Here is a 261,314-nt window from a genome sequence, read left to right as displayed (position 1 = left end):
CAGACACAGGAAAAACATGATGGAGTTGGAATTACCAGACCCTGGTCTTATGGAGGAAAGGAACTTTGGGCATGAATTTAGCTGAGGATCTCTCCTGTAGAGAGCTATGCAGTATTAAACACCACTTGAACACAGAAATAAGCAAAATAATCTGGTTAATATTAGTTAATATTCCAGTGGATTTTAATTGATTATCTGACAAGCTACACTTTCCTAAGAGAGGAGCCTGGGGTTTCCTATGACTGCAGCGCAGTCAACAAAAAGACTGCAGAAGTACATAGACTAAGCAGTTCACCAAGTTTAGAAACGTCTCTCTAATAGCCACAGTAATGCAAAGGATAATTATCAGCAATTCCTGCTATGTGATGGGAATGTGCGATGGTAGTGAAAAATGCACACAGACCCTGGAAAATAACACCCATGCTGAGAACTAAACACTGGGACAAATCTCTCTGATCTCTGAAGGAAAAGGCAACAGAGGTAATAGGAGATGGCTCTCCATGCACACGGTCTGTTGTGGAAAGGCCAGCAGAGTAATATAAATTAACTAATAGAGCAAGTCCATTCATTTCCATGAAATTTATACCAAGGGATAATTTAGTCTCAATGTACAGAAGATAGTCATAGCTCTTGTTTTATTCCTTAAGCAATTTATGTCCAGGGCATAGCCCCAGCAGTGGAATTAGTAGACTAGCAATCTTGTAGCTTGTAATACCTTTCCCAATGCTATTAGTACTCTTGAGTGCCTTTCTTCTGAGCTTCTGATTTTTTTCATAATATTTTCATTCACATAAAATACTAGACTTTCTTAGTACATTTGATGTACCACCGAAGAGCTGCAATTCTAAACCATAATACTGAGAACTGGAAACACAGCAGAATTACCACCTGCAATACATGAGATAAAAAAAGCAACACCTAAAGAACTATTTTAAAATATTGTTGTGGAGGAAGGAGACAGAAAATCTACTATTTATGCTATACTTTCCTTTTGATTAGGGAAATCCACACCTAGTAATAAATGGAATTCCCTACTGCTTCACATAGTGGCCATTTGGCTCCCTGACTAATCCATCATGATGAAAGATAAATCATTAATAACTGTAACTATTTCTTGGTGATATGAAATCCTATCTACTGATAATTGATGGCATCAATATCTTTTATAGAGACCAGCTTTCATTACCAACATAGGTCAAAATCAAACTTACAACCTAGAGGTGAAAGGCAGGTTTCTGCTACCAAATCTGTGGGCTGCTGGCTGCTTGGCTCCTACAATGCAGCACAGCCAGTTTATCTGGTATTGCAGCAGGTAATGCATACTTGTAAATGTAAAACCTGCCACCTCCCATCAAACTCTTGGTTAATGCATTGGGGTTTGACCCTCCTCAGAATTTTTTAATTTTAATTTGGGTCAGAAAGCAGGTCCAGCTCTTAAAAGACAAAGACTCTTCACCTAGACTGCCCACGACCAGAGCATTTGCCTGATCTAATCAACACCTGCACTTTCAGAGAACAATGTTTTAATGAGCCAGTAAAAAAATTATATGGCTACCTCACTGTGAGCATTTGAACACATCTTTCGTGATCTTTATCTCTTCCTACCCAAAAAAGTGTGAGATACTCCAAAATATGAATGTCCAAAAGACATACTAGATGAAACTTAATATTGGTCTCATTTATTATATTCTTTCAATAGAAGACAATATCTCAAAAAATCCTAGCCTTCCATTTTCTTAATCAAAGACTTACAAAATTTGCATATTGATATGATAATTGGTATGATTTTTTAAAATGGTGTGAAAATTTGATACACATTGAACTCTGGATGTCTGAAGTGCTCTTAAAATTTACCCAAATTTCAAAAAACTGCTTAGCCTTTTCACACACTGAAAAGATAGTGTTTGTCCCATACATGGTAGCATTTGTGCTTGGCCCATGCATGTTTGAAAGTGCTGGGTTAAATTCTCAGTCTTAACCCAGGAAATACAGGTCTGCATGATTTGTGAAAGCACAACTTCTAATGACACCAGTCATGTTCCCTGTTATCTTAGACAGAAAATGTGAAGCAGAACAAATATTAGGCTGTTGTCCAGAGTTCAGTCATTTTCTGATTAATAGTCAGAATAATACACACTTAAGAAAATTACTTTACTCTCCAGGAAAAGAATGCTGAAGATATTTTTTGAGGAAATAACCCATATGTTTTTTTTTCCCCTCTCTTTAGCACCTATATCTCACTCAGTTTAAGATATACTATACATATTTTTGTATTTCTAGGAATCACTGTCTGATTGATGCAATGTGAGGTAATAGAGAAAACAAGGCTGCTCTTTTTTTTTTTCCCCTCTTCCCCCCCCCCCCTTTAAACTGTTCCTGTACAGATCGTATGTATTGTTTCCTTTGGAACTTCCTGAGAACTAGTTCAGGACATTTACCAATCTGTGACTCTGCTAAACCTGAAAAATTCATAACTACTGTGAGAAATTAGGTAATATTGTCATGATTTGAACTTGCAGCTGAACAGTATCATCTGTATTTTTTTCAGCTGATGGAGACTTCATAGCTCTTTGCCTTTGAGTTAAATACATGAACAGAAGTGATGAGGTTGGGTAGAGACTACTAATAGAAAGAAGGTAGGGAAAAAAGAAAATGTGAATCTTCCGTCTTCTTAATTCAATTTTCATTCTACCATTAAAAGCAATGTTGATCTAACAAGATTTCTTTTATATATAAATAATAACCTATTCTAGATTTTCTTGTAATAATATTTGGAATATTTACATAGCTTTCATTTGATTCAAGTGTAATTTATTTTAGAGTCATTATTTATAAAACTGTTGTTGTTCTCTCCCTTAACCATAGCCTTCAGAGAGCATAAACCAAAACATTTTCCTTTGGAGGCAGGGAGCAGGAAAGGTGATGGGACTGGGAGATGGGAGTGATTTTCATATAGTTTGCTCCCATACCATGCACGTTCTTTGGTGTCACAAGAGCACAGTGCTGACCTGTTACCTTCCCACTCCATCTGAGCAGTGACTTTGGGGTCCAGCAGTGTGTGTGTGCTGTGTCACAGTGCTCTGCCCCTCCCTCTGCTCCTTCCCACCTTTGCTCCCATACTCACGTGGGAAGCTGAGAAAGCAAACGTTTCATGGAACAGCAGTGTAAATACCAACAGATGTAGCATATAAGGGACCATCAAGAGAAAGCATGAGCCCCAAAAACACTATTAAGAGAAGTAGCAGCCAGTGGAACAGGAGGGGCAAAGACAGGGTAAAAGATTAGATGGAGGGAGAATGCAGTAGAAGTAGACACTGGAGAAGAAGATGCAGCTCTCCTAGGAAATGAGAAGCAGATGAAAATAGGGAAAAAAAGAATTAACAAACACTGGTTTTCCTGCCTGACATACTTAACTAAAACCAGGCCCAAATCTCATGTTTGAGAAGATTAGTCAAGACCCTTCTGTTCCTGTAGCATCCCTGGTCATTGCTTTAACACATTCAGCTTGTTCAGATATCTGATTTCTGAGTCCTTTGTGTTGGATAGTGATAAGCTGATCAGCTTTCAGGACTAAATAGTTTTAGATTCCTCGCATTATTATTCCAGCGTGAATAATCACATTTTATAACTCAAAACCATTCCATTCAAGCATAAAAAAACCCCACTAATGTGATTGAGTGTGTTCCAAGGAAGGGCAGGAAAGGATACCACCTCCATTATTTTGCTGTTCAGAAAATGACTGTTCAATTATGTTTCAGTCTTGAGATTTTTCTTCATAATATCCAGTGTAGGTGAGCGTCCCCTGGCCTGAATACCTGCTGTAATTCGATTCTCCAGCACTTTACAGACATGCTGGTGACTATCTACATCTCTGATCTAATAAAAGTGTAGATAGTAACTGCACCTTGCAGTTTCTAGTCTCTTCTCTGAGCAGAAAAAGTCCATTAGGGTTGGTATTGCCCTGGAGTAAGGAAACTTTAAGAGTCCAGAAAAGCTAAATCAATAATAGGAATCAAATACAGAAACTGCAGCGTTGACATGGAAGAGAGAGAACATGGTGACCTATCATGGTTTTTCAGGGCAATACCCCATGTTGCTGGATTTTTAAGAGTTATTGTTCTTCAGTGATAGGTCAAATAGTATGAATAAACTTTTAAAATGAATTATTATATTTTAATATACATAGGCACATCTTATGTATTTAAACATGAGTGCCTTTTAATGACAGAGTCAGTGTCACAGTTCATAATCCATCTTTGTCTTTTAACCCTCGCTACCACCGAGACAACACAAGCCTCACAGACATTTAGTCTCTCCCATAAAGACAAGATGCCTGACAAGCAAGTAGGAATTAGGACAGTCTCCCAACTCTGTGCTATACTCTCATCATTCCTGTAAGTATGCACTTGGCCAAAGGCAAAATTTCTGGTGCAGTGGTCAATGGCCTCTCAATGTTTCTGATGCTTTGGATTGTTTGCAGCTTGCAGATACACTGAAGGCCCTTGGATGTGGGTATTGCTTTTTGATATAATGAGACCTCTCTCTCCAGAAGACACACTCATTTTGGTAAATGAACACAATTTCTGTTACCCCCCTCTGGGGGAATTCTACATGACTCCAGCTCAGATCTTCGTTTTATCTTATTTTTAAGTGGTTTGCATGCCTAGTCAGTACCCTACTATCTGTCCTCAGAGGGCAATAATGTTTATTAATAAACTTGGAGATGCTATCAAACAACTTGAGTCTGAAAATACAGAGACATATCCTACTGTTGGCTGTATTGGTGTCAGGCAACAGAGCAATATTTTGGCAAACATCACAGCATATAAGCAGAATGAATAAGTGTGAAAGCACAAAAATAAAGAGGCTGCAGTGTTACTTTCCAGTTGTCAGTAACAACTCTGATTCTGTAGCCTAATTTTTACTCTCTGGTTTATGCTGTTCATTCAAAAAGCATTTGTGAAGATCAGAGCTTGTGAGCAACTTACCTGCATATCAGTCACACCAAACAGACCCAGGACAAACAGCCAAACAATACCATGTGCTGCCTCACACGCAGCCTGTGCTCCAATTGCCTCCCATCCACCCAGAGCCAGAAATGTTGTCTGTCTGGGTGGCATCTGCACTGCCTCACTCAAGGGTTTCTCTCCGATATAAATGTGCCAGTTTGGACAAGCCAGCTGAGACCAACTGAGGTTGGAGCCTCCACTTAAATGCTCCTATGCCTACAAACTAAACACAATATTAAGTAACGTCAGCTGAAATGTAAGTCGTATCTCATTTATTTAAATTAAAAAAAAACCAGCATAAATTCTGACATCTTAGAAATAATTAAAAAAAATACAATGAACTTTTCTGCTAACTAGCCAGGTCACTACTGAATGCAATACCCTCACACCTTTCAGATCATCTGTCATTACCTGTTGCTTCTCCAGAAATATTCTAAGCAGCAGCTTGATGCTGCCTGTAACACACAGGCTCCTTTGCAGGCAAGTACAGAAATTGGAAAAGTCACACCTTGTCCAGAGTGGTTGCTGGTTGTAAATAAGGCAGCATCACCCAGGGGCCAGCACAGCCCACCCCATCTGTATGCTCCACTCTCTCAGAGGATGAGGCTCTTAAGCCACCTGAAGCTCTCTGCAGAAACCAATGCACGGTACCCAGACAGCATTACATTATTCTAATCAACACTGAATATCACTAGGGAAGCAGCCATTGTATGCACAGACATGACAGAGTCTCTGGAGAGATGATGTTTCATCAGCCCTGTCCTGAAGAGACCACTGTCAAAGGCTAAAGACTATAAATCTGTATGCTGGCATAGGATTTAACTACCTGTTATGCAGAGGTAAATCCCATGGATACCAGTTGGAGGTATTCAGTATTCACACAGCTTCTAGACCACTTCTGAAGATGTGTGAATATGGAATCACATTTTAGACATCTGCTTTTGAAAGGTGGGAGTCAAGTGATGCCATTCACTTTTATTCAGGTGAGACTGTAGAGGAAACTAGGAATGTGATGCATTTACAATTACATATTTGCAGGAACACACCACTGTGTGTGGCAGTAGGATGGCTTTTAGACTTTCTGGACCTCAGGTGGTTTCTGCTCCTAATACCATTAAAAGCATATTTACTGAAGCAGCCCACGAGGCAAACATCAGACCCACAGAAACAACAACTGAAGTGGGAGAGACCCTCTGAACTCTATGAAATATTCACAAACAGCTTTAGGAGCCCTGGGATGAAGTGAAGTACTTTCAAGCATAGACAGAAAACCTAATGGATATAAAAATCCTTTTTTAGCTCTTGGTGAGATTTGTTTTCACAGACCTAGCTATGATATGAGAAAATGTATTAAGTCATTCAGTCTGCCTCCTCTTCCAGGAGAGAAGCGGTCCCAGTGCTACTTTTTATAACATTTGTTCTGCCTAGCTCTGCCTGACTCAGACAACATAAGCCAAACCCACTTCTTGGGAATCTTCTAATTTTTTATACATATTTGACTTTGTGGAATTTACCCCAGTATTCCACCCAGAACAATTCAACACAATACGTATAAAGACACTGCGATGTCATGATTGTTATCCTGTTGATTTCATAATTATCCCCTTAGGCAACTCTAAATAATTTCTCAGCCAGTGTGGTGGTGATGTCCCTCTAGTATCTGTCTACAGTCATGCTCCTCCCCATTTGAACACATTATAGCTGTGCTCTGCTGTGACTGAGACTTCACAAGCAAATTCTTTCAGATGTTCTCCTGTCTGTTCCTTCCTCTCTGTACTCAAGACATTATTATTATTACACTTGAGAAAAAGGACAAGGAAAAGAAAGAAGGAGAAAGAAATTGAATGGAAAGGCAAAAATGCCTTTTTTTTGTGCTTCCCCAGTTGTGCAGGCACAAAAAGATCCATCCTAAATGGATGGCCCACACATAATTTAAGTTTTACCCCTAGGATTTATGATAAAGGTATTATTTTTATTTCTGCTTACTCTTACATGCCTCATAAATCCTTTTTTTTTTTCAATTATTAGAACATTTGAGTTTTCCATTGTGGTTTGGACAGTTCAGAAAAATGATGCTGCACCTAGAAGAGGTTAAACAGGAAGAGTTTCTGCTCTCACACATCTCAATATCAAGATAATGAACAGAGAACTCCCCCTGAAGGATTTTGTTTCCAGGATCTACTCCCAAGGGATTGTACAAAAAGTGCCACAATCATTTACAGAGGAGAACTGAGTTTAAGAGGATCATTCTGAGATCCCTGTAACATTTGTTTTCTTTGCATATTATCCTTTCTGCTTCAAAAGAAAGAAAAAAACCCATATAAAACACAGTCATTCCCTCATCAAAGCTGCCTTTCAGATATGTGAAGCTTTTCCAAAACACAGAGACTTTGTCGATTGCTGTTTTTTAAAATTACCCTAAAATGGACTTCAAAGTGGTAGAGGAACATGTACAGACACTTTAAAATTTTAAAAATATTTACAGTTTAAGAAATATCTGTCACTTTTTTTTAATTTTTACAATCTGACCAAATCATAATTTTTTTCAGCATTTGAAGTCTCTAACATGTAAAGCAGAACAGCAAAAACATTAACATACCACAGCTTATTTTATGTATTAAAAATTTCATCAACTGTTGCATACAATCATCTCTGAATAAAGCTCTGAAATACACAGAGCTACAAGTCCTACCACAGCCAGACTAAGCTGCTCTTTACACAAGGTTCTCCTGGGGTAAATTCCCACCCTGGAAGCAGCTTAAATTCATGACGCTATTCACTAAGTGATGATTATTCTAATTTTACTCCAGGGGAAACAAAGGCAAGTAAGACAAAGCATTTGTCTAAAACCATAGAGCAACTCAGGTGCATTTCACTGACCTGAGTAAACTCAGCATGTTGTTTTAGTAAGTAGATTAAACTCTTTCCACATTAGGGGAAACTTTTTTCAAGTTATTACTTTTCTGAGCAGAGGACATACATTTCAATACACTGGTACCTTTGACAGAAAGCAAGACTGCGGGTTTTTTACCTTCCAGTATTATGAAGTGTGGCAGCATGCAAGTGAACTTCTGCCTGTCTGCAGGACTTCCAATAGGAAGAGGTTCTGGCAATAGCTGCATTCCCTGTAGGATATATACAGCAACTGGGTCAGCCTGTTTACAAAACAGCTTGTGATCATCACGGCAGCGCTCAGCAGCTATGAATATATCATACCAGAGTCTAATTAAAGACAGACACAGTTAAAGCACTGCAAAATAAGGAAGCAGTGGCACTTAATAAAAGTGTTCAGGACTGGGAGGAGGCTGGGGTTTTTACTCTCAGTACTTTGAAGGTCAGCTAACCAGGTTTATTCCGATCGAGAATTAAAACATCCATCTAAACATCTGCCGAAGACAGTCAGCTCATACCCCCGGGAGAAGAGTGAAATTTGTAACAAGATGCAGCAGTTTGAATGGTGAAAAGAATCATTGTAAGGGGAAAGCCAAAAATAAACATTAATTGAACTTGGGTATTTGTGCAGAAAATGGATATGTCACTATACCAATAGCTGTACAAAGTGTGTTACTATCCTTGCCCTTCAGAACACGGCTGGAACTCTACTTTCTCTCCTAAATATACATACTGTGTTAATACCTGGTTAATCCCTGGTGTGATGTGTCAGGACTGACTCCTAATTTGTCTAGACTCTGATTTTGATGCACAAAAAGTAGTCTTTGTCAGGCAATGTCTATTCCTAAATGACAGAGCACAGATTAGAAAGGAGCAGGAAAGTGCCTATTTCTATCCCAGCTATGGAGAGGAGAAGGCTGTATTTTCTGGAACAAAATAGTTATGCTAATGCTCCCAGCAAGCAATGGATTATCCCAACACTAGGATATACTCCAATAATGGCTGAGTCATTGTTATTTTATGGTGAAGTCTCAGGCAAGGGAAAACAGCCATTTTTGAGAAGACCAAGTTGTAGCAGATGAGTACTACAGAAAAAAGATACGAAAAATTAGGCAGGGGAACCTCTCTTGTACTTATACTACTCTTCCAGAAAGGCTGTGTTTTTCTTTTACTCCATCCACTTTGCTTTTGTAAAACTGCAGAGAAAAGATGAAAATCAACAATCCAGTCCATTTGTTTCACATCTGCTTACTTCACAGGCACTTTCTCTCCCTTTTTGGATATGCTGTGGTAAATAACTTCCCAAAGTATGTTCCCAGAGCAATGCTTTGACTAGAGCAGGTTTGCTCTGGCAAGTTGCAGAGAAAGTGGGGTCATTATAGCTGAGTACCCAAGCAAGCCGTTCACTTTCCTGTTCATGATATCCGTAATAGCTGGGTGGCTTGGAGTAAGCAAGGAAGAACAGATCCACCTCCCAAGCCTAATTATCTAATACTACACTGCTGAGTCCATATCTGTGTCCAGCAAGATGACACACTAAGGTACATAATACCAGTAGATACTCAGTCCTTTAGTAGGCTAAATGTGGATTCCAAAGCACAGCCATGGCCAATCACACTAAGTATTTTATATATTGTTATATGTATACTCAGAACCAGGTCTCCCTCCATACACAAAGCTTAAGACCATGCATACTTTACCAGAGTAGAACCATAATTCCCTTTTTGATGCACGCACCGCTTTTGGTCTCTTGCATGTTTATAGCATGAGAGCTTCGAGTGTTTCACAGGAACAGAAGAGATGCTGTTGATTTTTCATCAGAGTTAAACAGCAGGGAAGACATTTCTATTGATCTGGGAGTTAATTTTAGAGGACATCAAGAGCTGTGCAGAGCTGCTGCAGTAGGTCTGCTGAAGAGGCTCAGAACTGGTCTTTCTCTCCATCAAAACAGGCAAATAAGCAACTTCACCTCTCACACCTATAGTGAGAAAGAGTGTCAGGCAGCAGCAACCTTTCTACTTGGATAATTCCCTTTCCTACCTAGTAAGTGCCTCCATGCTACTCTTCTTTCTGAAGGGAAATTCAAAGGAACCAGACAGCTTCCCCTCAGCTGCATGCACATGTCCCACGAACCAAGGACTTCTCAGAGGGCCCAGCACAGGCTCTGGATACTTCACTACCAGACAGGTCACAACCCACAGACAACACATAATACTGAAATGCCACAAGCCCATTAGAGTTGAGCAAAAGTTCTAAGTCACCAAAAGGATTTTAAATTAGAATAAGAGAGAAACTCACCACTACAGTACAGAGCAGATACATATTTTGAATTAACTTCTATAGCATTTTGTGACTGGTAAGAACTCAGGTGCTTCTTCCACAACACTTCAAATTTCCTAAAATCAGCATGTCTTAGAGCCTGGAAAAGCAGGTAACACTCAGTAAGGATATGGAACAAGAACTACATAGCTGATCAGAAACACCTTTAACAGAATCAGCACTTCCATTAATAACCTTGGTGAAGTCAAGCTGTTGAGCTGTTACAAATTTATATAGATCCACCAATTTCAATGCTCAGATACCTTCAAATACACTTAAATTTGAACAACTAAACAAATTAAACTATTTCGTTTAGAAATGTCAGTAGGTTTAGTACTGAGCCCTACTTCAGAATGCCTCTGTACACAAAACCAAGCAACTGTGCTCCAACTTTCTGCTTCAGTCACTCTACATCTTCCATAGCTCTCCTCTACTGCCTCTAGGATGTTCCTCTACACTTATGTCATCTGAAAAATTAAAAGATGCTCTTTCAGGGCACACACAGGCAAGATGCACACATAGTCAGGCAGAGCAGCACAGCTGCATTCTGTACTTTCTATTCCCTGGCAGGGGCTGACAGGTAAGAATCGTAGATGTATACAATCATTAATATTAGCAACACTGAAGAAGCCTTGTGACAAAACCCCATAGTGAATGCTAACAAAAGTGTTCATCATCTTAGGTAGTATTTCATGCATGTCTTCCAGGCAATCAGGGTAAGTTTCCTGTAATAAAATTATTTTAAATTTCATTATTGCATGTAATAATTCCATTATTTATGGATTTAGTTATTTAATTATTACTTAATATTTCAGCCTCTTCTGTTGCAGCAGCTAATCGTTCAGGAAACAATGTAAATGCTGTGGGCAGGCAATGGAGTGGGAAGTATTGCCCAGTGAAAAATGCAGAATAACAAACTCTAACAGCAACTTAAAAAAAAATATAGCTAAAGCTACCTGAAGTGAAACTTATTAAAACAGGCAAGTTTGACAAGGAGCAGTAGAAGCAGGAATACTTATTTTTTTGTGGCCACAGTGTTGATACTAATAGAAGAAAGTAAAACAGAGAATGAGAAGCAAACAGATTTCCAGATCAAGAAAAACTGAAACAGCTACGGGTGGTGTCAAGAAAAACACTGAGTACTTTTTTTTTTTTATTACTGTTTTTATTACTTGGGTAAGAGAGGGCTCTGACAAAATAATGTGCTACAATATACAGTATATTTAAAGCACAGAAACTCAAACCCAATAAAACTTCAGAGACCCAACTGCATTTCCAGGGTGGAGTCCACTATTTCACAGTGTGTTTCTTGTGCCCCACACGCAGCTCACATGCCAAACCCTCTCCAGCTGTTCTCCAGCATTTCCAGAGTAGATAATTATATTGTTCAAATAGAACTATTTCTTTTTGAGAGCTCTCTTTCCTTCCCCCTTCTTTGGTTTTTCCTTCCCACGGAGCTTTTTCAGTCGCCTCATCTCCTCCTTAAAGTCTTGATGCTCATCCCTAGATCAGGAGGAAAGGGATGAAGGGAAGGGAAAAAAGTTTACTCTGTTTCTTAAAGTATGTGATAATGAAAAAAACCCTTTTTTTTAACCATGAAGTCCATACTGAAACTCACTGCAATGTATTCCTTATTACTGCTACAGTATCACTGAAAAATAACAAGAGATTTCCTCTGGTACTTTCAGAACTAACAAGGTTGCCCGTTTCAGCAAAAAATGGTGTGTGCATATTTGTATTATTTCAATTGCATTTATTGATCCATTGTGCTTAAATGAGCAGTAAAATGTAAAAATCAGCAAGAGACAAGAATGAGATTCCCCCCTTCTCATCTGGCCCAGCAGTCTAGCAAAAGCACATTGTGTTCCTGTGCTAGATACTAAGTTCAGGTCATTAGCTTCTAAGGAAACAGGGGCATGCTTAGCAGTAATTACAGCCCATGACACTGCTCTCAGGAGACTTCAAGAATGAGTTATGAAGAAAGCATGAGTAGTGGTAGAATCTTAACAGGAGAATAAAATAGGAAGGAGGATGAAGGGGTTGGTAGAGATAATTAATCCTCAATAATGATCTAATAAATTTGATTAATCTCTGTCCCTGTATTTTTCAGTGCAAAGCAATTTTCAAAAGCCATAACTGCATCCTACTTGGCCTAAGGTTGCTGTACTGCTATTTTTCTACACAACTTCTCTAAATAGTACCAAAAAGCTTGTGATTTATTATCAGGCCCTGTTAGTCTGTGACTCTTCATTACATATTTCTGAGCTGCAAGCCTGACCCTCCACAAGCTCTCTGTACACAGAGCAACTAGAGAAGGAATTTGAGATTAACAGGGGAAGAGTAAGGAACATGGACATGTCATCGAGGCTTTCTGTGTAAGCAAACATCTACTCTAGAAAATGTTTGCACACCCACCTAAACTAAGAGCATCCTGGACACAATCCTTGATGGCTCGTATTGTGATACTACCAATAGAAATTAATCTAGTTTGACCTCTCATAGGGTTGGCAGCCTCCCTTTTTTAAAGGATTTCTTTAGTGCTACCTGATTGAAGTGAAAGAAATGCATTTGACTCCTGCTGATGTTCTTCAGTAGTGCAAATTTTTTCTGCTCGAGACTGGAAATTCACATGGAAATTAGACAACTGGTTTGGATGAAGCTGGAATTAACAAGGCTATTTAAATGACATTTGAATTTAATTTAACCTCATTTATTTTAAAGGATGAAAAGGCCCTCTGGCCTAACATAGACTTTCCTTCTCTTCTACATTTCACTTATTAGCTGTTGAATGATTGAGAAATATATCATAAGACTGACTCAGGGCAATTTTGGCATTAACATCACCTCTTTGTAGCACATGCATTTGCCATATTCAGAACTACAGCCCCACCTCCTGTCTATGAGAAAGTTCTCTTCCCTTCCCCACAAAGCCAAAGCAGGAACTATTTCTTATGTAACTGCTTGCCCAAAACTATACCTAAAGTCTTTTTCACAAAAGGTTCCAATTATGGCAAAAGTTAGACAGCAGTCACTTATTTCATGCTCCTTGCCCTCAGTGCAACAATCGAGTGTGCATTTCCATATGCACCATATTCATAACTAAAACTTTTTCCTCTTTCCCTTGAGGAAAACGACTGTAAGCGGACTCACACCCACCCCTTTCCCATCTCCAGTCCTGCTCCCAACCCTAAACGCCCAGAGAGTACCTGTAGAGACCAAAGTAACGGAGTTTCTTCATGAGGGCGTAGTAGGTGTTGTGAGGAGGGTACCAGCTGTGCACCTCCTTCCTCTTGGCCAAGGGCTGCTCACTGAACAACTTCACCACCTTCATAGATTTTGAGTCAGTTGGCCTGACAACATCTCCGAATATCTGAGCACTCAGCCGGGCCATTCGGAGGGCGTAACTGGAAACACTGGACATGTCTCAAGGAAGAGTGGGCACACATAGACAGACAGATGGACTTTCCTGCAAAAGGAAACACAAGAGAGCCACAACTCTAAGATGGTTGAGCATCACAGGCTATCCCAGAATTAAGGCAGATGAAACAACGCATCGTACACTGATCACATGTTTGAAGTCTCACCTTCCTCGCATGAAATCAGTCTAATCCTTAGTACATAGTTTTGCACACACAGAACATCAACACCAATTCAGGTACAATTACCAGCCTAACTAGGACACTACACTATTGCTGTCTATAGAGAGCAATACTGGCTATAAAAGTACCTTCACTGAAGCACAATTTACCATGGCCAATTTATTAGCAGATGCCACTTGGCTTGCTCAAGACTACCTTTAAACTCCCGTCACAGGAACAATTACAGTGTGAGCTCTGCCAAAAATAGCACCTGCTGCAATACTGCTGACTTCTACACAAGCACCAGGTAAGACACCATTTGAACATATTGAGGAAGCAATCTGGAAGTTTTGCTCATGAAAATTTCTCACCCAACTTAAAACACTGTTATAATCTGTCTAACAAGAATGGCCAACCAACTGTAAAAATAATCATGTTTCTCTATATGAATCACACAGATCCTTCCCATCTCAATTCTCTTCCCTTAATCACCTATGTCACCTTTTTCTTCATTCTCTTTTTAGTCTCCCACAATAGCCATTCTTTTTGAGAGGAAAAAAACTTCCCTGTGCTAGATTCTTTTTTCCAAGAAAATTCATCAGCAGCTTCCCATTCTCTTTTAGCCATCTCCCTCCTAAAGACCTCTGCAACAAAAATGCCTTGAAGACAAAACCATTGTTATCAGGCCACCAGAAACAACATCCATGCTCTTAAAGGAGCATGAAGAAGGGTTTTCTCTCAGCTTTTCTAATCCTCCCCACTTTTCCACTTCTTTACATCTTTACTCTTCCTTTGCAAAATGGGTTGTAATAGACAAGAATGGGAATCCCATAATTCTGTATTTGAAGCTGTATGTGGCCTGTACTGTGCCTTTTTGAATAAGTGATGACATAAGTCTCCAGAGACATAAAGTGAGGTTTAAGTGCACTACACTGAGGTTAAAGTTTAAAATTCTCGTTTTAAGTATTGCACAGCTGATTCCAGATGAGTGTAGAAAATTAAAGAGCATGGATAAGAGTAATCAGAAGGACAGTGCTAAGTCCATTTCAGCATGATTACATGGAGCCTGTTGTTTAATAATGCAAATTAGAAGTATTCATAACCTCACTTACATACATTTGCCCACTGCAGGACCTGATGTACAACTGTCTGCTTTGATTTACTCCTGTGAGTAGAGCTCTATAAAAGGAAGCAGGAAAAAAACGAAGCACGTAATTACAAGTAACCTGAGTCTGAGAGAGAAATGGAAAAATTAACAAAAAGGAAGGCTAAGTATCAGAGACCTCAAGCCAAGGCAGCAGGCCTAGTGTGAGAAGGCAGAAGCTCTTCAGTGACTGCAGGGCAGCACTTCCACCTGAGCATCTATTACGTGGGGCAATGATCAGGAAGTCGTGCTAAGCCATCCACTTCAGAACAGCCAAACCTAATTCCTACATTCAGAGACAAAGCAACCAATTTTCCCCCAAAATCTTCATCACATCACTCTGAAAGTATCAATAGACTCAAGTCAAACAACAAAGCTTGCTTAAATCTCTTCTTACTGCAGCTTTAAAATGAAAGCACCTTTAGCTCCTAAACGATGCAAACCTGTGGTTTGATGAATCTGATTTTCACTTTAGAATCGCTAAAGGAATCTAAACAGCCCAAGCCAACGCTAGAGACCTCCACTAATCCTCACCAGACTAAGAATGTTTGAGAGAGAAGAAAGGCAAAGACTACAAACTCCCAAGAGCCAGAGCCATCCAAAGCCTGGTTTAGGGCGATCTCTGATTCTGTGAGATGTGACAGAACAGTCTTGTTACTGCCACTTCCAGCGAGGACATTTTCAGGATCGCCCACTGGTAATTAACACACCTAAACGAAAACCAAAACCAAAACCAGCCTCCAGCGCTGCCGCTCCACCTCCTCCCCGCTCCTTACTCCCACTCAAAGCAAGCTTTCCCGCCCTAAGATGTTTGTTTGTATTTCCCGATCCACCAGCTTGTCTCACACAGCTTCCTTCTCACTCGGAACACAGGAGGAAAACTTTCCGTTTTCAGAGTGACTCCTGATTTTAACCACGAGCACACCGGGAAGAGAAGGCCGCCCCGGGGCACGGAGGTCACCGGAGGCAGGCGCGGCGCATCCTCCAGCCCGAGCCGGCCCCGCTTCCCTCCGGCAGGGCAGCTCCCGGGGACACAACCCCGCACTACCCGGGGCCCATGTCCCCCTTTCCCGGCCCTGGCCCCGCTCACCCGGCAGCGCCCGGGCGGACCCGCGGCCGGCGCGGAGCGATGATGCCGAGGGGGCGGTCGGTGATGCCGAGGGGGCGGTCGGTGATGCCGAGGGGGCGGTCGGTGATGCCGGAGGGGCGGTCGGTGATGCCGAGGGGGCGGTCGGTGATGCCGAGGGGGCGGTCGGTGATGCCGAGGGGGCGGTCGGTGATGCCGGAGTGCGGCGCGGGCGGGTGACGAGCGGGGAGAGGCGGGATCGTCCCCGCCCCGGTCCCGCCTGCACGGGCGGACCTGCCTTCTCCTTCCCCAAAACGAGTGGCGGCTTGTCAGGTGCCGAGCCCCGTTGTCATAGAATCATAGAATATCCTGAGTTGGAAGAGACCCACAAGGACCGTCCCGTCCAACTCCTGGCTCCCCACAGGACAACCCAAACTATCACCCCTTAAGAGAGTTACGCTCTCCTGTGTTAACAGGCATCTGCAAATATCGTCAGGAACGTTTTCGTTGTGCCTTCCTCTCTTTTCCTTTTTCCTGTTATAAGCACCTTTGGAGTTATATGCTTAAATCTAATCGTGAAATTAGCAGATATTCTCATTAGACGCTGATGACAAATCTACATAGAACCTTATTCTTTCCTTTTGCTACTACATACAGTCTTATTCTTTCCTTTTGCCAGTGAAGGTTGGTGTGAGAAGATGTCCACACAGTCAGCAGTCTTGCTCGGTGAGAATGTCTGCCTGGGTTAATATAACAAAAACAAGTTGGTTTTACTCTTGGGAAAAGTTATGAGTTTACACAAAGAGCTGAAAGCCAGGTGTCTTCACTCACAGCCTTGACCAGACTGTGAACTGGGACAACTGTTGTCAAAATCTAGTTTTACTGAAAGGTGATGAAAGGAAGAGTTTGGGAGCCACAAATGTTTCCCTGTCATTCATTGTGTCTCCAAACCACATAGAGAAATTGCTTCTCTACTCACAAGTTAGGGTGCCTTTCTCCTGTGCTCCTCGCCAGTCCTTAGCCTCATAACTTTCGCTTCCCTCTGCCTGCTTTTTTTCAAGGATGGATATTCAGCTGCTTATGTATATGTGCTTTGGCAAATCCACCTGCACAATCTCAGTCTTTCAGCACAAGTGTCATCTTGGTCTCTGGCCACTAACCCTTGTGCCCCCAAACCTGGAGTGGAGCAGGGTGTGTGCCCAGGGGGAGCCCCTGAGAGGTGGGGCTGGGCACCTGACCCTGCTAACGCTTCCCCCCAACACCCCTTTGGCCACTGCCAGTCCCGCTTCCTGTGAGCTTTCCCAGTGCTCGATTTATGCTAATTTTTAATCAGTGCCAGGAGATGCTAAATCAGACCCTGTGCAAACATCTGACTAAATGACAATTATGTGATTGCATTTACACGCCAAACGTGTAATGCCGTTGAAGGAGGAAATTGGATTTGTCTGCCTGGGCCTGTTTTCTAGAAGAGCAGATTCTGCTCAGCTTTGAAGACGTTATTCCATCATCCTTCCTTGATTAATTTTCTGTCATCTTTTCCGTGCTTGTCACGAGCAGAGCAGCCTCATGGCCTGGGCACCCTGGTCACCTTTCTTGTCCTTTTTGAATATTGGCATGATCCTCTGCAATTTCCTTTATATTCCTGATCTAGTGGAAGGGTGTCCCTGCCCACGGGAGAGAGGAGTTGGAACTAGGTGATCTTTAAGGTCCCTTCCAAACCAAACCTTTCTATGATTATTAAGAATTAACATTTATGGAATTTCTTTAGCCAGTTATTCAAAGACTGTCATATAAAAGTTCTCTAGATATCCTAATTTTAAAATGTTAGCTCTAGTAGAAATTGCTTTCTATTTTCATTACTGACTAATGGACTGAAAAGTGCTTCTTTCCTTTCTTTTTCTTACTAGATAAGAAAAGTGCCTCTTTTTAAGAAGGGAATATAAGTTTTTAACATTTCTGCCACTTCTATGCTGTTTTACCATCTCTATTTAGACATACGCCTTGGCACTGTTGCACTCTCCATTTTACTGTCTATAATCACATTTCTGTAGTCTTCATTTTTTTGTATGAACAGAACATTTTTTCCTGATATTTTTGCCTTTCCATGTTGTTCTATACTATGCTTTTAGCTTCTGAGTGTTTCCTTTACCCTACTGCTGAGACAAAATTGTCCTTCAGCCAAATTTGGCCATTTTGTTAATTAAGCAATCATGACTTTGTGGAGTAAGATCATATGTACTCTCATTTACATTTCTACCTCTATTTTTGAATCGTAATTTTCTCATCATTTCTCCCACCATGATGGGGATAATCTTTCTGAAGCATCTCTGTGTGTGAGTCAGTCCCTGACTGGGACTGTCCTTTTTCCTTCTTATACCAACTGTCCTTGTTATAATCAAATTATGACAGCTGACTCCTAAGCAACCACCACTTTTTTGTTCCATGATTAAGTAGTTTAAACATTTTGAGTTCAAAAATACTTCTTCCATGTAGACTGGAATAACTTCTGTCATGGAAAATAAGTTTTAGAAAATCTGATGAGACATGGCTGCTGGCTATTTGGGGCATTTTCCTCACACAGTTCCAAACACTTTTTGTACATTGGAGGGATAAGCAGCCTGATTCTCTGCAGCCATCCCTGCTCCATTCCACCCCTCCTCAATAGCATTAATTGGAACAAGTTACTGTCTGCATCTCTAAAATAGTGATGGTGGTTTCATATGTACTGTTACCTTCTCAATCTTCAAATTTCTTTATTTGTTTAAAAGGATTGGGGCAAAATGTTATAAGATTCCATTTTACCTTTTCCAGTAATTACATCAGTTTAAGCTCGTTTCACCTCATCAATGAAAATATCCAGTCTTCTTGCATGTTTCCCAAACTTTGAAAATTGGCATATAGACCACTGGAGAGCATCTTCCTCTTTCTCTCAAAGCAGGATTCTGGTTCCATGTCAGTTTTTTGGTGTTTGTTTTTTGTTTGTTTGGGTTTTTTGTTTGTTTTTTTCAGCTTTATCACCCTGGGGTCTGATTGCCTGAGTTACTCTGCTGAGTTTCAGGGCAGAGACATTTAGTGGATTAGGTTGGTGTGAGAATTACAGCTGTTCCTGATCAGAAGAGTAGGCAAACTGACTTTCTCCCTCATAGTTACACATCATGGGTCAGGATCAGTAGGAAGGAATCACAGAATCATTTAGATTGTAAAAGATCTCTAAGTCACAATACAAAGATTTTCTCTTCAGAGACCCAGTGTTGCTGCCTATACATTCAGGCTCCAGCGTGGCTCTTCTGGAGTGATGGAAGCACACGTATGAACAGGTCTCCATTGGTTAACTTCTGCCGTTTTTACTCTGAAATCAGTTGTTTCTGCTATCAGACATTGCTGTTATTAAATCAAAGTAAAAATGTGCACTCACAAGAGCCTATTTCTGTTACTATATCACTGTTGTTGCTGTGGTTATGAGAAGAATTGCTTGCAGAGCACCCAGCCAGGGTTAGCGTGCCAGTAAGGCAGCTTACAGACACTCAGGATGGAATATCAAGGTCACAACAGTCAACAAAGTGACAACACACTGCAAATTTGCAGAGGCAGAGCATGGTCTATTTTGCAATCCATGTAGCCAAAATGTTCTTTCTCACCTCATCTGGAACACTGTCTCCCTATATTCTGCCAGGGAGTTCAAGCTCACAGGGTGATGTGGTTCACCATGGAGGACACTGCCCAAGTCACTCTCCCTGAGATGATGCTCATGGTGAGAACAGGTTAGACAGGCCATTCTGGCTGCCTGGCAGTGCTGTCACGTGCATCCCTGGGAGCAATTACCATCAGAGATGTGTATACTCGTGGCTGCACTCCTGGTTTAGTTTGCTAGTGCTTAACATTCAGGTCAGTGGCTGAACTGCTCTCTCTTCTTCCAGGGAATGGAAGGAAGCAGCAGAAGCTGGCAACAGGAATGGGATTGTGACGAGCTGAATTCTATGGACGTGTCGTTAGATCCTCCTGAGCTTTTTGCTGTAAACAGAGCAAAGTGTTTGGACGTTTTAGCAATTATTTAGAAGAAAATCAGTGACAGACTGGTGAGTGAAAAAGGTGAAACCCTAAAATAAAAGTCAAAAGACAGTGAATTGACATGATGCTAGAAGACAACATGGGCATTCTCTGCACAGGGACTGTTGTGACGGAAAGACATGAGGGGAATGGAGAGACATTCATGAAGCACATGAATGCAAAGCAGCAAGAAAAAAGAGAAAGAGACCTCTTGATAAACTACAAGAAAGACCTTTTCACAAATAGTTGGCAGATTTTTGGTCTGGAATTATTTTATTTGATCAATAATGATCTGGAATTAATTATCTGACCAATTCCTCTTGTGTATGTATTTTAGTTTTAACTGAATGTTAAACGGCTTTGAGGCAAAATTTTGACAAAATCTGACACTTGAGCCACTGTAAGTTTGTCCTGAGAAGGCAAAGGTATACCCAGAAAGAAAGATCAGGGTGCCAGTTTGCTCATTGGTGCTTGTTTATTGACATTTACAAGGAAAAAGAGTCTGAACTTGTATCAGTTGATCTTGGAAACGAGGCACTTGAGTAGTTCCTGTATGACACAGTGATAGACTTCACTCCTAAGTCTTATTCTCAGAACTATCAAGCTGTAAGATGATCTCTAACATTTTCTTCTTATAAATATTGACATGAGGGAATAAAATCATCTTCAACTGAGTGAAGTCGAAAGACCCTCTGAGCATTTGGTAAAACGGCATTGGCTACATATGTGTTTAGAAATCATTTGTTATTCATTCTTTATGTGATCACGATTAATTGGCAGACTTTAATTGTATTTTTGTTGTGCAGCGATTCATGCTGAGCCACGGAGACAACTGCAGTGCAAAACCCTCTGGAGAGAATGTGTAGTATTAAGAGACTGACAGACTTTGGGTGGGCATTTGAAGGATATTTTGACTTTAAAATGACTCGTCAAACTAATGCCACAGAGTGAAATCTACAAAGATGTAGCTATTAAATACTGCCGCTCCAGCTATCTAACGCTGGAAACACTCGGGAGGGAGATGCAGCATTAAAGAAGAATAGAAATTATTTTTCAAAGCCAGTTGGCATCTTGAGCTTATTGCTTTCCCCAACAGCCAGGCTGTTGAGGCAGCCTTCCTGCCTCCTGGGGAAAGGGAGAAAGTGCTATTCCTCTTTCACACAACGCTCTCGGACTGATGCCTGAAACTGTATTGACAGTTCTCCATTTTTAATGGGAGATGAGCTGCTCAGCATAGCAGGGGGTGCACGAAGCTGAACAGGCAAGTGATGGAGGATGCTGCAGATCTCCACACATTTACATGTTTGTCATTAAGACTGACTAATTTGTAGTTCAACAATATGTCAGAATAAATGATCAGTGATAGATTTAAATGAAGTACTTAAGACTGAAGAGAAGGAATACTTCTTAGTGGTTAGGTCAAGGGACTGGGAATGAGAATTGTTGAATCTTGGGTTTTTTGCAGCTCCATTACTAACTCACTGGATGACCTTAAGCAAGTTAATTAACCTACCTGCCATTTCATCCCTCTGTAAACTGGGGATAATAATGTCTGCTTCAGAAATGCTTTGTGAAGTATAATTGATTCTTAGAAAATGCTTCAGCTTCCCCTAGTGAAAAACATACTACAGAAGTCAAGTATTGTTGTTACTTTACCAACAACATGCACATAAAACTTTTAAAGGCAACAGTAACAAAGACACATCTGTCTTGGCTGGAAAAAAGTATTGCCGGGGGATGAAGGGGGGAGGAAAAAAAGGAAAAATATTAAAATAACAGAATCAGCGGAAAGTGAAGAAATAATGGAGACATCTGTCTCACTGCTGATAAAAGCTCCTGTAGTTTCTCTTCCATCATTCCCTGCAGCATTCATCCGAAAGGACATCCACCAAAGTTTTCAAATGGGGTCAAACCAGCTGTTTATCTCTAACTCTATTTGGCCAAGTGTAAAAACGAAGTACAAATAAAAATGGTCCAGCAATAGACTTTTCAGAACAACGTAATTCTCTTAAACAGAAAATCCAAGGAGATTCTGTTTGGGTCTGTTTGAGTTCACATTCCTGTTTCTTCCAAGTGAACTCTTTTCAAGATGCTGTCTCAGATATAGACCTCTTGGGTTTGCGAGCTGTTGGCTTCCCGGAGTTTCAGCAGACTTTGGTACTATATATCCCTGTTGATTTCTATGGTGCATTCCAATGGAGATTTCCCTCCATGTTTTCCTGGTTTAGGTGCCTTCTTGTCTTAGGGTATCTTAACCAATGCTGAGCACAGGATAAATCATCAGGTCTTTGGGAGCACTCTGGATAGCCACTCTGACCATGTCGATTTGTAAGTCAGCAGATTTTCTGAGATCTGGCTGGACTTCCAGGTTCCCAGTAATTTCAGCAATGCTCTTTGTAGAGCTAAACATCATTGATCAACCTTTCCCCCTCATACAGTCTTTTGAAGGCAGAGTCGTGGAAACAGATAATTTTTTTGGTTTTAGTTTGGAGTTCTTCAGTCCTGGTGGGTGACATGAAGCTGCTGTCAATTATGTCAGGGTAGCCCAGTCTGTACTTACATCCAGGTGCAGAATCCAGCACTTCCCCTTGTTGAACTTCATATGGTTGGTGATTGCCCAGCCCTCTCAATTTTCGAGGTCTCTCTGCAGGGCCCCCCTGCCTTTGAGGGAGTCAACAGCTCCTCTGAGTTTTGTGTCATCTGCAAACTTGCTCAGTATCCCTTCCAGTGTTGACAGAAGAAGAAGAACAGTCCTTAAGCAGCTGCTCCCTTCTCTTACAAAATGAGCACTGGTAGCATGAAATGTATAGATTTTTTTTCCTTCTCTTTGTTTCATTCTTGGTTAAGACTAACAAACCAATGGCAATTGCATAGAAACCAGGTCTTCTTGCTTAGGCATTCAGTTCTTCCTGCTGTGTGTGTCCCATCTGGAGCTCTAATCCTTTTTTTGTGATCTAATCAAATCCTCAACTACAAGTTGTGATTTCACAGTGATAAAGCTTGAGGTGGGGAAATGAACTGCACAAATGGATGAATTCTGAAGAACCAACTACTTTATTTGGATGCAAATATACTTGGAGATAATAAATGAAGAGAAGTAAATGCAAAACTGTTTAGGATAGAAGCATACTTGTGTCTAAATAGAGAGTTTATCATCCTAGATGTCAGCTGCTATTACAGAGGCACACAATATGTATGTATACAATTTTTTTTTTTTTAAATTTAAATTAATCTGCTCTGCTGGGACTTCACAGCCAAATGAAATAGACGAAGACTGAGGTCTTCTGAGTCATGTTCCAAAATGAAGCAGTCCTTGTAGAGAATACAGTTTTTCTAAGCAGGTGCTATTTTTGATTTTGCTTATTGGTTTTCTTTCCAGTTCATTACATCATGATTTCTTATCATCTATGAATTCTGATTTTTAACTAATCCTTTTTTTTCTTTTGTGACTAAAAGAAGCAACCAATTGAACTGGCAGCTGGGATCCAGTCATGGATGTGATACACTCACTACAAAACACCATGTTATCGGTCTACAGAGACTGCGGCTCTGTCTTTCAGTGATTAGTTCACATAGCACTGCTGATAGAAACCATGTCCAAAAGTCTTTCAGGGAGTGAACAACATGTTCTGGAATCTGTCAGAAGTTTAGGTAAGGTTGTACAGTGTGACTTGCCACGTCAACCAAAGTAACAGTGCTGCAGATATTAGACTGCCTATATGAACTACATATCGATGCAGTACAGCAAAATCAGAATTATTCAGGCTTTAATATATTGAAGATCAATGTGTTAGATGTAGCTTTTAGAATAAAAGTCACTTCTTACCAAATATGTTTATTATTGGCAGCCAGAAGTCTGAGTTTTTGCTCTCAGTCATTACTCTTTGGCCCTAATATCTCATCTCTGCCATCCTGGATTCTACTTGCTATTTCTATAAAAGTCACAAGATCTATGAATTTTAATGAAGTAATATCTCCTGTTTTCAGCTGAGCCCAATGACGGTGATGTTGGAGGGCCATCTTCCTTTTGTAGCTGGCTTTAGGCAGCAAGTAACCTTGCTATACAACTCCTGCATTCAGAGCAATGTCACCTTCATCACTGCAGCAGGCAACGGGTTTTTCCTGCAGCAGGATTTAGGGTAGGAGGCTGGGCTTGATGCATCCATGAGGTAAACTGGGGGAAGTACAGAGGGGCTTGTATGAAATAGCAGTCCTCTTAGCAAGGCTTTTGGGAAAACAGGTCTGTTCCTGTGAAACCTAGTCCAGCTCAGAGGAGAAGAAGCTGTAGAATATGAAGATGTTGACTTCCAAGCTGGCAAGACAATAAGCAGGACACAACAGAGTGGCTGCTGTGATCACAGAGTGCATCACATTGGAGCTGAATCTCTGCTTGTGAGAGCCAGGGCTAAGATGTGTTTTCTCTTGTAGGGAGATGAATTTGAAAGAGCCCTGAGGGCTAAATATTGCCCTTGTGCTTTGGCTGAGTTGTCTCCAAGCAAAACTTTCTCTCTCAGTAGAGGCTTACACATGCACAGCTTAGGTCTTTTCTTTTTCTTAAATCTCTTCTTGTTGCTCCTCGGGCATTGGAAGCACTTGAGTGTTTACTCAGAACTCAAGAGACAGGGACAGGGCTGGCTCTCCTGAGTTTTTTGTTTTAGTACTCAACATGTTAAATGTAGCCTGACCTGCATTCTATCAACCAGTTGAAAAGCCTAAAACTGGTGGCAACAACTTTAAAGGTGGAGCAACAGCTCCCAAGTCACTCTGCAGATTACCACAGTGCCCAAGAATGCTCGGTCTGGGTGGAGGCAGTGCAGCAATGCAGAGATAATGCCTTCAGCAGACTAGGTTTGCCTAACAGGCCTTGTTTTCAGTAGCTTATAGCTCTGCTAAACTTTAACTGTTTGGGCTGATGTTTTCCAGCCATGATGTCCATGTTGTGCACTTTGGGGAAAGGTTTAGCTTATAGTAGTTCATCCTCGTTTTGCCTGAGCTTGAAAATATTCTTGGAGGTGTTCTCATGAGAAGCAGTGGTTATCATACATAGCTGTGTGCATAGTGTAGCCTTAAGTTATTAACAATGATGCAGTTTTGACAGTTGACAGCTAAATAATAGGGTAAGTTTTTACAGGGGGAAGCAATTTTAGTGGAAAGCCACCAGTCTTTTGCTTCATTTTGTCTTTGGAAAAACAACATTATACTGTGGTTCTTTTTAGCTGGTTACTCTTTTACCCGTCTCTGTGTGAGGCCATTTAGTGTTGGCCATTCCCTCAGCTTTATTGAAAAAGATGATATAGGACTGCTCACCTTCCTGTCTTCCTGCTTTCTGCCCAGCAATTCATTTGCTTCCTCCCAGGATAAACCTGTTCTTTTGATGCTACACTCCATTCAGCTCCTGACCCCCTGACCAATTCTGTCTCACCTCGTGTGTGCTTCCCCTGTTCATCACAACTTCAGGTCACTAAATCAAGACTCTTAGAAAATACCAGAATAAAGATTGCTCATGGATTGCCATTCACTTGTGTCCTGTGGTCATGAAGTAAGATACATGATCAGATCCTACTTTCTGCCCAGATTCTGTTTCCATTTATGGTAGATGACAGATGAACCAGGACTTTGTCATCCTGACATGGTGGCTGTTTGGTGGAGAGTTTGGAGGCTGTGTAGTGAGCCTAGCAGATGAATAATACAGGTAGGAAAAATCATGGTCACATGGTGAAGGCATTTGAATTGAAATTGAAAATTGGATTGTATTTCACCCTTCGTAAGAGTTGCTGTTATGAAGCTAGGTGACTCAAAAAAATTACATTCTTCCCAACTTCTGTCCAGGTGGTCCCCATTTTCTGTCTATCCAGTTTCAGTCACCCATGCACTAATCTGTGAGAATACTGCCCACTGTGTCTAGAGCCAAGGTGACTGGGAGCTGTTCTCTGAGGAAAGAAGGTGCTAAGTACTCTAGAAGTTTGGTTCTGAGCTCCTTTAATGGAACACCCAAAATGCACTGACATGTTTGAAAATATTGGCTTTTATCTCTGTTCCTCAGCAGAGAGCTGTGAAGATAAACTCATTGATGATTGTAAAAAAAACCCCAACCCTCCAACACTACAATTAGAGCACCACTATAGAAAAGCCCTTGAGGAAATTAATCATTCTGTATGCAAAGCAAGATCTGGATGCTCTGCAGTAAACAGTACATGCACCACACATTGGATGATAAGGATACGAGAAAATTTGAATAGTGTTCATTAAGTGAGCAGCACTGTAAAAAGCAGGAGACCCATGGAAACAAAAATCATGTTATTAAAGATTGTATCATAATGTGTTTGCATGCAGGGCGAATTAATGTTGCATGGGTGATCTTAAATCTGATACTCACTAACTTGGTTAACTTTGAAATCCAAATGTTTTTTTTTTTAGAGAGAGCAAAACAAATCTCTTTTGGGAGTGGCCAGTAGGGAGAGCAGAAGATGTCCAGCTAGGTGCTGGTGTGGGCAGCTAGATACCAGTGTGTGCACGGATAAACACGAGTGTGTAGACAGCTGTCTGCCTAATCTGTGTGTGTGTTTGTGTGTGTGTGTGTGTATGGCTAGCCAGTGTTTATGCAGCTGGCTGATGTTTACCTCTGAAAATGTCTTTTTCTATTAAAAAAAAAATAGAAGGGACATTAACAAGTGGTTAACTCCTGGGGTTTAGATGGCAAAGTTTTTATACAGTGTTTTTTGGTCCAGATCTTCCTTTATAGAGCCTCTGCTTGGTTCTGAGTCACCTGAACACCCAAAGTCTGTTTGACTGATGGGTCAAGTGTTTGTGGGAGTTATCGTAAGATGCTTCTATGGCAGCATCTTTTATGTCTGTGTTAATAGAAGGGCTGGCATGCTGAGAATTCACGTACACCAGTACCCAAGGTGCACTGGAATGATAAAAAATATTAGCAGATATAATTTGTTATATCTGTGTTTGGTTTGATTACTGTCTTGTATTTGAAATCCTGTAATTAGAGCAGCAAACTGCCTCCAGAGCCAGTGCTGCCCCAGGTAATACAACACTAGTACAAGGTCCTATGTCTTCAGTAGGTGGTTCATTACAAAGAATGAAGGCTGGAGCTCATGTAAATTAAACGTCACCTCTCAAGAGGTGAAGATCACAGAGAGAGCAGGGAAATACTGAAGATTCTCTCTCCCTGTTGAATAACTGAATTAGCAGTACAGATCCTGTGGAATGGGCAGCTCAGTCCCCTCCCCCACTAGATGGCACTGAATTCTTTTTCTTTAAAAGAAAAAAAAAGGAGGAAGAAGAAGAATATGGTGGAGGTCATTTTGATGTTAAAAAAACCCCACAAACCACCAACGAAAAAACCACCAACAGAAAAAAAAAAACATGAAAAAAGAGCAAATTGCAATTGGTTGTCCGTTAACTTTGCCCTTCCCCCCCTTCTAGCCCAAGACCCCACCTTTGGGTACCTTGGTAGAGGCGCTCGCTTTGCTTTTGTGTCTGGAGCTTTCCTGAGAGGCGGTGGGCGCTGGTCGCTGGAGGATGCTAAGGAGAGCGGAAACAATCCCGGGAGGGAATGGAGAGGAGACTGGCCCTATCTGTAAGATAACATCCGTAGTAGGGTGTAGCAGGCAGCGCACGGCTCGTCACAAGGAACTGGCTCTGAACAGACTCACTGGGAGCCGGTTCTCTGTCCCATGCCTTCAGACATTTTTCTGTGCACCCATGAGCTTTAGCTTTCCCTCTGGATCACTGAAATCGTAATCTGCAGAAAAGAAAGCCTCAGCTTTTACCAAAACTGTATTTTCACTCCCTGATTGATTTAAGACCCATGAATTAGCTGCCTTTGCCGAGATGCCCTTAATTCACTGTCGGGAGTGGTTTCTGTGTAGCCCAAGTGTGCATGCAGGGTTTTTTTCTGAATGTCTTTCTTTCAGCTTACATTCACCTGAAGATTGACAAGGATTGTTTTTTCCCGCATCCTGTGATGAGGAGGGGGTGGGGTGGGAAGAAGAGAATTTAATAATGGTCTGTTTGTGCTGAGAAGGGGCTGTCTGTAATAATCCTGGGAAGAGACAGAGGAAAGGTTCCCGATGCCTACAGAAAGCAATATTCTGCCCCTCCTGAAAAGAAAGAAATAATGATGATATGGGGGAAAAAAATTTTGATTCTTAAAGTGGAGTTCATCTGAAATCCAACAATTTCTCCTACAGTTATATATTTAAGGTGACTTGCAGGAGGATGTAGACTGCCATCTGATAAAGCTACAAATGCAAGCAAAAAAAAAAAAAAAGGCATAGAAACTGCCATTGAAATTCCTTTTCAGAGAAAAAGATAAAACCTGGAACTACATGCCAATTTTTGGCTTTCAAATCCCTGTTAAAGAATGAGAAGAGGGAACAAGTTTGGCTTCTCCAGGTACAAAGTCCCCCTGCCCCAAACTATCTTACTGCCTTGGAGTGTGATGGGAAAACCTGGCACCTGGACCTCTCTGGGTCCAACCAAATCTTGGCTCTTTGGACTGTAATCCTAATGTTTAATTAGAAAGAAATGTAGGTATGATTACATTATATGATTTTCCCATCCCTGAATATATCTCTGGCCAGTATCATGAGAAAAACAGTTCTTGTAGCTGGATCCTCCATTTTGCTCTTAGCCTCGGTCTCCCAGTCCTGTGTAAACTGGATATTTAGACAGAAAACAGTTTAGTTTTCCCCTTCACTCTAAATAAAGAGTAAATATAGCAGACTTTTGTGCTTAAATTGAAAAACCAACAATCAGCCAAAAAATATGGCTGGTAAAATTAGGTTTGTTCCCTGTTCTCATCCTTCGGCTTGGGACTTGATGCTAAAAATTGACAAAGAAATCCAGGTGCACTCTCATCTCTATGTGGGTGCAATACCAGAAACCTGTTTGTCATCTTCTTTTAGGAGCCAGCAGCTTTTTGACCACAAACCTCTAAATTTTATCTCTGAACAGACAACAAGTATGGCTGCTCCAAGCCCACTATAAAATGTAGGTCTTTTTATCTACTGACATGTAGTTGCTTGAAAAATCAGTTATAGAAGTGGATCCATCTGTGCTGAACTATTTTTAAAGAAACCTTAGATCCTCAAATATTTGTCTTTGTTATTTACAACAAAGGGAAGTTACTGCTAAAAAATTTAAACCAGGGCCTTGTTTCAATGAAACAATTAACTTTATCTAGAGCTTTCCAGATACAGTTCATATTCATAACATAACATTGAAATCTTGCAATAGAGCTGTTTCAGCAGATATGGATTATTGTAACATCTATGGTTTGGATGATTGACTTTGCCAGTTGCATAAGCATGCAAGGGGGTTAGAGAGTATGGTACGTTTCAAACCAAAAATGGTTTAATGGGACAGATATCCTTCTGCAGCTGAAAATCCCAGTTGACCTGGGACCTGGCTTTACCAGGTAAAATGGAAATAGTCACTTTGCCTTTTTTGATAATACAATTTGCTTTGGGGCCAAAACCTGTTATGATCCAGTCATGTGTGGCTTTTTTTCTTTTTTTTTTCTTTTTTTTTTTTTTTTTTCCCCTGTTGCAGCTGTATTGCATGGGAAAATCCAGGTATGTATTTCTGATACACAAAGAGCTACTACATTCCACCTCTGCTCTCCCCACTGGAGAGAGCATATAATTTGAGTGGCTAAGGTTAAAAGCTAGTAAAATCCCAGGACTCCCCCTCTTGGGGCTGATGGCTGTCACCAGCTCCAGGGCTCCAATGAAGGCTGTGCTTATTTTCAATTCGGGTGACACAACTTGGGATCCAGGGGCCAAAAGTTGGTAGGATCCAGTGTGGATGTACATTTTTACAGCACACATCTGTGGAGACGCATCGGGCTGTGGACTTTTTGGTGCAGTAGGAGCAACTGCATTGTTTCCTGTTCATGCTGAGGAGTCGCTGCTGTGTGGGAGCCAAATATTGGATGGGGCTAACTAGGTTCCTCTGCCAGCTCCAGGATGCTGTGGTACTCACAAATCAGGATGTGCCAGGTTCCAGAGCTTTTTGTTGCAAGGGAAATGGCCATTTTTATTTCCTTTTTAAGCAGTACAGTTCAGAGTATGAAGGCCTCAGTCTTCTGGATGACACAGAAGGTCTCAAATCCAGGGATTTTTTTCAAGCTCATACTCTGTATTATGTAGTAGGTTGGGATTTTTTTGGTGCAGTGAGAAACAACTCTGCTTGTCTTGGACTTGGTTGACACAGTGTAAGGGCTTGTGACCAAGAATGAGCAGGATCCAGTTAAATCCAGGTTTTACATTTTCCCCTCTTAAGAAAGTAAGGCTTCGACATTTCCTGCCTGGGAAGTGGTGCAGTTTATCTTTAAGGAGGATAGAGAAATAAGAAATGAGTCTCACGTTGCATGGGTGACATCACTGGCTTTTGGCTCAGCGCTCTGTATGCTCGATCTGTAGGCTTCGGCCAAGGCTGCAGGGCTCGGTGTTTGAACAAGGAAAGATTCCCAGGTATACAGAAGATTGGATTTATTTGGGTTAAAAACGGTGAAATGAGATTTCTAAAGCTTGGGGACTCCAGCTCGCCTTCTGTTGCACTTGATCTCTACAAAATGGGTGAGTTATTCCCATTAAAGAGAAAGGGAGTGAAAATTTAAGGAGAAAAAAAAATATGTCTGAAAATATAACTGCTGATGCTGGGGATACGATTCGTATGAAGCTGCTGAGCTAAAAATCTCAGCTCCGACGTGGAGATCGGGCCATATGGCAGAGAAATGGTGCAGACCGAAAGCTGTTGACAACAGTTAGGGGCTGCTTTCCTCTCCCCGTGTAAGGTGTGTAGCTCCCCACCACCACCCCCTCCGCCCCTCCGCCCCGGTTTGTTTTGGTTCGGTTTCCCCCGACCTCCCTCCCCTCCCCGCTCCTCAGCATCCTCTCCGCCAGCCGTAGCCCTGCCCGCCTGCCTTCATCTTGCAGATGGCTAACGTGCCGCCGTGTTAGGAAAACTGTGCACAACACATCCCGGCTCCGGGGACGGAGGAAGCTTTTCAGATCCCAGCGGAAGGGGGGGGCAGCAGCGTGTGTGTTGTGTGTGTGTGGAAGAAGGATGCCGGGGCCGAGGGCAGCCCCCCGTGCTGCCTAGCGGGCGGAGCGCGGCCGGCGCCGGGTCCTGCCGGGCTGCGGCTGCTCCCGCCGCCTCTCCCCGGCCCGGGAGCCGGGAGGCTGCCGGAGCGCTGTCCAGGACCGCCGGGGAAGGAAGGGAGCGCGGCGTTGGGCTGCCTGGATGAAAGCGCCGGCGAATAAAGCAGGCGAGCGAATGGCAAGGCTGGCAGAGAGAAGCCGAGATGTTTCCGAAGCCAAGATGCCAGTGACTGTCAGCGAAGTCTGCTGAGGGAGAGACCCGTGCGTGCCCGCGTTTCCAGAGCCAGCCGGGGAGGGTATGCTTTAACCACGGTTTCAAACAGCAGCAGCAGCAGCAGCAGCCAGCAACAACAACAGATTACTCCCCCCTCTTGCTCCCTCCCCCTCGACCCCGCTTTAAACCCAAGCAAGTGACCGACCATTCAGACGATGATGCTCTTGCTGAGCCGCTGACAAAAGACAAGTCACCCATTCCTGTAAACGGGACAACTGGCTGCTTGCAAGTGGGAGATGTCGAGCTGTTGAACTTTTCTGCTCTGTGATGATGCTGTGGTGAGCTTGCTGATCTAAAAGCCATCTCTTCTGGATTTCTGAGCTGGCCGGATTGAAAGAGATTAATGGACTGATCAGCCATCAGGTTTCTTCAGGGGGATACATCCCTTCAGCCCCTGTCACTCGGGTGCTCGTGGTGAGGGGAGCAGGACATCTTTGTGTAGGTGGGTCACTGGCTCGCTCCCATTGGAGGTGCAAGGCTGTGTTTCTCCTCGCCAGGTCTCCTCTGTAGAGGAGGAGAGGCAGATGAGACTCCAGGACTGCCTCCAGGGCAGAACTTTGTAGCGCTCTCAGCATCCCTCTGCAGTGTGGATGTGAGCCACGGGAGTTGGGGATGTTTGAGGCAGACTCTGCCAAGTGACACCTAACTCCAGCTGCTCTGGAGGTTTTTGCGTGGTCTCACACCCAAGGGCTTTGCCTGTTGTGAAGATGTCCATGGTGTTTCTGTGAAGCTGAGGTATGGCTGCTGGAAGGTTACTGCTGTATGCTGGCCTGTCTTTAGCTCTGTGTGCCCTGGGCATGCTGGCTGTGGCAATCTGCTCTGACCATTGGTACGAAACTGATGCCAGGAAGCACAGAGAGAGGTGCAAGAGCATCACCACAAAGAGAAATGATCCTGGCTTCATTTATAACTCCAACAACAACCTGCCTCTCAGGGCCAGCAGGTCTAGGTTGGACCGCTGGGAAGGGAAACTCCTCTTGGCAAGAAACAGGAGGCAGATCTTTGCTATGAGCGCAGTCGACGAGTGCAACAGACAGTACAACTCGACCAACATGGGGCTCTGGAGGAAATGCCACCGACAGGGATTCGACCAGGAGCTGGAGGAGCTGATTGCCAAAGGTAAGGGCTGTTTTTTTACCAAATGAACATGCCAGGCCCTCCTGAGATGAGCAGGGGCTGAGCAGAGCCATTTGGGCTCACAGATGGGAGCTGCTGTTTCCAGCCAAATACCTCTCCTTGCACTGAGTGAACTGGCTGGGCCGGGCATTGCTTCCAGAAACACTGCCAGGGCAGTTTCCCATGGGGTCTCCACTGCTGAGACATGGGGTTTGGGAGCAAGAAGGCAGTGGGGGTGAGAGCAGACACACCCCAGAATGTCTCTTTCATGTCTTTCTCTCTACACTTGATACAGTCTGCCCATCACCATGGTATCACATTATTTTTCAAACACAAATAAAAATATTAATAAAGCAGACACTGGATTTTTTTTTTAAATTATGTTTGACCCTGGTGGCTCAGGCAAAGCATGGAATATTTTATTGGATGCTACATATGTCTGCATTTTCTGATTCCCTTACCAAATACCCCATCAGTCCTGAAATACACCATTTGCAGTGCTCACATGCAAGCTTTTTTAATTCTCAAATGGAGAGTAAACAAAGAGAAATGCTAAAAAGCAGGAGGAAACCCAGCTTGCTGTTTACACTGAGCTATGTTTTGGAATATTTTCAATATATACAAAGCCTTACATGAATTTATTAGAAAGGAATAATTTTCTCTTGGGGTGGAGATGCATCTGTTCGCCTGTAGCATTTTTGTGCTGTCTTTTTTTTTCTCTTTTGGTCCTTCGTCTTAATTTTTCCCCCAAGGTAATGATTCAAGGTGATGGTCCCAAACATTTCTTTGATCTGAAGTATAGGAAGGGGACACAGGTGTAAAACCCAGCCTAAACATCCTGTTTACAGAAGATGCATGTTTTTGCAGGATGAGGAGGGTTTCAGTAAAGGATGACGGCATCTTTGCTACCCATAGCATGGTTACTCCGTACTATAGGATAACATTTCCCTCCCATGGTTCTTTCCTTGCATTCAGAAGATTCCCCATTGGTTTATTTCCATCGTAGCGAAATCACTGTTTCTTACACAGTGCAATCTTTTAAAATACTTGTCTGCTAAGTGTGTCCTCTATCCCAAACTCCCTTGATAGCCTGCGTTAATTCCCTCTTCAGACATTACAAGTGGAATTATTGCTCAAAGCTAATTATTCACGAGGGGTGATCTTTCACACGTGTTTGCCCATGTATATGTTTTGTTCCTTATCTTTTGCAAGGGAGCGCTGGAGGTGAGTAGCATGTTACAGGTTTGCACCAAACCAGTACAAACAGATGGCATGCCAGGGAGCCTGGATCACTGATTGGGATTCTGTCTATGTTGCTAGGGACCCTTGATATCTATCTGCTGTGTAACAACTCCTATGAAATAGATTGTTGTCTTCAGTCCCATTTGTAATGGGCAAGTGAACATGCCCAAAGCCTGTCAGTACCCAGACACCCCAGACACCCTGCTGCTGGTTTCAGTGCCAAGGGAGTCATTCCTATTCCCTGTCTAGGTGAGGATGTGTATGTGCTGGGCTGCCATGGAGGGCTGGATTGCTCTGCCACGTGTGCTCACTGTGCTTGGGGCATAAACAAATTCAACCTTGACAGCGGGCGAACATGTCACCAGAGCTCACCTTTGGCAAATGGAGTTGCAGTTATTAGAGAGGTTTTTCATCTTGAAATAAGTGAGACTCGTTCCTCTTTCCCTGCCTGCCTTGTCCTGAGTTCAGGAATGTCCGTTTCTCTTGCCAGTAAAAGCTGAAATTGCCTGGCACTGGGTTATCTGTAATGGCAGCTCTGCTAAGTGTTAACTGTAGAGAAAATGTGACAAATCAAGCCGAGGTGGTTAATTGCAGGAGAAGGTGGTCTTTGAAAGATCCTGCTGCAATTTGTGTGTGTTCCTGTGCGTATATGAGCGTGTGAATGAGCGTGTGTGAGTGTGTTTAGTGAACCAACTCAATATCTAGCATTCAGCTGGTAGCAAGGGATTCCCAGGCTCAGGTGTAGTGAGTGTTCCTGCACACACGCTCCTGGACATTCGTGTCTGCAAGTGGCCAGGGAGCCACTTCAAAGAGTCACTGCCCCAAGGTCAGAAGTGCAACTTGTGCACGAAAGGGAGCTATTTGCAAATATGGGTGTGTGTCACTCCTTGCCTTCCTTAAAGGTCTTTTGATACACATTTAGCGAAGTTCATTGTACACTGAGAGAAATGTTAAAGGAAGGAGGCTCTGAACACTGAACACCGAACACCAAACACCAAAATTTTAGTTCGTTTGATGGCCTTTCTGCAGTGAGGATCTGCCTATACTATAGCTCTCAGCTGTGATGAAGAGTCACACACAAATGCTATAGAGGTGTATGTTCCTTTGGCACCTCCAGATTAAAACATAGAAAAGCAAATATAATGGCAGTTTGATAAAATAAAGTGTTTGACTTGCTCAGAAATAAAAATGGAGATTTTTTTTTTTACGATCCTCACATGATGAAAGTGAAGTGTTGTTGCTGTCCAATGCTGGGAACAGCTGTGAGTTCAAAACAAGGCAGGTATTCCAGGTTCTACCCAACATCATCTGTCATGGAAGTAAAAACTAGAAGTAGTCTTTACTTCCATGACAGATACTTGCCTGGGAGTTAAAGGTTGCAGGGGTGGGTGCTGTGGGAGAGTATGCCCTGTGCAGGTGAAAAGGGCTGCAGATATTCTCTACCTGTAGCAATAAAATAACCTGACTGGGGTATGTATTTCTCCACAGATAAAGTATCTCTCTCTCTCTCTCTCTCTGAGCTCCAGGGCAAATACCTTATAAAAGAGAATGTTTAACTCTCCTTCCTCTCTTAATTTAATCTAGCACACCTCTTCCTGAACTAGATAAACTAATGGTCCCAAATATTGGGTGTAATGCTATAGGTAAGTGAATGTAAATTTTATTAAGTGTTTTGGGTTGTGTTTGTTTATTTGCTTTTAATGCTGGACAGAATCTGTGATCCATTTATTTTAAAACAGATCCTACATTTTTCCCTAGGCAAAACTGTCAGTATTGAGAATGGTAGATTTGTCTATTTTGACATTATGGTAGATTTGTCTATTGAGAATGGTAGATTTGTAAAGGATAACAAAAAATGGTCATTAAGAGCCTAACTAGCTTTGCAAATACCCTGCAGTTATTCTGCTTATGAACTCTGCTGAAATTAATACAAGCTATAGGCAATGGCTTGTGGTAGGATCAGGCACTGTGGTACTTGGTAGTATTCTGATACTAGTGATTTTAAAAAACAGTTCTGTTCCTAATAGGCTATGTCACTTCTGTAATTCTATTCTGTATTTTTTAATTTTTAATTTTTACATTCTGGGAAATAAATCAAGACTTTTAGGTTGGATTTTGCTAGATAAACTGGAGATCTGTTACTTAAGGTTTCTTTTACATAGATATAATAGACACTACTGCATATAAAAAAAATAGTTGGTCCTTTTTATATTTCTCCTATCCTTTTTTTACATTTTCATAGAACCTATGTGCATACTTCAAAATAATACAATTAGGTAAATACGCAGTGAATTAAAGGAGATTGTCACAAGTAAACATAATCAGGGAGAGGCAGGCAAGCATGAGATGAGACCAAAGGCCTGAAGAATATTCTAAAACTGCATCAAAATTAGGCAGTTAATTTGTTCTCTTTGTCATCATGGGAAAAAAAAAATAAACCAGAAACAACAGAAATTACAGTCAATAAAGAAATTATTGGAGTTGAACATGCAAACTGATGTTCTTCCTCACCTGAATAGTCTTTATTTCTGGGAATGGACTACTTGGACTGAAGGAAAACACTCTGGTACAGAAGAACCAGTCAAAAAGAAAGAGCTAACAGAGCTGTTCCTCTGCTTTCGCATCTCATCAAGTTTTTTAGCATCTCAGGACCGGAGTTTCACTCCTGATCCCTAAAGCCTTGCAGAGTCAGGAAATGCTGGCTCTGGGATTGTTCAGCACAATACTTTAAGCTTCTTCCAATTTTCAGGTGTTTGTCCAGGCTTCTCCACAAACTAAATAGCCCTGCTGCTTAACGCCTCTTCGAACACAGTGTTCACTATATCCTATTAGGTCCACTGTTAGCCTGTTAACCACGGAATTTCTAGCAAAAGCAACAATCCCTCACCCTAGCAACCACTCCCAGTGAACCAACCGCTCCACCACTAAGCAAGCAGACAGCTGGAATGCAGGTAAGTGTCCACTCGTGGACAGGAGAAGGCAGAGTTTATGTCCTGCTTTGGCAACCAGCAGCTCACCACTTCTTGTGTACAACTTGTAGTGACCCAGAAAGAAGAACGGGAAGCCACAGAGACTGTCTGCATCCTGTGGCAATGTTGCTCAGATGCTTTCCTGCAGTAGTTGAGAGGAGAACAAGAAAGCAAAAAAAGGAATTACATCATTTAATTATAAAGGTACAATAAAGTAGATGAAGAAGTTGCACAGTAACCAGAGTCTGTTCCATTTAGACAATTACTACTCAGAGGACCTTTCATCTTGCCTTTGGAAGGCTGCCAGTTAAACCTGACTGGATGAAGCTCTGCTGCCTGCCATTGGAATCCAATTTTATTTAAAAAAAAAATAGAATTTACAATGACCTTATTATTTCAACCCTCCTTTTACCTTCCTTCTTCCCCCGAGATCCGTGGAACTCATAGTAAATCCTATTTTTAAAACATTTTATTGTGAGCATACTTAGCCCATGCCACCACGGAAAAAAACCCCCCTAAGTAATTCCTGTGCAGCCTACCTGCACCTCAAATAATATGCAAGATTTCTGGGATGAAAGCATTCTCTGTTTTGGTTTGTCAGATACAACTGAGGAAGACAGGCTTAACAGGACTACTCCAGCCGTCACTAGGGATTATTTATACACAAATGGAAAAGCCTGAAGAGAGGCTACTTGCAGCTATCTCTAGGACTAAAATGATTTATTTTTGTAAAACTGCTCGCAATAGTTTGTGATGCTCTGCATTGGACTTTTAAAATGAAATGGGTTTGCCAGGTGAATTAGGACAGCCATTTTTTCATGTATCCTGCATACACTGAAGAATCCAAATGCTTTGTTTAAAATCTGTGCTTGAAATCCCAACAGTTTTCCAAATGATCACTTTATGACAGGGACTTTATTGAAGTCTTGATTCTGATCCTAGTGAAGTCAATAGTAAATGTTTTATTGAACGTGGTGATGCAGCAAGTTCAGGCCTTTAGTGTTTCCTTTGAGGTTAAAATTGTCCCTGGGTAGGAAGGCCAGTGCAAGGTCTGTGCTCCCTCCTGTCACAGCTGGAGTTCTGCTGGAGGCATCCAGCGAAATTTAAGCAGTAGACAGCATTTGAGTTGAATCTTAGGCTACCTAGGTATTCAGCCTTTGCAGTTTTTTTGATACCATAATTATTCTGTTGATGTAAGACTGGAACTCAAATAACTGAGATATGGCAAAAACATCCTCTTGTTCAGGGATTTTCTAAAATCATTTAGTGGATGAAATCACTGGTTCACACGTGTGAGTTCCAAGAGGATTTGGCCAATCATATTTTGAATAAGCAATTTTAATATTTTAATTGCATCAAATTTAAATAGCAATTCATTAAAAAAGTTTCTTTACCACAAGTAATGAGAACCTGACACATTCCTTTGACACATCTGAGATAATTAGTTTGATAATATATATCTGCTAAAAATACTAAGAACATATATGTAATTTAACACTGTTTTTAATCATGCTTTTTTAAAGGGCAAATTTCAATCAAGCTGTTGGCTTTCAAGCAAAATTGCCAGTGAAGACAAATGGAAATTTTGCCTGAGTAAAAATGATGGGATCATGCCCTTCTCAAGAGAAACTGATATTTGCAGAGCTGCCTTCAGGACTGCATGCTTAATTCATGTTCATTTAATTGGACATCCAAATCCCTTTGAGAAATCTCAGCATTTTTATCCTTTCTAACTATTGCTAAAAAATTTTCTCAAAGTGTGGAGGAAAGGTTTAGTAAGTGTTCATATGTGTTCTGTTCACTGTAAAAATAAAAATTTGAAGGATTATTTTTCTCAAATAGAGATGAAACGGTCTGAACTCTTTTGTCATCTCCCGCAATAAAAAATCCACATTAATATTTCTTTTTTGTATTGAAAAATTATTTCTGTGCATTCAGAAAAACTTTAAGAGGGTAATGAGTTCATTAACTATTGCAGAACCAGTAAAAAAGAAGCCTTTATATTTTGTAGGTTTTGCAAAAATAACGGTGATCGTTTATAATGTGAGTTACTTGATGGCTCATTGCTCACAAAGTGTTGCTGGAACCCTTGACTACACATTCACCTCTTTAAGAGCAAAAGAAAGAAATGAGATGGTGTTTCTTAGTATTTATTAAGGAATAAATAAATAAAAAATGTTGGTTCTGGAATCCAAGTGCCCTTAACAGATCATTTGGAATAGGATCCATTTAAAAGAAAAGAATATACTCTAACACACTTTCTCTGCAGGAGAGGAATCAGACTAAAAAATGGAAATTTCCCCATTTTCTTTCTCATAAAGCCTAATTCTTCCATAAATAAATATTCAGAAATGCCCAGCTGAGCCTGCTGAAATCAAAATCCTTTGTAGATAACTACCAGAATAGATGAAAGAAAGGTAGTACTGCAGTTAGGGCAGGGGCTTACAAAGCCAGAATTCAGTCCACAGTCTTTCTTCATGACCTGAGGCAAGTGACTAAATCTCTCATACCTCAGCTCAGTAGCAGTATAATAGGGATTTCGTTTGCTATTATTAATACCAGTTAGCGTCCTACCCTCGGATTTATGAGCCTTAATCATGGATCAGAAATCATGGATCAGAAAAAAGTCCCCGTCCTTCTGACATGTGGCCGCGCTTTAAATATTGGCGAGTAACGCAGCCCTATGAGGGAGTACAGGGAGACTACAAAGTAATTATGTTCGGCGTGAGCAGTAGTGGTTTTAGAACACCAGGAGACAAACCACGTTTCTGTAAGCACCACAAAACGTGGGATTCCTACAGGAGTTGTAAAGAGGGATAATGAATAAAAAGCGCGGATGTTTACAGGATGGTCTTCCAAAGACTGAAGGATGGCACCAGAAAAATCATGGGTCATGTCTGCTTGAAGAATTGATAAATAAGTGATGGGGATTGACCTCTTTGGTTGACTGTAGGAAGAAGTTGACATTTCCTTAATGAAGACAAGTAGATTACACTAATGAGTAGATATGGGGACAGCAGTCTACAGCTGCTAAGAGAAATGGTGTGATCAGAGTGATGTGTTAGCAAAATGATATTTCTAGCAGCATCCTAAATGGATATAGGGAGGGCAAGATCACATTTGTAAAGGTCAGAAAAAGAAATATTGAAGTAATAAAGGCATGAGGTGATGAGAGCCTGGATGGTGAAAGAATATGCAAACCTTAAACATCCCCTGGATCTACGTATGTAATGAGAGATACGAGATGAAGATGTTGCGTCAGTTCTTGACCAGAACAACAAGGAAAGTAATAACATTGTCTGTGATGATCAAGAGGGGGATTGCTGAAGAAAACATATTGAAAGAAGGAAGAAGAGCACTAGGAGCTCTGTTTCAGTTATGATAAGCTGAGTTTGATATATGTATGTCTGTAAGGGAGTATTAGAGATACTGCAGGTATGGACCTAGAGAGACAAGTTTGTATTAGAGGAGACCTAGAGAGACAAGTTTGTATTAGAGGAGTGAGCCTGGAAATTGCTACATGGAGTTCATAGGGGAATCTATGTTTGTGATAGAAATTATCAAGGAATAAAATACAGAAAGAGAAAAGCCCCATGGAGAGAAGTATCTTCTGGAGGGCACATGAAAGGAGCAGATTCAAAAGTGGTGCAAGAAAAGTGAGTAATGTCATGATAACTGAAGAAAGACACCACTTCAGGTTAAAGCAGCATGGGAGACTACTGCAGGTAGCTAATATGTTGCAGCAGATGAGAACGGAGCATTCAGACTATGCTGAAAGGTACTCAGTATGTTAAGTAGAGATTTTGGCAGCAGCAGTTGCAAGGGAGAAGAAGCTGCACTGAACTAGTGGGGTGGACTCCAGGCAGTGTTTGTAGCTGGCATATTCAGAGAGTTTGGTGATGAAAGGGAGGATAGGAAAAGACATGGCATTTATAGAGGAAAATAAATGTTTTAAGATGAATGGTGTTTGTGTTATGAGAGTAAAGAGACAGAGGGGCGTGAGAGGTCAAGGGGAAGACAGCACAAGAGTGTCCATAAGGAAAGGCAGGAGGTAGGGGAAGACTGGCTAAGTGGCAAATAAAAGAAAGAAAGGGAGCCATGTAGGAGGTTTTTCACCTGCAGGAGAGAAGAATGAAGAAGGAGTTGTAGGAGGGGAAGAGGAAGCAGAAGGCAAAGCTGCTGGAAGAAGAAGATCAGAGTTTGTCATTTTTCTCCTGGAAAAACTGGGTGAAATCCTGCGTAACAACTGAAGTAGGGACTGAGGAGGTGGGAGGGTCTGAGGAACGAGCCAAATGTGGCAAAGAGGTGATTGTGACTGTGAGTCTGAGATGTAACTGTGCTGAGCTGGAGTAGTAAGTCTAGGACACAAACAGAACTGAATGGGGAAACAATGCATTTATAGTGGAGAAAGTTAGTCAGGAGGGTTCCCATTAGGGATGCTCCGCTGTGTGAGACGTAGCAGAGACCAACTGGTATGGATCAGCTGGGATTTGGGGTAGCAGGGCAGGAACAGCTAGAGAATGCAGGGCAAGAGATCTGTGAATGAAAGGATGCAGCGTGGATAACATCAGCATGTGGAAAGATAAGGAAAGGAAAGATAAAGAGGGTGACAAAAAACCGAGAGTAGGCAAGAAGTACTTAATACTGATCATCTGAGGTGACAAAAAGGCCAAGAAAGCTTAGTGTGAAGGAGGTGGCCAGTGGTTGTTGAAGAAAGAGTCCAGGGGATGGTCCAAGCCGTGGAGCAGAAAGATGGGGGGAAAGCACAGGGTCTAGTATAAAGCCTTGCCTTTTGGTGACTGATAGGATCAAACAGAGTTTTAGACTGAACAGAGGAGACATTAAAACATAAAGCTAAAAGGGCAGAGAGGTCACTACTGCTGACTCTTCTATGATGCAAGTTTATCCTGGGTAACCTTAAAGAGATGTCAGCATGGCTCTCCCGAGAAGAATTCAGCAGGTTTGTCCAATGTTTGGAACAACTGTTCTACAGTCTCAGCTTGAACCTCCAGTGAAGATAAACAAATAAAATTTTAAGCATAATTCAGGATATTTTCCACAAAGTGGTGTGTCAGTGTGCATGTGTAGAAAGGTATCTGCCCATCTGGGGGCTTTTTTGGAAAAGGTTTTTACGTCCCGTTTTACCTCCATTCCATTGTCCTCCATTCCAGTTACATTCTGCAAGTAAAAGTGTCACAATCTCTCAAATAAATGATAGACCAGCCAGGAAGCCTTGAGTCAGAAATAACTTAGACCCTGTGGCAATCTGGTGCATGCCAACTACTGCTCTGCTGGGCTCATGGTGAGATTTCTCCTTACTGAGTGGCCTGCTATGGTCTGCGCCCACTTCTGTTTCTGACTTCAGTGAAGATGTAACATCAGAACAAGCTGCAGTAACCTGAAGTGCTTTGCAGGTGACAGAGAAGTGGGAAAACCATCACTCATGTCCCCTTAAAGCAGAGCTGGGAGGATTTTTCCGGTATCCCCGTCTGCTTTTTTTCAGCAGCTCTACCTCAGTCATCTCTGGAGGGACTCTGCACTCAGTGTTGAGAAGGAAACTATTATGTGGGTGATTATCAGCATCTCTTGTCAGATAGTAGGAAATGCACTCAGGCTTTGAAACTGCTTTATCCCACTTCTGTTCCTTGTAAGTAAGTGTCTTGTGCCCTGTGATTCTTTTGTTTCTTACCATAAGCATGCAAGCTGAAACACTGTAAAGGAATGGAGGTTCCAAGGATGTCCCATGTATACAGTAGTGTGGATCCTGTTAAGATATCCCACCAGATCGAGTGAAAGACACTGAAAATCTCTTGTCACAGCCTTTATTTAATTCTGAGACCTTTTGTTAGTTTTAAGTTTTAACAGCAGACATTTGAAAAGAGCTTCCTAAGTGTATTTCTAGACTTTCTAATAGGATGAAACAGTTATGCTAATTTTATTGGATAACAAAAGCTATTTGAAAAGATCTTTCTGCCTCAGTAAGAATATATGATTCTTGTCTCTGTGTCTTTGTGTCTCCATTAATCAGTGCGTATCTTCAAATATGCAAAAGAGCTTTTATAATGTAGATACCTTTTCTTTCTGCCCAGCGGTCATTTAATGATAAAAATATTATAACAAAACCAAACAAACCAAAGAAACAAAAACATTTTTCAGATGTTAAGGGTATAGATTAGGGTCACGAGACTGACTTTGAAGAGGTGATGCTGATTTATGGTAGGTGATGATCCAAGTGCATTGGGTTGTGTTGGGTACTTAAGTGGTTCCCATTAAGAGAGTATCCGAGTACTGTACTTCTTGATCTTTAACCATAAAGGATTTTGAAGAGTGGAATTATCCCTGTTTTACACAGAGGACAGTTGCTCAACAATCCAAATATCCTGCAGGACAAAAGTTCACATTGGAAAAAAATCTCACTTTTTTAGTCCCTAACCACATGAGCTCCTGTTTTGTGTTAAATTTCATCCCTTTTGTATTCACTAGTCCTCAAGATTGCCCAGTTCTGCTCATACGATGTTTTATAAAGGTTAAAGAGATGGGGAGGAATGTTATGGTGATCAGAGAGACAAAGGAGCCAGCCAACAGGAACAGGGCAAATGGAAAAACTCAAATAGCTTAATGGGCTCAAATTGGGAAGTTGGATAATTTCCATCTCAGACTTCTGAAAGATGTGACATTGCAAATCCAGTAAAAAGGATTTTCAATAAATCTGTCTAATTAGGGTGGTACATTAGGAATGAAAAGTAGCAAATCTATATTTAAAGAAAGGAGCAAAAGTTGTCTGGGCCACAGTGGACCTTTTAGTTTGATCATAATAATACCAATAATACTGTTTAAAGTAAGTTCTAAAGGAAAGATTAATTAAATGCACGGGGGAAAAATGAAATCAACATGCAATGTATGTTTTCCTATTTGAACTGTGCCAGACTACCGTGCCATATTTTGCTAGGAAGATAACTGGGGTTTGAGATAAGGAAATGCCTTAGACCTAAGTTATCAGGATTTTGGTAAAGGATTTTATATTCTGCCCCTAAGGAACTGGGTTATTTCAATGTTAAGGTAATTAGTACACAATTTACAGTGTGTTTAAGGAACTGACCAAAGGAAAGCAAAAAGTGCTGAGAGAGGGAGTTTCAAGATAAAGGTCAACAGAAGAGTTCCTGAAGAAGGCGACCGACCTTTTTTAATAATATCATTAGTGATGCTGGAGCAGGGTCTGTAAGAGGAGGTGACAGCTCTCATTGGGCTGGGCACAAAGGAATGAACTTAAGACATTTCCTGCTGCCCCAAGAATGAGACATTGCTTAGAGAAAGAAGTCCTGGACTATATACAAGGAACTGGGTAATGTTGAGGACTGGGTGACAGGAAAGTTGTGAAATTTCTTTCTATGTAAACTTTTTGTCCTGGAGAACGTTTACATTATTGACTAAATACCCTCTGTGTTGCAGATTGGAATTCTGGTCCTCCAGACATCCAGGCTATGAGGAGATTTGGGCTCAGATGCCTTCTCCCTGGGCAGGTACTGCAGAGGGTTTCCTTTCAGGGTGGGAAAGGCGCATACCTGAATCTCACCCTTAGCTCAGCTGGGATGTAGACACACCTTAGCGGGGACAAGGGGTTCATTAAGGTGCACATATCTTGAAGTGCAGACAGAGAGCAGCAGAACCATGGCCAGGAGAAAGGCAGATGTGACTGAAGAACAGAGCTAGCTGGATATTTCAAGAAGAGAAATGTTAAAGTCATGGGCAAGGTGTAAATCAAGCCTTCTCTGTTACAATCTTTGCAATTCTCGTCAACCACCTGTGATGAAGATGAATTCCAAGCAGGCCTGGAGTGGGATTACTAGTGTGAGAAAAGTAATGAAAGATCTATTTTACAAATGGAATTGTTATCCAGAAGAAAAGGAGTTAAACACAGGAGAGGGGGAAGATGTGCTTAAGCTAAGGATGACATTAGCAGAGAAAACGGTGTGTGTGAGGGCCATGAATACAGGTAGGCTAGAAGCTGTGCTGAAGTGGGTCTCTGGAAAGAGCAATGAGGCCACAGCACTTCAAACAGGTTTTTGGAACCATTACACGTGCCAACGGTTCATCTGGCTTGGAGGTATCACCGAGGTTAAGTCAGCCTACTCCCTGTGTCAAAACTGCTCCTGGAAAGAAAAAAGACAGGTTATTGTCATAGGAGACTCTCTCCTGAGAGACACAGAAGTTCCCATATTCAGACTGGACCCAATTCTTAGGAATGCCTGCTGCCTCCCTGAGGCCCAGGTTAAGGATGTGAAGACAAAGCTTCCTGACCTGTTACAGCCCTCGCATGATTATCCATTATGGATTTTTCAGGTGGGCAAGTGAAGAAGTTGCAACATGAAGTCCAAAGAGAGACTTCAGGGCTTTGAAGTAACTGGTTAAGGGATTGGGAGCACAAATAGTGTTCTCCTCTATCCTTCTAGTTGACACAAGGGCTAGTGATGTCTTAGGAAGAGAGATTATGACTTTTGGAAAAAGGGGCAGGCAACTCCTTAGGACTACAAAGATGTTGTGAGGTTATGCAGTGAGGAAATTGGAAAGGCCACAGCCCAACTAGAATGACTTGATGATCTTAAAGGTCTTTTCCATCCTAAACATTTCTATGATTCACACTTCCCTTGCAATGCTATGCAAGAAAAATGAATACAGTCCTTTTTAGTGCTATGTCCTTGTGAAACTTGCCACAGGATGGTGAAAGATTAATTTATTATTACTATTAATTCCTCTTTTGTCTTACTGAAGGAGGAGCATATTCAGCTCTGTATCAAGCAGCACCTGATGGAAGAGTGTTCATCACCAGCCTGCCTGATACCAGCCACAGGTGTCTGGTGAGAGGGGAGAGACCTAAGGCAAACCCAGCTGCACCATGTCTCATTCAGATCTGAGCCTCACTTTGTTTCCTTCCTGTGCCCCCCCCCCACATCCAGGAAGGACTGGGGATGTGGAGTCTGTGCACTTAATGCACACTTCAGCCAGCTTTCCTTTAGATAATGTAGTTAATAGGGACTTTGTTTCCTGGCTCCCTCATCTGCTTTCCATTTCAGATTGCCTTAGCTCAACAACAGCAAAGGGCTGTTAGATTCTCAGCTATTTGTATTCGTAAGCCAGGAGAATGTAGAGCCCTCAGCTTCTTCATTAAAATAGTTTATATAAAATAAAAGAGAATTTGCGTACTATATTTAAACGTCTGGAATGGCTGGCAGCAGCGGAATTAAACTCTTATTTGCACATATTTAAATTACCATGAGATATGTGTTTCAGTTCACAAAACGTTCAGCCATTTGGCTGGTGATGCTGGGGGAGTTTCTGTATAGCGGGAAGGATTTTGTCCCAAGATCCACCAGCTTATGAATGCTAAAGGCACCCACTCTGGGCTTTGTTCAGTTGTGTGTGCAGCAGCAGACCACAATTCTCAAAAAACTCGTTGGGAAAAGTCTTACAGAGAACATAAAGTGCTCCACAGCACTAAAGGTAGGAAAACATCATCTGGGATAGCCTTTTTGGGCTATAGTTAAGCTCTCAGAAAAGGTGGAAGCCTGGTTGCATCAGTGTGGAGCAAGACAAGCAGGGATCTCTGCCTGTCTGGAAGTTCAGAGAACCTTACCTGAGAGTCAAAGTAGCAAAGCTGCCTTCTGCATTATTGGCAGAAACTGTTACCCAGCTCTGTGCCTTGGTACCTGGAGAAGGAGGGTTGTTATCTATAGAGGATCAGAGAAGGAATTTTCATTTTTTACTTCTATTGAGGAATGACCCCAGTCTTATGAAAGCATCCCTTCTTCTGCTTGAAGTGGTAGCAAAGACCAAGGGAGGGAGACTGGACATTGATGGCATTGCCTCTATGGGCATGTCACATATGTGGGAGCAGCTGGGTGTGAGGTCCTCTGCCCGTGTGCTGAGCTGTGTGACTGTGAGACAGCTGCTTTTTAGAAGACTTGTATCTACGGCAGAGGGACTCTACAGTAAACCACTATACACTGCTTAGGATTTAGAACAAGGGCAGAGGAAAGTGGTTTTCTTTACTCCTTTATGTAGACTTGAGCCATCCTTTTGCCATGAAATAATATTCTGTGTCTAAGAGGAAAAAGGCATCCTTTTCACCTAGTGTCCTGAGGAGCCTCCAGTTTTCAAATGCTATTCCTTGTAATTCATTGATTGTGGGGGGAAAGGTAGTCACAGACTGCTGGCAGTGGCATCAGCTTTGTGGGGATGAGACCAGGACACAACTGTCTCACTGGCCACTCTATAAGGTCCGTGTTTCCCAGTGATGAAGTGACTGCAGAGTGGGGTTGTGCACTGCCTTGGCCTCGGGACTTGGAAACTTCTGTGTGGAGAAAGCACAGGGACTTGTTTCATGCAGGTTTTTAAACAGGAGGTTTCATGGGGAAAACTGTGGCAACAAGTGTCTTCAAGGGAAGGAAGGAGAGGCTACTTGAATGGTTGGAGGGAGGAAAGGTGTCTATCTGTGTAAGTGATGGTGTCTGACAGTGATGGTGCTACAGGGCCATCTGCTTCTTCCCCAATCTTTCTGTCTTGTCCCTGCAGTTAGGAACCCCATTCTGTCCCTACTGGTGTCCCCTGCACTCTGTGCCACACCAGAACTTGTGGCACATCTTTCCCCCACTTGTTCATCAGTTATTGTTAGCATCCTGCCTGTGGCACAGCAACTAATTGCATTGTCAATGCCTTCAAATGAAGAAGCAGCAGCAGGGGCAGATGAACTCTTCAGCACCAAAGCCGTCTTTGCCTGTGCATCACTCCAAGAGTACAAGTACAAAGAGAGAGAAATGGGAAAGAAGCAGTACTTAGTGGAAAGTTGCCTGCAGTGCTGAGGCATGGGCAGGTCTTCAGGCCCAAGCTCTGCTTCACCTGCAGCCATCCTTTCTTCCATCTGAGGGGTCATGGTGTCCATTTGATGGTGTTACTGAGGTGTAGTTTTTGGCAGACAGCATTAGGATGACTGTACTGACATGTCTTCTTTAAAGATTTTTCTTCCTTTGAATGTAGCTCATGGCATTTTGGGAGTTTCTGAACCTGAAATTTGAGGTTACCTGCACTTGATTGCTCTGGTTGGGTGGTGCATTGTACCTGTCACCTAGAAAATTAAGTTCATCTTGGGCACGAGTTAAGCACTGAAATATGTCCTCTGAGGCCTAAGACTTTTCAGGCTGCTTGTGATAATGTTTATTGCATGTCTCAGAGGGCACAAATTGCCCCATTTCTATCCATCCTGGTGGCAATTTACACCATAGCAGGACTTGGTCCTAACTTAGGGATCAGATATAAGCACTTCTCCATTCATTTCAACATTTTCTTTCCAGGGTTTTGGTCTGTGCTAAGTGTATTTTGACCTGTATCACTCCTCTAGAGCAGGAGCTTGTCATTATGCATGGCTTTGGAAGAGGCCACAGGAACTTATGTTAGATTTGGTGGAAACTGGTTGGTGAATGGGTGCCAGGGTCATGCACCCAGGACCCTGTCAATGTGCCAATGAATTAACCAGGGCCATCAGGGTCCACAGACTGGGCTGCTTATAATGGTGCAATTTCACATCCATAACATTTGTCATAGAACCCACCCCTTCAGGCACCCAGGCAGGTCAGTGCTCCTGAGTTTAAGTTTTAATTTGAGTGAGAAAGTTTCGGTCTCTCTCAGCTATGGCAATGACCTTCAAAGCTGACACCACAGTTTAAGCATCTGGTGCACAGATATTTGAACCAGAAGGTAGAGGCAACATGTAAAAATATGGATGTGAATAGAGGAAATACGTCAGGAGTACTCCCTATAATCTTTAACAGTTACTTTTACTGTCAGGCTGTTTGGTTTCAAAGGCTAATATCAATTATTTTTCCTTTGTTTCTAAGGGCCTGGGAGCTGAGAAGTGACTCCTCTGACATTTCAGTATATTGCTGTAAAGAATATGAAGAAAATTTTCACATGAAACATGTAAGAGCCAGAGTTTACCCATCACAGATGCCAACCTGGTTTCTAAGGATTTAAAAAGGCCTAGTGTCTGTCACGGTGTTTTGTTTGATATTTTTCTGTTGATATCTTGTCTTTGTAGCTTTTTCATCTGCTAATTGATGTATGGCTGTATATACTGGCCTTTCAGCTGCACTTGAGCTTTATGTTAGATGCAGTACTTTGTTTTTTCATGATTCTTATGGTTGTATTTAAATGTTTAGAAAGATAAGTCAGAAATATGTTTGCAGCTCTCATGGCTTCAGGAAACTTTACTGAAGGGAACCAGGGGAAACCAGAGATGCAGTGGGTGCCTGAGCACCTAGGCAGCCTGAAAAAATGACTTGACAAGGTGATCACTGGCATCCGCCATTCATTTCACTGGAGCATCACATTTCAAACCAGGAGGTGACAATTCAGCTTCAGTGATGAAGGGGAGGTCAGTGTGGGGTTGAAACCACTGGGACCGAAAGCCTGGAGCTGTGGAGAAAAGAAAATGGTGGCAAAAGTAGAGGAAATTTACACAAAGAGAGAAGGGCAAGAGAGGAAGAGAATGGAAGCACCGGTAAGGAGAAACAGCAGTGGCTAGAAGGGGATCGGGTCTTGTTGAGTATGAAGGCCAGGCCTTGAACAAATATTGAAATGACAGAAGGTACATAAAGACCATGTTTTCCCTTTGGCTGTTAGCAAACTGTTCACTGACAGCCTGTTTGTGAAATGTATGGAGAGACTCTGAACTCCAGTCTTGTCTGTGAACCAGATTCGCTGTGAGATTTTTCTGTCAAAGATGCATTTGGGTCCTTGCTGTAGTAGGGGCAGGACAAGGGTATATCTGTGACCAACCTTTTGAATCTTGAAAGGGTAATTTCATCTGCCACTTACATCCTTGCAGAGCCTCCTTGGGGGCAAGTCTTCCAGGAGAGCACTGTTGATCAACAGTGTAAACAATGATAGTGTAAACAATGAGGAAGACTTGTCTGAGGATAAAAAATTCCCAGAAACTGAAGCAGAAGCCAGAGTCCTTTGGAAAGCCCTACATATAAATATCTTGTTTAGTTAGTCTAATAAAAGTATTACTAACAGTGCTGCTTGGAGGATTTATTGGGGGATTTCACTAAGACAGTGTTAGCAGTGGAATTACAGTCATTCTCTGGTAAGACCTTGTCAATGCGAGAGAAAATAACATTGATCCAATCAGAGATATTTTACAGGATCAATGTAATATTCCTTTGCATAATCACAACTGAAGGATTATGGGCCTGTGCTGGGAGTGATGAAGGATCACTTGACAGATCACAGCCTCATTTGTTCTCATCGTTTTAACTGGTGAAGTACGGGCAGTTTTTAAAAGTGTGCATCTATATCCCTGTGTCTTAAATACATCAGAACTCTTTTGGGGCTCAGGCATTATATATTCAGTCTATTGCTTTTAGACAATATTTTGGGCTGCATACATTTTTCATCGCTGAGCCCTTCTGAAGCATCTTGGTATGACCTTGAGACAATTCCCTCTGCAATCCAGGAAACCGATGTAGACGAAATGGGAAATGAGGCCCTGAGGTGGGCAGGGAGGAGGAGAAGACAAATCAATATACAGCATGAGCCTTATAACCCAAACATCATAAGGGACTCAGAATAAGTTTGTCTGATTGAGGTTTGGATAGTGCAGCAATTCCTCCAAGGGGATAGGAGCATTGCAGACGACAGTGAATTCAGGAGGCTCAAGAGCATACTGTGGTGTGCTGGGAATTTTTTCCTCAAACAAGTCTTCCTCATTGTTTACACTATTATCTTTGCATTTTTCAAGATCCCAGGACTGCTCCATTGCTTTAATGACAGCTTTGTCACGCATTGTGGAAGGCCTAAATCCCTCTACTGGCTGCAGTTTCTCAGATATTCCCTTGGCTTTAGTGAGGCTTCTTCTGCTGGGGAAGAGCAGCAGTGTGTTTGATAGCTTCACCACATTTGACTGACTGGTTCCTTTGGATTTGCACATACATCTCAGTGAAGGATGGAAGGGGAAAATGGTGGCTGAGGTGCAGAGCAGTGGCTCAGCTCACTGATAATATCAAGTGCCGTTCAAACTCCAATCTTGTGGTTTCAGATGACTTCAACTGCAGGGCTGCAAAAGTTATCTGGGGAAGAAAAAACAGCTATTACAAGTGACATTTAAAATTAGATGGGGGACAGCTCTCGTGAAAATACAGTAGGCATTAGCTTGTTTCCATCGGGGCGAGGACGGATAACTGAACATGTCCTGTCTGCCCTCATGGGCAGAGTATAGCCTGTATCAAAGCACACAGCTTTGCTAGGAGGCTGTGACTAGCACAGAACATGTCTACAGAGCAGTATGTGAGAGGACGCAGGAGCCTTTTGGAATTAACCCCTTCAAACAAGTTCAGGCCAGGGACAAACCCCTCAGGAGTCTGTAGTCTTTGCAGCTTTGCCTTGCACCAAGAAGCATGGGAAGGGGAGGAGCCGAGAGCAATACAGACAAGTTGTAGCCTCCAGGCAGCACCAGTGTGCCTGGCAAAGCCACCTTGTTGGCCTTGTCCATGGAGGCTCATGTTTGGCAATGCAGGTCTTCCACAGCCATCACTGTGGGGCAATTTATGGAGGAAGACTGGTCTGACAGCTCGCCCTTGCTCTGCCTGGTGCCTCCTGTGCCCTGTGGCACGTGGTGGGGAAGCAGCCACCCATCCCCTCCTCGTGCACACTGTGACTCCCTGCACTGCTACACCTGTGTGGGCTCTTGATGCCCGTGGGGAACTGCTCCTGCTTTGCTGATGGCCATTTCCATAGGACCTGGGTAACTGCCTGTAAGCCCTGGAACGTTGCCATGGGTCTGGCACTGTGGGTGGCACCAACACGACAAAACAGGCTTGGGTTGCCAAAATCATTAAGTGAGAGTAACTGTGATGCCGTTTTATTTTTTTTTCCTTGCTACCTGGAATAATCAGTGATCAGCTGGCTTCTACAAAATGCAGCACCAGGAAGTAATGGGTGATAGTAATCACTTACTGTATCAGCTCTGGCCACTGCAGCCCTTGGATGAATTTATATCCTTGCAATCCATGGCTGCCTGTCTGTTGTTCTTGCAGTGAGCCTGTAGAAAATCCATATTAAAATGAGGTTAGGGGTTGAGACTTAAACCAAGAAAAGCATGAACAATCAGAGCAAATCCAGGCTGATAGTCTGTTCTTTGTTGCGTAAGTTTAGGATGGACCCTTATATGTGATTTTTACTTTTAACTCTCAGCATCCTGGTGCTGATGACCCTCCTTAGATCATGGATATTTCTGGACTGTGCATATTTTCATGCTAGTGGATCCATAGGCATATGATGAGCATACCACTGTAATTTGCATTTTAAAGTAGTCTTAAATAAGTTCTCATGTCTGCAGCTGGGCTTTGAGAGGATCGTGTTCCCTGGAGTTAGCCCAGGGCAACGTGCTGAAGATCACACATAGCTTTTACTCTGTTCCTGCTGAAGCAAAACTGCTTTTAAGTCCAGGGGAGCAAAGTCAGCCTTGCTGAAGTCAGAAGCAAACATGCCTTTGACTTCAGTGGGACACAGCTTTTGCCCAGCATTAATTTTTGCTTGTGAAATGTCTCGAGGAAGAAATGGAGAAAGGCCTTCTAAACCAAACCTCCCAGGGACTTACTAATCACTCCTTCTTGCACAGGTTCACTGCCATGTGAATCCCCTGAAATCTTACCTTGAGTGGAGCAGGAAGTTTGCCTAGAGAAAATGACCTACATACAAGGCAAGTGCCACGTAACACTTGCAGTTAACATTTTATTTGTTAGTGTAATAAAAGCATGTCAACAATTCAGTCTTGCCAAATTCCATTTGCCTCTTTGGCTGGGATATGTATTTTTTTCCTGAGGAGAGAGTAAAATTATGTTCATTTGTTTCTTTACTATGCTCCTGGCAAGGAGGAAGATTTTGTGCCTGGGTTGATAAATAAATGTTTGAGCGAATTTTTTGAGGTTGTTATTCTGAACCGCTGCCCAAAAAAAGTTCAAGGAAAAATAATCTGAGACTTTCTATCAATTCTTATAACTACCTTTGCAAATAAATATGGTAGGTCTTTCCTAGAATAATCCAATATGCCTCTAATGTCACTATCTCTGCAGAACTCATTTCTTTTGTGAAAACTGCAAATGTAAACATTCCCTTTCAACCAGCGTCACTCACAAATAAATAACGCAGATCTTCCTTGATGCACGTTGTGTCAAGAAAACAATTTCCATCCTCTTATGCTTGTTACTTTTTCATTTTTCCCAGAGGGATTTGCAGTCATTACGAGTCACTTTCCATTTTGACTTGTAGCCTAAGCAGTTGAACATGAGTGTGAGGCTTCGATAAAAGCTGCTCTCTGCAGTTAAGTGTGACCCCGGTTAATGAGCAGGTAAGGTCGGGCCTTTGGATTTTAACCTCTTTCGGGGGGCTGATCTTCCAGGCTGTTACACAGGCTGGAGAAGCGCACCACGATGTCCACATCACCCAAATTTTTATACCATCCTGCCACAGTGCACATCTGAACGCTGATGTGCACATCTCCAGAAGGAAATAGCGGCTCAGAAACTGTCTGGAATAGATACACCGTGTATTATTAATTACCCAGCTGAAGTATCTGTAGTAATATTCGTACTATGGGCTCTGTGGCTCTATTCCCCCCATCCTTTTAAGCGCTTCATTTGAATATTGTCATTTATTTTAAGCTGCCTGGTGACGCCCAGGCTCGAGGAGCTTAATTCTGCTGTAGGCAGGGGCAGTTGGGCACTGGTGCGTACGCGGTCCCTGCCGTCGTGCGGGCTTATTCAGCAAAATGGCCGGTGCGGGCAGAAGATGTGTAAATCAGCGAGTGCTGCAAGAAGAGCACTTAATTGAAGCTTTATCAAGTGCCTGCAGAGCTGACCTCTGAGCAGCAGCTGAACCACAGTTGGGATGGGAGCGAGCCAGCAGCTTTCACTGATGACTAAGCCCGTGTGCTGGGAAAGGATTTGCTTACAAAACTTGCCTGCTTTGCCCATGGGTGGCAGAGGACTGCATAGCTGGGGATGACTTAAATCATTCTGCTTAACTCAGTTAAATTGTTCCTTTCAGCACAGATTCATAGCTTTCAGTACACTTTGATGACTCTACGGTCGTGCACGGGTGGTTTAAGTTAAAGCCAGGCTGCCGACTATCAGGGTCAGCACAGTTCTGACAGCACAGGGGGTGTCAGACCACATGGTGACATGACGGCATGTTCAGGCCTGTGAAGTCTTTTCTTGCTGGTCTGGCATTGGAAGAGTAGATCCAGCATGTTTCCTATCCCTTCTGCGTGAGCATCTCCCTGCTCTGCATGTCTGCAACTGCATATTCAGAGACAGGTAAATATTGAATAGTTGTAAATATTTGCCTGTTGAGAAATGAACCCCACTGAACCACACAAGTGTATTATCCAAAATAAAGCCCTGAAGGTTGAAGGCAAAAGGAGGAAGAACTGTGTAACATTTCACAAAGCTGAAAATAATGAAGAACCAAATTAAATTTGAAATAAAATCTAAACAATTTTATCAGGTAATTGGGAACTTACTGACAAGATTCTACTACATGTCTGCAAAAAAACTTGGTGCTGTATATGAGAAAGAAGACTATACTGTTAAAAATTGCAATAACTTTGCTATGAGGGGAAGTAAAACTGGCAGGAAATAAAAACTGTGAATGGGCCTTTTCTCACATACAGGAAGAAGAAAAGCAAACACACTGAAATATCTGGAAATCAGAAACCTGGAACGATAAAAGCTATATAGGAAAAGAAGTACAAGAAGGGCAAGCTGTGTGTTGCTGTGTCAATACAGGAAGCAAAGCTCCAAAAGCTATTAAAACCCAGACTCTTCCAAGTAAATTATTATTATGTATTCTGTAATAGCAAAGCATATTAGTGATGGAAATACTAATGATAGTATTTGTCTTTTGCCAAATGGAAATGATTAAGAAAACCTGTGGAAATCAAGGATCTCTTTGATAATGTTTAATTAATAATAATTTTTATTCTTCTTTTGGGGAAAAAACTAGATGAGATATTCTTGCCATGTGATGACAACAAAATACTTCTTTCTCCAGCAGTAACTTAGACTGACAGAGCAGTTAATAATTTCGGTCATTTTAATTTAATTGATCTGAATAATTTGATACCAAGCATTTTAAAAGAGCTGGTTAAGAAATGTCCAGACTTAATTCCTATAAATGGTGACTTTTAGAATTTGTCAGGATACTGGTGAAATATCAAAGACCTAGAAGAAAGTTGATATCATTCAAACTCTTGAAAAGTGTAGATATAACAATACTAGAATAAGTAATGTAGCAGCTAATGTAATTAATGAATAAAGTAATAAAGAATTAAATACAGATATGCTAACTAATGCTAATCAACATGGATTTATAACAATAGATCTCATTAAACTAATTTTTGTTGGTAAAGGCTTTAGCGTTGATTGAATATTCCTTCTCTTCTTTTAGGCACTTGAATGGGCACCAGATGAAATTTTGATTAATAAACTACAGAAATCAACATGATGCACATTAAGTGGATTTAAAAGCTGGGTAAATTATGGAGTTTAAAATGAAATTTTCTATAGACATAAACCAGATTTCACAGGGTGTTACAGGTAACAGCTCTTTGCATTAGGCTAGTTATCATTTTTATTAAAGAACTAGAAAAAAAAACCATGACAAAGTGGTCCATAAAGTGTATTAATAATAGTTTGGGGAGTAATGCAAACCAGGTAGCTCTGTGGAAATGGTTGAGGAGGGCATGCTTGGTAATGCAAGGCTTATGGAGCTCAGCCAGCCAAGCTGAAGATAGAGGGATGGCTTTATCATAGGCTATAAAACTGCATATGGAAAGGCAACCTGCTCAGAGAGGACTCAGTATCTAGCAGGCAGTTACTGGGTTCATCGTGAGTGGAAGGGTGAGGTTAGACCAGCTGAATTTGAATGAGATATAAGGCCAACAACGGTTAATGCCTTCCCCAGTTAGTGGGGAAGGCATTAACCCCAGGAACAGCTTGCTCTCAGAGGTGAGAAATTCTCCATTGAAAACACCTTGAAAACTGAGATTGTATCTTCTGAACAGAGTTGAATTCAGGACAGTCCCATGGCCTCTACTCTACTGGGCATCTGAATGAATGATCACATTTATGATTTAACATCACATGGAGGTTGTGGCACGGGACAAGGAGTGCCTGACACTCCTTATGTGTCAGCCAAAGGGTTTTCTGCCTTTCCTGAATGTAGATCAAGACTTGGAGTATTTTATGTGTCCAAGTATGCAAAGCCATAAACAAATCCACTTGAAAGCACACATCCCTTCCATACTTTGGGTAACTTGGTGGATCTGGTGTCACAGCAATGCAATAACCTTAGGAATGCTCTTAATGCAGGGCCATATTCTGCTGCTGCTCCAAGATCAAGCCAAAAGGATTTTATCAACTTCAGCAGCATTTTACTGTAACATAACTCAGAACTGAGTTTACCCTGACAAGTCAGCACTGCCAGTTGTCCCACAAGAAGGGATGTGTTGGGTGATGACAGGAACAGGCAGTACAAGAAGGAAAGAATATAAGGGAAAGTTAGAGAGGAAGGATAAATGCAGGAAAACTATTAGAAGCTTGTCAGAGGCTAGAAAGCAGAGAAACAGGAAAGCTGGATTTTAAGCCATGATTTTGTGTACATAAGAAAAAGGAGGAGAAGTAATGCACAAAAGCAGGGAAATTTGGGAGACCAGAAGAGAAAGAGCATGTATATAAAGGATGGGGAGAGAGAAAAGGAGAGGAAACAGAAACATGTGTTAGTCTTCGTGATCTTCTGTTACTTACTGAATTATTTATTCTGATATTTGCTGGTATCTTCCTGGCAGCCATTTATTGTCATGATATAAATATGAGCAGAGCCTGTTACTGCTGTTTCTGGAGGGATTTTGATGTTGAATGGCAGTGGGCACCTCCCCCACCAACCTGCCATTAGGCGATTATGAATTATATGCCAAGTGCCTCTAATAACTGAAGGGAAAGGGCTGCTCAGCACATTTGGACTGTAAATCTCATTTTTTTCTCTTTTGTAGGTCATGAAATGCAGCCCTCTTCTAACCCCCCGTGCTCAGATCACAAGCTCCCGCTGCACACAAATTCCTCAGCCTATCCTCTGCAAGGGTGACATTTCACCCAACACTGAACCCCTCAGCATCCTGTGGGCTTGAGATAAGATTATTATTATTATTGTTTCAAACACAGACGTGCTGCATCATGTCTCTTAAAAATTCCTACGTAGATGTTACACCACATGGGAAAGCAGACTATTAAAAAAACATATTTGCTGTATTTCAATTAAAAAGCAAGAACTTGATTTTGGGTTTTTTTTCCCCTCATAGTCTGCAGAAAGACCCAGGGTACAATTTGCAGGGAATCTGCCCTTACTGGCCAAAACGTCCTAAGTGTTCACTGCCCAGCCCTTCTCAAGTAACCTGTATAAGAGAACAAGCCCTTTTGGGCCCCATATATAGCTCCTGAGCTCCTACATCCCCTGCCCTGCAGCTCCTACATCACCTGCATTGCAGAAACAGGTTCTTGGCTGCTGCATGAAGAGCTGGTGGCCTCTGGAGAAGATAATGCCATGGTTGCGAGAAGTGAAAAGAAGGGAAGAATCCCTTAAACATACATTAGCTGAACTTTTTGCTTTATGATTGGAGTTGTTATTATTCAGGTCATGGATGGTCAGTTTTTGTTTCCTACTGTACTGACATTACGGGACATGCAAGTCAGACCTTGTTTCATTTTGCAAGAGTGAACAAAGTTATGTAAATTGTTAAAAGGAGAGGACACAGGTAAAAGGGAAAAAGAAATTAAAATTACTTGGTGTTTGCTTTGATTTTGGGATAGGCCGTTTCTCTCTCTGGGGAGAAATTCACTTTTCTAAACAACTTTAATCTCTCTTAAATCCTTAAAATAGAGCTCTGGAAGTGACATGGCACATAGGCCTTGCTACTGGCCAGTTTCACCTTATCATATTTGCTCAGAATATTTCCAGCCCAGCAGTGTCACACTGCTGACAGCCCTGCACAAGCTCCAAGATATTTCCTTGCTTGCAAATTAGGTTTTCCCAGCAAGACACCCTGCTACTTCAGTTATCATCAGTGGAGAATGGATGTCCTAAGGGACTCAGAAGGGACTGTGCAGTCTCTCACCCATGGGTTTTAACTTGACCTTGCTTGCATCACTAGTGACCAAAAGTCATTACCATAAGTGGCTTACGTGAAATGTATTGGTCTCAGTCAATTATTAGCAGACAGTTGTCTGCATTACCAAACCACCATCACAAACGGAGCTTTTTTTGGGAAATCTTAAGCGTAGTCAGGGTCAGTATGGCTGGACTGAAACCTCAGCAAAAGCGCAAGGAGAACAGGCTTTAAGTTTTGTGCTTATTCACTTTCAATAGAATGGAAATAACACAAGCTGTAAAATAGCTGTAAAAGCTATTTCAGGTCTGCATAAATTAGAGCAGTCTCTGGGGTTGCTCTGACTTAACTCATGGGATGGTCGCAGTCCCCAGACAGCCTCCATCTTCGGAAGACACCAAGGTGGCAAAAAGCCTCTCTGGCAGCCTCTGCCCCACCTCTGCTGAGGCAGAGCAGAGACTGGCAGCCCAGGCTGTGCTCAGCACATCGGTTTTTGGTCTACACAGGGTATCACGCTGTGGACAAATAGGGATGCTGTCTGGTCTTTCCGAGCCATCGAGCATCATCAGCCTCGCTGTGACTACCCAGAGGTACTCGGCTCTGTTGGGGTACAGATGGGGTGAGATGCAGAGCCAGAGCTGTGGCCCAGGAGGAGGGAGAGCAGTTGGGCTGTTTTGCTTGGAGCTACAGGCAGCTGATTTTCAGTCTGGGGAAGGCTTGCAAGAACTGATATGGAAAGTCAAAATAGCTGATTTTTCTCAGAACCAAAACACCAGAGTAGACATTCAGTTTGAATCAGCTGAAAACCCCTGTTTGGTAACTGAGATATTTAATTTTGATTGTGATTTATTTATTCATTTATCTTGGTAAGCAGGTACTGACTACTGCCTGCTGTTAACCCCCCAGAGCCTCCTCTCTTTCACCACTTCCTCTCCCCACGCCCTGACAGTTGAACCGTGCACAGCAGTGGGAAGTGCCTTCTTGGAGGCCAACTGTTTGCCATTACTTCATCATGTCTTTATGGCTTTCCTTACAGTGGGGGAGAGCTTTGCTCCATACCTGTACTCTGGCTGCTTCTGCAGCTGTGTGCAGTATTACAGACACATTAAAATTCAGGGTACATTAAAATTCATCTCAAAACATTAAAACTGAACTCCAGCATGAGATTTCTAGCAAGGGTCCCAGCAGAAAGCCTAGTCCCCAGTTACGGACAGCGTATCTCATTTTGAGTTGACTACTGTGGTAGGGAGAAAGACTGCCTCAAAACATAAAATCTAAACAGTGAAAGAATTATGGAGGTATTCTGTTTTCCTTATTTTGCCAAGAAATTCAGATTGCCTTGTCTGCAATTGCACAAAAATCTGAGCTAGAGCTGGAAGTGTGTCCAAATATCTTGACCCTTAGTCTTATGCCTTAGCTATAAAAGCATCCTTCCTTCCTAAATAGCACAATGGTCTACCCAGGGAATGAAGAGAAATGAAGACTCTCATCTCCAGTATTATAACTCTCAATAAAGCCTCCAGTCAATGTGATCAGACAGAAAAAAGAAGGATGATGTCTCTGTGATGTGGTTGAATTATTGGCATTGCAGAGCTGATCCAATTTTTTTTTCATAAACAGTAAGCTTATGAATTTGGGGCAAAATCAGAGACTTTTGTGATTTTTTGTCATGTGTAGTGACAAAATAGTCACTGCAGAGTTTGAGGGTAAGGAAGAGTGAAGGGAAACATAGAGGTGAAATTTTTTTTTTTCAGCACTACAAATATAATTGTGGAAATTGTGACAATTTTTAGTATTCTTAAAATAGACTTTAATTTTTTAGGGAATATTTCTCCAGGAAAAATTGATCCAGATAAAAATATCAAAAACCAGAGCATTTCACTATGGTTTGACCAAAACATTCTGAGTTGACCTGAAATGAATTTCCTGTCTTATAATTTCACAAAAAAGTTTTAAAAATTTTATTCAGTTTGATTCGAATTTAATTTTTTTATTTAGCCAACTGTATCTGATGCATCATTCTTTACTAAAACAGCATCTTAATTTTTGGTAGTTTGATCTTGCACACTTGAATGTGAAAACAGACAAAAATTATTTGAAAATTAAATGCATTAAATTTTCATAATGTGTAACTTTATTATGGATACGTAAATATTTCATCCCACTTTGGTTCCTTTAAAATAATCTCCAGCCCATTAACTCTAGCAATGGGTCAGGTAAACATCTTGACCTTTATCTACTCAACTTAGAAATCCTATAAATAACTTTTATTGGTTTCTGTCCTCTGCAGCTATATGTAGTGTCACATCTAAGAATGTCACTGCCCCAAACTGGCAATTATCTTTTCTAATTTTTTCTTTTGCTTTCTTTTTCTTCTTACATTGTTTATAAAGTACAAAGACAAGAAAAGTCAAAAGAAAGGTCTTCATTCAAATAAAGGTAAAATCCTGCTGCAGACATAAAAGTGACTTTGGAGAAAAATTACATCACCAGACTCCATATTTATTCTCTTCAGTGACATCCAGATCAAATTTACTTGGTTTTCAAGGTGATGTTTCTAACCAGCCAGCCCTTAAACTCAAATTGGGATCTGAAAGTCAGGCTGTGTCCTTTCTGACTCATGCATAATCATCTCTGATAAAGTTTCTACAGACAGGATTTAGCTGACAAGTTGGTGTTTATCATACACAAGACAAAAGAGATTAATCCAAGCCATTCATCCATAGCTAGGCTGACTCTTCAGCATTAATTGGTTAATATGTGCTATCTGTAAAGCAGGCCAGAACAGGATGATCCAAAGAGCAGATCTCCTAAGATGGAGTTGGTTTTATGTAATGCATAAATCCATCACAAATGCATTTAATTTTAACAAAGTATTTCTCAGACAAACCCTCTGGTGAGCCCCTGGGATACTAAGCCTGGGAGAATTCTCTTTTGCCTTCCTTCCTCCCAACTTTTACCCATCCTCTAGCTTGCAAAACAAAATGTGTTTCTGGGATCAAAAAGGGGAAGGAGGCTATGGGTGGGGCAAGAAAGGAATATGTGGGGGTCTGCTCTGCAAAGTGATCAGCTGGCCAATGGAAGATGCAGGCAGATTTGGGGTTTCCAGCCCCGTAGTTCTCCTTGTTGGGAGAGCTTGTTTCCACGTGGGGTTTGGCACATGATACTGAACACCCTCCCAAGCTCCTTGACATGTGCATTCATGTATTTAATGCACATGTGGCAGCCTGACATGGGCTGTGACAGAAACCACCAGTGATCTGTGTAGGAAGTTGCTATCTTCCATCTCTTCAGGTTGAGGTGAGGATGCAGTTTAAGCTTGCTTTGAGGTCTCACCTATTTTTAATGAGTGTTAGGTCTTGTCTTAAATGTTACTTTAGTCCACTTGTCGTGTACATAACATGCTGAGTAGTCAGACAAGGAGGAGGGAGCCGGCCAGGGTGCAGAGTTAAGAAGATATCCCTGCTTGAGAGGGCTCTAGTCCTTTCCCTTAACCATACTTATCTAATATCTGATGATGAATGCTGAAGGGAAGAGTGGATGTCACCTGGATTTTATCCTGTCACCAGGGTAGCTGTAAGAAACCAAAGGAAGCATATTCTGTTTGAAGAAGAACTATTCCCCACGAAGTAGAGGGGGGAACAGATCATGCTTATATGAAGCATTGCTTTGCAAATAGTGCACTAGAGCAGGAGAGCAATGGCTGGTCTCTATTTTCTGATTTGTGCAAGGCCACCTTAGGAAGCAACTTCACCCTCCTGAGCCGCAGCCTGTTCACCTTTTAGCAGCAGAGATGCCTCCTTTGTAGGGCATTTGAAATGTGTTAGTAAAGAGTGTGCAGTTAAAGGAAAGAATATTACTGTCACAATGCTATTCGAGTTACTCAGTTTCTGTCTGGAGAAAGAAGAGATTTTTGTTGACTTTTCTAGCAGATGTGTGGCCAGGTTTTGCCTCAGCAGAAATGGCTGTTGGCTACTGCCTTCAAACACCTACTCACCTACTAGTGGCTCAGTCTGGGGCCCCTCTGTGTTACGTCAGTAGTGTTTGAAATGCAGAGGGTGTCCCTTTGGAAGCTGCCAGGGCTTCCTTTGGATCACATTTGTGTGTGTCACGAAATCATTTTCCTAATGGCCTGACACAGTCTGCCGCCCTGCGGTGTGACAGTCTGGGGCTGTCACAACCTTTCTTCTCAATCTCCATACTGCTATTCTTCCCGCTCCTTTGATCCCTGCTCTTCTCTGCTCCCTTTTTTTCTGTCTCCTTCCCTTGTCCCATTTTGTTATTATTAGTCTTGTCCTTTCAAGTTAGCCTGTTATTTAACCCAGTCTTCATCTCCTGCCTCTTTTGCATTGACCATGTCTTCCCATGCAAATTGTAGCATAACTCATAAGGTTCCCTATCTTTGAAGAAGAGATGGCCAGCACGCAGCAAATGGCCTCTCACATCAGGAACACACAGGTAACTGGTTACTCAGGGACCCTCAGGACAGTGAGTGGGCAGCAGCCAGTTCAGGGTAAGAGAGGAGAATTACACCTTACCAACAAGGCAAGGTTGGGGCTTTTTAAGAGGGCTGGGGGGATCCTCCTCTGTGTACTTGTTCATTTGTCCCATGTGTGAGTTGGGTGACTTTGAGTCCCTTGATCCAGTACTGTTTTCTCATTGTCTTCTGAATCTCCTGTCCATCTGTCAGCAAGACCTTGTACCACATGTCTCCCTGTGATCCTGTCACAGATTCCTTTACCATGTGAATGCAGCTATACATAATCCAAGGCTATAAAAGTTCTATGTGTTGACAGGGTGGTGTTGGGTCATGGGTTGGACTCAGTGGTCTCAGAGGTCTTTTCCAACCTGGTTGATTCTGTGATTCTGTGATATATGGTGATGGATGCTGCTCCACAGTGGTCTCAGGACTGTGTGATTGTGGGATTTGGTGATCCTTTGCTGTCCTAGCAGTAATCTCTGTGCACACAGAGACTAAACAAGAATTTATGGAAACCAATTTTTTCTTTGAAGCAAAATGCCATGGAAACTTCAGAAAATATGTCGGAGCCTTCTTTTCTGATTATTATGGTGCATTCTGATGCTCCTCCTATTGAGATTTTTCTGATTGTTTTTTACATGATCTCTGTATCTCTACTAAGGGACAAAGCAAGATACAAAAATAATCTCGAACTCATGACTTTCAAAAAGAAGTAAAAGCCTGGAGATAGCTCAGAAACTCAGGATAGAACATTACACATTAATTTGCAAAGCGGTGTTTGCACTGCATATACGGAACAAACGTATTGCAGCTCAGGGTGGTAATAGATTAATTCTACACAGTTCTGATGCATACACACCTAAAAGCATCACATCCAGCCTGGCACAAAACTTGAATAGCAGTGTCTCTACATACTGAGAGGAGTTCAGAGAAAAGCAACAAAAATTATCGAGATGGCTTCAGGATTGATTTAGGTGGAAGGATTAGGAGTGCTAAATGTGGGTATGAGATGATGAAGGCGGGGATGCACTAAGAGACTACAAATATTTGGTGGGTGTTAATGCTAAGATGAGAAGAGCTACTTTGTGTGATTCAAAGGGGTATATCATAAGAAGTGACACAGAAGGAAGTGACAAATTAGTCTGAAAACTACAAAGAACCTTCTGCTGTCAAAACACGTAGTACTTTGTTGTCAGTGAAGTATCTATAGAGGTAGGTAACAGGCCCTGGAGGCAAAATTTGGGAGGCTGTTCTGCATGGAGTCAACTTGCACCAGAAGAGAGGTGAACTGGAGATTACCTGTTCACTTATCTGAGACAGCTTCCCTCTACAAGACATTTTGTTTCTTCCACACTATCAGTTTCTTTTCCATATATTCTGGCAATATGCCAAAGTGTTGACTGGCAGTTATGAGATTATAGATACTGATCAATTCTAGTTACATTTGCAAAAATTAATATTATGGAAAGTTGTGAAGGTTACAGTCATCTGCTTCATTAGCACCATCAAAGAAGCCCTCTAGTGCCACAGACCTTGTAGGGGCTTGTTATCCTTTTACACTTGTGAACTTCTAGACTGACAGAATGCAATAATCAAGAAATATTAAAAATATCATCTTTGCGAATGCAAGTCTCCCTGTCCCTTATTCATTCAACCTGTCCTCTTCTAACCCAACACATCTAATTTGCATATTAATTTATTGCTACATGGTTATGACTCCCTATTATGTTCCCAGTGAGTGTACAAATTTCAGAAATCTTGTTAACTTAGCCCAATCTTCCAAGTGTTTTAGATAAACATTTAGTCTAAACACATTAAAATCTGGCCATCACGTGCCTTGCCACACAGTTAAGAAGAACAAAGGTTGCTTGCTTTGTTCTTCCATTGTGCTGCTTCACAAATCTCTTCATTGCCAGAGGCCCAGCTCTTACTCTGCCTGTGGTGTAGCCTCTAGCAGTAGCCCCCACGAGCTCAGGGGTGAGATCTGTGTTACTGTTAACGTCGGGTTTCTTCCCCAAATAAACTTCAGACTGCTTAAATTTTGTTCATCTTCAGCACAGTGGACTGTTTGGACCCAAGGAAGCAGTTCTGGATCAGACCTTCAGGCAGTGCTTGCTAAATATTTCCAGAGGGCATTTTCAGAGAGCATGACACGTGCCTGGGCAGTGCTGCAGGGCTGCAAGTGGGGTGTGGACAAGAACCTGAGGAGATGAGCAGGAGAATGCTCATATTGGCTGCGTGTGCCGGTGGTTTCTGGAGGAGTGAGGCGAGTGAGAGACAGAAGGCACAAGTGTCCTCCAAGGGCCGGTGCAGGGGTGGAAATTTTGGGAACTTTTCTCTTGTTGTTTGCCTGACAACTCATTTATTTCAGTGGCTGCTTACTGCTGGAGGGGGACATACATAAGGCCCCTAGTTGTTAATTTCTTCTGCCAAAAGAACACTGTAAATAATCCTGGGAACATTTATGGGGGGATTTGTTTACCTTTTATCAGTTAGGAGTTTTCTTGAGGGAAAAGAGATTTACATTTCACTCAAGCCCGGCCGTCGCAGGGTCAGATCCTGACTGGATGCTGGCAGAGCCAGTTGCAGTAGCTGCAGTCCCTCAGCCCGGTGATCCCCGCTGTGGGCCACCACCGAGGCACTGAGGGGGAGCTGCACCCTAGGCAAGGGTCCTGCACGTCTCCGTGGGGAAAACAAGCCCTGCATGGGGCTGGTGGCAGCGTGGCAGGTGCAGCTCGCCCTCATCAGAGGCACTGCCAGCTGTGGGCAATGACAGGCCCTCATGACCATCATTGGCATCACCTGGGGCCCCCCCAAACCCGCCCCCAAGGGGGCATTTCAGCTCAGCCTGGGGTTGTCAGCCCTTTTCTGAGCTCTGCTGGGGGTGGTTGTCTGCAGCCCCATCTCTGAGGGTGCCATGGGCCTGGCTCCCTCCCTGTGCTGATGAACCCTGTTACCAGCCCCCTGCGTTCAGTCTTGTGGGGCTGCACCCCTTGTGAGGCACTGCCTGGCATTTGAACAAGGTATGTGTGGGGCTGGGTACATGTAGGGCCTGGTTTTGTGTGCCTGGAGTTCCCTAAGGTTGGCGGGAGCTGGTGCTGGGCTGGCAATGTGAGCTGGGGACCAAAGGTTGCTGTGGCCTCTGCAGGCCAAACCAGCAGTGTGGGCTCTGGTGCCCTCCTGGAGTGGGTGCAGCTCTCCTTGCTGGCAGACTGCATGAAGAAAAGCAGCATCTGGCTGTGACCTCTCATGTGCCTCAGAGTGAGGCTTTTTGGGTACAGAGGTGGCATGTCCCTGAGGTGGGGAGTTCCCCTGGTCTAGGTGGTGGCATGGGACATGCTGGTGCTGCAGGTACCTCCCCCGTGTCTGTGTGGCTTGTGTAGCTGTCAGCTGTGCAGCCTGAGAAAATGAAACACTGCATTACCTTGGGGATGACGTGGCATCTTTTTCTTTCCTGATTCTTCCCTTGGCCTGGGGAGACTTTCCTGTTGGTTTGTGGGATCATCACCTCTTGGGAGTAGCTGGGTGGGTTTCTTGCCTGAGCCACCTCAGGTGGTGATGTCCCCCTGGGAAGTGCCAGTGCTCGAGCTGGGTGATGCACCTGGGGCAGACCTGGCTTGTAAAGCAGCTGTGGGTGATCCTGGTAACAAAACCAGCTGCCTGTGAGGTTGTGCCTGTGCAGGCTGGCTGTTCAAGTTCTTTATTCTCAGTATAAGGAGGCTGTAGCCTGGGGTCTCTATCTGCCCAAGACCTCCCCCTGAAGCTGTCCCAGCGCTGGCAGGGTGTGATGGCTCTGAGCTTGTGGGCCTGAAGGGGAGCAGGGCCTGGTGTGACTGGGCCTGTGGAGTTGCTGAATGAGCAGGGAGGGAAAAGTGCTCCGGGTATGTCTAGTCTGTGTTTACTTATGAGTAACTGGAAGTAGATTTAAACAAGCAAAGAGTTCATCAGCACTTTCCTAAGAAAAGGTCTTAGTTCAGGAGCCAAATGGCTCAGGAAAAATGGATTCAATTGAGTTAATGGGACCAATCATGTTCTTTAGTGTTGTGTTTTCAGTTTGGGATTTTTGAATGTGGAGTTGGTGACTTGCAAGGGGGAATGGGAGTTAAAAGCTCTCACGCTGCATCCTTGTTTAGGTATTTACCCAGCAAATACTGCTGTGCTCAATTTACCTCCTGTGTGTAGTTTCATTTATTGTACTGATGCTGCTTATGGGGACAGTTGCTCACACAGGTCCCCGTGTGCTGGCACAGAGCCTTGGACTGGCCAGCCACAGGAGTTTGTGCTTTGCTGCAATATGTGTAATTATTCAGCTTATGACTCAGTCAGCAGTACTGTATGTGTCAGCATGTAATTCTTTGCTGCCTTAAAGTAATGGTCTTCGACCAGTGGTCCAGGAACTATTTCTAAGGGTTTATGAAAGATAATGAGAAAGATGAGGCTATTGTCATTAGGCTTAAATTCATTATTCAGGGGACCATACGTCTGTTTGAAGTGCTTTATAGGTCCATGAGTTTAAATAGGATGAGACCCACGGCTCTAACAGCTTTCTTACCTTCTGATAGTCCCTTACATAGTGCAGTAGCAACACTTCTTTTTTCACCCAGAGTAACAAATAGCAAGAGTACTAGGTTACACTTTTGTAGAGCAAATTATCACCAGGAAGCTATAATGGTAGCAGTCTAATTGAATTGACGTTTTATGTACTATAAGTGATTATATTTAATGAATTCTATTATGGTATGTATCACCTTGTCTGAGATTTTAGGGGGTAACTGCTACTTTGTGCCAGATGTTGCTGAGAGGAATATTATAAATGGCAAAAGTATTAGAAAGGCCATCTCTTTCATGAAGGATTTACATCTAAAATCTAGGTTGTAATACTTTCATTGATACCTGAATTTCATTCTGTGCATTACTTGACAACATCCGCTCCAAAGGTGCAATAAAGTCAATCGAGCTCTAAAAAAAAGTTGAGATTTAAAAACCATACATGATCGACAAATGTCAGCTTAATTTTTATTTTCTCCTGGTTATTGATCAATAACCAGATATTCAGGGTAGGTTTTCAGCTGTCCTTCAAGAGTATAATTGCTTTATTCCTGGAGCTGAACCTTAAAAGTCAAAATACTGTGGGAAGTATTGGTAAAATATAAACGGTTACTGCTTTGCAGTTGGAGCATAATGTAGAATTTGATGCTATGCTTTGTAAGTGCTATAGTCTTGTCTAAAAAGATCATTTGCCTGGGAAATACTGCTAAAGTTGGGGTTGGTGGGACCATCATCTACACTTTGTGGTTTTTCTTCAGAAAATAATCTAATAAATCCTACTCTGAAGAACTGCAATACTTGCTTTTGGATTTCATTTTTTTGTGTGACTCTTGTATATCCAAAAGATATGAGGCCCATGAGCCTCTTCAGCTTTATTTTGTGTGTCCACATTTATCTTAAGTGGCACAGAGGCACTGTGATGGCAGATTGCACAGGGGTATTTTTATTAGGAAAGCACAGTAATACGAATAGCTGTAAAATTTGTCTAGACAGAAGAAGAGAGAGACTAAAATAGCAGTGGAACATGGGCAGGAAGGAACAAAATCCAAGTGTGTGTGTTGGCAGGGGGAGTACACAGGGCTGCTTATACCTTCAGGGCAAATCATCAGGAGCACGTTACCGCTGGTAAAGGAAAGTCTTGAGGACAGGCAGAGTCCCAGGGGTGAGAGCTGTCTGAAAAATGAGACAGCTGTGGAAAGGTAGTACCAGACTTTTTAAGTAGGGGTTTTTTTGGCAGTTCAAGATACTCATTTTCTTTTGTCTTTCCTCCATGAAATTTCAGTGACATCTTCATAAAATCTTTCAAGTTGTTATAATGAAATTCGACTTTTCTAACGGTTATATTGAAATTTTCGGAATTTATTCCATGAAAGAGTATGTACAGTAAGGGAAATAGGTAGAAATAAATAAATAAATAAACCCCCAACAAACAAACAAACATGGGAGACTTAGTTTGGTTATGAAAGGTATTTTTTTCTTTAAGTCCAGTGTCCTGGGATCCAATTCACCACTGCCCTCTATTCACTGTCAAGAGACGCTTCACAGATGTGATGCCAATGCCCTCATGGGGGGGCCTTGCTGTTTCAAGCCTGGACTCTGTTGCTGTTGGGCAACAGATGGAATTTTCAAGTATGTTATAAGTGTAGAAGAGGTCAAAGCATTAGAGTAACCCAGAACTGTGGATAGCTGTTGCCTGGCTGCAGAGCAGTATTTCACTTTGCTGTCAGAGTAATACTGAGGGAAATCAAAGAGCACTAAAAACTGGGACACTGGGATGATTGGCTTAGGAGTTAAATTTTTTTTTTTTTTCCAAGCTGAATCGGTAGGGCCAGATTTCAGAGCTTTATTCATGTTCAGTAGTAGCCCCATTGAAGGCACCTTCCTTCTCCTGACTTTATATACAATTAAAAGGATTACTTCTGAGAGCCAGATCAACGGTATCGAAATCTGGCTTGTACCTTGGCAGAAAAAATGGAGGGAAAGACAGATCATCAAATTCTCTGTGGCTCTAGTAAGAGCAAAGTTAAGAGACACACATAGAGGAAATGATTCCTGATGAGCTGAAATGTAAAATTTTAGTTCAGTACAAGACAGAATTCTGTGGTGATAAGCTGCAGAATTGGATTCTGAGACAAGTGGTAAATGCTGGTTGCCTGAAGCTTTTAGTTTGTTTGAAGAACTGCTTAAAGCCATCTTCTGCATTGTAGTTTCATATATTTATTTTAATTTCTGAAGTGGAGTACAGCTTCAGGAAGGGAGCAGAGGAGCGCAGGGCCCATGTTAGTGTAACCCCAACGCTTGATGCAAATCTTCATGGTGCACCCTTTATGGTACTAGGAAGAAGGCAACAGCTTCCTGGTAAATAGGCATTTTCCAAATGCTGGGAGTACTATAGGGAATATAGAATAAATTGTCATTTTTTGAATTTCAGAAAATTATGATTAAATTAGAAGTTTAATACCACTCCTAGAGCATAAGGATATGTGGAAAAGCATCTATAGCTTAAAGGCTTGCCTACTTCATTGGGTGTGGGCAGAGAAAGTGAGTTTCAAAGCATGTTCTCAAGTGGAAGGTTTGGTATTTGCAACTTAAATCACATGGCATTGTGTGTTTCCTGGGAGGGTGATTCCTGTAACCACCCAACTGTTAACTGTGAGAGTGCAATTAAAAATGTATGCTGTGTTTGTCAGCTGTTTAAACTGCTCAAGCTGGTTACATAAGGTGAAGAAATTCATTACATAAGTTACACCATGAATTGCGAATTGTTTACTTAGTTGTGACAGCCATAGCTTAAGATATTTGTAGGCCGAGAGTTAGTCAGCGAAGACATTTATGAATCATTTTGAATAATGAATAAATTTCAGACTTTATTTGCAGCCTGTTAGCAGACAATTAACAAAGAAAAAAGGATAAAACTTGTCAGAGTTGTATTTAAATTACTCCGTCTGCTCCAGATTACTGACTTAAGCTGAGTAGCTGGGTTTGTACTATTGACTAAATTTGGCAGTTCATATCTTGCTGTAAAATTCCTGAGTCATCTAGACTTTTGAATGTTTTCATGTCTAACTGTATAATTACACTGAGAAAATAGAGTAAGTACATTAATAAGGCTTAATTAAAACACGCATATGTACAAATACTCATGTATATACAAATGGAAGTACCGAAACTTCGGTGTTCTCCTGACTGAGCATCAGACTCAGTAGTACTCTGCTGTGCAAATTCTCTGTAAACTGTGTTTCAAGTCTTTTTTCCTACATTGGTAAAGCATTCAAACAGCCTGGTGATGTGTTAGCAATTTCTCTAATTGTAAAAAATGTTGGTGCCTGAATTTTCTTATTTAACCTCCAGCTTTTGCAATAGAATAGCTTGTTCCAGTTCTGGAAAAAAAAAAAAGCTATATTAGTACTGAGTGGTTTGCCTCCAACACAGTGTACTGAATTTTCTGCCAGTATGGTTTTTTCAGGAGAAATCTTACCTTTATTGCAAAAATAATGTGAAAACCCTTTTTTTTTAATATGGACTACCCCTTGAGTCTGTGTTCTTGGGATTTTGTTAACTCCAGGAAAGTCTTATGCTGTGGGCTGTTCACTGAAGAACCTTTAGTGTGAGGTGTGGGTAGTGGGAGCCACGTGCTACAATGATAAGGGTCTCTGTCCTGTTTTCCTGAGTTGTTGGCTAAATAAACTAATTCTGTGATCCTCTGGCCTGTGGGACAATGTGGGATCTGGCTGTGTCCTTCCTTCCTCACCTCCGGCCCATGAGAACTCATTAGAGGTACCTGAAGGTCACTGGTGCTGCAGCCTGGCTGAAGCTTTTGGGGTGATTGACAAATACAGAGGTGCTGTTGGCTAAAGTATGTTTTCTTGGAAGAAAAGTAATTCTGGGGCTGGAATGGCCACAGCAAGTTAGCTGTGTGTCAGCAGAGCAGCGTGAAGTTGTCCTAATATAAAATCGCCTCTAGCTCTGGCTCTGATCACCTGTTTGATGTAGTTCTCATGTAGTTTGGTACTTTAGAGGTACCTTGTGGTGATTAATGAATGTTTATCATTCTGGAGATCTTCCAGAGGAAAACATTTAATAACTACACGGGAGTGTTATTGAAATGCACTTCACTGCATAGCAGGGGCAGATTTATGTAATTGTTTCTGTAATTGCTTGTGAATGGATATCCCTGGCAAGGGAATGTCTTAAGAACCTGACCCATGTCAAGGCTTCTGATGTCGGCATGTGTGTGGGCCACACCTGCTTTCAAAGGTAGAAGTGACCTCTGCTTCACTCATAGTTCAGAGCCAAAGTCACCCTGTGAAGGAGGCAATGAAAATATTGAGAAAGGTCTGCGTGGTAGAGATGTGTATGGGGAAAACAAGAAAGAGAAGAAGTTGGCTTTAATGATCAGAGTGCTTGAATCCTGCCTCTTAAAATGTAATGGAGGCATTCAGAGACTGAGGACATAAACTTGAACAGCTCCCTACCTGCCAAATGCTTCTTGCCTGTCAGGGAAATAAAGCAGATCAGCACAGAACTTGGATCTCTACTTGTTACCTGGAGTGAGTTGGGCATGGAGAGTACATAGTCTGAGTCAGGTCCTCAGGGTTGCCCAGATTTCACCTGCACTATCCACCTATCAAACATAAGAAGGAAATTTTAAACACAACTGTTGCCTCTCCAAAAGTCAGTTGTTGCTCCAGTCTTACAAGTACTGATGTTTAATGTGAGGGAACAGGGAGCATTTCAACTAGTGAAAGATATTGATTTTTTTTTTTTTTTACTTCAGTACTTTCTAATCATACCAATGGATTTTGTTTCCCCCAAAATAAAGTAGTTTGCAGGCTTTGTGTTTCCACCCATCTTGACTAACTTATTTTAGCAAGGTAAGCTGAAACACAATTTCCCTTAATATTGACATTCTGTTCTCCACTGCTTTTTTATAGTATTTTGTGTAGATTTCATCATGAATGAAAAAATCTGTTAAACAAACCAAACAAAACAACACCAGGAAAATGAAACTGAGGCAAGTATGTCAATCAGGAATAATTTTCACATCTACAGTAGAGTGAAAGAAGATGCAGTTTGTTACCAGGCAAAGTAATTTCAGAAAATTTTTTTACCCTTCAGGAGAAAATACTAATTAAAAGTGTTCCCTGCTGCTCTGTTGTAGAAGGCAGCAGAGCTCCAATGCTCTTCAGAAGGCTTTGAATGGCTGTGCTGAGCAAGTCTTATGAGTGGGGAATGGTGGCTGTAGTGGAAGGGAGGCTAGAGGTGATTGATCCATATTAAAAATGTTAGCTGAGTAGAGAGTACTTCAAATAATGTAGTGTGGTCGTAGTGACAGAGTATAGAGGAGAATTAAAATATTTAAGTACTCATGTGGTTTTTTGCCTGCTCTCATCCAAGAAATTCAGATCATTCTTTCCATATTCTCCCAACACCTCTGTGTAGGAGGACTAAGGAGAGTTGCTGAATCAGTGTAGTCTTTTCACAAGCAACTGCTATGTATAATCCCAGCCATGAATGTCTTAAGCTACATGCAAAAAAGTAAAATTTTTGCTCTTTTTCCTTGGCTTCCACCAAAAAGTGGGACTTCAGAGGTTTTTTTAGGTTTGGCTTCAGCCTTAACCTGTCTTCTCATAGCCGATGGCCTTGCCCTGTTGATGTGAGTCTTCTTTGCAGCTCTTGCCATCTGTATGAGCTTCTTCTCCCTCACCAACTTTCCACCTCATCTCAAAATATGGAAGAGGATGTGCCCTTTGTCCCTTAACTCCTTTCCATACCTGCCATTATTTATTTGCCTCTACAGGGTATTTTGGGATTTATCATGGGGTGCATGCTATAGCCAGGTGAAGTCATGTTTTGCTCCAGCTGCTGGAGTAGATCTTTGTTTGCCCTTAAAGAGCAAAGAGAAGCAATGGATGTACTTTAGGTATTAAAGTTGTCCATTCCTTTCAGGCATAACTCTTGTGCTAATTAAGATGTTAATATTAACAAATCTCATGAATCCATTTCCTGTGGCTTTAGCAGGTGTGTTTGCTAACATCTCACATTTGGATTGTGTTGTAGTGAATTTGCCTACTTAGAAATCAAAGTAGACCACTTAGTTGAATTTGGTTACTACAGTGGGACTTGAGTTGGTACAGAGAAACTGGTGATGCCAAGTGATGGAGCCTGTGTACCTGTCCTACCCTGTGTGAGTCAAAGGCAAAATACTCAGATATTGTCTGGGCACAAATCACAACGGCTAGAATAGTTTCTGCACTGTTTATCTGGATACTTGCTTCAGTTTAGACTGCTTATGGGAGTGACAGAGGATGTGTGAGTTTCTGGGGCAGTCAGAATTCTTTCATATGGAATTTTCCCCTTCTTGATGCTCCTTCACCATTGTCACAACTCACTCACTGCTTAACTGCCTCCAGCTGCAGCTCACTGCCATGGATCAAAAAATTGGGTGGCTTGTAAGCTGAGAAAAATACAAGTATCACACTCTCAAATTGACATTTGACAAGGAAGAGGGCTGAAAAAGGCTCAGTAGTGCTGCTTGTAAATGTATGAAAGAAACAGGCAGCCACCTTGAAAAGAGATTTGTTGTCTTGCCAGGAAGCCACAGGGAAGGAAACCAGCACAAGCTACGTCCAGTCACCTGAACATCACTCAGCCACAGTTAGTTGTGTGATAGCTTTGCAATAAAACACTTCAGTTGCCTGTGGTCTGTGAGCTGCTCTATTCAGAGCTTTAATTCTCAGAGAATGGGATTTTTGTTTTGACTTCATGGTCGATGGTTACTTAAATACAGAGAGTTCTGCTTGGGAAAGAGTGCTAGTCATGCCAGAGACGTGTTGGAAATGGAGAGAGATGCAGAAGGGGGAAACCTTAGTGGTGCTGCATTTTTCTGCTCTCCTTAAAACAAAATGCTTTGATCACCAGATGAAGCAACTAACACAATAGTTCATGTTGATTGATACCACTCAATCATCAGTCCACTTGGCTTCTGCAAAGAGCATTAGTGCAGCAGCACTGGCAGAGCATCGATGGAAGTTAATTTTAACGGTAATTTGGAGCCTGGATTATTTCTCTCTTAAAAGGCTTTTATACATGAAATAAATTTTTATTGCTAATTCATTTCATTATCATCTAGTGTGGCTTCATGCTTATTAGTGCAGTTCATTCTTCCTTTTCTGGAACAGGGAAAAGCTATTGCCCCTTCCTAAATACTCATGGCTTGTGAGTGTTGTTTGTAGTTCAGAGAGGTGAATTGCAGGGCTAAGGAAGCAAAGGCTAAACCAATGAAAGAGAAGTTTGTTTTTCATCTTGCAACAACCTGCAGTTCTTCCAATTGGGTCATTCATGACACAGGAGTCTGGGCCTCCTTGCCAAGACACTCTGTGGACTCTCTGGCAGGACTGTACTCGACTTTTCTTGTCGTTCTCCTTCTGAGCAATGGGAACAGTATATAGCCCTAACCCTAATGAAAGATACTGTCAAAACCTTCCATCATGCTTTTAAGTGATGTGGCAGAGCAATACAGCTCATGTGTGAATGCCTCATCTCCCTGCCTGACTACATCCCTGATGCAGCACAGCTGCACATCCCTGCAAGTATGAGGGTACCTATTTCTGACAAGGCACTCAAGTGATTATCCCTGTCCTTTCTAACTCTAGGCTGAGGATCCAGCAGGCACCAACATTCTCCAGATAGAGATAAGCAATAGACTATATATAGCATAGCTTAAAAAATAATTAAAAAAATCTCCTCATAAATATTCTCCTAATAGGAGTATCTGTGGTGACCTAAGTCTGCTCTTCTCCTGTTAGAACTGAGACTGGAATTCTTCAACTATGGTGCACAAAGGCCACATGGTATTACTCTGATTCACTTTATAGGATTAGGAATAATAGCTGAAGAGAAAACATGCTCAGCTTGATGTCCAGAGCAGCATATTTGGGTCTCTGGTTCTGCAGTGTCAGTGGTGAGAAGTTGCAGAGCTGTCTAGTGCTGAAATGCTTCATGTATTATGTTACTGCCATGGGTCCTATGCAATCATTTGAAGTAACCCCCTCCTTACTGATTTTGTACTTTGTGGCATGGAATCAGGGCTGCAGAATGATCAAAACCTCAGACTTAATTTATCCTAATTGGGCGAAAGGCATCTAATTAAATCAGAAGAGCATGTTGAGGCTCAAAGAAGGCCACAGAGGCACTCTGCAGCTTACATGACTATGTACTACTTCCCCACGGGACCTGAAGAGTCTACATGTTCTTGCTTCCTTTTAGGGTACAGGATTCTGAGTCTTCTAAATGGCCAGGACTATTTCAGACTCTTGTTTTCTGCCCTGGTGTAATATGAATAATAAAACTACAGACTTGTCCTCAAGGAACAACTCTCGTGGGTAGGTGAGATGTGTGGTTGAGCATCATGAGATCATTCTGCTTGGTTATGTCTTCTCTTGGATCTTGAAAATTAGTAGTATATACAGCTATTTTCTTTCACTGTTTAAGTACATCTCCCTGCCTCAGCACAAAATGATCTTATTAGGTGTGATGCTGGAGACATTCAGAAGCACTTGAAATTTTCATAAAATGGTAGAGGAATTGGGTCTGGGACAGTATTAATTTCACGATCACACAGGGCCGGGCCTCATGGGCACCTGGTCCAAGACTGAAGTTCCTTAGCATTGCCACAGCACTGCTGAAATACAATAAGTCTGTAGGAAATCTAAATAGATAACCAAAGTATTTTTTCTTGTTCCCTTTTTTTTGCAGGACAACCTAAGTGTTCTTAACTGTTATAGTCTATATGTCATGAGTACTTAATGTTTTTCTTTAAAGTAACTTATTGTCATGTAATTTCACAATCAAATCTATATTTCATAGTTGATTGCCTGTAGAGTAATGGATGAATACTCTTATTTTCCCACTCCTTAAGATAACTTGGTTATTTTCCTGTAAGAGACATTTTTGCTGGAAGGTGGGAAATACTACCTAAAAATTTCTGGTTTCTGCCTCCTGAAAAATTCTCCACTTCTCGGCCACTTGCTCACTCATTTTGGAAAGATGAATAAACCTTAGAAACCCTGGAAGAGTTAGAGGAGAGGTTGGGTGGGGCTTTGAGCAACCTGATCCAGTGGAAGATGTCCCTGCAGGGGGTTAAAATTAGGATATCTTTAAGGTCCCTTCCAACCCAAACCATTCTATGATTCTATATTGCTCAGCTGTCTTTTCTTTAATGCAGTCCATTATGAAGTGTTGACATCCAGTCTGGCCCCTGTGTGTGCTCCTGGCAAAGGCTTCTATTTTGTGTGGATGAAGTCACATTGATGCACATTTAAACTGTTCATTTTCTGATATTCCAGGATTGGAGTATTTTACCAAGGCTGTGTCCCTGTACTGAGAATTGTTCTCCCTCCCTGTACCCTTTATGTGCGGTGGCTATCTTAAGAAAAGCTGTTTCATCCTTAAGGTGTAAAATCCACCAACTTTGTAAATGAGTTATACAAAGATGTAGGATGATGTTATGAATTTTAGAAACGGGGCTATTTTGTCTTTTATTTTTCCTTTTAGATCTCTGTGCTGGTAGCTCCCTTCCCCCCCCCCTCCCCCTGCCATTGCACAGTTGTGTAGCTATGAGCATAAGTGCTTGTAAGGGTAACAAACCCTTCCTGTTAACCATATAGGCTTGGATGTTCTTTTCTCCAGGCATGATCGTGCCTATCAGTTGCAGGGGGAGGACATGTTAGTCTTTGTTTAGCTGATTCCAGTGTTGTCATACAGCAGATTTGGTTTTCAGTTTGGGGCATTGGCTGTTGTGCTAGTGAGCCTGTATTTCTACTGCAGTACGAAACTGGTGTTTTGCTTCTCCTTCCTAAGTCTCCTTGTCCTGGGAGTGCTTCCCTGAATCTCAGCCATGTGCATGACACCTTCATCTCTTGTTCCCTTCGAGTTGGGTTGTGCTTAGAAATATTTTTGCTGAAAGTGATTTGCATGTAGTTTGCTCACTGAGTTTGTACTGCAGTCCTTTCCTAGTGCTGCATTTGGCTCTTACCCTGGTGGGTGGAATCTCTGGGCAAGTTAAGCTTTCAGCTGTTTCTCTTTACTATGATTTTTGTCACAATCGTTGTAATTAAAACTGATATTGCAGAACCCTAGGGGATAAGAATGAAGCTAATGACATATTTTCTTAAAGGTCTGGATGTTCTCCAAAGAATGTGTTTTCTGCTAGGTTGGCATGTTGTCTTTGTACTCTTCATCGAAGTGCCTGATGGTCCAGTGGAGGCATGTTAAGAATCATTCTGGATCTTCTTCGCCTGATCATGCAGTCAGTGAACTGAAGCCTCATGAGAGGCTGAACACATCCCCTGAAAAAGTAAGAGGAAAGAAAATAAGGGAGGGTAGGTTAGCATCTGCCCACTCCTAAGCCATGTTGAAATTCCGTGTAGGGAGTGTTCCATACTGTAATAAGATATTGGTCCCTAACTTGGGACAAGCAGTGATTACTTACTATCCAAGTTTTTATTGCCTCAATTTTTTTATTGGTGTGTTTGGAGGGGTGGAGTAGAGATGTACTGTGTTAAATAACTTACAGTTAAAAGAATGATGGATTAAAGTCTGCATTTAGACCTACAGCAAAGGGGATTGCTTGCACTGTGCATGAATTAGTGTCCACGCATTGGTGCACAGAGGTAGGAAACAGAAGGCCTGACCTTTGGGTTGGGAATAGTATATAAATTAGTGCTTGGCAATAATACTGTCTTTAATGAACACTTTCAGCTATTATTGAGAAATATGCTGTGCAAGGTATTTTTAGAGTAGTAATTAGAATAGAAAGTAAAGCATTCATAGAATACAACAGTCTATAATAACACTTGGATTTAGAATTAATGGTACAGATAAAAATGTGTCCAGAAGCACATAGGATGCTGAATCATGGAGTTAATAATTCCTAAAATCAAACATTACAGTTCAAGATTTATCTTTACATATTATACAAAATGAACAACTAGATGGGGAGGAGAGGTATAAAAGAGGATCAGAAGAAGTCTTTCAGGGCACAGATTCTGTTCACTGTATTTGTACAGCATTTGTCCCATTGAGTGTTATCAGAGGCTGCTGAGACACAGGCTTTTATTACAGCTCAGACTAAGAGTAAAGACTAAAAGAAAATAAATGCTGAGCTGACAGTGTCTGTTTCCATAGTCTTTTCTCTCCAAATCTGAAGCCATATTGGAACTGGTGAAATTGCAATGTGGTGTTAAAGGCTGTTCTGTACCTTGCGAGTGGTGCTCAGGAATGTGCTCTTCTCTGGGCCCATTTACCATGATGGGTCTTTTGGGATATAGTTGACCCCTCCCCTGTCAGAAGGAGGATCATAAAGCAGGCTCTTGAGCTGTAAAGGACTGAATAACACTTAGGGCTGTAAACCTCAGTGGGATTCTGTTGGATTTTAGGCACAGGGGTGGTGGAATGCAGTGGATAGTGACAAAGGTCTTCAGATGTACAATGCTCACCTTTCAGGCAGTGCTTATTGCTGCCATCCATAGACTTACATTAACTAATGCTGCTCTGTGCACTTTGAATTGTCTTTCAGTCTGTGCATCCTTCTTGACAGGCAGCAGACATATTAAGTCCAGCTTGCACCAGCCAGAACATCTTACATTGCAGTGAGTGCAGTGGGATATTTTCATTCTATGAGCCTCTAATTTGATTTGACATTTCAGATGGGAAGGTGCAAGAAGTGGTAGATGACATTTGCTGAATGACAAAAGGGTGTTATAGGGGAAAGGAACATCATGTCACAATATCCTCCCAAAGCAAATTCCAGTCAGCTCCCTAGTTTTCACTGACCCAGCAGTAGACTGGATGAAAAATTCTCATCCCACATCTTACTACATTTAAATATAAACCAGCTTTGGGTCTAAGCTAGGGTCACATGATTTTAAAACAATCTGTAACTTTATTTGGCATGCAAAAGAAATAAGAGATGCTTTTAGACCTACTTGGGTTTTCCCTACTCTTTTCTGTGCCCTGTTACATAAGCTGGGCTGGCTTCTGCCATTTTTTATTTCTGCATTAAACAGTACATCATACACGTGTGAAAAGCAGTGCCATCAATCTTAGCTAAAATACTTGGAGATTAGATGCCTTTGGGATTTGGCTAGAACAACTCAATTCCCTGTTCAAGATTATGCTGGCAACAGGGCTTCTCTCTACCACCTTTCCCATAGCTGGCAGCTGTTGGCATACCCTCGTCCTTGCAGGTTTGTGCTGGGGATAAGCAAAGGGAAGGTTGGGGCTGGAGACAAGTTGGTTGTTTCCCTCTACCCCCATGCAAGGGCAGTTATCCTTTCGATATTTTCGGCCGCTCTGAAATATATGTTGCTCATCTGGGGCACAGTGTCTGCAGCAATGCTGAGATTCTAGCCCAAAGTTGTTGACTGAAGTACATTTGAGTGCAGCCAGAACCTGATGCGCCAGAAATAAATTACTGTAGCATTTGTGGAGAGGTGCTCAATGTCTAAGCCTTCTGGACATAAGGGCTTATGATGGTATTGCAAAACTCATCACTGGATAAGTAAGGGCACGGTCCAGTCAATTGGAAAAATGTTTTTTGATCACATCCACCAACCTTTCCTATTTCAAATACTTCTTCAAGAATCATTTCCTTCTGAAGGGAGAAACCATTTATGATTTCAGACAGCTGCAGAGAGATTAACAATATCTGTGGTTCATAGGTTTTAGAATGACCAAATTGTGCTTTAGCTCGTCTTGGATTTCACAGTACAGTTGTCTGATCTTCTTACCATCATATTTATCTTCCTTTCCTTTTCCTTCTAGTTGAGTTTTTCAGTTTGTTTGACTATTCAAGGGCAACTTTTAAAATATCTACATAGCGTTTAATTTCTTCAGGCCTTTATTTGATTCAATCCCTTATGTACAACAGTAAGTTCAGTTACAATAGTGCAGCAAACAGCCTTGCAAGTAAAGGACAGTCAGCTGTGAAGTCTTTTGTCCCCCTGAATGCATAGTCCTTTTCAAAGGAAGATGGAGTATCCTTGTAACTTAGTGATGGCAACTCACCAGGTAATAATTTGAACAAGGACAATGCAGGGAATGACTTTAAAGGGAAAGAGCATGGTCAAACACGAAACTGCTCCTTACTTTGGAGAGCCATTATACATACTACCTGTATAATTTAATGGTCTCTGCTTACCAGGAAACAATCTCAGGGTTCATTTCAAGGTAGTTTCAGTAGCTGTTGTCCATCATGCTGTGTGACCTAAGTAGATACTTGATAGAGTTTGAGGCAAGAGACTTGAGCTTGAAGGGAGCAACTCTGCTCACTTAGGGATGATTTCATCTGTTAGCTCTACGCTGCACATACATTTAATAACTGCAGGGGATCTTTGTCTGGGAAATACTTTTTTGTGTATGAAGTGATGTCTTGAAAGTGTCTTTATTCCAGCCACAGTGCCCTATTTTTTTTTCTTAAATAACTAGAATAGGGACAGCATAAAAAAAAGATTAATGAATCTTAGAGAACCCAGATGTACTGAAGAAAGGCATCTTTCCACCAAAGAGAGAATATGTCCAAAGTCTTCTGTTTGCACAGTTTTGAAGTCTCAGAGGAGTCCTTGATGGATGGAGATAGGCTGTCTCATCAGCACAGGATGTTACAAGCTCAGTGCACAGTATATTGAGAGAACAGTTTATGAGAATAGTAGGGTGTTTTCTTTCTGGTCTGTCCATGCTGTAGTCTACTCATGGGGGGGAAAACCCAGCCTGGTTGAAAAGCTGATGCTGGATTTTCTTCCTCACTTTATTTCTTTGATAGGCTAGTTGCCTACTGGTATTTCCATATTTTGGAACTGAAATAATTTCAAATCCTGTTATTTCTCCTGGTTACCTTTAATTTAAAATGTGCAAAAGAGGGTTCATGCTTAAGGTGTTGTAATTCCCAAATTTAAGGCAAGCCAATTCACCTTTTATGTGTAACATGAGTTAGAACTTCAGCATATAAGAAAAATGCTTCTTGACTATAAGCCAATCCTTAAGATAGGGTGAAAACACAGCTAATTTTCTAAAAATTAGTCTCATTAATTTGATTTCTGTAAATCCCTGACATATGACTCCTGCCAAGAACTTTATCCTTCCCTCTCCTTTCTCCTTACCACAACTTATGTCCAAGTGAAAGTTGTGAAAGTCTGCCTGCCACTCCCCTCACTCAGTTGTGGGACAAAACCGACATGAAAATAAAGTCATATAGGTCTGTTGCATAGCCCACCTAAATCCTTTCATTTAAGGGCTGCTCTTCAGAGACTGCTCTAGGTGCTGAATGTAAGTAAGTGTGAGATCCCTGGTAACTGGGATCTTCTGGGAGATTTGTCTGTGTTAGGTCTCAGCCTTAGTTCCCTAATGTGGCATGAAAGCATCTGAATGATTGTCATGTTGTGATTTCTGCTCTTTAAACACGAGGTTGAAGTGCTACAAGAAAGCTAAATGCCTTCTCCAGCTCAGCAATTGGTGGAGGTAGCTGTAAACTAACGGGACACAGAGAAGGCCTTATGCTCCTCTCACTTTAAGAAGTAAAGAGGACTAAATATGTCTAGAAAACCACATTTACATTGCAAAACAGCATATAAAATAGCTTTTCATGGTACAGAGAGAGGCACCCTTAGACTTCACTGCACGTGATGACAGATCCTCAGCAGAATTAGTGACGTTGGTGGACCCACCCTTACTTTCTTCTTGGCAATCTGGGACCCTGCTTCCTAGACATCTCTTTGAAATAGGTTTCAAAGCTTGTTCATTAAACACCAAGCTTCATGGCAGCATCTTACTATGAGAATCATAAGATGTACATTGATATAAAAGAAACCTGTCATGGAATAGCCATTGCTGTGCTTTTTCTTTGCCTTGACAGCAGTGCTGAGATATTGCTTTGTTCCATGAGCTACTGGGTCATCAGTGAGTTTTTACTGGTAATTGCTGTCTCAGTGACTTTTTATTGATCATTTAATTTCTGCCTCCAAACATGTAGGAGCAAATATTTTTCAGCCCTTTTAACCTCCTTAACTCTTCATTCCTGCTCGGCTTCCCTCTCCCCTGTGGCCAGCCCAAAGCAAATAGGTGGACAAAAAGATTAATAGAAGCCAGGAGATGCCTTCCTCCTCTCTAGTGCCCTGCGGCTTGAAGACTGTTATTAATAGCTGAAGTAAAAAAGTGTTTCATAACCATCCTCTTGCTCCAGCTTCCTTGCCAGCCCCCTTTCCTTGGTCCCTGGAGAGAAAGTGTGAGCTCATCACTTTCCAATGCAAATTCAGCTTTTGGTCTCATACTTGGATTCTTTCCTTATCATGGGTGGAATATTTATGTTCTGCCAGCTGGTTGCTTTAAGCAAGCTGCTATTTGCTGGGATATCCAGAGAGCATGTGAGGAATAGGCCTGGCAAAAGCTGTTCAAGCACTTTATTTTTTCTCTACTCTGAAGATGTTGCTGTCTGCTCAGTACATGCACACATGTCTGCACCTCTATCTTTACTCACACAATAGTTGAAAAGAAAATTTAGATATTTTGGTGTGGAAACAGAAACTGAAATTGAAATGTAGACATGACAGTCTAAAATATGTGGAAGCCCCTCTGTGGAATGTGGTCACTATATAGCCCACACATGACAAAGCTGTTGAATGTGTCTGGAGATCCATTATATTCATGGAATGCTTCCTTTTCATGTGTGCTTTGTTTCTGAGTTGTTCTATATCTCTAGAGATCTCATGGGTTAGTACTGAAAGTGAGCTGCCAGGTTTTCATCCCAGATGACCTGGGAAGAATGGGAATGGCACACTCTTGTCTATTATCCCATTTCTGTATGGATAGTACAGTATAGTTACAGTATGCTGGATCCTCTCAACCATCCCCCCTGCTATGTTTTTACAAGACCGCTTTACCAGGCTGAGCACTGTCTAACAAGTTTTACTAAGCTGGAGGCTCTGAGAGAGTCTTTATTTGGAAGTCAAGTGAGATGAGCTGTAAAAGAAAAATGGGAGGAAAAAAGAACAGGAAGGTTCTGCTTCTCACTCTGAAAAATCGTTTGCTCACTTTCCTAATAAAAACCTTTAAGCTGTACATTCTGTTAATGTATTTGCTGGGTATGTGCCATTTCATGGACAAAATAATATTTATTTTATAAATGTCTCATCCTTTCAGTGGCTCTCAACTCTGAATACAAGCAGGCTTTTCCTTCAGATAAAACAAAAGATGCTGCAATCTTCTGAGTATGGTTCCCCAAAGTTCTGTGTTCATTCCATTTTCTGGTGGTCAGTAAAGGCATCTACACATGAAAAACAATTTTAAATGACGTTATATATGGAAATATCCCTTTGTCACTGACAGCCTAGCAGGTTGCACTGCAGGCTTTCTGCATTTTACTCAACAGGGAGAATGTAGGTGCCCAATGTGCTTGTTAAGTACGTTTATAGTTACATTTAAATAGTTAGGAATTTGTTATTTATCTTAATGCAGGAAATTGACTCTGAAGCAAAGAGCATGCAAGGGAGCAAGAACCAGTGGTGAAACTTGATCTAATACGGCTGGTAGTTTCAGCTGGAAAAAAACCTGTGAAATTAAGAAAAATGTCTGTTTTAGAATTTTCAAAGTACATTTTTCAGACTTTCAGTTGAATTACAGTTTTTAAATTATACCTTAAAGGTGTCAGAATAAGTTACAGATGAATGTGGTTTTGTGGCTGTAAAAAACTTTTCCGTTAATCTGAAATTCTTGTTGTTTTTTCCTGGTTGTGTCAGTCTCCCCTCTGCCATCCCCCCTAGTTTGTCAAGTTGGCCTTTGAACCCGAAACGTAGGCTATTTGCCTGCCTGTGTTTGTGAGCATGGCAGTGTTGGCATCGCAGTGCTGACTGGACTGCAGAGCTGTGCCACTGTTCGTGCTGTGGCTGCTCCATATGCTTCTCCAGTCTTGGAGGTCAACCATCTAGGAGGCTTTCCTGGAGCTCCGGTCACTCAGGGCCAATTCTCCTTTGGCTGTTTTTACTAGGATGGTTGGAACTACAGGGACAGAGCACAGGTTAGACCTACATTTGTAAACAGTGGGATGCAGCACAGTTGAATTTGTAAGAAACAATTGGTGCTGAGTACCTAATGTTCACTCGGTGTTTTCAGGGAGGGGATGTTACTTAAAACTAGCTTTGCTCTTGTATCACTAGTTGAACTAGTGAAATCTTCCAATTTAGCTTTACTTGTGAAAAATCTAGTTGGCATGTTCTTAGAGCATGCTGTGTTATGAACCAAAGCATGGTAACTAGATATGATCAGGTGACCACTTTCAAAAATGCACTTGTGTTATCATAGACACAGTCATTGTCTGTCTCAACAGGTGACCCTTGAGTCTGTCTGTGAATGGGGAAGGGCACTGTGTCAGATCCCTCTCTCTGGCTTTCCACAAACATCTAGGTGGTGAGTAGAAGCTGATAGAGTGCACCTTTACCCACTGGTAGGGGTAGCAGCTAGGGGCTAGCAACCGAATCTTAAACCCAAAAGACAGACACCCCAACCCATCAACTGAGGGGAAGCATCAGGCAAGTTTCCTTGAAGCCCACAGCAAGCAACAACTAGTACCAGGAGTTGTTTTACTTTATGTAGGACAAGTACCAACAAGTCCTGCTGGGAGAGCAGGCTGAACCTCAATTCAGGATGATACCAGAGCCAGTCAGGAAGAAATATGATTGTTCTAATAATTTGGCCCATGCTGCAACTGAAAATCTATCTTGAGCTCCATTAATTAGAACATTGGCTTCTATTTATGCATATAAGTTAATGAATATTCACCAGACATGTTGATTAGGGTGATGTTATTTGCATATTCTTCCTAGATTTTTAGCCCTTTACCCTTAGGTATTCTAGTATTCAAAATATTCATGTGGCACCAAAGGAAATTCTGATTAGGTATTGGGGGGAAAAAATTCATAATGAAGGTGGTCAGATTTTGGAACAGGTGTTCAAAGATGTGCACCTCTGTTCTTGGAGGTATTTAAAACTTGGCTGGACAAGGCCCTGAGCAACATGAACTATTTTTGACTTTGATTTTAACTTTGAGGTTGTTCCTCCTTTAGCAGAGTACTGGGCTGGTTGACATCTAGAGGACTCTTTTAACATAAATAATTCTGCAATTAATGCAGAAGAATGGTGTGCCTACACTTTATGTATTAATATATTTATAGATCAAGAAAAAGTGTGTAACCAGTACTTTCACGGTTAGTATTACTCCAGAAGTAACAAAATAATCCTGTTAAGTGTGTTGCAATACTTTCTAATGAGGTATCTGCCTTGATTAAGAAGATACTCATCCTGAGTTCATTAGCGAGTCAGTATATCTGATTGCAGTTTTGTCATAGCAGCCGGTCAAGGTAGAACTTAATTTCCCCTTCTATTTTCTTCCAAGGTTTAGTTTGACCAGTTAGTTTGTGCTGAAACTGCAACAAACTTGTCTATATTAAGGTACCTCCAGATGAATTTTGTTGATTCATATGAAATGATGCAAGAAATTGAGGGCAGCACATACACCTGAGTGTAATAATTCTGAAATTGCACTGGCCTGAATGGCCAGGGCTAGTTTGGAGGCTGCATAAAATGCTAACACAGTTAAACAATGAACTTCTCCAGGGCTGACAAGACTTTTAAGACATTAATGAATACATATGCCACATGGAATTGCTTTTGTCACCTGATCCTAGCCCTAACTATGATTATAGCCCCTGGAAACATTACTGAAATGTTATGCTAGGGGAAAAAAACCCAAACCAAACAAACATTATAAACTTCCTCTGCTCTACAGATTTTTCTGAAGATAATGTGAAACAATTAGGAACCAAATGAGCAATCTACATCTTCTGTCTTCTTGGTATAGTCACCCAATGAGGAAAGAGTAACCAAACCGTAGGATTAAGGCAATCTCTCATACAGAAGGCAGTTTCTCATAATGAATAGCAAATATATGAAGTGAGTGCAGTTTGCAAGCCAGAGGCTAAGATTCCTTTTCTTAGGAAATGTTTGTGTAATAATTCTCAACCAGATTTGTAAAAATTAGAGCTAGCACAAAGGGTGAATTTCATGGAATAAATTGCTTGCTACAAACAGTTCATCCAGGGGTATCTGCAACACAGAAGAAGGAAGAGCTGCCTGGAGGTAGCTCAGAACATCCACACCAGTCTTTTCAGGGAAGCTCATCATACCAAAAGCTTAGGCAGGAAATGTCATAAAACAAATACTAGTTGTACAGCTGGATCCTTCTTAGAAATCAACATGCATACTACAAGAGAAGAATGGGTACCTCCTGGTTTCAGGTCTCTGCATGTTACAGGATGGAAGGTGACAGTCGTGTCAGTGCTGGCTGGTGAAGTCTCGAGCAAGCGAGCTGCTGGCTCCCTGCATCTGAGATTCCTCATTGCTTTTACCCAAGGACTGCTGCATATGATCTTAGAGTGGGATAAATTCTTATCTGTACCTGCAAGTTTTCCAGCTACCAAAGATAACTTATTCACAGGCACTGGGTTAATCTGTACCTGAATGTTAAGGATGGTTCCAAAGCCTGCAGGCCTGAAAGCTGTGGGGGAAAAGTGTGAAATCAATCCCCTCATTGACAGGAGGGGAGTATAATCAGATAACCCATGCAATTAACACTTCTGTGTGCCATCATGGGCTGGATCTGAAGTAAGATTACTGAGCTTTACCTAACTGCTCTCAGAGATTACCAGTTTCATGAAAGACCGTCACAAGGATTAGTCTCCGTTGCCAACTGTCAGATGAATTGGTCTGTATTATGCAGAAGACTAACTATGTGATCATATTGACAGTGTAAATTCATGAAACTTGGCAACCACCTTTGCAAAAGTCAAATGACCTCACCAAACAAATGCCTCTGGGTGTTTTGGGATCCAAAATTTAGGATGGAGGTGACCAGTATCTTGGTGGCACTTTGAATTTTCATTCTATTTCTTAAATTAAACATGGTAAAGACTCTTTCTTGGAGCACTTTGAAAGAGTTTAAATATTATATTTAAGGGAGTGGGAGATGCCCAGGGTGTTGAAGAAAGGCTGGTTCAAAAGTTCTAAAAAAAGATTACCCACTAGACAAATAGAGTATGTACACCAGCAATGTAAAGTCTCAATTCTCTTCAGTTTAGAGAGGGATAATGGTTCAGTCACCCTCTGCATTACCCAAAAGTTTGAGTCCTCTACCCAGAATAATGTTTACAGTCCTAGTAGTACAGTAGAAGCTGAGTTTCTTTTGCAGTTGAACTAACATCAGGATGTCCATAGTTTTGAAAATTTAATAGAAAAAAATCAGTGTTTTCAAGTGCTATTTCTGCTATAGCACAGGTTAAAGACTTTCCTTGCAATGGAGAGAAGAGGAAATATTATGTAACAATAAAATGGCAGTTTGGACTGGTGATCAACAGATAGGGGAAGGGAACTGAGAAAGTAAGTGGATCAGTAAGAGGAGTGGCATGTTTGATGCTGTGAATGCTTAGCTGCTTAGGCTGAAGCTATCTCTAGTTTCCTTATCTCAGTTCTGTTTGTAATCTGTCCTTTGCAGGAACAGGGGGTTGCCAGCCACAGTTAACAGCTGCTGAATCCCCCGAGCATCTGTGCTTATGTGATGATAGTATGGCAGAGGTCTGCTCTGCCTCGCTCTAGTTGCATCTTCCTGCTGATCCTTTTCTTAGCACTCTACTGGAACATGTCAGCTACTTTTCTTTAGGATTTTCAGCAAACATTTCCCTTTGGTCACAGAAACCTGGAATATACTGCATGTGTCAACGGAGCAGCTTTGTGGTGGTTTTGTGTTTCTTATGGCCAGCTATAACTCTTGCTATGGCAGCTGCATATGTGAAAAAACCCACTCACTGGTTTGCTCCATAAATACTGTTCCCAGTTATTTCAGCAAAGTGCAGAGCTCAGCTGCAGTTGCATTTGGTCTTCCTGAGTTAGTGCTGAAGGCTGGAGGTGCTCCATAAATTGCAGTTACCCTAGTAAGGGTACGGAAGGGAAAGTTTGCTTTGCTTCCTATCTCAGAGACTGCAGTGAGCATAGCTATTAATTCTCCTGAAGGGTAAGGATTTCATAGCATTTCTCTGAGAAGACTTTCCAAGAGAGCAGTCATTCTGATCCTTGCTGCACTCACTGCTTCTGCTCTCCCAGGGGCTTCCAGGAATTGGATATTTGGGCATCTTGAACCTTGTTCTCTTCTCAGTGGGACAAATAGGAAAACATCAGAAGTATGGAATTATCACTACCCATAAACTCACCCTTCTCATTATTTTTATTGGCAGGTCCAGGCAAATGAAAGCCTTATTCTAAGTTTCAAAAGCAAATTCTCACCTCTAGTTAGATATGTGCTGATATAGCTGCATTGACTCAGCATAGTCACTCTCCTACACTTGTGAGAGTGGGTTTAAATAAATGGTTCATGTTTAAATGCAAAGCAATCCCAAACACTGTCATTTTGGACCATGAAGAGCTTGAGTTTCCCAGTAAGCTATTGCCTGCTTCTGCCATGGTTTTCTGCTGGGTGGACACCATTGCTCCCTGGTGGAGCTGGCAGGGCTTCAGCACCCTTCCTGCACAGCCTTTGTGAACTGCAACACCAAGTGCCCTGTTTGCCCACCCGGTTGACAGCGCTCCTGAAGGTCTTTTTAGATGTACTTAAGTCTCATTAACACCATGGGGAAGTAAGCATAAGCCCAAATTTAAAGATACGGTCAAGTGATGACCTGAATTCAGACTGTGATATCTTTCTGCTTTAGGCTTTGGTAAAAGCTATTGAACAGCTCACTGCATTACTCCTAACAGTATTTGCAGAATTAAGTCTGATGGACCTTGCTAGAAATTAGCCTCTTTGGTTTTAGAGGAGCTGTTTCTGCTGATTACTTTTAGAAATTATAGCAAACGGAACAGGATTTTTTCTTCCTTCCTTCTGCAAGCTTTTATTTTGAATCTTGGCTCTGTGTCTATTTCTGTTATTCTATATAAATCTCTTGTCTGGGCAGGTATCTGATAACTTACAGATTATTTTCTGAAAAATGAGCATTTTCCATTTTCTTGCTGATGCTTCTGGTCCAGGAAAGCAACCGAACAAAACAGGATACAAAAACCTATAAGAAGGCAAGGTTGTGATTTGGGGATTTTTTTAAAAAGCTCTTTGCACACTAGCTATCTTTTTTTTTTAAATACTATTCTTAGTTTGAAACTTTAATTCTGGGCGTACATTTGGTGCCCAGATGGTGCAGACTCACACAGAAGCCCATCACGCTGTCAGGGCAGGCGGATACATATGTAAATATTTTGCCTTTTTCCCCTATAATATTTGGCTTTGTCTAATCTAATTGCTGTCAAAGGCAGAATGTGAAGAATGCTTAAGAGAAGCAAACAATGAGGACCTCAAATGTTTATATTGCACTAACTTTGGAAGATGCTGGTAGGCTCTGATGTAACTAATAATTTGTTTCATGGGCTTTCTTATTCATGCTGTGAATTCATGGACTATTATCTAAGTTTATGCCAAGTACTATCTTACAACCTGAAGTAGAAACCTGAGTTTCTGGTGGTATAAAAGCATATTTTACCCCATGGAACTGTCAATATAAGGCTAATGGGTCTACCTTTTCAGTTCAGGCTGACAGTAAGTGTTCTCTACCTGCCTCTTTGTGTATAGTGCTCTTTATTATTTATATAATTCATTGCTTCATTTAATTTATTCTATTGAGTGCTTGTCTTAATGTATTTTTAATACATAAAAGCATTTCCAGCATAGCTGCTTCTCTGACCATTGGTAGCTAGCAACCAACAGTGGCCAACCACATTAGGGATACCTATTTAGTTATCAAAGGCCTGATCCAAAATACCATAATATTAATAGAAAAATGGCTTTCATGAGCTTTGAATCTGACTGCGTAGTGAGAAGGTGTAATAAAGCCAGTGATAACTGAGAATGCTGGCAAAAGGAATGCAGGAAACCTGACTGGCTTTCATCGACACAAGAACAGTTATGCTATCCTGTGGTTTCTGATCATATGTGAAATTTGGCTGGCTGTGAATCATGGAAAGCATCAGACTACACCAGACCCATTCCTCTAAGGACACTCACTATGCAGAGACGTGCCAGGAGATCAGGGCCTGGAGTTGTGATTATTGTACAGGAAGGAAAATGTCTGTAAAAGGAGAATGTAATAATGTGACCAAAAGGTAACAGAAGCAGCATGTGATGCTTTTTCCCATGGAACACAGATGAAATCCTGACTGCAGGAGAAAAAAATTGCCCATTTCAGCCATTCATGTTGCCATCTGAGGCTCATTGTTCAGGCATGCCAATAAATTCTGTTTCTGAACCTTTTATGAAAGTGTCTGGGTGTCATATTGTCAAGAGACATATTGTCATGTATCCTGCTGTGGGGTGGAAAGGGGTCAGGCAAATTGTTTACTATCTGATGTATTATTTTTTTCTGTGTTGTTTTTCATTGCTTGAGGAAAGATCAAAGATGTTTGCTCTGTGTATCTCCTGGAGTATGGGCACTGAGACCCATGACTGTACAATAAGCTAAGACATGAATTTACAATTTCAACACAGTAACTGTATTGCTGCTGCTCACTCATGTTTCAGAGAAAAGACATGAAAGAAGGGGTAATTTGCCTAATAGATATCTGATGGTGAAAGCTGACACTCTGCCAGCTACTATAGGGCCAGACTGGGAGGTTCCTGGAATGTGTGGAAGATCACATCCAAACTTACAATACAGGTAGTCAGGTTACCCTACAGATAAGCTTCTCATGGGCCACAGATGGTGCTGATTGTCGATGGTAGCGATTGCTTTGCTCCTAAGCTTTGTTTTTGGTTGTCAAACCCATCTGGTCTACAACTGGGAGGACACATTGCATTCACTTAACAGCACTTTCTCTTCTGCATTTTGCCTTTCCCAGGAGCAATTGAGCGGTGCTCGTACATCAAGTACCACTACTCCTCAGCGACCATTCCCAAGAACCTCACCTACAACATCACCAAGACAATCCGCCAGGATGAGTGGCACGCCTTGCGTAAGTGTTGCTGGCTTCCTTCTCCGTTCTCCTCGCGCGCAGGCTGAGGGAGGTGCTCGCTGATGAGTGAGAGCAGAGGCTTTGACTGACGGCCCATTCAGAGCCCTCATCTCACATACAGTTTGTCTTCGTAGCAGACAAATCGATTTGTTCTCAGGACCTACATCTCTGTTTCTGCTGCTGACTAGGAATTCTGCTGAGGCATGAGAAAGTGGCAGCGGGGAAAAGGCATTTGTATGCAGGGATTAATACTGAGTTAAATACAAAAATGAATAACAAAATCAATGCCCCATTTTTTAATTCAGTAGAATGCTCTGTACGTGAGTGGATTCTCATGCAGTTGATGCTGCTGCTGAGTTTCCTGCTTCCAGGAGAATTCATTGCTGGCTTTTATTGTAGAATATGTCCTGGTGCCAGAAGCTACTGGGTGGCAACAGTCTCCTTTGAAGATCTAGGGAGAGAATTGCTGCACCCTTTAAGGCAGAGGGAAGGAGCTTAGTGCTCAGTGATAATTGTAGCCAGTGGTCACCAACTCGTAACATTTGCTGAAGCAACAAGATCTGACAGGGATGGAATTGCCTTGGGATGTATTGGCTGACCTTAAATCTTGTCTCGCTCTCATCTTGGAGATGGAAAACCGTTTTCACTGATAAAATGCAAGAGGTAGGATTTCGCAAGGAAAGAGGCCACTGAAACTTGATTTTGTTACTATATAGTCATGGGGACTGATGAACATGGTGAGCAGCTCTGTTTTGGTGGAAGCAGTTAACAACTCCTTGAAGGTGGCAGGGGTTAAGGAAATGCTGACTGATGAAAACCTTGAAAGGTGGTAGTGAGCTTCCACTGTCCGGACTGTGTCAGTTTGAGAACTGTGCTAGACCTCTGGTGTTCTCAGGGCTTTCAGTCTCTGTTTCACTCCTGCCTAATGTGGCTGTTGCTTTGGAAGGGTCCTTTTAAGCTCTGGGGAGGAGAAGGTGCAATGTTATAATTGATTTCCTGCATTGGTGAGGTCGGGTATGGTTTGAAATTCCTTGGTGCTTGTAGGCCTGGCTGGTCAAATCTGGTAAAGAATTAAGAATGCCCTAGAAGGTCTTGCTAAATGCCAGTTTTTTATTTTACTTTATTTTTAATTGTGTTTGTGTGGATAAATACATATTTTGATTGAGACATCACAAAGAAAAGGAATAGCTGAACTCATGCCTGTCAGAAGGTTGTAAGACACTGGTATTGCAAAATACTGTTCTGTGCTCATTTGACCCTGTAATCAGAAGACCAGTTCCCTTCAGGTTTTCTTCTACCACCTGTCTTCTCTGCTGGTGTTAGTTTTATGTTAACATTGCTCATCTGGGGGCAAAAAAAAAAAAAAAATGTACCCCCCAGACATCTTCTGTCAGGGCTGTAGGGAGGGCCTTTGTTTATGCTTTTTTTGGTGTACGTGTGTTTTTGCCACTGTTGTGAGCAACAATGACTTCTCTGCAACCATCCACTGGGAATCTCACTGTCTAATGTAAGAATTATTATCTAAAATTAATCTTTATCTCAGCAATGGCTCAAGTAAAGGCTTATATACCCGGTCATGTGCATCTTGGTGTGTGCATCCCTTGGTGGGATCAGCAAGTTCCCGAGCCTGGTGTGTTGGCAGCTGATGGGAGTGTTCAGTAGGTCATTTGTCAGTCTCCAAAGTAGCAGTCTAGACACTCTGTGCTCACACATTTACATATCTGATTTGGTCTGAGGCACTCTCAGGGTGAGGCTGCTTGTGCCCTCTCTGGGGAGGGTACATGGAGTGTTGTGGGCGTTCCTGTATATTTCTGACCCAAATTTTCTTGCCAGTTCATGATTCAGATGAGTGTAGGTAGGTGTAGATAGAGCTGAAGTTTGAATCTACTTATCTACAGACAGAGAAGAAGAGAAATATTTTGCTGAAGCTCTTGCTTCTCCAGAGCAGTTATGGGCAAGTGGAGAGTGCTTGATATGTGGAGTTAGCCAATAAAGGTTCTGGAGGTCACTGCATTGAAGAGTGAACTGATTCTGTATGACTAGTTCCTGTGTAGGAACAGCAACCTGTTTTAAAAAACTAGGGCAATGCGAATCTTTTCAAGTTGTGATTTGGTTGAGGGGAATGTTGTCCCTTTGCAGTGCAGTAGACACTTAGACCCTTCAGAAAGTCCCAGTGATTTTAGTCCCTGCTTTAGCAGCTGACCCTGTTCTATGCCCCTGGACTAGTTTAATCCAGGTCACAGCTACTTCATTTCACCACTGCTTATCCTGATACATCCAAGTCAACCTGGCCATTATTTTCCTCTGAACAATTTCCTGTTCAGAATTTTCCTTTTTAGTGAGTGTTGTGACAAACTGCAAAAGGAGCTGGAAGGCTGGTGATCTTCCTTCTCTTGCCATGGATTATTTTTCAGATCTGTAGGATGAAAGAGGAAAAAAAGTATTTCCATGAAACACTGGGGCAAAATGGCATCCTGGAGAATTTCAGAGGAACTGGAAAAGCGAAACCAGAATGTCTGATCACCCTGCTAAAAAAAAAAAATTGCCTCTACCAGGCTGAAGCCACTGTTGTCCTTTGCCAGTAGTGATTATTTTCCTTCCCTAGTGTCTGGGCAGCAAACTGTTGTTCCTGGGAAGGAAATCTGTGGGTTTGCATGTTTACTGGGTTGGGAATCAGCGAGAAGGGGCCTTCAGCTGTGCACCACAGACCGCTTTTTTCAGACTGGCAGGCAGGACTGATGGTCCAGCAGTTTCTCTCGAATTGCAGGAGCGGGTGAGGGACAACTGATTTGAGGCTGAGGCCCTCATGGCACCAGTTGGCACAGAAAGCAGATACTCCTCTAGCTGTGCTCTCAGCTATGCTGGAAGAACCCGGGAGAGCAGCTGGTCCGAGAGGAATGGTTGGAGCTGACTTTACCATTTTTGATTTTTGTCTTCTTTCATTCTGTTTGACATTTTCAAGATGGAACCTTTGCTCCAAATTGATTGCCTATGGCAGCATGAGCCGGGGAAATAGGACTTGTCTTCTCTGCAATCACTTCCTCTCAACTATCTCTAGTTAAACAGGGATAGAGGGAAGGATGATTGTAGTATTGCCAGCTCTTGCCTGTCAGGAGATAAATGTTCATCTAATTAGACAAAACAAGTATCTATATGAGCTGGGAGGAGAAGGAAGAGGAAAAGAAAATGTGTCCGACAACTTTGAGCATGAATAATTGTCTCTTTATGGAACATGCCAGTGTAATATGACTGATTTGCTATTAGGCATTTACCCTGTCACTTTTTGGCCCTAGGCTTGTGCACAAAACTTGATCCATAGTTCTGTCATCTGAAAAACTGTAGCAGCATCACTGTTGCTCTTAGAAAAGGAGGTACATTATTGCAGTAAAAACTGGAGAAAATCCGAGCAGTTCTGTATTTATTCACGCATTGTTCTGTGTGGTTTATGCTGTTCTTGTAAGTTCACTTTCATTATACTACAGGTATGTGTTCACACAGGGAAGTGCTCATGGCAGCAGTTTGAGCTGTGGGATATGGTGCAGGCTTTGGGAAGGGTAAGAGGCGTTTTCAGGTGATGGAATAAGCATGTCAAGATGGATGCTTGTACTTTAAGAAAGTTGACCATAAAAAGGAGACCATGTTGATGTTAATTTTTTTCTTGTCCCAAAATCTTCATGAAACCATTATCTGGTATATTATGGTAAAGCGGGTGAAAGGCTGTGTTTGCTTGGAAAATGGTAGTACCACCAAGGCAATGATGTGCTATATTCAGTTCGGCATTGTCCAGGAGCCAACAGTGCTGTTCCCTAAATCACTGTGAAGGATAAGGCACTCAAAGCCCAGGAAGTATTTAGTCTACTGGCTTACTCTTCAGAGCACAACAGGCACCTGTTGGGTTGATGCTGAGTTTTTTTATCATCAGAAGGATTGTAGTAAGGTTATTTCTGTTCATTCCTGTTTGGTTTTGTGTGGGTGTGTTTGGTTTTGTTTTGGGGTTTTTTTATGTAGACTGTAGACAACCCAAACTCTATATTCACCTTATGCTGCAGTCTTTTAAGAATCAACTTTTAAGAATCCTTTTGTGTAAAAGGATAACCACAGCATAGAAGATGGGTGCAGAGAGGAATTTGTAAGTATGCTTATGCCAACTGTGTCTACACTTCATTGTCTTGCTGGGAAAGTTAGGATTAGAAACTTATTCTGAGGAAGCCAAATAGTGCAGAAAAGGGAGGAAGATGCAGATAAGAGGAGAGATTGTCTTCATATGTTCTTCTAGCATGATGATGTCTTGTTTTTGCCTCTAGCTTTTGTTTAGACCTTATGCTTCCTTCCTCATTTTTACCTTTGAAGATACTTGTATTTGGCATGGGTCTTCTTTGTGTCCTTGAACTATTTCAACAAGAACAACTGTGTAGGTACTACAGGATTGTGGATTAGCCTGCAGTGGGCTCAGACCTGCCTGGGGCCTCACAGAGCTGATGCTCATGGGTGTCTCTGCAGTCTTGCTCACTGTGGTCTTGGCAAGGGAAGGTTAAAAGGAGGCTTTTCCAGAGCCACCTTCTCTCCAAGGCAGGTGAAGAAATTATTGTGACTTTAAAGAACTGCAAACAAGCACTGAAAACAAGCTGCTGATGTGATTTCTTGAAGAGTAAGACCTCTTTCTCTTGGAGAATAAGTGGAACCACTCCCTCTTCCCTTTTTCCTGCCTTGGTAGCTGAAAATGGGACAATTGCTGCATGGCACTCAGAGCCTTTGGCATGCATGAAAGTTTCATGGCTTGCATGAAGGTTTCCACATCAGAAGAGAGATGAAAAATTCTTCCTTCTGTCCAAAAGCTTTTGTTTTGCTGACTCACAGAGCCTATCATGTGAGGTAGATAGTTGGGTCTTTAAGTCTGTTACTTTTTCTTCCTCCCTATATATCACAAATCTGATTCTGTATTTCGGATTACACATGGTAATGAAAGAGGGAATTTGTCTATTTGCTCTTCTCCAACCTTCCATTGCCACCTGGGCCTGTCTTCCACAGCAGCTGTGTTTTGTGTCCAGGAATGTGAGGAGTGCTGCATCTGGGCAGAGAGTGGCTGGAATTGCTATGGAAACTGATCTTTTGCTGCACAGCTTAGAAACTGTGTCACCAGACTGCTTTAGAGAGAACCAGTTCATAAGCAGGTAGCTGATGCTTCTTAGGAAGTGCTTTCTGGGCTTTCTGAAAATGCTTCTTGCCTGACACTGTGGGATCTCCTTTGCCTGTCACCTGCCCCTGCATTTTTACTGCAGGACCAACCCCAGGATATGGGCTCTGAATTTAGAGCATCAGCACGGGGAGCTGCATTGTCAGAGCAACAGTCATAATGCCTTGTATTAATTGGAATGATAACGTTCATCTGCACTGCTGAAAAGCTGCAATAATCCTGTGTTTGTGATGGTCTGAAAGCCATTTGCATAAAAAATGAACTCCAAAGTCAAAAGTAATAGCCTGGCACATTCTGAGCGGAGAAGGTACTGGAGGAAATGAGGGATTTTTACTGGATGTAGCAAGTGGTAGTATTTTAATTCATACAGCATCTATACTGAAAACCGAGTGGATTTTTATCAGCCTTAATGCTCCAAACTTTGCAGGAGATAAGGCCTTCCTCATTTAGGCCTACAAAGCACTCATATAACTCCTTATAACCAGTCAAACTACTGGTGAGGTGGATGGAAAAATATCCAACAACAATTGTGGAGATTGTTGGCAACAATTAACACTCTGAAAAAGACTGCCACGTCTACACTTGGTAATTTCTACAGATTTCCCAAGCCTTCTCATTCCATGGAACAAGATGTTGAGATTTGCACAGCAGCTCAGCTGATGGCTTGACAATGCATTAGTAACACCAGTAGGCTCATGGGCTTGACCCTGTCTGCTTTTATAAGCAACAATAAATATTTCATTTTTGTATCTGTATTAAGTGCTGACCCCAGAGAATTTTTTTTCCTCCCCTAGGTATTACTGAAAGCAGTGTTTGAAATAAATAGGCAGCATCCCACTTTTCTTGCTCCTTTCTTCTACTCTCTCCTGTACTCTCTTGGGTCTCCTTCCATTCCTATCTTCCTCTACAAGGAAAAGCTGTTTCATTTTTAATTAGCTACCTTGACCCCCAGATGGAGATACACCCTGAAGTATGGCACCATCCTGCTGGTCAGTGCCATTTGGCTGATGACATGATGTCATTCCTTAATGCATTGGTTACTAAAACAGCCGGGCAGCCATCCCGGAGGTCAGGCAGGCAGCAGGTGCTCACATGCCTGGAGGTCTAGTGTTGTTGGATCTTCACTGTGCTCACTGTTCCCATAGCTAATGACCAGGTGGTAGTGACAGACCTTCTCATTGCCCTCTCTCTGCTGTAGGGTTTTCTTCCTATCATGCTATTTCCAGCTAAGATATCTATTTTTTTTTTTTGGCATCAAAGCCTAAGACCTATTTTGAAATCTGTAAGGGATTTTATCGCCTTCTGCTGGGCTTCATCTTAGGATCTGCTAATATGGCTGTGACCTTAATACCTACACTGATGAATAACTTTCCCAACTGCATGCTACTCTTTATTTTGCTTCTTAGAGACAGAAGAGTAGAGCAGGAGCAAGGGAGAAGGTCAATAGATCCTCCAGTCCTGAGCTGACAGGAGTGCCTGAATAGAAAACATGACCAAGATGTAGGCAGGGAGGAAAGGAGGACAAGTATGGGGTAAAACTTAGTGCTGGAGATTTGGGAGAGGTTAAGATAAGGGATTGCTGAGCATTGCAACTGGGATAATGGTCGGAGTGGTGGACTGGAACAATTTGGGAGGGAAGGTGCAAAAAGTGGCATCTTGGTGTTGGAGTGAAGTGGGGAACAAATCGGGAAGGATCCCCTCCAAAGCCCTGTTGAAAGAGCAGTCAGAAGTCTTAGTGTGCATCTACTGCTAATGCAACTGTGAAACAGTGGCAGAGGGGAGGTCTCATCCTGCTCTCTCAGCCAACAGGTTCTTCCTGCAGCTCACTTAACATGGGGCTGAGAGGTAAATCAAAAGACTATTATTCTGCTGACAAACCACTTACCAGTATTCTGAATCAGTAAGAAACCCCACACTAGAATTTCTGGTTTTGCAGTTTGTTGTTTGTTTTAAAGTTCACTTAAAATCTGATGAACATTTTTAAGGTTGCAAACAGAAACATGCAAAGTTAGGAGATGACACAGTTTAGGCTGCATACTTGGTCTTAATTTATCTCCTCTCAGCACACTCATTATCAAGTCCTTAATAACTGTAATCACATACCCCTGCCTTGTTCCATACATTTGGGATATTCTGCTTCCATTCAATGATGTCTTCAATGTTTGGTTTCTTTTTCATTGCTTAATGTATGGTTGCTGACCTTTTTAATTGCAGGTTACACATCTGCTGATCCTATGACAGAGTTAACCACTTCATGAACTTTGTCATATTTCCATTTATTGTACTGAAGCATGGCATGTAAAGATAATTATATTAATATCTAGTAACACCTTGTGATGGGCTGTAATTCCCATTCTAGGCCTGACAATCAAAGATAACTGGTTTGGGATTTTTGGGTGTCTAGATGGAGATACTTATGACTTGGGTTTCCCAGTACTTGTCATTAAATAGCCTTTTGTATTTCCAGAGCACAGCTCCTGTTGACTTTCAGTGCAAGTATAAGTGTACTCTGTAATGAAACTTCAAGTTGCCACCCAACTCACACTGTGCTGTAGTGAATGAGGAAAATGCAGATGGGGACCACATCTGAAGAAGTTTCTTAGGCTAACTGACCTATCAGCACCAAGGACTTTTAGGGTAGCTGTAGAGGAAAGTGCTTGTGTGAGAGGGAGGAGGGGCTGTTGTCAGCTGGCTGATCTTTGCTCTGACCGCTCTTTGCTAGAGGGGTTGCATGTGTTCTCACCTTTCACATTGACCCTTTCAAAGGGTCGTGTTCTTGTGTTTCCTGGCTTTGGCACACTTGACTCAGCAGCCTTCATATTGATTGGTTTTGGTTTTTTTTTTTGTTTGGTTTTGGTTTTTGTTATATTTGTGTGTGCAGGCACTTGGATTCACCTTGGCTTAGGTGGTATTTCACTTTGTCCCCCACTGTTATATAGGGAAAAAAAAAAGACATTTTTATCTTCACCATCGAAAAGAGTCTTAGGGTATTTATGGAGCTGTTCTGAGTGCAGGAGAATCAAAAGTATTCTCCAGTCTTACTAGTGATTTTTTGCAAAAGGAGTATTAGAGACTCTTTGCCTGTTGCAGCGTGGAGATGTTGACAGGTAAAACACACCGTTGCTAATCATTTCCAGTCATTCAGCCAGTCAAAATATAGCTTTATTAATATGCATACAGAGCTCTCTGTTTCCCTTCTCTTCCTCTGGAGAGACACAGAGGGGGAGAGATGGGCGTTTTTCTGTCTCTTGGCTAATCAAGAATGATGCCTTGTGCATTCTTAGGGTGAGAACAGAGGAAAGAACAAACAGGATGATCTAATGGGTCTCATCCATCTGACTTCTATAATTTTTGATTTATATACCAATTTAATGCCTGGTTTATGATGATTTATGTCCCAGTTGTTTTATACCCCAGTCTGATGCCCCACCCCACAATGTTAGTGAGGTGAAATCCAGGTGGTTAAACATTTCAAGGTGATTACAAGCCATGTGCCACACACAGAGTCAGTAGTGAGGAGTTAAGGGCTTCCTTACTTCAGTGCAAGAAGAAAGACGTTAAGTGGAACATTTCGGAATTGAACTTATTGTGATTTATTCACAAAGCCGTGCACCATCCACAGGGAAACATCACAGCAGCCAGGATCAGATAGATGCCAAAAAACTTTGAATCAAACAACCTGACTCTGACCCGACAGAAGCTCCAGGCTGAAACATATAGGTGATATTTATATGTTGATAGCTACTAGACAGTGGTTGCCAGTTTAATTACTGTTTTGCAGTGATGCTCTTTATACATGGAATTGCAGAATACACCCCCAGTCCTCATGTACAACCCGAACATCCTCCTACTTGCTACTTTGGAAAGGTCTAAAATATGTCAGTATTAATGTGCGAAAACCATAATGCAGCTTTACATCCTCAGAGTCTTAGTATTAACTGGGCCATGATGATTCTGGCCACGTTGTCAGAGGTGAATGTAGTTCCGGACCATGAAGACTGGATGAAGTTCAAGGATTTGTCTTAGGGCCCATCCCAAGACTCCTTAATTGGCTGGGTGAATCACAGTTTAGCTGTTCAATTATTCCCTGCCCACCTCCAGGAACTGATTGCACAGTTGGTGAGGGAATAAGAAATCAGGAATATAAATCAACTGCAGGTATTTCCTATGGGCATTCAGAGTTCAGTCTCACAAATCTCATCCGGCTGCTCTGGATGTAGGTTATATTTAATGGAGCTTGAGCCTGCATGTCCCTCTGCATCACTGGAATTATGACAGCTAATTTGAATCTATCTGCTGCTAGTGCGTGCAGATGATCGATATCTCTTTCATAAATACAAACTCTCTCATCTCTACCTCCATCAACTCAGTCTTTCCTGGCTTGCCCTTTTGCAACCTTGTATATTTTGTTTTTTTCCCCCCCAAACTTGATTCTCACCTAGATATTCTGAGAGAAGAAAATCAATGGAAGAATATCAGTTGCTCACCTAAGAGGGGCTTCTTTGCCATACGCAACCAAGGCTATAAATAATTCAGTAGGGTCCCTGTCTTTTCTTTCCTCCTATGAGATTGGGTTTATTAAAATTTTATGGGAGAGGACATGGAGGTGGCTGAGTTACTGGTTTAATCTGGTACAATCTTTAGCAATGCATTAGCTGAGTACTAGCTGCTCTTTACTCATCATAGGCACACACTAAATCAGTCTTCCTTGTAGAATCCATTTTGCATCATGTTATAATCATGTATTTGAACATGATGTAATGCCATTCCTTATAACTTTCTCTCATGCCTGACTGTGTTGCCATGGGAAGAAAAGTGTTAAACTGCCAAGGCGAGACTTAATCTTTTTTCTTTCAGTGTCAGGAGGAAGTCAGTAGTGGCATGAATCCATATAGACAAAGAGCCTAATCAAAAGGGAGCAATAGACTGGGGACTAAGAGTTTGAGTTTGCTTATATTCATACCAAAATAATAATTGTACTGAAACAAGAATAGATATTCTGAAAATAAAAATAGTGTGAAATCAGCATCTGGGTGCTAAATACTCAATGGATTTCAGAAGAAGAAACGGACTCCTGGGGATCTGGGACTTTCTGGTATTTCAGTGAAAATGAAGAGATTCCACAGTTAAACTTTTCTCTTAATGCTGCTGCTGACAGTGTGTAGGGGACTTTCCATCCCAGCATTTGAAACACTTGGGCAATGGTTTTCACTCAGTATCCTTCTGACTTAAACAAGGTGCTGAAGGAGGAATATGACCCAAGTACACCCATTTCACAGAAAGAATTACAGAGAAGTTAATTGACCTGCTAAATGTCATGCAGAGAGTGAGTGGGAGAGCCAGAAACAGAACTCAGGTCTTTGGACTCCCACTGCTGTAAGTGCTAGACAATGCTGTCTCCTGTAGTGCCAGGGATTATGCAGTATATCTCCCAGAAAAGATTTGCAAAACCATATATCAAGAATGTATTTTTTTTCTGAAGATATTAAAAAAAATACTATAACTTTCAAATGAAAACTTACTGGCCAAAACTCATTAGATACATTGGTGTCTATTTTCTCCTAGAAATAATAGCAAAACAAAGACTGCTAATGGATTAAGGTATGACAAAATGGGGATTCCTCAGCACCTGCTGAAAACCAGGTCCTTGGAGATATCTATGGGTGAGAAACTAGAATTGATAATTTTCAAAAAATTTTCCACAGAAACATGTGTAGGTGGTGTGGAATTTCTGCCGTGTATAACTCTAAGCCAGTGTCCTTGCTGTTTGTCAGAAGGACTGATACAGCACAAGTGACATATTGGTACTCAGTTTTACCTGCAAGTAATCTTAACTGTCATGTTATTTGAAAAGTAATCAAATTACTACATTTTGAGAAATAATAATTGTCAGTCCTGTTACAGAACCATAAAATAATCTGGAAGAAATGCACACTGAATGGGAAACTGTAGGCATATAATTTAAAAATTGCCTTCCTGATATGGCCTGGGGAGAACCTGTTGTGTATGGTGAATCCTCCCTGGTCAGTAGCTTGGCCACAGCCAGCTCTGCACCTCATCCCAAAATGGCAGGGGTCAGGAAATAATTAATTGCCAGGTATAGTCCTGCAGCAGTAGCTGTGAATCATCAGCTGCCAGGCAGCATTAGAGCTTACCTGTGACTTATTCCACAAAAACCTAGGCTGAACTGGTCTTCAGCTTGTTTCAAAAATATCTTGATCCCTCATGGAACTCGGCATACCAGGACCTACATGTTGATTATTTCTGCTGTATTTCATTGCTGTTTAGCTCTTTTCATGAAAGCAGGATTTTTTTATTCAGTAAATAAGCCTTGGCTCTGACACCTAACCCTTAACACCAGCCTTCTGTACTGACTTCAGCTGATGAAGCAGAAAACTCTGTGGTGACATCACATGTCCAGATCTTTCATGTAGTAGGAGTTGAGAATTAGAGGCTTTTGTAACAAGGAACCAGGTAGAGAAATGCAGAAATCCCACTTGATATGGCAACTGGATGAGCTTCTCAGAGTAGTCCTCCCAGTTTTCCAGAAGGAATCAGTGCTTCTCTGAAAAGCTGAATTGGCAGCTCTGCTAGGTGAAGCTTTTTGACAGGACCAAGTGTTGCACAGGCAGGACGCTTTGCAAATCTGTGTGATGCATGGATGGATCAGATGGCTTGATGTATCTCTTTGGCTGCTAGCTCCTGGGATTCCCTGATTAGCAGTTCTGGCACTGGCTTCCAGTGGGAAGCCATCCTCTATGCAAGTAAGAGAGCAGAGTTCTAGAGGTAAATGAATCCCCATTTTATGGCAGTCAGATGCCAGCAAGTTAAATTTAAGGATATTATTTTATTTTTTTATCACAACTGGGGGATCTTCAGTATTTTACTAGCCAGAAAAGAGAGGCTATTTGTCACCAGCTTATTGGATTCACAATGGGTGTTTTACTGTTCTTTTCTCATAGAGCAGAGGAGTTGATCTGTAGCTGCACCAAGGCAATGCTTGAAGAAGACATAGTAGATACTGTTGTAGGGGCTGAGACCTGTTACTAAGGTCTGGGAGATCCCTAAACGTGATGGTGCAGTCCTTAGAAGAGATGCATTAGCTGAAAGGGTTCCACCTGAGTGGGGGACCACAGAGAGCTAATTCCCAGGCAGTGATGGCCTATAAGAATTGCAAACTTGTTTATGAAGTTGGCAGAAGGAACTGCAGTCAAGGAGAGGATATAGGTAGGATGCTGGTGTGGCCCTGAGTCGGCTGCAGAGGGCTCTGACCCACACAACAATCTCATCTTGGTGGAATTGGGGGGGAACTAGTTTGGGCCAGAAAGCCATCTGCTTTGACAGCTGCCTCCATTTTGATGTTGATAAAAAGGGAAAAACATCTGGTGGTGGCTGTTTAGTGGTGTGGTTGGCAGTTGGAGGAACACTGCTGCTTTCCAAATCTCTTATTCCTGTGCTGTAGGCATAAGTAGAGAAAACACTCCCAGGTGGAGGAGCAGGAGTCTTACAGTCTTGGGGAGTGGTGAGCTCAGAGAGGAACTCTTTGTATGCCTGGGAGGCTGTGTGTTTTTTTTTTTGTTTTGCTTTTCCTTCTGAGATTTGAGAATGCAAGTGGATGAGCTTTTAGTGGTGCCTTAAAGAATATGAATTAGGAATCCAAGGTGATGTGTGTAAACACCTGGGGAGAAGCTAAAAAGAAAACAGAGCATAATGGAAAATCTACTGGGGGAAATAAAAATACAATGCCTAGATGCTCTTCTGTGTATAGAGAGAACTTCTCTCCTCTGTTTATTATTCATTGATGTGGATGCATTAGGTTCATGTGAAAATCAAACAAATTCCTGACATTGCTGGCAGTGCTGAGACAATAACCAGAAGCTGTTGCCTCTGTCACCTTCCTTTTGCAGCCAAGTGTGATGGTGAACGAGGCTGGCAGGAGTTTGCCATCACTCACTCATTACTTTTTGAAATTTGCTTCTGTCTGTGTGTGTCAAGCTCTTGGCACAACTCTGATAAGCAACAGAAAGGTTGAGCCTTTCCACAGATCAATAGAGATCAATCTCTTCATTTTGACCAAATGACAAAACAAAACCAGCTATTAAAAGTATGTTTTTACTTTTCCTTAACACCTTCTAACTGACAGCTAGCAAGCATCTCCCAAAACCAAAGCACCAAGGGACATACAGGAGAGCTCTTGCCTGCACATTACTTATATTGATACCATCAGAGGGACGATGTTAGCACAGAGCTGGGCATCACATAACAGGTAGGTGTGACTTGAGGCCTATGTACAGAGAATCCTGGCCAAAATATGTGGCTAGGGCTAGGTTCATTATTTTGCTATTGACCATTTGTCCATGACACTGACTACACTTGGTGTTAGTCAACATTTTATCATGTACATCGGTACCAGATCACATGCAGCTGTCCAGTAATACAGCACATCTGGTGCACTGACTTCCACAGAAGTCTGGGAGTGGGATGATTAGTTCATTTGGGTGTCATTAGATCATTCAGTCAGCTATGTGGGACGTAGCCACACCAGTGCACTGAACCTCAACAAGCCTTACAGGTGTAGTTTGAGGGCAGCATGAGTAGGCAGAGTATGGATTCACTGGACTTTGTTTCCTGAGTGCCATGCACTGGAAGTCTCACTCACTGTTGCATTCAAGTATCAAAACAGGTCTTGGTGAAGTAGTTTTAAAAGGTCTGTCAGTACACAATATTGTCGAGAAAATAGTTTTTCTGGTAGTTGTTCTGGCTACTTAGAGCATCAGGTTATAAAATTTTTACTGTAGACAGTGCTGCACATACCCATCTCATATACCCTGTATGTGAACGTCTTGGGTGGATGTACAACTGGTGACACAGGACAGTAAACAGTGTAAGTGAAATATTACTGCTAGTAAATATCAACAGCTGATACTCGAATCCTTTTTTTTCTTTTATGAAGGAGTGGAAAACAGGTTTTTCATTTGTCCTGAATTCAATGTGTTGTTTTGTTCCTCCTGCTACAATGCTGGCATCATCAGTAAAAGTAAATGAGACTTGTTTGGACGTTACTGCTCTGGTGGGCCTCTGGTGAGAGCGAACAGACAGAAGGAGCCAGAACATTGGCTCCTGCAAGAAGATGAGTTTTCTCTTTATTTGGGGCTCTGTGTGTGGGGGACGGATGAAATAACGTATTGCTTGTGAAAGCACCAGCTAAAACCAGGCGTACTGCAGGCAAGTACTGGGCACTTTTCCCAGTGACAGCCATGCGAGTGTGCTTAATCACCACGTACAAACTGTTGCTCTAGCAAGAGTTGATCCCTTGTTGGTGCAGTGCTCTCTCTGGACTTCAGACAGCTTTGCTGCAGTCTCGAACCTTCCCCTACAGTGTTGCCCCGCTTTCCCTGGGCACAGCACTGTCACAGCTGCAGCCACGCAGTTCAGCTCCCAGGGCTGCACTCGGGTCAGAATGTGTCTTGCTTCAGTGTCTTGTTTTCCTGGTCCTCATCTTTAGGTTCTTGGCTTTATCTAGTTACTGGTTTTGGGGCAAAGACTGTCTGTGTGATGTATTTATATGCCTCTCATCACAGACCTATCTAGAAGCACTTTGGCCCTTGATGCAAGTGTGTTGCAACTGGGCCTGACAGACATGGACCCAAGAACCTATTGCACCAGCCGATTTTATTGGAGAACAAGAGCTTTCTGGAGGGAGCTCTTATTCAGTTCTGAGGAGGGAGGAGAAATGGAGTTAACATTGTGGCTTTGTGATTTTGGCCTTCTGTGAGCTGAAGGGTTATGTCCTACCCAAGAAGTGGGCTGAAGGTGCAACTGGAGTGGTGCAGAGGGGTCATGGGCCTTCCTCCAGCCCCTGGGAGGGGAATGCAGAGGTTTGAGGGCTGGCTGCATCCCTGTTCTCTCCCGTGTGGATCATTTTGGAGATTTTACCAAACTGAAAGTCTCTGCCAAGAAGGTGTATTGCTGCTGAGTGGAGAACAAAAGAGCTGCAGAAAGGGAGGTCTAAAAGCCTATGGAGCAACATCACATGGAAACCAGAGGAGGTGGATATTTTTCACTGTAGCGTGAAGTGAGACAAAATCCCAGCACCTCAGGCAAACAATAATAAGCCCCGAGTTGATGGACCCGCCCTCCTGTGAAGCCTTATCCATCGTGGCTGTCCTGCTTTGCTAAAGCTGCTCTGAGGCTGCTCAGAAATGACTACCTCTCCTCCCTCTTTAGGGAAATGACAAGGGATGGGCTGCAGAAAAGGTGCCAGCAAGCACAGAAGGGAAGAGAAAAGAGAGAAAATTGGATATTGAATGTATTCATCACTATCTATTTTAGGGTCAGTTGTTGTCTTTTTTTTTTTTTTAATGTTAAATGAGGCACTATTTTTAGATTTGCAAATCCATACGTGGAAATTATTCTCAAGCATTCCAGCTTTCACCCTGCGTAAAAAAAAACAAAACCAAAACAAAACAAAAAAAACCAACCAAACAAAAAAACCCCAAGCCCAGTCTCATCTTGATGGTACGTTCAGTGCATTAATTTTGTGTGATTTCTTTTATCCTTTCTTCTTCCTGCTCAAAAAAAAAAATCCTTTCTTTCTTTCCTACTTTGTCTAACATTCCTGGAAATGCAGCAAGAGAGCTATTTAACATTTTCACTTGTTGCTTTACTGTTAGAGTTAGGGGGGAAGTGCTGGTGGGTTAAGAGGAGGCTTAGCCAGCAGCCCACCCGCTTCCTTGTGATTTTTCTTCAAAGAAGAGTCTGACAGAGAAGTTGTTCTGTTGCAGATTTGCTGAGTTCAAAGCGAGTGCCCTACAGATACAAGCCTGTGATTAATTGTCAGAACTGGCACATAAAGCTTATGCTGTGCCACTGCTACTAATGTTAATGGGAGTCAGGCAGCTTACTCACAGTGCACTGCTTTAAAGAGTAATAATTTACCCAAAAAGTCCTGAGGCAAGAGAAGTGATAGTCATTTATTAATTCTTTTGTAAGTCCTTTTGTCTGTGGCACTGGCATTGCTTTCCATCCATTTCTAAGTCATCACATTTTGGTAAGCCCAGGGCCTTGAAGCAGGCAGAAAGCAGGATGGTATTTTTGACATGTCCTTGAACTCTTTGATGCCAAGAGCTGGTGCTAGAGTTCCAGGCTATATTTACAAAGAAGAGACGAAAACCTCATAAGCATATTTTATACCCTCTGTTGCACATGCCAAATCAGTAGAGAAAAATGTGACCTTTAGGAAACCATTGAAAAGCACATGGAGAGAGCTGCCCTGTTAGCTTTGATAGAAAGCACTTCTGTCTGGAGCAGAGTTGTGACATCAGTGAGATAGTTACTTATAAAAGCATGTGCTTTCTCAGAGGGAAATGGATTGGGGTACACGACTTTGAGGTGTCTGACCTGAAGTACTCTTGAAAGGTACTGATGGTTAGTGGGAAGGGCTCAGCATTCCTCAGGAGACTGAGGAAGATTGTCAGCATCTGGACATGGTTATGTGCTGCATTACCTCTTAGTATAGGCAGTCACCCAACAAAGGTGTCTCTGGGGCAAATTTGGCTGTATTTGTTATTTCTGTGTTAGTTAGAGCTGAGATTTCTAGTGATGCTGCTGCTTTCTGACTGGAGGAGAGAGTTTTGGCTAGGAACCAACTCATGGGGAATAGGCTGTGTGCAAAATTGCACCATAGTGCTGGATATATACTGGATATTTTTTGCCATGTGTGGAAAGTTTCCTCCACACATACAGTGAGTGCTGGTGTTCCAAAAGCAAGAGAATTACTATTCTGAAATAAATTACCATATTGTGTTGATTTCTAAAAGCAATTGGACTACTTGGGATCCCAAATGACCCTGAAAGCTACAAGTGAATCTTGAAAAGCACGTTTTGTTCCCAGAGCATATGAACCAGTACAAAACGTGACGGATGCAAACTGTCTTGGCAATCCTGGTGTGAGCTGGCTTTGGAAGGCATGTGGCAAGTGGCAGCATAAGTCCAAGGACCTCCTGAGTACTAAGTTTCTGTCTTGAGATGAGTAGTTGTAATTACAGCTGCATCACTATTTTGCATTGCAAAACTTGAATCCTTCAGGAACGCTATTTGAAATAATGATCTTGCAGCAGGAGCCTGAGTGTCAGTTTGGGGGAGTGGATCATTCATTAGTCAGAATTCCCTTTCCCTCCCACCTTTAAATAAATATTTTGAATTGTATTTCTTCACCTTTTCTGCTTTTTACCATCATTCCCAAATGCATAAATTTTGTATTCTTTCTCACTTTAAATTATCTAGTATCCATATGCATATCCCTGTTGTTCCTGTATGTAACTGTGGGATGATTTCCCAGCTGATTTCTCTTTGGATTTTTTTTCTTATTTTCGATAGCAGTGAGGCTGGTGCCAGCTATCTCTACATAAGAGAATTTTAAGTTATTTGAACAATGGTATCTCAGATTGAGGATTCATTTCCCTGCCTTTGCCTGTGGTGACAGTAAACAGATAGAGAAGGGATAGTTTCCATGGATCTGAGGGAGGTGAGAGGTGGCAAATGACTTCTTGGCAAGATGAATGAGCAAAGAGCTCTAGCTAATTCTTGATATGAACCATTGAAACTACCAGCTGGATATGGGTAGACCATGTTCAACCAGAAGCACGTAGACCCTTCTTTATTCACTTGCTAGCATGTCTCACAGAGGACTATGGGGACAATCTGAAATACTGCATCCAGCTCCAGGTTCCTCAGCACAGGATGGACATGGATCTATTGGAGTGAGTCCAGAGGAAAGCAACCAAGATGGAACACCTAGAGAGATGGAACACCTCTTCTGTGAGAGAGTTGGGGTTATTCAGCCTGGAGAAGAAAAAGCTTATGGGAGACCTTATTGTGGCCTTTAGGTACTTAATGGGGGCTTAAAAAACTGGTGACAAACTTTTTAGCAGGTCCTGTTGTGACAGGAGAGGGGGTAATGGTTTTAAATGAAAAGAAGGTCCATTTAGACGAGATATAAGGAGGAAGTTTTTTACAGTGAGGGTGGTATAACACTGGCACAGGTGGCCCAGAGAGGTGGTGGATGCCCCATCCCTGGAAACATTCAAGGCTGGGTTGGACGGGGCTCTGAGCAACCTAACATAGTTGAAGAGGTTCCCTACTCGTTGCAGGGGGGTTGGACTACCTTTAAAGATAGTTTTGGCCTTCCAGCCCACACTATTCTATGATTCTAAGAATCTGCAGTATTGTGGTGGCCTGCAGTGGGGCTGACAGAGAGATTTGGAGCAACATTTGGTGGCAGCGGTTGCTGCTGGAGCGTGTGACTGCTGCTCCAGGTAACAGCCTGCCTGGCATCCACTCTTAGCCAGTTTAGGAGGACTAACAGTCTGTAATATTTCCTTTTGTCTCCTTTGCCCCTTTTCAGTCCTGAAACAGCCTCTCTCAGTCCACCATGTTGACTAGCAAGGCCTGTTTCAAACTGAATTAGTAATACAAAACTCCGGTTTAGCTACAAATGGAACATGATTATACTGCAGGCAAAGTCTTGTTTATTCAGACAACATAGACTTTACTGTCGTGTTGAGTTCACGTGAATGTTTTATGTGCCCTAGCAAAATGTTTGACAGTGTTACCATCAAGTCACACCATTATTGTACAAAAATATTATTCTGGAGTTTCATTTTTATGAGCACATTAGAGAAATCTGGGATAATCCAGAATTTTTAGAAAAAGATTACTGCTTATTTTCAGAACTCCCTGTAGACCAAACATGGGAAAAACAGCTTGTCTTTCAGGAGAAGATTGAGGACTGTAATTACAGAAAATAGCATATACTTGCAATGAGTTGAATTTTCAAATTTATACGTTTAAAAAGAAATTATACTCATCTGTTGTCTTTTCTCTAAACTGTGACATGAACTAGCACTCAGAGCTTGTTTTTTTCCATTATTGACTTCTAATCCATAGCAATTAAAGAAACAAACAAATTCCTCTATAACTCCTTAAAAGGATTTAGAAGTTACCGTGCAAAAGTCCCAGCAGCCAGACTCTAAAATCCTTCCCTTAAAAAGTCATTGTGAATCACTTCTATAAGAGTCAATATAGTTATTAAACTCTCATATTGCTTCCTGATGTCCCTGTTCCTGTGCTTTCATTGACTTCATCATCCACTGTCATTCAGATATTGGGTATTTATCCATCAGATAAGGGTATTTTTTGACTGAACGAGTTTCCCTAAGGGAAACAGTCAGCAATTTGCTCCTAGAAACACTAATAGGGCAGTTCTTGTGCACTGTTTATATGGTGTGGATGAAGCGTGTCTGTACAGCTCATCTTTGCTCTGTATCCCTTACGTCCTCTCTCCATGTCCGTTTCTGTGGTAGAAGGGCAGACTAGCACTTTGCTAATAGGAATTGCAGCCTGTGGGCTGGGGCATCCTCTAGGAGATACATTTGCCCAGGATGAGCCCTGGCTGTCTTGGGGAAGGAGCAGGACCCATAGGTCAGTTGGGATCAGCTGTCCTGGCCGTGTCCCCTCCCAGCTTCTTGCGCACCCCTAACTTGCTGGTGGGGTGGTGTGAGGAGTAGAAAAGGCTCTGTGTAAGCACTGCAATAACTAAAACATTTCCAGCACAAATCCAAAACAGAGCCCCATAATAGCTATCACGGAGAAAATGAACTCTATCCAAGCCAAACCCAGCAGAATTTGGCTTCTGTTTTCTTGTCAGCCAAACTCCAGGGCACACCTGTGACAGGTTTGTTCTTCTACAGTTTGATTAGATCTTGTTCAAAAAATTATTTGGATTGTTGCACACAACATAATGCCAACATCCTGCCCCATCCCCATGCTTCCATCCTCAAGAAGTTGCTCTGCCCATGCTCCTGCCCAGGGCTGCTCAGGTCCCTCACGTGCTGCTTTGGCAGCTCTCAGGCTCTGACTGCACAACTCTATCTTTAGAGCTGCAGAAACTCCAGTACCGCAGTGTCACCACATCCTACAGAGCAGGTGCTACAGCAAGCCATGGTTTGAATTTTAATCTTTTCAAATTATCTCTCGGTTAGGAAAATTCATCTGAGTTCATGAACCTCAGTTTTAGAGGTGTATTAACTGTAGAGAGCTTTTGACATGTGCTTGCTGCAAAATCTAGCAGTGAGGAGGCTGTCTGCATGATGGAATTACTTTTGTAATATTTTGATGTCATTTCCCTAACCTTGTGCTGGTTTTATCACAGGGATATCTTTTGTTACGTTCTATTTACAAAAGAGAAGAAAATAACTAGTCAGTTATTATTCTGGTTGAATCACAGAATAAAATTCAGACACAGCTGTCACACAGTTCTAGTATCTGAGGAATATCAGCATTATGAGCTGAATGCTATTAGCATATTTATTATTAACAGTGCATAGAATTTATTAACAGTAATGCACAGATAATTCACTCTTTATGTGCTTGCACTTGTGTTTCGATGTAGTTAATATCGAAAAAAGCTTGTATTTTTCAGTTTACGTTCAAAATATTGATGATAAAGATCGAGTTAGTTTGCTGTTACTGTGTCGTGTGCCACCTCACACTCCCTTAGGGACAAATTTAAGGCTTCACTTTCTTAGCATCCTTTAAGTATGTGACAAGGTGGATGTTCTCAGCTAGTATTGATCATCACTGTTGATTGTTGCAAATTTCAAAATCTCTATAATAAACATTTGATATAAAATTTAAATAAACTTGTAAATGCTAAATTCAACAAATAATTTTTCACCTTCACATTTTCAGCAACAAACATACACTCCCTAGCGCAAAGTACATAGCATGTGCTGTGCTTTATGAATTTACATCACAAAACCAAATTATTTTCTTAATCACTGTGGATTTTATCCACTACCAGGATTATGACATAATGGCACAAGCCACGCAAATGCCCCTGGTTCCAGCTGTGGCTGCTCACAAATAAACAAGACTATTTTGGGCAGCAGCAGAACCAAACCGATGGATGAATATGCTGATGCAGTATGTCTTTGGGAAGCCCTCAGCAGGAGTGAGCCATGGATCTCTGGTTGGAAAAAAGCCCCCCATGTTTGCTTTCTCTGGGCAAAGAAGCAGCTGCCCTCCTCCTCTGGGACTGCATCCTGCTGTGTCCTAAATAGCCTGATACATTTGACTGGCATTGTGGTTGCTCAGGATGCGGCGCAGTTCCCTTAATTGTTGATAAAGAATGTCTTGGTGGTGTTGCTCACTAAATGCTGTACTGGGTTCTTGTCATGGATGCCTCCCCAACACCCCAACACCAATGTGACTCTCTTGAAAGCTCTGCTTCCTGACTTAGGGCATTCCTTTAAGGAGAATCAGAAAAAGACATCATCATCCAAAGAGAATTTTCTGTGGCTGATCTAACCTTGTGGTGGTTATTGCCACTTCTAGAGCCTTAAGTGGCATTTTAACACATGGAGAAGGGAGGGATGCTCTCTGTTTGGTTAGAAAGAACAGCAACCATTTAAGAGAGACTGTCCCAGCAATTTGACTCGTAGGGAATGCTGAAAAGAAAGCATTTGTCAGGGGTCATGAAGATTTTTGAAAGCTGTTCTCGGTGCTCTCCTGACCTCACTTGTATGTTCTAATTTTTTGAGACTAGTATGTATTTTGGATCTTTTGAAAGACGTTGTTAAGTCTCACTTTCTAACCACTTGGCTGCTGTTGTCCTATTAGACCAGATTCAGCCTTGGAGAAAGCAGGAAAACAGAAGTGAGTTGCCCCATTATATAAAATGTCATATCTGGCACATGGAGCTGGAGTCGTGCTGTTGGAGGAAGGAGAGAGATGGGGCAGTACAAGTACACACTTGTTAGCCTGTTAGCCACAGCCCTGGGGGGGGCAATTGGAAGTTTGCTTGCCTGGTCCATTATCCTGCAGGAGAAAAGGAATTGATGTGTACTAGACTTTGCACTGGGGAGCTCCTCAGCTGCTTGCTGTTAATTTTAATTATTAGAGTTTTTGTTAACCCTTTGGTGAATGAAGACAGACCTTGTTTTACATTACAATTTCATGAAGAATGCATAAGCATAAAAACCAACAACTCACAGCCAGGAAGTGCCCGAGGGATCAATCTGTAGTCAGGGGTTTCTTCAGGACACTTGATTTAAACAGGCTGCTTGCACAAAATATCAGAGGTGTTTTATTTGGAATTAGTTAAGTGGCTAGAGATAAATTTAGAAGTATATCTCCTTATCCACAGACATCAGTTCAAGTTCGGAAGTGTGTGTGGGGGTTGAGTGTTCTTAAAAAACAGTCTGGCTGAGGTATTTCTGGTCTATTCAGGCAGAAATTTTTAGCTACCATCTCAGGGGTTCTGGGCACAGACTGATGTTACCCCTTTCACAGTGACAAGAGCCTTATAATATCCGGATAAGCTCTTCTTCGGTTTCCAGTGATGTCCTTATGTTGCAATTGTCTACTATTCCCCATATTCTACAGGAGAACTTCCCTTTCTTTTTTTGTTCTTTCATACTCTCTTTTTATCCTACAAGTAATTGAATACAGTTTCACGCAGGGCAGTCAGAGCACAACAGTACTGACATCTAAGCATATTAACTTGGGTTTTTCTCCTCACAGTTCATGTCCCATTTCTCCAGAGAAGGGGTTTGTGAGTCCTGCTGAACTTACCTAAACTAGTTGATGCAGAATGAGGCTGCCTCTCTTCCTGCATTTCTGCTGTATCAGATCCTCTTGAGTCCTAAATCTCTTCTAGTTTGAGAGATGACAGTCATACCAAGGGGATTCTTGAAGTTTGATTCTCAGTGCTGTGCTCATCACAGGACTCTGGTATTTTGTTGTTTCAAACAACAACTTAAAATGCACCAACTTTTCCTTCCATGTGCTGTGATTGCTCGAGTTGAAATGTAGATAATAAATGTTCCCTCTGCTCCAAGGACTACAACCTTCTGTTTTCCTTCCTGATAGAATCTGTCTCTTTGCAGTTACCTGTGATTACTGTCTCCCTTATATCTGTGGCACACTTGCATATATGTGGGACTGAGGGTGAACTCACTATATTGCCTTGAAGTCCCACATGTGCAAGAAGTGAATATAAAGATTTGGTTGTTGTGCAGTTATTAATGCTAACTATGGACACTGTTTTCTGCACTGAAAACCTGTGGAAGTCAATGCAACTGGATATTCTGAGAGCTTGACAGTATCTGTAACTTTCATTACATGTGTGCTGACACCTTTCACATTTTCTCTATGCCTTCTCAAGGTTTAGTGCCCTTAAATGGGTGTCTTAACATTGATATACAAATACTGTCAGTGAGAATACATCTGAGTTTTACCCTGTGCCCAGAACAGGAAGAACAAGTGCCTCAGTGTGGAAAGACAGGCGCTCTCCCTTCTTTTTCCATGAGCTTCCCAACTCTTTCACACAACTACCTATGCAGTTGGCACCTTGTAGCAGTCTGAGAAGAGAGGCCAAGAGCTGAATCAATCAGAAGACTGTGCTGGTCTCAGTCTGGCAGGTAAGCTCCCTCCTGGTCACAGCTGAGATGAGTTCTTGTTCATTTTGACTGTGCTTGCAAGCTGCCACTCTGGGAGCTGTTTCTGCTATGTAAATAAACTGGGGACTTGAATACAGCAAATTTTCACCCACACTAAACTTCACAAAAAGCAGTTACTTGAACAATGTTCTTTGCCATCATCCTGTACTTTCTGCAGGTATTTACACTGATAGGACAGGTTATTTTGATTCTACTGGCTTGTTAAAGGGGGAGACAATATAATTACAGAGAGCGGTCTTGGGATAACTTTGCCTGGGATCACAGAATATGCTGAGTTGGAAGGGATCCACAAGGGTTGTCGAGTACAACCCTTAACCTTGCACCCATTCCCAAGTGTCATACCGTGTGCCCGAGAGTATCATCCAAAAGACTGAACACTGTCAGGCTTGGTGCCATGACCACTTCCCCGTGGAGCCTGCTCCAGTGCCCAGCCACCCTCTGGGTGAAGAACCTTTTTCTAATATCCAGCTTAACTTCCCCTGACACAACTTCAGGCCATTCCCTCAGGTCCTGTCACTGGTCACCACAGAGATCAGTACCTGCCCCTCCTCTTCCCCTCACAAGGAAGTTGTAATTGCAATGAGGTCTCCCCTCAGTCTCCTCTTGTCCAGGCTGAACAGACCCAGTGACCTCAGTTGCTCCTCATATGGCTTCCCCTCAAGGCTCTTCACCGTCTTTGATGCCCTTCCTTGAACACTCTCCAGTAGCTTAATATATTTCTTCTTTTGTGGTACCCAAAACTCCACACAATATTCAAGGTGGGGCCACACGAGAGCAGAGCAGGACAATCCCCTCCCTCAACTGGCTGGAGATGCTTTGCCTCATGCCCTCCAGGACACAGTTGACCCTCCTGGCTGCCAGGGCACTGCTGACTCATATTCAACTTGCCATCAACCAGGATCCCCAGGTCCCTTTCCGTGGTGCTGCTTTCCAGCATCTCATTCCCCAGTCTGCCTGTATATCTGGGGTTGCCCCATCCCTGATGCAGAATCCAGCACTTCCTCTCATTGAACTCCATATGGTTGGTGATTGCCCAGCTCTCTAATTTGTCGAGGTCTCTCTGCAGGGCCCCCCTGCCTTTGAGGGAGTCAACAGTTCCTCCCAATTTTGTATCATCTGCAGGCTTGCTCAGTATCCCTTTCAGTCCTGCGTCCAAATCATTTATGAAGGTGTTGAAGAGCACAGGGCCCAAGATGGGGCCCTGTGGAACCCCACTGGTGACAGGTCACCAGTCTGATGTTACCCCATTCCCTATTACCCTCTGTGCTCGACTTGTGAGCCAATTACTTACCCGCTATATGATGTGTTTATCCAGCTGTGGGCTGGACATTTTGTCCTGTGAGAGGCAGTATCAAAAGCTTTATGGAAATCCAAAAAAGTTTACATCAGCTGGCTTCCCTTGATCAGCTAGGTGGGTTCCCTTGTCATAGAAGGAAATCAGGTTTGATAAGCAGGACTTTCCTCTCATGAAGCTGTGCTGGCAGTGACCAATGACTGCATTGGTTTACAGGTGTTTTTCAGTACTTCCAGGAATAATCTTCTCCCCAACTTTACCAGACAATGAAGTGAGACTGACAGTCCTGTAGTCTCTGGAGTCCTCCTTGAAAACTGGGACAGCGTTCACCAGCATCCAGTCAGCCGGGACCTCTCCAGATTCCCAAGACTGCTCAAAAACCATCGAGAGAGGTGTTGCAATGACATCAGCAGCTCTTTGAGGATTCTGAGATGAATCCCATCAGGCCTCATGGATTTGGGAGCTGGAGCAGTAGGGTCCTGCACAGTGTCAGGGTCAGCTAAGAGTTGATCATTCTCGAACCCCAGAAACTGGTGTTCTGAAGATGGTTCCCAAGCCTTTTCCTGAAATGCAGAGAGGAGGCTTAAGCTGAACTTTTATGTGATGTTGAGGTTTTACCCCTCTCCTCAGCAGATTTCAGGAGGGAAGAGTGACTCTACACAGTGTTTTTGAGCAAGGTGGGAAAGAGAACTGGTAATAAAACTGTGCCGCCTGAGTCACGAGGCACCCATCATGTATCGATATATAAAGGATGTTTTGTGCAAATCAGATTTTTTTTTTCCCCACATTCTTTTTTAAACCTCTCAAAATACAGTTTGGCTGGTGAAAACAGGCTTGGGCACGTGTATGCCATGCATATTGGATTTGGCTCATGAGTACTTGCACGCAGGATCCTGGAATGGCTGCACTTTTTGAGACTTTTAAATTATGAGTCAGCAGTACTGGAGGAACTACTTAAGGGATAAAAGTGTCATGTTGTGAAGGCATCATCCATCTTTTTACTTGTTTGCAACTAGAAAGCATCTCATCTGTCTGAAAGTTTTTTGGCAGGTGTTCTGGTTAGTGCTGTTGAAAAAAACATGTGCAAGGAATGACTTTAAAAGGTAAAATTATGTTTTTCATTCAAGCCTATTGATCGTTAACTGTTTCTGGGCCTTTATAATAACATGAGAGATCATTGCTGCCTTTTCCCAGCCATTGAAAACAGACACAGCTCACCAAGGAGGGGAGGAAAGCAGCACAGAATGGTCTTCTGCTGCTCTGTAAACCCTGCCTTACTCTCTGCAACCTTGCTGAGACTCAGGTCGTCTCATGGAAGACAGAAAGCTGCCTTGCATTTCTTCATGGTGTGGATGAGGGTGTTTCTTACTGACATATTTGTAGAGAAGGTGCCTCCAGTTTTGACACACATACTCTTTGACGGAGGATACCAGTTTCTGGTATGTTATCACTTCCCTATTAATTTACTTATTGTTAGTTTTGGTGTGTTTTTTTTTTTTTTTTTTTTTTTTTTTTTCCCCCAAATGGGCTTTTTTAACCACAGAGCTTTATTCCTTCCCTCTGGACTTCAATGTTTCCTGCTGTGATTTCACAGCTAAGCCTAGTTTATTGTTGTTAAATGTCAGTACATATATATAAAAAATACAGAGAGACAGAGCAGGTGAGTGTAGAAATGCCAGATGAGCAGGGTGGTGATTTTTTGTTGAACCAGATTTGTTTTGAGGACTAAGGGAAGTGAATATCTTCTAATGAAGGCTTGTCTCCCTGTTGTCAACTGCAGACTTAGAATGCTACTAATGCTTGGGAATTCTTATGGAGGAACTTGAGTTCCTAGATGACCATACTATTTCTTCTGCTTTTTTAAGGTGCATGCACCAGAAAGAGCAGTAGGATATCTTCTTGGTTTGTATGTACACCTGCTTTGTATAAAAACCCCAGCAACTCAGGAGCTGCATACAGCTTTGGAACTGTGAAGAGTGAAAGACTGATACTTCTATCTTCATGGGGAGGTTGAGCCTCAAGGTAAATCATCAGGCCAAAAATTAATGAAAGCCTTTACAGCGTGATGCCTCTTTAAAGATTTGACATGCAAATATAGTTCCCAGGAGTTAGATGGCCATAGCACAATTAAACAGACATCTTTGCTAGCAGCTGAGCACAGAAAAGTGGCATCACTGAATCTGTACAAGCTACAGTGCCTTCTTGGCTGAGATGTGTGTGTGGGAAAGTGTTTGCTTCAATGACTATTTTTGACCTATTTTGTGAATAAATAGGATTTGCGCCTCTAGAGCTTTCAATCTGGCAACTTCCAGCAGCACTACATGAGCAAGGAGAAGAAAACAATTATTAATAAATACACTTGAACGGAAAAATTTTCCTTCTGCAGCTTCCTAAATTTCATATTTCAGCTGATTTTGTGTGAAATGCACCTCTAAGATTACCTTTTTTTAAAAAAAAAAAAAGAAATGCTTATTATTCATAAAAATCTGATACCATGCTTTTGTTCCTCAGTTCCACACAGGCAACCAGATAGGGGATGAAGGAGCTGTAAAGAGGGAATTTGCAGACAGAAAAGTATTGTGGAAGTAGCAGCAGTGTTCCCTACCTGCTTTGGTTTTCCTATTGAATTTATTTAAAATACAATCCAATTGCACAATCCTTTAAAACAAACCTTTGTTCTGAAATAAAAAGTTTGTGCTTTTTGCAGAAAGATATGAAGGAAAGTTATCAGAAATAGATTAGCTCATAGCTCCTTTGATGTGTAAGGCAGAATACAGTTCAGTTTATTCATCTTTGTGTTAGTGTAGTAGAACAGAACTTGTTTGCATGAATAAAACAAGTGGGTAGTATAACGTCATGTACAAGAGAAAAATATGAACTGGGGCTGCTTGCTTAAATGAATCAAGTTATAAGTGCTCCAACTATGAATAATAAGAGTGATTGGATAATGTTTTTTCATTAAAAGTCCAGAAAAAAAAAAGAGCTTGTTTTGAGAGGAGAATGTTGGTGTTTCCCAGCAATTCCTTTTATAGTGTTCAGGCAAAACTCTTTTAGGTCTTGATCTTTTATAACTACAAACTCCTGAAACCTTCCAAACTTCAGATAAATGATGAAAAGCCTTCAGCATTTATTTCTCCAACAAAAACCTTTTTCTTTTTTTTTTTTTGAGGAATGAGAATTCTTTCCACATCGCTCAAAAATCTAATTATCTATTTAAAAAGATGTTTCAACAGAAAATTTCTGACAATCTGAGTAATAGTAAAAGGCTTTCATTTTAAAACATAATGATTTTTTGACAGTACTTTCCAGCAAGCTGTAGTGGCGTGTATAAACAACCAAATGCTCCGAGGAGCTTAACAGGGGGCTGCATGGATTTATGTCTAAGATTTATTTTTGTAACTTCTTGGGGGACTTGATATTGAGGTGGTCAAGATAATAGAGCACCAGCCTGAATCCAAGATAACATGTATGGTGGTGTACAGTGCAGGATCCCCCGAGCAATACCAGTGCTATTTATTCCATGTAGTACAGAGCGAGGAAAAACCCAGTGGATGCATCACTTTACACCTGGAAGCAGCAGAACTTGCCTCCCTGTGGCGCCGTGCCTGTACTAAAGAGCTCCTAAACACCAGGACCTGAGCTAGCCTGTGTCCTGCTGCCTTCAGTCCCTCTGTGTGTGATGCTCCACAGTGTTTCTATTTCTGAGTTTAATGTTGAGTCTCAGCTTCTCCCTATCCCTGGGATAGATTTACCCCTAAGCCTTCTCCTCCAATTAGGCTGTTTCTAGATTGCCATATATCAGGCCTGTCAGATCCTTTAAATCCCTCTTCTAGGTCACCTCTTTGCCTTTCCCCAGGGGAGTGTAGCAAACCATACCTCCCACTGAGCTTTCCTACACGTATGCTAATAAGATGCTATTAGTGCCACCTTCTTCCCCAGAGAGTAGGGTGGAATAATGGTTTTGGGAAGTAGGCATTTCTGGCTTCTTCCCTGGCTCTGACTCTGCTCTTCCAGTGGTTTTTACCAGCTCAGTTGCTGTCTCTGAGTGTCTGTAATGTTAAAATTGAAATGGTAATGCTTCCCTACCTGACAGGCTGGAGGAGAGAAGTGGTTGTAAGGATTAGTTAGCTAAGGGCTATAGCATGCCAAATGTTATTAATAATGCAAAGCAAGAAACCTTCTGAAACCGAAATGAAATTCTTGCTTTTTGCTTCAAAGGAAAGGTTTACCAGAACACCATAAAGTTCTAATCACACTGCTTTCTAGTCAGGTGGATTAGCTGATGTCTTATGGTATTACATTAGTACATGAAATAGTGGGAGAGTGGCAGGCCTTGAAGTGTCTCCCACGCCTAGATCACTCTGGACATTAGTGAATGACTATTAGACTCCTGCCCATGAAATGCACCTGCCAGGAGGTTCCCAGGTTGTTTCCTTAATTTAACATGTCAAAGTTTTGCTCCTTCACTTTTAACAGCATCTCCTGTAAGGGCCAATGGAAGCATGAGAGAGGAAAAGACCTTTATCTCTGTGCAGTGTAGGGGTAAGCAGAGCTAAGAGGAGGGAAGGACGTCAAAGGACAGAAAAGGAGCCACTGAGTGTGTGGAGTGAAACAGAGGAGAAAGGAGAGTGCAAAAAAGAGAAGTAAAGACAGATTCAGTAGCACAGGCTAAAAATAATCAGTGACGGGAGTGCAAATTGGTTGCAAAGGATGGAATGTCAAAGTGCAGGAGACAGCAAGGAAGAGTGAGTCAGGGAATAAAGAGAAGAGAAAGAAAATGCCTTTATTATCTCTTTCATCTGACAGCACTGAAAGTGGTGTAAAACAGCAATTACCTTGCTCCATGCAAGTCTCTGCTTAAAAAATGGTAAGGAAATGAATCTGATTTCTGATGAGAGATAGCCCTCTGTTCTGCCATGGTTTGTGTGCTTGGAGCAGTTCCTTCTTCTCTGCTGGTTCTCCACTCTCCCAGCTGAGCTGCCTGCGTGTCCATCACCTGCCTGCTGGTATTGTACAATGGTCAGAGAGGGTCTCATCCATGCCAAAAGGGGCAGCACAGCAAGCACTGGAAACGCTCTTAGGAAGCACCTAGGAGTGTATTGCTTGATTAATTGATTTTATTCATTCACAAACCTCAAAAACCTACGTGCTGCATATCACATCTCTGTTCAGGCAACATCTGGAGGCCCAAGGTGTTGGGTTCATGCCTCCAAACTACTTCCTTCAATGCTGACACCTGTGGACCGTGAGGGATTTCTCTGGACAAACTCTCATTTTGCTCTGCTGCAGTCACGCTCCCTGTCACACTCATTAACACTCTCTGCAAGAGGTACCTGGCACTGCCACGTCCCTGCTGGAGTTACCACAGTCATCCGTGCTCCTTGTGTTTGCTGCTGGTGTAAGGAGGCAAAGCACTGCCAGCAACCACCTCCTCTCCTTCCTGGTGAGTTGGAAGGGTGTAGCACCCAAGCCTCAACCAGGAAACAGCAGAGAAAGGTGACTTTGTAGCCTGGCAAGATTTAGGGTAGCCTTAGGAGCTGCTTCAGGTGTACTGTATCTCTTTCACCCCAGAAGCCACTTCCAGTGCAGTTCCTTGTGTTCCTGGTTCATTCCTTATGATGGGACTAGAAAGAGTTGATTCCTCTGCCAACCCAGTGGTCTAGCACTGGGCAATCAGCCTCTGGCTCCTTTATTTCTCATCTATGGCTCCAGCAAACCAGCGCAGCAACTGGGAATTCTGAAAGTGTGTCCCTGTTCCTTTTTCTTCGGTGGGACAGGCTTTGATATTTATAGGGAGATAGTGGTGTAGTAGAAGTATAGGGTTAGCTGCTGATTCTATCATTTTATTTAATTTTTGAGGATGAGGAACTTCCATCTCTAAGTCTCTAGCTTATGTCCAGCCCTGAGGTAATGGGTGTCAGCCACTACCACTTGATAATCTGGACAGATATTGCTGCTATCAGACCGACTGCATTTTTAACCATGCTGATAACATACCTTGCTGACAATCAGGATAGAAACTAAGTAACCAGGAGCATAAAAAAGAATTACTTTCAAAGAAATAAAGGAGAGGCAGTGTGCAGGCTTGATTTTAGCCTCAAGTTCCAAATGTCATCATTGATGCCTGGTGATGTGTCTGCGTGCAAGCCATGTAACTGCAGCACCTCAACTGTTATCTGTAGAGTTGGGATAAATATTGCTTCCCTGATTGATGTTATAAATTATAAGGTACTTAAATACAGTGTAAATGAAGGTCCTGTAAATAATGCAGAAGTTTAGATTAGCATAACTGGGGAAAGATGAGTAGAATGAAAAAAAGTTCAACCTGAAGCAGAATTCCAGTCTGCTGAGTGAATATATATGGGAAAGTTCTTAAACTGTACTTACTTTCTGAGTAGAGCTAGTTGATTAGACATAAATCTCTAGCACTAAATAATTTAAAATATTTATTTAGTTGGCTCAGTTTAATTTTCTGACATTTGAGTTGTTACCACAGAAATATATCTGTAAGAGTATGCCTTAGGTTCAAACCCTGTATTTTGACATAGGCCTGCTCGTAAATTTTTGGGACTAAATTCTGCTGTCAGATACATAAGCACAGCTCTCTGGGGTGTTGGTGAGAACTGGAACTGGAGAGCTAAATTTGCTACTTAGTGTATTTTTCACAGTGGCAGACTTGTAAAAATAACATTTAAATAGTCTGTTCTTATTTTAATGAATGGAAACAGTATTTGGTGATAATGCACTCTTTCCTGCCAAGAGAACTCAAAGAACTTAAATACTCTGTAGTTTCCAGGACTGCACTAACTTCAAGTTGAAGCTGTGGCTCTGCTTATGAGATGGATGAGGGTGGTGTGATGAGCCTTGTCCTGTGTGGAAGGGAACTGTATGATCTCAAAGCCTGCCAGGAGCTGGCAAAACAGCGGCAGTTGTTCGGCGTTTTGCAGCAGATAGAGCCCAGTTATAAACTCGCGAGAGATAAACATAGTCCATCATGTAGATGCAGTACATGAAGCGTGACAGTGGGAAGCATCCTCTGTGAAAGCTTCCAGTGGTACAGCAAGAAGAGATCCAAGTTTTGCTGCTTTCATGTTTCACTGCAGGACTTGCCATTTCATTGAAAACTTCCCTAGAGGGAAGCTGGAAAAATCTAGCTGCGAATATAAAGGCAGAAGTAAGTGCTTAACCATGGGCAGTCCTAAGTGAACATGATCTGAGTATAATCTATGAACAGCACCCAAATAGTCTTGGTAGTGTTGTTTTAGGCATGATCATTTCATGATATAATTGTATCGAGTCTTGCAAGAAGAGATAATGTCTTTAGGAAGAGGTTGATGTTTCCCCCTTGGAGAAGGCCTTGTGGGCCTGACTGCACTTTGGTGTTTCTATCAGTTGCTCTAACAAAAAACCTACCTTTTCCATCTGAGTATCTGTTGCTCTTTTACTGTCACAAGTGCTTCAGAAAGTCCAGGGAACAGCTAGATAGATCAGTAATACTTAGGTATGGGTGTAGCAGAAACTAAACTGGAATTACATTATCATCTACGGCTTTGGGAGAGCAGGGAAATGGAGCTGTGTTTATCAACTGTTCAAAGGGAAAAACCCATAGAGACAGGAACACTGTTTCTTTTTTTCCCCTGCAAGCTGCACAATCTTGAAAGAACAAAAATAAAAGAGTCAGTTTAATCCCAGTGGTAAATTACTAGCATATTCTCCAGTTTGATTTCTTACCTACATGAATGTAATACACAGCGATGGTACAAATGCAGCACTTGAGACTGAATTTTGGATTATGGCTGGACAGCTGGAGAGAAAAGCTCTAAAGAGCAGTTTTATGGGCCCCAGTGAAATTCTGGCTCTTGGATGTAAAGGGAGCTTTGAAACACCTGTATAACTAACTGTGAAAGAGCTAATATATGAAGTGGAGCCAGATTTTTGGCATGAAAATTAAGATTTCACTTTGCTTTTTATTTTGAGGTGTTTATATTTTCTCATATTTGTGATCTTTCTCAAGGGATATAATTAACATTTCCATCCTTTGCCACTGTGCCATGAGGTATATGTGGGATAGAGACACATTATACGAGTGTAATTTAAAATCTATTCCATAATCCTTTGTTTCCAATAGGTGTAAAATTAACCTGGCTTTAGTGCATTATTGAAACACCTGCACAATGTTGGATAACGTCTCCTCTGCCCTGGGAATTGGTTGGGGTTTTTTTTCAGTTAACAGATGCTCCCTCTGCTTGTTTTGGAGCTAGACGAGATAACACAACATAGGACCTACATAAACAGAGAAAATTACTCTTTCAACGTTTCTTGGCAGCAGTTGTGGATTAGATACACATGAATGTCCCCTCACAGATGTAGAGGTGATATTAAACTGAGAAGTCATGTGATACCAATTAAATACGTATGTCAACTGGCTTCTGTTCAGTAATTTATTTTTCCTGAGTGTATTCCAGCATCTTTAAAAAAAAATAATGTCTGACACTAAATAAAAAATGATCAGCCTGGCAGAGTAATGTTTTCTCTCCTACCATGGTCTTATATTTTTCCTACTGGGTTGCTAACATGGCCTAGAATGGTCATTGTTTTGTGTTTGATCCTTTGGACATAATGATACAAAATGGTTCAAGTCAGGTAACTCGCAGCTGTGCAGAGCTTGAGATGGGAGTTCTGTGCCACTGGGAAGCCACCCTCTTTTCCCAGTGGGACAAACTCTCTCCTACAGCTTTCAGAAGGTCTGAGATAAGAGTTAAGATATTTTTAGATGTAAGAAAGGTATTTATAAGTCCCTTTCTTTTTTTCTTTTCCCCCTAGTTTTAATGGCTCCCTCTGAGCCCTCTGTGGTTGGGGTTGTTGTAGCTAAGGCACCTGGTGCTTAAGCTGAAAAAATGAGTAACACAGTCCTAGCAGCACTTTAGAAAGCTCTTTGTATTCCAAAAAGACCTTTTTTATCATGTAGCATATAAAGAATATATGATAGTATAAAGTTTTGGAAGTAGGCTATGAAGTCTACTTGATATGGAACAGAGACACTGTGCAGTTTGTGGGTTTGTCACTTAAGAAGTCCTGTGAGGTTCATATTTCCACCTGTAGTGTGCTGTTCCCTGCCACTCGTTCCCACCTCTGTGCCATCTCCTTGATGGGGCCAGAGCAAAACCTTGGGTACCTGTACAGTGGGCTGGATCAGGGAATCGATTCCCCTTCATAAGGACCCATGGAGGGGAAAATGCTCATTTTCCTTCTGAATCTGTTTCCCAGGCCCGATTCTTGTGGAGTCCCCCAGTGTGACGGGCGGTGGGGAGAGAGCTGGGAAAGTGGCTTTGCGGTGTTGAGCCAGGGGGGCTCACGCACGCAGGCCTCTGAACTGGCATTGTTTTGCCATGTCTGCACACAGTTTTTCACTGGGATATATAATCAGATGAAGAAGGGAGAAGGTATAAAGACACAAACTAGAACGTGACAGTTTTGAATTAAATGAAATGTTGAGCCCACATAATGGAACCACTTTCAGTAAAGGATTACAACCACTTATTCCTCCTAAACCAAGACATTTAGTTTCATGCCCATGAGCCAGTAGGACACAAAAAAATTCAGTTTAGCCTTCTGTGTAACCTCTGCCAGGCAGACAATAAATTCATTTAATCTTCTCCTTGAAGCTATGTCTGTTCCACACTTTCCTTTGTGTCTATTAAATACGAAGGGACATATTTACCTGAGGTGTTTTCCAGTCCATCTCCTCCAACCTTTACAAGGGGCAAAGCTGCAGACCCTGCTAGGGCAAGGCACTGCCCTCACCCCAGCATCACGTCCTTCCTCTGTGACATGAGCAAAAGGCTGTTGCAAGTTGCAGAAGAGGAACAGCATTCTGTAGATCTTGCACATGTCTGGGTTGTTCGTGGCTAATCTGTGTCTTGTAGGTCATCAGGAGACTTGGTCCGTAAGTCTGAGTCATGTTTAGGATAACCTGGCAAAACCTGTAGGTATTTCATACTGCCTGTTTTCTGTAGGAAGTCATCTGAACTATTTTTCTCTGGTGGGAGGTATTGAAATAAGCTCTACCTGAGTTAACGTCATAGTGTTCTCACTGTTTACAGTACTTCTCAGTAAAGCTTTGAAATAATTTCAGAAGTATGTATACATGTGTCTATTAAACTTTATGCATACATAAGTATTCGTTAATATAACATGCATGTAAGTATATATAACATGCTAATGTAAGTAGAGGGACAGTGAATAATGTAATAAAGGATCAGATTTGCAGTACATCGGGAAAAGGGCTTTCTTTATTTTTTGAACTTTATTGCACTCTATAGATTTTTAAGCTATTGCTGAGAGGTGCTAGAACCCTGAGCCTGATTTAGGCACCTTCTAAAACTGCTGTAAACTTTGGCAATCTTTGCCCCCACCCTCATCCTCCCTTTGGTGTTCTTTTTATAACTTTCAATAAGGAAGAGAATAACCGTAATGGAAGTGATTACAGATTTCTCTTCTCCCTCCTCTGCCTGCAAACCTGCAGAGGCTCAGAGGCTGTATGGATTTTTTTTCTAACCTGTTGCTGATTGTTTGCACCCTTGAGGTATGTGAGGTTTTGCATCTCTTCCCAGCAGAATTCCCACAAAATGTGGGGAATCCTTACCTTTGAAGCCTATTGTACATGAGAGCTGGCGTAGGGTTTTCTCTCTGGTGAGCTCAAGATCATGTGGAGACCCCCTCACACAGCGTGTAAGGGAGTGCAGGTGTGTTCCTGTGTGCATTGAGGTAATTTTGTCAATCCCATTCCTCCAGCAATTTTGAGATTCTTGTTTTCTCTCTCATCTCTGTCTCTTTTATAAAAGGGACAAAAAATTTACCAGTCATGAGCTGTTTGACTTTTTCTTTAGAAGGTTCTTTAAAATGTTTAGGATTTTTCTTTTTAACCACACACCTGTGCTGCTGCCGTTATTTTATGTTTATTGTCTTTTTGAGATTTTTCGAATCTGACTTTAATACATCTTGTCTGCTGACTGTTTCACTAGCACGTTGAGATTTATGATATTGAAGCAATAGGTATATGAATATATTAACAAGAGAGTTAAGAGTGGATAACGTGTGGGGAGGTGAAGAGACAAACAGTGCATCTGTGCAGCTTTTTGTAGAGTCAAGTGGACTCACTCTTCCTATCCCTAAAGCGTGCTTGGAGCCATGTTTGTGCTGAGCTTGGGGGGGGGCAAAGAAGTAGCATCTACCTAGGAAAGATTATTTAGGCATATGCAGGAAGAGGAGGAAATGTGAGGACATAATTTATGTTTCTTGTTTTCTGGAGAATTAATAGTAGTTGCAGATAACTGAAGAAAACTTTTCCTGCTTTTGAGGCTTTGCTATCTACCTTCACTGATCACAGAACTGGAGTTAATGTTACCTTTGCTCCTTGGTAGGGAGGTCTGCTGGCCCACAGAAGGGCTGAGGCTGGAGGGGTTGGTGCTGAGAAGGCAGGTGTGTTTTCACAGAAGCAGGACTGGACACTGTGCAGGCAGTAAAGGTCTGTGAGGCTTTCCCCTTAGGGGCAGCAATGCTAGTTGTGAGATTCAGAATTCAGGTTGCTGTATGGAGGTGAAAAGGAGTCTCTAAGGCCGTGTTAATTTGGGATTTAATAGCATTCTAGTAGCTTAAAATAACAGAGTATTGTGTATACTCTGTTATTGTATATGTGTACCCTTTCATCCAGCGTTGATCTTGAGGAGGAAAAGTAGTTCTAGGAAATATTTGGAATCATCACTATATCCTAAAACTACTTTTTGCTGAATTAAATTTAATAAGGTATATAAAGCTGCTTGCTTTTGCTGTTGCATAGCTGTCTTTTCTATGTACTGATGAGATATTTATATGCAAGGTCTTTGTTCCCTGTTTGCTGCTGGTTTATATTAACTCCCTGAATCTTCAGAACCTCAGATAAGGAAGTTGATGGTAAAAAAAAAAAATAATTCTTCACAGTATGGATGCAGTTCTAGGGTAGTAGGTGGGCAGTGAGAAGAGCACTGCTTGCTATCTGGGATAAATACAGCCTGCCCTATGCTGCCAGATATTTCCACCTCATGTTGCTGCCCAAATTCTCATCATTTGTCCTGGTCCGTGTGGGATCTGTGTGAAATGGAAGCTATGTTTGCTTGAGTGTGTGTCTGGTTAATTGTGTGAACAGGGGAACAAGATCTTTTTGAAACCAGTCATCTCCGGAGCCTTGAGCCACTGCTTGTGGGAATGGCAAGGGTTGTCTTGCCGTTCACCCAGAGTGGGGCATTTTGCATCCTTGGTGTGACTGCTTAGGCCCCAGGACAACTACAGTGTGACGAGCCCCGTGTTGATATTTGTTGATTAGACTGGCTTTTTACCTAGCGTGAGTCATTCAGAAGTACCACGAGATGGCAGTGCACTAGTTCTGCTGCAGGCAACGACACAAAACCTCTTCCGAAGGGAAAATTAGTGCACTTCACTCACAGGGACTACCTATGTACCCCATGTTCACAGTATTACTCCTTCAGAGCCAAGTGAAAATCTATCTTCTTGCTTCCCCTGGACGCTGGTGATGAATCTGCGACCTGGCAGGGCTTGTGCTTGGTTGTTCTGCTGGAGTACAGGTAGAGAGGACGGGAGGCTTTGCAGAGGGAAATTGAGAAGTGGCAAAGGCTGCTTTGAGTATTTGTTTGTTGTACTGCCAGGCCACCATGCCATCCTGGCTAGAGAGAAGGTGCTCCCTTCCCCTAGCACTCCGTTTCTTCCAGGGCTGCCTCAACAACATACAGACAGTGTCTTCTCAACAGATGTTTTGGAAAATTGTCTGCAGTCCCCTTTTTAAGGGGTTTTGAGCTCTTTTCTTTGTGTGGTTGCAACCCTTTAATGATGACTTAAGTTGTTCTCTTCTTCCTTGCCTCTTTCTGAGTGGCCTTTTTCATTGCTCCTTGTCTCTTTAAGTTTCTTTGCTGCTTCTGGTATTAATTGATTTCACTTTACAGTCCCTTTAGCAGGAACCGTAACAAGGCGTCCCAGAGTGGCTTTTGAGATGTGTTATTTTACTTGACAGCACAGGGCTTCATTCTTTCCCAGCTATTCCCAGGCAAAGATGACTTTGCCAGTGGAACAAACTGGGGACTGTGCCCATTGCTGAACACAACTTTGGAGCACCACAAATTTAACAGCAGAGCAGGGAGATGACCAAGTGGTGCCTGCCTGCTCTGCCATGTGTGTGCCCTGCCATGCCATCTGTTAACATTACCCAGGGCTAATCTGTTAAATTTTCAGGCCATCTAATTGTATGACTGTATTAGGTCTGGGAAATGTAGGTTCCTTGATTTTTAGTACAGGTCAACTCATTTTCACTGTTCTGAAAGAAGGTTAAAGTCAAGAACTGGCCTCCAGGTTCCCGGGAAACAAAAGGTTGAATCTGGGCTCCCCACTCCCTTGTGACGATAATGGAATTTTCTCCATGTCCTGCAAAGGATGCAAAGGTTGAGGTACAAAAGTTACATGATTAGCTCAGGGGCATCCAGAGAACTAGTACTGAGACTGTGAATCTTTTTTGGTCTTGTTCTCAGTCCTTTAAGACATGTATCCCTTTAAGGGGAATACCATCCATATTAAAAATGACCTGCACACACTCCACAGATGTTCACTGGTAAATATACTGACATAGGGAGTAGGATAGCCACTGATGCTTTCAATTCAATAGATAACTGCCCTTCTCTATTGTCTCTTTTTCCTCTTTTTCCTCATCCTCTTTATAGCTCTTTTATCTTTTGACACCTGTCTTAAATCTTCTCTCCTCTTTTTCTTTGGTTTCCTTCTCCTCTTCCACTACTTTTCTCCCTCCTTGAAAGTGGTCACCCATGGGCCAGGAGCAGTGGGAGTATCTCCCAGACTGGCTCACTTTGCAAGCATCTGCTTTCTCATTTTTTCCACCCTCTCTTCCCTTTTTGGCAATAGCAGCATGGACCGAAGTCTGAACCTTCATCAGAGGGTAGCAGTTAGCAGTCAGCTGCCACGTGTGGTTATTAGAGAAAAGCCGTGGGGGGGGCAGGCTACAGTGAAAAGGCAAGTACAGATGTCATTTTTCACCGCTGATCTTTTGGTCTGAGGGAAGGAAGGAAGGGTGTTAAAACCCCTCTTCTTCACTTAGCCTCTCTCTACTCACCCAGCTATGGGCAGGTTGGCTCCAGGAAGCTGATCTAGTACAGTAATTGTCACCATGTCCACGGGCTGCCCCCCAGCCTGTGCTTTTGTTTCCTGTGCTCTGCTTTTTAAGCCACTGCTTCTGCTTCCCCTTGGGGGATCCACAGAATGTTTGTTGCACTTTGTGACCTGAGCTTTAAAGGCCACAGGAGGCCTTTCTCTTTCTCAACGAAGTCAGTTGCAGGAAACGAAGGCAGATTAATTGAGTGGGAAGGGATTGGGAAGGGGTTTTGCTGGTTTAGAAATGGGCTATGGGCCCTTCTAAGCAAGCACCTTCCAGACCTGCTGGGAGCTTTCCAGCCACATTGCATTCCCCTTCCAACTTCTGTGGTTTAAATAAAGGCCAGGAACGGTAGGAACCTCTCCTAGCTTATATGAACTCAAACAAAAACAGGTATTTTTTGTTTTCCAGGCATTTTTTTTAACAAACATCCAGGGACTGTGGAGGACTATGCCTTTGCAACCCCAAATTGGCCTCTGCATACCTCAGCAAAACAATGTATGGCAAAGAAGCCCTTTTAACAGCTCATTGTTCTGGACAGAAAAGAAAGTACAACCTTTCTCCCAGATTAGTGGCTTTAGCCAAGGAGAGAAAGGCCTGCTAAGCAATGAAGAAAAAGTCGTGATGAACATACTACACAGTTCTCTCTGCCTGATTCCTTGGTTGTAATTTCACCATCAGTGGGAATGTTTTTCTCTTGAGTATGTTTGCAGAGAGTAGGAGCAGTTAGCACTTACATTTCCAAAGCAGTTTGCAAACACTGATTCAAAAGTCTCAATGAAGAAGAGAAACAAAAGTTGTATTTTGGAGTCTGGGAAACTGAGCCACATATAGTTTAGGCATTTTGCAGAATCTCACAAAACAGTTGTAGAGTAAGAAAAAACAGTTAAAAGCTAATGTGTGACAGCATGGCTGGTGCCAGCTACTCTATGGTTATGGCAAGATGGCAGTTGATCTCTAGCCCCCAGCTCTGGAATATGGCACTTGATATTTTCTCTCTACCCACTAAAAGAACTTGGAAGAGCTTCTGGAAAGGTTGCCTATCCTCTTTCTACCCTTTCTTGTCTTTTAATTTCTCACAGCAAGCTCTCTCTGCTTACATATCTTTTTCTCAAGCAGGGATTGCTTCACAGCACTGTTTGGCCAGGCTCGTTCAGAGCAGCTAATAGCTGTTTTCCAATAGGTTCCTTGTAGTCCAGCTGCAATTTGTCGGGTTTATTCTGTTTCAGTGTGTTGCCCATTTATCTCCTGCACTGTGCAGTCCCCATTGTGGAGATGCCTCTGGTTTGGCACTCTGTCACGATTTGTTACTTCTTGAGCCTGGTGGTTGGAATTTGCATGTGGATCTGTGCTTGGCATTTGGCCCACCCAGCACTATGGGGTGCTTTGCAGAAGCAGCATTTCCCTCAAAGCCAGAGTGTTATGAAATCCATATTGAACCAGGCTGTCCAGAGTCAGCCTGCCCAGAGCTGACCCAGGGCGAAGGACAAGCTGGCTGAGATGGCAGCTGGCCTGGTTTCCTGGAGAAATGGTGAGGAACTCTTCCATCCTGTTCCTACCTCTGCTTTGCAGTGCCTTTCAGGAGATCCTCCTGGCTCTGTGCCTCCAGCCCCTGCCTTGCCATGCTTCATTCCAGAGACAGCTTCTAGCCCTCTCTGTCACCAGGCTGGTCCCCTTCCTGGCAGTCTGCTCCAGCCCCAAAGCAGAGCAGATCCTAAGAAGCCACCCCATAAGCAGAGCTGTGCTGATTGGGGTAGGCTGTTAAGGAAGCCAGGGAAGGAACAGTGGGAGTTGGGATGATAACTGCTTGAGATGTCATGTCTCCTAGTAGCAAAAAAATCACAGTCCCCACCTCTGCTCCTGCCCCACTCCTGGTGTGAGGGGAGCAGATTCCCTGCAGTGGGGAAGCAGGAGAGAGTGAAAAGAGATTTGTGTGAGGGGAAAAAGGTTAGAAGAAGAGACTTTATGGCAGAAGTGGGTTGGAAGGAGCAGGTTAGGAGTCTCAGGTTAGACTTAAAGAAGTGCTGTGTCCCAGAGAATGGGGACAGAAGGAGAGGGCCAAGAGGAAAAGCAGACTGTGTTCAAAAAAAGGGATTTCCTAAAGCTCTTTTCTTCTCTCTTGGTCCCTGCTAGGTTTACCATCTCCACACAGCCTTCAGCTCATTCCCAGCCTTCTTCACTCCTCTGGTGTCCAGTTTCTCACTCTCCAGCCCAGAATTTGCTCTGTTTCTGCTCAAAATGTACATTTTACCTATAAAGGCAAAAACCTTTGAACAAGCTCTGTCCTGTTGTGTATCCAAACATCATTCTTTCTATTCTACATTGTGTACCTGTGATCACAGAGCTGTGCTTTTTAGAAAGTTGTACTCATGGACTCGCTTCCTCTACTAAATGCTGAGCCATGTGTAAGGTCTCTGGTGGGGAAAGCAAGGTCATTAGCAAACTGCTGTTTAGAAAAGATAAAGTATATTTAAACCTGCACCTTGCAAGGGGCTAAGGTTGTAATGCTGGGTAAGCAAGACAGATCCAAAACAAAAAGCTTCCTTTAATTGGTTTAAGGCTCGAGAAGATGTGTTTCCTGCATTGCAGACAAAATGCAGGCATTCAGAAGGAAGCAGTTATTAAGATTTTGAAAAGTAGTGATGGCCTAAATCCCCTGCTGTAGCGTAGATGCTTCTTGTTACCACCTGGTCAAATTTTGCACCAGAAAATGTAATATCTGTTATCTTGGGCGATATAATAGACTTTTGGCACCTCTTATGTTGGCAATGTTAAGGTAAGTGTTTAAGAGATGTTACTGTGTCTTTCCTGTGCACTGCTGCTTTTTGACTGTCCTACTAACCTTTTGGGTCTACCGGAAATAAGAGTGTTCAAGCTTACCTGTGATAGTTCAAGCAGTTGTGAAAAATATGAGAAATGTAATTTCTGATCTGCTCGAAGGACAGTGGTGCATGTCCAGAGTTCAGCCTGTGCAGGATCAAGTACATGATCTGATGGGCCAGCAGCACGTTAGCTGCTTTTTACAGCTGAGTGGAGAAAGATGCAGAACATCTAAAAATGGGTTACTCTACTTCAAATGCTATAAAACTGATATTAGAAGGTAAGATAATAAGCAAGTAACCTTCTTCACGCAGCTGAACGCACATATCACAATCGCAACCCCCCAAATCCCCAAACTTCTAAATAGCCTGATTACAATCCCATCCACTAATCACCTTTAAAATTTCCCTGGCTTTAGACTTGTGATAAATAACATTTCACGTTTTCTCAAGTCATTATAACATCTTCCAGAAAATAACCAGACTTCACATGTAAGATACCAGCTGAAAAATAGCTTGCAAAATGTAAATGCATTAAAAGAAAAGTCATAGTTCATAAAGAAATAAAAACAGAGCTCAAACCCAAGGTGGTTGTCCCTTTACATGTCGCCTTCAGGGTTGCTGAGCTATAATGAAAGGGACTTCTTCCCTGTTAATAAGAATCATGTGTTTATTGCATGGGGACAATGCAGTTTATGAACTCCTAGAGCTTGAATTGAGCCGGGTCATATTTGTTCTCCAGTTTCACACCCTCGTTTTTTTCAAAGGAAATCACTGATCTTCCTATCTGTGAAGAAAATTATGCAAACGAGTCATCAGCTCCCACCTGAGTATGCAGGCATCCTGAAACCATAGCTTGTGGATGTGTCAGGAGCTGTCTTGGTGCCATGCAAGTCTGATGCCTGGTTACTAAAATTGCAGTGGTAATATCATGAGTTGCTGCACTGCTGATCAGCAAGTGGTGCGGCAAAGGGGTGAACATATTACAAACAGATGCTTTTCTGTCATTGTTATTTTTTTCCCTCTGCAATGAGGATTGGAAGTTGTTTATTTCAACTGGCATATCAGGATCACCTGGCACCCTGGGGAGGAATTTTCCTACACACAGGCCAGCTTTAAATATTCCTTAATTTCGGTCCTGTCTCTGAAACTCTCCGGGGTGATGCCTGAGAGAACATGGATGGAAGCAGTTACAACAGCTGCAGAATTTGTGGGTGATGCTTTGGTTTGTTGTGTCAAGTACATTAGGACTTAGTTCCAAGTTAGATGAGTATTGTACTTTGTGACTGATGCCTGAGAAAATATCGCTGCTTGTTTGTCTCAAGTTCAGCCCTTGTTATTCATGTTTTATGGATGAATATATACTTTGTTGTCACTTAGCAATGTTAACTGTTGCTTAAGTCAAAATGTCTTTTTTTGTATGATTTGACAAGGCTCTAAATATTTTATAAAGCATTTAATGTCATCTTCGTCAGTATGTAAATAAAGAGACAGTGGTGCTTTAAAAATTATTAAATAATAATTCAGTTTAAGAATTTAGTCTTTCAGTCCAAACTGGTAATTTCTGGAGCAGACTTTGCACCTGTAATGGCTTTGAAGTTGTCACAAGAAAACCATCTTTTAGTGGCAGCATATTTTGTAAAAGATCCGTTACCTCAGTACTTTTCTCTTGGTCTAAAGAAGGGATTTGTGAGTGATAATGGCTCTCAAAAGTTTATGCCTTGTCTTTCTTACATCGGGTTCTGTTTTAGAGAACTGTCAGGTTTTCAGACACTGGCGATTTGCTGAACGTTTTGCTGTTCCTTATCCTTGAAAAGTGCCTGTTACACTAGCAAGTGTCAAAATCCATAGATTCCATTTATCGCCCTTTAAAAAGCACTTATCATTATGATATTCAGGGAATGTACATGGATTAAAAACCAGCAAGGCATCTATCTTGAAGGAGTTGGTGTGACTTGTTATGTTGGACATGTTATAATGCTGTGGGGAATGGACACAAGTAATCAAGAAAATTCTTTGCAGGAAGATGTAAGATATAGCTACTTAAAACTGAGCAACTTAGGGCTGAAACCACAACAGATGTTGCTGGGACTTGTAGCTGTGCCCTCGTGTCTTAATTCCCTCTGCCCCCATTTCATGTATCCCTGACAGATATCCCCACCCATTTTGCAGAGATGAGCACAGCAATACTGGATCCTCTTGTCCTTCAAGTGAAAGGAATACTGGTATCATCTCCAACATGAAGAAAAAGGGCTTATTTTATTACTTAGGGGAATAACCACCTGGTGCCCATTGGGTGTCTGCAGACATGGGTGTCTATCACTCACCTCAGCTTGGGGTGGTTTCTTTGCAATTGGAAGGCTTTAGTATTTTCTGCTTCTTACAAACCAAAGTGTACCTTCTCCCAAAATTACACAATCGGGAGAGGATTTCCTGGGGAATAAGTGGGCAGTGGTTACACTGGTGGGCATCTTCCCAGGTGGTCCCTTCAATGAGATAAAGTCCCAGTGCTGGGATGTGGTGCAGGGCTGTGCTTTAACCTAAGCATAATAAAAAACTCCTGTCATTTGTAATAGAACTTCATGAAGTGGTTTTTAGCTCGTTCTGTCAGTGACATTTTGCTACGGAAAATTGAAAACACTTTTTTAAACAAGCGAGTTCAAGTACAGTTTTTGATAAGGCAGTGGTTGCACCAGTTGTGAGTTTGAGATCTGCAGCCCAGGCCAGGGCTGGAGCACAGGGTCAGCACCTCAAGGTGCAGCTTCAGCTTCTGAACCCAAAGCAAAGTACTCCCCTCTGATGGCTGGCTCATGTAAAAGGCTTATGGACAGACAGTCACCAAAGCTGCTGCTTCTGCCTGTGCCACAGCATCCTGCAGTCTTGTCCTGGGCATTTTACTGTCAGCTTTCTTGGGGAAAAAAACAAACAAAAAACAAACAAACAAAAAAAAAATCTGCATTAAAAGATGCCCTGGTGAGCAAAATAAGCAAGTTTAATATCACCATACATTGGTGGGAATTCCTGCAACTGTTGCTTTATAAATTGCAAGTCTTTGTTTTCTTTTTTTCTCAAAGAAATCTTGAAGAAAACTTCATCTCTAAATGAAAAGTTCCTTTTAAAACTTTACACCTGTTTCTGGAATGATTTTAAATGTTGATGTTAAAGCTATCAGTAAAATTAGGTGTAAATGTCATTAAGTTTTAAAAATACTGATGTCTGTGTACATTTGCAACTTTAACACAGAGCGTCACGTGTTTACCTTTCATGAAGCTGAATGTAGTGATTGGAATTTCTTCCAGTTTAATATTCCTGAGATGAAAATAATGAGGGCACTAATGTTATCTGGATGGGTGCTTAAGATTCTAAATATTAGATTGTCCTTTTTAGTTCACACCATCCTATTTTATTGCCACTGTAGAACAGTAGTCCAGTTTGCTATAGAAATACCAGCAGTGAAATAGTTAAAAAAAATAATCCCAGTACAGTGGGAAGTTCCCTGAAATAATGTCAGCTTGACATAGTTTCTTATTTTATGCCTTTGCTTTCCTTCCTTCCTTCCTTCCTTCCCCCCTCCTCCTCCTCAGTCCAGTTTTTCATTAAGATGTAGGAGCTGGGCAATGGACTGAGAGCAGGTGAATGCTTAGGTCCCATAGTCGTGGGTGGAACTGACTGTGATGATGAAGTGGACCTTCATTTTGTATTAAAGGCTGATGCTAATCCCTCTTCCCCATTAAGAAACTGCCACCAAAGAGCAAACTTATTTCTTTGTATTTTGACAGAAGATGAACAATTGCATTTGCAGAAGCAATTTGGGAGAGCGTCAAAGCTGTCAGCACAACTAGAGGTGTCTTTCAGTATGTGTGTTCACATACAGAAGCTTTGTCTGTTGAAGGTATCAGCTTTTTCCTGACCACGTATGTCCACGTGATTGCAAGTCACTAGCCAGACTCTTTCTTTTGGTAGCTTAAAGTGTGAGGATTCTTAATGGCTGACAGCAGATTTATCTTCTTCAGTGAAATGTCTGGGGGATAGATTCTGATCCCTTGCTGCCTTGTGCCATGTATGGTCCTGTACATCACTGCAAAAGGAACTTCAAAGCGCTACACTTTTGATCTGATGGCATTCTGCAGTGCCCATGGTGCTAGGCAGTCTGTTTTTCTTTTTGAATAAACTACTTTACCCTTGTGCTGTACAAGAAAGAGCTTCACCAGGATTGCTGGGGCCATGGGTTCAGCTTGGTCTGCCTTTTGACACATGGTACAGGACACTTTTGCTGTGCAGTCTGAGAGGCCAGAAGTGGTCCTATCTCCCTCCCTTTGCTGTAGATGATGGTGTAGCTGCTTGGTGCTTTCACTTGTCCTAGGGAAGTTCTCAGCAAGTGGTTGTGCACAAGGGAAGGCGGATGTGTACTTGCACAATATGATGTTTCAAAGTATGTAAGCACCCAAGGAAAGCTGGCCTTGCACTGGAAGTGGTATATTTGTGGCAGCAGACTGAGCTGGGGGATGGGATTGATTTGGGCTAAACACATGGAAGATGAGGTCCTGTTTTTTCATGGCTCTGGGAGTCAGGTTACTTGGATTCCACTTCTAATCCTCTTAACTGTCCTCTGTGACCACAACCCAGAGGTACAACATCTTTGTGCCTCAGTTATCCTGTTGATGAAAAGGGACTGCAGCTTTTTGCTGTATTGTGCTGATACCAAATTCTTCTTACTATTTGCAAATGATTTTGAGATGCCAGGCTGAAAGCTCTTATGTAAGTGTAAAATATATTATGTTTTGTTGAAAAACAAAAGAAATTGTTTTTAATTGTGTGTTGTTTAAGCAATCAGTTTCTTGCAGGAATACAAATAAAGATCACAGCTTTTAACATCATTTGAAAGAGGTAGTTGGTAGCAGCATGACAGAAGAAATACTTCAGAAAATTCAAGCACAGTCATCTCCACAGAAAATACTTCAGTCTTCGCCCTTTTATCTCTCCTTTTCAGTTGAGTTTCTTTCCCACATGCCCTGCAGATAGTATCCCTGCCTGGAGAGATGCCCCCCTTCCCAATACCCAAATCTTCATTTTCTCACATCAGTGGCTCTATATTAAAGAGTGGGTGGTAGAGGGAAGGATATTATTTGACAGCTAATATTGTAAATGCTGTCTAATATGGTTTGTATATGGGAACAGTAATAGCTACTGCTGCTGTTGTTTTGCTGCTGCAGGGAAAATGCAATAAATAAGAATTTCAGAGAAAGATATGGGCATGAAGAAAAGTCTTGGGTATGTGTTCCTACTGTGCTAGCACATAAATCTCCCTTCTCATTTTACTGAACTGAAATATAGATCTAAACAGATCCTGGCAGGCTAGGGATGTACCCACATGAAGATAATGTACATACCTGTTCCCATTCAAATTAATCTGTACGATCCTCTGTGCAAAACACTGACATTGCTTTTCATAATAACTTCATTTCAAGATCTCAAAGCACTCTCCAAAGGTAGATGAGATCTCGTCTTAATTCTGCCTAGTGATAAGTCAGCATTATTGTTCGCCCTTAATAAGCCAAGAAAGTGGGATGTTCCGTAACAACTTTCTAAGCCAGTAGCAAAGCAGAGAAGAATGCACACTTCTGACCTTGTTTGCTTTATCCACAAGGCTGTACTTTTTCCTTGCAACCTCAGCAGTGTCTGCCACTGCACATCAGTTATTGGTTCCCTTGCTCACAGCTCCATGTTTCCCTTCTTTGCTCTTTGCTTTCATCAAGGCACTCGTGCATGTCAAAGACTTCAGAGCACATATTAAGGAACAGGACTGCAAGGGAATAAGATGCAGCTTCATGGCTTATTAAAACAAAGGAATTCATTTATTGCATGTCTGGCAGTAGAAGAAGGAAACAATTTAGTGCTCTTGCTCTCCCTCCTTTGCATATACAGGCTATGTTCCTTGGGACCTTTGGAGGAAGTTGCTGCCTGACTTCCTAAGCTCTGCCTGCAGAGAGGGCAGCGGGCTCTGTCACCTGGTTCAGAGCTCTTTGTGCTTATCACATGTCTCATTTTCCGCAGGGATACCTGTGTTTTTGTGCAGTGCCAAGGTGCTTCTACATACTTTTCAGTGAACCATTTTTGAGGGTGAAGCAGAGGGTTTTTCCTTAAGCCATAACACTGTTCTGATTCAGGCAGGGCTTAAGAGGTGGTTTTCTTATGTGGGTTCACCTGTTACTGCTGGAACAAACCGTGGTATTTGCACATTAAGGACAGTTCACATCACATCATGCTCGGTAGAGTTTTCTGCCAAAACTTAATCATCTTCTCAGTCCTGATTACCTATATTAGTCTTTCCATAGTCTCTTAACATGACCCATGTCATATCCTCAGTCCTGAATCTCTGCATAATCTGATAAGTACAGCATCTCTGATTGCCTTCTCCACTTTCTTTAATCCAGTCATTCTGAAACTCTCACAGACATTTTTGTGTGAACCAATGTGTATGTTTTAGGAAAAAAAATCTTTCAACACTTCTTATCTTCTCTCTAGCTAAAGTTTTCCTGATGACTACCTGTATTATCTGGGTGATGCTATGCTGTTGCTTCTGTGGCTAACTGAAGTCTGGCCCTTCAGGACTTTATTCCTAGTAGGATGGGAAGTCAGTAGATAAATCAAGAGGAGACTTGGTATAACCTCATTTCTACTTAAGGCGATTAAATCAAATTTTACTTTTCTGACTAGAGTGAAACAAAATACAGTCAGAGTTTCCAATGCTTTTTCAGAAGCCCCTAAAATTTTTCTTTTGATGAGCTCTGTGTCCAAGGAAGCCCATTTGCTGCCTTCACTCAGTGTTTCTCTTGTGAGGACTTCTGCTGCTTTCTGTCTGCAGTACACCATCTGGACTCATCTCATCTGGCTCATTTCCTGACTTTCAACATTTGAACCTGGGAAACCCTTCAGGAGGGACAGGTGTGATCTGGCCAGTCCCCAGCTCTTGCTGATGCGGTCCCTTCTGTTATTTTTTATTTAATTTCGCTTTATGGAAGGGGTTGACTGCCCCTGCTGACAAATCTGGAAGAACACGACCATTGTTTTGAGCATTGTGACTGATCATTTTCAGATGGGACCCTGTCCATCCTTGGATCATTTACTCCTTCCCATGATTGAATTGAAGTGTGTCTAATTCAGCCTGGTGGTGCTTGGTGCACCTGTGTAAGGCTCTGCAACTGTGCCCCTTATGCCTACTCCAAATTTCTGTTCCTCCTAGTGCATAAGTTATCTCAGTGTATGACTGAGATGCAGTCATACAGAAGGGTTAACTGGATGCAGGTTTAGTCTATTCGTACATGAGATTCTGCGGCCCAGATGGTGTGCTTAATTACTCTGGCCAGCTCTGGCACCATCCCACTCCTGAGGGAACTAAATGAGGAATGGTGTGTCAGAGACTGTTCCTTTCCTTTCTCCCCAGAGCACTTCAGTGTTACAAGCTCCACAACACATTAGGCCTAGATCAAACATCCCCAAGACAAAGTGGCTTTGGGGTGGTGGCTACCCCTGAGGTTCCCAGCTGGGCTTTTACACATTCCATGTGCCATCAGGGCTGCACTGGGAGTGCCTCATTACAAGTGACTCCAGGACACCATTTTCTTTGCAAAAGCAGTCAAATTCTGATCGTGAGTGCAGCTATAATGCTCACAGCTCGCAGAGCCTCAAACACATGGTGAGAGCTTGCTCTACAGGTTATATGGTTAATTCAGTGACTCTGCTGCTTGGTATCCCATGCTTGGGAACACAGTATCTTGGTAGCTTCCTTGCCAATATACCTGCCCCTGGACAGAACTTACAGGGCTGGTCCCTTGTTGCTGTCAGGAGGGAAAACCCAAACCTCATCCACAGGATGCGTAGTCTGTATTTTTGCTGCTTGTGTGCGTCTCTGCAGAGCCAACCCCAGATGGTTCAGCTCAGCTTTTCCCAAGGAGTTATGGCCTGGCTGCAGTGGTTGAGTCCCAAGTTGGATCTGCAGTTGCCTGCAGCACCAGATCTGGTAACCAGCTGTTAGGAGGAAGCTGGTTCTTGGCTTAGCAGAGAGGTGACCAACACACATATGCCTTGATTTACTTCCCACATTCACCCTTGCCATATCCACCAGGAGTTTTAAGTGACAGAAATGCTGGAGAAGTAACATTTTTAGCAGGGGCTGGTGCAGCTAATATTGCGCTAAAGATTACCAAGGTACTCTAAATTTTGAAATCCTGTTTTGTTTTTATTTTTTCCTTCCTATTCCACCATTTCAAAAAAGACCAAAGTTAATTTATTTATTCCTGAGAAAAATAAAAGCTGAGAATATGTCTTTTAGGTGGTCATGGTTTTCTTAAGCTGTTTTTCAGCAGGAATGGCAGATGTTTGAAAGTTGTGATTTAAGGTGGTAATGCTGCTGGAGAGCATCACTGGAGAGTGATGTGTGGCCTTTTTCCAAAGGAAATTGGGTTTGATTTTACTGCACTATTAGCGTTGAAAATCACATACTGAGCCTGCACTGTAGAGTGGTTTCCCTGGGCTTAAGTGTGCATCTCAGAAATGAGGCACTGTACGTGAGTGAATTAACTTCACTCTGCAGTCAACTGGGTAGGCCTCAAAAGGGCTTTAAAAGCACAGGCTGTTTTTCACATGACTTGAAAAACTTAGGGTAGGAAAAGCGTGTCCCACAGTGCCTGCCGTTCCACCAGTCAAAATGCCCTTGTTGCCTGGGGAAATGCACTCAGCTCTAGAAGTTGAGAGGGCATGAATCCGATTTCCAGCTCTGTGCTTCAAAACTTTCTGCGTTTCACAACTCCTGTTTAGTGTGTCTGACTGGTGCTAAGCTGGCTGGAATTTGAGAGATGCAGTTTTTTTATGGAAACAGGCACCACTGGGGAACAGCATATGGCCCTGATCCAATGGCAACCTGTTTTTATTTGGCCACTTTAAGGGGTTTTAAAAAGCCCACACTGAATGTGTAGAGCAGGGATTTTAGTAGGCACAGTAACACAGACCCTGTGGATGGTTGTGCTCCACAAAAGTGCCTCAGCCGAGGTCAGATGCAGACTGAAGTCCCTGATCTCCTCCAAGTGCTACTAAAGAGTCTGCACACACTTTTCAAACAAAATTTGGTGAGAAATAGCACCATTCTGGTGTTTAGCCAATTAGCTTCTGTATTTTTGGATGCTTTATATCCCTATGGCTTTAAAGTGTTTTCTCTTGATATTCTGCTTCTTTCTTATAAAGCAAACAGATATAAACACTGTAAGAAAAAAAATGGAGAAACTCACTGTATTTGAGTATGAACGTGTATACTGTCTTGAGTCATGCACAACCTTGTCCTCGCTGCCCTGGGGGTGTCCTGGTTTGTTACAAGGATGCTTGGGGAATGCTTTTTAGGAGCTGTAAGGTGCCATTGCTGGCCCTTGGGCGATAGTGGCAAAGGGGCACATGTGTCACTTCAGCACAGAGTGCTGGTCTTGTCCTCTGCAGGTTGGTCAGCTGGATCCACCTGCACCCTCAGTGGGGCAGGCACAGTGGCTCTGAGGGGCATGTAAAAGCCAGCAGCCTCCTTCCCTGGCTGATGGAGCCTGGGAGCACTTTGCAGCCAGCCCTGGAAGGCGATAATCATGAGAGGGGATAATGGCTTGTTTTGGGTTAATAGATCCTGACAGCCTAATTTCCCCTGGTGAAAATAAAAGGGAATAAATCTTACAAATACTGTAAAATCAATAGCTAGCAGTGAAGGGGCTAACAACAAGATCCTATATCCACAGCACATTTTTTTGTGAATTGTTCATTTCACATTTCAAGTGGATGGGTTCCCTGTGGCTTTGCAAGAGCCATGTAATCCTCCATTCTCCTTTCTGTCATGCCCATCTCTTCAGTGCTTGTGCTTTACTTGGTCGCCTTTGAGTAAGGAATCTGAAGCCTTGAGCTCATTGGAGGGGAATGCTGCCTTGCCCAGGGAAGACTCACAGCACTCTCACTTCTCAGGGACCTTGGAGCCTCTTCTCCTTGGCATGCATGACTAACCTGGTTACAGGTCTCTATCTGTACAGTTAGATAACTGTATCCTGACCCTCCAAAATAACCCAGCCATGGAGCCTGTGCTCACTGCTCTGTGGCTGTGTTCCCCAGGGGAAGACCACAATCTTTGTTATGTTATTGACAGAGTTACCACTGGACTGTTTTGCATTCCCAAGGTCAGGGCACCAAGCAGCCAGAAGCTTCTCCAGATAAATCTGCAAATCCACCGAGGACAGTCTGCAGTGAGTGGGGATTGGCAGCATTACAAAATAGAAGATCATGAAATAGGAAGTAGTTAAACAGGGCTGCTGGATCTTTGCTGACACACACGTTGCAGGCAGAGGCACTGATTTCTCCCTGCCCAGAGTAAACTTGAGGAGGACCTCAAGCTCCAGCATAGAGAGGAACTCCTGTCTCCTTGGGCTGTCATGAGCATGAACTGAGCAGTCCTCCCACAGGATTGTGCATGAAATCTTGTGGAATAAGGCTTGGGCTGGAGCGAGTGTTTTCTTGCTATTGGAATCCCTGTGAATGAAGATCAGTGGGATGAATGGTCTCTATTCTGTACTCGTGGACACTACTTTAAAACCAAGGTGGAGGAAGTACATTTCATATTTTTCAAATAACAAAGATTATGTGGGTTGGTAAAAAACTGTGGAAAAATTTTACTATCCTCTCAGAGATAAGAATCACATAACAAGAACTTAAGAGAAGCCTGTGTGAGTGATTAATCCAACCTTTCAATTATGGGGTTCTGGCTCTTTCCTGTCAAGGTATTTGCCCTCGAGCTTTTGCTTGAAGTTATGTCCTTCATTAAAGGAAAAGAAAACTCTCACTTTCTTTGTTTTCTGGATGCAGATGTTGTTGGACAAAGCCAGGTGAACTCTTTTCCTCTTCTTCCTCACTGCTGAAGGACTCTTAAAGAAAATCTGCTTCTCCAATGTTAGGGCACTGTCCTGGGACTCAAACTCCTGTCTCTGAAACAGGCTTCCTCTGTAATCTTGAGCTTGTTATCTCGACTTCAGTTTTTCTTGTGTCAGGTGGCTCTTTCCTTCTGTTTCCTCTTTCTGTCTCTTCTCTGTGTAGTTTTCAGACTTTTCAGGCTCACTGTCCTCACTTTCTAAGTAGGGTACCCATTCAGTGACATCCTTTCCTTTGCTGGCATTTCCATTATTACATGTAGAACAAAAGTACTGCTGGGGAGAAGCCTCTGAGGGTTTTTCCACTGACAGTTGATGCTCCCATTGAGATTTTCTTCCCCTGCCCTGTGTTCTGTTATCCCCTCTCTCCCCCTCTGTATTTGCCATTTATAGTGCTGATGACCTAGTGCAATGTTATTTTTCTCTCTTGTTACTGTCCAGGGGCTGTGGGGAGACACTTTGCGTAAAGTAATTTAAACTGAAGTGTATTTTTAAGAAGCAGATGTATCACTCTTGTTATTGTATCACGCATGCAGAGACTAAAATTGCTTTCAGAAAGGGCTGGTCATCCTGCTGCTTTCTGTGGGCTCTTTCTCCCCTCAGAAAAAGAGAGAATCTCCGTCCCCTCTCTACCACTAGGAATTCTTCTGATTTTGAAGTGATATGAAGTGCAAAGCAACATTAATGAATTCATGCACAGAAGTTTAATTTAAATTGTGCAGGTAGCTGTGTTTCCTCATAGCGCTTTTTGGTGGAAAAAAATAAAGAAACTGATGCATTAGAGTTCTACCTCTCAATTGAGAAAGGTAAACAAAAATCAGCATGCTGTAGGCAGTCCATGTTTACAGAGAAGAGGCTGATATCAGACTGGGCAGAGAATCCCCTAGTGACTCCTATTCAGAGTACATATTTTCCTTTCCTGCTCCTTAGTTGGTGCAACTAAGGAAAATATTCATAATATTTAACAATAATGATAATAGGTGGTTTGCATGTAGGATTTTTTGTGTCAAAGATCACAGCACTCCCTTCTTACTGATATATTTGTGTTTAGAAGATACATAAACCCAGGAGAGTAAAATACTTTCCAAATGTCATTCAGCAGGTAATCAGTGCCAGCCCTGGGACATGGGATCACTAGTGATGTACTTCGGTGGTTACAGAAATGGTTTTGTACAGGAAGGGTCTACTGGGTGGAAAAATTAATCTGTAGTCACAAAGGCACAGAAGTACTTGGTGTCCTTGGGAGAGCTGGAGTCTCTTTGTGCCGTGCAGACCGTGGGAAATGGAAGTGTTATCCTTGTGCCAAATGATTTTTCATGTTAGTGGAAGTGGCAGAAGGAAAAATAGAAGCACATAATTGGAATTGGACCTCTTGACTTCCCACATATCTATGAGATGTATGCAGGTGAATGCTGAGCGTGTGCCACTGATGGTAGTCCATGAGTTGTGTTCCAAGAAGGAAGCCTTCCTGGACACATCTGGCTTTGAAACACGGAGAGAAAGCTGAGGTAGGCGCTTTTGACAAATGTGTCTTGTAGCACTGAACTCATCCTTCTGCTCTGGGGTTCTATACCCCAGACACAGCAGGCTGGCACATCCAGAGGGGGCTGGTAAGCTGTGCTTTGTATAAGGTATCATGAGGCATAATAGAGGCCACGACTATGCTGCAAATGTGTGGGATGCTGGGGCTGCAAAGGGACAGCTTGGGGGGAATGGGATAGTGTGAGTCTCGCACTTGCTCTCTGAAACTGGCAGGTGTGTTGAAGTCACTTCTCTTGAGTCATTCATCAGGTCAGTGGCAGAGCCAGATATAGAATCCAGGCCTTCTGATTGCCAGGACCACCACCATATCTCCAAAACCATATTGCTTCTTCAAAGGTATTTCAGAAGTATGCAAAGTGCCAAGGGATCTTGCACTTTTCTACCCAACCAGCCCTTTGACGTGGCCAGGCAGGTGTTCTTTGATCATGGCTGTATATTTAAAATCCATGGCCGGTCCATTTTGCACAGGAGTTAAAAATGAGTTTTTCATGTGCTGAGGATCTGTTGTCTTCTGAGGGCAGAGGCAGGACTGTGATGCTAGAGATAAAATGAGTTAGCTCTTTGCACTGCAGCTTTCAAGGTGACCTTCACATTAAAAAAAACCCACCTTGCACGTAAATCAGAAACCCTTACATATTTACGTATGATTTAAGAAATGCATTTTAAATATGTGCTTTACAGATGCCTGAGAGAGAACCTCTAGGAAGCTTCTGCACGTGTTCTGACTCATACACTACTCAGCATAACGAGGTAGAATCATGCAGACCTCACTGGCATGAAAATCAAGCCTGAGAGATTTGCTAAGAAAGACCCTGAACCTAAGTCCTCTGAATTCAATCCTCTGGGGTTGCAGTCAGACCCTGTGTGCATTTTTCCCTCTCCCTGGGAGGAGGAACACAACCCCGGTGTTGTGTTCTAACTGCAGCTGGGACCTGAGTCTCACCATGAATCCTCCAGCAATTTTTTCAGGCTGTGTGCCAACCATAATCCTCTTCCAGAAAGACTGCCTTCATAGAAGGTTCTTCCTCTGGTGTGAAACTTTTCTATACAGCACCTTTCCCTTTTAGGCCTCCCTTACCTTCCCAAGGAAACCTAGCTGCAGGTGAGTGCTAGGCACGGCATGAATAATCATGGTTGCAATTTAAGGGGTCTCATAGCTTTGCCATATCAAAGAGTGCAACAGTGGGGAGAGCAGGTACCACGAGCCTGCCACTACAGGCAAAGTAATACAGAAAGTGTTGATTTTTCTTTCAGCAATGAACACTGTACTCAGCAACATTTTCACATCAGCTCTGGGGTGTTCAGTGCTGCCTGGTATCGAGCGCATCCGTCACGAGGTGGCAGAGGCTGAGCAGAGCCTGCAGGCAGCCTCCTGCCATGCTACATCACATCTGGGGCTGGCAGTAGTAGGGCAAAACCTGTCCATTCCAGCGCTCCCCTGCTGCACCCTGTGCATCCATGAAATACTAGACATTCAAAGATTTTGGCTTGAGATTACTTATATGCTGTATTTCTAAATCCCCTCAGGACCTGGAGGGTGAAATGCATTTTGTATGTGTGCCGTTCTCTTGCAATTTTTTTTCCTAAAGGAAGGTAAACTTGGGACTGCAATCAAAACAAAAAACATAAGGAAATCCTAAAGCGCTAAGAGAAGTTGAAACAATGCTTCTGGGAAGGGACATCTGTTCTGCTGCTGTCAGGCCAGTGCACTCTCCTGAGTGGGAGCTTGTGTATCATTGGCTTTTGCTGACTTGAAACCTCTTTTTAAAGGAATATTTTTCTTGATTTGGCATTTATTGACTTTTTGATATTTAAACATACTTAATAAATCCTGACATGAAACCACTGTCATGTGAACACGGGACTTCTAGTCTCAGCAAGGGCAGGCATCAGCAGTAAAAAGATAAAAAGCCAAAGAAGGAACAGTGTTAGTATAAAAAACCCAGTTCCTTGTCTCAGTAAATGTGTTGTGGGCTTGTCTCCGCACTGGCAGCAGCAGGGCAAAGGCTCCTCTGGGAATGCAGTGCTGCAGTCAGCTCTGGTGTCAGAGGGCTGGTTACAGTCCCGATGCCACCCCCTCGTCTAGGGCAGTGAGGAGGGCCAGGCAGGGATGGCTCCCTGTCCCTCTGTCCCTGTCCGTGAGGAAATCAGTGCCATCTCTGCCAGGGCACTGGTGTGCCCCTTCGCAGGGGTGCGGTAGAAGATGATGATGACATGGCCTCTGGCACTGCAGTTCTTGTCACTTCAGAGGCTCCTCACAGATTTCACTTCCTGACCTGACAGTCTTAGTGTTTCCTTCAACTCTCTCCAAGTTGTTATTTATCCCTCACTGTAAGGAGCAAGCTCTTTTCTCTGGCTGCTCTCTGCTCTCTTTGGGTAGAGAATTTTCTGAAGGCAAATTCCTTGAACCCCCATGTCCTGCTGCAGGTGCTTCCAGCATGAATTTTCTCGCCTCTCACCCTGCAAAGATGGGCTGTCCTGGGAACTGTCTTATGCAGAAGCTTCCTCTCAATCTAGTTCCACTAGATGCTGTGAAAAAAATCCCTACAACTTTCCTCCTGCTGTCTGTTGGTGTTTGTCCCAGTGCTCACATGGCAATAAATGGAAACTCAGTTTAACAAAATCACGTTCTAGAAAATAATGTGTTTCTGTGCTAAAGCAGTCTTGAGAAATTTTAAAACAAAACAAACAAACCAAACCAAACAAAAAAACACAACAAGCATTCTATAGGATCATTCTGCCAGTAGTAAGTTAGTTCTGTGTCATGCAAATTTACTTAATGGGACATGAAAGATTCTCAAATTTAGTGTAAGTACCAGAGAACTCCTCTTTATTAATGAAGACTTTGAAATAGTTTTACATAAGGAAGCAGCTCTGAGCTGTACAGCCACAGCGTGTCCTAGTCTTTGTTTTCCACCTGTGCTTTCAGTGTACTCAGTGGATTCAGGTGTTTGGTTGTGCATCTTAGGAGTCAAGATGTGCAGTTGGCAGTTTGGAATGGCCAATTTCAGGCCTCTAGGGCACAGATGAAGAACTCAATATAAAAATAATAAGATGTGGTCCCATATATTTAAACAGTGGGATTAGGAATCCTTCATAGCTGTTTGCAGTGAGTGCTTTGTTGGTATTAAAATTGTCTATCAAGGTAGGGCCTGAGCAGATGTAATTTCCCAACTTATCCCTGTTTCTTTGGGCAGTAAACCTGGGCAGATGGGAATGACAGGGCTGTAGTGAGTCTGCTCAGATGGACCCCAGGACTCGGAGGTGTGCTGCAGAATGCACCTTCCCTGCAGGGAAGATAAAGCCGGGGAGAACTAATTCAAATGTGGGTTTCTACCTTTTTTTTTTTTCTTTTCTCTCTTGCATAGCTACTATAAAGTATTTTTAAGAGCAACATGTGTCCTTGCTCAAATCCAGTGATAAGTATTTTCCACCTGGTGAATGTTTTTACTCTACGAAATCTATTGCTCCTCTTGGCTATTCAGTGGAGCCTAATAAGCCCTATCCTGAGAGCTATTTATCGATGTCCTGATGCTGGGAACACTGACAGTCAGACTAGAGACTGTGTTCTGCATGCTGAGCCATGTGCTAAAACACCATGCTGCAAAATATACATCCTGTCTTTGTGCAGGCACACAGTGAGTATGCATAAAAGAAAAGATGAGGAAAAGCCCACAGGATAATAATCAATTGTTTAGCAGCCACTGCTCAAGAAGCTCTGTGGCTTATCTAAGAGCAAGGAATGAGAAACTACTCCCTGCTCAGGGAGAAACTGTGGTTGTGATGATGGAAATGTTATTGGTAATGTTTCAGACTATTCAGAGCGACAAGGAAGCTTCTACCGGTTTCGAAGTTCGTATGCCTAAAAACAAACATTAAATCTAAAACAATCCTTGGAGGTTTTGGAGAAGTTTAGATTATGAATTTGAAGCTAAATTTTACAGATTCAAATCCCCCTGCATTTGGAAGGGGAGACTTGGACTGAACCTTGTAGCTTTGAAGCTTCCTTACACACTTGCTAATTTTCTTCCCGTTTCTGCCCCTTCCCCCCTTCCTTTTTCATCCCCTGTGATCCGTCAGTAATTCTTTTTCTTTGGTATGGTTCTGCAGCAAGCTCTGCTACGTGCTTTGCACTGTGTTTGCTGTAAATCAGAATAATATTCTGAACTATGATAGCTCTGGAAAAGAACTCGATGGTATATTAAGAGGAAGCTCATTGGACTTTCCCCACTTAATAGCTACAGTGAGAAAACAGAAGTTATGAAGGCAGTGGAGATGGGTATTGGCTAGCTCCAATGCTTAGTCAGAATTACTATTATTGCAGCAAAATACACTAGTGATGGTGTGTGTGTGTGAATTCAAGGTAAAGGAGTGCTGACACCAAGAACAAGTGTATAAGTCCATCCTTGTTCTCCACTGAGATTTTTTTCAATATGTGAATCTGACCTAAGTATGTTAGAAGGCTCCAAAACAAATATTTTCAACGTATGAACTTGGATCATATGCCGAAGCTCAGGTGTCATTTTACCCCCATTCCGTACCACAGCTTATTATTTGGTTGGCCATGTACACTTACCTTCTGGAGCATTGCTCAGCAGTGGGGTTCAAGACTCAGAGAATCAGTGACCTGAGAGATACCAAATCAGGAAGGAGGAGTCATTAATTCCTGTGCTAATAACTGAGAACAGTGACAGCTTGGTTTTATTAATCATGCGTCTTCATTTTCCTGATCATCCTTACTTCTGTTAGTAATTTTCTTTTCAGAGACTGTCTCCAATTTGTCCTTCTCTCTAGGGTCCTGAACCCTTGTTTAAAGACCACTACACCTGGGGGGATGCTGTTTAATTCCATGCTATTCCAGTGCCTGGTCTGGATGATTATTATGAAAATTTATTATAATCTAAAATGACAGGAATCAAAACATGTCATATTAATATTCAAAGACTTTAAAATGCTCTTTCTCTAAATGCATGCTGCATATAATGGTGGTACCTTTTAAGGCTACTCTTCAAAATGTTTTGTTCTTTTTTGAATTGGTCTGGGAATTGTACTGCTACTAATATATGATCATAAGTAGTTGAGTAGTAGTAAAAAGTATTCAGAAACAATTTGACAGGTTGAATTTTGGTTCATAATTATTCCCCTTCCATCCTTTACACATATTTTGGTTTTTTTTCCTTGTAAGTATGATGTTGGTACCAGTTGACAAAATTTGTTTTATGGTGAGAGACAATGCAATCTGTGAGTAGATGAACTTCTAGAATGACAGACTTTCTGCTCTCTTCAGTCTCTGTCATTAAAACTCTCTTGTTTCTTCTTAGAATTTCTGTTCATAGAACTGAGGCAACTTGTGGGGATAAAGCAATCAGTCATCTAAGTGCAACAATTGTCCAGGAAAAGCATTTAATAAGCATAGGTCAGATTTGTTGGCACTAAACCTTTGCTTTTCAGTATTGACTAGGAAACATATTTGTAGGAGTTAATCTGTTCACAAAATAAAGGAAAAACTCAGAATGCGAACCTCTGAATAAATTATTTACTTTCAGTAATTCACATAACTCTCTAAAAATCTAATCCAGCATCCATTGGAGGCAATGCAAATGTCCAGTGATGTCAAAGATCACTGGTTAATCTTGTTAGGGATTTCAGTGGATTTTTTTGTATTTTTCCATTGTTTGGGCTTTGTGAAAAAAACCTGTTCTGGAATTTCTGTGTCCTTTATTAAATAGGGAATGGACCAGTTGTGATGGTGTTTGTTGCATAGATAGACTTTGTAAGCCTTAATATTGTTACAAGGAATAGAATTTTTGTATTTTTAGCTAGTACCATTTAAAATTGTCTTTAATATTTTTTATCTTTTCATCAATCTGAGAGGTGATAACTGAGATACCAGGGTAGCCACGTACTAAACCTGTAAAGTCGTGGGAGTTGCAGTTGCCACACATCTGTTTTTCATTCAAACCTACCAGGCCTGGGGAATCTTTGGCGTGTGTGCTGATGGGTGACTCGAATGCCAAATCTCTGCTGGGCAGGGAAGGGCTGGGCATGCAGGGAAAGAGTTAAAAATGGAGGAAGGTTGGATTTTAACATTCTTTGTCCATTGTACCACTAGAGCTTTGTGGTTGCTTCTTTCATGGTTGAACACGTGATGTGCAAAACACCACCAACGAGTGGCACCTCTCGGCCCCACACTCCTCTTGGGCACACGTGAGGGGCTGTGCGGTGGCCTGCAGACCATCATTCCCAAGCGAGGGATTCAGCCCTGAACTAAAGGGTCCCTGGATGTCCCTTGTTCCTCCTGGCACTGAGGAAGGAGGCCAAAGGACTGGCAGCAACAGCTTCGACAGCAGTAGCAAACACAGTGGGGTTGGGGGAGCTCTGCGAAGCTTAACAACTTAATTAATGTGAGTTGGTTCTTTTCACAGGCCTGAATCTTGTGAATTCTCCCACCTGCCTTTGCTCAGTTTCCACAGACTGAGCTGATGTGATTTTAAACCCTTTCCTCTGCATAGATTTCTGTACTGTCCCTTTCTTTGACTCCCCTGGCACATAATCACTTTCAAGATTCCTAGGCCTTCAGGGGCAGTTTGGGTCCTCACAGAATATACCATGTAAACCCATCTTTTCCCAAATCTTCAGCTTTATGATTGCTCCAGCTGATGCCTTATTGCCCTGGGACATTTTGAAATACTTAATACAGTGGCTGAGGGATTCCAAGCCGGTTACCCTTGAGCTCACACATCACAAGGTGTGACAAAAATCAATAAAATACTAAAACATTTCTCTGCTTCAGTTTTTTCCTTCCTCTGGTGTGTTACTCATGTTTTCAGTTCTCTTGTGAGACCAGGATCCTTCCTGGTTTTCTGTATGTGACCTCTCCTTGGCAGTGCAGTATCTGTGGCATCTTCTGTCTTTCTTTTAAGTAGGTGATAAGCAAAATTTGCCTTTAAAACTTGCTGTCCCACTTTACAGTAACATCTTGGCCAGCATGGTTCACTGATCACATTGCCTCACCACCTTCTATTTAATTACCAGCTTATCAAAGTGCATGTTTTTTCCTGATCCGACTGTCATTTTGGTTTAGGTTGTTTCTTCTAGCAGAAAATTATCGAGGTTTAATGGTTCTTTTTTTTCAGTCCAGTCCTGCCAACCTTACAACTGCATTTAAAGACAGAGACCTAGAAGAAAGGAAGCAAGCAACTTTCTTGCACAAAAGCTGTTTGGAGTTTGAAAGCAAGTCTCCAATATCAAGCAGAGCTCTGAGACAGAGGAAGCAGATATCACTGGTACTGTTAATAAGATAAGAAAACAATTCAGAGAGGCCACAACAGTCTGAATGAGTCTGGAGGCCTAGGGGAGGTGCTATGTGAGAGTTTTTTCTGTTTTAGAGTCAGTTAGACAGGGGGGATTTTTTAAGAATAATGCCTTCCAGCATTATTCTCCTGTCCTGTTTTATTGGAATTTTAGTTAGTGATGGCTAATGAAATCAAGCATTGGCCCTTTTCTTTGGAGCAGTCCAACTGGGCATGTAGTGGTTAATGTGATAGGATGTAACAGGAGAAATAAATTGCCTAATTTTTGCTGATGGCTGCCAGAATGCTCCAAGAACCCAGAAAGCAGAATGTGCCTGAGTGCTCTCATTTCTTCAGGGATAGCTGGCTTCATTTGTTGGCTGTTTCATATCTGGTGAAAGGAAGAGGTTCTCAAAGAATACACACCTCAAATAGGCTGTGAGTTTTGAGGCAATATTTTTGCTTCAAGGCCTTCTTTAGTCAATGAGGAGTCAAAAAATAACAGCGAGCAGGGTTAGTGGAACAGCTAACCTCTGCTCTACATTTTTAGGAGCAAAAAGAAGGTCACTGCCCTTAACCTTATCTCCTATTTCTAGCCATGGTTTTTTTGTTAACTCTTAACATTTTCAGTGTGCATTTGTCACAGCATTCATTTTCCTTGGAATGCTTTTTTTTCAGAGCCAGCGAAATAAAAAAAAAAAAGAGAAAAAAGATGTTTTAATTTCTAGTCAGAGGGGAAAGTGTTATCTCTAAAATGAGTTAGGAGAATATAAAAGTGAAATGAGCTAACTTTGTAGGGGTGCTGGGTGCATATAAATTACTCCTTTTGGTTCTGGTGCTTTTTGGCACGTAAGGAGCTTTGCCCTAGAAGTGTGTGTGTCCATCTGGTAATGAGACCATACTAAGCTGGCAGGAGCTGGTGTTACAGGGAAGTGTGCTCTGCTCCTCCTTGGGCTGCAACTGTGTAAGGAGCAAACAGATAATCTCTCTTGCTGGTACCCTGCATTCCCATAATCTCTTCCCTTGTTGTGTGGTGGGCTTTGCGTTCCCAGACACCAAGTCCTGTGCTTTACTTCTGAACGAGGGCAACACAGGCAACAGAAATGCATGTGTCTGCCTCCCACCAGGGCACCTGCATCCTTAACTAGAAGATAAAAGATGAGAAGCTAGTTTGGTTTTCAGACCTGATTTTATTATTGTCTGGCAGCACTGGCATCACGTGAGCACTCTGTTTTCTCTTTACGTATTGTACTTCTTTATTTTCTCTGTGACATTTCAGCCGGTTGTGAAACTACTTAACTCCTTCTTCACAGTTGACCAAAAAGGCATTAAAGTGGAACAACTCTCATTTTGCTTTCATTTTGTGTTGAGATGATTTGGATTCTTGCCTGTGGCCTCAGATGAAATGCTTACTGTCCCATTACCACTCACCTGACCCGTGCGGCCTCTCATTCTTACGTCATCTTTGTGGCTACATAAAGGTTTTCTTTGTGTAAAGTGATGCTGTGGATGCAAAACTGTTACAGGGAAAACACTGAGGGTGAGCTTGTCTTCTGCTGTGTATAACAGAGAAACACTGTAAAAGCTATAAACTTAAACAGTGGGGGTGAACAGGAAAGCCTGGGAATGGTTTTTGGGTATTCCAGATCCTTGTGGGACTTAGAACAGGGTTTTGTTATGAACTTTTCTCTACTGCATTTTAAGAATAAGCATCAATATCAGGACAACTGCAAATAAGAAGGGCTCAATATTCACAAAGAATGTGTATTTTGAATTCTGGGGAGTGAATTTTTTCCACTTTACCTTGTAGGATGCTTTAATACCTATTAAGTTCAGGGCAGCGTGTGTATAAAATGCCCTTAAATCAGCATTCCCTATTCCTCCACTGCAGGCATTTTACACCTGCTTGATACTCACAGTGTGTGAGTGCAAATCACTGTACAAGGCAATCAAGCCCTGTACAGCTTGAGAATTACTTCAGTAATTCACAGTTTATTTCAGCTGCTTTCATGGAAATTTACTGGTTTTTACTTAACACCTGAAGATCCTCTAATCAGAGTGTGCAACTTCCTGGATGAATTGTCTGACTTTAACCTGTAGATGCTGTGAGTTCACATCCTTCTTTGGGGTTGTCTTTCATTGAGAATATGGCACAAAGTCTGTTTTCCTCTGTGAGAAATGAAGGACTGAATTCCCCACACGCTGTTATTCTTATCAGCCCCAAACATGCTGCACAGGACTACAGCAGTTCAGTGGTTCTTTGTACTGAGGAAGAAAAATACATGAAGTCGAGACTGATTTTCCAGAATTGGTGCATGCATGAAGAGAGCTTTGCTCTGCATGAAGGAAAGGGATATACTTTGAACTCTCTATCCCTTAGCCTGTGGAGCACTCATCCCCTCATACTGCTGTTCCCCTATGCTTCTGTGCAGACCTTTTAAGCAGCTATTGTGCTGAGTTCCATGGAATGAGGGTATTTCCTGGCATGTCTGCAGAGCCCAGGAGGTGCTGAGCACAGGCCTGTATCTAGTGTGCAACTGGCAGAAAGGAAGCAGTTAATTAGCCTTTTTTATGCTGGTGTCCATATGTTTTTATTACAGTCATGGGTCCACGTTGGTACCCTCAGGTGGCTAACTTACATGAAATTTCTCGTGTGCGTTGAGCTTTGAACAACGTCCCAGGTAGCCTTGTCAATGGCTTTTATACAAAAGATTGGAAATTCAGTCCCTGTTGGGGCTGTGCTTTCAGCCACAGCACAAAAATATTAATACCTGTCTTTCTTTCTCTGTTCATAAACAAATTCTTATCGCTGTTTTTTCCCCCTAAACAAAAGAAATGGTCCAAAGCATTTAAGACATGCAAAACCAAGACGTGCTATTTATAAAAAGAGCCAAGGCAGATAAAGGATGATTTATGATACTCATAGAGCACCTTTCAGCCAGCTAGGTCACATGACATTTTACAAACTGATTGTATACACCCTGAGTGTCTGTGTGTGTTGTGAGATAAATTAAAAAAGTGGAACTTCTTCCAGAAGTAAGAAAAGGTAAGGTACATTACTGCAACAATAGCTTAACAAATCTGCGCATTAATTTCAGGGAGACAGAGAACAACTGAACAGCAGGAAAGATAAATGTACTGTAGTTGGGTGGGTCTTGAAGCATCACTAACACCTTTACTTCAGTGAGCAGTGATGTGTTATGTGAGTAATGATGAATGTCTGGCACTTTGGGTGTACCCTGTGCTGAGTTTTGGCTACCCAGAAGTCAGGGGAGCTACACCAATTTATGCTGCCCCAAGCATCTGGCCAATTCTCCGTTAAGTTTATTCAGATTAAATGAATTCCTGAGAAACACAACCTCTATAGTTGTTTTGGCAGGAGTAGGAAAGTTTTATTGGAGAGGACTCCCATGCTGTCCTTGCTGCTCTCCGTTTATTATACAATTTTCCTAGAAATTAACCACACTTAAACTCTTTCCTGTGGTGTCTCTCCTCACTGATCTTACTATCAACTTAAAGAATTAGCAGTTTCTGTTGTAAGGAACTTTGTCATTAAAGGTTTTCACTTGAAACATGGTAAGCCTCTTTCACCATGGACCTTCCACTCTGAATGACGTGGTTAGAAATCCAAATATGATGGATGAACCTGCCATCACTTCACCATGTTTCACTTTTCTTTTGGCATTGGAGAAGTGCCAGCGTCTGTCTCAAGCGCTCCTCTTTCACTACGAATTAAGGATCTTATATCACTGTCTGTGGTAACAGCTCTTGCTGCTCGGCACCCTTGGCCTTTGCAGATCCTCCTGTTTCCTGCCTCTGTGAGCTTCCCCAGAACATGTCTTCAGAAAGTAGTATTCAAATTGTGCCTTTGCTTTGTCATCCCTATGTTCCAGTTCTCCAGGATCAGGACCCTTCATAGCTATAGAAGACTGTAGGAGCTTTGACTTTTTTGTGCCAGGGTGGGGTGCCTACTTTGGGTGAGATGGCAGTACAGGTGACCTCTTGTCTTCCTGAAGTTGGAAGGATTAATGCCTTCAGTACTTGCAAGACCTTTGCTCAGTTTCTGCTCTAAACCGGACGTGAGGTTTTCACATGCAGGCTGCTGCATCCTGCCTTTCACTGAGGCTGGTTAGCACTGCCTGCCATGCCCAGTGTGCTTTAACACATCCATTCTGTAAGCTGAGTGACTGCGACAGAGTAAGGCTGGATTCTTTTCCCAAAGTTGTATGGCAAGCAATTGCATAAAAAAGAGGAGGACCTGAGAATCTAGACCCTGTTTTGTAATTGCTGGGCTGACTCATGGTTGAAGAGAAGCATCAGTGTTTGATGATTGCTTTCTGGTCAAGTAACCCAGCTGAAGAACTCAGTTTACCACATGAACTATAATAACAAGTAATAAGACATGAGTTGAACATCATTCACAGACCTTAAGTGTGGCTTCATTCAAGTCCTTGGTATCTGTAGTGAACAATGTGAATGCCTATATTTCCATACAGTGAGTGAATGTGCTGCTAGAAATCACAAGATGCTAGAAATCACAAGTAGAGGCTTACAAAGATCCTGTGATCATTAATACTGATTTAGTCCAGAGAAACAGCTGATACATCTGCTTTTTTTGTAAGGTATTTGAAGGATCTATCTGTCTTTTGTCTTAAGAGATATAATCCTGAAAGAATTAAAGGTGACAGACTATCAGTAGAGCTATTGATCTGTTGATTGATCAAGCTATCACATGAATGCTTATATGACCTCATACACAAAGTGTGTGAACTTCTGCTAAGGTATTAAAAGTGAAATAATATTAATAATCCCATTTCCTATTCCACAGGCTGTGCACGTATATGCATATGTATCTCGGTGTACTGCAGCAGTTAAAAGCACGACTTGCAATTCCGTAGAGAGAAAGGCAGTAACAGAGATGTGTTTTGTGTTCAGCTCTAAATATGGGTAGACTTTTAAGGAATACGTGAGTGATGGCTCTGGTGTGTAAAAGTTGCATCCTGTGAGCCTCCCACTGCTACTCAGTGGTGTAATTGCGTAGGTGTGGTGCTGTTATCTTGGAGATTACAGTGAAGTCCCTTGAGTAGCTGCTGTCAGTACCGTGAAAAAAATCCAGACTTGAGCAGAGGACAGAGAAATTGAAATGGCCTCAGACTTAATGAGGAGTCTTCAACGTGTACAATGGCTTGATATAGCTAGTAATAAGTAAGTAGGTTCATTTTACATGCTCTGAAGCTTATTCTACTTAAGTGACTGGATAACTAAGCACCACTAGTTGTCACAAGCTGTGCTGGTTTTGGCTGGAGTTAATTTTCCTCAGAATGGCTAGTATTGGGGCTGTGTTTTGGCTATGTGCTGAACACAGGGTTGGTAATATAGAGATGTTTTTGTTATTGCTGAGCAGGGCTTACACAGAGCCAAGGCCTTTTCTGCGTTTCTTACTGCCATGCTGCTGAGGAATTTGGAGGCTGGGAGGAGACACAGCTGGGACAGGTGACCCAAACTGACCAAAGGGATGTCCCATACCATATGATATGCTCAGTATATAAAGTGGAGGGAAGAAGGAAGAAGAGAGGAGGTGTTTGGAGTGATGGCATTTGTCTTCCCAAGTAACCATTATGCGTGATGGGGCTCTGCTTTCCTGGCCCTGCCTGCCCATAGGAAGCAGTGAATTAATTCCTTGTTTTGCCTTGCTTGTGTGCATGGCTTTTCCTTTTCCTATCAAACTGTCTTTACCTCAACCCACAAGTTTCCAAGCTTTTACCCTTCCGATTCTCTCCCTGATTCCACTGGTGGGGGAGTGAGTGAGCGAGCGGCTGTGTGGGGCTTGGCTGCTGGCTGGGGTTAAACCACCACACAGGCAAATATTGACATCATGGATAAAGGCACCATAATAGTCAGATATGTATGATAAGACAGGATGTAATCCTTATAGTGACAAGAGGATATAGGTTCCATTTTTTCTGGCTTCATTATTTTGGTATTCAGTGACCCGAAGATACACTAAACGCATCTGGTTTTGGTTCTCATTCTTGTCTCCTGCCATCCAGGGAGAGGACAGCAAAAGGGATGAATGGCTGGGGGACAGGAAGGCTACCTCCAGTGGAGGTGGGTTGCAAGATCATGTGGGTTTAACATGTTGGTAGAAGGCTTGCAGTGTTAGCAGAAGGTCTTTGTGTTTCCTTCCTTCTGCAAACCTTTGTTGAGAAAGCTGGGAACAATGGTATTTATTTTGGGTTTAAGGGAGATAAACACTGGAGTTATCTATATTCTGTATAATTTTATCACTAACACCAACAGCCTGGGTAGGAGGAACAGATCCAGATGGGCTGTGGAGGTTGAAGACAAAATTAACCATAGTTAATTTTTGGTCTAAGAGGAAGGCCATTTTAGAGTGGTTAAAATAAACAGTGGTAGGATTCCTGTGGTCATGATTGTCTAAAGTACATAAGTAAGGCAAGTTTTATAGGGAGAAAATATCTTTTATTAGATCAATTGTCATAGCTGGAAAATAAAACAAAAAACTGTATCAGTTGGTCTACTAAAAGATATTATCTCCCTCTGTAGGCTTTGCTTCAAGGATAGCACTTCACACTCCTGCAGCCTCTCACAGGACAACAAAACTAGAAGAACAGCGATACACTATGCCTGTCTTTCATCCCAGTGTGCAGCAGGTCCTGTCTTCGAGCTGTACATTGGTCCAAAGGTGACCAAACAGCATCCAGCACCCTGCCATGAGTCTGGGTTTGTGCCATGTTCTCAGCTGACTTGCTTTGAAAAGGGAGGCTGGTGGCTTGAGGGGTCACTAGTGTGGGCTATGGTTTCTGTGGTACCCAGCTGCCTGATGGTTAATACGAGATTCTGCAGTTGCTAAATCAAGTATCCATGATCTCCTTTGGGGAAGACCTCTAACACATTCTCCATTCCCATCCAGCTACAAGAAGTCATAGTTGGTGACAATGGTTAGCCCTTCTCCCCTGGACTGGTCCATGAAGCCCTTCCAGGTGCCATGACCCTCTTCATGAAGTACAACAGCTACTTGCAATAGCACTTTGGAGCTTCTGGAGCTGAAAGGGTTCAGGTCAGGTTTATAGAAGGGTTTGTGAATAAAAAGTTAAGTAGGGAAATGCTTCTCCTGCACTTTTGTCTAGATTACACAGACTTCTAAAGGACCTAATAGGAACAATCTCTGACAAAGTTAAGAAGTTCTCAAAGGAAATTCAGACATCTATTTGGGGAGTGCCTTTGATACATCTAGTAATCTCTGATAAAAACTTTTGACCTTAGATTTCCCACAGACAGTTTCTGGATCTTCAAACAGTTTATTTCTTGAAGTCTGTCCTAGGGAGAATCCCAAAAAAATACATACACTTTCAGGCTAAAAAGGGACTTGGTTCTGTCAAAATTAGGGCAGAATTTTCCTACAAACAGAGAAGTTAAAAGGATCTGATCAGGGAAAAAATCATGGAGCTGCTATTACACCACATAGCTGTTCTAGCAAATAATAGCTCTGTATTTAAAAGTAATAATAAAGCAAATGTACTTACTTTGTTACTTAAAATAACCTTAGGAGATTAAAACTGAAGATTAAAATGATAGTTTTCATTTGTCAGTATTCATATTTTTTGTCTATGATGTAGTTTCCTCTTTTAACGAGGTGTTAGCAATTTTCATTTTTGCCTATATAGTAATTTTCTACTCAGTTTCAATTTTAGATTTTATGCCCTAGCACAGAGATACAATCACCAGAGCAGATTGTTAGTTTATATTTAAAATTCCTCCACTGTTATGGTTTTGGGGTTTTTTTAATTAACATATAAGCCCATGGAAACAATTCTGTTAGGCTTGATCATTGTAGAAGTCCTTCCGAAATGGAATTGTAGGAGTGTGACATCTAGTATTCTATTAATTTTGGAAATAATTTGTTTCCTAATAAGCTCCAGTACTGTCAGTAGATGAAACCCAAAAGTTGTGCCACCACAAGTCAAAAGGAAATCTGAAAATTTTTCTTTGTGCATTGAAAATTTACAAAACATCCATCTGAATGTATTGAGCAAAACGTTTCTCTTTTATTAAAGGCATTAAAAGGTTCTGGACATTTTGAGATCAATACAGACAATTGCACAAATACCTGAGAAGCCACTGCTGCTTGCAACTAGGTGTCACTGGGAGCAAACTGGAATTGAGAACCTAGAAGTGACTAATAACCTTCACTTTTACTTGACCCCAAATATTTCTAACCATTGGGAGCATAACTTTATGGATGAACTCTGGTTTAGACCATGTGTATATATTTCAGAATCCACTAATGACTTAAGTACACTTTGCAGTATTGCAGTATTGAGTGTAGTGTGACAGATGTGAACTGCGAATGCCAAATCTATTCCAATTTCCACTGAAGCAAAGGTTGCTTATTCCTCTCATCTTGGCAAAAAGTTGCATGTTAGACAAATAAGTGATATAATCTGATTAGCAGGATTGCATTGGCTTTCAGGAGTGATGAATATGTGGAAAACATATCTCTTGTGTATGGAAATAAGTGCAGAATGAGAACCTAGTTGCCTTTTTTACTGGAATAAATTAAAAATAGCTGCACAGATATCACAGGAGTGTCACACTTATTACGTTAATTCAAGACAAAGATAAAATTCATTGTTTCAAACAAAAAAAAAATTACATTTAGCAAATGTGATGTACTAAAGGGTGTTTTAATGAAAGGACTGTTATCCTACTGCAAGGACAATTTTGGTTCTACCATACAGGATCCTATGGGATTTTTGAGGATATACATCTTGCTGAGGCATTGCACATTTAACAGCAGGGGGGTAAAATGACATAGACTTGCTGATCCATGCTTAATTCTGGAATATTTATTAACTGTCTACTCTTTGCTAGAAATCTCCAGAATTAATGTGTTTTACATGCACAGGTAAAGACAAGAGATCAAGAAGCTGTTAAAAGGACTGGGTACATTTGTGGCAAAGTATAGACATTGATAATTTGGGAGCAATCAAGACTGAAAGATTTACAAACAGAACATGTGAACAGTAGGGTACATGGCTGTGGATGCTGAAATCTGCTTGAGAAAGCGCTAAAAAGATGTACCATTTTATTCCTACTTGGAAGAGGTGCCAAAAGTGCTCATCTGTTGCATACAATTTTGGGTAGAGCTGGGTAACAAAATACCTGTCAATGGTATTCTTTGATGTCAAATTTGATTTTGGCCTAAACTATGCTTTTGTTCTTTTCAACACTTTCTTATAAGAACATATCTATGCTTACAAATCATTAGCCAAAACCCTAGAACATGTAGACTAGCATTTCACTCAAACCTAACTTTTCCAAGTCTTATTTTCTCATGGAAGTTTGCATTACTTTATAAGTTTCTGATGACAAAAATATATACTTTTTTTTGTAGTTAAAAGCATCCATAGGAAAAAAAACCCAAGCAAACCATGTTTCAGCCTCCTGCAATGTTGTAGAGCTTGGAGGCTAAAACACTCACTGAGGAGCTTTGCCTTGATCTGACCAATGTGTCTGTGGGGCACCATGGTTTTGGGAGCTTTTGAAGGCTTGGTGTATGGGGCAGCTGCCAGGCTGTGTCAGTAGACTGGGTGTGCATATGCTGCTGAGCTATGAAAAAATCAGCATCTTCTCAGGATGCCATTTCAGACCTTCTGCATCACTGACACTCCAGTCTAGGCAACACTATTTAGGGAAATGTGCATAAATATTCCCCTTTGGACTTCATCATGGTAACCAAGACACCGAAAGACACCAAGCAACAAGATGCTATGGTCTTTGCCTCCTTTTCTGTCTTCCTTTTTGCTTTCTTTCATAGAGCAGAGTTGGTAGGACTAACAGTGCCATTTCCCAAGGTCTTGGCATTGAACTTCAGCCAGGGGAATGTTCTCTGTATCAGTTTGATTGTTTTGATTACTGTGTCTGGGTATTATTCTTTGGGGTTTTCCAACAATTTGCTTTTGCTGAGCCATTCCTGCCGAGCGTGGTCGAGAGCAGTAGAGAGGACAGGATGCACACTGCAGTTACAATCACAACAAATCTTTGTGCTGCGGTTTGAATTTAGGTACCTCTCTGTGTCCTGCGGTGGTGCATGGAGTATGTTTTCTGCATGTACACTTGTCTGACAGCCTGTGGCACACCTGCAAGAGCTGCAGGGTGAGTCTTGAGCAGGTGGGAGGGAACTCAGAGCTTCATGCCCCGATTTGATGGGTTTGCAGTTTCTGCCAACAGTCTGTGGTGAACCACAACACACAAAGGGCCCATCCACTGCTATACCCATCACTTCCTGCCTTCCCGCATGCTGATGGCTGCCTGGCATCACACCTAGGTAAAGGGAGTCCTCCTGTAACCTGTGACATTAAGGGACTTGTGCCAAGGTTAGAAAGTCAAACTCTAGAATAGCTTGTTAGTGTTAGCCTACTGCTCCAAACAAGTAGGTTGGTATGGTTCCAGGCAACTCCAACCTGCTGAGAGTAGTAAAACATTGCTATTGATAGGCAAATATAATAAGGGTAGGTAGGCCTTGTTCTCCCTAAGTTTCTACATGCCTATAGACATTTAAGCCTATTCCCATCAGTTCTCTCACCAGACCCGTTAAGGAGCAACAGAGGCTGACCTTTGAGCAACAAAGGAATTACCCTTCTATTAGAATTTAGCCATGCTGACCAAGAACATGGACACAAGTCATGTTGGTAAAGCCTTCCTAGACTATCTCTGATAGTCAAGGAAGATAGTCAAGGTTGGAGGATGAAGGGAGCAATCTTGCAAACTCCTGAACGTCTTTCAGGAAGGCTCAGCACTCATCTTCCATTCACAGCTCTGAGAAGGCTCAAGTGTTTTCAGGAGACACTCAGCAGCTTGTAGAATTCGGCACAGAAGAGGGCTGTCTGTCAATCTGGTCCTATCCTCAAGCAACAAAATTGTTCAAAAAGAATAGAGTGTGTCTGATTCTTCCTGTTTCCATTTGTAAATATAAATATATGTATGTTCAAATGATTTTATGAATCTGATTGTGAATGGCAGCTGAGAAACACTCAAATGCTTGGATTTTAATGCAATTACTTCATCAGGAGGGTGGAAGAAGAAGTAATGAAGCCTGTTAAAAGGGAATATCTCTGCTTCTTGTTTTGCTTCATGAATATTCATGAACACCCCCTCTCCTTTCTTTGCCCTTTGACTGGATCTATTAACTGGGAGCCATTAGCTGTGGATGAGGCTTGAACCTCATAAAACATTTTGTGGTCATCAGACGCATTATTGGAGGAATTTGCAGACACAGATACTCTTGACATTCACATCTGTTCCATCTAATTATTCCTAAATTGAAATGGTAAGCCCCTCTTTGTGACCATGCAGTATATTCCTGTGGAGTTGATTGCATTATTAGAAGAAGGGGTTTACAACTTCAGCCAGGGAATGAGTGAGACACTGATGAAATTTTGGTTTTTCTTTGTAGTATTCCTAGCAATGTCAAATAACTTTGAGAGACTGTATATGATGTACATGCAAACTTATGTGCTATGCAAAAATGCATTATTCTTATGTGAATATTTTATTGGGAAGGTCAGAAGGCAGTAGCAGAGAGATTATTCATTGCTTGAATAAGGGATGAGCACCCCTCAATCATTCATTGGTAGTAGAAAGTGTTTTTCTGTCAGGATTGAGTATGCCATGGGGAAGGTCTAGGCTTTGAAGTAGCTTCGTGCTCAGAGACTCCCGAGTTGGTTTGCCAGGCAGTGCAGTCTTCACTCCCTTGGTGTGGCCTGGGAGCCCTGTCAGAGGAGACTGCACCAGTGCTTAGGGTTCCATGTTTCGGGTGACCAAACAGTCATGAGAAGGACAGGGACACAGCCATAAGCATTTTAGCTATTTGGAGCTTTAGTGGGAAAAGCAGTTGTTTGAATCGCTAGTTCTGTTTTTTTCCTTTTTTTATCCTTTGCCCCACTACCCTTGTCTCCACCCATTTCAGTGAGTTTTTATTTTGGTATGTCTCTCTGGCCTGATAAATAATACCTGCTGTAAAGATTTCTTTTGTGAGGTAAATACCTGTCCAGCAGGAACTAGATGAAATCTGATGTGAATTCATTTCACAAAGAACACCAGATGACTGGTAAATTTTTGATCAGCTCTTTACTGGAGAAGAAACATTAAATTAGAGGTGAATGTTTTTTTAAATGGCACATTATTTTATTATGCTCTCACTTTCTCTGCATCCATTCTTTGCTTCGTCCCCAGACTATGGGGATGGATCTTCAAAATCAGATGTGTCATCCCATAATTTCAAGAATAGCTGGAAAATGATGTTATTCTTTGTTTCAGCAGGTTGATTTGGAGATTTAAGGATGGAGCAATAAAATGCTTTCCTGAAAGGAATATCCAGTCCATGTCTCATTAAAAAAAAAAAAAAAAAATTTATTTCTTGCAATTATTTACAGCCTGCCGATTCACTGCCATGTTTTAAATTTTATTCTCCACGCACACACCCACCCACCCCACTGCAAATACGTTATAGAAAAGCTGCAAATTACAGGATGTCTAATTAGAAAGCTTTGAGGAAAAGATGACAAAGAATCATTCACCATGGAGACAGAACTTGCTTGCTGGTTTATAGCCAGCTAAACAATGCCGGGGACTCTGATAAGCTATTCCTGGGGACAGTAGGAGTTAGCCTGTGTGAAAAGCAGGGAGCTAGTACACAGCATGTTATGGAAGAACAGAGCCCTCTTCTCTTAAAGAGGGACCAGAGACAAGGATACAAGAGTGCAGAGTAGTGTAAATGGACTGGCTACATCTTAGATCTGTTTTATAAGCTAATACAATGCCTGATTCAGACTTCTTAAGACAGCAGAAAACCAGTCTTTGCTTTCAGTGACTGTTGTTAGGTCACAAGCAAAACAAATCTGTAGTTTCTCCATAGACCTGGTCGTCAGAGATGATCTGGAGACAACAGATCTGAATCTTGCTTACAAGAGTACTGAATTGTCACAGTGCACAGATTGGAGGATTTTTTAACTTCAGCTGCAGAATCCGAATGTTTGTTCTCAATCTGTATTCTCTCAGCTCTGTGGAATTGGCCAGAAAAAGGATATTTGGTCCAGGGCTATTTTTACATGCGAGATGTTTGTCACTAGCAGAAAATCTGGCGTGATAGGCAGCCTCTGCATAAGGCAGTCTGGGGACAAGAATAGCAGAAAGCGCTGCAGATGGAGAGCGAGGTTCACTGTCGAGAGTGATCTATTATTGCGTGTAGACAAATTGCACGGTGCATGACTGGGGAGAGCATGCAACATAAGCTTCTCTACCCATTTCAGAGATATGCCATTCTGTGAAGGCTTCAGACTGTTTTTAGCGGAAGGGGTTCCAAACTCCTTCACATTCCTTGTGTCTCAAGAGCTCCGTAGTGACTCCCGTTCACAGCTTTGTGAGATGTGGGCACGCGTGTTGTCGCCACCACGGGATGTCCTGCGTGGCAGCCTTACACCCAGCACAGCATCACAGCAGCTCTGCACACGAGGTGTCAGATCCACCACGGCGCGGTGAGAGACACTCTGCTTCCCTCAGACACAAGGGAGGCAGAGAGACTTTTACTACCACTTTGATTTAGACCTTGTTCAAGCTAACGACCAATCTGATCAACCAACACCTGCCTTGCTGACAAAACCCCTAAATCAGCCAAGCCAAAAAAAAAAATCAAACGTTGCCAAGAATATACCTGCATTATCGAGAGAGGGAGCAAATTTGTCAGCAAATCTGACAAAACTCCTCCTGTGAAAACATTTGGGGTCTAAATTTGTACCTTTCTGCTCAAAGTACGTCTGCCTCTTTAGAAGTACATTTTAATTTGCTTTTGGAAGTGATCATCGAGCCTTAACTGAGTGAAATCAGAAGTCACTTAGGGTTAGTTAAAAGGATTTTTATGAGAACTAAGTGAAATTTGGGTTCTGTTTCAGATAGGGAATGTACATCAGGTTAGCCGAAGGAATAAGTTGAATGCATTTTCAAAAAAACCCCAATCCAGGATATTTTGCCATTTTGAATTGTTGAACAAGCATCATTAACATACAAAAGAACAGTTTTGATAAAATCTACACTCAATTTTTTATTTCAAATGCTTGTACCCCTGGCAACTGTTGAGAAAATTTTACTCAGTATAGCAATAAGTTTTAGAGAAATATTTTGTCATTAAAAAATACACAAATATTTCAACTTATGTAAATGAAACTAGGGCGGTGATGTTCCTTGATCACTGGGGCCTCCTCATGACAATGTGAGAGAAACCTAGTAGAACTGGGATATTCATATTTCTCAAGAAATCTTTGCTGATATGTATCATGCAGGGGAAAAAGGGCAACATCTTTCAACATACCAAGGCAAAGCTTCAGCTGACTTTGCTTCTGGCTTTTGATGCAGAGCTGTAGTTTCATCGGTCATCACAGGGAAACAGTTGGCAGAGGTCACTAAGAAATTCTCAGCAGCATGTGCAAAATGGGATATTTTCATTCCTAAAAATCTGAATGAGAGTTAATTTATGTCTGTGTGCACTGGTGAGTTTTCCTAAGTTTTTGAGCTTTTGGATATTCAGAAGTCAAAGTCTGCACAAAGCCTGTGTCAACTGAACTTGTTGAGACTCCTACATGTGACCTTCACTTCACGTATCTGTACTTGGCAGTCCTTACCTGGTTCCTAATACACCTTCAGAGTGGGATTCACTGAGGTAATGCAATTTAGAGCAGCCAGCATGGAATAAGTGATCAAAGAGCCTGACCTGGAAATTAAAACTCCCCAGCTGGGCTGTGTGTTTGTAAGGAGACTGCGGAAAGGCTAAACCAAAGCCCCAGTTACTGGTGGTAGTCTCTGTGCTGGCATCCCAAGCGCAGGAGAGGCAGCATTGCATTTGACATTGATGCCACATTTGACAAATGGCAGTATGTACATGGTGAGATGGAAGATAAAAAACAGAGGAAAAATGAGGGTTTAAATACCAAAAAAATTGTTTTCATACAGAACTAGAGTCTAAAAGCTGTGAGGAAAAAATGGTGGATTGCTTCCATGTGATTAGGGTGTCCTATGAACAGAGGTCTTGGATGCTTGTAGCTACAAAGCAGTAGTGGGTGATACAACTCCGCCAGTGCTCTTTGGTGAGGAAGTCCCTCCGGGGTAACTAGTCCTACCATCAAATCAATGGTAACAGGAATCTGCTGAGCTGATTAAGATATGGGCTTTCTTTTCAGCACCTCTTCCTTTCCTGAAAACCCTTCAGGTATTGGTAAGGCAGAGCCTATTCAAGCTATGTAGGCAGGATGCTGCTCCCTCCTCAGGTCAAACCCAAACTCACCCTAGGGTTGGGAGGACACTGTCAGAGAAGAGCCTCTAGACTTAAATTTCTCCCACTCCAAGCTCCAACAGATTAAAAATTTGCTGTGTGTTTGTCCGCATTCCTGGCTGGGTTAGTATTCTTCTGCAGTATTCTGTAGAAGAAAAACACTTGGAGCCAGGTAATTAAACATGTCAGCTCTTTATCCAGGAGAGTATTATATTAAATTATGTACAGTAAATATTTTTGGAAGGTAGAATTCTAAAGAGAACTTATTGATTTATGGCAAGGGGCCAAGCAGCTGATGGGTTTGGCAGACGTGTTCAGCATCCAGGGCGAGCCTGGGTATGGTGCGTGCTCGGGAACCACAGCAAGCCAGGCATATCGGCACAGAGGGAGACGGCTCCGCGCTCTGCAACTCTCCCTGCTTTTCCCAAGTACAGAGAAAAATTGTGAGCACCCCTCGGCTTTTTGTATGCCTGTTGAATCGATAATGGCAATGCAGGAATGCTTTATCAGCACTACTGTCTCAGCTGTTCTTGTAAATGGCAACATTAGCGGGACTACCCGGCCATAGCAAGCGAGGGTGGCAGTGAGGTGAGGGCGGAGAAAAGTGTCAGCAGTACGGATGGCCTTGCCAGTGCTGTCAAGGACTGGAGGCGATAAACGGGCAACTAGAGACGTCATTTCAGCTCCCCAGGGAGACCAGGGTCAGGTGTTCATCATATCTCTTTGTTCCAGGGGAAATGCTTCATGTGAGACAATACAAGGTGTACTTCTGTATGTTGCCTTCTGGGAAGGCTGATAGGCGCACTTGGCTTTTTGATGAGTTTGGGCTCTCAGTGCTCCTTAGAAGTGCTTTGCATCTCTGTGCGTGGTCAGATGTGCCTGATGGTCGTCTGCAATATAAGTAGGAAGTAATCTGGGGGAAGTCATGCTGTATTAGCAGAGAAGGGGTTAGGAGTTTTTTTTTGTTTGTAATACCTTTCTTTTAGTCCCTGGGGACTGTTTGCATGTACATGTTTTAGCAAAGGGCACAGAATCCTTGCATGGCATTATAGGAATGTAATGCTACATCTGCACATGGCTGCGGTGCATATGGCACAATGCTAACTCTCCTTACAGATGTGGGATCACAACACAGTGTACTATAGGTGTGTGGGGGGGTTAGGCAGGAGTGCAAACATATTATTGAATAAGCATGTCAAACATTTCCTGTCATATTAAGTGGTTGTTCATGTGAGAAATGCCCAAGTCTGTGCTTGTAGGGGTCTGAGTTACAGGTAAAACTTTGAGTGTTTGTGTTGAGTACATGTGTGTCTTTGTGTGTTCTTGTTTTTCAAAGATAAGTGCTTAGGCACTGCTGTATGTTGTGGAGTTATAAAAGATATTACGCATACAGATGCATTTTCAATGTAAAATACAGAGACATATATTTTCCTAAGGTCATTTTCATTTTCTTTTCTGCTGGGAAGTTGATAATGTTTGTGATAGATTCTCAAAGGAAGAGAAAGATCCGGTGTAGTACAGTGTATGGTATTATGTTCTCTGCAGGGAGCCATCAGTTCATTATTTAAAGATGGCTCTTCATTTTGCAGTATAAGGTCATTTCATGTCTAAGTGATGAAAGTCCATTTCACTCATAAAGATTTTAATTTAGAGTGCCCAGTGCCTCTCCTCAGCTGGAAAAGAGCTATCATTGGATCTTTCTGTAGCTATCATAAGAAAAAAAATTAACCTGGACAAGCAAAGCATCTTCTATACTGCCCTTCTGTGGATATCATGTGTCTCCAAGGGGACTCTTCTCCACTTGATAAATTCAGAGATCTGGTGCAAAGAAGTCATACTGGTTTTGCAACATTTTTAATTTTGCCAGAACTAAGGTGAAGTTTCACAAAGCACACTTTTGAAGAGTGTGTCAGTATTGCCTGTTTGTGGTTGAAAAAATGAGCAAAAGCAAACTAGGCTTGAAAGGTAATGAATGCAAATTTGTAGCACGTTTCACTTGCATAAATAAATGACACCTGAATATGCAATCACTTCAAAGTTTGGATGCCCAAATACCAGTTTGCAGCAGCAAAGGAGCATGCATGAGAATTCTGCAGTTTGGAGCACAGCATGAAATTATCAACTTATGAAGTTTGCCTTGAAGAGCACGTCCGATTCTCCCATCCTATGGCACAAGAGCATATGGTTTACTGAGTATCTTTTTCCAAAATACTTGCTGAAATCCTTTCTGCAGTTTGATTGAACGTTCTTGGATGCTGCCAAACAACCCAGATAAGATTTGCATTTCCACTCTCCCTCTTCCACAGCACAGTAGGTGAATGAGTCTTGAGGTCATATTTAACCTGCTGACTTCAATGGAGTCATGCCAGGTTAGGCCAGCTGTGAAAATTTGGCCCCAGGTCACTAATGAGAGCTCTGTCACTGGAGCTCCAACCTTGCAGTGGTCTTCCTGACACTGCTGGCACTTCTCTAATGCAAAAAAGCATAAGAAAAATTTTGGTTATGATGCAGTTAAACCCTCTTTAATTTGAAAGTGATTATAATCAGTGGAGAAAATCCTCTTAATTAGGCAATTATATACTCCACTTCTCTTCCAGCCTCCCTCTTTCTTCACTCTCCACCTTGTTTTCTGCTTTGGAAATCAGAAGAACAGACATATTATTCTTGGCTTCTAATTCTAAATTCATCTCCTGGGTCAAGCTCATTCCAGTTCAGTGCACCTCTCCCTTCAGCAGCAGGATGATTTAAAACCACCACCACACCACTGTGGTTATTTAAAAGCAAAAGGTGACAATGTGTGTGTTTGTGTGCATTCCTGTCTTTCAGTACACCCTCTCAGGACAACTCGAGTGTCTCTTACAATAAAACCTTCCCAGATAAATTGACATCTGTTTCCATTACAGCTCAAGGAAGCCTATGAGTGAAAGCTTTACTCACCAAACACCCAAGGCTTTCCTATCTTGGAGGTTATTAAGTGGTATGCCAGATGTCAGTCAAAATCCACGCTCATGAAAAGGTGTACCTCAGCATAGCGTGCACAAATGTAGCTGTATAGAGAAGGAATAATGCCCTGTCAGCTCATCACAGTCCTTCTTATCCTTCATATCCCCTTTCATCCCACCTTGGCTTTGTTTGATATTGGTTGTCTTGGGGAAACAAAGCTATGTTTTACTTTCTCTGGCAGTACCACTGCCCTTACCCAAAGCCTGAAAACCTAAGCTAGCTCTCGGGTTGTCTGTCTTTAGTGCTGTAAAGGTACCTCTGGAGCTTCATGCAGTGACCTCTGGACTAAGAAAAGACTGACACTTTTAAAGCTTTTCCAAAATGTTCTCACAACCCATGATGGTTGTTTATGAAGCAGAGACCAGGTGGGTAATCAGAATCAGTAGTTATGCATGTTTGTTAGAGAAACAGGCCATCAAGACAGTACTTAAGGGGAGATTAAAGTATATCATCAATCTAAATAGGTTCAAGGTTGAAAAGAGGGAAGGGAGGAGAGTGAAGAGAGCCTGTAATAGCTCAGCATTAAGGTTGTCAACCCTTCCCCATGCCAGAAGTGGGATGACGCACAGAAGTGGAACAGGAGTGGGTCGGATGAGTGGAGATGGAGAGGAAGCAAGAGGGAGGCAGGTGGAAGCAAAGGAAGACTACACAGGACCTGTGGAAGTGGAGTAGGAGGGGGTTTGACATGTGAAAACAAGTTTTGGAGCTGGTGGAATGAGTGGGAATGGAGTAAGAGTGGGTAGCCCACAGCCACTTAAAGACCACATTCATACTTCCCACAGTTTTCTTCTCTTTCTGGTGTGGGAGAGAAGTGTCCTCTCTGAGGCACATCTGGAGATAATGAGAGGATAGAGAGAAGCAGCTGGTGGCACCAGAGGGTGGGAGACATTTCAGAAGCATTAAAACACTTTGCTCTCCAGCAAGGAACCAGACACCAGGATGCCGACAAGTACCACACTTCTTGGCAGCAGAGCCTCGCAGCCTCGTGTGTGTTGACAGCATTAAAAATGTTTGTTTCACAGTTTTTATTCTCCTGCTGCCCAGGGGTGGTTCCCCATCATGTGGATGGGTGACAGTTAGTTGGCCTGAGGCGCTCCTGACTCCCAGCAGCAACACCAGTTCCTCCTGCCCATCCCTGCCATGGAAGCAAGGATCGAGGGTGGGACAGAGAACAGCTCAGCCTTGGAGCCAGGGCAGACCTAGAAATACCTTCTCGCTCCAGCCTTCTCTGTAACACCCACTCAAAATTTGCAAGAGGCTTTGGTAGGGATTAAGAGGGCTGGTGACTTTATAAAAGGCAAGGTGAGAGGGAAGGGGTGGAGGAGAAAGGGTGCAGTTTATCCACCCTCCTCTATCCCAGGAGTCTTTCAGATAAAGAAAGATGTTGAACAGCACACAGCACAGGGTGATATGTTTTGGATGTAGAACTAATGTTGTTCCCTTATATTTATATTCATGAGTGCCCTGTGGTAACAGAGGTGTTCAGAAAACACTGAGCCATTTAGCAATTTATCTTTATGTCTCTGCAGCCTTACACAAAGCATATTGTCAAACCCAAAGAAAACAGAAAAAAGAACTGGGAGAATTTTTAGCTTCAGATAAAATATTCAAAGAAAATCGTTCATTTCTGCCACCAAACTGATTCTGATTATGGCTAGTACTTTCTTTCTGAGTATTGTCCATGTAGTGTGGGACTTTTCTCTCAATGAAGGTTGCTGCTGTCTGCTGCACTACTGACTCCTCCCTGGAATAGTGGGTGCTGTTGCTCTTTAACTAGATGTCTGAAACATAAGTAGAAGAAAGGCAGAATAGAGAGTAACAGATTTCTCGTCAATTTAGACAGTGTCAATTGGTTTTCAAAGAAGGTATTTAAGTAACAAGGCAACAAATAACAACGGCTTAGCAGTGCACACCCTGCTTTTATTCATAAATGCAGTGTGGGGGCTGCTTGGGCAGCCCTCCCACAGTGTGTCTCATGGCACATGTGTCCAGCAGCTGGGCTGGAGCCCCCTGTCCCGGCCTGGCTTTCCATTGGCACGTCTGTTCCACGAATATCCTGACTTTTCACTCAATATGGCTGATCGGGCTGTCTGGGGAAATGCCTGAAAAGAACACACATTTCTCTCCATTGTTTTCTGAAGAAAAACAAGTGTGGTAGGTCAGCCCCCGCCCCAATGCGCCAAAAAGAACAAAATAATCGGGAAAGAGGACGGCAGGGGAAAGGAAGAGGAAGGAAGGCAGCATGTTTTCTTGTTTCCCTGAAAGCAGGGGCTGCTTTTGACCCCTGGTTGAATTTGTCTGTGTTGGAGCCAGCAAGAGAAGGATGCTTCTGCTGGGCTGTTGTTGCCATGGAGACCAGCAGAGACAAGAGAGGCAAAAGACTGCCGGAGACGACTTCTGAATTAAAAACAGGGTATTCCTGCCGTTCACACTCCCATATCCCAATTCCCACTGCTTTCTGCTCTTCACAGGCTGTGGGTGTAGTAGCTTTGATGGAAGGGGGAGGCAGCTCTTTACTTATCTCACAGAATGGATATTTTCACACCTTTCACAACGCAACAAAACAAATACAGCTTTTTTTTTTTTTTTTTTTGTCTCACACTTGGTCAGAGGAAAAAAAAAAAGAAAGGAAAAGGAAAAAACCCCCCTAAAAATAATGAAAAGACTGTGTAAAATTGCTCTTCCCACCCCCAAAACTCTCCACCCCCACGGAGACTAAAAGGAAGTATCATCGTTTTAATTTGAACTATTGCTTTCAGCTCCAGTAGGTGGGTGGAGGTGGGTGAGAACTGAATTTCTAATTTCTCTCACTTCCATCAAAAATGAATGTGTGGATCAGGAGCTGACAAAGTCTGTTACCTGCGTCTTCCTGTCGGATATGTTTGGGGGTAGAGGAGGGAGGTGGAACAGGGTGTGTTCATCCTTTATCTCTAGATTTCCAATTATTCTAGAGGTGTGTGGTTTGTTTTGTTTGTTTTGGGTTGTTTGGTTTTTTTTTCAACCACGTGTATTTTACATGTATACTTCTATTTTGTGCTATCAGGGTAAGGAGGAACTAGGAGTTGAAAAAAAACAAGCAAAAGGGCAAAGTGACCTTTCAGTGTTCTGTGCAAAGGATTTTTTATTTTTCCATTTAGGCTTCTCTACTGTTAGATCTTTCTGTATTTACTCTTTTGCCACAGAATATCCCAGGTTGGTTTTTGATGCTTGAATGCCACAGGTGGGTGGAGAGACTCAGTTACTGGCTTGTGACCGGGGTCCCCCCAAATACCACACTCTGCCATCATTTCTTCAGTATGCAGCATCCTGTAGAAAAGGACTTTTAGTTTCAACCTTCAGCCCTTCTGAAGCTACACTCTGCTGAGACCCAGGCCCACACTCCCCACCAACGGCTTCAGCCAAATGCTTCCTCCAAACCTGCTTCTCCTGTTTCGCTCTCCACACCTACACATCTCTGAATGGATATTTCAAGTAGCTGATTGGTAGCCTAAAGAGTAAATTCTGCATTAATACGCATTGTTTTAATCACTGTGTAGGCCCTGGATCTAAAAGACCAAGGAGACAAGAAAATTTCTGTACAGGAAGGTGAAATACAGAAGGTCAGAATCATAAGTATTCAAAGTTTTGCTCTGTTTTACCATTCCCTTCAATGACTCTAATTTTCCATTTTCACCATTTCTGATGGGACTAGCTCCAGTCCCAACAAAATACACTATTTGGGTTGAGGAAAGATTTCCTTAATCTGTTTGGGATTTTTGTTTTTGCATTCCCTAGTTGCCTTTTCCTACCCAGCCCTGGGAACCCCAGTCCCAACCTTCTCTCTGAAAATTCCCTGTGGCAGTTTGGTGGTGGGGAGATAGTCAGAGCTGGTGACATTTGGTATCTAATCCTCCCCAGGGCCTTCCTCTGAGCTTCACAGTCCAGTAGCAGTTGAGAACATTTGTTACCTCCCAGGCTCAGGGCCCAAGCAGGAAATAAGTATTTTTACAAGATAGAGATGAATTTGTTATTGACATCTGTTCTTGTTTTAATGAGGAGAATTAGAAAGGAGGAGGACTGTTTTCACATGAATTAAGGTTCCCTTTTCTCCAGCAGGAGACCCTGTTACAAGTTCTTCCAAAGGCACAGATGAGTCTTTAGTAAAGAAAAAGGAAATAATTTTACACACCAATAAAAATCCAAAGAGCAGTTAAGCACTGCTCCCCTCACCACCCCACTCTCCCACCTCTCCTTCTGCCTAGGTTAGTCAGTAATTCCTCCTGAGTGGAATGAGCAGTTTTCTTCTCTGGTGAATCACAGGTATAATTTCTCCACCTTGACTCGCTCACTCCCTTGATATACAGGTCTTTTTCTGGCTTCTTCACAGAGGTCCTTCTAGAACTGTTTCTCTGTAATGAAGACTGACCGAGGAGTGAGATTGATGTCTGATGCGAAAATTCAATTGCTGGCCTTCGATGATCTATTAAATCAGCCTGTGATGTCTTCTGATCTGCCTGTTGCTGGAAAGAGCCCTTGCAGCAGTGGAATTGCTTGCTGCCTCCATTAGTTTGTAAATAACCTGTACATTTGGAGGTCAGTTTGGCATGAAGTTCTCTGGCTCAGCAGGTGGCCCGCACCATTGAGCCCATTCGATTTTTGATTTTTGAAAGCTCTAAGTCAGAAAGAATAATTGATAGAAGACTTAAAAAAAAAAGTTTCTCTCCACCTTTTTGTCCTTCCAAATGGGCAGTGGGATAGAGAAATGAGTCCCTGCCCGCTCTCCTTGCACTTTCACTTGCCTTGTTCGCTCTGTTTCTCCTGTTCATTCCCTTTCTGTAGAATGGGGCATATTTTTTTGCAAAAAACTATCATCCAAAGATAGGCTACTGGACTGTATTCATAACTGTGAGATAAATGCCTTTGGGTAGCAGCTCTGGAATAGATACCTTTCCGGTGCTGATGAATTTGACAGCAAAGAACGCATTGTGCTGATTTTTCCCCTTTCCAAGACATAAATTCCACCTTTGCTTCAATGTCGTTTTTACTCCTTTCTTGCACTTCTGAGAGAAGTTTGGACTTGGCTTTGCTTGTTGGTGGGTGCTGTTTGGGGTCTGTCAGAATGGATGGAGTAGTTTGGGAAATGACCTCTTTCCCCTTGTGAGTTCAGTGACTGAGAGCCCAGCCTTGCCTCTGTTGCTGCATGATGCAGTGTGAACATGTAGGAGGGTATTTCCTGGCTTGATGGTCATCCATGGTTTGGATGTAGGGGCAGCCTGAACCCAGAAAGGTTATTGAGGCACAGCGCTTTGTGTGTGAAGCCGCTTTACATGCAGGGCTGCATCATCTCCACCAAGAGTGCAATGCCTTGGTCTCTGGGGTGTTCTTGTATTTGGGGGCAGTGGGGAAGAGTGCAGTGGCAGGAGAGTGATTCTGCGTGGAGCAGTTGTGGATGCAGCTGGTTTTAGAAGCTCCAGCCACTTCAGAACCTCTAGGCTCCACACACAGCCAACGCTTGCACGTGTGAAGAGTCTCTGTCTGGAATAACCCAACCTGCCTCCCATTACTTCTAATGGTAGAACACTGATCGTAGTTCACTTTCCATGAGGGATCACAGACATGGAATGGCCTCATCACCAGTTAGGGATGAAAGGCATTTCTTCTGTTGCAAGTACATCGTGACTGTATTTAGTTCTCATTAAATTGGCAAGGCAACAGAGGTGATACCACTGATATGCTGCCATGTGGTGGACAGGTGAAGGACCCCATTGAAAATACATAAATCTGCCAGGCAGTTTCACTTGCAGTAACACTGGATAAGGATGTGAGATGTATTGATGGTTTTTTTTCATCTGAGAATTAAATTATCAAAAGCATTGTGCTCAGTTAAAGTGTGAATTCAGACTCCCAGAGGCCAATGTCCTTTCTCATGGGGTCATCGCTTTTCTGTAAAATAGCTGTTGATGAAAATTCTCCACTAAAATCTGTCTTCAAAGAAATATAGTTCTCAACTTGTACTGAAACATTTAACTTGTCAAGTAAATAGGTTGTATTGAATGGAAAATAGTTAGATGCTGTTTTTTAGTGGTTATGTTGTGCCATGAGAAATAACCTCCCTTCCACTTGTGATGCCTCCTGAAATACTGCTAGAAATACAGAAACCCCTGTGATATTAATTCTGAAGATCTGAAAGTGGCTGTACTGCAAAACAAAAATGGTAAACTTATAGGATTCTTCATGTGGTTAGAAAAGCCCTTTGCCTACATGGTATCTGGTTTATTTAGTTTTTCTGAACAAAACATTGTTAAGACAAATTTTAAAGCTATGCATTATGGATTTGCATCACTGCAAATAGGACAGGATTTGCTCTGCTATTTCTATCCCCCTCCTTCTTTCGCTATGTTGCCAATTAGGGCTAATTACAAAGGACTGACTCACCACTCCATTACTGCTCAGGTTTTATGCCACTGTAGCTGTCATTGAAATGAATCAGTCTGTGTGGCTGCATTCGCCCTGCCCTTTTTCTCCTGCCTCCTACCCAACTCTTTTCTTATTAATTTTCAGACGCCACATGCCTTCCTTCCCTTTTTCCACCCAACTCACCTGCCCCATTCAGCTCTCTGAGCGTGGTCTTCTCTGTTTGCCTTCCTTTTGTGAAGCCCTTTTCCCTGTTAGTGCTGCCTACCACTCTTTGCAGGAATTTAGCATTTCACTGCTTCCTCTGGGTTGCAGTTGTTTTTTTCATTTGTCATTATTTTTGCAAGGCTATCATAAAGATCATTTTTCAGACTCTAGGAGAGAGCTGTGCAGGCAGTTGGATGGAAATCACCCAGCTTGGGTTGGTCCCTACCGAGCCCCCATCGCAGGGCAAGACAGAGAGGTCTCACAGTGGGAAGCTGAAAACTTTTCTTATTTCACACTCAGTCTTTCAGCATATTTTCAAAGAGCCTTGCCTTGCATAGCATCCTCTCATGTTTCCTTTTGATATTCTCACTTCCCGCCTCATATTTTATTCTCCCTTCATATCAAGGCTGTGTGTGGTGCCAGCTCATTCTGAGCTGTCATTACAGTAGCTGGAGAGCTGACACCACAGGCCAGTATTTGCTGTTCTGACTGTGGATTTTAGGTAACAGAGGTATGTTAACAATATTGGGCAGTAGGCCTGCTGCCAGTCTGTGAGATGCAGTTTCTTAAGGAAGCCTCTCAAGTGGGCTCAGGCTGTCTTCAGGACAGCTGAAGAAAGGGGCAGGACAGACTGCCTTTTGCCTTGGCTCTTTTGGGGGCTAATTGTTAGGGTTGCAAGATGCACATGGAAACTGTGGCTGCTCGTGGTTTCTTTGGCAAAGTCAAACCAGGAGAACAGTGTATTTCAGTTACATAAATAGGAGGCAGGACAGGGAAAGCAACATGAAGGTGACTTTGTATTGCCTACCTACCAGCCTAGAAAGCACACAGTATTATGTTCTCATCCAAACACTCAGTGAAAATGGCATTCAGCCTCTTATGATACATCTTCTGTTGTGGGCCACTTGAGCTGGACTACAGTAGGACTTGTTCTTAATCTTGGACTAGGTGTAATTCACAACATCAGCCTTTTCTCAGCTACTGCACTACTTCTCAGTCTCCTTCTCAACTGCAATCCATATTTTAATATAAAGAGAGTTGCTTGTGCACTCTTCCTTCTAATTTGCCATCCTGCACAAACTCCCCCGGATGTTGAAAAACACATTATTTCCCTGTGACAGCAGCAGCAACTGCCTACTGAGGGAAAAGGTAATTTTAAGAGGGCATATAATGTATTTTTAGATGGGGAACTGTGAACAGGCAGCTCTTTGCAAACAAACAGCTGATGCTCAGCAAGACACATGTGGTTTGTGGCACATCTCTGGAGAACCTGTGCTCCAGAGTTTGCCACCCTGTACAGTCGTGTCACTGTTGGAATTCAGTGTTTTTGGGAGACTCACTCAAAAGCCAGAAATAGAAGCAATATTCACTCTAGCACTGAGAAATGGAGCACTACAGTGCAAAGGGAGTCCCCGGGCCAGAGTTAGAAATGCAATAACTGCTATTTTTAACCACTTAAAATCAGCAAGATCCAAGGACCAGACTTCAAGAGAAATCCCTACACTGAAGGGCCTGATTCTCTTTTGAATTGTTTTGGCCTGAAAAAGAACTCTTTTGGGATAGATACAGCTAAAATAGTCAGGAGAACAGTACTGAAAGCTTACTCTACTAATTGCACTGATGCATCAATGCTGACTGTATGCTGAAAAGCCCCTGATATTTCGTTTAACGTGAATTCCAGATATAGAAACCACATACCATATTACAGTTTCCACTCTCAAAAGCAAACCAGCAGCAGAACTAGCTTGGGTGTCTTTGACGAAGCTTGTTGGTCTGTCCTGCCCAGTACCTGCTCCTCATGGGTGAACCAGTACTTAGAGATGCACAGACCCAGCCAAACAGGAAGCTTGTTGGTGGATAACACAGAATACGCTGAGTTGGAAGGGACCCACAAGGATCATCGAGTCCAACCCCTGGTCCTGCACAGGACGATCCCCCAGAGTCACAGTGAGTGCTCAAGAGTGTTGTCCAAATGCTTCTTGAACTCTGTCAGGCGTGGTGGCGTGACCTGAGGAGCCTGTTCCAACGCCCAACCACCCTCTGGGTGAAGAACCCACTTCCGGCAGGACTTTCCAGAACAGGCAGGCTGGAACAGTTGCCTAAAAAGGGCATAGTGAGTCTTGGGAAGGCAGTTAGGGCTGGCCTCATCCTGCAGGGTGATCTTCTGTGCTTAAACGTTTCTTGGCTGCTCCACCAGCAGAGACATCTTCTGTACAGAAAAGGAGGATCCTCTACACAACTGACAGGACAGAGGAAACCTTGTTTTGAGCTACATACGTAACAAATGGGTGCTGAGCATGCACTCAGATTGAGCCTTGGTCTGGAAGCAGGACAGTGTGTTTGTGTCATGGTTACCCTTGCTGGTAAGGTGATTGGCTCTATTCAGAGCTAAACAGAGCTAACTCATGTCTCTGCACCGTTGTCTGGTGTGTTCACAAACCAAGCAGTCTGCTTATGGGTAATATTAAAGTGGACCATGTCTTTCTAATGACTTTGTCATTAGAACTGGCCCTGGAACTCCTTCCCCAGTTGTATGATGTAGGTAGAGCATTTCCATAGCATTGGTTCCTTCTGCAAGCAGGGAACACTGTGTAGGAGGGATCATCACATTCATGCACCGAGGTGAGGGAATTCCTACTCTTTGCAAAAAATCAATGACAACGTGTGTGCATAATATATAGCTATTCAGCAACTGAAAATTGCTTATTTGGAACTTACTCTCTTACCGTTGTGTACAAGAATAATTTCAGTTTGCATTTTAGGCAGTTTACAAAATGCAGGACCAACCACTTATATACTGGCTTTTTCCGTGTGCAAGTCACTGTAACTAACCAGATTATCACTTTGTGATAGAATGTATTTACAGAACTGAAAAGCCAAGGTAGCCATAAATGTGTTAACATTTTACGAGAGCTAGGACGTGCTGGATCTTTTCGGTATTAGCTAAAGAAAATCACAAATTTGGTCCTTTGAGTTTGGTTCATCTTAATAAGATACAGCAGGATAACTTCAATGAGACTTTTGAGAGCAGTTTCACAATCACAGGCTTCAATCTCTGAAGACCTAAACTGGAATGATAAAAGCAGTTGTTTTAATGCCCCCACAGGGTGTGATGCCGTTATTCTAATTTGCTCCACAATGCCAAAGACTCTGCAATAATGTCTCGGTTAGACCAGTGGCTTAGTAACTGCCTTTTAAGATGTAGTGAATGAAACAGGGATTTGGGAGCAAGTAAAGCAAATTAGGTTTGTCAGCGTAACTTTGAGTGGAGAGTAACACTTCACACTCATAGCCAATTTCAGAGGTGGGGGAACTTGGAAGAGGAGAAATGGTCAAAATGGAAAATGGAGTGCTACTTACATGTGCTTTACAAACTCCTTTTGTCATGCCTGTCAGTGACAGAAGACTTATTTATTCCCTCATCTATTTAACTCCAGGCAATATAATCATCACAGCAGTCGTGATGTGTCAATGCCATCTTCTTTATTTTTCATCATTCTCAGCAAGGAGACCATTTGCACTGACACCAACATCTTTCTGATTTCCTCCTGTTTCATCCAACACATTGTGGTCAGAAGGCAGAACGTGTCTGGGAGCCAGAGGAATTTGGGCCAGAGATCACAGAGATTATTCCTACCACTCTGCTTCCAAGAGCACTGAGTCACAGTGACAATTACAGCACGGATTATGGTGAAAATAGAGCCATTTTCTCCTTTTTGAGACCTATGTAGCTTTTTTTCTGGAATCAAATGGGAACTCTAACAAATTGGGGGTTTTGGTGTTCTCTTCATTTTTCTTTCTATTAAACACTCCACAATCCATGGGTAGGTGTACCCAATTTTTCCACTGCTGAATCTCCAACTACTACTCTAGAGGATGGAGGCCAGCAAGTCTTTGTAACGAAGTGACTGGGATAAAGTTAAATTGCTGGCTTGTAGGTACTTGCACCTCATAGTTTAGGCACCAGGGACATAACCAAAAGGGAAGGACTACGGTCCGTAGCGACCAAGTGCAGTTCAGAGCTATTTGGAGTAGTCAGGATTATCATAAGGTTATAGACTTATTCAGAGAGGTTCTTGGAATGTTTCTCTCTCAGCTGTGCACAGCAATTTTGTTGGGCCAAACTGTGGATTGAATGCCTCTGGAGTCCAGGTGTCCTTTAATACTCCCTTGTTGCATCATGAGCCATTTTTGTAAGTTATTCCTTTCCCTTCTGGTTTGTTTCAGGGCTTTTTCTAACGATCACTTGAAATATTGTGCATTAGGTGATCTCAGCAAACAGACTGTTGCCAGCAACACCAAAGGGCAGATTGCACTGACTGACATTTCTGCCAGCACTTTGAGTGGTAATGACCACCCACTGAACGGTAGGGACAGGGAGATAGCCCATAAACTTTGGCATCTCCACCTGAGAATACAAGCGCCTTGGCAATGCCAATGCCGAGAGTCACCGGAAAAAGGCCTGGATCCCACCTCTGCTGGCCAGGCAGACCATGGCCCTGCATGGAGGCAAAACCAGCCCCACTCACACCTGTTCTGCCAGATGTTTGCATGCCTTGTTCTGCACTGGTAGCTCTGCAGTCAGCCTACACTGTCTGTTCCCACGCTGAGCTCCCACTGGAGACTGTTTCCTGAGATCTAACCTGCATCTTGCTCACTACAAGCAATTCAAACTTTTTTCTTGACCTGTTCCCTCTGAACAAGGAGAACTGCTTATTGCTTGACTTTCTGCAGTTACTTTAACATGTCTGAAAACTGCTGTATCTCCTTTCAGCTTCCTGGAAACCAAACACCTTGAATTCCCCTCAAACTCTGACCGCCTTGGTCATGCTTTTCAGATGTTTTGTCACTGCTGTTGCTTTCCTGTTTTACCTGTGATATGCAGATGGTGGACTTCCATCTCTGAGCTGTCAGCATAGCCTTTTTACCAGCGTTATCTTGTTTGAAATAAAAGACATGAGGAAAGCAACAGCCTGACCCACAGCATCTGTCCAATTGTATTGAAGGAGTGAGGGTCATTAGTGTCACCTAATGAATACTGGTTTTTATCCCAGATTGCATCGGTCCCTCCTTGTTATGCATTGCTCACCCTGTTAATCATCAGAACTGGAGATAAACAAGATCTCAAGTGAATAAGCTTCTTGGCTCTGTTCATATGGACTCCTGGGAGATGATTTATCTTCCATATGATATTAAGGACTGGGATTTGTGAAAGATGGAATGACATGAACAACAAAAGGACAAATTTGTCATTGCATAGTTATTTCTTCCTATGTAAGTGCTTTTGGGAATACTGAGCTGGGTGGTTAGAATTAAAGAAAGAAAAATCTTAGTTGTGGGGCTGCTAGGTGTATAAAGCTAGTTAGTTAAAAAAGGGGAATGAAGGATTCAAAACCAGAACCCAGAGGAAAACAGTGGGGGATTTAGACCTCACCTAAGCTGCTGGTCCTGTCTTTTGTCTTCTTGGCAAATGTTTCCTGTTATTTGAGGTTGTGACATTATAGCTTAATGCAAACAGCAGTGTTAATAAAAGGTGCTCAAATGTTTCTTTGCAGAGACTAAGCCTTTGTTGGAATTTGTCTGAGTGTGACCTATGGCTCCCTGTCCCTTGTCAGCCATATGGTACAGTTAGGAAGTGTTGTTATTTTGGAACTACCTAGAGAAAAGCTACATGAAAGCTACATGCTTTAGGACAAGAGAGTAGTGTTACGGTAAGAGCTGGAGTAGGAATTCACTTACAATTCAGGCTGCTTTCACAAAATGTTGCTTTTATACAGAAGGGTGCCGTGCCCTGTTGTGTGCATGTGTGGAAGCAGAGAGCAAGAGCTTGACTCATGGAGGGAAAGAAACAGGAGGAAATGAGGAAATTGGCACTCAGTGCCAGTTGTATTTCTGCTGCAGCCTTCTGTTTTGCAGTCAGAGGATTTTACAGTAGACAAGAATGTGATCCACACAGACACACAATAGCCACTGATGGGAAGAAAAAGAGAAGTGGAAAGGAAGAGAGAAAAGAAAAAAAACCCCTTGTTTCTCCTTATGGAAAGGGGGAATGATAAGCTTACTTTCTTAAAAAAAGGATTCAATCTGTGAAATTGTTCAGTTGCAGGACAGATTTTATTCCTCACATGCATGGATGGTTTCTGCCCCCTCATTAACCCAGTCTGCATGTTCCAGTTGGCCATATTCAGTGCCCTGTATTTTGGTTCCTTCACTACATTCAGAGGCAGCTGAGGGTTAATATTTCCCCTGGAAAATAATGGCCTTTTCCTGTATCTGCAGCTTGTTTTTCAGTAAGTTCTGCAAGACAAGTTTTGCAGAGTACTCCCATGCCAGTGGAGAGCTCAGCAGTACCAGGATTTGCAGGTAATGAAACTGCATCAGCGAGAAAGCACCACCATAAAGAGGAGACAGGATAAATGGCTCCCGTCCTTTCTCAGTCATCCAGTGTCAGTGCCACTGTTATGGCGGTACTGACTGTAGCCACATGTGGCACTTTCACGGAGTTAGCAGAAAAGGCCCCTGCTATGAGGGGTGTGCACATGCAGTGGTCCCGCTGGGGATTTCACGGAGGAGACAAAGCCCCCCCCCCCGGTGAAACAGTGCATGTCCCAGAGCGCCGTGGGGATGGGGCTCCTCCTGGTGTCACATCGCAGGGAGTGTGGCTGGTCTAACTGGGGGAGCAGGCAGAGTCCAAGAAGGAATAAGGGACAGTTTGCCTCCCCATTGTGTTTTGTCCTCAGCAGCCTTTGGCTCTCCCACTGCAATTCCCTCTGGCACTTCTGGTGATGGGAAGGTCCCACAGCCCAGGGTGATAAACCGGTGTGCTTGTCTCAGCTTCTCACCGTTTTACAGCCAGTAACACATTTGTAATAAAGTGCCAGTAGGAGCCACTAACTACTGCAGAGATGCTAAACTGCTTGTCTGTGGGTTTGTAGGTCTCACTCGGGGAAAGCTGCTTAGGCTCCATTTGCAAGGGGCTCTGCTTCTGGGATCTGGTGGTCCTGGGCTCTGTCCTCAGGGATTTTGCACAGTTATGTGTAGTGTTGGTGATAACGGTGACATCCCAGGAAGATGTAGGTTGTTGGGGAGGGGTACCCTGTGCTTGCACGTGAAGTTTTTTACAGACCATGAAGGTCCTCCTTATCTGGTGTAAGGTCAGTGCTTGTTCTCGTGGGTTCAGCTCTGGTTTGTGAGAAGGTGGGATCTGTGACCATCCGATTCAAAAGGCACTATAGCAGCAAGCACGAGAGTCCTGTGCAGCAAGCTCTGCCATAGCGTTTGTGTTGTTGCTCTGACAAGTGTGCTCATGCTGTCTGTCAACCTGGGAGCCAATAGAAGCATCTTAGAGGCAGAATTCTGTGGGTGAGCTTGCATAGTTTCAATCTGATCGATTTTTATGTGTGGAAAAGGCAGTGGATCAATGCAGAGTACATGAGGTCAAGCTCCTCCATCATGCGAAGTCTGAAGGACCTCTGGTTTCCTGGACTTGCACACCCATATCTCATAGCTGTCTCCCCTGACCTTCACCTTCCAAGAAAAACCTTTCACTATCATCCTGACAGATGCAAGGAAGGGCAAAACATTATTCTAATTTTTTTTCTATTTTCTTTATCCCTTTCACCCCTTCTCTTTCCCAGAAGACACCTAAGAGATGGCTAGTAACTAATTTGTGTGGGGTATTTTGTTCCTAAAATCCCTCCCTATTTGCTGCCTTGATTTCAAATTACTCAAGGGGGTGGTTTTTGTTACTTAGCAGCTATGCCTTGAAGAGAGCTCACAGAAGCCTTACTCATTTGTTTAATCAGGAAATAAATTGAAGCAACCCACCAAATTATTTTTGAAACAAATAAAATGATATTTTAAAATAAAATGTTCTGTAGCTGTTTCTCTCTTGTGCTTTCTTTCTCCTCTGCAGTTTATCAATTCTTGATACAATCTCTTTTGTCCTGACTTTTTGCAGGCACCTAAGAGTACCCCAACTATGCAGTGTTTTTATTTTCATTTGAAGGCCTCTATAAAATTGCATGTTGCAATATATGGTGTTGCTCTTGTGTAACTCTTTATAATCTACTTTATGGACCTTAACACCATCCAGTCCTTGGATTCTGAGTCAGGTGTTGAAATTAAATTGCCTGCAAAGGCTTCTTTATTTTTGAAGCCTTTTTAGGGAGAGCTTATTTATTTTTTGCATTTGCTTGATTTTTGTTTTGCTGTTTATTTTCCTTCACATTCATGTGGTGTAAACCAATTGCTCTGTTCCTCCAGGTTTCCAGCTTTCAGTCGCATCCGGGGGAAGTGAGACAGAGGCGGACAGCTGGATAAGTCAGGGGAGAGTGTATGATTCTTGTTTTGTTTGTACAGCAAGGTATTGTCCATGAAAAGTCAGTAGCCATCTACTCACTGGGAATGATGTGCTGCCTCCTCACTGCATGAGACAGCTCATACCACTGTTCAGCAGACACTCAACAACATGTGGGCTCCATCTCCTGTCACAGGCTGCAAGCTAAACAAAAGGTCTCCGGGTCCCAGCTATGCTGGAGGTGTCTCTATAATGACTTTTTAAGGATGTGTAATGAATGGGAATGAAATCTGCTTAACTCCTTAGCTCCTGGAAAGCTCCCTAATCCTGTTGTTTTCTGCTCCTGTCTTTTGAGATGGTTTGCAGCACGTAGGTCTACGTGTTGCTGTTGTTCTTGCGGCTGCTTGGGCTGGGAATGGTTCCTAGTTTATTGCACTGCAAATAAGAGGCAATATCTTCAAAGTCCTTTAAAAATGTACTCCTTTTCTTCTTCAGGTCTCCAGTTAGGTAGGAGAGATTCCAATGCTTTTTACTAGGTTTTCCTTCCCTCCAAAGTCTCTGCAGGTGGGCTTACAGACTTTTATGTAAAAATAGCAGGATTTTTTCCTCAGTTCTGAGTTGTGACAAGAGCATGCTTGTATGTTGAAACACTGGGCTGAGAGTAAGAGTTGGATTTTACTTCAGACTTTGCCCATGCTTTGTTCTTAAATGCATCGTTTGCCCTTTTTACAGGCACAGTTCAACGCTGCAGTATGTAATAGGAATTTAGCTGCGTTGAATACTCACTTATACTGTAGCCAGGTTTAGTGCTGCCTTGTAATTTTCTGATCTGCCAGCTAGGGATAAGAGTACTTGCCTATTAATGGAGAAATGTTCCAATTTACCAGCCCAAGAATTAGAAATCAGAAGCCAGCCATGCAATAAGAGAATTTACTTAAGAAGCAAGACTTTCTTTTTCCTAAAGAAGACGCTGTTTTTCAATTACCTTCAGATTTTTGAATCATAAGACTTGATTTTTGCTGACTCCTACCTAATTGTATAGCTATGGATCTTGCATATCAGTTGACTTCTGAGAATTAGGGCTTCACATAAAGTAGTTAAGTAAAGCTGTGAGACCTGTGATACAATCAAGGGAGATGATAATCCTGATGTTGTAGAGACAGGCCTTCATTTGTTAGTATTTGTAAATGGTTTTGCAGTCCTTGTATGGCTTGAGCTACAGAAAGAAGCATCACTGTGTCATGTACATCACCAAAGGATGCACCACATGCCTCTTCAAAGTTCATGTGAAGTGAGAGCACGGGATAGTGAAGTATTTCCATCTCTATTCACTAATCATCCCCGAGCAGGTGCTCATCTCCTAGGCTGCACACACACAGCTTTGTTGACAGAATGACTCTGTGTTCTGCTGTGTGTTTTTAATTTAGTAAATGCAACAAGATTACTTAAAAAAAAGAAGAAATATGAGAGATAAATAGTCTCTGTTCCTGTTTCAAGTATTATACTGACATTTGAATCCAAGATGAGTAACAGTGATTGTAGCACTCTAAAGGTGCAGGTTGTAACCTGGGATATATCTCCCCAGCTTCCGCTACTACCAGTGAGATTTACAGAGTTAAAAACTGAGTGTTCACTGAACTGTAGGAATTGAATCTTCTTTCCACTCACAGTAACACTAGCTCCTATAATTCCTAATGTGGAAAAATTTCTTCAGGTATTTTGCCCATTTCATGACTAAAGAATTTGTGAGCCCACATCTCCTGTATGGGAATTTCTTGAGTGCTGGGGGAAGCCTGTCTGTTGTCTGCTGAGCAAAAGGATACGTGGAAGGGCAATGAGCAGTAGGCTTCAAAAGACTTAGGGTCAGGCATTTCTTCTAGGCTGACACTGCTGCAGTTCAGACAGATGTGGCCATGCTAGTTTAAAATAGCCAGATAGGTTCTTCTTAGTGTGGCACCTGCCTGGGCATCAGAGGGACTGCAAAGCCTAGCCAGGAGCCCGAGTCAACATTTTTTAGTTAGCATGCATTGAACTACTGTAGGTAGGTACTACCATTACCCAAGTTAAATTCGGTATGTCTACCCAAGTATAGATATACCAGGCCCTAACGGAAGGAAACTGGCTTGTGTTGATGTGCACAGGTGGCTTCTGATAATTCCTTATGTGACTGTAGATTGGAATGTGGTATCAGCAGAGAAGATAAATCTCTTTTCCTCCATTATTTTAAATGAGAAGCTTCAGGCAGTTCCCCCTCCCCTCTAGTACTCTCCTCCTCTGTTCATTTTCGTGCCAGGTCACTTCTTGCCAAAAATCCCATCTGCTCATCAGTGGCATTCCAGAGCAGGAGGTGCTCTGGGGACTTGATGCTGATTAATAACCTCAGCATCATTCATGAGCCTGTGTATGAAAGGAGGAGGAGAGGGAGATGGTGCCAATCAGAGATGAACTAGCAAGATCTTGGGTGTTCCTCTCAAAAGGCCAGTTATCACCACATATCCCTTCCCTAGGTAGTATATGTTTCACTATTGTTTCCTCAAATATAGTCCTCAGTCTAGTTTAAATGTCCACATGGAAGCAAGGGAGCTTTTGCCTGGTTCAGAGCCAGGCTTTAGACTCAGAACAGCTTCCATGGAAATCACTCTTTTATTATGCTAGTTTTCATCCTATTTTTCCTAAATATTTGCTGAAGTATACAGGGTAGAAAAAAAAAATCATGCAGATAGATGTCCACACACTTGTGTCCATCTGTGGAGTTTCTCTTATCCTTCACCACCCGTTGCTTGCCCTTTGCACTCCATATGTGCTTTTTAGGTGCCCACCTTTGAGGACTGTGTCTCACAGTCATGGTCATAGAATGGTTTGGGCTGGAAGGGACCTTAAAAATCAACCAGTTCCAACACCTCTGCCATGGGCAGAGACACTTTTCACTAGACCAGGTTACTTAAAGCCCCATCCAACCTGGCCTTGAGCGCTTCCAGAGATGAGGCATCCACAACTTCTCCGGACAACCTGTTCCAGTGCCTCACCACTCTCACAGTAAAGAATTTCTTCCTAACATCTAACCTAAATCTCTCCTCTTTTAGTTTAATGATATTGTACAGGGGGCTCCAGGTACCTGACTAGTGTCCCCTGTGATCCAGCCGTACAAAGGATACTTTATGCACATATCTTTTTGATTTTCCTTATTTAGCCATCCTATTTAGCTGTTTCAGTTTTCCCTATTAAATTAGATTAGATAAGAGTTCTTATCTTTCCTTAATCATTCTATTGAAAAGCACCAAATTGCCTACTTTCCTGAGGGTGAGGTGCTCTACACCTGAGTATAATAGCTTTGTCACTCTATCATCCTGTTTTCTATCTTTGCCATTTTCCCATCTCTGCTCCATTTTCTGTGTCACCTCTTCCCTTTCTATCTCTTCACATTTCTCCCCCTGATCTGAATGAGGACTGGGGAGAAGTCTTGTTCAGCCGTGTCAGTGCATCTGTGACAAGAGACTGGAGAGCTTGGCCCACAACCAATAATTTTTATTGGAAGGAAAGGCGCAGCGGGAAGTAGAGCCAAATGGGTTGCACCAAGGGGGGTTTAGATTGGATATTAGCAAAAATTTCTTCACTGAAAGGAAGGGTTGTCAAGCACTGGAACAGGCTGCCCAGGGAAGCGGTGAGTCACCATCCTTGGAGATATTTAAAAGCTGTGTAGATTTGGCACTTAGGGACATGGTTTAGTGGTGGACTTGTCAGTGCTGAGTTAATGGTTGGACTTGATATCTTAGAGGTCTTTTCCAACCTAAACAATTCTGTGATTCCAGATGTCTCTTGGCTTGTGCATGTGTGTGCTTCTGTGCGTGCCCACTTCTTGTGAGGCAAATCTTTACTGTCCCATTCTTGTTCCTTCCTTTGGGGCACTTTCCAGACAGTAAATCCTGATTCTTCTTAACCAAGACTAACTTATTAACACTGTGTTTAAAGAAATAGATGTCATATTAATGTTCCAAATGTTTACAGGAACATATAAGGTTACATGTTAACTTAATAGATTATATGTGACCATAGAGTAGAGACTCCATGACTCTCAAATAGTATAATTGTGGGGTTTTTTTCCGAAGTATCTCCAATGCAAATTCTTTTATGGCAGAAAAATGATAAGATAATAAAATTACTAGTTGGGATTAATAAACAATTAGAGAAAAGTCACATATTTTTGATGAATAAGGCTATGGTAGGAATAGCACAGAGTTATACACACTAAGTGGTATTAGAAAATGGAAACAACCTTCTCATTAGGGTAAAATCAGATTTCCAGAATGCCTTATAGATCATATAAATTACTATTCTTCAAATTCAGGGCAGAGCCAAGGAAGAAGATGAACTCCAGGATTGGCTCCCACTAAGCATGGGAACCAAACCAAAATGCTCCTGGGCAAAGGAAAGGGTTATATTGATTTATTAGACCACAGGCTATTTTGAAGATGCTTTATAGAAGTGAAGTAAAAAAAAAAAACAAAAAACCCCCAAGCAACAAAACCCTCCAGAAAAGTAAAAAAAACCCCACACTATATTGATTCCATTTTGTATTTTGTGGCCCTTTTCTTCATGGAAACGTTCTGAAAATTGCTTGCTTTTCTCTCTGTAGATACATTTTGTACTTCACAAGAGGTTTGATTCTTAAACCCCGGGTACTGTGCAGCAAATACTCTGTAGACCAAAACAGCCGAAGGAGTTTTCTCTGTTGAACTCTCATCCCAGCAATCCTCAAGCCAGCATCTGGGGTTTTTAGGCTGTAGGCTGCACGTTTTTTTTGTGTATCCAAAAAGCTTGATACAATCAGCATGTAGACATGCTGTTTCTAAGTCAGAGTCAACTTTTTTAGCACCATGTTACTTTTACTGCCTTTGGTCCCTTACTTCCAAAAAGCAAGTGAAAATCCTATGCACTGGTTTTACACTAAGCCATTTATAAACCCCCAAAATTTTGCAATGGTTTGGGACGAGCCGCACATAGATTGATTATTCATAGAATTGTTAATAATCTATGTTGTAGGTTTATGTTTGCCTCCTCCTCTCTTAATTTCATTGAAATTTCCATCTCCTACTTGTCACCCTGTCTCCTACATGCTTCTCATGCACCCTGCCTGGCAGAGAAGCTTTGAATAGGAACCTGAGCAGACTATACCACTGGCAAAGCAGCACTGCGCTCAGCTTCGCTCCATGTTTGATGATTTAAATCCTCTATCTTCACACACAGTGGATAAACACATGACATGGCCAATGCCTACCAGCTGCAGAAGGCAGCACTGATTCCCCCCTCCAAAAGGGAAAAGAAAAAAAAGGGACCATGCACTTCCCAGTTTTGGCAAGAGGCAGTTTGCTGTGTACATCTCTGTAGAGCTGAACCGCCGATGCTTCAGCTGCCAGACGCACCAGCATGTGTGTGCACACACATGCACTCCCTTCCGGGAGCTGACAGCCCGTGCTGTCAGGAGATTAAATTATACTAGTGGAGAATGGTGTGAGGGAAATAGCCTGAGACAGATTTCTCAGTTATTGACCAGCTTTCTGCGAGACACGTTGGTGTTAATTCTCTGTTCCTTCACTGTGCTGTTTCCCGCAGTAGCAGTTAGGTGCAAAATGTAATGAAGTCAGCATTTGGGGGGTGACATGTCCAGAGCATTAGCCGTGAAAGGCAAGTCTCTTAGATTAGTTCCCAGCTCAGGAGAGGTGTTAGGGTTCTGGCTTCTAGAATTGCTGAGCAGTTAAAAGGTGGGAGAAATCAATGGGGGCTGTGGGGCTCCAGCATGTCTGCAAATCTGGCCCTCAATGTACTGATGATTTAGCAAAGACTTTTTTTTTTGTCTGTCTACTAGTAAACAAGATAGCTTTCCCATCTTTCTTGATTGTCCTCCACTTTCTACTGTTTTTCTGTCCCCATGCAGATATCCCTTTCTATTTCCTCCTCTATCTTGGGTGTTTCATGTTACAAAGCTTTTACTCTCTGAAAGTTACGCTATTAATTTAAGCTGGTTTTGAGGTTATCTTGACAGCCACCCTGAGACAACTGTTTATTATGGAATAATGAATTCTTTGGAAGTGCCCCTCCTCTCTTCTCATTGACTGTAGCACAAACATACAGCCAGGTTAAACAAGACACCTACTGAAGTTAAGGGCAATGAATTGTGCCCAATCTCTTCTTTGCATATCTGTTTCAAAGCCTGTAGCATTGTGTAGCCCCAGCCAGATTTGTGCATTAGGTTCTCTAAGAGGCTGAACACCTGTTTCCAGAGGGTGCTGGGTTGTATTCCGGTTCCCTTATGGCTGTGGGAGTTGAAATTACTGGCCTGCAGAAGAGCATGCCATGCTAGAGGTTCTATAGGATTGGCTGGCTGGGTTTCTAAATAGGGTGGCTGACTCTTCTTATGACTCTGCGGCTACAGAACTACCTAGAAAGTTATTCTCATGCACTTCTCTGGGTGCAGGTTGTAGGGAATGGGACAGGACAGGTAGCAAGCAAAAATGGCAAAATAGAAAAATAAAGAAAAAGTAAAAAAAGGAAAGTATAGGATGGGAAAATCAGAGAAAAGAGAGAGGATGAAAGAAGTAGTGAAGAAAAAGAATAAAGGTAGGAATAAGAAAGATGGAAGTGGGATATAAAGATCAGTGAGTGAAAAGGATGAGGAAGGCAGATGGAAGGAATATATGAGGGCAACTGAAGAAGAGAGAGAACAGGAATCTGACAGAGTGCAGGAAAAATGCTTATTAAGAGTTAATTTTCTTCCCAGCGGAATAGGCCTGTTAGGAAAAAACAGTCATCTAATAGACAGCATGTCAGCTTGAAGTAACACACAAAAATTAATATTACACTGCATATGATTTGTAAAATTCCATCCCCTGGGGGACATCTTCTGGTGGAAACAAACTTTGGGTGTGTCAGAATGAGGCTTTGTGTCTGATGGTAAATTGTTCTGTCTGTGTGTCTCGTACCTGGCAGGGGTTCATAAGCGGACAAAAGCTCACGCTGGGGAGAAGTAGAGGTGAGAGGTCTTTTCTCTCATCTTGCTTGTGTGCTGGGGTGGCAGAGAAGCGGAGGGGCAGGGGCACAGTGAGGGATTCTGTGCAGAGTAATGCTTCTAAAGAGAAACATCTGTAAGGGACTGGTAAGAATAGAAGAAAGTGTGTGAGAGAGAATAAAAGACACGAGACATAATGGGGAAGTATAACCAGTGAGCAGGGAGGGAAAGATGTCCTCTTCCCTTCCTATCTTTTAATCAATGCATTTCCTTCTCATGTTAGTTGTTTTACTTCTCTGGCATTTCTTTATGTTCAGCTCCTTCTGTACTTTCCTTTTGCCTCTCTTTCCTCATGTTCTGCAGCAGCCAAAAGCCCTTTTTCAAAGCCTTTCCCCTTATATATCCCTCCTGCCTTTTCACAGGCTCTCTGACACATAACCAGTGTCTCCGTTTCGCCTGTACTCCTTTTTTTCCTCTTTCACCCTTCTCTTTTTTACCCATTTGTGCACTTTTCCTGGGCTTGTCTTCATTGTCCAGCTATTAGAGTTTCTTGCTTTGGTGTTCTCCATAGCAAGGGTCCCAGTGTTATGCATATACATATTTATTTATATGTACACACAGGCAGACATATAAATATGTATATAATAATAATGTAATATATATAATATTTATATAACACACACACATATATATGTTTTATATATATATTTCAAACCAGAATTATTTAATTTAGGTGTAAGATGAAGCCTAGGTGCTATTCTTACTGTAGTTGACAATCTGCCTGCTTTGATGTGATGATTCAGACTCAAAGATGTGATTATATTTCTCTAGTGTCTTCTCACAATACCCCTTTCATGCCCAGAAATGGCTCATGACTTGGCAAGATATGGCCATGGGGATGGCTTGGTTTACTTCAGCACTAAAATCATAAGATAGGACTCCTGAAACCCAGCTGGCTCATGGTGATGAGAGCAATACCACCCTAAAGGTTGACAGGTGGATCTAGTGGACTAGGATAGGGCAGTGCAAGTTGTCATGATGAACCAAACCAGCTTGAGACTCATTGCAGCCCCACTCCTCCCTCTTGCCCACCCCTCTTCATTCTAACCTCTCTTTGCCTTCACACCCAATGAGAGAGATAACTGTTATCTCTGTCATTGGGTGTGAGGGCAAACAAGACATCTTTTTAGCACTTGTGCTAAAGGCCTGCATGTCTCAGTGCTTTATACTTTGAATTCTGCATGTCAAACCTACAGGCAAACAGCTTAATTTGGTTTTGAGGTGATTCTATTTACTGTATGTTGTCAGAGGTTGTTTCTAGGCATTTACAGGAAGAGTAAATTACATGTATGCTCACTTCTGGGCCACTTTATTCTGTTGGGGGCTTAGCATAGGTGTGGGGCAAGGCTATAAATACCGAATCTTTTCTACTCTAGTTTTCTAAGGAAACAGGGTTTACAAACTAACACTGGGAGAGAGTGAGTCAGAGCCTCTTCTTCCTCACCTGAACCTCTCCGGACAAACTGGCTACAGAATCCCTTTCAGGGACCATTCCTTCTAGAACATCAGCAAATCTGCTTGGGAAAGTTGACCTGAGGTGTATATCCACTGCCAGACAGGGTCCATTAGTTCCTTTAGTTGTGGAATTATGTCTGGCATCCTGCTGAGCATTCTTCTGGGAGACAGATGTGCTCTCCCAGTAGCCCCCTGGCTCCTGTTTCCCACTCATCTACATCAGGTGGCCCATAGTCTCAGCCCATTTCCAAAGGCCAGGCAGCTGTCAGGGCACAGACTCAGTCACTGGACTAGCAGTGATTCTCCTGTGCTTTCCCATTACACTTCTTTCTCACCCAAAACCAACCAAGCAACCAAACAAGCCCAAGTTCTGTTATGGTGTTGCCCGTAACAAAGACACAAACCAACAGAGTGCCGGTTTATGCGGTGCTTTATTCAGGGCCCGGGAACCTGAGGACTAGCGTCCCAAGTCAGGATTCCGAAGACCCTCATTCTCAGCTCAGCTTTTATACTTTTACACAAACAAGTCCACGTGCAGTTTCCACAGCAAAACAGTTACATTCAGTTACAAACAAGCTCATACTTCATACTGATAACAATTGATAATCATCTACTCTAATCATAAATCTGCTTAAGTTGTCTTACCCCTAGAAACTGTTTAACAGACCCTTACCACATCCAAGGTAACAAATCATTATATACATGCTTGACTAAATCCTTTGATTATTGTTTCCACTTCTTCAGCACATTCCATTCTCACAAACAAGGTTGCTAACTTACTACTTTGGAGTGTTGCTTTCTAGGCCTACTCTCCTACTAAGCCTTAGCCATTCTACTACTAAATTTGAATTGCTCTGTAACAATGGTATGGCAAAAAGGCTCAGTTTACCTCAGTCCTGAGTCCAGAGTCATGGCAGGTTACAGAGAGTCAGGATTTTCACAGAGCCAGCAGTTTTTCTGGAAGCCCAGAAAGAGACCAGCACTGATTTGCAGAGACCAGAACACAGAAGCTTATAGCATAGTCAGCCAACAGTGTGTGGAAAAAAAGTTTCCACATTCTGAGTTTGAAAATCTCTGCTATTTGCATTTTTTATGTTGCTATCCTTCTGATTCATTGAAAAGCCTCCTCTTGCAAAGTCGAAGACCTCAAGGCCAGAAGATTAAAGACATTGTAATGGAGAGACCTTCTGTAGGACACAGGCTATTTCATTTCATTGACTTCCACTTGCACGGAGGCTGATAATTTGTGTTTGGTGAAGGCATATCTTCCGAAAAGGCATCAACTCTTGAAGTGAGGAGACCGAGAGATGGAGAAGTTACTGCTTCTTTTGGTAGTTTGTTCCAGTAGTTAAACACTTGCTGTGTAATTTGTGCCTCATTTCTCATTTGAAGGTGCTTCACTTTACAGGCTTGCGTTCACCCATCTTTTTCTGTAGTTCTGCTTATTCACAGTGAACCTTAATCTTCTTCAAGGTCCCTGCTTTCCCAGTTGCAGTGTCTTGCTTTGCAGATATGGTCTGCGTTCCTTGGTCCTTGACATCTTACTCTCTATTTGGCTGAACTAAAATATATTCAGTTTGAACAAGTATAATTTAGAAGGGATCCACTTTATTTCATATTTCTGCTTGTCTAGCAATCTCTGCAAACTTCACCTCAAGTATTTTGCATTTATTTCCACATCAGTGATGAGATGTAAAATCATGTTCTGTTTACTCATGATCTATGCAGAACCTCACACCGAATCCTCCTACTGAATGATGATTGTGCTTTGTTCCTTTTTGAGATTCCTCAGACAGTCCTCAATCCGTCGAATAGGTACTTTTTTGTTAATGTATAATGCAATTTAAATCACAGTGCTATGAGATAATAAGTCACAAACTCTATAAAAGCCAAAATTTCTGTGGGATTTAATTTACCTGTGTCAATTGAGTTTGTAATTTGATTAGAGAATGAAACCCTATTGCTTTAAAAATACTTTGTCCCCACAATCCTGTGTATCTTGGCATGAATTTTATTGATACTGTTTAAGTATTTAATACTGACTCAGCATTTCTGTGTTCTTTACTGGGAGTATTGTCAGGCTGAGAACCCTTCCTTCTTTCCCTGCCCTTTTTGAGTGTTGACTCAACACTAGGAGTCCTCCAGTCCTACCAAGCTCCTCAGTATTCTACAGTGTATTAAAAATTAACATCAGGATGCCAAGGGATGTCTGTAAGCCAGCTTTTCAAGAATGGTGGGTATCGGCTGTCTGGCCTGCAGAACTTGTCCCTGGTTCCCAATATGTTTATTTACTAATGGAATTAATTATTGCTAACTCAGTAAATATTAAATATATATATATATGTATATAGTATGTTAAATAGCCACAGTAATGGTTATAAGACATTTTGCTACCTCAGTGTTAACAATTTTGCCACTTTTATCTAGTCTCACACTTCCACCTATTTTCAGATTTCTTTTGTTCCCAGAGTGTTTTCAGATGCTCACAGCATTCTCCTGGAGAAGCTGGTAGCCCATGGCTTAGTCAGGTGCACTCTTTAAGGCATAAGAACCTGGCTGGATGGCCAGGCCCAGAGTGTGATGGGGAATGAAGTTACATCCAGCTGGCAGCTGGTCACTAGTGGGTTTCCCAGGACTCAGTATTAGGGCCAGTTTTGTTTAACATCTTTATCAGTGATGTGGATGAGGGGATCAAGTAGTCCCTCAGTCAGTTTGCAGGTGACAGCAATCTGGGCAGGATCATGATCTGCTGGAGGGCAGGAAGGCTCTGCAGAGGGATCTGGATAGAAGGGCCAAGGCCAATTGTATGAGGTTCAACAAGGCCAAGCGCCAGGTCCTGCACTTGGGTCACAACAAGGTAGCACTAGAGGCTGGGGGAAGAGTGGCTGGAAAGCTGCCCAGTGGAAAAGGACCTGGGGGTGTTGGTTGACAACTGCTGAACGTGAGCCAGCGTGTGTCCAGGTGGCCAAGAAGGCCAAGGGTATCCTGGCCTGTATCAGAAGAAGTGTGGCCAGCAGGACTAGGGAAGATTGGGGTTGGCCTCTTCTTCCAGGCAACTGGTGACAGGACAAGAGGACATAGCTTCAAGCTACACCAGGAGGGGTTCGGGTTGGACATCAGGAAGAATTTTTTCACTTAAAAGGGTGTTTAAGCATTGGAATGGGCTGCCCAGGAGGTGGTAGAGTCACCATCCCTGGAAGTGTTGAAGAAACAACTGGACGTGGCAATTAGTGCTCTTGTTTAGTTGGTGTGGTGATGTTCCATCAAAGGTTGAACTCAATGATCATGGAGATCTTTTCAAACCTTAATGCTTCTATGATTTTATTCTTAACTCTGTCAGCTGGCATTTTTCCTGATGTCTTCAGCTTCCTTTATCAGTTACTTATGCCCCATAACTTCCATTTATATTGACTGCCACCTGTAACTGCTGCCTTACATTTTGCCATATGTTGCTTTTATTTCTAATTACTGCTATATTTGCCATCAAACCAAGCATTGTTTTCTTATCCAAGGCTGTAAGCTTTCATGGCTGTGAGACTAGCATTTTCACTAGTTAATTAACTCTTATATAAAGTACTTCCACTTTTCAGTCATTTTACCTGTCTAATCTTTGGTCCTCCTTAGTTTCACTCAAACTTTCTTCAAGTACCTTCTCTTGAAGCCTTAGGAATATCTGTTGGTATCTGTGTACTTCATATGCATGTGGGATTGTCTATGTAAGTATTGCTCACAGGTGCTGAACTTTTGTTGCCCTTATTGATTGTAATCTGGCATGATAGTTGGTTTCCAGGCAACTGTCATTTTTCAAGCCAGTGATTAATTTATCTTCTTCTTGTAGGACAAAAAGAAATATAATCTCTCAATTTAACTTTTCTTCACCATTTCTTGTTTTCATGCTGCTCCTCCCTTTGGAGTTGGGTTTGTTCTTCTGAACAGTCATTATAATCTTTTTTCCACCTCAGTGTTTCCGGTCTTCTAACAATTGCTCCTGCTGTAACTGACTCCTCTGATTTTTTTCCCTCTAGTCAGACCCTTCAAATTTTTGTTAACTAAATTCTTCCCCTGCATGGATGTCATGGATTACTGTAATGAAGCTATCATATTTCAGTGTTCTTCTTTGCTCTTTTTTTCATACAGCTTGATATTTAATTTGTCCTGAAGATTGCCTTTGTTGCACAGTGAACTGTCCATGGAGTTCATGGATAATTTAGAAGCCAGTAATGTGTGCAATGAGTTCAAATGATTCCTTCTGGTACCTCGCATTTATCAGCACCAAGTTCTATTTCTCATCTTTGTGCTCATTCACATACTTTTACCAGGTTCAGATGAAAGTCTTTATCATCTTCTTCAGTCTTGATCAAACAAAATAAATGACATTGTTTGGATGTTTAATTACTTTCCTCTTCACTCATTTTCATAGATCCCCACTAAACCTATTTATGTGAAGTACTAAACAAATACTGCAACTCTCAGATCTTTTACTATGCAATGTTCCTGCTACTTCAAAGACAGAAGAGAATTTTTTTGAGATTCTAAATCTATTTTGGAGCAGTGTAAACTCTATTTTAAAATCCAGAGTTAGGAACCATTCAGCTGACCTCTTGTTCATTGGCTGGTTAGTACTGAAATCCCCTTCTCTTCAGCCATGGAAAAATTGTCTCCATTTTGGCTTTGGAGAGATGTCCTCCTTTCTCCTAACAGTTAATTTTGGAGGAATTTTGGTAACAGTGAGATAAGCAGTGTCAGATCAACCTCAAGCACTTTGCTGTTAATAAACTGAATGGACATTCTCACAGGAGGTCAGCAAACACCGATTTCTCATTACGGACAATAGGGACCAAATTCAGCTCTCAGTCACCTGCCTTCAGCAAAGCCGTACTAAGATAATAGGACTAGAATTTAGATGAAGGTGCAGTTTTTATTTTTGCATGTGGCTGCCTTCAGCTAAGTGATGAGTAAGGAGCCCATGTGAAAAAGTCCTGGTGATCCTTGGTGTCGAGTGCTCTTCCCTGCCCTACTCTCCCCTTCCCACAGTGGCTGTGGTGATTGGCTAAGTGGAGCTAAAGTGATGGATGTCATCTTTTGCTGGAAGTGGGAATTGTCATTCCTGTCAGACAGGAAAGCACTTGGGTTTGGTTTTCATTCTTTCCTTGCTTGGATTTATGTAGGCAATTGTCAGCAGGACACTTTTTGGATCCGAAATCAGGTCTGCAGATGATTTTCACTGCTGAAAGCCATGACGAGTGTTCAACCAATCACTGTTATAAACAAAGGATATCTGTATAAGCTAGGCCTCGCAGCTCAGTATAATGGACATTAAAAGGAACTTTTAAAATGTTTAATTTGAGAGGAGTGGGCTGTTTATGGGAATGAAACCTGAATGCAAATTAATACTCTGTGGAGTATCACTGTTGTTTGTTCCCCACACTGGGTGGAGAAAGATAAGGAGAAGAAAGTCAGAAAAGTACCCCGTGGCACGTCTCTGCCAGCTTTCAGTTGCAGCCAGGCAGTAAGTCCGTGCATGCATCAGTTCTGATGAGCTGATAAACAAATCTATCAAATTTGCCAAGTCTGTGGGAATCCCAGGCTGTCTAATGGTAGATGGAGGTAGGGGTTACAGCAGGATGGAATTTTCTATAGCTGGGAGCTGAAATACAATAATAATATAGTAATAAATATATTGCTGCTCCAGCAGAGAGAGCAGAACTACTGGGGCTGCATGAAATTTGGGTATAAAAGTGGCAGCAGTGGGAGAACTGGAGGATATTTAGCATAGGGCAGCAGGAGATATCCAGGAGCTTACAAGACGTGGCAAATGGAGGAGGTTGCAGTCTGTGAAGCACAGTAGTCCAAAACTCAGATCATCCATTAGATTTAAAACGACAATCATACACATTTTAGATAATGTTATAGTTCTATCATGGTGTTTAGTGACTGGATGAAATATCTGGTCTCTCTGTGGAGTAATACCCTCTTTAATTTATCATCTGCTCAATATGCAAGCGTGTACACACATTTTACCAACTGTTCTCTTGTTATCTCCAAGGGGAATTAATTTTGAGTCACGGACATTTTAGGTGGTGTTGTGTCACCTTAAAATTTTGGTAAGATGTGCTTTAAGTTATTAATTATCTGTGCGCGCAGTCTGTGTACTGTGTGGCAAAACCTGAACCGACAAGCTTATCTGCATGGGAACTAAAATCACACCACACAGAGGCCAGGGTGAGGGGCTTCAGTTCAATTAGTGGACGAGGGAAAGGCTGTGGATGGTGACTACCTAGACTTTAGTCAAGTCTTTGACACAATTTCCCACAGAATTCCTCTGGGGAAACTGGCTGCTTATGGCTTGGGCAGGTGCACTCTTTGAGGGGTACAGAACGCGCTGGGTGGCTGGGCCCAGAGAGTGTTGGGGAATGGAGTTACATCCAGCTGGTGGCCAATCACAGATGATGTTCCCCAGGGCTCAGTGTTGGGGCTGGTCCTTTAATACATTTATCAATTATTTGGATGAGGGAATTGAGTGCTCCCTCAATCAGTTTGCAGGTGACAGCAAGATGGGTGAGTATGTTGATCTGCTTGAGGGTAGGAAGGCTCTGCAGAGGGATCTGGACAGGCTGGATTGATGGGGCCTAGGCCAACTGATGAGGCTCAGGAGGGACCTTATTGATCTCTACAACTACCTGAAAGGAGGTCAGAGCCAGGTGGGGTTCAGTCTCTTCCCCCATGTAACAACTGATGAGAGGAAATGGCCTCAAGTTGTGCTAGGGGAGGTTTAGATTGGATATTAGGAAAAAATTTCTTCACTGAAAGAGTTGTCAAGCATCAGAAGAGGCTGCCCACGGAAGCACTGGAGTCACCATTCCTGGAGGTATTTAAAGGTAGCATTTAGGAACATGGTTTAATGATGCACTTGGTGGTGCTGGGCTAACAGTTGGGCTCGATGATCTTAGAGGTCTTTTCCAACCTAAACAATTCTCTGATTCTAAGAGTGTTTGGCACCAAAGTGTTTTTGTCCTTCTCTCTAAATACGTATTAACTTAAACAGAGGCATAAATAGCTGAGGAGGGATGTGACACGAGCTTTCAACGCTTAGTAAGTCTGCCAGGAAGGATCAGCAGCAGCTCCTGTGCGCACAGAATCGCGGAGACAATTTCACTGATATGAGCAAACTCATGTTGATGACTTGGGTGAGAAGACAGAGAAAGAGAGGAACAGACAATGTGACATTTCAATTAAATCAGTGTTTAAGAAAAATATTTAAGGAAGTAGATGAAAAAGGATAGAGAAAACAAAAATAAAACAAACAAAAGTCCCCAGGAGCTCCGTGGCATTAATCTAACCTTCAGCATGACTGAAAACTGCACAGGCAGGTGAGCAGAATTATTGATGTTTGAAGTAATTACTTCAGCAGGCGCTACTATCAAAATTCATAGTGATTGATTTCCCACTAGTCAGCTTATCTGTCTGAGAACAAGTTCACTGGAAAGCAGCTTATAACCCCATCCTAATAAGCCATGGCACATCACTGGAGAAAATGGCGTCAGGCTCATTTTGTTTTGCATTCACTGCTGTTAAAGGATGAATCATTGAAAATTTTCAGATGCAAGGCTGTTTTCTTTTCCAGACAGCCTAAGAGTACAGAAATCTGTGCTTCCCAAGCAACCTACCCTTGTCCTCCTAGGTACAGTGTGAATTGAAGGAGACTTTCAAACTGAGTATCTTTCAGTAGCAATAGGAGGAAGTTATGTCTGAACACACATGCCACACACATACCATAACTTTATTTTTAAAGGGGATTCTTAAATATGGAATATTTTCCACAGGCTGACTGAGAGCTAGTTAAAACACTGGAGGGTATCATTGAGGTGCCTTAGGCCACACCAACAATGTTGCTGTATATGCACTTGGCAGCATCAGCTTAGATCCACGTTCCCTCAAGCTGTGGATTCGGGTCTGAATCTAAGGTAAAGTCTTTAAGGTCAGGTTGGATGAAGATACAGGCTCTGTTAGTGCTGTTTTCACCAGAAGACCTAGAAGACATGATCCATGTCATCACAGCTGCAGTGAAGGACCACAGTGTTGTGACTAGAATGTGATTAAACATCTCTCATGTCTCAGATATCCTGAGTGAAGTTAGGGAACAAGGAATTACTGTCCATGACATTGCAACAAATATTGAGGTAAATGCAACCTCCATCCTACCTCTGGACTTTGGCACATGACTTAACAGAGAAAGCCTATCTAGCTGGAGTGGCAAGGGCTCTCTTTTTCTCCATCCATTTTTTAAAACAGCCATGGGATGGAAAACTGAAGCAAAGACATGGAGCTCTAGCACTAGTTTAGCATCTGGAAGAGCTTGGACCTTTACTTCTCTCCGGTCTCCGTTGATTGGCAGTCCTCTATCGCCACAGATCAAAGCACAAGAAAAAATGAAATGAAGGACAAGTACAAGAGGCTGAACTATCAGTTTCCTGGACTTTTATCAGTCAGGAGGCCTATCATCCGAAAGTGTTTTTCCTTTTCCTTTTGGCTTGTTTCCTGTGCATAGAGAGCCAGAACACTTCCTTGTGCAGATAGTTGTTTCCCCCTGCCATCTGGCAGGGTGCACACACTCAGGAAGCAAATGGTGCTATTTGTCAGGAACCAAAAGGATTATTTGCCAGATCAGAACGAAGAAGTGGGTGCAGGAAAACCTTTGGTACAATTGACAGGACACAGACAGGAGCTGAGCGAGATAATTTCTTACGGCAGAGGTGTGCTGCTCCTTCCAGGACCTCTCTGCTCAGAAGCTGTGCATGACAGAGAGAGGTGAAGGCAGGAGGGGAGTTACCAGCTGAACTTCTGCAGAGGATTTAGATGGCAACTGCTTTGGATTTGTGGGAAGATGTGTACAGCAGTATCCAGGGCTCCTTCTGCTGCTCATCTACACTGTTCTGGCAACCAGGAGGGAATGAAAAGTTCTATGAGCCTCTTTGCTAGCAAAGCCCTCAGCATGTGGCAGTCATATTAGGGGAGCTCCTGCTTGTACAAACAACACATCCCAGCAGTCCTGGGTGGCCTGTGACTCTTCAGGTGCTGTGACAGAGCTGTGACACGGCAACCTTTTCTTCTCTCAACTGTACCCAGGAGCCTCTGGAGATATCAGAGGGTCCGGTAATTCCCACCATCGTCTGCAAACCAATATGTTGACCCTGGGTCTTGGCCCACTTTCCCTGTAGGCTTCTGTGTTCTTTTTATCCTTCTGTGTTTCCAGTGCAGTGAGCTACAGCAGAAACCGAATTTCTGCATCGCCCTTCTGGCTCGTAACACTCTGCTTCTATTTCAGTGCCTGACTCCCTGGTCAGCGTACGGCGATCCTCTTGATCCATGGGAGCCTGGCAAGGGTGGGGGAGCAGATGGTCACAGTAACACAATGAGGTTATATGAAAACTGCCTCTGCTGGGGGCACATTTGTCTCAGATGGACAGAGATGACTGCGTCTTGTCACAGCTAAAGAGGAAGCAAGATGGGGATCCAACTGGTTTCCCCTGCAGGAGACAGACCCCTTTACCCTCCCCAAACCTGCAACATATTCCCTGTGTGTTTGTATGTCTTTCCACTTGTCTCTCTGGATGGGTGCTGCAGCAGCTCAGCTCTCTGATTCCCGCAGAGTCAGGAGGTGAAGCGCAGAATGCCAGACCGGATGGTTCCCCCGTGGGGCTGGAAAGTCTCTCTCTTTCTGTAATTGTTTCTGACGTTTCACCTGACACATCCTGAGTGAGCGCATCACCCCTGCTTCTGGGGGGTGATAAAATGTTTGGCTCTCTGAATGTGTAGCTGTGTTCTTTGTCGACAAGAGATCAAAGATGTCAGAACTCTGGGAAAAAAAATCACCAGAAAAAAGGGAGACTGAAAAGCAAAATAAATGAGAGAGATGGAGAAGGAGAAGAAAGTCAGGTAGAAATAGGAACAATTGCCTAGAGACAGATGGACAGATGCCTAGCAAACCAGATAGGCAGACGGCTGTGGCAGAAAGACAGCATGCCCCTTGCTGTTCTTGGGCTGTAATTATCAGCTATTTAGGCAGTAAACCCAGGCAAACCAGTTATTATCAGTATTCAACAGCTCTGAGGTGAAGCCCAAAGCAATTAATGCCCTTTGAGATCGGGAGACTTAGTACAATGAGCACTGATTTTAAGCAGAGTTGTTTGTGAGGAGGGAGGGATTAGGACTTTTTCATTATATAAGGAAGTGGGGGAGGGGGAATCTCCTGCAGAGAAGGTCCCTGCAGATGAGCAAAACAGGTATGAACTCCAACAACTGGAAGCTGTGAGCAGGGAATGACTGTTGATCACATCTTCTCTACAAGCAACCCCTACTCTTTAGAGAAAAAATTGCTGTGTGAACTAATAGGGTTCTTCTGAGAAAACAGAAGCACTCAGAAATATATTTCCAGGAGAGCAGAAAAAAACCATGGTCTGTGAAGGGCAGGGGCACGTCACTCCTCTTGTTTTCATTTGGTTTGATGTAACTGTGGAATCTGAAAAGGTGGCAAGACTCATACTATAGGATGGAAGAAAGGAAAGAAGGAGGGTTGGATGAAAGGAAGGAGGGATGTGCATTTTCCTGGGTGGAGGGCCCACCCCTCCCAGGTATTCATTTTTTGCCTTAACTAGAAAACCATCCTCCAGCTGATCTGGATCTGTAGTGATGGAGGGCACTTGGCATGGCATTACAAGACTCTGGTCACTTAGGTTTTTCAGGGAAATACAGGAGAGTATCCCAAAAGGAAACCTTCCAAAGAAACTTCTGAAAGACTGCGTAGTCTGCAGACCCATATTACAGCATAAATAGCTATATAGTGACCATATACACAGGCACATGCACACATTTAGCTGTGTGCCATGGGTCTGATGTGTGAGTGTTGTAAATCACTCCAGCTCCCCTGAGTCAGTGAAACTCTGCTGACCTGCCCTTACACAGCATCTAACCAGCCCCATGCAGCAGCCTGGCTTCTGAGATTGCTCAACAGCTGGTGCTGGGCACTCTCGAGTCAGAAACCTTAAGAACACATGAAGTCCCAGGCACAGGGAATTCTGTCAAGGCGGCCTGAAGCTCAGGTTTTCTCCTGATGCTGAGCAGCCACCCGCTGCTCTTTGGCTCAGAAAATAAAGTGTGAGCAACTGAGAACTTGGTGGAGTTATGCTGGGATACTTTCCTCTAGATCTCAAGCATGCTTGGGGGTGAGCAGCAGAGCCAGCAGTTTATGACTGAAGATACACAAATTAATAGTGTATTTTGGTGCTTCCAATTAGCCCCTCAAGCACAGCACAAAACATACTTGGAAAACCTAAGCTTGTGAATTGCTGTTTCACTGTGAAGCCTGTTTTGATAGTGAGAAGGAAAGTGTTTTGAAGAAGCCACATATGTGAAATAGATGTTAATCCTCCTTACAACCGATCCATTTTTTGTTATATAGACTGCTGGAAAACACCTCCCTTTATACTTTGAGCTGTGTTTTTTATATAAACTTGCTCTGCAGAATTTTCAAGTACAGGAACAGCTGGCATGCAGTAAGAGTGGCAGGGGAGAGGGAAAAGAGGCAAGAGAGAAAATCCATTTCACCGGGATCTGAGAAGTTTGCAAAGTGAGAAGGTGATTGAGTGAAAGGGTGGTCGCAGCTGAGGTGAAGGGGGCTCTTTCATCCCACGGTGGTGAGGCTCTGCAGAGAGGGGCCTGATGATAGCACGTGTTGTGGGGGAAAAAGCAGTGAGGGAAATGCAAGGTTCAGAAGTTCTTCCCCCACTGCAAGCAAAGCACGTGCCTAGGGAGGTCCATTTCTGATTTGTGGCATTTTCAGCTAGGCTCAAGAAGTTCTGCAGCCACTGCATAGCTAACCACATCTTGCTAAATAAATGGGGTGACTGACAATTACTGAGTGGGGCATGAGGGGAGACAAGTATCAAAAAAGGGTAATTAAGGTTAAATATTTGAGTTCTCTGACCCACTTATTTACTTCTTCAACCTGCGGCTTTTCTCAAGGGCTACACGGTCCCGAAGCAGAGCTTTATAGCTGACTCAGGGAATGGTGCTAAGATTTGTTTTCCTTTTAGATCTAGCAGCATTAGTAAGAACAAGCAAACTGGGGAGCAGTGAAGGCACCATATTCCTTACACCAGTGGCTAGGATAAGAGCTGCATTCTGTGCTGTGTAGCCACTTGTCAGATACCCTTATGCTTTTTGCTACACAAATTGGTGGCGATACTTGAAAATGGAATATTTCCTCTCACTGTTTTAATCTTTATTTTACTATTTTTATTTTACTGCATCCATTGCTTTCTTCCAGATATTTTGAACACAGAATTTGATAGGGCTTGATTGCTTATTTTCTCTTTTACTTTAGATTCTGGCATGGTATCAGTACACCAATTGTGATTTATGAGGTTCATGCTGCCTGACCAGTAATACAGTCCAGTGTGTTTACTTGGGATTATTCCTCCAGTAAATGGAATCCTGCCCTGCACAGCAGGTGCATATGGGTGGGTTTTTTCTTCCTTTAAAACACTTGCTTTAGTCATTTTTGAGGAAGATGGCATGGCAAGCTGACAGTTGGCTTCTTCTGATATAATGGTTTCTGTAATCACTGCATTGGGTTTTAGTCTGGCAATGAGAGCGCTTTTAAAAAATACACATTTAAATGTCAGAGGAGAGAATTCCGTGTAAGATGTTTGGAAACATAGTGTCCTCTGGATGCCTTGCTAGACCTTTAGAAACAGAGCTGAGGCTGTCCTGGGCTAATCCCTTGTAGCTTTGTACTGAGTCTGCTGTATGAGGAGATGGGATTTGGAAAGTTTATTGAGTGCTGTGGGAATGCTTATGTGGCACAGACGTGATAAATGAAGCTGGTAGATTGTGTCTCTTCTCTCGACACTTTGTGTCTTGATTTACAAAGCTTTCAGTGGTTTAGGACCCCACAGCATATTAATTCCAGTTTGTGCAGGATTTGCCTACTTTGGAACTTGATCCAAAACTCTTCCCATGTACACTGAAAAGCTTGATTTTGGAGCAGATAGTTTGAAGCATTTCTTATTGATTCATTCCTTTGCAAGAAAATGGAGGGGAATATGTTGTGTTGCTGTAAAAAAACCAAAAAGACAAACTGGAATGTGTCTTTATTCAGTGGGCTGTGTGATGATTTTAGATGCTGACTCTGCTGGCAGTTTGGTATCATTTTTTCTCCAGCCTGCCCCTCTCTACATTTGTTTGGAGGGAGGGAATGGAGGCTCCCAGTAGCTTCACTTGGAGCTCCACTCTGCTCCCCATCCCTTCCTCCCTCCCTCCCTCCCTTCTCCTTTCCACCTCCTCCCCTCTCTCTCTGCCTCTTTGTGCTGCATGTTCCCTTTTCAAAAAGTAATTTCATGGCTCATGCACTTAAGATTCCATCAGAAAGTCGAGTCTTTGATCAGGCAGACAGACGCCCTGCTGGGATTTCATTGGCAAATCACAATTCCCTTAATTAAGACTATGTGTCTTTATATCACTAAACTGATTCCAGCTGGGTCCCTGCTCGTTTTACATCCAGATTTACCTAGACTATGGATTCTCACCCCCTGCAACTCGGGAGGAGCAAAAACCATTTAAAGACTTTTCGTTCCCCGCTTCTTCCCCCAGCTGCTTCTCCCCAGTGGTGAGCAGTCAGTGTGGGCTGGGAACTAAATCTCTCCCTCAGTCTTGTTTGCACTCTCCTTCGAATCAGGACGTATAGTTGTGTGAGGGATTTGCTCTGTTTCTTTCCAGTGCTTGGAAGCTTGGAATCAGTAGTACAAAGGGAATTGAAGTTCCTTGATGCTTTTTTTTTTTCTTTTTAGAAACCATGTTTTTACTGAGAGTCAAGAAGATGCAAAAATTCAGCATAGTTTTCTCCATCTTCCCATTTTTCCTTAGCTATCTATTAAAGGTGAAGCAGGTTAAGAGTGCTCACTTATGGTAATCACAGGTGCCATGTGGGAGGGACTTCGGTGGCATTTCTGCTGTTCTAGATTTGCTCTTTGTATTAGTCATGCCAAGGCAAACATTTCTCTGGAGACAAAATACATAGTCCTGTCTATAAAGTGTGTGGTCTGCTCTGGCCAAGGAAATAATGCTCTGGGGGCCGTTTCCACAGACAGTGTTTTTCCACCAGTCATCTGCATTTTCTCTTCCTCCTCTTTGATGTCCTCACCTTTTCCATGGGGTGCCCTGATTCCTTCTCCAGGAAGAGAAAACTTCCATAGCAACCTGCTAATGGCACTGATTACAGGGATGGCAGCTAGCAGGGAGCCTGGCCAGTCCCCTCTGTCACGATGCCTGTTGAGAGGAGTTGAAGGAGATTCAGGGATAAGGATTCTCAGCGCACCAATCCCAGTCGTACAAGTGCATTTGCCATGCGCCAGAGAAGTTTGGCTCCTCTGGAGCAAATCCTTTAGGCTTTTTCAAAATCACCAGTGGGGAGATGGGATGGCCTAACAAACGCGCCCACCTAGGCCCCCATAAATGTATTTGCAGGTGGGTGCAGTCAGACACTGCCCTACATGTGGGCAATTGCTGTCCCTGTGCGGGGCCCTCCAGATGCCACCGTTGGGCTCTGAGCATCCCTACAAGTGACAGCTCTGAGGACAGGAAAACTGGCCGCTGGCTGAACTGTGGCACATGGGAGGCTGTTGGCTGCTTATGCAGTCATGCTTAAAATTAAAAAATAGCCAGCAAACAGGGCAGCTTTAATAGCTAGCAAACCCTGACCCGGCATTTCCTAAGCCAAGCTACCTGCTTAATAAATTAATCCAAAGTCTCAACTCAGGACACATCCTCTCCTATAGACTGATGCATCTTCAGATTTATCGTACGGAATTCTTCACTTGAAAATGCCTACTTAATCATGTGCCAGCAGAACTTCAAACCCTGTCCTGGGAATGTGGTGACTTTGTAATGGGCCAGAGCACAGCTTGACTTTAAAATAGCTTCATTTTAAGGGTCTGGCATATTTCCAGCTGTGACTCCCAGGAAGAAGAATTTTGGTTCAGTCAAACAGGCTACAGCTTGAGTTAAACCTTATTTTGCTCTTCACATGCTAATAAAAATGTTCATTGGAAACACTAATAGGACTTTGCACCTAGATGGATTTTTGATTTGAGGATTCCAAAGCCCTTTTTAATAAGAATTGCTGATTATGCTCCATGGTAAGACCAGATTAGATCAAAAGGGATTCAGAATCTCTGTTTTGTTTGAGAGGCAGAATAAACCTATCCCAAATGTACAGAAAGTACATTCTGTGAGTAGAAAATGAATTTTATGAGCCTTTATAAATAACCTGCTAATTAATTTTTTGTTAAAATTAATTAAAAATCTCATGCTTTTTATAGAATGTTAACATCTATGTTTATCTTTGTCTTGTCCCAGATCATCTTAATGGAATGATAGAGACAAGTTAAACTTATATATAGTTAAAGTTAATTGAAATCTTGCTCATAGGCTCTGTGTAAAGAAATTACGATGTAATTAAGCTAAGTTGTTAATGATGTCTAGATGCTGTGGTTATCAGGGTCTGTGCCAGAGCCGGTCACTTGGAGTTGCAGACAAAGGAGCCCAAGCAGTTGCTGTGTTTCCTCTGTGGCTTGCTGAACAGAGCAGGACAGCAGACTGCAGGAACTTGAGGCCCTGGGAATGTCCCTTCCCTGAAGGAAGAGATCTCAGTTGGCAGGGGTATGCCAGGGCCCAGAAAACCACCGTGCCTTGGAGATGGCAGCCCCGGGGCCGGAGCAGGGCCTCTGGGAGAATGGAGCTTGGAGCACAGAGACGCTGGGACTCACCTGAGAATCCTCTGCACCCCTCGCTGCAGCGACAGGCTCATATGTAGAGCCCCTAGATGAGAACATGAAAAGCCAAAGTCACCAGTGTACTTAGGAGGTGTGATACCACAGCAACAGTGAACATGTCCTAAAAAGGTTAAATTAGGAATGAGAAGTTGGTCCTTCAGGTCATCAAGCCGTTAGAAATATCAGAAGGTAGGATTCTCTGTGGCTTTCCTAAACAGCTCGCTAGGTGTGATTTAAAAAAACACACAAAAACAATAAAAACAAGAACAGTAAGAAAATTGCTAAGCAAAACATAAAATGCTGTTACAGTTAATAGTATCAATTACTTAGGAGTAAAAATAGTAGAGGACAATATCAAACTGCAGGAATTCAGGATATTCGTGGATGAATTACATGTAAGAGAAAGCAACTGCGTTGAGATAAGAAATGCAGAGATAAGGTACCCAAACTCTCATACTTCAGAGATACCACAAAAGGAGGAAGTGGAAAATCAGTGATGATGCATTTTACCAACAATTTAAATCTCATCTGGGACCACAGAGACTGATGTCACTCTTGTCCACACTGAACCATAATCATTGCATCTGGCCACTGACTTCCCTAATATTTTCTTTTGACCTGATAAGGAATCTGATACCTGGCTACAGCTTTTCACATGTCATGAAAGTCACTGGGAAGGTATTAAGATGTGTCAACCTAGTGAGAGAGAGGAAAGGAGATGAGAGGAAATTATAGGGGGACGTTTGAAAGGGAGGCGAGGTGTGCATTAAGAAAGGAGGAGCGGAAGACGATGCAAAACCGGGACGGTACGAGGCAGAGAAGAGCAGGTAGAGGAAAGCAGGAGTTTATGCCAGAGACAGGGATAGAGGCACAGATAGAAGGAAAGGTGGGGAGATGGCTGGAAGGGGCAGGTTGGCAGCTGTAAAGAGAAGGATGGTATCTTTTCTTAAAATATGCATAATTGCATGCATTGGACATGTGTTTCCCCTCTCTAGGTGGACAGGTCTCAGTTAAAGAAAAGGATAATAGGATGCTGGACCCTGATAATATGCGTCTCACCTTTCGGTGCCTGATCTTTTGGCAGAACAGGCTCTTTTAAGGGACGTGTCATTGTTGTCTGGGGCACAGCTGCCTGCCTTCTGCTAATAACTAAGGGAGAAAGGGAGATAAATCCTGCCTGTAGCCTAGGGGAGTGCAGCAGAAGTGAATCCCGGCCCCAGTGTGCATCGCTTCCTGATACAGTGTGGATTTTTTTTTTCTTATTGCACATATATGAGCACTACACAACCAGGAAGAAAGCTCTTTCCCAATCAAAAGATGGTTTTTTTTCCATCTAACACAAGTGTACTGTATCTCTCCTGCTTTTTACCGGTCTGAGGCTTGTGTTTTGATATGCAAACGTAGTAGACCTGCCTGCAGTCTCTTCATTCCCTTTCAGCATTTTGTACTGCATGATGAGATCAAAGAGGTTAACTGAATTAGGGATCTCCTAACCACAGCTTTTTGGAAGTGTGTGACTGCTAGCAATGCACAGAGGGCATTTCCCTCCATTTGTTCCCCCTCCTTCACATATGTTCCCAACACAGCTTCAAATGCTGTATCAGATCTGGAGAGACCTATTAGGAAGTGAGCAAACCAGCCAATGCAGGTGAACCAAAAAGCTTCTTAAAAGTGAGAAGATGGGCTGCAAGGATTTCAGATCCCAAATCAATTGAATCACTCATGTGTAGGCACAAAAACGGAACCGTATGTCATCTCAGAAACAAAATATTTGAGAATCAATTCTGTTTTTACCACCACTGTCAAAGCTTGGCTTCCCAGTTTAGCCTTCACATTCTTGCCAGTGATATTATTAGCCCTCTGCCACTGCCTCTGCTGCACTGATGGACAGAGCTGTTGAAATAAAAAGGCTTTCTGGCTGGAAAGGCAAAGTGAATAAAACAGCATGGTGGAAGGGCTGCAGGTGGCTTTTATAAGTTTTTCAGCAAAATGAACAACAATTTATTTTGGAGCAGCCAGCAGAATTTTGGCTGAACTGAGATACTTTGATTGTCTGTCTTAACCCTTTCAAATCCTTTTTCCTTTAAATGTTAGTGCAGTTTTAAAAAAAGGCTGTTTAACATGAAAAGTCAGAAGCTTTATTATAAGAAAATGCCCACATGAGACATTTGGGGTTTTTTATACGGAACATATCAACATTTTTAAGTGATACTTAAATCTTCCTCTTTTGTAACATCTCAAACCCAGTAGAAAAACAGATAACTACACAGACACTTTGGTGTGCTGCTTTTAGGGTACGCTGCTGACAGGAAAAAGTGAGGCTGCCCCTCAGGGTGAACAGCATCCAGTCAGGCCCACATATGTGCATGTGTCCACATGCAGCAAGCACCACAGCGCCTGGGCAGTGTAAGGAAAACATCAAGGTAGTTTGCCAGTCAGCTTCCAACTTGTTTTAGAAATATCTTTGACCTACATCAATATCACAGACTCGGCCTTTAAGGTGAATGCATGAAGTAAGTCATGTAGTATGATGAGCTTTCTGACTTTGGAGTGCAGGCGTTGGATCATCACCCATGGAAAGAAACAGGATAACTGTGCCTTCCATGAAAAAAAAAAAACAACTAAACAAAACCCTGAGGTGGAGATGTCATGACTCCTACATTGGTATTTCTAGACTTGGAAGCTTACTAAAGCTCTCTTCTGGGGCACAGAAACAAAGCATAGGTTTTATGGAGCAGGCTTTTATCACTTATCTGGTCATTTCAACATGGTTGTAATTAAACTTTATATAGAGCTCATTGATACTGCTCTAGATTTCTACTAAGTCAAGGATCTGACTGAGCACAGTGATATTTCTTTTTTCTTGGTCAAACCAGAAAGTCTGTCTCATGGCAAGTTTTTCTAGATCATTGAGTGGTTTTGTGAAACTGCTGTCAAACATGGTATTTATTAGGGTTGTGCACAAATACCTAATGTTGTGAACACACCGCATACATATATTAATGTCACATTCAGGTTGCAAAACATTTATAACTGTCACCGCTTTCCCCGTCACTCTTCTTGCCTGTCTCCAAGCACATAATCAGCCCTGCTCCTGCCTGATTGATGAGGGAGGTGGGGTACGGTCAGAGAGCACCCTTTGTCCTCACGTTGCTGTGCAGCCTGCAGACTTCAGAGACAGAGGTGCATGGAGACTTTGGTTTGTGAGGTGCTGTGTGTATGGCAACAACAATAACCCATTTGGATGGATTACATACAATGGGTTATATATAATCCATTTGGATGATAGTTGAAAAATACATGGTATGAAGGAACACTACTATGGTCTGCTGGTGGTGTTGAGGGAGTTTTGTTGGTTTTAGGTGATCTTAAATAATTTTCTAGGATATATACTGATATCCTCAGGAGTTGGGGCCCTTCTATCCTGTTTACCATGCAAGCATCAGTCCCTTCAGAGACGTCAGGCCACATCTCATGGCCTCACACCACTCTGCCAGACTCAGGCAGAGTGCTGCCTGCAGGAGTCTGTTGCATTAGCAGCACTCCCTGTTCTCCTTAGCAAAGCTCAAGGGGTGCTTTCCATGAAAAGGTAACAGGTCCTAGGAGGCCACATAGAGCGTCAAGATTTTTCCGCCTCCTACCCCGCCGGCGAGCGTGCGGGGGCTGTTCAAACTGGCCGACTTCCATTCGCATGCGGTCACTTCTCAGAAAATCTCCCACAGTTGCGCCGGCTTGGTGTAGGCTTGTGAAATTATATCAGCAGCAGGAGTGCTAACATGCACTGAAGGAAAATCTGCCACTAACCAGTGCTTCCACTGCGGCTGCCATCAGGGGAGCCTGCACAAGGATAGGTTTTTCCTGAAAAAGCGTGAATAGCAGCACAGCTCATTAGTGGCTTGGGAAGTCAGGGAAGCAAATGAGGCCCTCTGGGGAGTGGGAACTGGGTGCTGGGACAGGGAAGCTCTCTGCAAAACTGCAGATGACTTTAGGAGAAAGCTTTGGATAAACATCCATGGACTATTCTGTGTCACCAGCATTGCTAGAACAAGGCAGGGGTTCACTCTGTCCCATGCCATGTGTGGAAACCCTACCTGCTTGCAGAGCTGTGGCCAAATAATGACTAAGTTCCCACTTTTTTTTATTTGATGAGGCCAGGTTGGATGCCTACTAGTTATATTAGATGAAAGAATGTGTTGCCAGAAGCAGTTAGAGCCAAGTATTGTTTACTGGCTTTGGAAGCACCTTCATGCTGCTTCCTGAAGTCTGACAGCTGAATGACTTCAGATCAAGCACACCACAGTGAAATCCAGCATGCTCTCTGTGCTGGACACCCTGCACTTCTGACCTCCATCATCCTCCCGATCCCATCAAGTGTAACCCCTTACAAATGTCACACTGGAAGCAGTCATCTGTATCCTGCAGTCACATGAAACACCCACGCAGTGGTCCAGCCTTGGCCACAGTCCCCTGCCTATCAAGTGACATTACTTCAGAAAGGTCTTACACTTCACACTCCCCACTAACGTGCTTAATACAGTGATCCAGCAGCTACCCTACTGTTATTTCTTCAACACAAAAACACTCCAAGGAAAATGCTTTGGAAATAGTAAATCTGACTTTTTCATCAGGCTTACTGTTCCCAGCCTCTGCAAAGACCTGGCTTTCTTGAAGTTGTGCTCTCAGTGTCAGCCCACCTCCATCAGCAGCTGCTGATCAGTGGGTTCCACTGCCCTTGCTTAGGAAGTATTTTGGGCTCCACATTTGACTCTGTGTTTCTGGATATGAGAAGAGCATGCTCCATTGCCTCTCATGTGAAAGCTGGGTTATGTTTACCAAGACCCTTGTGATGCTTCTCTGCCTGGTCTTCCCGTATCTTCTTCCCAGAAGACCCACATTGTCATAAAGAAAATTCAATAAACCATTATATTTTAATAGTAATTTTGCATCACTGGTTAGCCATGTACAGCAGCTATACCATTACAACACCTGACTATTTACATGCACATATACAGCAAACACACCTCCACATTTTCCACAAAGGCATCAGTAAACCATCATAAAAGCCACAGTCCTCTAATTTCAGGAAAAAAGTGATTTCAGTCTTGCTGAAATGGGGATCAGAAGGAAGGGGTCACAGCACTTCTTAACCTCACCATGTAGCAGTAACGGCCTGGAAGAAGAAACTGGACATATCCTTCTGAAAGTACAGATTGTCCAACAGTGGGGGTTAATTAACCACCTGAACAAACTGTTAAGTGCAGCATTTTTCTTTTCCTCATTGTGTCACATGATGATTGGACCTCTTTCTGGAAGTTAGTTTTTAGCCAAGTATTATGGGATTCAATATAGATGTTAATTTGAGGAAGATGTATGGTGTGTGATACAATCTGTGAGCTGTCAGTGATGTTTTGTGCAGAGATACTCTGAAAAGTAAATTCAATGACACTCCACGAAACAGTGTTAGAAAATAGTTGTTTCCCTACAGCTGATCACATTGGCAAAAATACTGAAGATTCCTTGTTGGAGCAACTGCTGAGTCCTGTGAGATCTGATGTTAACCGGATAGTTTGCACAGATTGACCGCCATGTCCCATTTCCCTTCTGCTAGGAAGGACTTCTCCTAAATTTGCCACGTGAGGAGAATCTACTGAGAGGCATATCAAGCTACACTGGCCTTAATAGGTGCCTAAGGCTTTTTTTCCAAGCGCATGTTTGCTGGGGTACTCCAGCTGTGGATGTGCATAACATCTGTGTAGTGGGCTTTTGTTTGGCTGGTTGGAGGTTTTCTCCTCCTTCCCCCAAGCTGCTTTGGCTGCTCACCCAGCTTTTTACCAAATTGCAAATTTATATTCCTTCAGCTTTTGGCAGGCCCATATGTGGAACTGTCAAAATGTCACTGGCATCAATTGCGAAAGGTTAGTGCCACATTATAGTCAGCAAGCTTATTAACACAGAAATGATTGGGTTTTGGAGAGGGGCAGAGAAGGACAAATGGGAATCTATTTTCCAGGCACCTGCTATTTCTACTGAACATTTCTTCTTGTCACATATATATTTTCAGAAAGTGTTTGTCATCTGCATAGGAAAAAAATCAGCTAGAGATCCCAGGAAGAATGAGGCTGTTCTTTGTGAGTTCCCAGCAAGCTGGGAGAGGGGGATGGAGAGGCAATGAGAGCGAGTTGGCCAAATTAATTCCAGTGTTGAGTGGCAGTAGATGTTCATCTTCACCAACCCAGTGACTACAGACAGGATTGTGCTGCAAAAATTGGGTCTGATGAAAACCCAATGTCAAAGTGGGAGATTGTGGGTCTGGGTTCCATGATACCAGCTTGGCCAAAAAAAGAGTCATGATTTCCAGTTGCTCTCCCCAAGTTTGCAGGTGCCTGTACCCAGGTGAGAGCTACTGTTTTGCTTATTTACATCTCTGTGCTTTTTCAGATTTAATCAGATTGAATTCCAAATCAGCACTGAAAAAATTCCCATATCCTACTGCAGTTTTTATCTGTCCAAGGCATTTTTAGGGCTTCTGGTACCATCACTGCAGAGAACCTCACACAATCTTTAATGTATTAATCTTCAAAATGACCTGGTGAGATGAGATTATCCCAGTTTATGAGAACTGAGGCACAGAAAGCCTGACTTTCTTGCCATGCAAGTCTGTGAGACAGCAAAGAGTAGTATCTGCATCTTTACAGACGCTCTGCTAGTACCTGGATCACTGAGCTATCCTTCTCGTGCCTCATTTTTTCCCCCTGGTTTTTCCACCTTGATGTTTTTTGAAGTCAGCCCAGTCTCCAGCTGGAAACACTGGAGCCATCCGTCATAGAGACAGGAGGAGCAAGGAGAGAAGTGCCCAGACCCCACCAAAAGTTTAAATCTGAGTTACTCTCTAAAGAGAGCCAAGGCACAGTATAGGTACTTGTCCTTTGGGTTTGTATGGAGCTGCTACTTCCCAGGAACCACTGCCCTGGCTTTTGGACTGTAACTCACAGCCACCACCAGCTTGACCTAGAGTCAGCCCAGTGACCTAAAGGTTAAAGTCACCAGAGTCCCTAGCTGAGCCTCTGGGACACCAACCCTCTTTGCTCCTCACTGACATGACAGAAAAGGCCATCGAGGTGGCCAATAATGCACTGCTGGGGGGAGTATGTGTCTGACCTTTTTTGTAGGAATAAGCCCTAAGATGTGGCAGAGAAAAAAATTAGTATTTTAGGATTGGGGATTCTTGAGCGGTGATGAGGCCCAACGTACCCTGGAATTACAGCAAGCACCATGCACAGCTGGCTCATTGCTGCTCCCTGAATGCTGCTGGGGGGTGAAATTTCATTTCACTACTTGTGACAAAAACATGTAATGGGGACACAGCCAGTGAAAAGCCCGTGTCACGAGGCAGGAAATTCCCTTCTCCCCTCCTATCTCCTGTTCATCCCTCTGTATGTGAGCTGAAGGGCAACACATGGGGTGTGAGACCCTGGCATGTGGCAAGGATGAACTTGACCACTTCGGGCAGAGAGGAGGCAGGGATGGACAGGTGAGTGATAGAGTTATGGAGTACATATGTGACATGGGGATATTGGGATATTGCCTTTATCCAGTCCCACCTTTCCACCTCTCTGTGAGTTTATTAGGCATTTCAACTCTCCCCCGCTCAGGAGGCTGCTTTTACTTTTTTTTCCTGCTGCTTTTGTTGCAGGAGAGGAGGTAGCACTGCGCAAAACACCAGATCCAAGTCTCATACGAGGTTTCTGGGATTGTGGTGGATTGTGCAGAGCCCCAGGTGCCAATGCACATGATGAGAGCATGGTGTGAAATATGACTCAACTTGTGAACATTTCCTTTTGCCCCAGGACTTCTTTCCAAACCCTCTGAGCACAGCCTCCCAAAACCCCACAGACTTCTCAGTTGTGAGCTCTCCTCCTATGACAGACACCCTGCTCAACACCACACGAAAGAGCCATGGTAGTTTTCAGGGAGGTGTATGTCCCTGCTTTCTAGATGGTTCCCTGAAGCCACAAGGGTGTCTAAAAAAAACTGCAGAAAATCTGATTCTCCTGCTGGGAATGGGGGGGACTTGGTGACATCCCCAGTGAGATGAGCATTGCAGTGGGAATGTGCAGCCCCTTGGGCATGGACATCATGTCCCCAGGACCAGGCAGGAGAGGTCCCTCTTGGCCCTGACCCTGGCAGCAGGCTCGACTGCCTCCTGCAGGCTCCAGATGCCTTCCTGCAGAAAAGCTGAGCTCAAAATCAGGGTTTTGGTCAATTAAGCAACCATCCCCCCATCTCTTTCTTGTGCCAAGCAGAATTTTAATGTACTTCCAATTTCTCTTTTTAGCACACACAAAGAAAAAAGAAAAAAAATTAATAATCATCTATAAGAGAAGTTCTTTTCAGTCAAATGGGGAAGCATTCAATGCTGATATATATTTTTCTCCACATTTAAATAGTATCTATTTAAATGCAGATTTTCTGGTTTCCTATGTGGAGCTTGGAAGAAACGCCTTTCAATTTAAATGTTAATAGAAGAGTAAACTTCAAAATCAAAATTTCTCCATAAGGGACAGTGTTTTTTTCACAGCTGTAAATGTCTTTCTGTACTTCCTCCCTCCTTCTACTCCATCCTTCCTCCTTTTTTTCCTAGACCTCAGCCCAACCTCACTTGCATTAAACAATCTTTTTAAAAAAACAAGGGTACATCTTTCAGAGTTCCTGAATGAAAATGTTTAATGCTGAGATCTGTGGAATGAGTATGTTTGAGCAGAGTGCTGGGGCACTGATAAAGCAGAGACGCCAGCCCTCCACCTCCAGCCTTTTTCATACTGGCTGTTTATCAAACGTGCTGCTTGGAATGCTTTGTGCTGGGATTATGCTCAGGCTTGTGCAGTGGTTGGGGCAGGGGCTGAAGGGAAATAAAAACCTTTACGATAACGCATTAGTTGCTCCTGAATGTGAGCAGGGCTTTGGTGCTGGAATGGGCAGCAGAGGAGGCAAGTCAAATGCAGAGGGAGAAAGGTAAAACAAAGGGGCTGTTACCAAGTCTATCTTTTTCTATATTACCCCGGCTCCTCCTCTGCTCCATTCCTGCATATCTCCACCTTCATTTTTCTTTGGGAAAAGCTTAGGGTAAATCTACTTTTTACAAAAGACACTTAACGCTGCCTGATACTGGAGTTTTACATACAGCTCTGTTTCTTGCTCGTCACACTCCATTTGTCTTCTTTAATGCAAGCTTTTCTTTAATTTTTCTCATCACTCTCTTCAATTACCTATCTGGTTTTGTCCTCTTTTCTTTCCTCACTGAAAGAAAATAAGTGGTTCTTTTTTTTTCTGCTTCTTTCTGGCCTTGATAAGCCCTGACCACCTTTGCAAGAAATGGTTCGAGAGTTACTAACTGAAGATTAAATCTTAATAAACTTCCATGTATTTGGTGGATATGTAGATACTGTGATGCTGACCAGCATATAAAAAGCAGAGTGTAACAGGGTAAAGTCTGCTATGGAAGGAGAATTTTGTAAACTGAATAATAAAGACATTACTATATAAAATAGGTTATAGGGCTTTCTGTATCCAGACTATTTTCATACAACTGTTACTATATGTCATTATTATCTGAATGCTTCAGAAGAAAAAGTGGTGAACTGGCTTCCACAGCACCTCTGGGAGACAGGAGAAAGTCTGATTTTTGGAGGAAAACCTCCAAAAATTGGAGGGTTGGAGCACCCAACCCTCCTGCTGATTTCAGGGAAAGCAGAGCTCGCTGGGCTCCTTGCTCCAGATGTTCAGTCCCTTGACCCCAAGGCATCTTTAGGTGTCACAGGCCACCCTGGCAGCAGGGCTGTGTGGTGGAGCTGGCCCTGATGCCCTGCCCTGTATTTCCTCCTGTGCACTGTACCTCGTGGGGGGACAAATGGAGTAGTTCAGTCTTAGTGGTGTCAGAGCTGCGCTTCTCACCAGCACTGCAAGCGCTTCACCACAAAGGGTGTCACCTTTGCCCTAAACCCAGAGCCCATTGCAGACTCCTTCCAGATCACTGGAGAACGCAGGGAAACTTCCATTTAGACAGCTGGGCTTTCCACCTGGCCTCTCCCACTACCACCAGTGCTGGAGGTGCTGGGAACAGGGAGATGACGTCCCCCATCCTCCAGGAAAGATCCCTCTGGTCAGGCTAATGTGGTGCTGAGGGACTGATCGTACCTGTGGTGTGGTGGCTCCAAGTAGAGATCACTCACAGTAAGAGGCAACCAGCATAAAGAATTGTGTACTATCTGAGTTTTTCAAAAGTACGGAAAGGGAGAAAGAGGAAAATAACACAGCTTTGATGTCATGAAGTCCCAAAGTCTACACTGAAATTGAGCAGAAGACATTTTATTGGATGTGCCTCAGATTCTTCAAAACCTGCATAATCTGTGAAAGCTGTGTAAGGAAAAGCCTCTTAGCTTGGTTACAACTGAGAAATGTTTGCTTTGTGTGGCCTCACCTAGCAGGAGCAGGAAGCATTAAAGCTATGAATATGAAGAAGGATGGCCAAAAATGGAAGTGCCTCAGTCTTTCTTCCCTGTTTCTGGGGAATGAGAAAGCAAAAGGAGGGATGAAAGGGTTGACTGGGCAAATTACAAGTGTACTCTGCTGGGACTGAAGCTCAGAAGTGTTCACAGGTGATCACATATTGCAGTGTTAAAAGCACGGATAGTAAAGCTGTAGAAAGACTCTTCAAGAGCAGCTCTTGAACATCACAAAAGAAATATAAATTATCAACTTCGGGTACTTTCTGAGAAAAAAAAAATCTCCTCTCCAGAACCAGAGAAAGTGAGAAAATGGTGTGGAATAGAGGAGAGGAGACTAGAATCAAATGATGCTTTGGCATAGGCTCAGCTGCTCTGGCCCACTACATCAGGGGTTATAAGGGGTTTCTTTCCTTCCTAGCCTGCTGTCACTCAGAGCTGAGTAACTGTTGTTACCAACAGTAACTGTTGTTACCAGATAATAATAAAATTCTGTTGCTTCTCTAGCCAAAGCTTCTTTTTAAGCAGAAGGGGAAGTAGGATTGGAGCAAAAGGTTGAACCCTTCTGTGGGATGGTATTCACAGCCATCTTCTTCCCAAGGCATAACATAAGTCTTCTGCCTTCTGCAGTAGAACTGCTTCTAATATGTTAAATTTCTGCTGTGCAAATGCCTCCTTTATGCATTGAACTCTCTAATATCCATATCATAAAGTCTCTCGAAAACAAATCTGTCTTTTCACTCTCATGAGGCAGTTTTTCTCACACTTTTCTGCCATGCACTTAAACAATCTTTGTTTCCTTCCTTCTCTAGTGCCTCCTTAAATCACTCTCTTATTATCTAGGGGTCCTCTTTTGTCTCTCTCTATTCTACATGAGCAAAAGCCAAGAATAAAATCAGAACTTGGTATCTGAGCTCCAGATAGTGCTTTCAGCCACTGGAAAATTTCTTAGGCCCCTGTAATGTTCCCAAATACTGGAGGAATTGCTTTCAGACAGTAACACACCAGTGTGTGGCCTGGTCTGGGACATCCTGTTTCCTCTTTGGTGCTTTACGAAAATTCACCAGAGATAAGAAATTGCAGCGTCATGTGAAGTTTGCTGTTCGTCAGCATGAGTCTCTAAAGGTGTCAGCCTTTGTAGAAGACAGGACTTCTTTTCTCCCTGATGAACTGCTCACCTGACCCTGAAGTTGTGGAGTTTATTATGAAGGAAGGCAGACTGAAGTGCCAGCAGTCCATAACTGGCACCTTTCTTTTGTGATTGTTTCTGGTTTAAATAACTGTGAGAAAATTTAAGAATTCTGACAGAGGAAATCTATGTAGATGGGCTTGTCCTGACAAGAATAAATCAGGATGTCCATTCTACAAACACCTCATCACGAGGGACTTGTTGACTAGCACAGACCACAGCCAGCTTGAGAAGCTTCCTATCAGCATTTCCTTACAGGCAAGTTCACACGTGCTGGCAACCAAACACTTAATACTTTGTCACACAAGCAACAAACTCTTGTCAGCAGAAGGTGATGGGATTTTTTGGTTTAGGAGATGTTATGCATGTATCTTATAAACCCCATTGCACCTCTGGAGATATGAAGGCTCACCTATGTCCTTGAGAGAGCCAGTTTCTCTTTTTGTAAGGGTTTTCTGTTGCTCTTTCTCTCAGCTTTGAGAGAGTTGTGTTTTAGAGTATGTTTGTAAGTGCGTATTTCTGAGTCACTTCCATATCAATATAACCCACTGTTACTTTTGTTGGAGTGGGTTGTACTCACTGCGATTGCATTAGAGCAATCTTTAAACTGAAGACTGGTTTGCCACATGATTCAGTAAAAGGCACTCAGAGATTTTAACTGCATCTCAGGTAGACTAATACATATTTCTTTTCTTATCTCTCCATACCTGAAGTAGAAAGAAAAGATTAAAAACCTCACCCTCTATTTGCCAACCTCATCCAAAACACAGTCTCGAGCTCTGCAGAGAGAATAGTGAGAGCCAGAAGATGCCACTCAAAATCACCTGCATTAACACTCACTTGTTCATTGTACCTGGGAGCTGCTAGGGATGGCTTTCAATAAAACACACATCTGTCCAATTCTGTCTTACTCCCCTGAAGTTTCGGGGTGAGATAAGAGAAGAGATGATGTCAGGGAAAGATACCTCTGTGCTGTTGATTCTTTGTAAGAGAAGTAATTTAAACAAAGCTCAGTGAAATCTGGTAAACTGTGCTCTAGGACTGTGTGCTGTTCTTGAACAATTTCCAATACATATATTTGTTGGGAAAAAGAAAAAGAGTGATTTAGATCTTTTTAAGTACAAGTGATCTTAATCCCTGCTAAAGACAAATCAGAGGGAATCTAGTACAGGAAGGTATAGATTGAAGTGACCTGCAATGAGGGATTATGCTAAAGAGTTATGTCATCCCAGTCTATTTGTGCTTGTGACGTTACTATATCCTGACATTTGGTCCTAGAGTGGCACAGAAATCCATCTGTGATTTCTTTTTGTTTTCCCTTTTTGTTGGGACCCCTCAGGAAAGAAAGGTGCTGCACCCAGAATGTCTCCTAAGCTGTTCTATGTATTCTGCATACAGACTTCAGGGTCCTTAGTCCCTATGGACCTTTCAGTACAGGGAGAAGAAAGGAGGATGTGTAGGATGGATATCTGAAATACTATTTGCAGCAGTTTTGCACTTTCTGATGGTCTGATAACAAGCACTGTAGTCTGATCTGCTACCAAATGCTTGAGAACAAGCAGTGCTATGTGGCACAAGGGCTGGTCAGAAAGCCTGATAATATAGATTCAATTATATACTCCTCCACAAACTTTTCATGTAGCTTTGGGTATGTTGACTATTCTCGGCTTGGTTTCCTCGTCTTTCACAAAAGGCTCATATATTCCTCGCTGTATGCATTGTGAGGAAAGAAATCTCTAGTATTTTGGAAGTATTATTAAACTCTGTGGAAAGGAAGATAGAAAGATACCAAGAGGAAGACCAAGCCCTTGCTTTAGAAAGATGACTTGCAATTTCAAGAAAGTGGACAGAACATCAGAAGTCAAAAAGGCATATTGAAATTTTCAAGAAGCAAAGCTGATTCAGAACATGTTATGTTTGCAGCTGCTGGGGTGTGAAACTTCTTCCACAGTGTGATAACCAGCATGAATTACTTTAGTGCTCATAACAAATACAGATGGACAGATATCAGGGTGAAAGAAAGGGCAAACTGACAGAGAGAACCTTCCATCACATGTTGCTTGGAACTAAATGGATCTTAATCAGCTTTTCTGCCTTTATTTGTCTTCAGAAAACCTCTAGAGTTAATATTCTCCAGCAGAAAACTAAAACGCTTTTAGGAAATGCACGTTGTTGTATGAGAATCTGCCTCTATTTTAAGGAGGTTGTCTAAAATGCTAATATTTCTCTTTTTATCACGATTCACAAAGCTTGCAGCTTTCAAATTTACCATGTCAGTTTTAGTCACAGGAATTGGATTACTTCATTCCCTGTCCCTTCTCCATTGTAAACAGTCGAGAAATTTGTTGTTTACAGAGTTCATGAATGCTGTATTCCTTGCCTGGTGATCCATATTGATTTTGAGTCAGGATTGAGTTTCCTGCCTTTTACATGCAGCAGCACCTGTAGCAGCACTAGGCATGAAAAGGACTCACAAATACAAGATATTCACCCATAGCTTTTAGTCAACATCAAAAAGAAAAAGAGATGAAGAAGGTGTCTCTAAAACATGTGGGGAAAGATAATATTGCACTTTCGCCCACAAGTGATGGTGGTATTTATGTCCATACAGTAAAAAATTGAAACTAGTGGTCATATAGGCAAAGCATTAAAACTCAACTTCTATATTGTAGGTGTTACAGAAAAAGCAATGTAACACCTTCCTTATTTGCACCTTGTAACTACACTTCTGAAGGTTCGGTTTGCTAGATAGTGGAGAAGGGGAATTCAAAGTGTCCCTGCAGTCTGTGCACTTTGCTGCAGTGTGAGGACATGGGATGGGTATCCAGGAGAGGATCAGCTTTATAACCAGCTAAGAAATGCACAGGAGTGCACTGAGATAAGGTATGTTTGCTGTTGCAGCTCCCGTTTGGCTGTATGAGATACAACAGTGCATTTTGCTGGCACAGCCGCTCATTCAGTTGATTGAGATCATCATGCCATGACCCTGAGATGCTGTAGTTACTGAGAGAGGTTTTCAAAGAGAGAAAGAATGTAGAGAACTATTCATTTCATAGTCTAAAAATAAGAGCAATTTCATAAAAATAAAGCCAAACAAACTCAGGATATGCTCAAATGACATCAAGTGGCGTTACTTGACAGCATGACCCTTTTTACCTTTGCAGGATGCATTCAGGAAGGGTCTTATCAGTGCCAATCAAACTCAGACAAAACCCCATCAATTTGTACTGATGAGCTATTGTTTATTTATATGTCAGCCCTCCATCCTAAATTAGCAGAACAAATTTAAAAATTGCCTCGAGTACACAATGCAAATCTTTGCTTTTCTTCTGTCCTTTCCATGTGGAGCCTGCACCAACAAAACAGTGATCATAAAAAGTACCACTAATAGAGATTGAGTCCAGGGAATATAGGCTCCTGTTCCCTGGCCTTCACTAAATACCCTGAGGGTGATGATTCGTTTACATACAATAAGTACTTTTCTGCAAAAGAATCACTTTGAATAGACTTGAACCAAGCACTGACCTCAGCTTCCTGTGGGCAGGTGAGGAGCACCAGGAAGATGCTGTTGGACAAGTGCAGGCTATTATTGGAACCAACTTTGAAACCCCCTTTTCCAGCGCTGCCTTTTGCAAGGGCTCCCATTGGGGAACGCTATGGCAGGACAAAAGCCAAGATGGTTTTGAATAGAAAAGAAAGTTTGTATTTTATTTGTTTCAGATAAGCCCTAACCAACAGAATTGTGAGGAGCAGATTTGCAACTGGCCTAAGCAGTGGCAATCTTAAACTAAGCTCACTGAACTTGTGACAACTGAGATTTCATAAAGAAGTTCAATTTTGAATTTTTTAACGTGTGGTATTGAGTGTCTGCCAGAAGTTAGCTTTCTGGCTTTTTTCAAGAGATAATGTAAGCCCAGAGTTAAGATGATGAATTTTGCTGTGTTGTTAGAAAGGGAATTTCAGGCTCCATCAGGAGGAGAGGTCAAGTGAAACAAACATTAAAATTTGGCCTAGAAATGTTGGTCATGGTCCTTTAACTCTTCTGTTCAGTGGCAAAACTCACACTGGTTTTAGTGGGATAAAAACCATTTCTTAGTTTGGTGTACAGGATGTGGGAATGCTTGCAATCCACTCTGGGACCTATGAAAACTGGCTCCATCAGCTAGGCATTGGGGTGTGTCGAGGAGTTATAGACATCTTGCAGCTGAATAAGGCTATTTAAATTCAGCTCATTAAAAGCAGGTTGTTAGGGTATGTTTCCATCAGGAAGAACAAGTGCTGTTGTTACCCAGAGTCAGCAGTCACAAGTTATAATGGAAGGAGTTTGTAGGGCTGACACAGACAGCTGTGCAGCACCTCCGAGAGACATGTTGTGCTGTTATTGAAGATGACATAGGAAACAGTAAACATTTTATGTTTTCATTCATCTTTCGAATTGAGCCTTCATGGGCTGAAAAAGCAGGGAGACATTCGGCCGTCAAACATGCTTACCAACATTGCTGCTTGTTTTAGAAAGCACTCAAATTCCCAAGGAGCAGAGGCTAGCACTGCCTATGGGAAGTACAAGTTGCTGCAGGAAATGCTTTTTTTTCTTTTTCCTGCACTAAAACTCCTTGAACATACTCAAATGTGGTGGGACAGTCACAAAACCTAAGAAAAAAGTACAACTTTTAAGATGTGTATCTTATTAAAAGGGCCTGATCACTGGTGGCCTGAAGACCTGGTTATCTGTTGTCAGAGAGACTCCTTGAAAAATCAGTGACAGTCTACAGGAACCAGTTATAGTTTCAAGGGAGGGGTTACATTCTGCAACTTGATCTTGCATAAGAAGGGCTATAATAAATATGAGTCTGAGTAAACTGCCTTCCATTAAATCAAATCATTCTGTCCCAACATACCTATAGACCTTGTGGACACTTAGCATTTTGGATACATAAATCTCTGATGGTGGGATTTTATCACTATTCAGAAATTTCATTGAATCTGCACTGCTGGTGTTGGTGGTCCTTTTATCCACTGTGGGAAGAACATAAAAAAATTACAGAAATTGAGAAATAGTCCAAGGCCAGCCAAGGAGAAAAGCTGCCATAGAGATTGGAGGATGATTCACAGTTTTCAAATCTTCCTTCTCTGTCATAAGCATTCTGTTTCTTGAAAAAAAATAAAAGTAAAATCATTGCTATGCAAAAAAAAAAAAAAAAGTTTCAAGAAGGAAACAAATGTTTGGAGAGCTGACTTGGCTGGAATTTTCCCCATACATATACTCTTGACATATCAGTGCTTAAACTTTTTATGCGTGCATGAGGGGGGACAGGGAACAATCAAATGTTAGTGAAGATAACCCCATCTGTTTCATTATTTGAGGGTGTGAAAATGCTCTTTAGCTCACATAGTCCTTGCTCTTTCGGTTGCCAGGTGGTCTCACTGCCCAGATTTCAAATCAAAACCAACTGTGAAGAATTTTATTTTTTTTCCCAGCACATGCAGGGAGAGGGATCCCAGCAGTCCCATCCTTTTTGCAGAAGGCAAATATGCAACATAGCCAGGCCTTAATTTAAGGATTCCTTACATTAGGTCTTGGGGGTCCTTTTCCTTTGTTTATGAAACAAATGCATGTCAATCCCTTGCACCCGTATCAGAAGTGGTACTCAGTCCACACCTGAAAAGCACAAAATGTTTCACTCCAACTCCCTGCCCTCCTCTTACTCTTAATGCTCCCTGGAGCACTCAAAAATGTCCTCACCAAAAACAATCCAGCAAGGTCACCATCTGGATACAAGAGACGGCAATGAAGTGTCCTGTGTCCCAGCCGTGCATCTGCAGCGCATTTATTACGTGTGACACCAGAATACCCGTGTGCCTCCCTGTTCTGAATGTCCCGGGTTTCACTCATCCCACTGCTGGACACCAAGGCACTATGGCCCAACTCACACGTGGGAAGCTGCAGCCCAGAGGGGCTCAGGGACTTGCCCAAGATCACACAGTGGGTCAGAATCGGGGTGAATCCTCTGTCACGTCTGCCCAGCACAAAGCACAGAAACCGCTTTGCCCATCAGTTTGAGCAGGTGCATCCACTGAATGCAGTGGAGTAAAGGGCAGAGATGAGAAGGCAGGATGTAAACAGATGTTGTGCTAGTACCCAGAGACTACAGCTATTAGATACAACGTTGCACTGAGGCCATTTTACAACTTCTAACTCCTGAGCAAGTTGTCACAAGTCACTTGAGTGCATCTGCGCTGAGCCTTATTGTGTGGTAAAATGGTCACCTGCTCTCCCTCCCCAGCCCAAGTTAGTATCTTAATTTATGGCTTGTCCCCTATCTGAATCATCCTTACTCAAATCATCCCATGCCAACACACACTGGTGACCCTGCAGGATCAGTAGCATTTTGGATTAAGACTGTTATGAACCCGTGATCATGCTGATTTATCACTGTTCACACTCACACTGATTTTCTGTCTTCCCCACTGCAGATCTGCGCAGGATGACAGCTGGCTTCATGGGCATGGCTGTGGCCATCATCCTCTTTGGATGGATTATCGGGGTGCTGGGGTGCTGTTGGGATCGAGGCCTTATGCAGTATGTGGCGGGGCTTCTCTTCCTCATGGGAGGTAAGACTGTTGGTGTTTGAAGAAATTTATTTGTCTTCTTGTTTTCGTGTTCCCTCTTTCCACATGTCCTTTCTTTTCTAAGTCACTGAAAACATGTTTTCAGGGTTTTTTGAGTGATCTGGACTTGGTTTCATTCCGAGTGCCTTCTGGGGTACAACAAGGATCACCCAACCATAGCTACATGTTACTTCTATCACAAAACAGTGTCTGTAACTCACAGGACTAGAAAGGGCCCTCTGAGTTGTTTAATCCAATACTCTGTGGTTGCAAGTAACACTATCACCCTTAAACTTAATAAGCTCAGTAAAAAAATATGAAGATTATGCAGATATTATTCCCACCACTGTCCCACAGTGGGACACTTTGATAACTAGAAACTGTGCTGCAAGTTGTAACATGTACTTATTACTCGTCAATTGTTCTTGAGACAGATGTAACCTTTAGTTTATGTGTCTCTCTCTTTCTCTGATGTACATATGAAGAGCAATGGCATCCTCTGTTTTCTTTTTCCCACTCTACATATACTTTCATGTAGACTTCTCTGTGTAAGACCTGTTGTCAATCTAGCAGCCCTTTCTGCAACCTGTTCTCGTTTGTATTTGCCTTTCTCACATATGGATGAGAAGGACCATTCCCTAACAAGGTCTGATCAATGCCTTGTATAAGTGGGGTGATGGTTCCCTTTCTCTGATGGAAATTCCTTGCCTGAAATATTTTGGGGTTGTATTTGCTTTTTTCATGCTGCATCACACCAGAGACCCACAGTCATCCTTCAGTTGGATGATGCATCCAGGCCTTTCTCCTCCTTTGTGATTTCCTACTGGTTCTATCACAATTTACAGCAGAGGTTCTGTTTATTACTCCCCAAGTACATGTCCTGGCACTCTGTGCTTTTGAGCTTTTTCCCGTTTCTACTACACCAGCCCTCAAGGTCATCCACCATTTGCCATGTCATGTTCCAGCCTTCCTTACCAGAGATGCTATCCAGCTTTCTGTTAGGAGAAATTTCAAGGCACACAGTTAATTGAAATGAAGGGTGTGAGAGTCAAGTCCCATAAACAGTGGTGGGTGAATGTCTCAAAGTGAACACCACTCCTTCTGTTCTCTCTTATTTTCTCTGGTGGTTTTTGTTTAGCTGGGCTTTTGCCCTCCAGGCAGATCATCACTTCAGTGCATTTTATCATCTGTTTATCTGTACTGTGGTGTGATACAGATAAGTGTATGACATACAGAAAAGCTTCTGCAGTCCCAGAAGAGGAGTTAAGTGCTCAAGTAACAAGTATTTATGTTCCAGTGATGTTGTACTGGTGACATTAGACATCAGCTCTCTCCGTGCCCACAAACACATTTGAAGTCACTTGCACCTTGTGCAAGCACACACTGGTCTTTGTGGGGATTCTGTAAATGGTTTGTTGTGGGTGTCAAAGTGTTATGGGCAATGGGCCTGCTGAATTAACTTGATATATCTTATATAATTAATTTGCATTTAATTAGTTTGCATGGGGGGTTATTTTGTTTTATTGTGCTTAGATATCTCTGTGATATTTAACTTGCTACAGCACGACATTCAGATTAAAACATTAAGAGTATACAAAATAAATACAGAAAAATCTGTTAGAAACTAGCTATGTCTTGTTTGCTGATTGGAAATTATTATATATGGGGTGGTTTCTAGTGCAGCTGCAGGGATTTCTTTTTGGCTCAGTGTTATTTGGCAGTGATTTGAAAGATGACTGTTAAAAGTTTTCAGGTGAAAGGAGATTCAGTGTAACCATGTGTCATGGGAGGGGTCACTCATAGCTTACAAAGCCATCTTCTGGTGTGCTCAAACAATACACATTTCAGTGGAGACACGTCCAAGGTCATGCAGCTGGGAACAAAAGGTGTCAGTCATCCTCGCAGAACAAGAGGCCCCCTCAGAAAGCAGCAGCTCTGAAAAGGTCTCTCTGATCGTGGTTGCTGGGATCATCCAGCTGCACAGGACCTCCCAGTGCAGTGCAGCTGCTAAATGTGTTAGTTTTTATGGGAATATGCGATGAAAGCATGAGGTGGGGTTATCTCTGGGCAAAGCAAAACTGTTCCTGGACATCCTAATCTGGTGTCAATGCTAAAGAAGGATGTGGAAAGATTGGGAGAGGTTTGCAGAAGAGCTACAAGAATGACTCAAGGTTTGAAAAACAAGAAAAAGAAAGCATGCCACAAAAAGCCAATTGCTTGTAACTGTTTAACAGAAGGTTTATAAATTACTTGAACACATTGTGTAAGTACCTATGCAGTGAGAAGCCATCTGATAGTAGAATGCTCTTTGCATAGACAAAATAATAACAAGATCCAGCAGTTGGAATCTGAAACTAATTGAAATGAGAGGCACCAGATTATTTTATCTGCCAAATTCTGTCAAGATGTGTAATATTTGAAATAAAGATGTTTTGGGAGGAGATGAAAATTGTTCTCTGCTTCAGCGCACATGTGGATCAGCGTTACCCAAAGGTTACTCTCTTTCTTGTTTTGCACAAGTCAGCAGCAACTGCTATACTGATTTCTTTTAACAGCAAATGTGTGTAAAGTAACATCTACAAACTGAAGCAGTCAGTTAATAAAATACACAACTAGACCAATCTAATCTATCAATGTTCTGAGGCTGTCATATGTTACACAATCATTCCTCTTACAGTCAATGAATCTTTGAACTTAAACTATTTTATTGATGGATGGTGTTTGAATACAAAGCTGGTTCTTCTGTCATGACATAAATTCTGTCAACATAGTATTGTATTGGTCCTTAAAATGCATGGAGCCAGAGCGCCTCTCACTTTTACTTAACTTTTTCTCTAGTCCAATAATGAGAAAAATGATTTGGAAGGTTTATGTCATCTGACTTCATTGCAGCTGAGAGGAGACTGTGTTCAATTGGTAGCTATAAAATCACCCTGAAATCTAACTTTGCCTTCCATTTGCAACACCACTTGTCTTGGCTGTGTTTGTAGCATTCCCTCTGTTTGTGTTATAGACAAATAGCTCTTTTCTAATCCTTAAATGTTGCTGGCTTAACACATCTATGGGGTTTGTCCCTTATTGCCCATAATTCTTTGAACAGGAAATCTCAACAGAGCACTAAGAAGTGTGCTATAATAATCTAACAAGGCCAGACGTGGTTTGCTTGGACCTCTGGTTCTTTATTATATTTACCAAACAGTCTTCTTGCTTGCTCATGTGGCAGTGCCTCCTAAGGACTTGCTGTAGTCTGGTTGATCTGATTTCTCAAGCAAATTGCTGAAACAAGTCACTTGTGAAATGCAGGCCGTTATCTGGTATTGGTTCATCTGGAATCCAGGACATGTAAACTGTGATTTAGAGTGTGTTTTACAGTGTTATTCAGCATGTTTTGTAACAAGTCAAAATTATTAATAATTCATCTTTTCTGTTTAGTCCAAATGTATCTGTATCAACAGCAATCACAGGTCTCTTATGGCTTTGAAAGGGGTTTTTTTGCATAATTTTCTGAATTTATTGTAGAATTTATACTTGGATCCCTTATCTTGAATGACAGCATTTGCCTGACCACAGTAGGATTTTTTTTGCTCCCTCATCTTGTATGGAGCCAGATGGATACTGCAAATTATGTTTACTATTTTTTATCTCATTGTGCATGATGGTGTTGTTACATTGCCTTCTGTACCCACAATTGCACTATCTCTTGTAGTTCCATTTCAGTATTGTCAGTATCATTTTACCCTGCAAGGTGGGAGAGTTTCTCCTTTTGAGAGTTTCTCCATTTGGAATTGTGCTTCTAAATTTCACTGATCAGTTCATTTTATTCATCTTACTTGAGACTGTTTAATTCTATTACAGAAGTGGGTCACACTCAAATTATACATGACTCGGAGCACATCCTCTTGCAGCTTCTTGTGTTTTCTTCTCATGCAAATTACTGAAAATCTGTGCACCAGTAAAAGCTCCATCCAGTAATTTTGTAATTTTATAATAATTTCTGGAGCCTTAGAAGCATCTGTGACACTACTTCCAAATGTTAGAGTCCTGTGGCAAACTTGATGCTTTCATGCTCATCAAGGACCTACTTGTAGTCTAACAGGAATTCAGTTAAACATCTACCTGAGGAAATGCATGGGGGGCATTTTATATGCTGTGTTTTTAACAAAGAAAATTTACTAGCACTAAAACTATGCCTTAGCTTTTTGAAGTCTAGATGTGACCTGCTTATCAGTTGCCAAGAAGCGGTGCTCACATTTTCTGGCTTTGAGAAGTTCTTTTGGATGTATTCAAATCCTGGACTTGTTTGGGTTTACTATCATGGCAAACCTGTCAATTAATTTGGTTAGTGTCCCTCAACAGTAGTATTGTCAAGGTCAAATTTCAGTTTTACTTCCAGCTCCAAAGAGTTGAGATATTGTGAACTGGCACATGGTAACTCTACCAAGGCAAATTCTGTTGTCTTCAGGAATCCCTTCTTTCCTGTATCATGACAAGCAAACAAGCTTATATCCAACTGTTGGTTTTTCTACTTGCTCCCCAGCACATTCATTCATAGGAGTTTCTTACTTCAGCATGTCAGATTCTGCTAGGTTGATTGTTCTTCCACAACCATGCAAAGCCAACCTCACCACACCTTCTGTTATTCTACATGCTTTATAAAACCATCTTTTAAGACAATCTCTGATAGCCTGTTGTTATCCCAGTTCAGCTGATTTCAGTCAGCTGTTTTGACATATCACGTGGCTTGCATTATTTCTAATTTGAGGGTAGGGCTGACTTTGTACCTTAATGCTCCAAACCCCTTTTCCTCCTCATCAGTGCCTGCTGTGGGGAAGGTGGGATGGTAGAGCTGCCCCATGGTGGCATGGTCCAATGTTTTGGCAGTGGTTGCATCCTCCCCTTCCCTACCTGTGCACCTCCCTGCCGAACTGCTGTCTGTTGTCCCAGCTGGAAATACAAAATGGCACTTCCAGTATCTTGTTCTGGTACTTGCTTTAGCACACAATTATCCCTGGCCAAAGCTACATCACTTGCCTTTGTAAACGTATTAGAAGACCGACAAAGAATAACATTTTATCATCCTTATCAGAGCTCTGTCCTTCAGCTGCACATTCATGTATTTTCCTTTTGTAAGTCTGTAATTTGTTCTGAGAACACATTTCAGTGAAATAGTTTGAGGTTTTTACTGCACGCCTAACAAGGCAGCCCTTCAGGGAGAGACTTCTGTGTTGTCTTATTTTGTTCCAAATTTACTGCAAATAAATGCAATAAATAATCTCTGCACTTGTTTACTGTTTTACCTGTTCTCTTCACTCTTATCAGGACTCTGCCAGTTTTGTCTTGTGACATGTACTTTAGGATCACTTCAGGGTTTTTTCCCCATTTGCTAACAATTTCCTTAGAGAAGCATGTAATTTTACTAGCCTTGCAAATATTCCTTATTCTTTGCAAAGTCAAGTGTATTTCTTGCTGTAACCTTGCTTTGAGCCAATTAAAAATTTTACCATTAAAAATTCAGTCTCTAATTAGACTATTTGGAAATTATTCCAGCTGTTAAATGCCCTTATTCATGTGATTTAACTTCACCATGAAGATCTGTAATAAAATGATCTAGAGTCTCACATAGTAGCTCATTTCTTGTCTTTGCCTAGTGACATTTTTGCATGAAGTGCTGGGCTTGGGGCTTTGCTTGGGGGTCTGAAATTCCCTTTTCTCCTGACACTTAAAGGCCTGAAAGTCTTGCTGTACACATACAGTAGTGGTATGGACTTTTTCCTGTCTGATTTTTTGTCCTAGCAATTGCTCTCAGAAACATCAGGAATTTCTTTCCTCCTCTCCTCCTCCCTCCCCTCCAATGATGATCTGCCAGTCTGGGGGATTCAAGTGCCATTTGCCAGCTCCAGTTCTGCCACTGAATTGGGTTCCTCCTCACCCTCTTAAGAGTAGTGCAGAGACATTGCTCTTTGTAGCCCATCCATACTCAGAGGACTTAGGTCAGGGTAGGAAAAGCTTTAAATCTTTTCCCAGAGCAGAGGTGAACACCTATTCTTGCCAGTGCTGACTGCTGCAGCAGAGATAAACAGGCAGGAAAGATGTGTAAGAGGGAAGAAAAAATGAAGTTATGCCGGTGTGTTGGCGCAATTTAATGCTTTATTTCAGATATGCAAGAAAGGATGTCTATTAAAGAAATAAAGAAAAACCCCTTACATATGTATGAGTGCATTCTTCTCTTATATTTTAATCTAGGGAGAAACAGCTTTTTATAAGTAATTTCCAGCCCTTCTCAGAAATACTTCCAAAATATTCCTTCTCTCAGTCCAGGGGTAAGTCAACAAAATGCTTTATTATCCTTGCAGCTAGAGGATGGACTGACCCTTTACACCGAGTCACCCTCTTTTGCCCCAGCCATGCCACGCTGTCGCAAGGTCACACTCGGGGCTTTGTGCCAGTGCCTGCCAGAGCCCAGCAGCTGCCACAGGAGCTGTGTCCAGGAGCTGATGACCAAGCTGATGCTGAGGGATGCAAACCCTGTCAGAAAGGGGCGTTCCAAAACTTGGCTTGTGAGCCCGTGCAGCACAGTTGTTGGTATCGATGCACTGCACACGTCTGGATCCTCTTTCGCTCCCCACCTCCACAGAGAGTCTTGTCTTCCAAATCCCTGAGCCCCTGTGCTGTGCTTCCTCCTCCTGTGCTGTGCATATGTTAGTAGCTGACAACTGAGGCATCTGTGTATTTGCAGCCACGGATCGTTACCAGCTGTTGAGTCATTTGAGTCCCAAATTTAACTCACTGTACTTTGAAAATAGCACATAATGGTAGAAAATAAGAGTGTTTATTCTACAAGACTGTGGTCCTGCCATCTCAAAATAATCATTCCGCTGCTGAATAATTTAAGAAACAAAAATGGAGCAATTTAATACAGCAAGTGTAAGGGAAAGCTCTGTGACTGACATTTCCCAGGCAGTTATGAAGTACCTTCATAGCAGCTGCCAAGAGGAAGCAAAGAGAAAGATAAAGAGAGAAAGTAAAAGCTATTCTTTGGAGTTCATCAGGAAATATGGTAGGTCCCACAGAGCACCTAGGATTTCTATTTCTTATTAATAATCAAGACCTCTACCCACCTTGCAGAATGTTCACTTGTGGTGAAATGATCAATCACAACACTGAAGATGGAAGGTATTTCCTGTGGTAATATTTATATCTTTTTCACAACATTATTCTTTGAAAGTCCAGTTTCTCATGCCTTTTTCCAGAAAGGAATAGTTTTAGAAAGTTTGCGTAAAATATTTTTTTCTCTATGGAAAAGCAAGTGTAAATACACGTGTGTGCATAAGTGTATGCATACAGATCCTAAACAGCAGCACGTGATCTTTACAAAAACTGAGGTCTACAATAATTCACTGGAATGTGAGCTGTGAAGCTTGGCATAAATATAGTTTTCACAATGTCACACTTTTGGCCACTTTGAAGAGTATTTATAATTCAAAAAAAGTTGGAACACTGGAAAAACAATGAGATACCAACCATGTTTTAATCCTGTGGGAGGCCCTAAATTAGTGAAGACTGCAGAGGGGCTTAGGAACTTTGCAAAACTCCTTGTAGATCACTGGGAGAACTTATTTATGTGGATTGACCTCCAGATGGAGACAAAGGCTGGTTTGTATCAAGAGATGCCATAAATTGGTTATGAAAGTCTTTGAGACAAGTCTCAGCACAACAAAGTCAGTCCCCCCCTACCAGGCCTCCCCCACCACACTCGTGTACGCTCTGGCTCCTACGTGTGCTTTTGTTTAAATTTTGCATTACGCTCTAAAGTGATTTAAGGCCTCAAGTTGGAATGAACTTGAGTTAATGTACAGCGTTAATAGGCTTTAAATGTTTAAACCTCTCTAAGGCTCTTGATTGTTTAAAACCCTCAAACGCATTACAAGGGTGTTGTAGGAAACAAGCGGATGAGGCTCTTTATGGACCTGTGAGGAAACGCAGAGCTCAGAGCAGTCATGCAGGTTTTGTGCCTTTGTGCCCATCAGGCAGTACTAGGAAAAATTTCTTCATCAAAAGGGTGGCCAAGCACTGGAACAGGATGTCCAGGGAAGTGGCAGAGCCACTATTCCTAGAAGTATTTACAAGATGTGTAGATGTGGCAACGGGGGACATGGTTTAGTGCTGGATTTGTCAGTGTAGGTTTAACGGTTGGTCTTGATGATCTTAGAGGTCTTTTCCAACCTAAATAGTTCTATGATTCTATTAAAACATTTCTTCCTTGCACGGTTCGTGGTGTCTCTCACAGACCTGGTTGCAGGTCATGTTTCTTGATCCCATTTTAGGCTATGTTTCTGAGGTATAAAAAGCGGCCCTTCTTTTCTTATGTATTTCAAAACAGAGACACTGGTGAATACATATCTAGACACATATGTATGGACATGTCCAGTCCTCATACATGGGTAGGACTGGAAGTGCTTCTTCATCCAGACCAGCTAACCATTAGTAATCAGCTTTTAGAAACTGGTTATCACTTTCCCTTTGAATGTTAGCAAATTTCCTATTTTCACTCAAAAAATAAATATTTGGGAAATCATCCATACAGATATACATCCCCTTTGCCATCTTTTGGGGTTCATACAATGCCAAGGTGGCCTGTTTAGCGTTTCCAAGCTAGAAAGAAGTTGCTCAGCTGATGGCATCACAAGGCTCACAATATGTTATGCTTCAAAGGCAGAGCTGGGGGAGCATGTTACGTATTTCCTTCTAGTACTTCTCTGTGCTCTCTGATGCACCGACAACATATTTTGCATTTATTTATTAATGCTGGCACTCATTTTGAAGAGGAAATACGGGACTCTCTGGAAATACAAAATGTCACTTCCTTTCGCAGTAGAGACATCTCTATGTCACTGCATATCAGCCACTGAAATGCTCTTTTATAATTTCTTGTTATACTACTCCTCAGGGAGAATCATGACTCCCACTTTTGCATCTCCTACAACATAAGTTCAAATACAGTTATGTCCTTCTTCTCATAGAGAATTATTTTCAGTAGACGCTATTTTTTTCCAATACCTCAGGAATATAGCTGATTCTCTAGGCCAGTACTGGTAGAGCTAGCACTGAAACGTTGAGACCTTAGAGTTAACACCTTCATAAGAAAATGGGGGTGGGATATAGAAATGGTTTTTTCAAGTCAATAACACAACTGTACTGCAGGGTGTAGTCATTTAGGGGTATTGTTGTGCCTTTTTTTTTTTTTTCCCCTCTGGAAGGAAAGGCTCAACAAGAGAATTCATTGTCAACTCCATAGCATTTGATCTCCATGGAAACATTATCAGCTGACTTCAAAGGCAACCTTCAAATGTGGTTTGCTTTTTTTTTTCCCTGTAGCTTGTTTCTAATGCTCCTAGATGTGCACTTGCATGCTGTGAGGGAAGAAACACCAACACAAGCAATTCTGCCAGCCTTGTATCTGATCATGGAAAAGCACTGGCACTTAGGAGGAAACAAAAGGCTACTTTAATGAGGTGCAGAGATCTTATAGTTTGGAGCAAAAGACAGGACGAGTACTGTATATGCACCCATAAACTCATTGTTCTTCAGTCTTAGCTCAAATCTGTCTCCCTGAACTTGGTGGTCAGTAAATTTAGGAGTCAGTTCAGTCTGGCTTTTCAGCCAGAAGAACGGTTCATATTCCTCTGTGTGTTTCTTTTAGTCAGCTATACTGACTTGTAATTTCTCCCTCACCAGCATAGGAGGTATTGGCAGAAGCATCAGTACCTTCCAGAGTTACAAGAACAGACAACTGAATGTAGTCAGTGAAGGGCATGCAATCTAGTTTGCTTCTCAGAGATGTCAGTAGGTCTTTGGGGGGCTGACAGAAGGTGAAATAAAGTAGAAGCAAAGTGGGAGAGACAGATTCCATAGAAATACAAAAGACTTTCCCACCCACAGCCCTGGAAAACAAGTTCTGTGTATTTTAAGATTCAGTGGTTGTTCCCTAGCCTTTAATAATGTCACCAGGTCTTTGATCTGTTGCTGGCTTCTGAATTCCAATGGCAAGATGCATCAAGGCCAAAGGAAGACAATGAAAACAAAACTGGCATTTATTATTGGGTTGGTTTTTAGTTAAAGAAAAGTTTACTGAGTTGTTTGCTTGCCTGGCATCAAAGAGGAAAGAAAACTGCACATGCAACAGAAGGAACAGTAACACTGGCATGATTTTCTGGACAGAAAGAAATCCTTACAGAGGGAATGGGGAGCAAATTTCTGTGTGTGGCAGAACTTTTTGTTAAATGCAGAAGCTGAAGTAAGGTTTAGATTTACCTTCTTGGCTTCTCAAGTTCCCAGCTTAGAAAAACAACATTGCCCTTAGACAAATCACTGCTGTGCTTGTTTGGTCTGATCTGTCTGGACAGGGCCCAACTGGACAGTGGAAATTCCACTCAAAAAGCAGCTGGACCTGGTAGAAACTAGATGAGAAACCTCCTCATTTCTGGCCAACCTGGCTCTTTCAGAGCATACAGAGATGTCTTGGTTTAATGACAGTATGTTCAGGGGGTGAGACCTCTAATGAGATGAAGCCTCTCTTTTCTTTTATTTCCCTTCCCCCAGTATAGACAAGGTAAAAAATTACAGGGATTCTGAATGAAGAAGGAACAATAACAATTTTACTAAAAATTGAAAGAAACAAAAAAACCTCAGCAATAGCAGAAAAATACTACCTAGCCATCCCCCTCACCCCTAGGTTAAAACAAAACCTGGAAGGATATTTCGTCCAAAGGAGAGTCCCATGCCACCAAGATGGTAGCGTGGGTTCTGGCATAGCAAACCATGTGGAGTGAGAGTGGCGGGGCTGGGATGACCCAGCACAGTGCTGAGGCATGCCTGCTTTTATCTCCTGTCTCCCGAGTTCCTGGGATGCTTCACTCCAGGGACTCACCTTTCTGGCAGGTCCCGAGATGCTGGGGACAGTCTTTCTCCGATCCAGCTCAGATGGGAAGGGGGCGGGGAGGGGCACAGTCCCCCCCGCTCCAAATTACGTGGTGGTATGAAAAAAAAACCCACTAAAAATCTTTCCCATTTAATTAGAACTACAACAAGAGATTATGAAGCCCTGAAAGTGTTCCCTCTAGGAGTGTTTTTAGTGTCGCACACCAGGCAACATGGAAGAAGGCTGCACTGAATTTATTTGTGCTGTATCTGTTCTCCAGTCTCACTTGTCTTGAAGAACATCTGTCTGTAGACTTTTCAGCAATTTAGTGTTTCCTGCAAAAGAAAGATTCCACAAATCCTCTGAGGCTCCTTCTGAGGTACCTTCTGAGAGAAGTTCAATTTTTTGACTGGGAGACAAAGATCTTAGGAGAGATGTGGAATGACCTCACTGCTAAAAGGCCAAATGCAATGTGTTCCACAGATTTCCTATAGCTACACAGTATGTCCTGTGACAAGGCAAACCCAAACTGGCTCAACAACTGGCACAATTTTTTTTCGTTTCAGCTCTGACAAATGCCTAGGCTGGGAAGCACCTGCCTGAACTACAGCTTGATACTAAACCTATGTGTCTTGTCATCTGGCAAATCTGAGGTCTGTTGGAGTCACTTGAGCTTGAGTCCAGTGACCCTTTCTGTTTAATCTTTTAAACCTCTGCCTGGGTCATCCTGTGGAGTCCATACCATAAGAGATGAAAGAAACCTGCCAGTAGCCTCTGTTGTTGCCAAGGATGGTGCTTGCCAGCACATGGATTGGATAATTTCACTAACCTTTGATTAGGATGTTTCTTCATTTTAATATTTAGAGATTCTTTCTTTTGCTTCTGCTCCCAGTAAAATATGGAATCATATCCCACTCCTACAACTGGCACAATTTTTGCTGCCTCCTCTGTTGTGACTGCAAGTTCATGAGCCCTAATGTTTGCTTAATGGCTGTAGTCAACTCTCTTTATTATTTCTGGGTTATTTTGAGTTGGTCATAGGAATTACCATTGCTAAAGTAATCAGAGGGTTATTCACTCAGGCCTTGATCTGAAAGCTTTCTTTTCTCCCTCATCTGTTCTATCAAAATCACATCCCTTTAGCTAAGTAGTGTTGCCTTTGCTTCAGTGCCAACTCACAACTTCAGAGGGTGCTTGCTCATAGCTGGAGCTCACTGGCTGCTGCAGTGCACAGCACTGCAGTCCCATGCCCCGAGGGAGACGGTCACAGAAATGTCACCATGTGCAAATCTGCGATGTGCAATATGGGCTGACTGTCAGTTGTATCAGCAGAGCAAACTGGAGCTGAGCCCTCAGCTGCTGTAGCATTGCTCCTTGCATGACACTGATTTACACGAGCCTAAGGATGGCACCCAGTAAGTATTTGCAGTCATGACTGAGGATACACAATCCTCTGGTGCCGTAACAGATGGCCTGTGCAGCGGCAGACAATGGGCAGGCGCTGCTGCTGAGGTGACACGCTGCAGGCACAGAGCTCTGCGTGGTGTGGGCGCTGCCGGTACGTTGTGAGGCAGGAGGCCAAAGGCCAAATGCAAACCACATTCTGAGAGCAGATATAATGCAATATCAGAGCACCAAGACAGACCCTGCGGTTTACTCTGGCCCATGGTATAAATTAAAAATGCATTAAGTCCCAACCCATGTGGGTATATATTCTCACAAGGACACTTCACTGAATCTCCATCACCCAGTCAGACTTATCCTTCCATCTCGGCTTTTTTCATAAGGGCAATTTTCCAGTAAACCCCTTGCTATTCTGCAACCTATTGGCGATGCTGCAAGCTGCTTCTGCTGGAACAGTACATAATTAATGAATAATTTATATTCTATGCGTGTATGCACAAAGCAATAAAGTGTTCTCAAGAGCTGCGTGCTGCTGAGGCATTTAATCCGTGCACAGAAGGAGTTTACTGCAAATCTGCTCTCTCCAAAAGGCTTTTGTCATCCCTGTGTTGGGAGGGAATTCAGTTTATTCTTTAATAATTTCCTTGGATTGTGCTATAATTTAAACAGTTAACGCTACACATTCCACTTTAGGATCAGACTTCATTTTATTTGTTTGTTTGATGTACCTTGAAAATAGTGAAAGCAAGTAGGGCAGAGACAAAGTAAAGATAATGCTGTTTCACTTCTGAGATTTTTTTCTCCCATAATCCCATAACAAAAGAAAGAGATGATAATTAAATAAACAGCACTCCTTCCAAAAACATTAGTGGCCACAAGAAGCTACTAGAAATACTTTAAAGGCAGAGATTTACATTTATTTGAAAGCTGTGTGGTTTCAAAGGACATCTTAAAATCCATACCTTTGTGTTTCTCTTTTTATCTAATAGTTTATAAGCAATGCTTCAAATTTCTCTATTAAAAGAAAAAAAGACAAAACAAAACCAACAAACCAAAAACAGAAGGTGAGAAGAATCAGGTTTTGGGTTTATTTACTTTGTACATCTGACAGCACAGTTTGTGAGTCATTTCTGTCTGTTGTGGGGAGAAGGGAAAGAACGAGCGTCATTCTGCCAGATGCAGAAGAAGTGTTTTTCCAATCATGAGACAGGTGATCTCTATAGAGAGGTGTTTCAGAGGTAGGCTTGGTGCCCAGATCATTTTAATTATTCACTTTTTGGATTTCCCTTGACTTCAAATTGGTGATGTCTCCTTCAGGTTTCAGTCAGACATCTCACCCCTAATATTAGAGCTGAGGAAGCTCCTGCCAGCAGGGACTGTTTGTGCCCCAGCACCAGGAAGGCTCACCTTCATTGGCAGCAGATCTAAGAAAGGCAGCAGTTCTTGCCTCACAAATCACCACAGACCCTGGGAAATTCCTCAAGGTCTTTTGCTGTGGAAGTCGAGCCATGTCTATGGGTGAAGGATGTGGCTTCTGACGTGGTTCAGAGGGGCACTAGCATCAGGGAAAATTAAAACATATTTGGTATGGATGATTTGAGCCTGTCTGTGTTTAAATCGGTTCACAGAGAGCAGTTCTGCTCTCCCCTGGAGGTGAGTTTTAAAAACTGCAGAGGCGCTGCAGCCCCTCACAGAGCCAGGCTGATCAGAAAGAAATGGGATATTTACCTTTAAAAATATTAATTCCTCTCAGCACAGGCCCATGGCTCTGCTTGGTGTAATCATGCTTAAAAACAGCTACAGCAAAGGGCCCTAACTCATAATCCACACAGAATTAGGCTTTGATCAACAATGACATTACCTTCTCCTGTCACCCCTCTTCTGACTGTGTCTGCCCCTGCAGCAAGGATGGCAGGACCCCAATCTTATACACATATATAGCAAATAAATTCATCTCTGTCCTAAAAAAAACTTCCAATCTAAATGGAAGGGACATTCAATGTAATGTTTAATATTCTTCTGTAATATATAAGAAGGAAAAGCGCAAGGTAGCCAAGAAGTATTTAATAGCTCATGTTCTCAAAGTACTGTTGATTATCAGCCTATTAGCAGGACAGGCACTGTCAAAACCAGCCCAAGGAGAAGGGAGGCTACCTGATAAGGAGTCAGGATGGAGGTTTGACTACATGTCAAACAGCAGTTTCTCTGGCACAGACACAACTTTATATGAAATTTCATCTCTCACCTGACTGAAGCATTTTGCAGTGACACGTGAATTACTTGTCAGAAATGCCACTGTTGCTTTGTCTCATTCATTAGTGTTTTACTTAGGATGAAAATGTGTAAATTCCAGCACAAAGAACTTTGTGTGTTCTGCTTCCCCCAGCTGCTGAAGGAGATGGCCTTTATCTCCCCTGTCCAGCTCATGTTCCAGCAAGCTCCTATTACCACCTGTCATTCACATTCTGTGTGTCAGTGCCGCAGTTGGACCACCAGCCTTCAGCTCTGGTTATCTGCTGGGCCACAGTTACGGGGAGTCTTTTTCACAAAGAAATTAGAGTTTGTATTGCTGCAGCTGCCAGGGGTTCTGAGGTGTTAGTGCACGTGTAGGGGGGCACCTCACTGACGGCGAGAACTTGACAGGAAAGTGAGTAAGGGTTCACTTTCACTTCTGGAGAGAAAAAGAATTGTAGGGGTGGGGATGCTCATGACTTCCTGCAGTCCTGCTGCCTCTGAAGCACCACGTCCGTAGTGCAGACAGTCATGGGCAGGAGCTACAGCCTCCCTCCTCCTGCCACCTCGGCTCCATGTCTTACCTGAACTAGCAGAGGCTTCATTTCCATAAGTAAGCTCAGTTTCTGCATCCCTTTTATCCATGACTGTGGCCAACAATCAAGCAATTTGTGTTGTGATTGCCATGAGGAAAAGCTACTGAACAGCCATGAGGAAGTAACCTTACTCAGTTTCCATCAGCAGCCCTCCTGGTGAGAGGCCAGATTAGCTCCCACTTGTAAGTGGGAACTTGCTTGGCTGAATACAAGCAACACGTAGGACTCATAAAACAGCCATAAAGATTCTTCCAGGTGGTATAAAATGACATTTTTTGTGTCTGCAATGCATAGCACTGGAGAGGCTGATAACCCTGTGCTGTACAAGGCGTCCTGCAGAAGCACAGGGTGGCGACCAGCTGAGGACCATTCTATGCACTCTGTGACATTGTGCTTGGCAGTCATTGTTTGTCATTGTGGGGTTAGCACATTCTCCAGTGAAGGGGCAGGATGGGGGCAGCCTTTTTTTTAAAGAAGTCTCATGCTCGTGATTTGCTTAGTTCTCTAGTGTTTTTACTTGCTCTTTGTTGTTCCTTCGTTAAGGGACAGAACACCCTCAAGCGAGGTGGAGTGCCAATATATTGGGCACTGTTCAAATACAAAGAATAAGCAACATTTGTTGTACTGAAGAGCTTGTGATCAAAACAGCCAAGACAAAGTGTGAAAGCACAGGGAGTATTTGAAATCCGAAGTTATTTCCTTCCCTTTTGTACTTAGCAAATGCGGCTTCAGTCTGGCCACACAGATTTTCCCACCCACCTCTCTTATTTTAAGAGAGCTGAAATTACCATGTTCTTACTAGCAAAGAAAGGCCTTCCCTGTCATTTTCTAACCACAACTATTTGGAATGAACCACAGAGCTTGGTTCAGAGCACAGTGCTTCTGATGCATCCTTTTTCCCCAATCCCACAATGTAGTGCTAGTCATTCTGACATGTCACACAGGGAACAACCGCATTCTTGACAGACACCTTCACGTTACTGGATAACCTAAGTCACATGGATAACCTAAAACATGGAAAGGGTGTATGGTTTCTAATCAAACAATCTGATTTTTGAGTAAGGAATTGTGGGAGGGAGACCTCCCCATTTATCCAGCTCTGTGCTTTGAAGTAGTATAGGACATCTTCAAAAGACAGTTCCAGAGCCTGGGATCTCACAAGGCTTTTGCAAGAATCCAGAGCCCTGATTGCAGACTAAGGGGGTGCTGGTGAGAGGCAAGAAGGCTGTTTTGATTTAAACAGGCATAGTACCTACTGCAGCAGCTCACTGGTACCTGGTGGAACTATCATAATGAGTCCTTATGAATACCCTGGGTCATCTGGCAGCTACGTATGGTGTTAGGGGAGGCACTCAGAGTTCCCATATCCCTGACTTTAACAGCAGAGACTATCTACAAGTGATACTCCAAAAATACACTGGAGAAAAGACAGTCCAAATAGACACAGCAGTGACCAGAAGAAGCAACAGAGAGAGGGCCAGGATGGTGATCTCACAGCAGGTCCGCGGCAGAGATTTGCCTGTAGATTCTAGACCTGTGTGATGTTCCTACTAAGTAAAGAAGGTGGGTATGGTGGAAAGTCCATGTATTTTTGGTGGTATATATATATGTCTGCAAATGCCCCCAGTTTCTGAACCAAATTCCAGGTGAATTCACCAAATAATCTTACCTCTGTCTTCAGAGTGGGGAGTGTCAAATCCATTTTTTTTTAATGCAGCTGCAATTAAAAAGAGAAAAGCAGCAGAGAAAGAACAGAAAAACTGTTGCAGAAGAGAAGCAGGAGCAGGGGCAGGAAGGAGTAGAAGGGGGCAAGGGCACCAGAAAACTGGAGCATGTCACTAAAACCAGGCTGGCTGTGACTGCTTTGGAAGATTGTGGTATCTTAGGGATGGGACCAGGAAGAATAGGAGATTCCTCACGTGCAGCTGCTAGTGCACAGATGCAGGACGTGCTGTGCAGGTAGCACACATCACACACTACTGATCTGGGCGTGAACAGCGGGATGACACATGGCACTGACCGTGTGTGTACTACAGCTCGTGTCCTATAGGCTCCCTTCCATGCCCAGGGCTCTCCAGGCAATTCAGAGAGGCCCACAAAGGGAGGAATTAGAGAGGAAAAATAAACTACCAACTTTATGTTGACTTGAGTTGTTATCTCTTGAGGCAGGCGTGTAGCATCTGCAGCTATCCATTATTCGGTGTGTGGGTGGCAATTGTGACATTTCAGGAGCTCAGAGTCTAACTGTGATGAAGCTGGAGGCCAAAGATCAAAATTAGACTCATCTGGGTGGGATAAAGTTCAGCCTCATCTGATACTTGTGTCTTTCCATAACACCAGCTGACAGAGTTATGAAGTTTGTCCTCGAAGTGTTCTCAGGAAGAAATAAGAAATGAAATATTGCTGCAGAAATCGAAAACAAGAACAGGATATTTTGAAGATTTTACCAACACTGAACAGGGCATCTAGATTGGAACTGGAGTCATGCAGAGGGTAGAATCTGAATTTTGTGAAGGATTTAGAGATTTTTACAGTGATATTTAAAAGGAGGCCGTATAATGAAAAATTCTGTATTTTGATATAAGAAACGTGTGAAGAAAATCTCCCAAGTAATTTCAAATGTACACTTCAACAGAGCCAGAATATGTCAAGTATTTTGTAGTATTCTATGAAATGCATCACTGAAAAATTGGAATTAAACAAAAAATTCAAGCTTTTTTTCCTTTCAAAAAAATTTGAAACATGATTATTCACTCTGTGTTTGTCTAAAGCAAAGTTTCAGAAAAATCAATGGTTTCATGAAGCATTCGGGTTCAGCAAGGGAGTGCCCGAAATGAAAAACTGTTCCTATTGAAGTTTCTCCATAGAACTCAGTTCAGCATCAGATCAATATTCAAGGCTCTGGTGGCACTCTGTTCTTTCCCCGTGGAGCCACTAGACTAAGCCGCTTTCTGTACAGACATCTTCCTTTAGGCACTTCCTCATTGCTTGCACCCGCTCCTCTCGGGCAGCTTGGAAATTGATATGTCTGTCACTCTTCTAACTTCTCTTTGTTTTTTATCTCCCTCCTTCTCCCCTCCCTGCTCTCCTCCAGGAACCTTCTGCATCATTTCACTGTGCACGTGCGTGGCTGGAATCAACTTTGAGCTCTCCCGCTACCCCCGCTACCTGTATGGACTTCCCGACGACATCAGCCACGGCTATGGCTGGTCCATGTTCTGTGCGTGGGGGGGCCTGGGCCTCACTCTTATCTCTGGCTTCTTCTGCACTCTGGCCCCTTCTGTCCAACCTGTCCCCAGGACCAACCACCCCAAATCTAGACCTGAGAATGGGACAGTGTGCTAAAACAAATAGCAAACAAATACACACACACACGATACATATATATATATATATATGTCTGTGTATGCCTATACATGCATATATATGTATATATAATTATAAATATATATAAAATCTCAAATTAATGCCAGTGCCAAGGTAGAGCTGAGTCCAACACGGCACTCACATCTCCACTGGACTCTGTGTTGCTTCATTCTTTCTCACAGTAATGGGAAAGCTTTTCTCTCACATGGCTCTTCCATCCAACTTTTAACTTCGGCATCATACCTTAGAGGTCAAATGAACCTACAGTTGCACCTACCTACTGCCATTTGGGAAGGGGAACAGGGGATCCATATGGGGAATCTGGAACCAGAATCTGCACAGGACATGGTGGGGGTGGGGGCGCGGGGGGGAAAATGACACAAAAAGCGTGTCCATTGCAGCCAGAAGGGAAAATACAAACAGCAAGCAAAGGAGCAAATGAAGCATTTGAGCCACCTCAACAACGTACCTCCTCAAGGCCACTATCAGAAACCCACCCACTTTCTTTTTCTTTCTTAAAACAAAATGACAGAAAGCCTGTCCTGTCACTGGTTTTGGGGTTTTGTTGGGTTTTTTTCCCTTAAAACACAGAAAACAAAACAGACAAAACATGTGAGGAAAAGCAGACAAGTATTTTCTCTTTGCCTGCCAAACTTTAGAGAGAAGCAAACAAGTAAAAAAAAAAAAAAAGTAGTAAACCCCTACAGATTTAAGAAAATAAAACCAGAAACAGCAACAACAACAAAAAACTCCAAGAGGACATCTCAGCGGACTTTCCAACAATGCGGTTTTAATCTTCCAGCTGCCTTACATCCAGGCTTACAACTGAGGCTGAACTGCTAATGTAAATGCAGCAGAAGGCCTTTTGAAAATGCTGTGATACATGTGTGTAGAACTTTTTCTTCCCTCTTCCTTTATTTATTTTTTTTAACAAAAAGAAAAATTTAAAACATTGCAATGTGATTGTCCACCAAACCATCCATGCTGTGTTTGTGGCCCAAGACTGAGGCACCGCAACGGCAGAAACGTGAGGAAATCCGTCAGGTCTGAGACAGCACATCTTCTCTGATGGATCTTGGGATGTTTTTTTTGTTTTCACGGAGCACCTGAGGGTTCAGGATGGTGGATCCAGAGGAAAACCGACTAACGAGAAGGGAGGTGGGGGGAGCCCTGGCAGTTGTTCTTCCCAGATATTTGCTGGAATGGGATTTCATCAAGTTTCCATTTTGGATGTTTAAGGCAACTGGGCAAAAGCCATTGCTGAGGAGGAAAAGAGAGCTAATTTCAGTAAGAAAGAAGTAAGAGATGCCTCTCATTGTGTTCATGTATGCCAAATAAGACCTTCCTACATCTTGTCTTTGGAAACTGGATCACTGGATATCTCCACTCTCCATCTGGGAGAACTGTGTACAGATGGACGTGAAAGGGTCAGATGCAGAGAACAGAGATCCATTTCCCATGAGCTTAAGCATTGTATGATATAACTGTGAATCTGCAAATGGAACTCTCTCTCTTTTTTGGTCTTTCTCTTTTTCCTGCTACTCCTCTCCCTATTGTCTCCTTTTTCCTTCACTCTGCTCTTCCCGTTGTTCAGGTCATAGGTCCCAGAAGATCTAAATGAACAGCTAAGTCTGGAGAGGTGGGTGAATGCCATTAGAGGAAGGAAATCATTTTGGCTATGAGGACACCAAGTCCTTGCAGGGGACCCGTGGCTCAGGGGAATGTGGGGAAGAAGGGCCAAGGGTGTAACCAAAGGGACTGAAGAAGGATGACTGAATTGCCATATGCAGGAGTGAGGGCACCACTGACAAATATACAGACAAAGGGAGACAGGACAAAGAAAACAGGTCTCCCCTAAACCAACCCAACCCAACATGCTCTTAATTCAGGGATAGTACCAGCAATCCTTTTGTACATGATAGCTGCATGCCATCATGAGTCAATAAAAAGTCATCCTCTGCATCTAAAAAATCTCACAAGGAGAACAAGGCAACCCATTGAGGCTGTGCCTGCTGCACAGAAATGCAGGCATTAATTTCCAGGTCATACCATTTACTCAAGATGGCAAGAAACAGTATTGCTTGGTTTAAAAAATCTGGCTAACAAATAATTCTTACACAATACAATTCCATAGCCAGCTATTCTCCTTGCAGCCCCTCTTCCCCTTTACACCTTGTGTGATGATGTTGCTGTATTAACTGTACCCCGAGAAATGAAGTTTCTGAAGGGCATGTTGGAGTAGGGTAGATTTGGGATCCTTTCCTTCTTTCTCAACTACCTAGCTTTTGCTTTTCGTTGTCTACAAATTCCCCAAACATGCCAATGCCAGCTGCTAAGTCAGTGTGTTGCCACTGAAGTGCCATCCCTGTCAACTGAAGTTTCATAATTTCATTTTCCATTAGATGTGACCAGAGAAATTATTTATTTATTCATGTTGAAAATACAAGCCTTGAAGAAACTTCCTTTATAAGCAGATTGGTTTATTTATTTTTTTCTGGCAAGGTTTTCAAATAGAGTGGTTTTGAAAAGTTTTGAAACCATTTGACTGTGCAAGTGCCTACTTGGTAAGGAGGATGATAAATTACCATTGAACAGAAGAAGGAAATTTAAAATAAAAACAGCCTTGGAAAGCTAAATGAAAGCTGAAAGCAGAAAACCAATAACTGGAAACCAAGAGAGACCTATAAAAAATTTTTCATTTCTTTGAGATACGAAAAATTTTGCAAAAAAACAACTTCCCATTAAGATATTATTAGGAAAATTATAGCTGTTTCATTAAAACAGCTTTGAATGCAGACTTTCTTCCTCCTCTGCAGGGCTGAGTGTGATAGGGAAGGTGTTTCATGTGAATACAGATATCTGGAGTGACCCAGGTAAACCAAAGTGCACAGAGGTATCTAGCTGGAGTCCACCATCAGGCCCTGTGGCATGGAAAGCAGTACAGCAGCTCCTGTGATGATGCATCCTTGTGTGGTCCATGAGTGTTCATAGGGTGTATTTTTCTACAGATACAGTTTTGAAAGAGGTATAGCAGTAAGATTTAAAGAAATTGAAGTAATTTTGCTGTTTCATGGATTTTCAAAGCTTTGCTTTCTTTCTGCAGCTGGCACAGAAACAGTTTTGCCTTGATGGAGTATTCTGTGACAGTGTTGGTTTACAAGCTATATATGAGCCTGTGTGTCCATCTGTGTGTGGCAATGGTGGAAGAGGGTTATGATTATTTTCATTGTCAACAGAAAAGTGTTAACCCCGGATCATTGGGCCAGTTCTGTGATTTTCCACTTGCTGTAGCACGGGGTCTGTAAGGCGTTTGTGGCTATAAAATGTCTTAAAAGCTATGGGAATGTCTGAAGCAGCAGGTGATCATATCACCTTAATCTCCAACTGGATCCCCCAAAACAGTTTGGACTGGTTGTCCAAACACCAGTTTTCTCATCAATGCTTTAAGTAAGGGCAAAACCCCCTTGGGATATTGTGAATTTTCCTCCGTGCTACTCACAGAACTGGGAGGAGTCCCACGTGCTTCCATACCCTTGAATGGGGCTCACAGCCCCACCACACTTTCTGTTGGCTCAAACTCGTCTTTAGAGTAGGGTTGACTCAAAATACACCTAGATCCAAATTTGTGATGGTTAGTGTCTCCATCTATCCTGAGCCAAAGCACACTCATATCTAGTCTGAGTTTCTGCATTTTGGGGAGGCTTTGAAATATCCTTCTGAACAGAGATTCAAGCTTTTTGACTAGTGCGTGGTTTCTTAGTTGGAGGAGTAGCTAATTAGAAATCTGTTATCTGTTATCCCAGCATTAAGGGGCTTGACCCCATCCCTCAGAACCGCTCTGGCCAAGTGCCTAGGCATGTGCTTTACTTGGAGCATGTGACTAATCCCCTTAACTTTGGTAGACTATTCATATGCTTAAAGTTAAGAATGTGCTTTCCTGGGTGACATTCAGCTTTCTGCAGAGTCCAGCCCCGACTCTTCTTTTCCTATCCTCCCCCTGCAGATAAAGTGACACTCTTGTCCTAGCCTGAGGTATCAGCATGTGCTTGGCCTCCCTTTCCATGAGGTAGAAAGGCAGGGTCCATACCTGGCAGGTTCTTTCCCGCATGTGGCCTTTCATGTTGCACTGCTGGGACAACACTTCTCTGTGCTCCAGAGACCATGGAAGTCACTTGACTGCAGTGAACACAGGTATCACAAAACACCTATCCCAAGGATGCAGGATGAATTGTCTCAACCCACTGCACTCTGCAGGCTGAGGTTTTGTGTAGGTGACCCTCAGTTATTGTACAGTGACATTGCCCTGTGGCTGTAGCGAGTCAGCTCCAGGGGTTCTGCTCTCCATCCCTGCCAGGGACACTGGATATGAGAGGGGGCTACATGGCAGGAGAACATGTGATATGTGCCCTGTATCTTATGTACTGTATAGGACACCTTCTTCTTCAAGCTAAAGCTGTTTGTGTGTTACGTTTCCTGACTCATATTGGCCGCCTGTATATATCATCTCTCCCTTCTCCCTCTCTGCAAACACACAACTGATCTTCCCTCATCTAAATAAATAGTACAGTCCCTCCAGTTCTTTTTCTAGTTAAGCCTTTTTTCCTTTCATTCCACCCCAGGGACAGTAACAAGTGGATCACAAACCACCAGTGACCAGAGTAATTTCTTTGAAATATTGCTTTTGAAAAGTTGCCATTACTTTTTAAAATGTTATTCTGGCTGCAATAACAAATGAAAGGGACAAAAAACCACCCTGAGTCCTCTAAACAGAGTATCCTCATCCTCCCAGGATTGAATCGTGAGAGTGCAGGTATTCTGCTTTCCTGTAGATGCAAGTCATTTGGGACCATTTTTAGGTATGGCACATTAGCTGTGCAGTTCATTAGATGGTGAATAAAACAACGTTGGTGAGGGAGAGGATTGATATGCAGGGGGTATCTCAGATTCCCAAGCATTCCTGAAAGAACTGTGTCTCCATGGCTGTCCATTTACCCACCATGCAGCGCCGCCGAATCAGGCTCATCCCTGGAGCCCCACTGATAAGCAGAGCTCAGAAGAAAATCACTGTAATCTGTCCTTAATTCTTGAGTGCCAAGCTAACTGCCAGCAGTGAAATGGAGGGAAAATAATATGTTACCAAGTATAGCTTAAATAAAGACATACATTATTCGGGCTCTTTCTTCTGTGTGTCTCTACGTAGGCCTAGAAGAGCTACAGGAACGCTCAGGCACATCACAGGAACCAACTCTGCATTTCTTTGCCCCCAGGTTTCACACTCTTTCGTGTCCCAAACTGCTGTGCTCATCCAGCCAGCAAGGGGAGACTCAAGGTGAAAAACTGAGACAGCTCTGAACGATTGCCAGGTACCACTGACAGGTAAAGAGTAAAAAGTGTGCATGAAGCACAAGCAGCATGTAAAGATCAGCGATGGATGAATTTCCAAGGTCAGGAACCAAAGTTCAAAAAGGCCTGAAGTTTGATAGCAAACTCCAGGCCAGATCCATAAAATCTTGATTCGGCCAGTCTAAGCTGAAAACTCAGAGCCCAGGGCTCAGCTCAAAACTTATAGCCCCACTGTTTGCAGTCATAGCCAGGAATATAATGCATCTATTCCATAGTCCCTTGAAGTCCATAGAAAGATCAGGTGCCTTAGAAAATATTTTAGTGCTGTCTTAGTTAAAAGCGGAAATCGAGCACTTTCACACTCAATATCTATTCTTTGGCTTTAGAAAGAAAGTAATCAGATGTTACCTCCCCCCTCTTCCTCCTCCTCCCCCTCCCCAATTTAGGGTTTCCATTCTGTCTACCCCACTAACACCCCAATCCTACAGCCCTCTTCGGAGCCATAGTTAGAGATTGCAACATTTTTAAAACAAATGCAGGTGGTGCCAGGGGACTCTGACAAGCTCGTTGTTGACATCAGTGGGAGAACTGGAGCCTGATACAATGCTGTCAGTCTAACTGCTGTGTGCCTTGCACTAGTTTAGGAGTTGGAGACAGAGCCTAGACAACTGCCTCAATATAGGCCACAAGAGGGAAATGAAATGCTGTTCACCTCTTTTAAAGCACTCCAGAGTCACAGATCAATTGTCCTTCCTTGTTCAGGGAAGACTTGAAATGAAGATATCAGTCTCAGATAGGTTATCTCCAGGGGAAGGTGGAGGAGTGAAGAAAAGGAAAGCCAACAGTAGTTGCTATAGGTAAAAACCAATGGGCATTGGTAGAACTCTGTGAGGACAATCCAATGTCACCTGCAGCATCAGCATCAGTCCCTCCTAGGACTGCATTTTTATATTTTTCCTTCACTGATTAACACTCCCTCACAGTGGCAGAAAGTGACTTCAAAAATTTTCTTGTATAGGGCGTGTACACATGTGCGCCCTCACTCCCCTCCTTCCTTAAATACACACACATGTACATCCCACGCGATGTGGGTGCCAGTGACCTGTAAAAGTGTTCCATGTAGAGAGAAAACACATAGCAAAACGCAGCATAATTGTTTTCCACTCTTTAATACTTAGCTCTGGAGTTGCAGTGCAATTCAGATGCCATCTGTGTTCGTGTTAGGTTGTGTGTGCAGATCACATGGAAACCATCTGCTGAAGATACGTGGGGAAGCACAATACAACTGGGATGGATTTGGTTTTCTCCATCAAAATGTGTTTGGAAATTTAGGAAAGAGTTGCCAATGTATCACCTCCAAAGCAGAAACATTTATGATGCCCTGGTGTAAAAATTCCACTGTGCCCAGAGGCAGTGCCATGGCGAGGCACCACCTGAGTCTTTTTTTTCTGTCCCCAGAGGGTTCGTGCAGGTCATTGGCAGCACGAGGACCGTGGTTAACGCTGCTCAGCACAGCAGGGAGCTTCATATCCCGTGAGTCTAACCTCTACCTGTGGCAGCAGGACACAGGAATATCTCTGTAAAGGCAATTCCTTCAAGTGGCCTTGTTATTTTGCCAGCTGGTCAGAAATACCCAAGCAGTAACCGATTCTGCAGTAGATGAGATAAAGAGTCAAGCCTTCAAAAACCTCTGGGTTTTTCCCCAGTTTCAAAGTGATATAGACTCCAAGGAGTGTGAGTCAGACATGGCTTAGTCTCCTGGGGCCAGATACACAAAAAAGCCTAAGCATCCAATTCCTCCTTAGTGAAAACACTAAATGCCTTTGGTGCCTACATATAGTTCTTTAAAAAATCATATATGCTTCTAATTTGCTTAAGCTCTTGTGATGTTTTATCTCAAGAAGAATTTTCTTTTGGCTCTAGAGCATAAGGCTGTATTTTTTTTACAAAGGGTTATTCATTAACAATATAGATCATAAGAAAAAGGTTTGAGTAATCAGAACAATAAAAGTGCAGCCTTAGACTATTCAGTTAGAATGTACTGAATTATTTATAACTCCTGGGCACCAACAGCAATCACAGATATCTAATTTAAACTGTTACTATTTTTATTTGGCAATTTCCATCACTTAGAGTGTTTATAGCTATGTATTTGTGGTTTGATCTTTTGCAGAACAAAATTTCCCCTGTTTACATGGAAAAGCATATTTGGGAACTTCTGGAGGTATTTTTTTGTGGTAATTTTAATTATTTTAAAGCATTTTGAGGCCTAGTATGACAAATGTTACAACTTTCAAAACTGTAAACTGTACCTAAAATGGGCTTGAACTTTCAGTTCTTTCTCTAGTAAAATTCCCTTTGATTACAGGTCATTGGAAACAAAGGGAAATTTGCTTCATTAACAGCTGTAAGACTGGGTCCTATTTATGTGTATATGTGATGATGGGACTTATGTAAGGGGAATGTACTTAAATGTCAGCCCACTTGAGGATCTTTTGGATAGACACAGGAACAGTCACTGCTAAGTCACTCCAACTATATACCAATCTCTTTTGTAAAAAACAACCATTATACTTGTGTGTGGCTGAAATAAAGCAGTAGTAAATCTAGCCCTTAGGCTGACACACATATACATGTATATATGTGTATATCTGTATATATATTTGTAAATTTCTGAAAAATGTCCATAGCTTCATGATTGCCTGAAATAACCTGAGGCTGATGTACAGAATTTCAGGCAAAGGACTGTTTCTTTTTCACAATCCTCATTTATCTCAGATTTCAATCAAAACAAACTAAAAAAATACTATTTCCCAGGAAAATCCTCATTTTGCCATTGCACCAGCTGAGGAGGGGCACCACACTCAAGTCAGCGGCATGCACATCCGCACACGTACATCCAGTCCAAGGACTGGGTCTCAAGGGCTTTTTTAAGGAAAAGAAATGGACTGAAAAAGCAATGGCAGAATTTCTGTTCAGCAGTAGCTCCCTCAATTGACTCACTTGTCCTTTATTCAGAGGCCCTTTGTAGGGATGCTGTTCTGCACTAGGTGTATGTTCACAAGGAGCACCTTTGTGGGTGACCTCAAGCTACACAAAGGCTGGGATTTTCTGACCTTCATTTGTCCCCCCTAACCTTAGGCACTTAACTGAGCTCTTTGTGCTGATGGGCTCATTTCTCTTGGTTTCTTGTACAGGTGGTGAAGAGACACAGTCACTTACAGATGGTGACCCAGAAAAACTCACATCTAATTCAGCTTTAGGGGCTCCTTCTCACTTCATGCAGTGACCACTCACCTCTCTTGGGTGGTCCCAAAATCTTAAAAGATCTTAAATCCTGGTGAGATGAATCAGGTACCTATTGCAGAAAAGCATCCATACGGAGATCAGCCATGTCCCTGTGCTTCAGGTGCATGGCCTGGGCTCACCATGTAAAACACAGGTTTAATTGTGAAAGGCTGCTGGAACAATAGGAGGTGTTCACTACAGCCTTCCCCTCCCAAACTGCAACATGACTGCAAAGGACAGGGCTTGCCCCAAACCCTGGGTGTAGTATTTGAGGTGAGTTCCTTGTCGAGTTCTCCAGGCACAGACGACTGAGTGGTCCCAGTGCTGGAGGTCAGAGATCTTTGATCTGAACTCTTCATCTTTTTCTGTCAGTCATAGGCATTGCTGAAGCAGTTCAAAGAGTGAATTTACATCTTAAAAGTTTGAATGGCTGAGCTGTTCAAAGGTTAATTTCTTGCTCTGTCCCCCAACTGGCCTGAAAAAGTTATCTAGCTGGCAGTGATAATCAAAAAATACTCCTCCAAGGTACAGTTTGGGTAGTTTCATATTCTTTCTTTCAATGTTAATAACTGCTTTACAAACAGCTTACATGGAGATTAAAGAGATTGCAATTTCATCCCTTATTGTTGGGATTATAGTTGTCCTCAGAAAAACCAAACTGAGGACTCAATAAGAGAATGAACTGTGACTGTATTATTCAGAAAGCTGCTCTGACAAGGCTGAACATACGTCTCCATCTCATGGTGAGAGTCTCTCAGAGCCAAAATTTGGAATTGCATATTGATAGGCAGCCTGGCTGGAAGGATCAGCAATTTAATCTAGTACAAGAACTCTGGAACTCTTGTATATTCCCATATTTTACCTGAATAATGCAAACACAGAGGAGTGGGAAAATTAAACTGATTTCTGAAAACTCTAGGGCTAAGTGAACTTTGGATCTTGTGTCAATGTATGGTCACTACTATTTGTTTCTACAGCTAAATTTAAGTCAGTGACTTAACAATTTTCACCCATCTCTCAGACCAACCTAATTTTTAAAAATACTGTTAAGACAAGAGGGACTTCAGCTGGCCTGCAGGGACCTGTAAAGTACTGTGTACCAGTACTTAACAAAAGACTTTAGCTAGAATGTGGAAGATAAAGCTGAGTTCCAGGGATCAAATGTTATTTTCAACATGGTACCACCCTGCCCAAGCTGTAGTGTATCATCCTGACGTTCTTCTCCTGTTCTCCCTTTCCCTTTTTTGAGGAGTAAGATATGTATCTCTCACTCCCTCTCTTCTTTTTCCTCCCCATGTGTGAGAATATAGACATACTTCCTGTAAAGACATTTTTCTCTGAATCCCATTCTATACCAGCTCTTGCATATGTGACTGTTTTGTTATTTGAGATGTCTGTGAAAAAGAAATAAAGGCTTTAAGAGTGAACTCTGGAAATGAGGAGGAGCTTGAGAATTAATCAAGTTTAAGGATGCAGCACCATTTTCTGCAAGACTTTTCAGAATGTTCCTAAATTCTCGTCATCACCCTCCTGCCCTCCCTCTCTGTGAGAGGAATGAGGAGGGTTCTGGAACGTGGGACTCTCAAAGTTTGCTCTTTCAACTGTTGACTCACGGTATCACACAAGGGTTTTGCAGAGTTTTCAGAGTTTTACTGTCAAAGAAAACCTCCTTTTAAAAGGCGATGAAGTCAATGCCCAACATCACATGGGAGGAGGCTCTAAAGGGTGATTCTGTCCCAGTTTATCTTTCTTTCTCATTCTTTACAACAGCCCTGTGTGTCCAGCCATGCATATTCTCCTCCCTGCTGGGTTCACTTTGCCAAGAGTGTATCTTGCCAAGAGGGGCCTGCCCTGACCCCTCACCTCCCTGATGCACTTGGATTATCTTCTTGGATAATTTTCCACTTACTCTTATAAAAACCTGTCTCACCTCCTAGTGAAAGCCATACCCACTCCTGTGACCCTGCTGCAGAGAGGGAATGCACAGGCTCCTGTGGGACAGCAGCAACGCCTGGCACCAGAACGATGCTGGGGCTAAGGCAGGGGGACAAGTGGAGCTCCCACGGCCATCTCACATCAGAGAGCTACAGTGTCACCCTCCAGTGCAAGCCCCTGTGCTGCTCTTGAGCCACTCGGCCAGTTCAGCGTGTGGGTCTGACTCCTCGCTCTCTCCCACTTGTGCCCATGGCAAATGGCTGCAGATGTGGCAAAACACTCCTCTGTGAAGGCACGAGCATTTCACACAAGGGTCAGTGAGAAATCAGACTCACTGGACTCCCCTCTGTCCACAGTACGTGCATCTCATGCTCTTTAGGATTTCTTCTGCCCCAAGTAATATTCACCCTAACCATGAGATACCACACTGGCCAAAAGTTTTTGGAGGGTTCCCCTCTCCTGACTTCCTCATTGGTCCTTTTTTCCTTATGAATTTTTTTTTCTTGCTCAGAAATGAAACAACTCCCATAATCATCCTTTGATGATGAGAAAAGTAGCAATCATCACTGTCTCTAATTGACAGCTTGGGAAGCTTAGGATAATAATTCACTTAAATGCCTGCAAATTGAAGTATGTCAGCACTTTCCTAGGACATTCCCAAGTACAATAATATGACTGGTACAAGACATTTGTCATGTGGGTATGTCTTGGCCAGATGTTTATGTTTCCTCTAAGTGCAGTACGCACACATCAAAGCTGGATTAGAAAAGACCTAGTATGCCACAATACTCAGGCATATTCAGAGAAATGCAGTGATACATTGCATTTATCTGGCATATTTTCTCTTTAGAAAATTTTACAAGTATGAGTCACATCAGACCTGTCTGAGGCAGGTAGGTATTTTAGCCATTTTGGAGATGGGAAGCCAAAAGCCTGGGAAAAGACCAGATGTTTAGTGATTTGATGCCCCCTCACAACTTCTACCAGCTGCAGGTGGAGCCTTCTGTTTTCAGCACTTTTGAAAATCCAGACTGTAGCTGGTTTATTCAAATCTGCAGTGGCTGTAAATATGAAACCCAGGATTAGGACGCTCAGGATCCTGACTTCTTCAGAGCACTGCTACAGAGCTTTGATCCCACAAAGCACTTGCCTAATTTCAAACATAAAGGTCCCATTAAGGATGCCATGCTCAAAGCTAGGCACATGCCTAAGTGCTTTGCTAGATTGGGAATTACATTGAAATATATTAAATTTCAGCATATTTTGAAAAATCCAAAACAGTGTCCATTTCTGATTATGTTTTGGGCACTGTCGAGAATATTTGAACTGTGTATGCAGCTGCTCAACCAAGTGGAGCACTTTTTAGCCAATACATGCAGAGTTTAATGAGTCTTGGGTAGTAGCATCCATTTGTCAGAAGTAATTGAGAGTGACATGTCCTGCAAGGTTGGGACTTTTGTGCTGCTGCAAGAGGCAAAGTGGCTCCTGTGGCCATCGGTGCTAACAATACATCAACAACCACTGACTATTGCGTTAGGTCCTTCTGGTGAGATGTGAGTGTGGTGGCTAATTTCACAAGTAATGTGACATCTTATCAAGTGTGTTGTACTTTTCCATTTCTTCCTGTAATCTGTTGCAGCAGAGGTGAACAGAAGTTGTTTTAAACGTGGAACAACCCCAAATTTCTTGTTCTGTTAATCCAAGGTGCTAATCTGCAGACACATGGGTGTTTGTGTACGTGCATCAGTGTTTGCAGGACTGTAGCCCTGAAGGAACATTTTAGTGGCAGGGTTGAGATCAGGGAACTAACAGGGGGAATGAACAAACCCCCATAACTTTGAAAGACAAAAGTTGCAGAAAGCATCACAGGACTTTGCCAAAAAACTGGCTACATCTTACAATTTTCCTTTCGTTTTGATTTTGTTTGGTTTTAGTTTTATCCAGATTGGCACAGAATATTGTATTTCCATCAATTAAAAACTTGTCTGGTAACTAACTAAACAACTTGTTCATGGAAAATTAAAAAATAAATAAGTAAACTGTCAGTTGTGGAATGTAAACTGATTAAACAAATAAAAAAAATCATGTTGTGTGTTTTAAGCGGCTGTGTCTGCTTGTGTCAGGAGCGGAGCTGGACACCTCTCACCAATGCCCATGCTCGGCTGAAGGATGGAGGACAAAGAGCATAACTGGAAGGTGGGTGGCCTCTGAGCTATAGGGTAGTGGAAATGCTCTTTTAAAACCAGCAGTAATGAAGATTAGATGGCTTCTGATCAGAAACAGCATACGAAACATTACAAACACAACCAGTATCTCAACCTGACTATTTATGAGGAGGTTTTCTGCCTGCCATAGAAAAGATTGATTCCTGCTGGAGCCTTGGTGTTAGAGTACTGCATGTACTCTAAGTACTCTAACACCATTAATCTCTTTGTGTGTTGAAGTCTGTGATTTGATTGAAATGTATAAAGACATCACAGTAGTTTAGCTCCCACCTTCCCCCAGTAAATAAACAACTAAAACCAAATATGGAACACAGCCTGTCGGGTTTCTAGTGCTCAGCTGTGAGGGCTTTGGGAAACCTGGCAGGCACAGCTCTGCACTGATATTAGTGCTTCCTCATTGCACTTGAATCCTCAGGCCAACAACAGCACATGGGACACGCATTTTCTGTACGGCTTGGAGTGTGCAACTAGACTCGGGCTGCAGGTGTCCCAGACTGAACACCCAAAGGTCAGCGTATTCATAACAAATGGAAAGGTACAAAAACTACCTCAAATGTATAAAAAAAAAAAGAAATAGACAAAAGTACTTGCAACTGTCCTAGCAGAAGAAAAGCAAAAGAGTAGATAGGAGAGAAAACCACAACTTTTTTTTTTTTTAATCAGTGAGTTTAAAATGAATTAACCTAGAACTAAACTATTACAAAAAATAATGGCAAGGTGTTTTTAGTACATGATTATTTTGTGGGTTATGGTGTTAAATATTAAAACTGTCTGTGTTGGCTCTTCTTACCTGATTTAAGCATTGTACCTCTCAAGACCTGACAGTCAAAAATAAGGAGGCACCTAAAACATCCTGACAGGTGGCTGATGGTTCTTCCCAAGCTGACTGTTTTTTTAGTGACAGACTTTGGGTTGTAGCAACTGCAAACATTCTCCTGCAGTTCTCAGGATGGAGTCCTTCCTGCCCCCAAAGAAGTTCTCTCTAAAATATCAGCTGCAGTAAGGAAATGACAGGTCAGAATGGAGAGGCATAAAAGGAAATTCTCTGTCAGAAACCTCATCAGTACTGGCATAAATTCCTTGACCTCTTCCCTGCCAGAAATGGCTGAAGAAGGGAGAAATCTTGGTGATTTACTAAACACAGAACTCAAAGAATGTGCCTATTTTTGCCACATTTCAAGAGAACCCACTT

General features: G+C 42.4%; 2 protein-coding genes and 2 long non-coding RNA genes across 9 annotated transcripts; 2 read left to right on the top strand and 2 right to left on the bottom strand.

The window, feature by feature from the left end:
• Positions 1-11,339: 11,339 nt before the first annotated feature.
• On the bottom strand, positions 11,340-27,712 carry MRPS33 (mitochondrial ribosomal protein S33). Of its 4 annotated transcripts, none has more exons than XM_039383238.1 (3): positions 27,516-27,712; positions 13,427-13,686; positions 11,340-11,723 (listed from the first exon to the last, which is right to left on the bottom strand). In XM_039383238.1, the coding sequence occupies exons 2-3, from the start codon at positions 13,639-13,641 to the stop codon at positions 11,618-11,620; spliced, it is 321 nt and encodes a 106-aa protein (XP_039239172.1). In that variant the 5' UTR covers positions 13,642-13,686; positions 27,516-27,712; the 3' UTR covers positions 11,340-11,617. The 4 variants fall into 4 exon arrangements, with proteins under 4 accessions (XP_039239172.1, XP_027599551.1, XP_039239169.1 ...); XM_027743750.2 differs by lacking the exon at positions 27,516-27,712 and adding an exon at positions 16,033-16,280; XM_039383235.1 differs by lacking the exon at positions 27,516-27,712 and adding an exon at positions 15,753-16,016 and having other exon boundaries at positions 13,427-13,689.
• Positions 16,669-20,343, top strand: LOC113999935. The gene is made up of 3 exons (XR_003545035.2): positions 16,669-16,734; positions 19,926-20,084; positions 20,175-20,343. It is a non-coding gene; the product is annotated as an uncharacterized LOC113999935 (long non-coding RNA).
• Positions 27,713-30,411: 2,699 nt separating the features above from the next.
• On the top strand, positions 30,412-247,906 carry TMEM178B (transmembrane protein 178B). The gene is made up of 4 exons (XM_027743745.2): positions 30,412-32,568; positions 90,992-91,105; positions 228,681-228,818; positions 247,060-247,906. The coding sequence occupies exons 1-4, from the start codon at positions 32,187-32,189 to the stop codon at positions 247,308-247,310; spliced, it is 885 nt and encodes a 294-aa protein (XP_027599546.1). The 5' UTR covers positions 30,412-32,186; the 3' UTR covers positions 247,311-247,906.
• Positions 43,249-66,203, bottom strand: LOC113999936. Of its 3 annotated transcripts, XR_005564273.1 has the most exons (4): positions 65,892-66,203; positions 51,783-51,867; positions 49,644-50,896; positions 43,249-44,926 (listed from the first exon to the last, which is right to left on the bottom strand). It is a non-coding gene; the product is annotated as an uncharacterized LOC113999936 (long non-coding RNA). The 3 variants fall into 3 exon arrangements; XR_003545036.2 differs by lacking the exon at positions 43,249-44,926 and having other exon boundaries at positions 48,214-50,896; XR_005564272.1 differs by lacking the exons at positions 43,249-44,926; positions 65,892-66,203 and adding an exon at positions 52,962-53,106 and having other exon boundaries at positions 48,214-50,896.
• Positions 247,907-261,314: the final 13,408 nt, after the last annotated feature.

The sequence above is a fragment of the Pipra filicauda genome, unplaced genomic scaffold (assembly GCF_003945595.2).
Source record: "Pipra filicauda isolate LSUMZ 115617 unplaced genomic scaffold, ASM394559v2 scaffold2_size9829703_pilon, whole genome shotgun sequence".
NCBI classification, from domain to species: Eukaryota; Metazoa; Chordata; class Aves; order Passeriformes; family Pipridae; genus Pipra; species Pipra filicauda.
The sequence above is the reverse complement of the archived record's forward strand: the minus strand, read 5'-3'. Positions and strand labels throughout refer to the sequence as shown.

Coding starts and splice junctions, on each gene's coding strand:
- TMEM178B (XM_027743745.2), top strand. CDS start 32,187: ATGGCTGCTGGAAGGTTACTGCTGTATGCTGGCCTGTCTTTAGCTCTG. Junction 32,569..90,991: donor GGAGGAGCTGATTGCCAAAG/GTAAGGGCTGTT, acceptor TGCCTTTCCCAG/GAGCAATTGAGCGGTGCTCG. Junction 228,819..247,059: donor GCTTCTCTTCCTCATGGGAG/GTAAGACTGTTG, acceptor GCTCTCCTCCAG/GAACCTTCTGCATCATTTCA.
- MRPS33 (XM_039383238.1), bottom strand. CDS start 13,641: ATGTCCAGTGTTTCCAGTTACGCCCTCCGAATGGCCCGGCTGAGTGCT. Junction 11,724..13,426: donor CGTTACTTTGGTCTCTACAG/GTACTCTCTGGG, acceptor CTCCTGATCTAG/GGATGAGCATCAAGACTTTA.